The sequence below is a fragment of the Saccoglossus kowalevskii genome, chromosome 6, assembly GCF_978046115.1.
Source record: "Saccoglossus kowalevskii chromosome 6, keSacKowa6.1, whole genome shotgun sequence".
Taxonomy (NCBI): domain Eukaryota; kingdom Metazoa; phylum Hemichordata; class Enteropneusta; family Harrimaniidae; genus Saccoglossus; species Saccoglossus kowalevskii.
The window spans coordinates 36,384,076-36,610,583 of record NC_140646.1 but is presented as its reverse complement, the minus strand read 5'-3'; the positions used below and the strand labels follow the sequence as shown (position 1 = coordinate 36,610,583).

General features: G+C 37.7%; 6 protein-coding genes, 3 long non-coding RNA genes, 1 other non-coding gene and 1 pseudogene across 11 annotated transcripts; 7 read left to right on the top strand and 4 right to left on the bottom strand.

Moving 5' to 3' along the window:
- The first annotated feature begins 28,999 nt into the window (after positions 1 to 28,999).
- LOC100369624 (phospholipid-transporting ATPase ABCA3-like) lies at positions 29,000 to 93,880 on the top strand. Of its 2 annotated transcripts, XM_085500479.1 has the most exons (41): positions 29,000 to 29,124; positions 41,611 to 41,718; positions 42,488 to 42,561; positions 46,481 to 46,512; positions 47,196 to 47,348; positions 48,469 to 48,588; positions 49,787 to 49,937; positions 51,668 to 51,776; positions 54,000 to 54,110; positions 55,026 to 55,169; positions 55,365 to 55,573; positions 56,907 to 57,107; positions 57,320 to 57,431; positions 58,289 to 58,390; positions 59,844 to 60,125; positions 62,320 to 62,438; positions 63,365 to 63,511; positions 63,974 to 64,063; positions 64,824 to 65,008; positions 67,371 to 67,622; positions 71,045 to 71,140; positions 71,967 to 72,253; positions 72,520 to 72,693; positions 72,826 to 72,914; positions 73,658 to 73,850; positions 74,772 to 74,894; positions 75,404 to 75,520; positions 77,977 to 78,150; positions 79,337 to 79,447; positions 80,010 to 80,173; positions 80,292 to 80,427; positions 81,989 to 82,051; positions 84,232 to 84,424; positions 84,986 to 85,089; positions 85,715 to 85,902; positions 86,048 to 86,114; positions 86,232 to 86,335; positions 87,273 to 87,365; positions 87,538 to 87,652; positions 87,873 to 87,998; positions 89,365 to 93,880. In XM_085500479.1, the coding sequence occupies exons 2-41, from the start codon at positions 41,662 to 41,664 to the stop codon at positions 89,557 to 89,559; spliced, it is 5,562 nt and encodes a 1,853-aa protein (XP_085356605.1). In that variant the 5' UTR covers positions 29,000 to 29,124; positions 41,611 to 41,661; the 3' UTR covers positions 89,560 to 93,880. The 2 variants fall into 2 exon arrangements, with proteins under 2 accessions (XP_085356605.1, XP_077866667.1); XM_078010541.2 differs by lacking the exon at positions 71,045 to 71,140.
- A 1,954-nt stretch (positions 93,881 to 95,834) lies between these two features.
- LOC144355131 (U5 spliceosomal RNA) lies at positions 95,835 to 95,953 on the top strand. Its single transcript, XR_013421146.1, has one exon. It is a non-coding gene; the product is annotated as a U5 spliceosomal RNA (small nuclear RNA).
- Positions 95,954 to 96,251: 298 nt separating this feature from the next.
- On the bottom strand, positions 96,252 to 148,680 carry LOC100369774 (copine-3-like). The gene is made up of 15 exons (XM_085500478.1): positions 148,418 to 148,680; positions 144,693 to 144,895; positions 143,806 to 143,985; positions 142,781 to 142,855; positions 115,488 to 115,562; positions 113,091 to 113,174; positions 104,620 to 104,709; positions 104,436 to 104,531; positions 104,217 to 104,303; positions 103,944 to 104,003; positions 102,686 to 102,819; positions 102,046 to 102,152; positions 100,837 to 100,970; positions 99,878 to 100,114; positions 96,252 to 99,224 (listed from the first exon to the last, which is right to left on the bottom strand). Exons 2-15 carry the CDS (start codon positions 144,849 to 144,851, stop codon positions 99,093 to 99,095), a joined length of 1,650 nt encoding a protein of 549 aa, XP_085356604.1. The 5' UTR covers positions 144,852 to 144,895; positions 148,418 to 148,680; the 3' UTR covers positions 96,252 to 99,092.
- A 994-nt stretch (positions 148,681 to 149,674) lies between these two features.
- Positions 149,675 to 157,773, bottom strand: LOC100369924 (zinc metalloproteinase nas-13-like). Its single transcript, XM_085500869.1, has 14 exons — positions 157,708 to 157,773; positions 156,989 to 157,038; positions 155,720 to 155,798; positions 155,347 to 155,464; positions 154,541 to 154,719; positions 153,545 to 153,757; positions 153,409 to 153,444; positions 152,992 to 153,234; positions 152,624 to 152,656; positions 152,383 to 152,493; positions 151,682 to 151,705; positions 151,396 to 151,506; positions 150,792 to 150,920; positions 149,675 to 150,211 (listed from the first exon to the last, which is right to left on the bottom strand). The coding sequence occupies exons 1-14, from the start codon at positions 157,745 to 157,747 to the stop codon at positions 149,976 to 149,978; spliced, it is 1,602 nt and encodes a 533-aa protein (XP_085356995.1). The 5' UTR covers positions 157,748 to 157,773; the 3' UTR covers positions 149,675 to 149,975.
- Positions 157,774 to 157,921: 148 nt separating this feature from the next.
- LOC146742750 (uncharacterized) lies at positions 157,922 to 158,815 on the bottom strand. Its single transcript, XR_014929745.1, has 3 exons — positions 158,751 to 158,815; positions 158,505 to 158,588; positions 157,922 to 157,987 (listed from the first exon to the last, which is right to left on the bottom strand). It is a non-coding gene; the product is annotated as an uncharacterized LOC146742750 (long non-coding RNA).
- An 8,926-nt stretch (positions 158,816 to 167,741) lies between these two features.
- Positions 167,742 to 175,462, top strand: LOC144355126 (uncharacterized; annotated as a pseudogene).
- A 1,806-nt stretch (positions 175,463 to 177,268) lies between these two features.
- On the bottom strand, positions 177,269 to 178,196 carry LOC146742749 (uncharacterized). Its single transcript, XR_014929855.1, has 2 exons — positions 177,613 to 178,196; positions 177,269 to 177,386 (listed from the first exon to the last, which is right to left on the bottom strand). It is a non-coding gene; the product is annotated as an uncharacterized LOC146742749 (long non-coding RNA).
- Positions 178,197 to 187,998: 9,802 nt separating this feature from the next.
- On the top strand, positions 187,999 to 189,256 carry LOC146742748 (uncharacterized). The gene is made up of 2 exons (XR_014929854.1): positions 187,999 to 188,787; positions 189,014 to 189,256. It is a non-coding gene; the product is annotated as an uncharacterized LOC146742748 (long non-coding RNA).
- Positions 189,257 to 192,063: 2,807 nt separating this feature from the next.
- Positions 192,064 to 208,387, top strand: LOC144355130 (uncharacterized). The gene is made up of 14 exons (XM_085500477.1): positions 192,064 to 192,172; positions 194,330 to 194,570; positions 194,680 to 194,754; positions 195,865 to 195,938; positions 196,201 to 196,314; positions 196,665 to 196,788; positions 197,517 to 197,599; positions 198,730 to 198,792; positions 199,131 to 199,242; positions 199,356 to 199,432; positions 206,438 to 206,504; positions 206,618 to 206,709; positions 206,795 to 206,879; positions 207,132 to 208,387. The coding sequence occupies exons 2-14, from the start codon at positions 194,351 to 194,353 to the stop codon at positions 207,329 to 207,331; spliced, it is 1,386 nt and encodes a 461-aa protein (XP_085356603.1). The 5' UTR covers positions 192,064 to 192,172; positions 194,330 to 194,350; the 3' UTR covers positions 207,332 to 208,387.
- A 1,578-nt stretch (positions 208,388 to 209,965) lies between these two features.
- On the top strand, positions 209,966 to 214,461 carry LOC100370217 (uncharacterized). Its single transcript, XM_006818341.3, has 8 exons — positions 209,966 to 210,075; positions 210,298 to 210,351; positions 210,599 to 210,710; positions 210,889 to 210,965; positions 211,279 to 211,357; positions 212,499 to 212,590; positions 213,022 to 213,097; positions 213,566 to 214,461. Exons 1-8 carry the CDS (start codon positions 210,055 to 210,057, stop codon positions 213,931 to 213,933), a joined length of 879 nt encoding a protein of 292 aa, XP_006818404.1. The 5' UTR covers positions 209,966 to 210,054; the 3' UTR covers positions 213,934 to 214,461.
- A 1,151-nt stretch (positions 214,462 to 215,612) lies between these two features.
- Positions 215,613 to 220,390, top strand: LOC100370368 (gamma-butyrobetaine dioxygenase-like). Its single transcript, XM_002736229.4, has 5 exons — positions 215,613 to 216,141; positions 216,613 to 216,718; positions 217,786 to 217,985; positions 218,416 to 218,582; positions 219,083 to 220,390. The coding sequence occupies exons 1-5, from the start codon at positions 215,618 to 215,620 to the stop codon at positions 219,250 to 219,252; spliced, it is 1,167 nt and encodes a 388-aa protein (XP_002736275.2). The 5' UTR covers positions 215,613 to 215,617; the 3' UTR covers positions 219,253 to 220,390.
- Positions 220,391 to 226,508: the final 6,118 nt, after the last annotated feature.

Below are 226,508 nucleotides of genomic sequence, written 5' to 3'. Positions count from 1 at the left end.
CAGATGGCCATAGCGTTCATTGTTTACAAACAAGCGTCTACCCATGAGCTTTTGCGTTTTTAGCGCGTGTTGTTATCGTCGCTTGGGACTCAATTCCCGTGCGTGCGCAGTTGACGATAAGTATGACACTAGAATAAGCAAACATTGGTTTTGTGAATGGTTTTGAATTTACGGCTGTAACGGACATATTATGTAACATATGAGTATTCAACCCAATACAAGTGTGGATGAATAGGCTTTCAATCAACTGTTGTCGCATAAGAATGGAAATAAAATTAGTAATGGAATGAACAAATGATTTGTCTGTCATATAACGTGACTGAGTATATTTTTCTGAAATTTTGGTGCACAATATGTCATGCAAGCACCATTCACCGGTACACACACAAGGTTTGATGTTGTTGTGTACCAGTTTTGTTTTCACACTGGGAGTTTAAAGTTAGATCAAGTCAGAATGTCACTTATACATTAGATATTGCTATTTTTCAACAATTCATTCTTTGAAAAAATCAAGCCATTTTGACGTTTGACGAGACCTCATCTACCCAGACATTCGGAGTGATTAATTATAAATTTATCCAGGCTGATAGACAACAGATGCAGCTGAATTATAAAACAAAGTGAGAACTACATTATGCAGCATTATACAGACGTTAACAAATAGAAAATCATTTGTATGACCACTGAGGGCAGTGTAAATCCTGAAAAACTGTCTGATATTCTCGGGGGCGGACATCCGGGCATTTTCACCGCCTGGCAACCCGCTGCGGTGAAAAAAAGGCCCAAAACTCGCAGAAAACGGTACTTTGGGATAACTGTTGAGACTCCTCTGAACACTGTAACAAGATTAGCCCTACGTGTGTAACATATATAAATTTGGTTGTTCGGGATTACTTCAAAGTTGAGTTTGTGTTGTTTTCTCGAATTTTCACCGGCTCGACCGGCGTTCCACAGCAGCGCGCACAGAGCCCATAGAAATGCATGGTACAGTGGGGTGCGCGTCTTAGCAACGTGGAACGTCTGTGACGTAGCTCCGCCCCCAAGGATACAAATGTATGTATATTTATTTAAAGTTCCTTATACTTTCTTGCATATTTGATCACGTGTGAATTATCAAATGTAAACTGTTCACATAATATGAATTTGTATCTGACTGAATATGCATTGCGATAAAGGTGGTATGGTGTGGATGGGTTTTAAACAATAGATTTCGATTATGCTATATGGAACTCGAAATGAAATACAAAAGAATCATTAAACAGTTACGCAGAAATAAGATGTGAACATATCTTCTGATGATGACAAACCTCGCTCAACGTGACATGCTAGTGAGAGGCTTCTAAACAAATATTCTATACCAGCACTGTATGCACTATTCGAATATATCTACAGAGCAATGTAATTTTTTTTAAAAAAAGTAATGTAATTTGTGTTTCTCAGTTTCAGGCACAATGTGAGCATTGGATATCAATTATATTTCTACGTTTTATATAGTGTTCAACAACACTTTTTCACATATTACACGCCCATATTTTTTATTGTATTTTTTTTTTCAATCACACATAATGTATGATTATAACAATGTTAAAGCGCGGTGGTCGTCGCGCAGCGCGTGTTCGAATTTCATGTAAATAAACAATGTATTTTACACGCGTTGTATACGTCGCTATGAGTCCCATATCGAACAGGACGCGGTGTGACAACCACCGCCCTTTAAACATACCAAATTATGACAGGATATACCGGAAACATGGGTACGTACACTATATTTAGACTTAATACTTTTCCTTAAATTAAGTAAAATACTTATTCTATCAATACATACTATGCCATAGGTGCATAATACATAATATTATTGTGGCAAGGGTACGTAACATCCCAGGTTCTTTTCAATACACTGATAAAGTTTAAAACTTTAAATAATTTGCATTGTGAGTAATCGTGTAATTGGAAGAAAGCATACGGAAGAACACATTATCTCATCATGAATATGCAAATCACGCCATAATTATATTTAAAACAATACATATAATGTCGTTACCATAATGCAAATATACATACAGCAAATTTGAACTAGTTATCTCAAAAGTATAATAAACATGATATTTAACACAAAAGTAGTAAAATTATTAATTATTCGGTCATATGTGTGTTTCAATTTGCAGATTGTACTGTCACCTTTGTTCACAGTGCATTATTGTATTATACATGTATATAATACATTTGCCTCCATAAATCTATAAATAGTTTGCAAAAGTGTCGTACCTATTTTTTGGAAACATGTTTGTGCCAAACAACAGTTGAGTGTCACTGTTGTGAAAACTGACTCTTTGTATATACAAATATAGTAAATTTTGCCATGGAATCCATAATGAATTTCTATAATTGGTACTACGTGACAGGACATAACGACAATTCAATGCGCTATCCTGGTGTCAATCATGCCCGGTCGAACACAGGCACCTCAAATAAACTATTCACTCTGGTTTTTAAATTGGGTATAATAGTACGCCAAAAGAAGCATCTTTCAATAACAGATCGACACATATACAAAAGTTTTAGCACTGTCTACCTTATGAACTATTATACATAGATTTAAAAAAGCAAACAGATACAGTGACGATATTTATATTTTTAGAAAACGTTAAGTTTTCACTTAGTAAGAATTGTATTTTTTCGATGTTGCACTGCAACCAAGAAGTCGTTAATGTCACCATAGTGTACCGCATATGGCGTATTCGTCAGATGCACTATTTTAACCGTGTATGCATCGTATATGATTGGAAATAACATGTTGCTATTATATTAAATATGGTGTTTAATACGTTGCGGGTCGCACACACTAAAAGACTTACTGTCGGTATTTAATAAACCGACAGTCAGCGTGCAACACGTTCCAATTTGGTATCAGAAAACATTATATCTACACTCGTTTGTATGCGTCGCATGTGGTCTATTATGAACAGAGAAATTTGTGTTTACAAGCAATGCGTCCATAGACGTCGTATGGGACCCATATCGGAATCACGACGACAGTTGCGTTTTATGTGGATAAACAAAAATGTGGATAGTCTCCGGGTCACCTAGCCTTTGATCTCTTTCCATCGTACAATCGCGTAGATAAATACAACATCGTTTATTAAATAACGTCATTGAATAAACCAGCATCACCACATGCTACAGTGTATCATGTATTCGAATATACCTTGGCGATGAATGATGGTTGTAATTAACGTTGGCGGAGCGAGTTAATGAATCCCGATGTCAACGGTAATCCGACAATAAATCATCCCCACTGAAGTAAAATGCCGTAATTAATAATAATCACTTACCTGTACCCTCGGCAAGTTATTTATAGCTCCCAGACTTGTATTTAGTGACACGTAGGTCAACGCACACACAAGGAAGATGCACAGAACGATCACCTTTAATTGTTTAATCGAGAATTTATTCTGCCACATTCTAAATACGCGATAAACAACGCGTGGTTCAGAACTGCTGTATACAATCACCGGTATATCCCAATTATGTCGATAGTTTCGTCGTGGATGGTATAAAACTAGATAAAGTCATTCATAAAAAAACGTCAACGGTTAGCTCTTGTGGTCAGTCAATGTGCCAGGGCTTCATTATCTCCGATAACGCTTGTGAACCGGTCCGATTTGCTATGCAACTTCATCGAAGCGTGCATGGTAAACACGTGTTACTTTAACAAAATTAATAATATCGATATTATCATGCAGCTGTCACGCATATTTATGGCATTAATTCAGTGTTGGAATAATGCAAAGGGTCACAAGTTAGTCACACTGCAATGCTTGCACTAAAAAATGCTTCACCGGCTACACAAACCAGATGGAACAAACCACATCGACTTGCTGGGAAACAAAATTGGGAGATGTGATGCAGAAGCTCGTTTATGGCCTTTTTCCCTGTGCAGATGACAACTCAAGTTTACGCACCACTCTCCGTAACCAGGACCACGAGGCAAAGGTACGCACCACTCCCAGGAAAGCAAGCAGGACCACAAGCCAAAGGTACGCACCACTCCCGGGAAAGCAAGCAAGAACACAAGGCAAAGGTAAGCACCACTCCCGGGAAAGTAATCATGACCACAAAGCAAAGGTACGCACCACTCCCCGGAAAGTAGTCATGACCGCAAAGCAAAGGTACGCACCGCTCTTTGGAAAGTAATCATGACCACAAAACAAAGGCACGCACCACTCCCGGGAAAGTAATCATGAGCACAAAGAAAAGGTACGCACCACTCCCGAGAAAGTAAGCAGGACCACAAGGCAAAGGTACGCACCACTCCCGGTAAAGTAATCATGCCCACAAAGTAATGGTACGCACCACTCTCCGGAAAGTAATCATGACTGCAAGGCAAAGGTACGCACCACTCTCCGGAAAGTAATCATGACCACAAGGCAAAGGTACGCACCACTCCCGGGAAAGTAATCACGACCACAAAGTTAAAGGTACGCAACACTCCCGGGAAAGTAAGCAGGACCACAAAGCAAAGGTACGCACCACTCCCGGGAAAGTAATCATGACCAAAAGCAAAGGTACGCACCGCTCCCCGTAAAGTAAGCAGGACCACAAGGCAAAGGTACGCACCACTCCCCGGAAAGTAATCATGACCACAAAGCAAAGGTACGTACCACTCCCGGGAAAGTAATCATGACCACAAAGCAAAGGTACGCACCGCTCTCGGGAAAGTAAGTAGGACCACAAGACAAAGGTACGCACCACTCCCGGGAAAGTAAGCAGGACCAAAAGACAAATGTACGCACCACTCCCCGGAAAGTAAGCAGGACCACAAGGCAAAGGTACGCACCGCTCTCGGGAAAGTAAGTAGGACCACAAGACAAAGGTACGCACCACTCCCGGGAAAGTAAGCAGGACCAAAAGACAAATGTATGCACCACTCCCCGGAAAGTAAGCAGGACCACAAGGCAAAGGTACGTGCCACTCCCGGGAAAGTAAGCAGGACCACAAGGCAAAGGTACAACCACTCCCGGGAAAGTAATCATGACCACAAAGCAAAGGTATGTACCACTCCCGGGAAAGTAATCATGACCACAAAGCAAAAGTACACACCACTCCCGGGAAAGTAATCATGACCACAAAGCAAAGGTACGCACCACTCCCGGGAAAGTAAGCAGGACCACAAGGCAAAGGTATGCACCACTCTCCGGGAAAGTAGTCATGACCACAAAGCAAAGGTACGCACAGCTCTCGGGAAAGTAAGCAGGACCACAAGGCAAAGGTAGCCACCACTCCCGGGAAAGTAAGCAGGACCAAAAGACAAAGGTACGCACCACTCCCGGGAAAGTAAGCAGGACCACAAGGCAAAGGTACGCACCACTCTCCGGGAAAGTAATCATGACCACAAAGCAAAGGTATGTACCACTCCCGGGAAAGTAATCATGACCACAAAGCAAAGGTACGCACCACTCCCGGGAAAGTAAGCAGGACCACAAGGCAAAGGTATGCACCACTCTCCGGGAAAGTAGTCATGACCACAAAGCAAAGGTACGCACAGCTCTCGGGAAAGTAAGCAGGACCACAAGGCAAAGGTACGCACCACTCCCTGGAAAGTAAGCAGGACCACAAGGCAAAGGTAGCCACCACTCCCGGGAAAGTAAGCAGGACCAAAAGACAAAGGTACGCACCACTCCCGGGAAAGTAAGCAGGACCACAAAGCAAAGGTACGCACCACTCCCGGGAAAGTAATCATGACCAAAAGCAAAGGTACGCACCGCTCCCTGTAAAGTAAGCAGGACCACAAGGCAAAGGTACGCACCACTCCCCGGAAAGTAATCATGACCACAAAGCAAAGGTACGTACCACTCCCGGGAAAGTAATCATGACCACAAAGCAAAGGTACGCACCGCTCTCGGGAAAGTAAGTAGGACCACAAGACAAAGGTACGCACCACTCCCGGGAAAGTAAGCAGGACCAAAAGACAAATGTACGCACCACTCCCCGGAAAGTAAGCAGGACCACAAGGCAAAGGTACGCACCGCTCTCGGGAAAGTAAGTAGGACCACAAGACAAAGGTACGCACCACTCCCGGGAAAGTAAGCAAGACCAAAAGACAAATGTATGCACCACTCCCCGGAAAGTAAGCAGGACCACAAGGCAAAGGTACGTGCCACTCCCGGGAAAGTAAGCAGGACCACAAGGCAAAGGTACAACCACTCCCGGGAAAGTAATCATGACCACAAAGCAAAGGTATGTACCACTCCCGGGAAAGTAATCATGACCACAAAGCAAAAGTACACACCACTCCCGGGAAAGTAATCATGACCACAAAGCAAAGGTACGCACCACTCCCGGGAAAGTAAGCAGGACCACAAGGCAAAGGTATGCACCACTCTCCGGGAAAGTAGTCATGACCACAAAGCAAAGGTACGCACAGCTCTCGGGAAAGTAAGCAGGACCACAAGGCAAAGGTAGCCACCACTCCCGGGAAAGTAAGCAGGACCAAAAGACAAAGGTACGCACCACTCCCGGGAAAGTAAGCAGGACCACAAGGCAAAGGTACGCACCACTCTCCGGGAAAGTAATCATGACCACAAAGCAAAGGTATGTACCACTCCCGGGAAAGTAATCATGACCACAAAGCAAAAGTACACACCACTCCCGGGAAAGTAATCATGACCACAAAGCAAAGGTACGCACCACTCCCGGGAAAGTAAGCAGGACCACAAGGCAAAGGTATGCACCACTCTCCGGGAAAGTAGTCATGACCACAAAGCAAAGGTACGCACAGCTCTCGGGAAAGTAAGCAGGACCACAAGGCAAAGGTACGCACCACTCCCTGGAAAGTAAGCAGGACCACAAGGCAAAGGTAGCCACCACTCCCGGGAAAGTAAGCAGGACCAAAAGACAAAGGTACGCACCACTCCCGGGAAAGTAAGCAGGACCGCAAGGCAAAGGTACGCACCACTCTCCGGGAAAGTAATCATGACCAAAAGCAAAGGTACGCACCGCTCCCCGGAAAGTAAGCAGGTACACACCACTCTCCGGGAAAGTAATCATGACCACAAAGCAAAGGTACGCACCGCTCTCGGGAAAGTAAGCAGGACCACAAGGCAAAGGTACGCACCACTCCCAGGAAAGTAAGCAGGACCACAAGGCAAAGGTATGCACCACTCTTGGGAAAGTAAGCAGGACCACAAGGCAAAGGTACGCACCACTCCCGGGAAAGTAAGCAGGACCAAAAGACAAATGTACACACCACTCCCCGGAAAGTAAGCAGGACCACAAGGCAAAGGTACGTGCCACTCCCGGGAAAGTAAGCAGGACCACAAGGCAAAGGTACGCACCACTCCCGGGAAAGTAATCATGACCACAAAGCAAAGGTACGCACCGCTGTCGGGAAAGTAAGTAGGACCACAAGACAAAGGTACGCACCACTCCCGGGAAAGTAAGCAGGACCAAAAGACAAATGTACGCACCACTCCCCGGAAAGTAAGCAGGACCACAAGGCAAAGGTACGTGCCACTCCCGGGAAAGTAAGCAGGACCACAAGGCAAAGGTACGCACCACTCCCGGGAAAGTAATCATGACCACAAAGCAAAGGTATGTACCACTCCCGGGAAAGTAATCATGACCACAAAGCAAAAGTACACACCACTCCCGGGAAAGTAATCATGACCACAAAGCAAAGGTACGCACCACTCCCAGGAAAGTAAGCAGGACCACAAGGCAAAGGTATGCACCACTCTCCGGGAAAGTAGTCATGACCACAAAGCAAAGGTACGCACAGCTCTCGGGAAAGTAAGCAGGACCACAAGGCAAAGGTACGCACCACTCCCTGGAAAGTAAGCAGGAACACAAGGCAAAGGTAGCCACCACTCCCGGGAAAGTAAGCAGGACCAAAAGACAAAGGTACGCACCACTCCCGGGAAAGTAAGCAGGACCACAAGGCAAAGGTACACACCACACTCTGGGAAAGTAATCATGACCAAAAGCAAAGGTACGCACCGCTCCCCGGAAAGTAAGCAGGTACGCACCACTCTCCGGGAAAGTAATCATGACCACAAGGCAAAGGTACGGACCACTCCCGGGAAAGTAAGCAGGACCACAAGGCAAAGGTATGCACCGCTCTTGGGAAAGTAAGCAGGACCACAAAGCAAAGGTACGCACAGCTCTCGGGAAAGTAAGCAGGACCACAAGGCAAAGGTACGCACCACTCCCGGGAAAGTAAGCAGGACCACAAGGCAAAGGTAGCCACCACTCCCGGGAAAGTAAGCAGGACCAAAAGACAAATGTACGCACCACTCCCCGGAAAGTAAGCAGGACCACAAGGCAAAGGTATGCACCGCTCTCGGGAAAGTAAGTAGGACCACAAGACAAAGGTACGCACCACTCCCGGGAAAGTAAGCAGGACCAAAAGACAAATGTACGCACCACTCCCCGGAAAGTAAGCAGGACCACAAGGCAAAGGTACGTGCCACTCCCGGGAAAGTAAGCAGGACCACAAGGCAAAGGTACGCACCACTCCCGGGAAAGTAATCATGACCACAAAGCAAAGGTATGTACCACTCCCGGGAAAGTAACCATGACCACAAAGCAAAAGTACACACCACTCCCGGGAAAGTAATCATGACCACAAAGCAAAGGTACGCACCACTCCCGGGAAAGTAAGCAGAACCACAAGGCAAAGGTACGCACCACTCTCCGGGAAAGTAATCATGACCACAAAGCAAAGGTATGAACAGCTCTCGGGAAAGTAAGCAGGACCACAAAGCAAAGGTACGCACCACTCCCTGGAAAGTAAGCAGGACCACAAGGCAAAGGTAGCCACCACTCCCGGGAAAGTAAGCAGGACCAAAAGACAAAGGTACGCACCACTCTCCAGGAAAGTAAGCAAGACCACAAGGCAAAGGTACGCACCACTCCCGGGAAAGTAATCATGACCACAAAGCAAAGGTACGTACCACTCCAGGGAAAGTAATCATGACCACAAAGCAAAGGTACGCACCGCTCTCGGGAAAGTAAGCAGGACCATAAGGCAAAGGTACGCACCACTCCCAGGAAAGTAAGCAGGACCACAAGGCAAAGGTATGCACCACTCTTGGGAAAGTAAGCAGGACCACAAGGCAAAGGTACGCACCACTCCCGGGAAAGTAAGCAGGACCAAAAGACAAATGTACACACCACTCCCCGGAAAGTAAGCAGGACCACAAGGCAAAGGTACGTGCCACTCCCGGGAAAGTAAGCAGGACCACAAGGCAAAGGTACGTACCACTCCCGGGAAAGTAATCATGACCACAAAGCAAAGGTACGCACCGCTCTCGGGAAAGTAAGTAGGACCACAAGACAAAGGTACGCACCACTCCCGGGAAAGTAAGCAGGACCAAAAGACAAATGTACGCACCACTCCCCGGAAAGTAAGCAGGACCACAAGGCAAAGGTACGCACCGCTCTCGGGAAAGTAAGTAGGACCACAAGACAAAGGTACGCACCACTCCCGGGAAAGTAAGCAAGACCAAAAGACAAATGTATGCACCACTCCCCGGAAAGTAAGCAGGACCACAAGGCAAAGGTACGTGCCACTCCCGGGAAAGTAAGCAGGACCACAAGGCAAAGGTACAACCACTCCCGGGAAAGTAATCATGACCACAAAGCAAAGGTATGTACCACTCCCGGGAAAGTAATCATGACCACAAAGCAAAAGTACACACCACTCCCGGGAAAGTAATCATGACCACAAAGCAAAGGTACGCACCACTCCCGGGAAAGTAAGCAGGACCACAAGGCAAAGGTATGCACCACTCTCCGGGAAAGTAGTCATGACCACAAAGCAAAGGTACGCACAGCTCTCGGGAAAGTAAGCAGGACCACAAGGCAAAGGTAGCCACCACTCCCGGGAAAGTAAGCAGGACCAAAAGACAAAGGTACGCACCACTCCCGGGAAAGTAAGCAGGACCACAAGGCAAAGGTACGCACCACTCTCCGGGAAAGTAATCATGACCACAAAGCAAAGGTATGTACCACTCCCGGGAAAGTAATCATGACCACAAAGCAAAAGTACACACCACTCCCGGGAAAGTAATCATGACCACAAAGCAAAGGTACGCACCACTCCCGGGAAAGTAAGCAGGACCACAAGGCAAAGGTATGCACCACTCTCCGGGAAAGTAGTCATGACCACAAAGCAAAGGTACGCACAGCTCTCGGGAAAGTAAGCAGGACCACAAGGCAAAGGTACGCACCACTCCCTGGAAAGTAAGCAGGACCACAAGGCAAAGGTAGCCACCACTCCCGGGAAAGTAAGCAGGACCAAAAGACAAAGGTACGCACCACTCCCGGGAAAGTAAGCAGGACCGCAAGGCAAAGGTACGCACCACTCTCCGGGAAAGTAATCATGACCAAAAGCAAAGGTACGCACCGCTCCCCGGAAAGTAAGCAGGTACACACCACTCTCCGGGAAAGTAATCATGACCACAAAGCAAAGGTACGCACCGCTCTCGGGAAAGTAAGCAGGACCACAAGGCAAAGGTACGCACCACTCCCAGGAAAGTAAGCAGGACCACAAGGCAAAGGTATGCACCACTCTTGGGAAAGTAAGCAGGACCACAAGGCAAAGGTACGCACCACTCCCGGGAAAGTAAGCAGGACCAAAAGACAAATGTACACACCACTCCCCGGAAAGTAAGCAGGACCACAAGGCAAAGGTACGTGCCACTCCCGGGAAAGTAAGCAGGACCACAAGGCAAAGGTACGCACCAATCCCGGGAAAGTAATCATGACCACAAAGCAAAGGTACGCACCGCTGTCGGGAAAGTAAGTAGGACCACAAGACAAAGGTACGCACCACTCCCGGGAAAGTAAGCAGGACCAAAAGACAAATGTACGCACCACTCCCCGGAAAGTAAGCAGGACCACAAGGCAAAGGTACGTGCCACTCCCGGGAAAGTAAGCAGGACCACAAGGCAAAGGTACGCACCACTCCCGGGAAAGTAATCATGACCACAAAGCAAAGGTATGTACCACTCCCGGGAAAGTAATCATGACCACAAAGCAAAAGTACACACCACTCCCGGGAAAGTAATCATGACCACAAAGCAAAGGTACGCACCACTCCCAGGAAAGTAAGCAGGACCACAAGGCAAAGGTATGCACCACTCTCCGGGAAAGTAGTCATGACCACAAAGCAAAGGTACGCACAGCTCTCGGGAAAGTAAGCAGGACCACAAGGCAAAGGTACGCACCACTCCCTGGAAAGTAAGCAGGAACACAAGGCAAAGGTAGCCACCACTCCCGGGAAAGTAAGCAGGACCAAAAGACAAAGGTACGCACCACTCCCGGGAAAGTAAGCAGGACCACAAGGCAAAGGTACACACCACACTCTGGGAAAGTAATCATGACCAAAAGCAAAGGTACGCACCGCTCCCCGGAAAGTAAGCAGGTACGCACCACTCTCCGGGAAAGTAATCATGACCACAAGGCAAAGGTACGGACCACTCCCGGGAAAGTAAGCAGGACCACAAGGCAAAGGTATGCACCGCTCTTGGGAAAGTAAGCAGGACCACAAAGCAAAGGTACGCACAGCTCTCGGGAAAGTAAGCAGGACCACAAGGCAAAGGTACGCACCACTCCCGGGAAAGTAAGCAGGACCACAAGGCAAAGGTAGCCACCACTCCCGGGAAAGTAAGCAGGACCAAAAGACAAATGTACGCACCACTCCCCGGAAAGTAAGCAGGACCACAAGGCAAAGGTATGCACCGCTCTCGGGAAAGTAAGTAGGACCACAAGACAAAGGTACGCACCACTCCCGGGAAAGTAAGCAGGACCAAAAGACAAATGTACGCACCACTCCCCGGAAAGTAAGCAGGACCACAAGGCAAAGGTACGTGCCACTCCCGGGAAAGTAAGCAGGACCACAAGGCAAAGGTACGCACCACTCCCGGGAAAGTAATCATGACCACAAAGCAAAGGTATGTACCACTCCCGGGAAAGTAACCATGACCACAAAGCAAAAGTACACACCACTCCCGGGAAAGTAATCATGACCACAAAGCAAAGGTACGCACCACTCCCGGGAAAGTAAGCAGAACCACAAGGCAAAGGTACGCACCACTCTCCGGGAAAGTAATCATGACCACAAAGCAAAGGTATGAACAGCTCTCGGGAAAGTAAGCAGGACCACAAAGCAAAGGTACGCACCACTCCCTGGAAAGTAAGCAGGACCACAAGGCAAAGGTAGCCACCACTCCCGGGAAAGTAAGCAGGACCAAAAGACAAAGGTACGCACCACTCTCCAGGAAAGTAAGCAAGACCACAAGGCAAAGGTACGCACCACTCCCGGGAAAGTAATCATGACCACAAAGCAAAGGTACGTACCACTCCAGGGAAAGTAATCATGACCACAAAGCAAAGGTACGCACCGCTCTCGGGAAAGTAAGCAGGACCATAAGGCAAAGGTACGCACCACTCCCAGGAAAGTAAGCAGGACCACAAGGCAAAGGTATGCACCACTCTTGGGAAAGTAAGCAGGACCACAAGGCAAAGGTACGCACCACTCCCGGGAAAGTAAGCAGGACCAAAAGACAAATGTACACACCACTCCCCGGAAAGTAAGCAGGACCACAAGGCAAAGGTACGTGCCACTCCCGGGAAAGTAAGCAGGACCACAAGGCAAAGGTACGCACCACTCCCGGGAAAGTAATCATGACCACAAAGCAAAGGTACGCACCGCTGTCGGGAAAGTAAGTAGGACCACAAGACAAAGGTACGCACCACTCCCGGGAAAGTAAGCAGGACCAAAAAACAAATGTACGCACCACTCCCCGGAAAGTAAGCAGGACCACAAGGCAAAGGTACGTGCCACTCCCGGGAAAGTAAGCAGGACCACAAGGCAAAGGTACGCACCACTCCCGGGAAAGTAATCATGACCACAAAGCAAAGGTATGTACCACTCCCGGGAAAGTAATCATGACCACAAAGCAAAAGTACACACCACTCCCGGGAAAGTAATCATGACCACAAAGCAAAGGTACGCACCACTCCCAGGAAAGTAAGCAGGACCACAAGGCAAAGGTATGCACCACTCTCCGGGAAAGTAGTCATGACCACAAAGCAAAGGTACGCACAGCTCTCGGGAAAGTAAGCAGGACCACAAGGCAAAGGTACGCACCACTCCCTGGAAAGTAAGCAGGAACACAAGGCAAAGGTAGCCACCACTCCCGGGAAAGTAAGCAGGACCAAAAGACAAAGGTACGCACCACTCCCGGGAAAGTAAGCAGGACCACAAGGCAAAGGTACACACCACACTCTGGGAAAGTAATCATGACCAAAAGCAAAGGTACGCACCGCTCCCCGGAAAGTAAGCAGGTACGCACCACTCTCCGGGAAAGTAATCATGACCACAAGGCAAAGGTACGGACCACTCCCGGGAAAGTAAGCAGGACCACAAGGCAAAGGTATGCACCGCTCTTGGGAAAGTAAGCAGGACCACAAAGCAAAGGTACGCACAGCTCTCGGGAAAGTAAGCAGGACCACAAGGCAAAGGTACGCACCACTCCCGGGAAAGTAAGCAGGACCACAAGGCAAAGGTAGCCACCACTCCCGGGAAAGTAAGCAGGACCAAAAGACAAATGTACGCACCACTCCCCGGAAAGTAAGCAGGACCACAAGGCAAAGGTATGCACCGCTCTCGGGAAAGTAAGTAGGACCACAAGACAAAGGTACGCACCACTCCCGGGAAAGTAAGCAGGACCAAAAGACAAATGTACGCACCACTCCCCGGAAAGTAAGCAGGACCACAAGGCAAAGGTACGTGCCACTCCCGGGAAAGTAAGCAGGACCACAAGGCAAAGGTACGCACCACTCCCGGGAAAGTAATCATGACCACAAAGCAAAGGTATGTACCACTCCCGGGAAAGTAACCATGACCACAAAGCAAAAGTACACACCACTCCCGGGAAAGTAATCATGACCACAAAGCAAAGGTACGCACCACTCCCGGGAAAGTAAGCAGAACCACAAGGCAAAGGTACGCACCACTCTCCGGGAAAGTAATCATGACCACAAAGCAAAGGTATGAACAGCTCTCGGGAAAGTAAGCAGGACCACAAAGCAAAGGTACGCACCACTCCCTGGAAAGTAAGCAGGACCACAAGGCAAAGGTAGCCACCACTCCCGGGAAAGTAAGCAGGACCAAAAGACAAAGGTACGCACCACTCTCCAGGAAAGTAAGCAAGACCACAAGGCAAAGGTACGCACCACTCCCGGGAAAGTAATCATGACCACAAAGCAAAGGTACGTACCACTCCAGGGAAAGTAATCATGACCACAAAGCAAAGGTACGCACCGCTCTCGGGAAAGTAAGCAGGACCACAAGGCAAAGGTAGCCACCACTCCTGGGAAAGTAACCAGGACCAAAAGACAAAGGTACGCACCACTCCCCGGAAAGTAAGCAGTACCACAAGGCAAAGGTACGTGCCACTCCCGGGAAAGTAAGCAGGACCACAAGGCAAAGGTACGCACCACTCCCAGGAAAGTAATCATGACCACAAAGCAAAGGTATGTACCACTCCAGGGAAAGTAATCATGACCACAAAGCAAATGTACGCACCACTCCCGGGAAAGTAATCATGACCACAAAGCACAGGTACGCACCACTCTCCGGAAAAGTAAACAGGACCACAAGGCAAAGGTACGCACCACTCCCCGGAAAGTAATCATGACCACAAAGCAAAGCTACGCACCACTCTCCAGAAAAGTAAACAGGACCACAAGGCAAAGGTACGCACCACTCCCCGGAAAGTAAGCAGGACCACAAGGCAAAGGTACGTGCCACTCCCTGGAAAGTAAGCAGGACCACAAGGCAAAGGTACGCACCACTCCCCGGAAAGTAAGCAGGACCACAAGGCAAAGGTACGTGCCACTCCCGGGAAAGTAAGCAGGACCACAAGGCAAAGGTACGCACCACTCCCGCGAAAGTAATCATGACCACAAAGCAAAGGTATGTACCACTCCCGGGAAAGTAACCATGACCACAAAGCAAAAGTACACACCACTCCCGGGAAAGTAATCATGACCACAAAGCAAAGGTACGCACCACTCCCGGGAAAGTAAGCAGGACCACAAGGCAAAGGTACGCACCACTCTCCGGGAAAGTAATCATGACCACAAAGCAAAGGTATGAACAGCTCTCGGGAAAGTAAGCAGGACCACAAGGCAAAGGTACGCACCACTCCCTGGAAAGTAAGCAGGACCACAAGGCAAAGGTAGCCACCACTCCCGGGAAAGTAAGCAGGACCAAAAGACAAAGGTACGCACCACTCTCCGGGAAAGTAAGCAAGACCACAAGGCAAAGGTACGCACCACTCCCGGGAAAGTAATCATGACCGCAAAGCAAAGGTACGTACCACTCCAGGGAAAGTAATCATGACCACAAAGCAAAGGTACGCACCGCTCTCGGGAAAGTAAGCAGGACCACAAGGCAAAGGTAGCCACCACTCCTGGGAAAGTAACCAGGACCAAAAGACAAAGGTACGCACCACTCCCCGGAAAGTAAGCAGTACCACAAGGCAAAGGTACGTGCCACTCCCGGGAAAGTAAGCAGGACCACAAGGCAATGGTATGCACCACTCCCAGGAAAGTAATCATGACCACAAAGCAAAGGTATGTACCACTCCAGGGAAAGTAATCATGACCACAAAGCAAATGTACGCACCACTCCCGGGAAAGTAATCATGACCACAAAGCACAGGTACGCACCACTCTCCGGAAAAGTAAACAGGACCACAAGGCAAAGGTACGCACCACTCCCCGGAAAGTAATCATGACCACAAAGCAAAGCTACGTACCACTCTCCAGAAAAGTAAACAGGACCACAAGGCAAAGGTACGCACCACTCCCCGGAAAGTAAGCAGGACCACAAGGCAAAGGTACGTGCCACTCCCTGGAAAGTAAGCAGGACCACAAGGCAAAGGTACGCACCACTCCCCGAAAAGTAATCATGACCATAAAGCAAAGGTACGTACCACTCCCGGGAAAGTAATCATGACCACAAAGCAAAGGTACGCACCTCTCCCGGGAAAGTAATCATGACCATAACGCAAAGGTACGCACCACTCCTGGGAAAGTAATCATGACCAAAAGCAAAGGTACGCACCGCTACCCGGAAAGTAAGCAGGTACGCACCACTCTCCGGGAAAGTAATCATGACCACAAAGCAAAGGTACGCACCGCTCTCGGGAAAGTAAGCAGGACCACAAGGCAAAGGTACGCACCACTCCCGGGAGAGTAAGCAGGACCACATGGCAAAGGTACGCACCGCTCTTGGGAAAGTAAGCAGGACCACAAGGCAAAGGTAGCCACCACTCCCGGGAAAGTAATCATGACCACAAAGCAAAGGTACGCACCACTCTACGGAAAAGTAAACGGGACCACAAGGCAAAGGTACGCACCACTCCCCGGAAAGTAAGCAGGACCACAAGGCAAAGTTAAGCACCACTCTCCGGGAAAGTAATCATGACCACAAAGCAAAGGTTCGCACAGCTCTCGGGAAAGTAAGCAGGACCACAAGGCAAAGGTACGCACCACTCCCGGGAAAGTAAGCAGGACCACAAGGCAAAGGTAGCCACCACTCCCGGGAAAGTAAGCAGGACTACAAGGCAAAGGTACGCACCACTCCCGGGAAAGTAAGCAGGACCACAAAGCAAAGGTACGCACCACTCCCCTGAAAATAATCATGAACCCGAAGCGAAGCTACGCACCGCTCTCGAGAAAATAAGCAGGACCACAAGGCAAAGGTACGCACCACTCCCGGGAAAGTAAGCAGGACCACAAGGCAAAGGTACGCACCACTCCTGGGAAAGTAAGCAGGACCACAACGCAAAGATACGCACTACTCCCCGGAAAGTAAGCAGGACCACAAGGCAAAGATACGCACTACTCCCCGGAAAGTAAGCAGGACCACAAGACAAAGGTACGCACCACTCCCGGGAAAGTAAGCAGGACCAAAAGACAAAGGTACGCACCACTCCCCGGAAAGTAAGCAGGACCACAAGGCAAAGGTACACACCACTCCCGGGAAAGTAATCATGACCACAAAGCAAAGGTACGCACCACTCCCGGGAAAGTAAGCAGGACCACAAGGCAAAGGTATGCACCACTCTCCGGGAAAGTAGTCATGACCACAAAGCAAAGGTACGCACAGCTCTCGGGAAAGTAAGCAGGACCACAAGGCAAAGGTACGCACCACTCCCTGGAAAGTAAGCAGGACCACAAGGCAAAGGTAGCCACCACTCCCGGGAAAGTAAGCAGGACCAAAAGACAAAGGTACGCACCACTCCCGGGAAAGTAAGCAAGACCACAAGGCAAAGGTACACACCACACTCTGGGAAAGTAATCATGACCAAAAGCAAAGGTACGCACCGCTCCCCGGAAAGTAAGCAGGTACGCACCACTCTCCGGGAAAGTAATCATGACCACAAGGCAAAGGTACGCACCACTCCCGGGAAAGTAAGCAGGACCACAAGGCAAAGGTATGCACCGCTCTTGGGAAAGTAAGCAGGACCACAAGGCAAAGGTACGCACCACTCCCGGGAAAGTAAGCAGGACCAAAAGACAAATGTACGCACCACTCCCCGGAAAGTAAGCAGGACCACAAGGCAAAGGTACGTGCCACTCCCGGGAAAGTAAGCAGGACCACAAGGCAAAGGTACGCACCACTCCCAGGAAAGTAATCATGACCACAAAGCAAAGGTACGCACCACTCTAAGGAAAAGTAAACAGGACCACAAGGCAAAGGTACGCACCACTCCCAGGAAAGTAATCATGACCACAAAGCAAAGGTATGCACCACTCCCGGGAAAGTAAGCAGGACCACAAGGCAAAGGTATGCACCACTCTCCGGGAAAGTAATCATGACCACAAGGCAAAGGTAGCCACCACTCCCGGGAAAGTAAGCAGGACTACAAAGCAAAGGTACGCACCACTCCCGGGAAAGTAAGTAGGACCACAAGACAAATGTACGCACCACTCCCCGGAAAGTAAGCAGGACCACAAGGCACAGGTACGCACCGCTCTCGGGAAAGTAAGTAGGACCACAAGACAAAGGTACGCACCACTCCCGGGAAAGTAAGCAGGACCAAAAGACAAATGTACGCACCACTCCCCGGAAAGTAAGCAGGACCACAAGGCAAAGGTACGTGCCACTCCCGGGAAAGTAAGCAGGACCACAAGGCAAAGGTACGCACCACTCCCGGGAAAGTAATCATGACCACAAAGCAAAGGTATGTACCACTCCCGGGAAAGTAACCATGACCACAAAGCAAAAGTACACACCACTCCCTGGAAAGTAATCATGACCACAAAGCAAAGGTACGCACCACTCCCGGGAAAGTAAGCAGGACCACAAGGCAAAGGTACGCACCACTCTCCGGGAAAGTAATCATGACCACAAAGCAAAGGTATGAACAGCTCTCGGGAAAGTAAGCAGGACCACAAGGCAAAGGTACGCACCACTCCCTGGAAAGTAAGCAGGACCACAAGGCAAAGGTAGCCACCACTCCCGGGAAAGTAAGCAGGACCAAAAGACAAAGGTACGCACCACTCTCCGGGAAAGTAAGCAAGACCACAAGGCAAAGGTACGCACCACTCCCGGGAAAGTAATCATGACCACAAAGCAAAGGTACGTACCACTCCAGGGAAAGTAATCATGACCACAAAGCAAAGGTACGCACCGCTCTCGGGAAAGTAAGCAGGACCACAAGGCAAAGGTAGCCACCACTCCTGGGAAAGTAACCAGGACCAAAAGACAAAGGTACGCACCACTCCCCGGAAAGTAAGCAGTACCACAAGGCAAAGGTACGTGCCACTCCCGGGAAAGTAAGCAGGACCACAAGGCAAAGGTACGCACCACTCCCAGGAAAGTAATCATGACCACAAAGCAAAGGTATGTACCACTCCAGGGAAAGTAATCATGACCACAAAGCAAATGTACGCACCACTCCCGGGAAAGTAATCATGACCACAAAGCACAGGTACGCACCACTCTCCGGAAAAGTAAACAGGACCACAAGGCAAAGGTACGCACCACTCCCCGGAAAGTAATCATGACCACAAAGCAAAGCTACGCACCACTCTCCAGAAAAGTAAACAGGACCACAAGGCAAAGGTACGCACCACTCCCCGGAAAGTAAGCAGGACCACAAGGCAAAGGTACGTGCCACTCCCTGGAAAGTAAGCAGGACCACAAGGCAAAGGTACGCACCACTCCCCGAAAAGTAATCATGACCATAAAGCAAAGGTACGTACCACTCCCGGGAAAGTAATCATGACCACAAAGCAAAGGTACGCACCTCTCCCGGGAAAGTAATCATGACCATAACGCAAAGGTACGCACCACTCCTGGGAAAGTAATCATGACCAAAAGCAAAGGTACGCACCACTACCCGGAAAGTAAGCAGGTACGCACCACTCTCCGGGAAAGTAATCATGACCACAAAGCAAAGGTACGCACCGCTCTTGGGAAAGTAAGCAGGACCACAAGGCAAAGGTACGCACCACTCCCGGGAGAGTAAGCAGGACCACATGGCAAAGGTACGCACCGCTCTTGGGAAAGTAAGCAGGACCACAAGGCAAAGGTAGCCACCACTCCCGGGAAAGTAATCATGACCACAAAGCAAAGGTACGCACCACTCTACGGAAAAGTAAACGGGACCACAAGGCAAAGGTACGCACCACTCCCCGGAAAGTAAGCAGGACCACAAGGCAAAGTTAAGCACCACTCTCCGGGAAAGTAATCATGACCACAAAGCAAAGGTTCGCACAGCTCTCGGGAAAGTAAGCAGGACCACAAGGCAAAGGTACGCACCACTCCCGGGAAAGTAAGCAGGACCACAAGGCAAAGGTAGCCACCACTCCCGGGAAAGTAAGCAGGACTACAAGGCAAAGGTACGCACCACTCCCGGGAAAGTAAGCAGGACCACAAAGCAAAGGTACGCACCACTCCCCTGAAAATAATCATGAACCCGAAGCGAAGGTACGCACCGCTCTCGAGAAAATAAGCAGGACCACAAGGCAAAGGTACGCACCACTCCCGGGAAAGTAAGCAGGACCACAAGGCAAAGGTACGCACCACTCCTGGAAAAGTAAGCAGGACCACAACGCAAAGATACGCCCTACTCCCCGGAAAGTAAGCAGGACCACAAGGCAAAGATACGCACTACTCCCCGGAAAGTAAGCAGGACCACAAGACAAAGGTACGCACCACTCCCGGGAAAGTAAGCAGGACCAAAAGACAAAGGTACGCACCACTCCCCGGAAAGTAAGCAGGACCACAAGGCAAAGGTACGCACCACTCCCGGGAAAGTAATCATGACCACAAAGCAAAGGTACGTACCACTCCCGGGAAAGTAAGCAGGACCACAAAGCAAAGGTAAGCACCACTGGCCACAAAGCAAAGGTGCTTGCCGTTCCCGGGAAAGTAAGCAAGCAAGACCACACAGCCGAGGTACTCACCAATCTGATTAAAGTCCGATGTAGGTAAATTAGTAAATTAGTAAATTGTACTGTTTATTATTAGGGTTTTGAGCCCTATTGGGTACCGCCATTTGAACAGCATTGCCTGCAACTGTGTAATATTTGGCTTGTCTTATAGAATAGAGATCTAGTGCATGGTGATGAAGCATACTATATTGGTCACATGATTTGGTGGCCATCTTGAATTTAAGGCAAACAAAATCGAGGCTCATTCAAGTTTACGTAAACATTTTTCTGAGTATTAAAAAAATCGTCTGGAAGAGGCATTGGCCTATGGGTTACACGTAAATCTTTGGAGCACTTTCGTGTTTTACTCGAAAACACACTGTTTGAATTGAAAACGTGTGTACTATATTATTCTTTGGAAAAGTGTTTATCGAAATAATTAAACACATTTTGATGACAATTACGCATATTGGAAACACAAAAAAAATACACTTTTTTCAAAATATACGTGTTTTACGCGGATATAAATGCGTCATTAAAGTGTTTATTGATAGTGCATTTATGGACTAATGCAACCAATGTTAAAGATAAAACCATAGTCTGAAACTCAAACATTATGCTATATATGTTATGAGATGGCATGATATAGCATTATTCAGAGAATTGTTTTAATTGTTATGTCACGACTTTATTAAACTCAAATACTTGATTAGTTATCAACATGTCAGTGACATCCAAGGTACCAGGTTGTGGAAGAAATAATTGTATGTACTTTCATATGGCCTTATTACATAGAAATATTATCGTGGCATATGCATACGTTTTCCTGCTATATTATCATCACACTACTATATTATCACACATTTCGTGCATAAATGAAATACAAATGGACAAAATAATTCCATTTTGAAAAAATAAAATGTTAACTGGAAAACACTTGGCGCAGTTCTTTGTTGCCTAATGGAGTTTGATACTCCGCATTTGGTGAATGGTGGCGGTAGTTAGTAATCACATCAGAATATTCATACAAGTGATTTAAACATTTTTCTCGAAAACTATTAATTTGAAGTCCTCCAGAAAGCAAAATCACCAACGAAATTTCAACCTAAACCCCCTGACATTGCATGGTTACTAAAGTGTTTATATATAACTGTACGTTTGTGTTTACAGTCTACTGGCTGTATACAGCATATTTATTAGAAAAATGCTCATAAAACATTGTTATCGGACAAAATGTGCACGTTGCGATACATTTATTTATTTTAGTATTTTCAATAATAAACATCTTTATATATAGATTGAACATGCACGGAGTTGTTATCAGCTCGATATCTCAAGTTAGTAAACTTAATGATGCGGCGATGGATAGGCGTTATAACCTTGTTCCATTGCCGGAGCCTCAATGTTGTATGCCATCTAATGGTGATTACTACACACCTGTGCGAATGTAATGTCAATAAATGATTTGAAACAGTAAACGGGGGTGGTGTAAACCGATGATCTTTATTCGGAGTCGAGACATCAGGAGGAAGAAGCCTAGCCAGAGCATAGAGTACAAAAGTTGTATCTGGGCGTTGGCCAAGCGGCAAAGCATAGGGAGCAAACAGGTGGACCAGGTCCGGTGTATCTCTGAATCTGCCTAAGTGTGTCTCTCTGGGTCTATATCTCTAAGTCTATATCTCTATCTAAAGTAACATGTCTTTTTATAAGGTAAATCTCGTGATCCAAATTGATACATCACATGACTCAAAACACCTTTTATGATAGAACAGTGATTCAATACACCCGCATAATTTTCCCGAAAATACATTGAATAAAAATACAAGATACAAAATAAAAATACAGTGTATTAATACACGTGGTGCCATACACTGTCAGATGCCCATATATCAGACACCCGCTGAAAGCGACTCTGGTATTGTTTTAGAAACCACACTTGTTGATAGCAATGTGAAGATACGCTTGATATTGTTTCAATACAAGCGTCACCTGTGGGAATCCTGACAACGCCCATGATGGGTGTTCGTACGAGTGATATGACAGTAATCTAAATGAGCCCCTCTAATTCTTCATTAATATAAACATAACTATTTCACTGTTATTTAGATACTCCATAAATACAATACAATACAATATGAACACTAATATTAAAAAATAATTTAGATTGCTACTTTTTTACTATCAAGAGCATGCCAACCGGTGGGATGTTCGATTTACTGAGAAAGATAGAAACCAGAAGTTATCCTAAATAAAATTGAAGGTATGGTGGAATTGTCACTCCATTACAAAGCGTGTGGAAAATGTAATTGATACAGCCAATATCGGCAGCTGTCTACACTTATTTGTGTTCGGGTTGGTACGGTACTTGATTTACTCAAATTCATGCATTTATAGGACCAGAGAATTGCGTAATGCATACATTCTTTCGGAGTCATGATCTGAGTTACCAAACAAAATTATAGAAGTGTTTATTTAACAAGAAAATGTAGTTCAATTTGTGTTATTGGTGAGTATTCATATTTTGGCGTTAGTATTTTACATCACGTAATTCTGATTCAAATATCGCATTGCTCGAAACAATAATGATAATTAATTTAACATTACCTACTGGATTTAGATAATATTTTAATTGTATATTTTCAGATTGAAGGAAAAATTAATAGTTCGGTAAGTGTAGACGAGATGATTTTGCTAACATTGTCCTGTTAATATAGATTATTGTTGGATTCGTCCCACGTGCCACACGAGCCCTTGTTAGGTAAATATACTTTTAAATACGACACAGCTCCGTTTTAGGTGTTACTTTAAACGTGGTGTGAAAAAAACAATCAAGCTATTGGACGGATAGAAAAGTGAAAGGTGAATGAGATGGAATTGGTGTAGTGCAGATTTGTATCAACGAGGAACAAGTTTAATGATGCTATTGTTTTTTTTTCAGTTTATTATTCATCTATTCACTTATTTTGTCACAAAATTATTAAGAATTTGCCGGCACTTCCCTGCCGTTATATTATTACTATTGACGATACACCTTTCCGAAAAGCCCTACCCCCTGAGACACCTTTCCGAGTCCCTCCCTCTAGAACGAAACGAGTCTGTGACGTAGAAAGATGCAAGAAATGTCGTTCAAATAAATAACTGTTTAGTTGTGTAGTCGTTCATCGTATAGAAAACAACAAATTTCTAAAAAATATTATTGGACGACAACAGGTCATTAACGGCATTCCTTACACCCATGCATTTACGTCACATAAGCACCACGCCGGTAGGGGGTGCCACTTATTTTCTTAACACGTACACTCTTGTTCAAACACGTACTCGCATTTCACAAACAACACGGTATTACTACATTGTCAAGGAAAAAACGCTGAATGATGTCATTTATGTGGGTCTATTTTTTCAGTTTGAAAAGCTGAAATATGTGAGAGACATTGAATGAACTTGCGCTGTCAAATATCTATCTACTTCAATAATGATAGGAGAAATCTCAACATCAAACTTGAAAATAAAGATAAGATGTAAAACGTAGTCTGTGATCAGGTATATTAAGAAGCGTTTATTAAATTGTTCACAGCTAAATATATGCCCTTAACTATACATTTTTTAGATTTTCATCGCCGTTACTACCGTTTACATTATTTAATGGCAAGCGTTCTAAACCATATGAACCATGATGATACTTTCTTCGATTGGTAGTTATTTATATGGTGACAAGAACTATTCACACCGAATAATTACAACTTACTCAGATTGTTGAAGAGTCAAATACAACTGTGTATCATTCGCATAGAACATTGACTGAATACCATGATATACAATTACGTTTTCAAATGGGTCCCTGTGGTACACCACAATGAAAAAATGAATTTCTGAGATATCACCACCAATAGAAACCCCCTGTTTTCTGTCCTATATAGCTATATATCATATGCCTTTCCACAACACTATACCGAAAACTAAGACGCTGCAGCAAATTTTGATGGTCAACCAAATCAAACGCCAATGAAAGGTCCAAGAGGACCAACACAACATCTATCAGCTCTCTGATCAAGAGCTCGCACAACGTCATTTTGCACGCACAGCAGTGCCAGTTCAGTGCTGTGATGCTTACGATATGCGCTTTACATCTTTCAATACAAATTATTCTTATTCACGTACGTCTGAACCTTTCACACTTTGTTTGATCATGTTTTCTAAGGTCTATGGTTTGATATAGCGTGATAATTGTTGAACTTGTCAAGATCCGCACCGGATTATTTGATAAGTGGAGTTATCCGCACAGTCTTATTGGATTCGAACACACCAGAGAGAAGACACGAGTTCACAATTTGAGTAATGGATTGAAACATAACATCAATACAGTTCTTCAAGCGGATAGTTGGTACGTGATCGAGTGCACAAGTGGAAGATTTTGACTTCTTACAATCTTACTATCATCCTCACGTGACAGTTAGTGAAAGTTGGCAAAATAAGAAATACACATGTTCGTATCTGATAGTCATGCAAGACTGGGGCAAGGTAGAACGTTATCCAGACCAATTCACGCTTGATTTTATCCTTGCAGAACCTACTATAAACGCTTGTCATATAATCAATACATTTACTTTCAGATGAATCATTTTCAATTTGTCATCACAATATTACCAGGTTAAACTGTCAATTTGATGATTTAAAGAGTTACCTTGGTAACCCCACTACTGATTATTCAATACTTGGTATTTCGAGACATATTTAAAAGATAAATCTGATAATGATATTGAACTTCCCGGATATAGCCTTGTACACAAAACAGAGTGAATGCTCCAAAAGGTAGGGTGATATAATATATTGGTGATCAACTTAATATATAATAATTAGAAATGATTTAGACCTAACTAGTACTACAAGTATTTCTGGACTTACCAAAAATCTTCGGCACCTTAAATCTTGATATCTTATCAAGAAAAAAACATGGTTTTAGAGGGGCTTTGAATGAATGGTTTACTAATTTTCTGAATAATAGAAAATAATACGTTTGTTAGTACTCTGAACTTTTCATCCAAACATATTAAATATTGCGTTATTTATGATATACACTATGCAACTGATAAACTGAGCTATATAATATATACTGATCATAGTAATTATTAATAACTAATTAATTATACAAGAAAATTGAGAAACTGGAAACTATTTGTAAATAAAAATGTTAAAAACATTCGACCTTAGGTCGATTTGAACATATCACTGGGGCATTGAACCGGTTGAACAGCGCCCTCTTTCTTGGCAGACGAAAATATGACGTGAAACACCTGATAACACTTGGAGTTCTAAACATATTGGAGTGGAACACTTTTTACATGGGCATACCTTATTTACATTATACTGTTTTTCCATATTAAAATGTGGGATTCTTGCCTGGGATAATGTTTATCTGTCAGATTTGAACAAATTATACCGTGTTCTGCGAATTATTTAGAAGAAGTGCATATCGAACACGTACTTGCTTACTCAGACACAATATATAGTACTGAATATATATGACATGCACAGAGCCGGAACTTAGTATATTTATTTAAAATATGCAAATAATCCTCTTTTCATCAACGTATCCAATGGTATATTCAAAAACACATTGTCGGTTTCAACGCACACGATACTATAGATTACAGCCGTGTTTTGCAAAAGTTCAAGTCATCTTGCTAATTGACTATCCGAATAATTCCCAGAACGGCTGTAAATAAAAAATAATTTAAAACTACCGAAAATCAACAAAACTATTTCCCGAAAAAATATACTATTTTCTTGCCCGAAACTATGGAATGAAATCAGTGAATCGATCAATATCAAACAAAGTGGCTATGCATTTAGAACACCCTTGAATTTAAGTACGGGACCTTTATGTTCATTTTGATTCCCCCAGTCTACAGTTTGTATAATAAAAACTTTAGCTGAAATAATTTTGAATTTGACTTAAAATTGGTTTTCTATTCTTCAAGTCCTACCGTTTGGATTTTGCTAGCTCACAATTACTACGTGTATTGCAGTGGCAGTGGGATTATTTGTATTGAGCCTATGTACATGAGTTTCTTTGGTACATGTATTACATACTGGTTGCTTGGCAACAGGCATCCGTATTTGGTAGATCAATAAAACACTACGAATGTGAATAACTTCAATAAAATCGTACAAAGTTGCCTTTTTCAATATGCTGATATGCTAAGGGCCAAAGTACACTAGATCAAAAGATTACATTACTAATTTCAAACATAGGACCGCACCTCACACCGATTGAGGCAATCAAAAACACTTTTATATGACCGTGGTCATAGTGATATCGATAATGAATTTCTCAAGTTTGGAGTCTGTCGTAGTTAGGGGAGGGACAAGAGGGGTAGCTGGAACAGGTTACAGGAAATAAAAAGGCACTTTGCGCTTTTACACTAAAATTTTAAGTTCCATTTATAGTGATTTGGTATTTACGGGTAAGTAACGGATGTGACTGATAACTTTTACCATGAAATCCTTAGCACCCCTTTGGCAGGCCAGTCAAACTGGTTTTCACTACAAGAGGTTACGACCCCCCTGCCGAATGCTAAGAACAACTGAAACATATATAAGCATATTTACATGAAATATTGTCCACCTATGCGGATCTGTTTGTGCAGTGTTTTATGATCGCATGCCTTTACTAACGTAAACCAAACGTGTTATGTGGGACACCCAAGGCTTACAAGTACTACACCTCGCCCAAGGGAGACCTGGAGGTAGTTGTGGCAAAGGGTAACCTCATTCTCCCAAGTCCATAGACTCCACAACCAGATGTAGTTTAAAATCTTGCCCAGGACACATATATACATATTTAAATAAACGTAAACGTTGCCTTTAATAGGTGATACCTCACACGTGAGGCTGAGTTGGTGCAAGGCTTTTATGACCGTATGCCCTTTCTGACGTCAACAAACTTATTATGTGGGAAGTTGGCAGCAAATGCTGACAGGTGCTACACCTTGCCCAATGGTGACCTGGGGGTAGTTGTGGCAAAGGGTAACCTCATTCTCCAAAGTACAAAAAATCCACAAATGGTTGCAGTCCCATTTATAGTAAAAAAAGTTATTTTACACCTTATAAATAAAACAAATTCTTATTTAACTTATTATATAATATATTTGATAACCTGAGAATCAAAATTGGAAATTCCGTACGAATTACGACATTTAATGTGGAAAATGCTAATACGCTTACAAAAAATAAGATCTTTGTACAAATTTCAGACGAATAAAATAGCTGATTAAATTTTACCCTATGCCCATGTCTACGAATTTGCATTTTTACTAGTATCTACAATGTATTTAAATTACATCATTACGAAAATAAAAACAATTGATTACAGTTTACGAATATACCCCTTGTCGACCTTCTAGATGATCTGCGTGCAAACTTCTATAACTACAGTCTTTGAAATAGCTACACGCCATTTTAGTGAATTTGGTTCAATGCACAACGAGGTTAAGGGGTCGTAGTCGTCGTGCCATGCATGCGCAACTGGGCATAGATGGCGACTTTGACTGTAGTGCAGATCAACGAGTACAAACTGCGACGTTACATAGCTTTAATTATGTATTTTTTACGTGATTGGAAGGTATCGAAGGAGTCACCGGCGGCAATTCGTGCAAGTCGCACCCCGGAGCCGCGCCCAGGTAAAACCTCATACTTGTGATTCCCATTAAAAGAGCGCATTGGATTGTGGGGAAATCAATGTTTATCAACACAAACTTAGTGAATGTCGCACTTGCGCAGCGCGACGACCACCGCCTTTAACATAATGCTAAGTGTAATGTTATTATAATAATAACTTTATTGAAATCTTATCCGCAATGGGGTATTGATCAATACAATAAAGGTAATATATATAAAATTATGAAAAAAAAAGAAGTTACAAATATAACTAAAACTAATAAAATACATAACAGTTAAGAAAGAAAAACAATTGTCCCGGAGCATGTTGGGTTTGTCATCTTTCTCTTTTTTGTAGTATTTGCACTGTAGAAGGAAGTGTGTCTCATCTTCGATCTGACCATTGTTGCATATTAAGCATTTTCTTTGGATCAGATCAATGTTTGTGTATCTGCCTATTTCTATTTACAGCGTATGTGCACTGATTCTTAGCTTGGTCATCGCCGACCTGTGTTTTGCGTTAAATATATTTATTATACTATTTATTATAAATATATTTATTATATGCGTGTATGTATATAATCTCGTTCTTTTATTAAAGTTTTCAAATTACACATACAGACAACTGATTAAGAGCGCATGTGGAATTAATTTGACGGAAGGGCACCACCAGAAGTGGAATGTTTACTGTCACATATTGCTTTCTTTTAAATTGGCTACATCTTGATTAACGAAATTAGCTAAATTAACATGCTAGTTAAAAACAAAAACAAATCCAAACGAGTTTTTAAATTGAAGGGTGTGACCTACAGTTCGAATTCTGTTGTTAATGGTCCGCGCGTGTCACGTGCTAAAGCTGTCACGTGATATATACATGGTACTAGCATACTGAATGTATTGCACCCTAGCGGTCGTACAAACTACCGGTAAACAGCGTTGTTCATTCAGTCCCGTGCCAATGCCGCAGCCGACATCGGTATAAGTTGAATCTGACCTGTATACCGTATGGTAAGTGTACAATTGTATGAAAATATATAGGAAAATGGCAACATTTGTATGATAAACATCTAACTGCATTTCTGTACTAGCTATTGGTTTCGCTCGAGTTCATTTTCATTGCCGGTAACAAAACTCCAATTTAGACCTGACAGCGTCCGTCCGGAGAGGAACAGTAATGATGTACACAAGGATAGGTAAATCACAGAACTGTGGTTAAATCTAGAAGTCGATTGTGGCACAGAGCTCGCAAGAGTAACCTTTACTTTCTTTCTACTTGACAATCGACGGTCCATTAGACTATTCAGATCAGTGTCGCGAGCTGTTGCTCGTTGTTTTCGGGTCCGGAAACACTGACAGACTATTCCAGACCAAAAACGTCAATACCACGGCTAGAATAGCAGTCAGGCTGTCCACCTGCCTTTTCAGGCACGCACTACAATTTTAGTACAGAACTGTTTTTTTTCTTCTTATGATTGGAAATTTCAAATAATTTACAAAATAATCCCCCCCCCCAAATAATAATAACCACAAAATGTCAGTTGCTATACAGACTAGTCACTGTAATTATTCATTTTAATAAAGTTTTTAGTCAGACACTTTTTATTTTCAGCCTGTAACCATGGCTACCGTTATGGTTTCACTGTAATTCAAGTTTCGTTTTTATAATTGGTAGGGTTTAAGTCTGTCATAGAATAATTGGAAACCAGGGTTTCATATTACGTAAACACATAGTAACGGGATCAACAAAAAAACTACAGTGATAGTAGATTGTGAATTGCGGCTAAGCTGCTGATCTTTCAGCACGTGCCGAGATTCGCTGCCTGAACGCTCAGCACGAGCCGAAATTACGCCCTCGGTGATAAATTTAAGAGAACATACTAGTATTCTGATTCATACTATCGATAGTATGAAATGACGATGACGATGAAATGACGATGTAATCCTAGCTGCAAACACAAAGGATTACAAATTTCGGCTTGTGCCGTGATCCCGTAGCGTTACGTTATTCGCTTCAAACCCACAACCTGACAAGTCAAAATCTTTATTGGTCAACAGTATTAAGACTTTTTAATTCATTGTCTATATGTTTGTTAAATTGTTTAGAAAAACTGCCGTATACATTAACTGGTGATGTAGGTGGAAAGACCATTGTCGTGATGTAGCAAGCATCTGGGGGATCACCTTTAAAAACACAAAAACATTAAACAATGTAGTTTTGGTGTTTCTTGAGCCATGTACATGAATAATTTCTTATCACAAAAATATATACATTTCTCTGCTTCCTGTGTTAGAAAAATTGTACAGTATTGCAAAGCACTGTGATTATTTTTTCATCCTTCCCTCATTGTTGTCTAAATGTCTTCATTATAAAGACAGATGAGACGCTTACATACATGGATACTAATTATACCTACATTTGTATATCACTGTACCTCAGTCTTTGTCTTAATACATCGTCATTTGGGATGATTTAGATATATAAGTGCCACTGTATTGCTGATAAGAAAGTGCATGGTAATACTGATAAATAAATACACGTATGTATGTATTTCATTGGTCTGGTTGGATTGCCAATGTAAAATGTATTAATACATCAATTGGTGAAAGCCGCCAGCAGGCAAAATGTCATTTGAATCTCTGTCTGTCTGTCTGTTTGTCTGTTTAATTACTCACTCAAATAAAGAATGGGATATTTAGTCATGTGAATATGTTGTTGCCAGGACAACAGAAGGCTATAGTGTATATTATCCTTTGCATACAAGTGTATACCGAATATGTAAATGAATTAAGTTTATATTTTATTTAAATTGTGAAAGAAAATTAACTAAAGATAAATGTAAAACAAAACATATTTTAAACCAATTATTCTGTTCACTATTTGAGCTTGTCAGTATATTGTTCATATTTGCTATGACAACAGGATTTTAATTGTTTCAATTGTCTGTTGATTAATTCTTTTCTTTCTTAAAAATCCAATCGTAGTGGCCTTGATGCTTCAAATGCTTTGTGGAGAACTTCACTTTAATAAAGGGCAATGAACTCTGAATTTAAGGTGTCTAGTTTGTTGAAACAACATCTCTCACGATTGGCTGAGTCATTGAGGTCATATTGACCTTTCTTTTTTATTACTCTGTATAGGGTGTTGCGGGACTGTGCTTTGTAACAGGTAGTGATCACACGCATTATAATGCCTGGTGATGTAACTGCCATTCTATGTACCGTAGAAGCACTGATACCTGCTAGTAATATTGTTAAACATAATTAATTAATTTTTGCTATTAGTTAATTGTCTTTTCAATACATACAATAGCGTTTGTTTCAAGTGACGACACCAAGTATTACATAATGTGATTAATTTCTCCTGAAGACATTTGGTTCAGACAAACATTACCAGTAATACAAAAACTTAAATAGCAATAGAGTGACCAACTATGCTATAAATATATAAATAAATAAAAATAAATAACTGCTTTCATGTGAGGTTCTATAACATACAGCATGTTTTGTAGTATATACGCAAGTAGTACAATTTTGTAATCATGACAAATGCTATTTAGTTTCACTCCATCAGTTTTACTATCATTTCAATTTGTACTTATTTTTGAATATTACTTTATATTTAATTACTCACTTTAAATAAATAAATTGATATTTTTAATCATTCAGTCAATATTTGTATGTTTTGAGTGTTGCCAAGACAACAAAAGGCTATATTTATTTGCACGATATTTCCAGTGTGTTTTATTAACTCTTCTCTCATAAGTGTAGGATGTTCTGGACTTTTTTTTCAAGAAAATATATATTCGAGGATGAGTATGTGAATAAAAAAATCGTTTAAAACCAATATTCTCCTCATAATACCACACCTCATTTTTAGACATCTCCGGTTACACAGGGTGTATTTTACTGTGTGTCCACATGACAAATGCGGAGTTTAATTTTAAGATGTTGTTTATTTTAGGAAGTTTAAGCCGATAAGATAATGTGTCATGTTAGTCTTACCTTCATTATTATGAGTTGATACCATCAGGATAACAAAAATGAAAATAAAATGGGGTCACCAGACAATTGCAAAATGTATTAGAAAATGGTCAAAATTGACATGGTTTCTATGGCGGGAATATTTCTTAATTTCTCAAAATTTTGCTCTGTGAATCGTGTTTTTTATTGATATGAATCATAATATTGTGAAAACATTTCAAAAAATTTACATATAAGGCGATAATAGTTTTCCATTATATACAATTAGGGGGTTCTTTCCCATAATGCATTGTACATATGTCGAGCAAAATTTGAATTTGGTTCAAACTGTCTTAAAATATGCAACTAAGATAATGAAGATCTTTTCTTCAACTGTTTCTTCTTTTCATCAGACCCAAATCATTTTTACACTGGAATTTTAGTAAGTAAATAATATTGTAATAAAATGTGGGTAAACATTTTTGTTTCTTCATTGTTTTTAAAGTGTTGTGGAAATCAATTTTACTTTCCTCAAAAATACAGAATATTCCTTCTAATCCAGCACATGGTTGAATGAAACTTGTCATTTACATAATTCTTCGTGAAAGGGGTCATAGTTTCAATGTTAAACAAAAAATTATTCTTCTTCTTCCTGAGTTGGTTCTTAGGTATACGCCCACCCCTTTCTTTCTCCTATTTTACATGTTGAGTCCCCTGGGCGTATGATTCATAATCTTTTTGACATTTATGATGGCAGAACATGTGATCATTTAAACACACTATCTGAAAATACTAAAGGTGAATTATTTCCTTACAATGACAAAAAACAGATTTTTCACAGAAAAGATAATTTGTTTATTGAATATACTGGTATATGAAAAAGAAACAATGGATAAAATAAGCAAGATATTTGAAAAAGAAAATGTTTTTTATCAAACAAACAGGACATTTCTTAACAAATAAGGACAAAAATATTGTTACAGTTCAATAACGACCACCCTTCCTATACAAATGAGAAATTCAAGACTCAAAATTTTTGTTTTGTTATTGAAAAACAAATATATTTTTGTTACAGAAACCTAAGATTAAATAACCATTTAACATGCTAATATGTCACACTGTTCGGATTAGTTTACTGATCCTAAAACAAATCGTATTTGACATGTATAACTTACTTTATGTACATTGTACCAAATTTGAACAAAAATTTACAAAACATGTCCAAGATATCATATCTTCAAAAAACAAAATGACTGCCATTCAGCCAACTTGGATTGAATCACTAAACCATTGCAGGTACACATGTCCCACGAAATATACTCCGCACATGCAAAGAATGAACAAATTCAGTCTAGCGAATTCTAAAATATGATTCCAGACGAATGAATTATAAGTCCCACGTTTTTAAACTTTGTTCAAACAGGGACTAATAATATTGTTTTAAAAGGCTGATGATATAGTATAATAAATACAGACTGTTTTATCAAACTAGCAGACATATTGTTTTTTTGAAAATGTGTTGTTGTCATGCTTTTATTTCTTTTTTGTCAAATTATATACCTGTTGGGATACATGTCCAGAATACAATCACAATCACATCAAAGATTGTCAACAGCCATTTCCTTTTTTGGCCATACTACTATATCTCTTATACATATGTAACATGTTCATTTTGTGATTTGATTAAAGATGGTCGTCTGGCGTGTAGGGATACAAACTTTGCTTGATTGAGCCTATGCTTCGTGTTCACACCCTGGTGTTGGCGATACAAACATTGTTCAAAATCTGAGTTACCTAAGGAATTTAAGTTTGTTAATTACGCATCTTTAGCTGTAGTACTGCGACAGTATATCGGTATATTGTTTTTGACTCCCATGTGCGAAGCACAAAATGGGAGTCTTTGCAGTTAGTGTGTCTGTATGTGTGTATGTGTGTATGTGTGTATGTGTGTGTGTATGTGTGTCCGACTGTTCCACTGCTATCTCAAGAACCATACATCGGTTTTTGATGAAACTTGGTGCATAGATGCTCTGGGCCAATGCGCAGATTTGATTAGGTTTTGGTAAAAATCCATGCTCGTTAATTACCTAATTTGCATGATAATTAGCTAATTTTTAGCTGTTCTATGACTGTTCCACTGATATCTAAAGAACCACTCATTGGATTTTGATGAAACTTGGTACATAGATGCTCTGAACATATGCGCAGATTTGATTAATTTTTGGTAAAAATTCGTGCATATTAATTACCTAATTTACATGATAATTAGCTATTTTTTAGTGGTTCCATGACTGTTCCACTGATATCTAAACAACCACTCATTGGATTTTGATGAAACTTGGTACATAGATGCTCTGAACTAATGCTAGGTTTTGATTAGTTTTTGGTAATAATCCGTGGATACTAATTACCTAATTTGCATAATGATTAGTCAATTTTCGGTTTTTCCACTGATATCTCAAGTACTAATCATCACATTTCAAATGAAACTTGGTACATAGATGTCATACGACACTGCACAGACCTGATAGTTTTTATGGTAATATCAGTACATATTAATTACCTAATTTGCATAATTAATTAATTTTCAGCATTTGATATAAGTAGTTAGCATTACATTTCAATGAAACTTGGTACTTACATACTCAAGGACTATGCAGAGATTGATTGTTTTCGATAAATATTTGTGCATATTAATCACCTAATTTGCATAATTAGTTAATTTTCAGCTTTTCCATGGGTATCTCAAGTACTAATCATCGCATTTCAATGAAACTTGGTACATAGATCCTTTAGGACTATGCAGAGACCTGATTAGTTTTAGGGTAAATAATTGTGCATATTAATTACCTAATTTGCATAATTAATTTTCAGCTTTTCTACTGATATCTAAAGTACTAATCATTTACATTTCAATGAATCTAGAATTATGCAGACCCAATTAGTTTCCGGTAAATATTTGTGCATATTAATCACCTAATTTGCATAATTAACCAACTTTCACACTGATATCTCAGGTACTATACATCACATATCAATGAATGTACATGGATGCTGTAGGACAATAGACAGACCTGAATAATTGTGGGTTACAATCTGTACATATTAATTACCTAATTTGCATAATTAACCAATTTTAAGCTTTCACACTGATATCTAAAGTACCGTAAAAACTCCAAAATTTCGACCGGTTTTAAATAATTGGCGTTAGAAATGTGACATGTTTTTAGAGTCGTGGCCGAGTTGTAACTCAAAATCTAAACAAAGTCATCAATCAGTGAGTATTATGACAAGCAAAACAAAACATCAAGACGCGCAGAAGAGGTCAACACAAAACTAATAGGTCAAAAGACAAAGCTGTCTCGCACTACCTAGGAAAACTTGCGAATGTTCGAAGTACAGGTACCCATTGGACAAAAGATACATGGAAGTTTAGCAAACTATCTCCCCGACCCAGTGCAATGTATCCGGTTAGAATCAAAGCTCACGTGTCCCTTATTTGAGGGACCAAATTCTGCCGTAAATTTGCCCTTGGATTAAAAAATAAAATGGGATTTAAGAAAATAAAATGGGACTTTTAAGGTGTATTTTGGCGTCATTTTTCGGACATTTCAATCAATCCTGCCGGCTAAAATAGAGTCTAAGTTTTACCGTAGTCATTGACGTCTGTCTATTCAAGAGTACACGTGTATGATTTTTATCGTGACTAGCGTGAGCGGGTAAGCTTCCTTTCGAGAATGAGCTGTTATCACTGTGAACAATGTTAAATTATTCTTCAGATGACCAGTTTATTTTTTAAAAACAACTAATTTTTTTATTTAAAAAAAAATCATGCCGTTTTCGCATCAAAATCCAAGCCAAAATATCGTACTACAACATCAATCTCTTCGCATTGCGTTCAATAACATTAACATATTTAAATAAGCTATGGTAATTTGAACACGTTGGCATCATCCAGCTTTTTGATTGGTTAATTAGCGATTTGACCTATTTGACCTAAGAGAACATGGCGGATATCCTACAGCATCAAACGTTTATACGAGACCGGAATCATTCGCTTACGATGAAACTTAGTTGACTTTTATTTGTATTTCATAACCATTCAACAAATTTATTGTGTGTACATTATTATAATCACTACTGAGTACAGTAATAATCAACAATTCAGAAACGCAGCATGCCGAGATTTTTGTGTTCGTTTTTATTTGAAACTTCGTTTATTTAGAATATATTTTCGTTACCAATAAAATAAAAATCTCTCAGTCAATCAGAAACCCGGATTCATGCCTTCGAGGAAGGTCCCGTTTGAACGCTCACATCGGTTTTTTTTTTCGTTTGGGGGAAAACTAAAACTGGTCGCAATTTTCGAATAAGAATGAGTCGGCAATTTTTAGTGGAGTCGAAAATTTGGAGGTAAATAAAACACCGAAACCCGGCAAATAAATAGCCAATCGAATTTTTAGAGGGGTCGAAATTTTGGAGTTTTCACTGTACTAATTATTCCATTTCAATGAAACTTAGTACAAAGATGCTCTAGAACAATGTACAAACCTAATTAGTTTGGGGTAAAAATCTGTTCATATTAATTCCCTAATAAGCATAATAATTCATAATTTTTTGGTTCTAATCACATTTCAATTAAACTTGGAGACATAGATTTTCTGTTACATTGCGCAGACCTCATTAGTTTTACACTCAAATCTGGTCATATTAATTTTCTGATTTGCATAATTAGTTTTCAGCTAAGTAATTTCGAATTATATTTAATGTGTCTCCAATACTCTCAGCACATGGGAGTTCTTTCTAAGCTTTCTTTGATTTTTATCGCTGTTAAGATTATTTTGTTCTTCATAGCAGTAACATTGAATATACACACGGCAGCTATGCATCTAAAGTGTCATACAATTGTGATCTCACAGTAGCGACTGTTCCAATGATATCTAAAAAACCACTTAATGGACAAAGTTCAGACCTTATTAGATTGGGGTAAAAAAAAAAAATGCTTGCATATTAATCACCTAATTTACATTTCACTGAAACTTAGTACATATGTGCCCTGGAATGATGCACTGATCTAATTGGTTTTGGGTTTGAAGTCTATGAATAATAATTTGCATTATTTGCAAAATTTTTACCCAATTTTCTACCTATGTCTCCAAAACCAACTATTGTATTTCAATAAGACTTGGTATATAATTGCCTGGGAATAATCCTAAAGACTTTTAGGATTATTATCCTGATTACCTAATTTGCATAGATGCACTGGCGTAATCCACGGACGTGATTAGTTTGATGTTAAAAAACATGCATATTGATTATCTAATTATTTTTAGCCAATTTTGATATCTCAAAAAAATCAGATTTAAATTGAACTTGTGGTAGATGTGCTCTGGAATAAATCAGACTGCAAAACATGTGTTATTTGTAACACCTCTCATGATTGGCTGATCTATTGAGGTCTAACTCACCTTTCTCTTTCATTACTTGGTAACAGGTAGTGATCACATGTATTATAATGCCTGGTAATGTAACTGCCATTCTATGTAGATGCACTGATACCTGCTAGTAATATTGTTAAGCATTGCCGTCATTCACTCAAGAGACTTGTGAATCAAGTAGGAACCAATTAATTTTTGATATGACATAATTAATTAATTAATTTTTGCTGTTAGTTAGAATAGTGTTTGTTTCAAGTGTCATCACTGATGTTGGTCGTTTGATTCAATCAAAATAGTGACTAATGCATGTCTATATAGTTCTGTGATGGAAAAGTTATCGCAAAGTAACGCATGTTGGATTGAAATTGTTATTGTATGGCGCTTTTAATTTAATTTTTTTTTTCATATAAAGAAATACATGGTAAAAATCTCTTAACTGGGAGGTATTCTCCAACATTTTAACCTAATTTGTTCACACCGCGAAAGTTTATTGGGAGCTTTGTCATAATACTGTAATTAATGCTAAATAGTTTGGATTATTCTTCAATTATATTCTATAAAAAAGCAAACACAGTAATGGTATTTGGTTAGTTTTGACATCTACATTGCACACCTGTCTATGAAAGAAACAATGTTCTATGCAATAATTTATTACTTTTTTTTAGCTCCACTGTTGACTTTGTCAAGCGGAGCTTATCATATGATTGTCCATCGTTGTCCGGCGTCTGTCGTCCGTGTCAATGTTTTACATTTTCGACTTCTTCTTGAAAACTACAAGCCTGAATGCTTTGATACTTGGTGTATATGTACCTTGGGTAGACCTCTCTCAGATTTGTTCATTTCATGATGATATCTTCAATTCTCTAATTTTGATGAATATTTTTGTAATTTTTGGTAAAAAGTGATATTTTCGACTTCTTGTTAAAAACCACAAGTCCAATTGCTTTGATATTACATATATAGGTACTACATGTGAACCTTTCTCAGATTTGTTCATTTCATGATGATATCTTCAATTCTCTAATTTTGATGAATATTTTTGTCATTTTTGGTAAAAAGTGATATTTTCTTCTCGTTAAAAACCACAATCATTTATGGTGAAAAATGATATTTATGAATTCTTGTTGAATATACTATGCATATTGTTCATTTTCTAATGATGTCTTCTGTTCTTTGATTGAAATGTGCATTGCTAACAGCGGAGCTATCTCAGCCGAGAGACTGCTTGTTTTGTTGAGGTTGCATTTGAGTCACAGTCACATGTCGCTGGATTTTATGCCCATGAATTTTTGCTCACATATTCAAGTATATTCCCCGGGTCATGTGAACTTTCTGTGTTGTCTCAGTTGTTGACTTTTAATTTATGTTCCTATTGTAGATTTAGAACTATAATGCAGTAAGCTTGTGTTGGTACAACTACAGTACATGATATATTACTTTTTCCCCGTCAAGGAAGTTTGCATTTGTGTGCCCATGAGTCACACATCACTACATACGCTCCCAATATTGAAGTAAGCCTTGGGTCATGTGCCCTTTCTGCTTCACCTCTGTTATGTTCATAACACTACATTCAAAACCCAGTGAATATCTGTTATGTAACACTACATTCAAAACCCAGTGATTATCTGTTGTACAACACAGCATTCAGTGAAATTATCACTGCTACAAATTTTAATGATTTTTCTTTGACTTGAGAAATTTATTTTAATTTTCTTGAGATAACATAGTTTAACAAACTGAGGGACTATTTCACAATTTTTATTCTTCAGTCACATAACTCGATATAAAGAATTACCAATTTAAAAATAAATCATATTTTGGCATTTCAAACTATTGTCATATGCCGTTTTGCATGTTAACCTTTAAAAAAGTATATGATTATTCTTCAATATACATTTTGTATCCCACCCAAATCATTAATCTGTAATAGTTTCCTATTGCTATGTTGCCATAGTAGCTTCTGATGCACTTACAATGTATATTGTGTATAAATGGCAGTCGTGTCTATGGTCAACATACATGCTAGTCATTAAGCTTTCTTCAAGATTTTGATCAGAAGGTTTAAGAAAGTAGGAAGCTAAATTGTATTCTTTCTAATAAAGTATTTAGAGAAGTAGCTAATGAGTTATCATCGACAAAAGTGGAAGGTTAATTAGCCTGTAGTTGCCTTCTTGGGAAACCCTGAAGCAGTTTGGAAATGTAATGCCGCTCTGATGAGATATTTTGTGATGCAACTAGTTATGCTTATACCCTCGCACCCCAATGATGTAACTGGATAAAGTGATCTTGAGTCTCTTTGTTTTTGTAATTTGGTAAAAGGAAATTCATATATTAAATAATTTTAATATTAAAAATAAAGGTAACAAGGTTGCAATACAGTTCATTTGTGTTCTTGTGTCTTCAGAAGCTCCCCGAAGCAACATATTTTTTTGTTATTGTAATACTTCTCTTCCCAGCATTCACCAAACTGATCCAATTTGATTTTTAAGGGATTCCATTTTGACTTCAAGATCTCTCAAAAATCAGTCTTGTTAGAGGGCATGGTATTACGTAATGGGTAATTGCAGTTGAAGTCTTATTCAATGCAACTAGACAAAAGAACAACAGCACATTTATTTATTTATTTATTTATTTATTTATTTATTTATTTATTTATTTATTTATTTATTTATTTATTTATTTATTTATTTATTTATTTATTTATTTATTTATTTATTTATTTATTTATTTATTTATTTATATATTTATATATTTATATATTTATTTATTTATTTATTGCTACCCTTTTGACTCAGGGGCTTACTATTTGAATAAATATATAACTGCATAAATTCCAAATAAAATATGGCATTACATAACAAATTAAACAACAAAAATTGGATCAAATGTTAGAATTAGAAAACAAAAATACAAAAAAATGTTGAATGACAGTATTAAAGAGAAAACGTGTAAACAAACACAACAAACATTGTTTTGGGTTAGTCAAAATACTTTTGTCTTCACCCATGTCGCTGATGAAGAATTGTTTGACTAATTTATCAATGGCTGTACAAATGTAATCATTATAGATTTGTCTACTGTTTCCCAACAATAGGCATATTATTTCTTTGTTTTGTTCAAAAGCTGCGTAAGAATTGTTTTCTCCCCTATTCAGTAAAATATCTTTGCACCCCCCCATTAGCTTATCTCTCTGCACTGCAAAACATTTGCAATTATTAAAGTACAAAATGTTCCAAGGTCTCATCTTCCTTACAACATGCGCAAGTGCAGTATTATTTTTCCCATTTTCTTTTTTCATATTCCAAACTATGTCCAAACCAAGTGTGTAGGTCTTTGACTTAACTTTCAGTTGGTTCCTCTTAAAATCTGTTTCATATTACATATATGGTCTGGAGTTCTTTATATTGTTCTTGAACATTCTATAGTAAACTAAGCTAGACCTATCTTTCATATTTTCCCTTCACTTTGGTTCATGTGTTTCAGAACAGAAAGTTTATTATTAGCTATGATATTTTCAAACTGTTTTTTCTCTAATTTTACATTTGTTATTATATTATCTACATGTATGTCTATCTGCTTTTCTACAATTCAGTTTGTTCAGTCGTGTGACTCTGGGTATTTATCTGTATATTCATAAATTGATCCGCCCAGCTGACATATACTGGTTCTGTAGAGTTGAAAGTGTCTCGCATTTACTACTTGCTATACAATAAACCATATTACATGTATTAGGAACACAACTTATCCCACATGTGCTCTTGATTGCAATAATACATTTATGGCCAAAAATACAATAAATGGACATGTGTTATGTAGGACTGTGGTATGGAATATAGCCATGGTCTTCTGAATTTCATCTCTCCCTTGTTTGAACCAGCAAATCGGTATCGTGTTATCAGGCAGTGATCAAATATAATTCATCATTTCCCAGAACTAAGCATAATGGAATGGATAACATTCTGAAAAGTCACTCATTCGAATTATTGTTAGTGGGCGTGGCCATTTTGTCACCCCTGAGTCATATTTTAATAATTGCTTCGAATGAATAAATTATGTTAATTACAGTTATTATCTTCTGCATCTTACCCAAATATAGGCAGCTGTTCAGTCTTAAAAGCTTGTATTGCTGACTGATAAATTGGACAAGATGGGTGCTGAGCTGAGACAGTTTCGGCTTCTTCTTTGGAAGAATTTCATTCTGCAGGCAAGTGCATCTATGAGTTGTATTGTTATACGTCTTTCTTTCATAATCAATTCCCAAATACTGTTATTTCTTTTACTTGTCAGCGAAAAAAGCAAAATTAAAACCCCTTAATGTGTTTACAGTATATTTACTTTGTCTACAATTGGAGCTGCTGTACGCTCTACTACAGCGACCCAATCAGTGTGTAAGCGAGCGCGGAGTAATGACTGGTGGAATAGAGTCGTTATACGAACATGGGACAATTTTCACACCTAAAGGTCACCGCAGAGGGCGCTTAGCCCTGGGCTAAGCGTTCGCGCATACTTCGTTAGCCCGTGCTAAGGGTCTAGACTGCGCCTTAAATTCGGATCAGATTAAACTCGTACTTAGCATTCCTTAGCCCGTACACGTTTTCTTAGCACGGGCTAAAGAATTTGACCTCTTAGCCCGTCCTAAGGAGCTGTGCGTGAATGCAACTAATGTAATTTTTACTAATTCATCGTTGAGATATTTTGAAAAAACAAATTTTAATTTACTGGATTGACTAACAATGGATTATACTGGTAGATGTGTAATCGACTTTATAACAGGAGTAACAGCAAAGTTAAATTTTAGAATGAAAATAAAGCTGTTTTTTTTTTATTTTTGCATAAGCTTAGTAGAATGGTCAGTCTGTTTCTATGGTATCAATACTGAGGTAATCACAGCTTTCTGGCGACATTTCAAGCTCATTTTTTACCAAATAAAAAAACTTTTCAGATTGAAAACCTGCATGATTTTTGTTTTGCAGATTCGACGACCAATTGGTACTACTTTTGAGATTTTACTGCCTGTTGCTTGTATTGCATTACTAATCTTAGGAAGGTATGCTAGAAACACGTAATACTTACCGTTATTGTCCCACATTCTAATATGTTCAAAATCAATGCATATTGTGCATGTTGTGGCAGTTAAAGGGGAGCAGAAGTCTGGCTTTTGACACTCTGTACATGAAATTTGAGATCTATGAATGAATTTTGTCAATAAAAACAACTTGCATGTGCTGCGAAATGCCCTAAGTATCGGGTATAAAACGGGCTGTGAAGCAGACGACAAACGTCCGCTTTGCCTGGTGTAATTTTGCCTCTAGAGGGCCAGTTCAATGATGTCATCAGTGAACACTGATAATTGAACCCATTCATTCTAGTACGTCAATCTCATAGAAGTGCTACTATGAAATCCCTTGTTAACTGCCGACTTAAAAGTTGAAACATGGTGAGGTGTTAACTGACAATTTAAAAGTTGAAACATTGTGAGGTGTTGTGCGTATGAATACCATATCGATTCATGTTAAGTTTCTCGAAATCCCAAATAAAAAATCACGTTGTTAGTTTCAAAAAATCGGCAGAAAAACTAACCTGAAAGTGAAGACACGGACAGCGTTCTAGCTATAGTGAACAGTGAGTGAATAAACATTGTAGGAGTTAAAAACTAAATTAGAAATACGCTAACGTCACTTAAACTACAGTACTTATTTCGCCCAACTTCTCACTTTTCAATCGACCGCTTATCGTTTAATTTTCGACCGGAAAACGACCGCATTTTTATCGTTATCGTTTCTCTCGCTGGCTCATTGAAAACACCGACCGGTCGCCCAAACACTGGTTCCTGGCACAGGAGTGATCAAGATGGTGGTTTTAGTGATACAGTTTGGGGATACAACGGGTACTAACTATTATTAAATTCCGAACTACTCTTCAAATCTATACCACTTTGTAACGTTCTGTGTCCAATGTTAAATAACTAAGTTTGCATAATTATTATGAAAGCGATTTATTACAATGTTGAGATTTTTAGAGCCGGTACAATATTATAAACACATTTGCGTAATTAGAAAAGCAGCGCACTAAGTAAACGATCTTAAAATATACAATTTTGCGTAATTACAGCATCGTCAGAACTAATAACAATTTTACAAGATCGACGTGCAGAGCATGAAAGAAAAAGGTTGCTAAGGTAACGCACCAGTTCAGTGCGTTGGGGTCAAACTTTGGTCAACACACACTTGATGTCAGCATCGCTGCGCAGTGAGTTACGCAGTGAGTTACGCAATGAAGTACTTGAAGTTCAATTGCGCCTCAAAATGATGTCATTGATCACTCAGTCTTCTTTATATTTATTTATATGTCTATTTATATACACTAGTTTCCAAGTTTTTGGTGCAGCCAAATGTATATATATTTTTTTGAACTTTGTGGTAATATAATCTTTTAATTTCCCAGTCCCTTCTGCTCATTCATGGTCTTGACAATAAGTGTGAATTGATGTGTGAGCCTATTACCATACAAGACCGCGGTCAGACGGCGTCATGAAATCTATGCATAAAAGGCGGGCGACCTGTGGCCGTTTGATTTCCTACTCTCTCCTAAAGCGATTGGTGAGAATGGTTATTAATATATTACCCGATGCTCTTTGAATTTTTTTTTTTTTTCATTTCAAGGTAAAAAAATGGATAGTTAGACTTGACTGTTTCACCGGGACACCTCTAGTTCTTTTATAGTTTGGCGATGAAAAATAACAAATATATATAATGAACAGTATTAGTATTTGTTTAAATATTTGGGTTTTCAGCCTACTGAACATGATCCCCATTAATTACGGTCAATGTTTGTCCTGTCGGCTTGAATGACAGACGTCAACACTGACGCATCCTAAACTCATGAGAAACAAACAACGATCGACATTACAAAAACAAAATTATTAGGCATTCCAAACAATCAAAATTATTATTGTAAAACCGTGACTACAAACATAATTATACAAACACATCGTGAAGAATCAACAATTAGAAAAGGAAATTCAGCAATTATGCCGATGTACTTTGTAAATCGCACAAGCATACCGCAATTGTGTTGAAACATTTTGGGGACAGTAAGTAACGTCAGAATATTGTTTAAAAGAAAACATTCCATCCCAATCAAATCTAGGTCAAAGGGTCAAATTGCGTGCATATAATTATAGATAGTCAAAAACTAAATATATTTGAATTGTTGACAGCTATTCAACGTTTGTGCAAACCAGAATAAAAAAGGTACGTGTATATAATAGCGATATGGCTGATATATCATGACATTTGTTTACAATATTGTACCGGCTCTAATATTGGACACAGATGAAGTTGCGTTCGCGAACGATAAAAATGTGGTCGTTTTCCGGTCGGAAAATACCGTGCGGTTGGAAATTAAGCGATCGATTAAAAAGTGGGAAGTTGGGGGAAATGAGTACTGTAGTTCAAGTGACGTTAGCGTATTTCTAATTTAGTTTTAACATGTACAATGTTTATTCACTCACTGTTCACTATAGCTAGAACGCTGTAGGTGTCTTCACTTTCTAGTTACAAATGTAGTTCATATGCCGATTTCTCAAAACTAACATCGTGATTTTTTTGGGGGATTTCGAGAAACTAAACATGAATCGTTATGGCATTCATACGCACAACACCTCACAATGTTTCAACTTTTAAATTGTCAGTTAACAAAGGTTTTCATAGTAGCACTTCTATGAAATTGACGTACTAGAATGAATGGGTTCAATTATCAGTGTTCACTGATGACATCATGGAACTGGCCCTCTAGAGGCGAAATGACGCCAGGCAAAGCGGATGTTTGTCGTCTGCTTCACAGCCCGTTTTATACCCCATATTTAGGACATTTCGCAGCACATACAAGTTGTTTTTATCGACAGAATTCATTCATAGATCTCAAATTTCATGTACAGAGTATCAAAAGCCAGACTTCTGCTCCCCTTTAATAATCGGACTGTGTGTGAGGTTTCAATGTTGTATGCTATTTTTGCCATTATTTCTGCTATTTTATTCAGTGTTGCTCATCAGCCCATATCACACCATTATGCTAAAGGTCAATTCTGAAAACATTGTAATTACTTATGTGGGAGAGGGAAAATTTCTTTTAAACAAGTCTAGATGTTGTTGTCTAGAATACCACTTGGACCAGGAACCCTGCAAACACAGTTCACATGAATAATCATATTTTTAAAAAACTTTTTCTCAGGACTAAAATTAACAGAAAAATTATAGAATAAAGATGTTTTTCTTTCTCATCGTTATTTCATTGACCAATCGTCACATGTATAATTTGTAACTTGTTCTGCATAAAATCAATTGTCTGCATTGAACAATGAAAGCTGCTACAAAAGATGTTAATCTCAAAGGGAACGTCTCACATTATCCTTTAATTATAAGCCCTGCACCCAGTAACATGTACATGTAGTTCATTATTAAATATTCACTTCTTTTTCCAACTGTAACTGATCAATATTTTAATTCAGCTGGTAATAGAACAGAGGTTTTACCTCTCTTTACAATTTCCAGAAGGATATATTAATAAATAAATATAAAATAACAATAAATATTATTTATGATGTATTATTCAAGATCAAACTGATCAATGACTGTCAAATTGCTGTTTCAAATAAAAATGTGACTCTGTAAACATAATAGTACTGTGTACATGTAGATTATTGTTTGATGTGCTATGCCAGTGTAGTATTAAATATAGTGCATTATAGTACTAGGGAAAAAAGACACTTACAACAACTGCTGTTTCCTCAGAAACAATGTTTACTCGCATATACAGAGAGACGTTTGATGTTATCTGTCGCCTTGGTAACATAATACCTGTCAGTTTGATTGATTAATTATTCCACCTGTTGAAGTCTTACACGAGTCTCAACCACAACCCAGAAATTCATAATCATGAAACAAATTCTGTTTTCATTTTTACAGAGTTCTCATCGATCCTGAAAAAAAATGTTATTGTAAGTATATTGTTTATGTGTGTCTTCTACAGTGATACTGTTTGTGATAAAAATAGATCAATATACTGAGTTATTAATAGTACAGATACATTTATGATTAATAACTAACTCAGGGCTGCTATAATCTGGAATAAAATTGTAGTCAGAGATTTATACATTATTTATATTTATACAGATAGTATTAATAGAATGCTCAAATTTTTTTTTCTGGACCTACACTATTAATGAGAATTGATGATTCAATTTATATTTTGCCTTCAGGAACAGTTTTACATTGTTGCTGAATCTCAGGAAATGTAATTTTTTTTCATTTCATTTGTTCAACAATGTGTAAAAACCTTGAGTGACACTGTGCCAACATTTATGTGCAATGTGTATTTGGTGAACAAACGTTTGAACCCAGCTTTTTTCAAAGGTGGATGTTTTGGCCACGAGTGTTTCTAAAATGATAATAAATAATGTATTCTTGAGTGTTCTTAACAAAACTGTAAAATTATTTGAGCTTGTGCGTTTTAAACATGACATATTAATATTTACAACTCATGAGTCTAAATCTGTTGTCCCCTATAGCTGTTTTTTCATTCATATTAGTTTTTTTTTATGCTATAAAAGGATGATTTATATTTCACCCATATTACTGTTACTGTTCATCTTCATCTAAGTTTTCTCTCATTTTATGCCAGCTACATTTGACAGTTATGAGTTTGAACCATACGTGTTTACACCACCTTTGGAAGCTATGCAGAATCTCACTGTATCACATTCTGGCAGTTGTATTAACAGTGATATCACTGATCTCTGTCCAAAATTGACGTACTACCCACAGACTGGGCTGAGTAAGTATATTGTTAGACTGGCGAAGTCGGGACTTCTTTTTTGTTTTACAATAATAAATATAATTAATTGTCTATTTGGCCTTTTTAGCTTGATCGCAAAAACTAGCGTTCCAGAATTCTTTTGCGGTCACATGGTCTACATGCCCCAGGTTTTGTTTTCTGTTCAGATACAAAATGGCTGACTGGTGGCCATGTTTTACCCCAAACTAGCCTATGTGTAGAGAATTATCTCCAAATTGTGCTGGCAGTATTCATACTTCCTTTATTTTTTCAAATTTATTCTTAAATTGGCGACCATTTTGTACATCAAAAATACTTATTTTTGTCGTTGGCTCAAAACTTGGCTCACAGCAAGCACATCAACAAAAGTTGATTTGTGTTATAATCCAATCCCAGATGGTTGACTGTCGACCATTTTGTTTGATGTAAATCAAAAATTTTTGTCTTCATCCTTCGTACATTTTTGCTTATATCTATGTCAAAATGCAATTCAAGATGGCCGCCTGATAGCCATTTTGTTTGTCAAATTTTTGCATAAATATGTCTCAAATATTTACAGTCCAATTACGTCCACACTTGGCTGTTTACATACTGTTTGCTAGCACATCAACAAAAAATAATTTGTGTTACAATCCAATCCAAGATGGTTAACTGGCAGCCATAAACCATATCGCAATTCCAAATCATTATGTATTGTGGGATAGTTATAGCCAAATCAAAGACTGCCAATCATAAAGCATGTCTGTTCTTGCAGTCTGACATTTCTCTCCCACAATGCACTGTATGTTTTAGATGCAACAAACTGCAAAGTATTTTAACAATCTTTCTGCAATGTTTTTCTCTTCAGGTAAATTACTGCAAAGTGCTGGAAACTTTGCTGCTAGATTACTGCATTGTTTTTATTTCCATAAGAGAATGCTTATACAATGTACATATGGTTTGGTACAAACTAATATCAACAAAGAAAGATTTGTATCTGGTGCTCAGATATTCTAAGTGGTTGTTTTTTGACCTCAGTGAAGAATTTCCCCTTCTTCATTCTCACAATATCCCTGCACACAAACACATTCTTGATGATATTTATAGGAGGTTTCATTGTATTTCTACACTATGTTTGTAGCTCAGCAGTTGATGTCAAAGGTATCAGCTTCCATAAATGTTCCACTATCACCGACTACATTCAGTTCAGAAGAGGAAATGGCCAAGACTGCAACAGAGAATGATGATGAGTATTATGCTGGTAAGCACAAACCATTATTTACTACTAAAAGATGTAGAAATTTAAAAAAGAATTAGTACTAATTCTGTCTTTGTTTTTCTCAATTCACCTGCAAAGCAATTGACATTGTTCCCCATCTTCAATTAAATTTTTATGAAATTTCTTTAAAATTCTTTAATTAGACATTTAGGGTTGTGCGTCTAACTGAGAAAAAGCAAATAAAAATTGGGGTATTCAATCTTGTTTTTATGGAAATCATTTGACAGCCATTTTGCATTGGAAAATATGCAAAATAAGTAATTTTTGTCTTGGTGTTTTAATCCTCACAGTTGCATACTCAAGCAGGTACACACAGGTACTGTGCAACCAGGGACTTTTATGAGGTATCTAAACAAATAATTACATGGTCAGAAAACTAATAAGTCAATTTTATGTTCAACAATAAATGACAAACCAATCAGCATGTAGGGAAAATGGAGAATTTCAAGATGCGATTTCTTGAAAACCGCTAATTCTATTGCTTCCATACTTGGTTCTCTGGGTGGATCTCAATCAGGTTTGATCATCTTGTGACAATACCTTGTATTCTCTAATTTTAGCAAATATTTCGGTCATATTTGGTCAAAAATTTTATTGTTGACTTTTTCCATAAAACCATTCATTCTATTGCTTTCATACTTAGTAAATATGTTTCTTGAGTGGACCTCTATGAGATTTGATTATTTTGTGACAATATCTTGTATTCTCTAATTCTGGAAAATATTTTATCATTTTTGTTAAAAAATTTTTATTATTGACTTCTTCTTGAAAACCTTTACTCCAATTGTTTTGATAATTTCTATATGTACTTTGGGTGACACTCACTTATATTAGTTAGGGAAACACTCTACTAATTCACAGACATAACCTTGAATCCAAAATTTAGTACTATCAAACTTATCCTTATCAGTGATAAAATCTAAACATAGGAGTTGAGATATCTAAAAGCAAAGCAAAACCAAAGTTATTTGTTTCTCCACTATGTAGTTTTTTGGCTTGATCACGACTGTGCTGTGCTGTTTAGCAGAGCTACATGTATTTTGACTGTCAAGTTCAAGTTTTTCTGTATATGGCTGTACAAATAGCAATCGTATTCAATCTCACCTGAGTTTAAATATGGTCTGTCTGTAAGTAATATTTTCAAGGTATAAGACTTATTTTTTCTATTTGATTTAATCAGCCGTTGTGTTTGACGTGGATAGCACCACTGTAGATCTGCCACAAGACGTAAGTTACACCATTCGTATATCCCATAAACATGGAGAAGATAACACCTGGCATACAATCAGTCAGTATCCACAGTTCCAGTTTCCAGGACCTCGTACAACAAAGTAAGTTTCATTGCAAAATTATGTAAAAAAAAAAAAACCTGCCAAAGGTGGCATATACCACAACAATGTATACAACTCACAAATATGCACAAACTATATACCCCGGTACATTTATACGAGTGGATTGTGCTATATTCAAATACTCTCCAAGTCAGGAAAACAATGTTGTAAACAAAAATGGGCCTTGGAAGTAGCATTTTACCATCTGAGACACAATCCAAATGATGTTTGATTTTAGTCCCCGTTCGGACAAAGTCCGAAAACGAGGACTTATAATTCGGTCTCTGTTCGTCCGTGCGTCCGTCCGGAGTCGTATCTCAGAATCCCTTGGACCGATTCTGTTCATTCTTTGCATGTGCCTAGTACTTTATGTGGGACATATGCACATGCAGTGGTTTAGCGATTCGATTCAAAATGGCCGACTGGCAGCCATCTTGTTTTTTGAAAATGTTGTATTTTGGACATGCTTTGTCAGTTTTCATTCAAACTTGGTACATAGATTATACATGTTAGGATACATGTCCATGATGATTTATTTCACAATTGGATCAAAGATGGTCGACTGGCAGCCATCTTGTTTTTTGAAAATGTCGTATTTTGAACATGCTTTGTCAGTTTTCATTCAAATTTAGTACATAGATCATACATGTTAGGATACATGTCCCCGACCGTCCGTGAGTTCCTGAGTCTGTCCATCCGACCGTCCGTGTGTCCGTCTGTCCGTGCGTCAGTCTGTCCATCGTCATATTTCAGAATCCTGTGGACCGATTTCGTTCATTGTTTGCATGTGCCTAGTACTTTATGTGGGACATATGAACATGCAGTGGTTTAGCGATTCGATTCAAAATGGCCGACTGGCAGCCATCTTGATTTTTGAAAATGTTGTATTTTGGACATGCTTTGTCAATTGTCATTTAAACTTGGTACATAGATTATACATATTAGAATACATGTCCATGACGATTTATTTCGCAATTGGATCAAAGATGGTCAACTGGCAGGCATCTTGTTTTTGTTTTTTTATGCGGTATCTTGGAAGTGCTCTGTCAGTTTTCATTCATATTTGGCACATACATGTACTTTATACATGTTAGGATGCATGTCCATGACAATTTGTTTGAAAATCTGGTCAAGGATGGCCGATTGACAGCCATCTGACTTTTTGGCCTTACTACTATATTTCCACAATTTATGTTCCATTTTCATTCGTATTTGGCACATACATCATACATATCAGTGTGTTTCATAATCAGATCAAAGATGGCCGAATAACGGCTGTTTTTATTTTGGCCATATTACTATGACACGAAACACGTGTTTTGATGTAAATGAACAATCTGTTGTATACGCCACTTGGAACTCAAGTTTCAAGGACACACTCGTGACAACCCCTCCGCTTTAATATGACAAGCACAAAGACTGATACGGAGACTGATAGATTTGATGCCATAATGAAACATTAAAAAAAAAAATCAGTTGCTGTACACGTACATAATGCAGGCGTACAAATTTCTTGTTGGATGTGTTGGTTGCATGAGCAAATCAGGGCAGATGCTAGTCAATTATACTGGTTTCACTCAGATTTTTTTTGGAAAAGTGAGTTTCTGTTTTATTAAAACTGTCCATCATATTGATCTTGTTAAGTACATTCTAAGACATTTATTTTGGGGCAAACTACCATAGAAAGTTTTCCTATTCATTTCCTATCTATTTTCTTTTTGTATTAATAGCTTTTATGAAAATCGATTCCTGTTAATCCAAAAAGCTGTTGACTTCGCTGTTATTGAAAGCCATACTTCAAATACCAGTGATTTCTCTAAGTTATCTCTAAACCTACAGGTAAGTGTTTAGTTTAAATGTTATTTTTGACGTGATGTAATCAAGACTTTCAATTTGAGTAAATTATTAACTATATTCAAATCAGCCTTTAGGTCACGTACTTGTATGTATATGTACTTTGGCAGTTTAACTATGCAGTCACTGATAATGTAGTGGCTATTGTGTCAGACTCATGGTCAGAATACAGGCTCAAATCCTACTTTTTAGTTTAAACCTACATGTATATTGTGTACCACCACAAAATGAGTGAGTGGGATTGACCTTGACTGCGGGTAATGGGATTGACCTCTACTTAGGGTGAGTGGGATTGAACTCTACTGTGGGTGAGTGGAGTTGACCTCTACTGCGGGTGATTGGGATTGACCTCTACTTAGCGTGAGTGGGATTGAACTCTACTGTGGGCGAGTGGGATTGACCTTGACTGCGGGTAATGGGATTGACCTCTACTTAGGGTGAGTGGGATTGAACTCTACTGTGGTGAGTCGGACTGACCTCTGCTGTGGGTGAGTGGGATCAACCTCTAATGTTGGTGAGAGAGATTGACCTCCACTGTGGGTGAGTGGGATTGACCTCTACTGTGAGTGAGTGGGATTGACCTCTACTGTGGGTGAGTGGGATTGACCTCCACTGTGGGTGAGTGGGATTGACCTCCACTGTGGGCGAGTGGGATTGACCTCTACTGTGGGTGAGTGGGATTGACCTCTACTGTGGTGAGTCGGATTGACCTCTGCTGTGGGTGAGTGGGATCGACCTCTAATTGTTTTATTCGTGATTCTGGTGGATTGAACTGTACTTCCGTCTTGCTTTGTACTAAACAATAACATTAGCTTATGTTTAATGTGCTATTTGTGATATTAGTTGTGTGAAGTGATATTTCTGTTCTTGTTTTACAACCATAAAATTACTCTCTGTAGTAGATTTTCGTGTTGAATAAAATTATTATTATTATTAATGTTGGTGAGAGAGATTGACCTCTACTGTGGGTGAGTGGGATTGACCTCCACTGTGGGTGAGTGGGATTGACCTCCACTGTGGGCGAGTGGGATTGACCTCCACTGTGGGCGAGTGGGATTGACCTCCACTGTGGGTGAGTGGGATTGACCTCCACTGTGGGCGAGTGGGATTGACCTCCACTGTGGGCGAGTGGGATTGACCTACACTTTGGGCGAGTCTGACTGACCTCTGCTGTGGGTGAGTGGGATCGACCTCTAATGTTGGTGAGAGAGATTGACCTCCACTGGGCGAGTGGGATTGACCTCCACTGTGGCTGAGTGGGATTTACCTCCACTGTGGGTGAGTGGGATTGACCTCCACTGTGGGTGAGTGGGATTGACCTCCGCTGTGGGCGAGTGGGATTGACCTCCACTGTGGGCGAGTGGGATTGACCTCCACTGTGGGCGAGTGGGATTGACCTCCACTGTGGGCGAGTGGGATTGACCTCTACTGTGGGTGAGTCTGACTGACCTCTGCTGTGGGTGAGTGGGATCGACCTCTAATGTTGGTGAGAGAGATTGACCTCCACTGGGCGAGTGGGATTGACCTCCACTGTGGGTGAGTCGGACTGACCTCTGCTGTAGGTGAGTGGGATCGACCTCTAATGTTGGTGAGTGGGATCGACCTCTAATGTTGCTGAGTGGGATTGACCTCCACTGTGGTTGAGTGGGATTGACCTCCACTGTGGTTGAGTGGGATTGACCTCTACTGTGGTCGAGTGGGATTGACCTCCACTGTGGTCGAGTGGGATTGACCTCCACTGTGGTCGAGTGGGATTGACCTCCACTGTGGTCGAGTGGGATTGACCTCCACTGTGGGTTGTGGGATTGACCTCTACTGTGGGTGAACTCGCAAATTCTCGCAAATTCTACTTTTTTGAATAGGGTGGTCCCCTATTGAGAGTAAAAGCCTGCGAAGAGTCCTGATTGGTCAAATGGCAATCTCACATCATGAATAAATAGAACAGTAAAACGATATAGTCGATGTACTATGTAAAGATACAATAAATGATAACGATAAAAATGATATATTATTGATTGCAAATATTCTCAATGTATTATTGATAGTCTCAACGACAGGATGTGTGGTGAGTGGGCTCAACCTCCACTGTGGTGAATATGAGATTGACCTCTACTGTACTGAGTTGTGTTGCTACACCAGTTGAAGATTTCAGTTGGTCCATCTTATAGACAAAGCTATAATAATTTCACTTTGTTTTTTTTCCTGTAGCAATATCCTTACCCTAAGTATGAGGTTGATGGTTTCATCCTAATCATTGCAGGAATGTTACCTTTACTTATCATGCTTGCTTTTATCTACACTGCAGGAATTATTGTTAAGGTAAGAAACTCAAGTTTAATTAATGGGATGACTTTAACTGTTGGTGAATGGGATCAACATCTACTATTGGTAGAAGTTTATTTTTATTAATATGTATTTATCATATCTGCATTCTTTAGTCTAAAAGCACCCCAGTTATTGAACGTGGCTGTCAAACATGAAATAGTAGACTAACTGACTACATTAACAAAGAGAAATAATAAGCCTCTAACCAATAAACACAACAAAATACTCCTAAACCATTACTATTCAATTCAAGTCTATATTCTTGGTTTATGTATCTTGCATGTAGCTCTGTCGGATTCAAATCTGAAGTCACGTCAGAGGTCATGGCTCTGGCCATTTTTAATTGCAATGACTAGTGTACATCACCTGTTATTACTTCTGATCAAATCACATTCAAGCTTCTGTCCTTTGATAAGATTTATCAACCAATCAGAGCACACCTTACTAATGGCTTATAACACATATTTTGATTGATTGCTTACAAGACCTGACCATATTTTGCAATGGTAATGTAGAAGTAATGTAGATAGTCCATCATCCATATATTAAAAATGACCTCATTCATATTTGTTTATAATATCTGTATCTATTTTTGGTGATTTTTAATTTAAAAAAGTTATTTTTGACTTCCTGAAAACTGCAAAAATCAAGAATTCATGCTGCTCACTCTCAGAAACTGTAAACCATTTATTTTTCACTGCTAGTGGGTTTCGAGATTTAAGAATTTTATTGCATTTGTGAAGACAACATTTCACAAAAATTTGTCGTATGACATTTGGTGTCATTTAAGAAATTTTCACTGACTTGCAAAATTTGGAAAATTCAATAGATTTACAGTACTGTAATGCTACAATATTCATAATTCTGTAAATAAACAAATAGATTGTAATAAATATACATTGTATACAGGAATTGGTGGTTGAGAAAGAAGCCCGTTTGAAAGAAAGTATGAAAATGATGGGATTGTCCAACTATCTGCATTGGTTGGCATGGTTTTTTAAATATCTGTTCTTTCTTCTCATCACTGTCATATTGATTTCAATCCTCATTAAGGTAAAGTACAAAAACTCATAGTTATATTTCAAACTAGAATTCACCCAACATTCTAGTATGTCATTCAAAGGAATTTAAAAGTCTATTAGTACATCTAAAGTACGTTAAGAGAGATAATAATTGGTCAGAAACCAAATATGTCTGTATTCTGCGAAATTTGGCATAAATTACAATTCTACTATAAATTTCTTACAGGCAGGCGGTATCTTTGCGTACAGTGATGGTGGTGTGGTGTTTATATTCTTCTTCCTGTGGGCCATTGCCTCCATTTCATGGAATTTTGCCATCAGTGTATTCTTTTCTAAGGGGAAGATTGCCCTGATTGTCGGCATGACGTTATGGTTTCTTAATTACATGCCGTTCATGTTTGTTTCTCGGATTGACATCTACCAAAGTTTAAGCATGTAGGTATATTTTTAAGTTCATTTACTACTCAATTTTGTTTGTAAAAACACTTGAAATTTCTTATCACACCCTGGCCTATCTGTTGCAGCTTTGATGTTGTATTGGGCGAGAGAAAGACTAGTTTGATGAGATTTCTGACGACTAGATGAGTGATATAGTTGTCAACAAACACAAAACCTTCTCAATTCTGGCATTTGTACTTCTAGTTTGTGCAGCCATCCGATAAATAAATCAATGACCATTCATGCTTTTTTGTTTCCTTCATAATCGATGGGTAGCGATTTGACATTTTAGAAACAGTTTGGTTTTTCTCTGATGACCAGTGGTTTAGGTTTTTCTCATCCATCCTTGTTTGCACAAAGAGTGACAGTAATTTTTTTCTTTACTTGTTTTTCGAGCATACATCATTCTTAAATGATAATGTCTTATCGGGCATCGTACAGAAAAATAACCCAGTTTCATCACCATTAAAAATATCCCTTGGAGTATAGCCATTAATGAGTCCGGGCAATGTTTACGCCACCCAGTCATGCTGTCATCAACCATATCATCGCTGATAGAAGCAGCTTCTCTGCACATGAATTTACACATGATTCAGTGTCTGGATTTGAATCCCTCCAGCCAGCCATTTTGCTAGCTTTGAATTTGGTATTAAGTCCTCGTTCTTCAGCTTTAGCTTGGAGGATAGGACTCCTGATTGGAACATTCATAGAACATTAAACCATTGAAAGCAATGCCTGCTCAACATCATCTACTGCTGAAAACTGCATTCGCTTATGGCACGGCACAATTTTGAATTGTCGACAAACATCGCCATTATGTATGCCTAAGTCAATCACTTTTATTATTTAGACTTTACAGTTCAAAAACAATGCATACCATTTGACATGAGACATTCTGAAGTCATTCATATATATATAGTCGCCATAATTTATCAAGAATTTACAGGGTACATGCTTCACACATTTTTTGTGTGATTCTTTAAAAGAAAGACTCCAGCATCAATGCAGTTAAAGTGACTAGACACAGAAAGTCAAAGGCTATTCACACAGCATAGCACAAGCTCACTTACTATAGTGCAAGGGCAAGACTGGGTATTTAGTGGTTCATTTCAGGATTTCTCACCTGTTAACTATACAAATCATTGCTTTTCAGAAAAAAATCCATTTGTACTAAACAGGTTTTCGTAATAAACAAGTTTGTTTTTAAATGACACTTTCAAGTTTGTTTGTTGAAACTGGTATTTCATTGTAACAGAGTTCATACTAAAGATTTGACAGTGTTAACTTGTGACAGTTACTTAATTTTTTACTAAATTTGTTTATTTTCTAGTGGTGAGAAAGTAGCATGTTGTTTGTTGTCTAACACATGTATGGGAATGGGGGCAGTCATCTTTGCTACCAAGGAAGCTCAGACCGTAGGAGTCACCTGGGATAACCTGTTCAATCAAGTATCTGTAGATGATACATCTAGTATGGGCCTAATCTATGCTATGTTTATTGTGGATGCTATAATTTACTGGTTGATAGCATGGTGAGTAGTTTGTGTACATGCTTTGAAATTTGGTATTAAAGGTACTCAATTTCAAGGGAAAAACAAAAATGACTTTCTTGTAATTTGTTAATCATAAAATTATAAAAAGAATTGTCTAAAATGATATGGTAATAATTGTGTACATTTGCATAGATTTTTTTGGCTTAGTATTTTCCCCAATAACTTTTATGAATTTTTTTTCTGCGTAATAGGTACGTTGAAGCCGTGTTTCCTGGAGAGTATGGTGTACCCAAACCATTTTATTTCTTGTTTCAAAGATCCTATTGGTGTGGACACAGTGCAAGAATTAATGGAATTGAAGAGGTCTGTAATTTAATATAGTGTAATCATTAGTCCTTGTTCGACCGAGGTCAGAAAAAGGGGACTCATGGTTGTGTTCATGCATGCTTAAGACATTCAAGTTCAAACAAGTTCATACATCAGACATTAATTTTTTTTTTTTTTTTTTTTTGAACATGTGTGCATGCATTTGTTTCATGATCTGATTCAAGATACCCAAGGGCATGGTATTTCGGAACCAGATCTCAGTCGTGTGTGGACGGATTTGGTTTAAACTTGGTCATTTTATTTTTAGGATCAAATTAAAATGGCCAACTGGCAGCCATTTTGTTTTAAAGAATGCAGTTCCGGATTTATATATCTGACATGCCATGCCTAGTCTGATCAAGTTCAAACTTCACACATACATGAGATATCAAATCAGATAAACGCACATGCATTTTTTGTCACCAACAAATTCAAAATGGCTGACTGGCGGTTATCTTTTCTGTAGTTTCTCAAACTATTTATCTCATATAATCAAGTTTAAACTTCACACATACATCACAGATTAGGTCATATATATGACGTAACACTGTGGTGATACAAGTTTTTGATCTGCCCTGCCTTGCATCACACTGGGGAGAAATAGCTTTTTGATCTGCCCTGTCTTATGTCACACTGGTGTATGGGTTTTTCATCTGCCCTGTGTTATATCACACTGGTGAAATAGGTTTTTGATTTGACACTGTGGTGATATGCAAATTATGATATAGTGTATTTGAGTGGATTTATGGTTACTGTATATAATAGTATATTATTATTATAATAGCATATTTTAGTGTAGTGTATTATAGAGTCTGGTATATGAAAATAAAATGTTTTTTATTTGTTATTTGCAGGGTGGGATGGGTCAATCCAATACAGGTACTATGAACCATGAGGCTGAACCCACTGATCTCAATGTTGGAATAAGTATACAGAATTTGACTAAAGTTTATAAGGTATGTATTTTATTTTTAGTGAAGATTTGGTAATTTTTAGCTCCGCTGTCGACTTTGTCGAGCGGAGCTTATCATATGAGTGATTGTCCGCCGTCGTCCGTGTCAATGTTTTACTTTTTCAACTTCTTCTTGAAAACTACAAGCCTGAATGCTTTGATACTTGGTGTATATGTACCTTGGGTAGACCTCTCTCAGATTTGTTCATTCTGTGTCAAAATCTCAAATTCTTGATTTTTGGTGAATATTTTTGTCATTTTTGGTAAAAAGTGATATTTTCGACTTCTTGTTAAAAATTGCAAGTCTGATTGCTTTGATATTATATATAGGTACTACAGGTAGACCTCTCTCAGATTTGTTCATTTTGTGAAGATATCTTTAATTCTCTTTATTTTGGTGAATATTTTTGTAATTTTTGGTAAAAAGTGATATTTTTGACTTCTTGTTAAAAACTGCAAGTCTGATTGCTTTGATATTATATATTATAGGTACTACAGGTAGACCTCTCTCAGATTTGTTCATTTTGTGATGATATCTTTAATTCTCTTATTTTGGTGAATATTTTTGTAATTTTTGGTAAAAAGTTATAGTTTTGACTTCCTGTTAAAATCCACAAGTCTGATTGCTTTGATTCTACACATATTGTTCATTTTCTAATGATATCTTCAGTTCTTTAATTAAAAGGTGCATTGCTAACAGCGGAGCTATCTCAGCTGACAGGCTGCTTGTTTAACATTCGTCGTTATCATTGCTTGGACTCAATTCCTGTGCATGCGACGACCCCTCCGCTTTAACACTTTGAACACTATGCATGTTGTTAGGCATAGTAATAATAATATGAGGTTATTACGAGGATACCGAAAAGTATGCACGAAGACAGTACAGTGGGAGTATCGACTGATGTGCAGCAGAGGTCGGTGCCACGACATACTGTCTGAGTGCATACTTTGCAGTATCCTCTTAATAACCTTATTATTATACATTTTTTTCTCTCAAGGATACATCATGGGAATCAAAAAAGATTTAACAAACTTTTTTGTGTGGAGTCCGGTCAAACCCTGGGGGGCTGCCATGTTTGTTTTTATTATTAGAGGACGCTCACGCGCATAATCGCTCATTATTTGGAATTCACATTTCCTAATATGGTAGGATGAAAATACCCAGTGCAATACTGCAAAATTACGGCATGCTGTAACTTATGGTGTTTCGGTGACAAATGTATAATAATAATCTTTATCACAACATAAAAAAAAAAACAATGTTAAAACTTTATCTTAAGCACAAAAGTAATAGAGAAAAATTTGAAACAAAACAAAAAAAAAGTTAAAAAAGTATGTATGAGATTAGTATAAGATTTTTAATTTATGCATAACAACTAATGACAAAAAGTGAATGTTCTATGCTCGTTTAGAATTGTTAAAGTTCAAGTAACAAATATATTTGCATTCTTTTTCAGAGTTCTGTTGGTAATAAACTTGCCGTTGATGATCTAAGTTTAAACATGTATGAAGGGCAAATAACCGCCTTACTGGGTCATAACGGTGCTGGCAAAACAACCACCATGTCTATACTGACTGGGTTATTCCAACCAACTAGTGGTACAGCTAAGGTGAACGGTGCTGATATCCTGACTGATATGGATTCTGTACGCCAAAGTTTAGGATTATGTCCACAACATAATGTACTTTTTGATCGGTTGACTGTCAAAGAACATCTAGACTTCTTTATCGCATTGAAGGTTTGTGAATTTATAGGGTTACCTCACACATGAATTACTCTCGTCTTGATTTATATCACAATTTTATGACAGGGGTTTTGATCTTTGATTTATTTTACAGTCTCAATTAACAATGGAGTGGTCAACCATAAGCTCTAAAACATTATTTACTGAATATAGTTCAACACAAGTTTGTCATTTGACTTTTAGTCTCTGTTCTGACGTAGTACAAAAACTAGGACTTATGGACTGTTTCTTCATGTATGAATGCATTCTTGAATATGCCCTGGCAGATCACATTCAAAACTCGCGTGTATATCATTCAAATTTTGAGTATTAAATCAGTATTTTATTTTATCCATGTTTTATCCATTTTGAATTTGCTGTGGTAACTATAAAACTTTTAATAAATAGCTGGCACTTTAATATTAGCTACTATAATATCTTCAGATCTACAATTTAGAAAGGATATTTTGTCCAAAGCGTATGGTTTTATTAAATAATTACCAGGGACTATGATTACCTACCACTATTTTCCACATATGTACATGTATTTATTGGTTTTTGCAAATATCTCCTATTTCTAAAATATTTGCTAAAGTAATAGTCCTTAGTCATGTCTGATATGTGTTAATAGGTGATTTTCCGTTCAACTGCGAGATCTCGCGAGATGCATGAAAGACTCGCGTCGAACGTCTATCGCAAAAATCGAACGATTTGATTTTCAACTTGAATTTCTTTATTTCGTAGTTCACATCGACAGGCCAGTGTTCGACAGAGGAATATTGCTTTCAAATACCCTCACTTAATCGAAATTGTCCATCATCAAATGTATACAGAACATTATTAAGCATGGAAATGCCCCCAAAATATTTTTGCGTTTGTCGAATCTCACGCGATGTTTGACGCCACTACGATGCTATGACCTTTGTTTGTCCTGTTTTTACGTTCGATTTCATGCATAACGCGTGATTCTCGCAGTGTACGGAAAATGGTCTATTGCTTTATTTATGAATATAATTACAACATTGACATGAACTACATACATGATTTATTGAATACATGTACATGCAAGTATATCTACAAGAGGTCAATTAGCTATTTTACCCTGTGATCAAAGAGTCTTATTATGAAAACAACAGTATTTTTTTCTAAAAGATTACAATTACAATTATAATGTTGTTGCTTTAAAGAATAGTACACAATATACAGTGTGTACACTCATAATTTACTGTAGCTGTTTCTACCTTTGCTTTGTTCTTAACATTATATGGCCGGAATGAGACAATAACATTTCATTGAAATTTGGACATTATTAAAACAATCAAAATTTATGTGAGAGAATTGAAATGATCCAGAAAAACCAAATGCAGTATGCAGTGCAAGTATAAACTCTATATAAATGCACTAAACATAGTAACATGCATGGTATTGTCATATTTGTGGATTTTGACATTTTGTATTATACTGCACAGTTTGGTTTGGAATCGTACTTTGTATAAGGGTATGCAACCAAGAAAGTGATTTAATTGTTGCCATGAACATTCTACATTGAGTTCTTACTCAATAAACAGTGACAGTGGTTTATTTGGTGGAACAAAACAGATAGTTGTCACTGTTATTAACTTACATGTATCTTCTGGTGAATTCAACTGTTTATTTCAGTACCCTGCTGGTGCTGAGTCACTCCAAAGAGACTTGTTTCTCCAGGACATTAGCTGTGTTGCTTGAATCAAATTATTGTCAGTTAATACTGAAGTGTTTCGTAACAAACTATATTCATATTCTAAAATATGTACATTTAATGTGCAAGATTATAGTTATATAATTTCATAACATAATTGCATATGTGCCTTTGATCTATAGAGCAGTAATGAATCAGTCCTTGTGTCATTGTTTCGCTGCTGACATTGTCTATTGCCAAGTTGCACATAACATCTTGTTTACAAATGTAATGTTTAAGCAATAGTGTGAATGTTATACCGTTTTGTGAACTATTCTTCAAGTGAGATTTATTCTAGAAAATGTTTGAAAAACATTGACTGGTGTGTTTTCTTTATTTCATTATAAAGTTGCATAACTCTATGTGATTGGCTAATCACATCTCAGCATTTGAATGTAATTTTTTAATATAAGTTTTGTTGACCCAGGCAATTAATGACCTTACCGTCCACTTCGGTATCAATCAATTTGTTCAATGGTTATTATTTTTCAGGGTAAACGTGGACAGGAAGCAAAACAAGAAGTGAAAACCATGATTGAAGATTTGAATTTAGTTGATAAAACAAACTCTCAATCACAGCAACTCTCCGGTGGTATGAAAAGAAAACTCAGGTACTGTTATTTTAAAAATAAATATTTTATAGAAAATATTGCTGAGAAGTGAACAAAATATCACACCATACTGGATGGTGGAGTCCATTCCATAAGAGATAACAGAGTTCTCTATTCACACTGGAATGATCTTCTGCATCTTTTCAAAAATAATGTTATAACATTCTTGATAACATGTTATATGTTAATTCAGTAGCATATTTATTATTGTATGTTCAGAAACAATGAAATGCAATATCATAGCAATTAATACTCTACAATATGGTAAATACATTTTCCAAATATGGACAATGGTATGTTAATGTTTTCTGTACGTATCTTGGAGGAATCAGAGTGAACATCTTGTAGTTTACAGTTCATATTTAAAATGGTTAATTCATACATGCACGAAATAACAATCCATACATATATTACTGTAAAATATTTATTTTAGCTGGAATTAATTTTCGCTGAAATCACTTTTTGGGTGTTTTGTATGGAAATTAGTTGAATGTAAAATATAAGAAAAAAGGAATATTAGCTGGATTATATTTTCACTGATTCATTCTTTCAGCGAAAATAAAGTATTTTACAGTACTTAATGCTTATTGTCAACTGACAATTTTTACATTTGTACATGTGTACATGAAAGTATTTAAAATAGGGCAGTCATTCTGCTGCATCATATCCAAGATGAATCCATGCAACATTTACATTGCATGTAAAATACATAATTTACTTGAAATTTGAAGGTGTGCTGAGTATACAGCTTTTAAAAGGAGCATTCTGATAAATTATTTTATTAAAGTTTTTGGACTACCTACTATGTGACATATTTCACATATATGGCTGCATAAATGAGTCACCTGAACAGATCACTATTCTCTGTTGAAGGAATTTAAATAAATAAATAAAAATATTTAGACTATTGATGGTTTTATTCATAGCTGTGCTGTTGCTTTGATTGGAGACTCAAAGATAATCATCTTAGATGAACCTACATCTGGTATGGATCCATACGCTAGAAGAGCCACCTGGGATTTATTGTTGAAATATAAGGCTGGTAAAACCATGGTACTCACCACACATTATATGTAAGTTGTACTGTGTATTTATTTCCTGTTTGCTTTTTCAGAACATTTTCTTTCAATTTCAATTAATGCAGAGTCTGTATTATATGTGCATTCCAAAGATGCAGGTCCTCCTGGACTCTATTTGCGATCAGATTTTGAATAAAATTGCATAACTAAAAATAACACTGAACATAGGCATTTGTAATGGGTCATATTTTGTTTTCATAATTAAAGCAGAGGGGTTGTAACGTGTGCAGCAATAAACGCATGCTAAAAACGCAAAGGTAGACTTGTTTGTAAACAATGACATATGGCCATCTGTCGCATGCGCAGATAACTCCTTTGCTTGAAGTCCATAAATGTTCATTCTGTCATACAAATGTATGATCAAGGGATATGCATTCAAGTAGCCCAGCAAATTTAGACAATATACACATGTACATGTCATTATCATGATGTTTCTATGATGCTTTGCATTACAAGGGATGAGGCTGACTTACTCGGTGACCGTATTGCTATCATGGCCAATGGACAACTGATGTGTAGTGGATCATCATTGTTTCTCAAAAACAGGTCAGTGGACAAACCATATTTTATGTTGCATAGTGAAACCTCTATAAGGACAAGAATGTGTGCAAACAAAAGGGACTTCTTTCTATTATTATTAACAGTAATTGACGTACAGCACCTGTAAAAATTCCACGTAAACAAACAATATATTTTATTTTCCAAGACCTGAGCAATATATCAGTGTTTAGCATATTTTCCTTCCGTCAGAGAAGTTCAATTCCCTGATTCTACTGTTAAAGCAGAAATATGAATCAAAGTACAGTCTGATTCATATTGGTATTGTGTTTGAGGGACTCACTTACACATGCACTTGCAATAAGCTCCTAAAACAAAAAAAATCAGATCAGTGACCTAATGTCCGTCTGAAAAAAACAAAAAAAACATGTATTTTACAACTGGACCCATATTGAACACAATATATTGACCTTCATGTTTAGTGCAATGAAGGACAATTTCCATACATAGAAAATGTAAAAAAAATATTGGATTATGTTGATTCAGATTCAATTTTTCTGTCTGCAGAGTGAATCAGATGAGTACATTAACCTCTGCTGTTTATTGGTCATCTGATATGCAGATTTCATATGAGATTGCATCGTTTTGATATATAATATGGCACTGCTTGGCACTATATTGCCAAAAATGTAGTCAAAAATGTGTCTCACATTTATTATATAGGCTTGCTTGTGAAAAGAAGTACATTTGTTTGTAAAATGATATGGCCAGTCTCTGTGCTAACCAGACAAGGTCGCTTTGATTTCAGATATGGTATTGGTTATCACTTGACACTGGTAAAGAATGAAAGCTGTAACAAACAAGCTGTTGATCAGTTGGTTCATGAACATATACCTCCTGCTGAAATGGTAGCTGATGTCGGTGCTGAGTTAGCTTACATCCTACCTAGGGAAAATACACCACAGTTCACTGGTCTGTTTAAAACTTTAGAAGGTACATTAATATCTCTGTATGTTTGTATTACTATATATTGTTCATAATGCCACTGCACACACAACACCACTGTCAGATCAATCTACAAAATCAGACTAAAGTTCAGTATAAATAATACATTGTTAAAATTTTGTGCTGAGCATCAGTGTATGCAGTTTGTAAGTTCAAGTCTTGCCTGTACCTTCAGTGAGTGGGCCACAAACCCTATGAGGAGACCAAAGCACTGTACTCTGGGTGAGTGGGCCACAAACCTTATAAGGAGACCAAAGCACTGTACTCTGGGTGAGTGGGCCACAAACCTTATGAGGAGACCAAAGCACAGTAGTCTGGGTGAGTGGGCCACAAACCTTATGAGGAGACCAAAGCACAGTAGTCTGGGTGAGTGGGCCACAAACCTTATGAGGAGACCAAAGCACAGTAGTCTGGGTGAGTGGGCCACAAACCTTATAAGGAGACCAAAGCACAGTAGTCTGGGTGAGTGGGCCACAAACCTTATGAGGAGACTAAAACACTGTACTTTGGGTGAGTGGGCCACAAACCTTATAAGGAGACCAAAGCACTGTACTTTGGGTGAGTGGGCGACAAACCTTATAAGGAGACCAAAGCACTGTACTCTGGGTGAGTGGACCACAAACCTTATAAGGAGACCAAAGCACTGTAATCTGGGTGAGTGGGCCACAAACTTTATGAGGAGACCAAAGCACTGTACTCTGGGTGAGTGGGCCACAAACCCTATGAGGAGACCAAAGCACAGTAGTCTGGGTGAGTGGGCCACAAACCTTATAAGGAGACCAAAGCACAGTAGTCTGGGTGAGTGGGCCACAAACCTTATGAGGAGACCAGAGCACTGTACTCTGGGTGAGTGGGCCACAAACCTTATAAGGAGACCAAAGCACAGTAGTCTGGGTGAGTGGGCCACAAACCTTATGAGGAGACCAAAGCACAGTAATCTGGGTGAGTGGGCCACAAACCTTATGAGGAGACCAAAGCACAGTAGTCTGGGTGAGTGGGCCACAAACCTTATGAGGAGACCAAAGCACTGTACTCTGGGTGAGTGGGCCACAAACCTTATGAGGAGACCAAAGCACAGTAGTCTGGGTGAGTGGGCCACAAACCCTATGAGGAGACCAAAGCACAGTAGTCTGGGTGAGTGGGCCACAAACCTTATGAGGAGACTAAAACACTGTACTCTGGGTGAGTGGGCCACAAACCTTATGAGGAGACAAAAGCACAGTAGTCTGGGTGAGTGGGCCACAAACCTTATGAGGAGACTAAAACACTGTACTCTGGGTGAGTGGGCCACAAACCCTATGAGGAGACCAAAGCACAATAGTCTGGGTGAGTGGGCCACAAACCGTATGAGGAGACTAAAACACTGTACTCTGGGTGAGTGGGCCACAAACCTTATGAGGAGACAAAAGCACAGTAGTCTGGGTGAGTGGGCCACAAACCTTATAAGGAGACTAAAACACTGTACTCTGGGTGAGTGGGCCACAAACCTTATGAGGAGACAAAAGCACAGTAGTCTGGGTGAGTGGGCCACAAACCTTATGAGGAGACAAAAGCACAGTAGTCTGGGTGAGTGGGCCACAAACCTTATGAGGAGACCAAAGCACAGTAGTCTGGGTGAGTGGGCCACAAACCTTATGAGGAGACCAAAGCACAGTAGTCTGGGTGAGTGGGCCACAAACCTTATGAGGAGACCAAAGCACAGTAGTCTGGGTGAGTGGGCCACAAACCTTATGAGGAGACCAAAGCACAGTAGTCTGGGTGAGTGGGCCACAAACCTTATGAGGAGACCAAAGCACAGTAGTCTGGGTGAGTGGGCCACAAACCTTATGAGGAGACCAAAGCACAGTAGTCTGGGTGAGTGGGCCACAAACCTTATGAGGAGACTAAAACACTGTACTCTGGGTGAGTGGGCCACAAACCTTATGAGGAGACTAAAACACTGTACTCTGGGTGAGTGGGCCACAAACCTTATGAGGAGACCAAAGCACAGTACTCTGGGTGAGTGGGCCACAAACCCTAAGAGAATTAAGACCAAAGTACTGTAATCTGGGTGAGTGGGCCACAAACCTAATGAGAAGACCAAAGTTGTGCATGCCTAAGATTCTTTCACTTACTGATGCAGTTTTTAGAAAACCATTTAGTTCCACTTTGCTTGTGTTCTGTCAGGCACCATGCATTGATGTTAGTATTAAGTCTCTCGTATGAATGAATAGAATAGAATAGAATATTTGCTTTATTGGCTCTGTAAAGAAAAATTGAAATTTGTTGGGGCTCTATGGCCAATTTAAAGCTTATCTTAGCTTATCTTTTTAGCTAAATCTTATCATTTGGGAATCTTTTTATTTTACAGAGAATCTTTCTTCATTGGGGATTGACAGCTATGGCATATCAGTCACAACTATGGAAGAAGTGTTTATGAAAGCTGGCGAGAATGCAGAGGCTGAAGATGATGAGGAGTATAATGAAGCGGTCATTGAAAAGAAACCATTCAATTCATCCATTGGTGCTGATCTAGATAAGACTGTCTTAGTAAAACCTGCATCAAATGCTATGGTGGATTTCTCTGCATTACCAGATCCAGACAGCTTAGAGGCACGAAAAGGTATTCCTTTTTTTAGTTTATCATATAGTAATGACATAATTGGCCTTTGCAATATTATTCTTTTATTCTATTTCATTAGAGTAAAATTAATACTGTACTGTAGTTTGGCTATTTTCTATAGGTTATCTGTGAGCAAGTTTACAAGTTCCAGTGCTTAACCTTTTGAACCACCAGACTTTCTTGCCCGAATTTGTCTGCACTTTTTTCTTACATGCTTCAATATTTCTGGAAATGAACCCTAATTTGATAACAAATTTGAGTCAATTTCTAGTTTTTACTCGAAAAATTTGGCTATTTTCTTGCAATCTTCTGAAGGAAAGTGCAGACTATAAACATAACTATTTTGTGAATTTGTGATGAAAAGAGGGAACTGGTGGTGAAAAGGTTAAAATTAGGAGCTGTCAAAGAATACTTTTAATCTTTAAGTCCTGAAACTTTTAAACATAGTTATAGCATGTGTTATATATCATCATTCTTGAACAGTGTATTAATGATAATAAATACTGTGTTGATCTTCAAGGATCATATTAATATCTTCTCTTGCATGTTTTATAACTCTGTTACTCTATCTGTGCATGACAATCCTCTTGTGCCTCTCTCTTCCAGTCTCTATACTAACAAGCTCAAGTTCATCTGTGTAAGTTTAACAATTGAACTCTAGGTATCAATATGCATGTAATCATAATTGCCATATATTTGCCATATTATATTTGATATGTTCATATTTATACATAAAATGCTCAATTTTCATTCATAGCAATATCACATCTTACAACCCTTCAAATAATGTTAGCTTTTACATTGGAAATTATAACAGATTCTAATATATAACAAAATGTTTTTAGTTTAAACATTCAAACTGGCTTTAAAAATCTCAAACCTCCCTAGATTAACATACAGTTATTAACGAATAGAAGTGATTAGCATGTTGTAGTTAATAATTGGGGAAAGTGCTGAGTATACCAATCACAGTACTTGGTCAAAATATGACTGGTTTGGCCAAACAAATGGCACAGACTGGCCTATGCCAATCATAGTACCTTGTCAAAATATGACTGGTTTGGCCTAACAAATGGCACAGACTGGCCAATGCCAATCACAGTAATTGGTCAACATATAACTGGTTTGGCCAAACAAATGGCACAGACTGACCTATGCCAATCATAGTACCTGGTCAAAATATAACTGGTTTGGCCTAATAAATGGCACAGACTGACCTATGCCAATCACAGTACCTGGTCAAAATATAACTGGTTTGGCCTAATAAATGGCACAGACTGGCCAATGCCATTCACAGTAATTGGTCAACATATAACTGGTTTGGCCAAACAAATGGCACAGACTGACCTATGCCAATCATAGTACCTGGTCAAAATATAACTGGTTTGGCCTAATAAATGGCACAGACTGACCTATGCCAATCACAGTACCTGGTCAAAATATAACTGGTTTGGCCTAACAAATGGCACAGACTGGCCAATGCCAATCACAGTAATTGGTCAACATATAACTGGTTTGGCCAAACAAATGGCACAGACTGGCCAATGCCAATCACAGTAATTGGTCAACATATAACTGGTTTGGCTAAACAAATGACACAGACTGGCCAATGCCAATCACAGTACCTGGTCAAAATATAACTGGTTTGGCCTAACAAATGGCACAGACTGACCTATGCCAATCATAGTACCTGGTCAAAATATAACTGGTTTGCCCTAACAAATGGCACAGACTGGCAATGCCAATCACAGTACCTGGTCAAAATATAACTGGTTTGGCCTAACAAATGGCACAGACTGGCCGATACCAATCACAGTACCTGGTCAAAATATGACTGGTTTCCCTAACAAATGGCACAGACTGACCTATGCCAATCATAGTACCTGGTCAAAATATAACTGGTTTGGCCTAATAAATGGCACAGACTGGCCAATGTCAATCACAGTACCTGGTCAAAATATAACTGGTTTGCCCTAACAAATGGCACAGACTGACCTATGCCAATAACAGTAATTGGTCAAAATATAACTGGTTTGGCCAAACAAATGGCACAGACTGACCTATGCCAATCACAGTACCTGGTCAAAATATAACTGGTTTGGCCTAACAAATGGCACAGACTGACCTATGCCAATCATAGTACCTAGTCAAAATATAACTGGTTTGGCTTAATAAATGGCACAGACTGGCCAATGTCAATCACAGTACCTGGTCAAAATATAACTGGTTTGCCCTAACAAATGGCACAGACTGACCTATGCCAATAACAGTAATTGGTCAAAATATAACTGGTTTGGCCAAACAAATGGCACAGACTGGCCTATGCCAATCACAGTACCTGGTCAAAATATAACTGGTTTGCCCTAACAAATGGCACAGACTGACCTATGCCAATCACAGTACCTAGTCAAAATATGACTGGTTTGCCCTAACAAATGGCACAGACTGACCTATGCCAATCACAGTACCTGGTCAAAATATAACTGGTTTGCCCTAACAAATGGCACAGACTGACCTATGCCAATCACAGTAATTGGTCAAAATATTACTGGTTTGGCCAAACAAATGGTACAGACTGACCTATGCCAATCACAGTAATTGGTCAAAAAATAATTGGTTTGGCCTAACAAATGGCACAGACTGGCCAATGTCAATCACAGTAATTGGTCAAAATATAACTGGTTTGGCCAAACAAATGGCACAGACTGGCCAATGTCAATCACAGTAATTGGTCAAAATATAACTGGTTTGGCCTAACAAATGGCACAGACTGGCCAATGTCAATCACAGTAATTGGTCAAAATATAATTGGTTTGGCCAAACAAATGGCACAGACTGGCAATGCCAATCACAGTACTTGGTCAAAATATAACTGGTTTGGCCAAACAAATGGCACAGACTGGCAATGCCAATCACAGTACCTAGTCAAAATATAACTATGGCCACTGTTTATGCCATTCAAATCATGTCTTATTCACTCCAGTCATCATGTCTACTGTTCTAAACACCACAGTTGGTTACATAGATCAGGGAAACCGTGGCTGTGATGATGTGAGAGAATTTGAAGAGTAATAATAAGTCTTGTAGCTCTTTCACTCTCACCAAAATCTCAGCATCCATTGAGTGTTGAATCAATGTATTATAAAAACATACTTCCACAAATTTGTCTTAATATTTCTCATAAGCGTGTCAGTAACCATACAGATGATTTCACTACATTTTTACACCATACAATGTATTCATATTGATAGCCAAACACTAATATCATATAAAAAAACACCCTGGCTGCCATTGTGTATTACTGGTTCAACTATTGTTTTAATTATCAAACCATTGCTTTATATACTTTATAACCCACATAATGTGACTACTAACAACTCATTTCATTTTTTCATGCTTGCTATGTGGATTTCATCTCAAAGCTAAGTCAAATACTAACCTCACTAATGTTGGACCATCCTCCTCTAATTATAATGTCTCATCCAATCACAATATATCTGCAGAACTTGAAAATACAGGTACTTAATTAAATGTAGACCTATGGTCGTCAGTGATATCTACTGTTGTGTTAATGTCTGTAGTTATAATTGTAGATATTTTAGTTTGTGAGTGTAGTGAATGTATAATAGTTTTAGTTTTATGTTTAGAGAAAGCGTACATATTGTGTAAGTATAACTTTATTTTGACAACTCCTGTGAAAGGTGACTATTATATTCCTATAAATTGTAAAGTTCTTGGTTGCAAAACATTTACCATTTCTTGGTTTTGGAACTTTCCTAGGTGCAAAAATAAACCTGGATCTTTCATGGCAAATCAATTAACCCATCCATCAACTAGTGTTTCCCAATATATGTATATCTTCTTAACCACCGTTTGGCTCAGTACATTCTCAATAACAACCACCTGTAGGAGAAAGTATATACACAGGACAAATGCTGTCATTGTCTTATTAACGATTTTTATTTCCAGGAGTGTCATTTCAATATAAATATTTATTGGAGGTGAATTCAAATGTAAAAACTGAAAAACGAAAAAAAAAATTCATTGCAATAAAAACTATATATGGCATTAGTCTGCCTATGTCACAAATTTAAAGAAAAATGAAATTACATTTAGTTTTGAATCACAGTTTTAGAGATTGTACATAGTGTGTAGATATGGTAACATAGATTCAATTTTAGTCACTATCAATAAATTTTGCTTAAGATTGTTAGAGGACCACTGTCAACCCTCGAAACACAACCACCTTGATAACTCTATCTAAATCACACCACAAAAACAGCTTTGTCACATTCTACTTAACATTGAGTGATCTTATTCTAACAATTTGGTGTGTACTTGTAGGTTATGTCACTGGTTTCAGTCTCAAGTGGCTGCAGTTCAAAGCCATATTCATAAAACGATACTTGAACAGTAAGCGAGACATCAAGGCTTTGGTGACACAGATAATTCTGCCATTGTTGTTTATTATCTTTGGACTCTTGGTGGAAGTAACAGTAGCAAATGCAAAGAGCGCACAGGACCCTCCATTGGAACTGACTTTGACCAATCTCTATGAAAGTGATGTTGGTAATCTGCAAGCATACTACACTGACCTACGAACTTTGAACACAGAACCAGCTATCTTTGATGTATGTAAATTATGTATTCTATCATAATTTGTGAGTTGTGACCACAATGCTTCGACTCATTTTCTGTGCATTCATCGCGTACGCGGGCGGGGGGTTGGGGGGGGGGGCGAGTGATGGGGGAGAATTCTGATTGGAAATGAATATACACCATGATCACTTTTCCAAAAAATTAGTTTAAAAACAAATCCTGTATTGGAACATCTTTTTGTTCAGCTAGCAGTTTCTAATCATACAACAAATGTGTGTAATTTTTCTCTCTGCTGCAGAATCTTGAGGATTTGCTGTTAACATTGTCCACAAATGCCATTGATGTAACAACTGATACTGATACCATCATCTCGGAGAACCAGGGTAACTTGATTGATGGAACAGCCAAGAGCAGTGACACTGATTGCTGCAATTATGAATTCCAGACATTGAATATACCATGTGCTAATGTGGTAAGTTTCATTATTGTTTTTAGTGTTATTCCATGGCTGGGTTTCCCTCACCCTTTGCCAGTTGCAAATAAATTTCAAATTTGACAAATATGTAACTTTTACCTCACATTAATGTCATTGTTTGTATTCAAGTTGAATGATAATGGTGAGGCCAGTGATATATGCAAGAATGAAGATGACTTTGGTTACCATGATTGCTCGGAATGCATGACAACATATAGGTAAGAGGAATATTTAATTGAAACAACTACATGTATCTTTAATTTTAAAGTTTTTAAAATTTTAAATGTTATATTTCTGAACACAATTGAAAACTATTAATTACAAAATTTAAAATTTACTAACTGACTGCAATTTGATTTACTGGGGAGCTTAATATCCATTAAGTTTGCTTTACACTATACCAATGTTGACCATGTGACCCATTTCCTGTTAGTGCATTTAATTCTGTAACTCTGCACTTACACTTTTGTCTATGTAGATTTTGTAATCACCAAAGTTTGTTTTCATATGTATAGTATTAACAACCACAGTTGTATTTTCATATGCATATATGGTAACAACCTCAGTTTTAGTGGTGCATGTGTATATAAATAGTAATTCACACACAGTTTAGTGATTATAGGCTTATCAAGGTTTTGAATTTTAGAGGTGAATGTAAATTCTTCCAAATAGGCCAGGCTGGGTCAGTATCTATCACTCCTAGCTGCTCTAGGATAGCAATGCAAATGAAAACATTCAAGAATACATTTGCTTTCATATGATGTTCAAGATAATGCATTGAATAGAACTCTTTGTGTTTCTGCAAATAATATTGATCCTCTGACAGCAACGGGGCAAAGTTGTTGTGTATTTATTTTATGTTTTTGATGGATTGTTATACAACGCAGCCGGTAGCCGCTGGCTTTGGCTCTTGAAACAGCATGGCTATTCTTGATGTTCTTGTTCCATTCCTTTCTTTTAGCATATCCCCTGGTAAGTGTCCAATGGGAATCAACACAACTGTTTTTGATGATCCTATTACCTACTACCAGGAATACGTACTCCGAGAAAGCAACAGTAACAAGTACTTTGATACTTACATCACTGGTTTCACTATGACTGATGCTTCGGATGATGACAATGGTACTGTGCTCACTGTGTGGTACAGTAATCAGGTAGGCAACCTGTCATATCACAAAGTTATTGATTCAGAAATGCACTTCAATTTAAAATCATTAAAACTGATACACAAATAAGAAACTTCCATCTTCTCCTAAAATCCAAAGCTCTTTGATGCAAAATTTCAAAAGGTACAAACCCTATTTTCAGTTCATGTTTCTACACACATTATCATGTACATTTCTTGTCCATGTTTTAGCTGCTTTTTATGATGGTCATACAATGTTTATGTTTCTATTTTGCTAGTCAGTGTTTTCTGGCAATGACTTCCAATTTTATTACAATTTGGAAGCAAATATAAACATTGATATCCATGTACATTTTATCTTTTCCTATGAAACCAACAATAAAATGCAATTATTGAAATTATTTTATTGAAAAAGTAGTAAGTCCGTGGTACCAACCAGTACCATCATGCACTTCATTTTATATTTTTGCATTTCAAAATGGACAACTGGTGTGCATTTTTGTTAAAGAATGCAGTTCATAATCCATTTATTTGACCCATTCAAACAAATCAGACAGTATAAGCATGTCATACTATAATTGCATTTTTGTTACAATAAAATCCAAAATGGGTGGTCATCTTGTTTAAATGAACGCAGTTCCGTGGAGTCATATCTCGCACATCAGGTCCTACATGTGTATATATGTCATTGTCAATGACTTGTTCCTATATGCTGAGGCCATTTTATGAATTTTGGCCTTGAAAATGGGTACCCTATCAACTGCCTCCCTCTCAAAGTTCAACCGTGATATAATATTGTAGTTTAACATTAAGAAAAATATAAGTGCAACAAATGGTCTATATTAATCATATCAAGTTCATTGAAAAATTGGAATCTTCCTGTACATGCTTGTACATATATGCCTGGATTTTTAATTCATTTGCTTCTATTTTATTTCCTTTTGTTTAGGGTTACCACATTTCAGCATCTAGTTTGGTAGCGGCTGACAACTTACTGCTGCAGTATTACACCAATTCCAGTTATTCTATCCGTACCACAAATCATCCACTCCCGTTGAGTTCCGAAGCTGAGGTATCTACATGATTTAACACAAATTTAGTCAATTCTGCAAATTAAATGACAGTTATTATGCAGCATGTATTCAAATATAGTACAGGCATTTAGCGCAACAGATATGACATTTCAATTTTGCAGGTTAACCTATTTTGATGAATCTTGCGACTTTAGGAAAGTTTTATAACAGTAAATATTTCACTTGGGGAGGGGGGTGTCTTTCACCTTTTGATGGCCAGATATTTTTCCTGCCCTACGTACGTGTACAAATATTTTTGCATTTTGTAAAATTGTCACTAAATTTTATCATCATTTTAGACTATACAGGCAGTTTCAGAAATAGCTTTTTTTTTCTGGTCAAAAGTTTGTTAATTTTTATCAACATTTTATGTGGGAAGAAGCAGACTGTAGGAAATTATTTTGTAGATGGTGTCAAATTTGACAATTGTACTCAAAGCGTTTAATGTAGTCATAGACTTTTGCAAAATTTTGTCCAGTAATTATGCATTTATAATTTTCTATTAAAGATTGAGATTGTATCTGGTGGCTTTGGTTCTGTTGGATTGGCCATTCTGATTGTTTTTGGCATGGCTTTCTTAGCAGCCAGTTTTGCACCATTCCTTGTACAAGAGAGGGAATCAAAGGTAAGATTTTTCATATTTGATAAATTACTACCAACTTGTCTATTTTAAGTATTATTGACTCCCATGTGCGAAGCACAAAATGGGAGTCTTTGCAGTTAGTGTGTCTGTGTGTGTGTGTGTATGTGTGTATGTGTGTCCGACTGTTCCACTGCTATCTCAAGAACCATACATCGTTTTTTGATGAAACTTGGTGCATAGATGCTCTGGGCCAATGCGCAGATTTGATTAGGTTTTGGTTAAAATCCATGCTCGTTAATTACCTAATTTGCATGATAATTAGCTAATTTTTAGCTGTTCTATGACTGTTCCACTGATATCTAAAGAACCACTCATTGGATTTTGATGAAACTTGGTACATAGATGCTCTGAACTAATGCGCAGATTTGTTTAGTTTTTGGTAAAAATCCGTGCATATTAATTACCTAATTTGCATGATAATTAGCTATTTTTTAGTGGTTCCATGACTGTTCCACTGATATCTAAACAACCACTCATTGGATTTTGATGAAACTTGGTACATAGATTTTCTGAACTAATGCTAGGTTTTGATTAGTTTTTGGTAATAATCCGTGGATACTAATTACCTAATTTGCATAATGATTAGTCAATTTTCGGTTTTTCCACTGATATCTCAAGTACTAATCATCACATTTCAATGAAACTTGGTACATAGATGTCATATGACACTGCGCAGACCTGATAGTTTTTATGGTAATATCAGTACATATAATTACCTAATTTGCATAATTAATTAATTTTCAGCTTTTGATATAAGTAGTGAGCATTACATTTCAATGAAACTTGGTACTTACATACTCAAGGACTATGCAGAGATTGATTGTTTCCGATAAATATTTGTGCATATTAATCACCTAATTTGCATAATTAGTTAATTTTCAGCTTTTCCACGAGTATCTCAAGTACTAATCATCGCATTTCAATGAAACTTGGTACATAGATCCTTTAGGACTATGCAGAGACCTGATTAGTTTCAGGGTAAATAATTGTGCATATTAATTTCCTAATTTGCATAATTAATTTTCAGCTTTTCTACTGATATCTAAAGTACTAATCATCACATTTCAATGAATCTAAAATTATGCAGAGACCCAATTAGTTTTTGGTAAATATTTGTGCATATTAATCACCTAATTTGCATAATTAACCAATTTCCAACTTTCACACTGATATCTCAGGTACTACCGGTAATCATCACATATCAATGAATGTTTATACATGGATGCTGTAGGACAATAGACAGACCTGGATAATTGTGGGTTAAAATCTGTGCATATTAATTACCCAATTTGCATAATTAACCAACTTTAAGCTTTCACACTGATATCTAAAGTACTAATTTCCATTTTAATGAAACTTAGTACAAAGATGCTCTAGGACAATGTACAAACCTAATTAGTTTGGGGTAAAACTCTGTTCATATTATTTCCCCAATTAGCATAATAATTCATAATTTTTTGGTTCTAATCACATTTCAATTAAACTTGGTACATAGAGTTTTTGTTACATTGCGCAGACCTCATTAGTTTTACAATCAAATCTGTTCATGTTAATTTTCTGATTTGCATAATTCGTTTTCAGCTAAGTAATTTCAAATTATATTTAATGTGTCTCCAATACTCTCAGCACATGGGAGTTCTTTCTAAGCTTTCTTTGATTATATTTATGAGTACCTATGGAACATTTGTTGCATCAAATATTGAACTGAACTGGCCAAACATAGTAGTGATATTCTCGTATTCTTGTTTTGAACGTATATAATGTTGTGGGCACCTTGATTAAGTTCTGCAGGTGCTTGTGTTTGACCAGGCCTGGTTGATGTTAGGGTAGCACATTAATTTGCTATAATGCCATTATGATAAGTTGATGGTCACACAGCCCTGTCATATAATGCCAAACTGGAATATGCTCTCTGTAGCAAGAATCGCTATTTGTCAGGACTGGCACTTGGAAATTGCACATAAAAAAGTCAGGAGAGACAACAGTGACATTCAATGCACAAAAATATGTTTTACATTAAAGTTTTGCAATGTTGTCAATCTTCTCTGACATGAAATCAGATTTATACAACTCTTGGTCTTTATCCTTTTACTACCAGCTCCCTCTTTTAATCACAAATTAGCAAAATAGTCTGGTTTATAGTCTGCACTTTTTTCAGAAGATTGGGACAAAAAATAGGCAATTTTTTGAGTGAAGACTGAAAAAAGACTCAAATTTTGTCTGTTGGCTCCAAAATTAGGGTTCATGTCCATCAATTTTGAAGAATATAAGAAAAAAGTGCAGACAAATTTGGGTGAGAAAGTCTGGTGGTGAAAAGGTTAAACTAGTCAGATGTAGTGATACAAGTAATCTGCACAGACAGTTACATGTATATACATTTATTAATTAAACTTATTAAATCTATGATGCTTCTATATGTATAATTATGTCATTCACAGGCTAAGCATCTACAGTTTGTCAGCGGTGTTGATCCAGTGAGTTACTGGACTGCTACCTTTGTCTGGGATTTCATCAATTACCTTATTATATTTGTACTGGTCTGCATCCTCTTTGCTTGCTTTAATACAGAAGCTTTTGGAGGTCGAAACTTTGGTAGTGTTGTCCTCCTAGTGGTAAGTCTGTTAATAATTAAATAATAATAATAATATGAGGTTATTATGAAGATACCTTAAAGAATGCACAAAGACGCGCAGCAGAGGTCAATGCGCAGCATACTGTCTGATTGCATACTTTGAGGTATCCTTGTAATAACCTTATTATTATACATCTTTTCCTTCCAAGGATATATCATGGGAATGCCGAAATCCAAAATGCTTAGAACAGAATCAGCGAACTTCTTTGTGTGGTCAAACTCTGGTGGCAGCCATGTTTGTTTTTATTATTAGAAGACGCTTACATGCGTAATCATTCCATATTTGGAATTTGCATTTCCTAATATGGTAGGATGAAAATACCCTGCTGTTATTTATGGCGTTACGGTGACAGATGTATAATAATTTCATTTATTACACCATAATGAAAGTTTACAAATCAAAGTTAAAGCGCGGTAGTCGTCACATTTGTGTTGATAAACATTGATTTTCCCACAATCCAATGCGTTCTTCAACTGGAAAACACAAGTATGAGGTTTGACCTGGGCGCGACCTGCACTGATTACAGACGGTGACCCCTTCGATACCTTCCAATCACATGAAAATTGCCTAATTATAGCTTGGAAACGTCTCAGTTCGTACTCGTTGATCTGCGCAACAGTCAAAGTTGCCATCTTTGTTTATATGAGACCCATATAGCGACGACTACCGCGCTTTAATAAATACATTACAAACTGCTATTCAAAAACGCCAACAAAGTTTTGTTGTGAATATTGACAACCTAAAATCCAGTTATGCATTGTTGTTTTGAATTCTGATTAAGGGGCATGCTAAACACAACAATATCCAAAAAATAAAAAGTTCTTCTCTCTCAGATGCAGTGGCAACAAATGTAGAATAGTCAACATATCAATTTACCCTACATGTATAGATTGTACAAGGAAAAAACAAGAGACTAGAGTACCTACCAAACTAATCTTAATTGAAATTAATAAGACTGAAATTGAATTATCTATCAAGCAATTTCACTTTGAATCATTCAACACTAAATTGTTGGTATTACTATACAGACGTAACAATGCTTGCGAATTGGTGATGGATTTCTGGCATGTCAATTCCGGTGTGTTGTCATGTTTTTTCTAGCTGAACAGTAAAAACTAAATTTAAAGATGATTGCAATTTAATGTAATTATTTCGTTTTTTTCAGTTGTTGTATGGCTGGGCTGCTCTACCCTTGGTTTATTGTTTCACCTATTTATTCAAGAATCCCTTGGCAGCATTCAATATGCTAACATTCATATTTGCATTAGTCAGTATGGTAAGTTAATTTTGTATACATGTATTTTAATGTTTATTGATTTCATGTACATACCATAATATTCATGACTTGTTTGGTAAATTATTTTATTGAAACAATATAATTAATGTAAATATAATCACCAGAGGCAAACTCCAGCGTCTTTCATTTGTCCCACGTTTACAGCACGTGTAATTGTTGTTGCAATCGAAGTCACGCCCACCCAGAATAAATCAACTCTGAAAACCGACCATAGATCCCAGTCCCAGTAATATTCGATTTTGACAGGTTTTACTGTACGTCTATGATGAGATATCAAAGTTAGTTTTTCACAAAATATACCCACATTTCTTCATATTTTTTTCTGATCAAACTATGTCCATTTGAACTACAATTGAACCATTGTACCCTGAGTGAATGTCTCGCAGACTATACAGGGAGACCCAAGTCACTCTATCCGGGGTGAATGTGAAAAGTCTCTACAAGTTTCATTTGATAACAGGTGCAAAAACCTTGGACGCAGTTATTATATGTTATTGTGTGGTGAAGTTATTTCTGATTCCATTCATATGTTTCTATCTAGGGCACTATGATTGCAGTATTTGTATTAATAGCTACTGAGGATGAAGATACTGCCGAGATAGTAGACTATGTATTTAGACTACTGCCATCTCATACACTAGGACAAGGCTTAATAGCCATTGCTGATAATCACAACGTCAGAAAAGTTTGCACTCAGAACTCATTGTAAGTTTATAACATTATAATATTTCATAATGTCAAACATTATTATTTCATATTTTGATTCACCTCATCCTGGCATAAATTTCTGAGATTTATTTATAACATTCTTTTTACTTTGCAGGTACGCATTCTTTTGTGATCAAAATGGCTTTACTTATGTTGAAAACAACTTTGATTGGGACAATGGCATTGGACAACATTGCCTCTATCTTACACTAGAAGGCATATTCTATTTTATACTGTGTTTGCTTATTGAGGTTAGTATTGAGTTTTTTTTATTAGGATATCACAAAATAAATAAAAGAAGTTACAGTGGAAGCATCAACCACTAAAAAGTGTACTGTCTGAGTAATTCAATTACATGGTATATGTTGCCCAGAGTTTTGTAAAATGGTGAAATTAGTGAAACTTACTCTCACTATAAACATTATCATACACATGTACCTGTATATATCATACACATTATGCAATCGTTCCATGTTTGGAATTCTAATTTTCTGACAAAGTAGGATGCAGATATGCTGTGTAGTACTGCAATTCCTGACACTTTGCTAAAACTATTCTTTGTGATTAACTGTGTTAAATTTCAAAGAAACAACTTTGGATTCCTGAACTAGTTTATTGCATCCAACATGACCACTTAAGTAATACTGTAGGGAAATTGCAAGTAGTTCAGGTACCCTCAATTTTATTTTGATTTTAGTCATTCATTTGATGGAATATTTCACTCAGCAAAATATCTAGAATTTGTAGTTCTTTTAACAATTCCACCGTTTTGACTGGTTAGCCTTGTCGATTGTCAAGAATAAAAAAATATGAAAGAACTAGGTATTGTAGAGTCACTGAAACTTAGTTGCTAAAGTTTGATTCTGTTTGTTAGGTATTTGTCAAAATAAAAAAAAAAATAAAAAAATTGCATTGTTCTGTATGTTTGCATATAATTTGCCAATTAACACACAACTATCCACTACTAATAAAGCACACATGACACATGTGTGTACATGTATTTCAACATGTCAACCCACCCAACACTTTGATTTGCAATGAGATTGGACAACAATACAAATACCTCTATATTACATTGTAGAACATTATCAGTTCTTACTTTAATAACCTGGCAAATATGAAATATATTTAATTGAGATGAAAAAAAAAAAGCAATGATTCAACAATGTTTGTTTATATGGAAATTGAACACATACTGGGCAACAGGCATTGTTTTTTAAACTCAATGAACATAATTAAATCCTGTTAGGATGAGTCTGAAAAAGGAGAATAGATTTGAAATTTGTGTGTCACTGTTCAAAACTGCATTTTTTACTTCCTAATGATAACATACATGACACTACACGCAGACTAGACTTGCATGGCCCCTCAGAACATACACGCAGATACACTTTTGAAGCACCCTTAAATAAAAGAAATTTTGGTTGCACATTACATTTTTGAGTGATTAAACATAATAAATTCGGCCCATTGCCAGCAAACATCTGATCACTTTACTGGTACGATATAATCAAAAGAACGCCCACACTCTTGAATCGCTGCTAGTGATGGACTTTGATAAATACATAATGTTATGGTTTTTATTAGAGCAAGTCTCATGTGCCTGGCTACATGAAAGCATTATATGTTTTCTATTGCAGTATAGACTCGCCCTAAGTTGTTTGAAAATACATTGTATAAATGATGAAGTCTAAATTTGATTTGCTAAAATGACAATTGTTTTGATATTACCACAAAGTCATTCAAACCAATAATCAGAAATACAGTAATAGTAAATAAATCTATTAATTTCGTCTATTATTTGTTCAACAGGTCAGGTTCTTTATTCCTTCAAGGTCTGCTAATGTATTGAAACACCATGGACAAAGAGTTGAGGTTTGTCACCTTCTTCTTGTATGATTTTAATAACATATTGCTACATTGGTGAAAAGATACTTGGAGTGATTTTTCATTTACATGTGTTAACATGATCCCTACCTTTGCATATACTTTAAAGAATGTCTGGCAAATGTATATATTCGTGTATAAGATAGTGTGTTATACGTAATCTGGCCAGCAAAAAGTTTGCCTAATTAGCTCCAACCCTCTGGATGATTCTAGAAAATAATCACTTGTTATATACTGCTTATAACTAGGTATTTAACTCCTTTGCAGTTACACTCTCTGTGTGTCTGTGTGTGTGGCTCGTCCACTGATATCCCAAAAACAACTTCTCAGATTCTAATGAAGCTAATTATATAGATGTTCTGGGATAATGTACAGACTAGTTTTTGGTTGAAACCATGCATATTAATGATTCTATTTGCATATTAATTAGCCATTTTTAAGCTATTCTAATAATATCTCACAAATTGTGTAAATTTGCATAAATTAGGTATTTTCAATGAATCTAGATACGTAGATGATCATGTTTCATTTTACAGATTTTACCAGTGTGTGCATGTAGTCAAAGTGTGGTAAATGGTAAGACTTTACCGTACTTTCCCGATCATAAGCCCAGGGGCCTCAACATGTAAAATTGGTGAAAGTAAGGCGTGGGCTTATACTTGAAGACCACCTCAGAAAAGATGATTTATTTTGGGTTTAACATTTTAACCATCTTACCACCCACAAACAATTATCCAAATTACATTTTTTCGTTCATCATACCGGTCTCAGGGGAATATCAATCTTTCTGAAGAAAAATAATGTGAAACAAGTCGTCGTTTATTCAACACTTTCACACACATTTTATCACATTACAATTTACATACCGCCTGTATTTATGGTGTAAAAATGGGTAACGTTCGTGGGAAAACAGTCAAAGGCAAGATCTTTATCAGTATCTTTGTTGTGGGATGATGTTTTTGATCTCACACAAACTCTCGATGCAAAGCAATTTCTGCCATGATGTTTTTCAGCACGATTTGACCTGAAACCATGTCCTTTGACGTAATTCATTGCAATCAAAATGTTATGTCGTACTGACATAATTTTTCGATTATTGACGATGTAATTTATTTTACGCTATGTGAAAGTGAATTACCACAATGTTAAATACAATCTAGCACTGATTTCAACGAAAAAAAGGTGATTCCAAAGTGTGAGTGTGGAGGAAGTATTCAAACACTTTTACTTGTTCACACCCTGTTCATGATGGACAATGGACACAATTATTGGGTAGAGTTAAACGATGTCCAATGACCAGGTTTCATGACTTGACGGTCACATTTTTGGTGTAAGCTACCACTCACAGAGATATGGATTACTTCAGTTCTGAAACATCAGGGTTCATTCTGAGTAAATAACAGACTAGAAGGGGTGCAAACCATGTTGCATATGTTCGCCATGCACTCATAAAAGTACTACGGTACCATAAAATGAAGATTTTTATGCAATTAAACACACTTTTTACATGCATATTTTAATAAATGTCGTAAACGCCAGGTAAAAACACCCTGGGCCTTTAAAATCATGAATGCCCTCAACCTGTTAAATGTCTAAAAATAGAGGGATGGGCTTATGGGGAAGTACGGTTACCGTACTATAGATTCATATATTGCATAAAATCAAAATTTAATAAATATAAACATCAAATGTTTCGTTTAATACTGTACCTTATTGTAAAAGAAAATGTTGTCTATTAATGATCCATATCAGTGTTACCTGCTGCTCTCTTTTGATATGCACAAAATACAGCTGAAATTTGGTAACCATTTGCAGAAGTGGCCATGATCAAAACAAGCTAAAACTGAACTTTAAATTGGTGTAATGTTTCTATTCTAAACCTTGTATCACATTTGCATGTAATAAATGGCAGTGGAACAGAAAAAAAGATTTGTTTTTCTTCATTGTTCACGTTGATATGAATAAAGTTTTTTGTTGGTTTCTGCCAAAATACTGTAATAATGAAAGATAATAGAAATAAACAAAAAAAGTTTCTCATCACACTGCTCTTTGAACATCTCAGAAGTTTCAGTGATGTTTGCTATATTTGTGAATGATGAATCGTACAGGTAATGAAGTAGTACATACTGGTTAAATTGCAGTAAATATTATTATATGGTCTGTTTCAGGACATCGATGTCTCTACTGAGAGAGCACAGGTTACTGCCATGGATAAGAAATCTATTGCTGAAATGTCAGTGGTTTTGAAGAACCTGACTAAAGTTTATCACTCAGTCTTCAAGTCTGCACCAAAACCAGCAGTGGATACATTGTGCCTAGCTATTCCTAAGGGTCAATGTTTTGGCTTGCTTGGAATTAACGGTGAGTCAATCAAATTTCTATAAATAAAATATTATTTCTCTAGAGGAAGTGGGGTATTGAATGCTTAATTAATATCTTCTTTGTGCTTTAGTATAATAGGAATTTTTTATTGATTATTGATTCTCCTCTATATTTTTGCTTTCTGCCTTTTAAGTTAATTACTTGTATGTACGCTGGGAAAAAATATGGTTTGTAAAAGGTTTTTACTGAAAATATGACAACATTTTATCAGTTTATGGGGACGTTGTCAATATATATATTTTAAATCAGTCTTGATTAAATTAAAAATTAAGTCTGCATGGAGTATAGTATAAATAGTATAAAGTCATTCTCATCATTTTGGTCTGTTATACAAAGGATTATTTGACCAATCCGGTGCCATAATGGCTGTCACTCGACATATTAGATCTTCATTTTCCATGTAAATTAGATTGGACATAATGCCATAAGGTGGTCAGTTTTGGCAGGTGGTTTTAATTAATATTATACCACATAATGGTCACTGAAACATAAGTTTTACTGTAGTAATGTACGCTATAACTGGTTGCATGATTATATCAGGTGCTGGTAAAACAACTACATTTGGTATGCTGACTGGTGACTTAGATATAACCGCTGGTACTGCTTATATGGATGGATATGATATACAGAAAAACAGAAGACAGGTATGCTACATAGGTTAGGTTACTGTGTATATTTATAGTATACATTTGGAGTTGATATTGGTACACCAGTGTTTTTAAAATTCTGTGTTCTATTTTGATAGCTGCTTGCAGCAACTCTGCATGCCATTGTACATGTACTTGCATGTGTAGTTTACATAGAGTGTTACAGATACTGTAAAATACTTTATTTTCGCTGAAGGAATGATTCAGTAAAAAAAAAAAAAACAGCGAATATATCTTTTTTCCAATATTTTACATACAACTTGTCAAAAATCAGTAAAAATAAATTCTATACAAAACGCCCAAAAAGTCTTTTCAGCAAAAATAAATTCCAGTTAAAATAAAGTATTTTACAGTAACTTGATATATACAACAGAGTTATGTTTTGGTCTTAGTCATAGCTCAAGATTTTGTATGATAAGCTAAAAATAAAACTGACATAAACTGTGTAGTGCATGCAATACTAGATAAAAGTAGGTTCTGATGACAATGTCTCATGGTGATTTATAACATGTATCATATGTAAAACTCAAATAAATATAAACTCAAATAAATGAATTATAAAAAAACAAATGAATCTCTTTATAACATCTGTCAGGGTGCTAATAGTTGATTCACCTTTCAGGTTCAGCAGCGTATTGGATTTTGTCCCCAGTTTGATGCTTTGATTGACAGACTGACTGGTCGAGAGTTATTGAATATGTATGCTAGATTACGCGGTATTCCAGACAATAAGATCAAAGAAGTAGTTAGTACAACAATAGATCTTCTCAACCTTGGAAACTGGGCTGAGAAATTATGTGGTACTTACAGGTAATAATAACTGCTGCAAAATGACTAACCATTTAATCATGTTAACGCTTTCTCACATTTTCTCACACTAAATTAATAAAAGCAGTTTATACTGTTATGCTTTCACTTATAGGAAGATTAACAATAATTTGTTTTGTTTATGTAGTGGAGGAAACAAAAGGAAGCTAAGTACTGCTATCGCTGTTGTAGGCAACCCACCCATTGTGTTCTTGGTAAGTCAAGTAGTCAATCCACTTTATGCTTATTTGGGGAAAATTCCTCCAAACCACGAAAACATGCTCTTTTTATCAAACTGTTTTCATCTATGTAAAAATCAATTCTTGTTTTAGGATGAACCCACCTCTGGCATGGATCCTAAAGCAAGGCGATTTCTCTGGAATGCTCTAACAGCTTTGATGAGAGGAGGACGTTCTATTGTACTAACGTCACACAGGTCAGTGTGGATCATTGGATGATGACATGCAATCAAGTCAGTGTAAAACTACATGGGGCTGGCAGGATAAGGATTAAAGTTGTTTTAACACTTTGAGCACCTCTTATTTTCTTGCTAACATTTTGATGCAACATTTATGTATAATTTCTTTGTTAATTTTGAACCAATTATAAATATACTTCTATTGGCTAAAGATTTTTTGGAAAAAATAAAATTGTGTGTTTTATTTTGTGAAAGCTGAATTTTGTATTTTGCACATTCCCCTTTTTTTATAGACTATTTTTTTTTAGGACTTATTGATTCTCTATGTGAAGGAAAGTTGCCATGATACTCTTATTTATACATTATTGGTGTCATGCTTTAATTGCCGAAAGTCAAATTCATATACAGTTCAGAAGCATGGATAGTCTTTGCAAATATATCCGAAAATGATTTTCATCACTTGAACAAATTCACAGAGAGACACATAATCTAAGACAACATCTTACTTGCACTGGATGAACACAGTACATGTTCAGATCTTAGATGAAGATGGTCAATGAATGGAATAGTCATTTTTTTAGTGTGAATGAAAAATCAATCTATCAATAGTAGCAATATTGAACTACTATATTTGAACTATCAATATAACTATTTTGTTTGCAAAACAGTGAGCTATTTTGCAATACAGCTTGTTAGATTGCATTTTCATTCACAGTAAGCAGCTCGGTTGTAATTTAGAAAACCAGCATCAGAAGTATATGAATATATGAAACAGCATTTTCAGTTATAGTTCTACTATAAGGACTGTAAAGTACCCCCTCTACATGGCGTTCTCAGTTAAAGACTTTATGATATTAATTAGTATCTGTTGTTTTCAACTTAACAATAATTTGTTATGTTAATATCTAATGTTTGATGTCATCTGTAATATACAATTTATTTGTTTACTTTGTAGTATGGAAGAGTGCGAAGCTCTCTGTACAAGATTAGCCATCATGGTGAACGGAGAATTCAAATGTCTTGGTAGTACTCAACATTTAAAGAGCAGGCAAGTAGCTTCCATCAAAGTATGAATGGGTGTTTTCTACAAGAAGTTTGCGGTCTGGTCCTGTGGATAGCAACAAGTGATACAATTTCACTTGATTATACATTAAACATATAACCAGTGTTATTATTGAGTAAAACTAAAACAAACAAAATATGTTTGGTTTGTTTTTCAGATTTGGTACAGGGTATACTTTGATTCTCAAAGTTGATCAGCAGTATGCGACTGATTCAGTTAAACAGTTTGTAGAGCACAACTTTGCTGGCACATTATTAATTGAAGAAGTGCAGGTATGTTTTAACAATAATTACATCCTAATAACTATGAATAGAATTATGTCACTGAAACCATTGTACTGGTAAAAATCTTGTAAAATGCTTTTCAATATCGTTTCAGTTTGTTATCTCCCACTATCTGTAAGTAATGTTCAAATAAAATTCTTATTTTTTGTGGTAATATAATGATGGTTTTTGAATTTTATTGTGTTTTTTTTTAATTTTATTTTCACAGGGCATGTTACATTACCAAGTAGACAATGATCAGTTGAATTGGTCTAGTATATTTGGCATGATAGAAGGGGCTCGTACTGCTTTACACATAGTAGATTACAGTGTTAGCCAGACTACATTGGAACAGGTGTGTAATTCATCAATGCAGTCTTTTTAGTCCCCGTTCGGACGAAGTCCGAAAACGGGGACTTATAATTCGGTCTCCGTCTGTGCGTCCGTGCGTCCATCCGGAGTCATATCTCAGAATCCCTTGGACCGATTCCGTTCATTCTTTGCATGTGCCTAGTACTTTATCTGGGACATATGCACATGCAGTGGTTTAGCGATTCGATTCAAAATGGCCAACTGGCAGCCATCTTGTTTTTTGAAAATGTTGTATTTTGGACATGCTTTGTCAGTTTTCATTTAAATTTGGTACATAGATTATACATGTTAGGATACATGTCCATGATGATTTATTTCACAATTGGATCAAAGATGGCCAACTGGCAGCCATCTTGTTTTTTGAAAATGTTGTATTTTGGACATGCTTTGTCAGTTGTCATTCAAACTTGGTACATAGATTATACATGTTAGGTTACATGTCCAGTACAATTTATTTCGCAATTGGATCAAAGATAGTCATCTGGCAGGCATCTTGTTTTTGTTTTTTTTATGCGGTATCTTGAAAGTGCTCTGTCAGTTTTCATTCAAATTTGGCACACACATGTACTTTATACATGTTAGGATGCATGTCCATAACAATTTGTTTCAAAATCTGGTCAAGGATGGCCGATTGACAGCAATCTGACTTTTTGGCCTTACTACTATATTTCCACAATTTATGTACCATTTTCATTCGTATTTGGCACATACATCATACATATCAGTGTGTTTCATAATCAGATCAAAGATGGCTAAATAACGGCTGTTTTCATTTTTGGCCATATTTCTACTACACGGAACACGTGTTTTGATGTAAATAAACAATCTGTTGTATACGCCACTTGTTTTTTGTAATTTGATTCAATATGACTGTCCAATGTCCAATTCTTGTGTAAAAGCACTAAATCATAATTTTTTACAAATCCATCTCCTATTAATGGTTTCAATCTAATCTCAATGACTTCATCAGCATCAAATTGATATGTCAGATCACAAAATTTGGGATGGGGACTGTGTCATTAACAATGACTTGTTATTCATGTAAAGCGTTTCTTGGTACTGCCAACTTATTCCATGTTAATGAACAGAGTATTTTACTCACAGTCACATAGCTACCAGATTAGATCTGTGTACTGACTGTCATACTTTAAGGCATTTAGATTTGTTATACATTTTATGTATGATTTATATGCAGTGGATTTGAAGTAACTTAGTTTGTTTTTGTTAGTTGAGATTACATACCAATCATTGTCATCCTTATATACATCTTTGAGTCATTCTAAGTTCAGCTATGGTCATTTTTACCCAGTTTTTAAAACAACTCAATTTCATTTCAATTTGAATTTTAGGTTTTCTTAAACTTTGCCAAAGAACAACATTCAGATGAAGATAAGAAAAAGAAAAAGAAAAAGAAAAGTGTGAAGGAATCTCAGGTGTTGTACAATCCATCTAGTGCAGCTGATAGTGAACGTGTTGATGTTCTTCCAGCTCCACCTGGGACAGTGTCTGATGAAGGTCACGTCAATCCTTCTTATACTACTTAGTAAAGACCAATCACAAATATTTCACTCATGGAACGTTTTGCCACATTAGTAAATTATTATATTGTTGTGGAGATATGTGGCTCTATTTTCTCTATTAGAAGCACATCTCTATTGAATAGCAGCTTGTAAATCTCAAACTGTATTTATTATATGTTCTTCTAATAGAGAAAATATGGTATCAGTTTTCATAAGGTATTTTGCAAATATTGTAATTATTACATTACCACATTTACTCCATACCAAGATTGTAGAAATATTGTCATACTGAATAATTTACAAATTTATGTTTTCACTAATGTGCCTTTTGTCTGTCTTGAAATTAATGTTTGAAAGAACGCATAAATTATTATATTGCTGTGGAGATATGTGGCTAATTCACATTATGATTTAACATGATCATCATCATATTTGTTATTATATCATATTTAATCAGTAGTTTGAATCAATGATATCACTGTACATTATATAATGTTTTTTTGCATGTGTTACATTTCAGTATATTTTCTATCTAGAAGATCACACTGATCTTGTCCCCCAATGTGTTTGTGTTTTGTTCAATTTATATTCTAACTTGCCTGCAAAATACATGTATCATCCTAGAATTGATATGCTTTTCAAGTTCTCTCAGACATCTGGAATAAATGAAAAGCATCACCATCAATGCATCCAGTCATGGTCTGCTATTGACCGTGAATTACATTGAAAATATGTGTCAATTGTCTTGGAATGTGATTATGGAGAATTCCCAGTATACTGCATTCTATGAATTGACTGACTCGTATTATATGATGTATATTTGCATTACTAATAAGACCATCCATGCAATGTCTTTATTGTGGAAGTCTGATAGACACTGGGAAGCATTCTAGGCTAGTGAAATCTAGCGAAAAATGTATTTCTGAGCAAAAATTTAAAAAAAAATAACAAATACTATCATAGTATACGACTTATTCATGTCAGTTTAAGGCTCAAAATGTGCATTTTTATTTTGATAATTTAGCAGTATGAATCTGAATAAGACATAAACCCATTTCATAAAATGTTTGAACTGATGGACAGTATATCTGTATGCCCATTGGGGGCGCGAATCTAGTGGATGTATCTGTTTACATAATTTATATGAATTTACATGTATTAACATTAACATTACAAATTTTTTAATATGTTTCATACAGTCCGGACTGTTGTAGTCCTGATATGCTAATGTGTGCCAAAAGTGTAACGCACACATAGAAAAAGTCAAAGTTCTAAATATTATGAACAAGTCAGAACATTTGGAATGATTTGCCATTACTTGTCATACCAAACAAAATTTATTTTCACATTTCTGACTTCTCTGCCATAAACACTGTTCCTGAATTGAAATAATATTTTTAAATACATTTATAGCAGGAATGTGGATGACGGCTTTGACCTTCCAATAATTAGAGAATGAAATTTCATTCAGCATTTTTTGCATTGGAAAGTGTACTTCTTTTTGTGAATAACACAACTTTGCACTCTTGGCTTACTGTTTAAAGAGTGGTAGCCGGTGCACCGCATCTTGTTCGATCTGAGACTCATATTGACGTATAAAACGCATGTAAAATACATTTTTTATTTACCAGAAATTCGAACACGCGCAAACTCAACTAAATTCCAATAACCTAAAATCGCAAAAATATTTTATTTAAATCTTCTTCCTATTTTGAATATTTTTGAAAAATATTGAACATTAAAAATAATTAAATAATGGGTACACATTAGCATATTTTGGCACAAATACATGTACTGTACTGAAGTTTTCTTTAAGTTGTGAACTTGATCTTACTAATGTATCAGTGAATCAAACCATTGTTTTAAATCCAAAGCAGCAGAATTAAGAATAAAATGATAAAACTATATTTTTGATATAGTTAATAAATAAACTGGAAAATTATACATACTACCTATATACAGATAAAATTTAAGAATTTATATTTATAATGTGATACAACCTCACTACAATTGAAAGATTTATTTAATTCCTGCTTTGAGTTTATTTACTGTGCATATGTAATCTTCATAGTATTAGTAAATTAAGATTTTTGGCAATTAATCAAGAAAATCAAAAATGTATAAATTTAAAATGAAGACATTGGTTATAACTTGCTTGCTGTTAACTTGTCTATCATGATATCAAAGTTGTTAAAAATACTTTGAATCATTTAGTTTTGTTAATATTTCACTTACCGGTAGTTTCATTCGTTTATTTATGTGTGAGCGCCCTCTGTAGTAGTTTGTAACTTGTTTTTGGCTTTTTGTACAGGTCTTGCCACAAGATGGAGTACAAGCAGGATACAACGTTCAGTGTACATTTCCCAGGCTACCTAACTAGTTTAATTAAATGCTTTTCAAACACAATATGTATGTGATACATACATTCCCATGGTACCAGATTTGTATACTACTATTTTTGCAAAGGAAAGCAAAGTCACTTAGGAAACATTTCTGGTATCCGTCGCACATAGTGCTGGCAGGGGACATTGTGTCACTAGTGTAGCATCAACAAATCTATCACAATGTTTTTTTCTTTCAAAAGTATTACATAATTATTGATTTAGACATGTGTCATAAACTACTTTTTCCAGTACAAATAATTTTTTGGGGGGAGAAAAACTGCCTGAAAAAAATTACATTTTTGGAACATTTTCCATAGATTAAAGTATTACTTCATACAAGTATATGTATATATAGCTTCTTAAACAAGTTTTGTACAATTTTGTTGATATATATTTACTAAAAATGTATTCATTCATTAAGAGGACTGCTACTAGAGGCTGTCAATTTTTTCCAAGGTGACTGCTTGTAATTTGTTCCATTTTAAAATTTCATTTTATCGTATGTTACTGTAGCAACATAAGAAAAATGAGTTAAAATGAATCTGTGATTTAGACGTTCTATAAAGAGGTACTATAAACATACTACTATAACAACATATACATTATATGAAAGCTTAGATATAGGTGAATACGGTGGTGCTTATGCTGTACCAATGTTTGTCTAAAAATAGCTCTGATTTGACAGTTATTTTCACTATTTCATGAATTGTCTATCGCATGTGTGTCATTATTTTTTGGAAATAGCATGAAGCTAAGAAAAGAAACTGAACGTTATATGCACTTTTGTATTCAGCTATATGGAATTCACTTTCAGGTGATGTATAGGTTAACTGAATCATAGATTAATTTTGTCTTGTTTTTATTATTAATAATAATAATTTGGTATGTGTGTTTTACACCTGTTTGTATCACAGTTTATTGTAAAAATAAAGATGTTTTGAGCTTTCCCAGTTCATGTTCTTTCTACCATTAAGTTTTCTACTATATGTATATATAGCTTCTATTAAACAAGTTTTGTACAATTTACTAAAATGTGTCCACTCATTAATAGGACTGCTACTAGAGACTGTTATTTTTTCCAAGGTGACTGCTTATGTATCTTGCTGTCCAGTAATTTACTATTCCAGATTTAAAATTTGCTATATATTCTGACTATTATATATAAATGAAAACGCTTTTAGTCATGCAAGTGACTTGTAAATTAAACAAAATGCTTGAATACTGAAGGCTAGTTGATCTGCCTTTGTTTTTTAGTTTTGAAAGCTAAATTGTTCTCTTTTAAGGTAAAATGCTACTATTTTTAAATATTTGATTTATCATGTTACAAGGATGAAGAAAATAAATTAAAAATATAGAGGGTTACCATACTTAGTTGAGAGAAAATTAATAAAATAAAATACAAATGTACCGTAAAAATATTATGTTTTTGGCTGTTTTGGGACATTTTACCATTGATTGTCATGGCAAGGAAATTTCTCAATCTTTTGTTTATTGAAAAAAATATATGTAGTGTCTTACAAGTTACTTTCTTATGTCTAGAGGTATTAACAAAGTGACTTTATTTTATGTAGGTTTTTATCAAGGAAATGCTGCTAAAATGAAATTTTATGCATTAATATTTTATAATTTTTAACAAAACAGATCTGATTAATTGTGGATAGATTTTGACATATATTATTATGACTGCTATATACGCTAAAATATGCATATATGTAATTAACATGCAAGTAGCATTCTACCTTAAAGTCTTTTATATAAATTATAGAAATAATTACCTAGTATGTGCGTCATACGCATACAATACATGTTTGTAACATACAGTTTTACTGTAAAAATAAAAAACTGTGAGCCTTGTGTCCTAGGAAATCCCCAAGTGGCATGTAGCAGTTTGATTGTTAAATCTGTATTTGCATTCTAACCCTAACTTTAAGTTAATATATTGAATTAAAGTATTGAATTTAGTCTGTGGATTGTTTTATAGTTGTATGCTGGATGAGTAAATGCTTTTCTAATATCTGCTTGACCATTCATTGTCATCGTCAGATTTATGGTCTTCCAAAAAAACAGTTATGACACTACATTTGATATGTACAACAACAAATGTTGGGGTGAAAGATGAAATTGGTAGAACCCTGATCAGGATAAAAGCAGAAAGAGCTCAAATAAATTACTGCTACAGACTGAACACACTGCCAGAAAACCATGTATTACAAAGTGTACTAAAAAAAAACTGGCACGAAAATATTGAAAATTCATTGGGAAAGTTAAGGTGAATAAAAGGATAAGAAATATTAATCAATTTTCGAAAAATATGAACCATAAATAAACAGATGAGTATAAATGGAAACAATTAAATATTTGTCAAAATGAGGGAAATAAAATAAAAATTAACATACCAATTATGAAAGATACAACATGAGTGCTTTAAAAGTTTAAAATCATAATTTGGAAATCGAATTAGATAGAAGAAGAAAAACACTTGTAGAAGAAAAGAATGATAAAAAAAAATGCAGGGAAAAAGTAGTCTCAAATGAAATTTGTATCTGAAGAATGTGATATCAAAAAAAAAAAAACAGAAAGAAAGACTAAATAACTTTAAATCAATATGGAGTTGTAGTATTGTATTGGCCAAATATTTAAAAAATACAATATACCAAAATTAAATAAAAACAAGGGGGTTTTATTTTTGTAATAGAATTTTCTTTTTTAATAGTTTCTCATTATGTATTGTTTCAGTCTGTCTGTTTGTCTGTGCAGTGCATTTTGGTTGCAAAAACTGCACAACATCAATACAACATTGACATCAATAACATTAATAAAGACCATTTATATCAAATATCTAAAGACTACTTCAATAAACTATGGAATCAAGCAATTGAGGCAAGACAATAGCAGAGAGAACTCAAAACTACGGACATACAGGCAAATAAACAATGAAATTAAAGAAGCATCATATTTAAACACTGGCAAGATTATGGCTTAGTTGCCACAAATTACAGATTGAAGTAGGAAGACATACTCGTCCAAAAACACCACTCAGCAAGAGACTATGCAAAACATGCAATGTATTAGAGGATGAAATCCACTTCATTACATCTTGTAAAGCTTACTCTTCTGAAAGAAAGACTCTTTACGATGAATTTAACAAAATATTTACTAATTTACATGAGATGGACAAAACAGAGAAATTCAAGACAATCATCAACGCATCAGATAAACCATGGAACTAGGTTTTTAGTTCCATGGATAAACATTTACTAAAAACACTAATCCAATACATTGATTTAGTAACTTTCTTTGTTTTTGACACTTTTATTATAATTAATGTGTGTTCATGTTTAATAATTTAACTTTATTACTCAGAGCCCAAAAAGATTGTAATTTTTTATGGTGATAATAGAGTGTTATTGTATTGTATATGGACAGTCACACGGTCCCGGTGATACATTGACGGTCCCATTACATTATCGACGGCAATATTCATATTCTGTGTTTTTTGTAGTTACGACATTGTAAACCAACACGTGCTATGTTGCTTTGTGATATTCATGTACCAGCCGTCATTTAAAATACCGGTATACAACACCAACTATGCATGGAAAAACGGGGTAAAAACGGCAGGAAACAAAACGCGACTCGGACTTGATACATATGCTAATTAGTTACACATATATTTCCCGGCATGCATTTCGATGCGTATTTCATATGATTTCTTCAAATCATCCGGTTATTAGCAAGCGCAATCAAAATTTTACGAAACAACAATACATATACTATAGATAGAAGTCGTGGTAAATGAATAAAATATAAATAAAACTTGATTATTAATCCAGATTTGATATTTCGTAATTATTACTAACCGTATTCAATGTTGTGAAATCACAAATACTGTACCCCCGAAATAAACGTATTTCGTTACTCTGGTTTTTCTGCAGACCGCATAAATCTTTCGCCTTTTACTAAAGATTTCCGTGCAGAGGAACAACTAATGAGTCTATAACCAATTTTTGATAACCCTGCTTAAGTGCAGGGTAATATTAAAATCTAAAGACAGAGTTATCTAAATAATTTATTTCTCGCAGACCTCATAAGGAATTCAATTTTTTTAACAAACGAAAACTATTGTGTGTACTTCGATAACAGCAATTTTAGTTCATTTTGGTCAGTAATAATTAAAACGAGTGTCGTCACCTGTGCACGCACGGGAATTGAGTCCCAAGCGACAATACCGACACACACGCTAAGAATGCAAAGGCTCATGGGTAGACGCTTGTTTGTAAGCAATGGTCACCTGCGCATATACATACATCACACAGACACAGAATACCTAAGTAGATGAGACAAGATATTTTAATTTATTTAAGTAATATAAATACAGTAGCTTGTAATGAGTATTAATCCTGAATAGTCAATTTGATGACGACCATGCAACATTTCAACTTTCTGGGTTGACACAAAATACACCATGCAGCAATACAGTAAATATAATTAGAAATATAATACCGTACTTCCCCGATCATTAGCCCAGGGGCCTGAACATGTAAAATCAGGAAAATGAAGGGCTTATACTCGAGGACCGCCTCAGAAAAGATGATTTTTAATTGTAAACATCTTACCACCCATGAAAAATTATCCAAATTACATGTTTCGTTCACCATGCCGGGCTTGGGGATTATTCATGATAGTCTCAATGGATACAATTATTCGGAAAAGTAAAATGATAAACCAAACTACTACTACACAATTGTTATACAATGAAACACACTTTTTACACACATATTTTAATAAATGTTGTCACCAGGTAAAAACACCCTGGGCTTATAATTGGGGATGTCGTCAACTCATAAAATGCCTAAATATAGAGGGGTGGGCTTATACTCAGGGAGGGGCTTATGATCGGAGAAGTACAGTAGTTGTTTTTCTGTCAACTTGAATAACTTTACTATATTTATATGTAAGTAAATATAAACCAAACATCTTTGAACTGAATCATTCAAATATTAACTATTTTGGCTCTATTATACAAACTTCTGTAATTTACTTAAGCATCTATGGTAAACTAAATATTATTTAGAAAGTTTGAAAAAAATATTAAATAGTAGAAATATGTTACATAAGTAAAAACCCACAACCTTGATCAAAATATTAGTCAAAAAATGCACAATTTGGAATGTGGAAAATCTTCCAATATGGTTGTAAAATAAGTAGTTATATATGCAACTATAGTGGCAGTTTATCCAATAATACTGTAAAGTGGCTATATTTCACTGGGTTTAAATTTCACTGATTTACCATTCCAGGCATATTCATGGTTTTATCATTTAGATAATGTGTTCTATGCTAAATTTTACATATTCACTGGGCTTTAATTTAGTGCATTTTCCAGTCAGCAAAATGAGCAAAATTAAAACCCAGTGAATAATTAACCCTTTCACAGTATACCCTTAAACGAAATTTAACTATTGATTTAAATATGTTAAATTTAAAAAAAAAAACTTAATGCAACAACTTTTTAAAATTCAGAAAGATGTTTAAAAACCTTAACATAGTGATGTACATGACAAAATGTGGACAGTTCAATCATAGCCACTAAATGTTTGCAGGGTTTATGCTACACTCAAAAGCACTAATAATATACTGGTTTTGCAAATCAAGATTTCTGTGTTGATTTTTTTTTTATTTTAACAACATTTATATGCATTTATACATATTTTCTATGTTTTTTTTGTTAATTTTGGATTAAATTGACACCACGAGTCAAAAGAATTATGTGGTTCATTTTGAGACAAGATGATTTCAAGGCCAATGGATAAATGATTTGTAATGTCCATCAAGTATTGCCACAAACAAACACAGTATTAAAAGCATCAATGTACATGACTACTCCCAAAAACGACCACTTCACAAATTTTAGTGAATAAACACTATCTGTGTCACCAAAGATGGATGAAAGAGAAGGTTACATGTCTATGACAACATATACTGTAAAATCTGTATTAGAAGCTGCGGCTTCTATTAAAATGATACAATGTAACAGACAGGATGCAGCTTTATTAGAGCATCTACACATGTGAGAAATTGTAAATGTTTGGTTCTCAATTGTTCAAAAAGAATGGGTGCGACTTATATTAGAGATGCGGCTTCTAATACAGATTTTACGGTACTATGACGATCCCACTGCTTACGATAAATCAAACACAAGTTCCAAGAAATACTTAGGTACCCAGGAAAATTTTAGAAATACTAGGGACCCTAGAAAATTTTAGAATCCAGAATCAAAGTGAGGACATGTCTATTTTTCTTTTAAAATAGTCATTAAATTAAAATTAGCTCTAGTTTTTTTCTAGTGACCTTCCATGTACTGCGTGTTTTTGCAGTCTTGAATAGAATTGCATGACCTCTTCTATTTGCCTTTTCATTTTCGTAGTTATAAAAAGTTTTGATACTATTGGTCAAAAAAGTCGGAGTGCCACTTATAAATAATAGCCTATGTATTATGTATATGTTATATTTTATCTTCATCACATGTATGTTGCATACCCTTATCAATTATCCGCCTTTGATTGTACTATACACAATTGATGGTGCTCATAACTTTACATGATACGCAATAATTGGAAAGGTGGTGCTCAGTGCCCAGGAGTCTCATAAAAAAAAGGGGGTTAGCCAGACTTCTAAACATGTACTGGATTGTACAGTCTGAGAAATATTTTGTAGCGGTAGTAAAAACCCACAAAATAAAGCTTGTTGTTTTGTCCACACTTTATTTTATGTTGCTTCAGGTATTCAACTTCGACAACAATTTTACAATAGATTATATGCAATTATTTCATAGATTGTTTCCCCCAATGATTGTCCCTTTTCCTTTTTTCTATTCTTTGATTTCTGGAATTAAACAAATTGTGTATATCTCAAACATTTTACAATGTGAAAAAGTCATATAATGTTATTGTAAAACATCCTAATAGTATTGTTAAACACTTTAGTCAGTTTCCAGTGATAAGTTTTCATTATATTGAATGAAACATTCTTTCCCATGATGCATTGCACATATGCTCACTAAAATGTGTGGGTAACTTAACTATTTTCCTGGCTTATTAAATGTAAAAAATAAAAACATTTTCATAATAATAAAGAAATTTATAAGGTAGAGTGTTAAACTCTTCCGAGAGTCTACTGTGAAGGTGTAGGTGGTGCCGTGCTATCAGTTCTGGTGTTTGGAGGGATTCCTCTCCGTTGGAAGTATTCAACCACTTGTTTTGGTACCTCTGCCAAAACATTCTTGGCTAAAGCTGCTGGGCTGGCCTGAAAAAATAGAAGCACACATTACACAAGAGTTTTATATATATTAGAATGATACACACACTATTGGAAATTAAAGGGAATGCAAATTGTTTGACTACATGTAGTTGAATCAACTTTTTTAGTTACCTTCATAACAACCTCTTTATTTTGGTTCACCAGACATAAATTTATCTTTTTTTTGTATAAATGGATATAGTAAAATTTTGTGGACATTTAGAAGGTCAAGTTTAAGCTAATTTACTGACATGAACATTTGGCTGAATTTATGGGTGGTATACATATTATAGTAGGTAAGAATTTGTGTAACTATACATTTTATTTTCATCATCTATGAATCCATATAAACCCCTTTCACATAAAATGTCTCAACAACAAGTTTAGCAGGTCTCTTTCACACCACCAGATAGTTTCATAACAGTGAATCCTCAGAGAGAAAAATAAAAATATTTCAATTCACATTGTCAAACATTCTCTAATCATGTGGACAAAAATAATACCATATTTAGAATCGCACTCTTAGGTAATTGATTTCAAGAGGTGTTTTTATGGTCAAACTATGTTTAACTTTTATGATTCAATGTACATTCAATTTTGATTAATGTGCACTTCTAATAATTAGGTAATTTAGCAAACTTAAATTTTAAAAAGCTTACATTTTTAAATTCTCTGAAAGGCACAAATTGCACAATATCTCTGGAAACTTTTTCCCCATGGACCGATCTAAGTACACCATCGTCACCATCCAGTATTCTCATATCTGAAAAGTCAGCATTGCCGACACCCACTATGATAACAGACATGGGGAGATATGAGGCACGAACTATGGCTTCTCGTGCATTATCCATGTCTGTCAAGACGCCATCAGTTAGAATCAATAAGATATTGTATTGCTGCAAATTAATGTAAAAGTTGTTTAACTTCATTAATACAATTATTAACCTTTTCACTGCCAGTTTCATTCATAAAATAGTTCCATTTATAGTCTGCACTTTCCTTCAGAAGACAAAAATATCCACATTTTTTTGAGTAAATCTGAAAATTGACTGAAATTTTGTCTATTGGCTCAAAAATTAGGGTTTAATTACAGAAATATTGAAGAATATAAGAAAAAAGTGCTGGGAAACTTTGGCCAGAAAGTCTGGTGGTGAAAAGGTTAACAGGAATACCACAATGTTCGCACAAAGGTAATACGGTGATCTTATCGACTGATGCATATTGAAACACAATACGACCGCATACTGTCTGAGTACATATTTTGCAGTATTTTCATGCTAACCTCATTATTATACATCAATTCATAGTTTGTAATATCGAGAGATAACAGCTTAAAATGCCAATAATTGTTAGAACTGTATTTCCATCTTGCACTAGGAAAATGTTTAAATGTGACGTCTTTAAACATGTCCAATGTTGGTTACAGTTTACCCCATATAAGGGAATTTTGAACATTGAAACAAGTGCAGATACGTTTTTGCTGTGTGGAAAACCACTGCAAAAGAGACAGCCTCTGAATAAAAAAAAACAATTTGACTGAATAAAAAGCATGAAGCTTTTTAAATTTGGAATTCAAATATAGATCACATACTTGATCACAGCAAATTTAAAAACTTACAGATGCCCCAGGTTCTTTTTGAGCTTGTTCAGAAAACTTGATAACATGATTGATGATGGGAGACACATTGGTGGGGCCGTACAACTGGACTTGTCGGATGCAATTTTCATATGCTTGCAGAATACCTTGTACACCTGTAAACACAACACATATCAATGATAATTTTTGATTTGATCAAAACCAATATATCAATCTCTCTTCATATACCAAATAAACATCTTCCTAAGTTATTAGTAGTCACTGCATTGTCACAATAGACACAGCATATTCGTCAGATTATTATTTTAAAACATTGCATTGTGGGAGAAACCCAAGCTGCTCATGCTCAGAAAAAAAAAAAAATTGATACTCTTAAAAAAGTGGTTAAAAAAAAAATGAAAATGCATTGTGTAAAGTTAGCAATGTGACTAACCAAGGAGACCCTTAATGAAGTATACAAAATGTATGTATCACAATAGCCACAGTCCTAGTTTAAAAGAATCCATGATAGTAATTATAGTTATCGTAAAAACTTTGCGAGAGTGAAAATAATTGCTTTTTCAAGTGCCCCAATTAATAGGATAAAAATGGACATAAATTTGTTCAAGATTAATTAATAGGATCATTGTTCTGAATAAAGCAGATAACTGAACATTTGCCATGATTTGATCTGGCATCAACAGGCAGTTCACACTTACAGCAAAGTAACCAGAAAAATGTCAGAGCTGTTCCGATAGTACTGTAAAATCTGTATTAGAAGCCGCGGTTTCTATTAAAATGGTACAATACAACAGAGGGGGTGCGGTTTCTATTAGAACATCTACACAAATAAGAAATTCTGATTTTTTCATTCTCAATTGTTCAAAATACAGATTTTACGGTATTCTGTCAAAAAATGATGATATGATGTCCAAGACAGACAGTCAGAAAACGATGTACTCTTGTTCCTCTCAAAAATATGATGCAACTTCTTTGATAGAATAATTTAGATGCAATTAAAAATTTAAAATTTCAACTGAGAGCTTTTGGCGAGTAAAGACTGTACCACACAAAAATGTCAGACACAGGGCCAAGCAGTTATCTAATCAGTCAAGCATCTTAATACGATCAAATTTTAAATTTAAAAAATTTTCGAACATTGCAAACTATTTACATATAATCTTCTTCTGTATGTATACTACCCTAATATTTGATGAAAGATATAGATGCAATTTTTATTGCCATGGTTACCTGCACAAAACGGATTATTCATATTAAAGTTGATGGCAAACTCGTGAGAAACACAATGGTCTGGAGGAATTTTCGCACCAAATCCCAATGCAGGAAAAAGCTTGTCACTTGAAAAGAAAAAAAATCATTTTATTTTTCATGTAACCATGGTAACAATACAAAGGGTAATCATTCTGACATTCAAGGAAATCTTGTAGTTATCGGGCTACCACATTTTTAGTAATTATAAAGAATTTGATGGAAAATAATATTGGACAATTCTTCTTACCTATCATAGTCCTGTATCACATTACATACAGCCATAATAGCTTGCACATACTCATTAGGTCCATATGGATTAATATAGTGCAGTGACAATTTGATGGAAAATAATATTGGACAATTCTTCTTACCTATCATAGTCCTGTATCACATTACATACAGCCATAATAGCTTGCACATACTCATTAGGTCCATATGGATTAATATAGTGCAGTGACAATTTGATGGAAAATAATATTGGACAATTGCTCTCACCTATCATAGTCCTGTACCACATTACCTACAGCCATAATAGCTTGCGCATACTCATTAGGTCCATATGGATTAATATAGTGCAGTGACAATTTGATGGAAAATAATATTGGACAATTGCTCTCACCTATCATAGTCCTGTACCACATTACCAACAGCCATAATAGCTTGCGCATACTCATTAGGTCCATATGGATTAATATAGTGCAGTGAGTTTTCAAGAGAGGGATTGCCATTGGAGGCTGTGAAATCAATTGCAACCTGACAGAAAAAAAAATATATGAATCACATCTTTTTCAGTTTTCTTTTATTTTCAGAAATGTGTAGTTTGTTCATGTAAACTATTTATCATATGTGGCATAAAATACTGAAAGCTAGGTTTTAGAACTTGGACAAAAAAACAAACAAATTGATTCATTTTATTTGCCAATAATTGATAACTTGTTTTGGTTAATAACAAAAAATAGTTTAGAAAATAGTTGGCCTCAATTTTGCCCCAGTATAATGTCAGGTGTTAACATGACTGATGTTGTAAATATCACACACGAACATAACAGGCAAATCATTTTTCACCAAAAATTATAAAAATATTCACCAATATTAGAGAATTAAAGATATCACAAAATGAACAAATGTAGTACTTATACATGTAATATGGACTTGCGGTTTTCAACAAGAAGTCGAAAATATCACTTTTTACCAAAAATTACAAAAATGTTCACCAAAATTAGAGAGTTCGAGATATCATCACAAAATGAACAATTCCGAGAGAGATCCACCCAAAAGTGGCTATATACCAAATTAGAAAGCATTCAGAATTACGGTTTCAAAGAAGAAGTCAAAAATATCAATTTTGAGCAAAAATACAAAATTTGAGATTTTGACATGAAATGAACAAATCTGAGAAAGATCCACCCAGGGTGCCTATATACCAAATTAGAAAGCATTCAGAATTATGGTTTCAAAGAAGAAGTAAAAAAAATATCAATTTTGCCCAAAAATATTCAGCAAAAATACAAAATTTGAGATTTTGACTTGAAATGAACAAATCTAAGAGTGATCCACTCAAGTTAGTTGCCTATATACCAAATTAGAAAGCATTCAGAATTATGGTTTCAAAGAAAAAGTAAAATATATCATTTTTGACCAAAAATCATAACAAATATTCAGCAAAAAAACAAAATTTGATAGTTTGACATGAAATGAACAAATCTGAGAAAAAACCATCCAAGACACTTGCATATCAAACTTAAAACATTCTGACTGACGGACGACGACGTACAATCAGTAATATGAACAGCTCCGCTGTGTCGACTTTGTCCAAAGCAGAGCTAATAAAGTTATCATTTTGAAATGAACAAATCTAAGAAAAAACCTCTACTCACTGTGAAATTCAGCTGACAACCTCCGAATACATAATCCAGGAAGGAATAATCCTTTGTTATCTGAAATATACAGACAATAAAACAATGTAGATGAAGTGTACAACATATGTCATCTGAATTATATTAATGCAAGGGGCCTAAAACACAAAACTTCATTCTTACCTTCAAGCAATTGTACAAGTCCATGTAGGACAGATTGCATCTAATTTGCTGTTAGTTTGAGACATAAAAAACAAGTGAGCACTGATTAGTTTTAATAATTCTGATCACTACCTTTAATGATGTCATATAAACCAAGCCGGAATGGACGTAACTTTTCTTTTTAGCTTTCTTCTTCGGATGAATACACTGCCATTCAATCTGATGAAAGATGTATACCCAATAGTAAAATGACATACTTAGAAATCGACCAATTAATGAATTAAAGTCATTATGCTATTCCATCAAAGAACAATAGGTACATTTGTGGAAAGATAATTATGGTGTTCTTACCTGTGTATTGGCATTGTCAATCATTTGTTGTGCTGTAGTATAAAATTCACCAATCAAATCATGGCTTCCATCACTGTCCCAATCATAGCATATGACCTATAACAGAACAAACCAGGCCATTGGTCAGTTTAAATATGTACATAAGTATAAATATATGTACATCAGATCCAACATTAAAACTTACCTTAATTTTCTTTTCATAGTCTCCATTACACAGAGACTGTAGGGATATTCTAAATGGTTTCCACGTCGGACTTTGATTATTTTTGATGAACTGTAAAATTAATAAATTAATTAATTACAACATGTATTTGGTAGACAAGTATATTTTTATGAGTTGCTGTGATTTAGGCGAGGGTTCTCCGAACCCGCCTATTCACATAGTTCATACCCACCATAGACTCCGGTCAGTCAAAAATGACTATTTTGAACTGTAGGCATTAATCAGCAATTCTGTCGGTGACGGAGAGATAGAATCCAGGTCAGGGGAAGCCCCATGACCTCAAGATTCCTTTTACCCCTTACGTCACGAACCCACATGACCAAGGCCACCTGGCAGCGCCACAGGTAGCCGTCCATCAGTCTGGTTCCTTTCTCTCCGCCTCGAGGACTTAGACCAACACGACGGAAAGAGTGGGGAGGTTGGGGGGACCCAGAGTCTATGGTGGGTATGAACTATGTGAATAGGCGCATTCGGAGAACCTTTGCCTAAATTCACTATGTCCAAATACCCACCATAGACTCCGGTCAGTAAAAATGACTATTTTGAACTGTAGGCAGAGTCAGACACCGATAGGTGGCGAGTTTTTCCGAGCAAACAGAAAAAAAGGAGAATGATGAAAGACTTTTCCCCAGTCCGGGATGAAAACAAACCCAAAAACCTAAGTTAAGACCCAAGAAGGGTGGTGTCTTACCTTGCCTGTGCTGTCCCCGAAGCAAGAAGCCAATGCTGCTGTGGTGACAGGGTGCGGTGTGCCCGAGAAAGCTAGACCCAAGCCGAATTCGGGGGTGATAAGCTTGAAGTAGGACCGAAACTGTTCGCATGAGGGCGTAGGTCGACAGAAGCGAAACCTGGGAGGTTCCAGGAAGTGCTAGTGGAACAGACAATCTGCCCGCAAAAATGCCGAGACTGACTTATCGCCTATGCGCAGAGGCCCCTGCGGCCGTTCGGGCTGGGTCAGCAAACAAGGCCTGACCCGCTACGATGGGGCCTAACCTGAAGAGACCCTGCTCAATAGATTGGGTATCTCTTAGGTAGGAGTTGATGAAGATGTTTTGCGTTCTCCAGAAGCCTGCCCTCAGAATGTGTTTGAGGGGGGCACCTGACGCTAGCGCTAGTGAGTTAGCAATCGCACGGACCTCATGTTCTCGTACTTGGTGTCTCTGCAAGGTCTGTGTTGAGGAGGATAGTGTGTTATAGACCTCCAGTACAGTCGCAGTAATCCACCTGGAGATGGAAGTCGGGGAAGCCGGCTTATCCTGTTTGCCAGGGCCATAACACAAAAACATGTGTTTGGTTCCCCGTCCGGAAAACCTGGTACGGTTCTCATAGCAACTCAGCGCTTGGACCGGGCAGAGAAGTAATTCCTCCTGATCCTCCGGACTGAGAATATTTGCCAGCCGGGGGATTACGATCGGTTGAGGATTGGTGTCCTGGGATTTGGTTCTTTGGCGAGAAACCCGATTCGTGTCTTTAGCACAACCTGATCATCCATAAAAGCGACACAACCGTCCACGAAAGACAGTGCGCGCCTAGCTCTGACCGGCGCCTACCTGAGGCGAGGGCCAGTAGGAAGACTATTTTCCACGTCAAAAATTTGAGTGGTGCTGATTGGAGAGGCTCAAAGGGCGGTCTGCTTAGAGCAGACAACACAGCCGACGAGTCCCTGTTGGGCGGCTTCCTTCTATGGGGTCTTGGCGTCTGGAAAGCAGTAAATAGTCTCCTAATAATAGGACAATTGGCTAGTCTTGTTCCCGTACGTTCTGAGTGGTGGGGGACAAGACCGACTGTAGCCAATGCTCGCTGCGTAGGACAAACACACTTCATCAAACAGGTGGACAAGGGGCCTGCGACCTGGCCAATAGAGGGATGGTATGGATCAATCTCCCTTCCGCTACACCAATCAGTGTATGCTTGCAGCCTAGAAATGTAGGCCGCGTAGGTGGAATCCCTGTTCGCCCTGGCAAGGACATTGGCAGCACGCTCAGATAAGGCTTTCGTATGTGCGGGTCTACTGAGAGCCTCTATGCCTGTAAGTGATACCTGCTGGGCTCGTTGGTAGTGCGCCGTCTGGTTGGGTCGGCAGGTCCGGTAAATCCGGAAGCACTACTGGCGCTTTGACTAGCATTTCCAACAGAAGTGGAAACTAGGCCTTGCTTGGCCAATTGGGTGCAACCCATGATAATATGCAGGTGTGCACCTGTCGTAGTTTTCTCCGGTGCCCGGTGAACTAGCGGGAAGGGAGGAAAGGCGTACACAACTAAGTGGGTACACGGGGCTAGCAAAGCGACCCTGGCCCAGGCTCCTGGAGTCAGCAGGAGTGTTACGTACGTCAGGAGCTTGGTGTTCCGGGGTGCGGAAAAAAATGGTCAAACCTTGGACCGTCCCACGGCCGAAACAGCCTGGAGGCTATCCACTGGGGTATCAGCCACTCCGTGTTCTGGAGACGGAGCCGCCCTGAAAGGACGTCGACAGACTGTTCCTCACCCCTGGAAGGTGGTGTGCGGTTTGCTCCACATTGTATTCCTGCTCCGCTAGGACTGACAACGATGGGGAAAGCACCCCCCTCCTTCTTGAAGGAGACCACCGCTGCGTTGCCTGTGCGGAGCAGGACTCTGTGGTCTCGAACTACGAGTAGAAAGCATGGTAGTGCTAAGTACACTACTCTCAGTTCAAGCCAGTTGATATGGTAGTCCCAAAACTAATGCAGGGGCCATATCCTTGGGCTTGTTGGCCCAATAGATGTGCTCCCCAACCCTGGGGGGAGGTATCTGTTACCAGAGTCATACCTGCGGTGAGCGGGCTCAAGGGGCTCCCCTTTCCGAGGTTGGCCAGTGATGACCACCAGGGCAGGGCTTCCTTCACTTGGTCCGAGATCGAAACCCGCCTATCTAGTTCCCATAGGAGAGCTCGGCGTTATAACAAGCGTTATACCGGGCGGTTGCGTAGTGCGGCCTGGGGAACGACCCTTCGAACCGAGGTTATCATTTCGATGATTCGCATTAGTTCACGGAGGGACACTGAGGGAACGCTGACTAGGCATTTGGCTAGGCTGCTTAGCGCTAAGCAATACGCTTGAAATAGCTAAGCTAAGCTTACCTCTGTGTCAAAACTCCATGCCCAGGGACACCAACTGCGCGTTGGGTCGAGGTGGGACTTGTCGATTTACTAACGAGCCCAACTGGTGAAGTAAATCCTGTGTTAGCCTGACGCGTTTGGAAGTTACCCCTTGCCCGGGTTGTTGGTAACGGGAAGTCTGGGTCCGTCACCAGGTGGACCGACGTCTGGTGAAGCAGCAGCACTACCTGTTTCATCACTCTGGTGAACACGTAGGGTGCTGTGCCTAACCCGAACGGGGGGGGGGCACTGCATCTCTTTTCACTTTAAATATGTGAGAGGGAGCGTGTTCAACTGTTGGTTCCCTCTGGGACGCCCGTGGGTAGGTAAGAAAAGAGTCAAAACCCAAAGCGGGGACCGGACACAAGGATAAATTCATTACCGTTCCTCACCCCTGGAAGGTGGTGTGCGGTTAGCTCCACATTGTATTCCAGGCACCAAAGAAGGATTTTGCTCCGCTAGGACTGACAACGATGGGGAACGCATTCCCCCCTCCTTCTTGAAGGAGACCACCGCTGCATTGCCTGTGCGGAGCAGGACTCTGTGGTCTCGAACTACGGGTAGAAAGCGTGGTAGTGCTAAGTATACTGCTCTCAGTTCGAGCCGGTTGATATGGTAGTCCCGAAACTAATGCGGGGCCATATCCTCAGGCTTATTGGCCCAATAGATGCGCTCCCCAACCCTGGGGGGAGGCATCTGTTACCAGAGTCATACCTGCGGCGAGCAGGCCCAAGGGGCTCCCCTGTCCGAGGTTGGCCAGTGACGACCACCAGGGCAGGGCTTCCTTCACTTGGTCCGAGATCGAAACCCGCCTATCTAGTTCCCATAGGAGAGCTCGGCGCTATAACAAGCGTTATACCGGGCGGCTGCGTAGTGCGGCCTGGGGAACGACCCTTCGAACCGAGGTCATCATTTCGATGATCCGTGTTAGTTCGCGGAGGGACACAGAGGGAACGCTGACTAGGCATTTGGCTAGGCTGCCTAGCGCTAAGCAATACGCTTGAAACAGCTAAGCCAAGCATACTTCTGTGTCAAAACTCCATGCCCAGGGACACCAACTGCAGGTTGGGTCGAGGTGGGACTTGTCGATTTACCAATGGTGAAGTAAATCCTGTGTTAGTCTGACACGTTCGGCTATTACCCCTTGCCCGGGTTGTTGGAAACCGGAAGTCTGGGTACGGATTGAGGTGTACCGACATCTGGTGAAGCAGCAGCACTACCTGTTTCATCACTGGTGAACACGTAGGGCGCTGTGCCTAACCCGAACGGGGAGGCACCCGAGATTCGAATACTTGGCCCAGCTGGGCAATTCGAAGGAGATGGCAACTCGCTGGGTGCATCGGTACGTGCAGGTAGGCCTCGCTTAAGTCTAACGGGGCTAGCCAGTCAAAACTGTGGATGGAGAGAAGAACCCTGAATGGTGTCTCCATGTGGAACCGATCGAGGAGCACGTACTGATTCAGTCTGCCTAGGTCCAAAACTGGACGCCTGCCATTTGTAGATTTGGTACTACAAACCCATTTGGGTAGAAGCCTGGCCTTAGCCCCGGCTGATGTACCCTGTGTATGGCGTCTTTCCCCAGCAAACTGCTACTTCCTGTCTGATTGCTTCCACCTTGCGGGAGTCCCCTGGCAGTGCCCAACAGGGGAGACACTGACGGGGGGAAAAGGAGATTTCAGCGGTATCCCGTAAACTGATGTTACCAGGGATCGGTCACCCGTTGTCTCCAAACCAGACTACACCGGCGCAATCTCTGTTGACAGGGATATGTGGCCACGTGTTCGGCAGTTGCGAGGGGGGGTGTGCTTCCTTCCCCCATGAGGTGAGTCCCCAAGGCCTGAAGTAGTCACTAAGTTGTGACCTGGCCATTCACCGAATACGTGCCTGCCCCTGCCCCCCCCCCCCCCCCCCCCCCGGTTGCAGAGGTGAGCATCAAACATGCCTCCCCTGCTGCCGGGTAGACGTCTGCCCAGGGAGGGTGAGGAGCCACCACCTGGCTCTTACCTCCCTGGGGGCGCGCCACTACCCTCCCCTCCCATGGAAGGGTATAAGCGCTTGCCTCCTGGCTGACTCCAGCTAGTGGACAACGCCCTAGGGCATTGTGTTTTCTGTGCTTGGGGTTCCCTCCGATTGCCCATGGTAGGACCAAGTGGCTAGCGGATTCAAACTGAACCCTCCGGTTCATTGCACTCCAAAGCTCTGAGACTGTACCCACCATTCCCTGAACAAAGAGGGTGGAGGAAGTCCAGTCTGCGTCACTGAGGCGGGGACGTACCCCGGCTCAGCTTGTTTGCGAAAACATGTGCGTCTAAGGCCGCGTCTCGTAGCACGGTAGTGGCCCTGGCCAAGAGAGCCAGGCGACACTAGGGGGTGTCGCATGTAGATGTGCGGTGGCCCACCAGTAAAAATGTCGCCTGGTCTAGGAGGCTGGTGCGTTCTGCCTCCAAGGTCTCCAGAGTGCTGGTCACGCATAATGTGCTCAAGCAACTCTGCCCTCAGGGCTAGATGGGTCGTCTTCAATTGGAAAGGACACCCATGGAACGCGGCTATCCCCCTTTGCCAGGTTTGCCAAATTCGTGGTACCGGGGTCTGGGGAAGGAGCCTTGGAATCCAGTTGGGGGCGTTTTGGTCTCATCCCACGCTATGGGGTCTGATCCCGAAACCACACCGACCGGGTAGCGTTTGGTCCAGTGGGAAGTGTTGCCTTATGTTATCCCCACTCGGGGGTCTTAAGCATTACATCCTCCACGGCTGACCAACGCAGCCCATCAACACCATTTGCATGCTCTGCGCCCCACTCCGCACTCAGACGGACAGGGAGAGACTTGCCAACGGGGTTGCTTTGGATCCCGACGCCCGTGATCCCATAAGCGTTGAAGCAACCTTAGGTGGTTGCTTTAGGATCAAGGGTGGGGGTATATACATCGTATCACTGGGATCGATGATACTCCGCCTCACCCCAAAAGCGTGGCTCACCGAGTCATACAGATGGATGACTCTGAGCGAACGCCCGGAGTACCGGCTTTATCCGATGCGAGCGAACTGCATCTCCTTTCACTTTAATATGTGAGAGGGAGAGTGTTCGACTGTGCGTCTCATGACAGGGTCAGTTCCCTCTGAGGACGCCTGTGGGTCGGTAAGAAAGGAGTCAAAACCCACAGCGGGGACCGGACACAAGGAAAAACTCGTTACCATTGTACCGTTACCGCGTGACGAACCCTAGCTAGCTGAAAGTAGGGGGGTCAACGTGTGCCCTGCCCTGAAAGCCCTGCCCCAAAATCGGAGACTTGGCTGCCAGCACCCTGTTGACATTCAGTGCCCGAGGATCCCGAGAAGGACCGGGGCAATTAGCCTGGGCCTCGGCCACCCCCCAAAATAGTGGGAGAGCCGTGCCTGGGAACGGGGGTTCCCCGGAAGAGACGTGTTTGAATGCAAACATGCTTTCGTGTCTCTTCCTGCTTGCCCACCGAGGGAACACAGTGGAGACAGCTCGCTCGGACTGCGTCTGATCTACCCGGCCTGCCAGGGACGCAATTGCCCCGACAGTCCTTCGACCAAAGCCCTCAACTCGGAGACAAACTCGGCGCCGTGCGAGGAAGGGTCCACGAAGAGACCCGCAACGGGCCCCATAGGAGGAAAGCCTCCAGGGGCACAGCCTCGCTGCAGCCGGTAAAATCGGGTAAAACACCGCCTGAAAAAACAGACTGTGAGGATGCCCTCCGATCAGCGGGGGAGACCGAGAAAATATCGGTACCTCCGCCGTCGGGCCTCTTACTCGACGTCCCGGTACATGAAGTACCGGTAGCCGAGCGTGAGGACTTTCCACTCATGCAAAACACGCAACTCACTTTAACCGATTTGTTTACTGGACGTGCGACCTTGCTGTGACGCGGTCAGTGTCAGCGATTTTGATGGCTCTGAAAGAAAATCTCAGGCCTCAGAACTCCAGTGAATAAAACACGCTTTCACGCAAAAAACCCCGAAACCCACACGTAGCCACGACAAATCATCTCGGATGTGGGTTCTATGCTGGTAGATCCTGAATAAACCACTGTACGGTTGGCTCGAAAGACGAGGGGACCGGAAGAAAAAGGCAGCGAGCCTTGGAGCTGTCATTATATCGATATATTGCTAAATACATTAAAAATAAAAGACGACATGCATGAGAGAGACGAATTACAGTTGTAAAAGGTACCGCCATGAAATCAACATGTGACTACGTAGTGGCGCCGGATTTTGATTTCTTTGCTGTGAAAAATACTACACACAATAGGGAAAACGACACAAGGGTAAAAAAAGACAAGGAAAACTTATCCTACCAGCTACCATGTCGGATGCCGAGCAGCGGCAACAACCCAAGCTATAAATCCGGACAGGAAAAAAAGCAGGCGATCCAGCAGAGCTCGCTAGATTTCATCTCCACTCGAGGCGGAGAGAAATTAAGAGTGAAGGACGGCTACCTGTGGCGCTGCCAGGTGGCCTCGGTCATGTGGGTTCGTGACATAAGGGGTAAAAGAATCTTGAGGTCATGGGGCTTCCCCTGACCTAGATTCTATCTCTCCGTCACCGGCAGAATCGCTGATTAATGCCTACAGTTCAAAATAGTCATTTTGACTGACCGGAGTCTATGGTGGGTAATTGAACGTAGTGAATATGATACACTAGAAGATACACTAGTATAAAAAAACTAAACTAAACATAACTAAAACAACAAACTTGCCCGAAAGTGGGTTAGAAATGCAAATTAATTAAGTAAATGTTAGGATTACTTATTTAGATATCTGTGAAGCAGCTGTTTTTTTTTTTTAATTTGCTTTCTCTTATGTTGAAACATTCGTATATATATTTTGCTAGACATTTTAGCATGACAGTATTCTTTGTGCCTAGTATGTTAATAAAGCTTGATCAGAGTTGCCCTCAGAACACTGTCTAAATGTGTTGATAAGGATTTGTCTTTCATGTTTGTATAACTGACATTTTAACAGAAAGTGCTCTTCATCTTCAATATCATTTGTATTGCATACAGGACAGCTTCTTTCGGTAATGTCAATTTTATGGTATCTGCCCATTTCAATTTGTAAAACATGTGCGCATAATCTTAGTTTGGTCATTGATGATCTGTGTAGTGGGTTATTTACTGTCAGCAGATAATTTTCAAGTCCAAATTCAGTTTTTAATTTTCTATAAGTACGTAGTTTATTTCTGTGGTTAATACCTTTATTGTCATTGTTTAGAGACTCCCTACTGTTTAATATCTATGAACATATTCTGAAATGATGTACATTTTAAAAATGTAAAAGAAAATGGTTCATAATCACCTCTGTCCGATGAACAAGAATCCAATCACCATGGTTATCAGATTTATGGAACTCCAAATACGGATCAGACTTTCCAAACAAATCCTGTGTATCAAACAAATTTCTAGATCAGAGATCATCACGACACAAATATTATCACAAATATTATATAAGACTAAAATTGCAGATAAGACAGTTGACAGTTTTCTGATTGAATTTTGTATGGATTATGGCAAAATAAAACTATCAGCATTGAATATTTCTTAGCCTGCAGTGCCTTCCTCGATAAATATTTTGGCTTCTACTTTAACTACAGTACACTTTGTTAATACATGAAGAAAATTTTTCACTATATCTCAGAGAATGCAAATTTTTTTTTAAGTAATGATGATTTGGTACAAATTATAGAAAAATATGCAAATGTTGCACCACCATTTAATATTTTATTTATGTTTACTTCCCGAAATTATTAAAAAAGGCAATAGCTAAATAAATTAAAAACATTTACTGTGACTTAAGTATCAGTTTGTAACAGCCACGGTATATGCCAACGTTGTAATTAAATCACTTGCAAAATGAAAGAAGAAGGCCAATGGGGTTGCCATCTATTGAAATCCAGTTGTCAAGCAAATTTAAGAATTTTCAGTACAGGATGACAACTTACCAGGAGGCGCTGTACAAAATGTAAAATACATTGCCAGGGTGAGAGGTCAAATCTCTCTCTCACTGGAAGCCTCTAACTGGTGTGCCAATTCCCACAATAGTGTGCATCTTGGGTTATAATTTTCTATGGTTTTAATTACATGATCGTTCTCGATGAAAATAGTGACTACTCTACATCCTGTAATTATATCGCATGAGCCTTGTGTAGGGTGACTTTGTCCATGCAATTGTGTCTAAAACAATATTTTGATAAGGGAAGGCATCTTCAAGAAGTTATATTTAAAACAAAAAAAAATTTCAAAATCAAAGCTAATTTCCAATCAAAGAAAGCTTAGAAAGAACTCCCGTGTGCTGAGAGTATTGAAGACACATTAAAAATTAATTCAAAATTACTTGTACATGAGATATTGATGGAAAAGCTGTAAACTAATTATATACATCAGGTAACTACCGGTAATATGAACAGAACAGAACAAAAAGATTATGAATTATTATGCTAATTAGAGAATTAATATGAACAAATTTTAACCCAAAATTAATCAGGCCTGTCTATTGTCCTAGTGCATTTATGTACCAAATTTTATTCAAATGTGATGATTAGTAATTGAGATATCAGTGTTAATTAATTATGTTAATTAGGTGATTAATAAGCATAAATATTTACCAAAAACTAATTGGGTTTCTGCATACATGTAGTTCTCTTTAAAAGTTTCATTAAAATCCAATTTGTGGTTCTTTATATATCAGTGGAACATTATGCAAATTCGGTAATTAATATCCAATTAAAACTAATTAGGTCTCTGCATAATCCTAGAAGAAGTCTCATTGAAATGTGATGATTACTACTTGAAATATCAAAAGCTGAAAATTAATTAATTATGCAAATTAGCTAATTAGTATATACTGATATTACCCTAAAAACTATCAGGTCTGTGCAGTGTCCTATGACATCTATGTACCAAGTGTCATTGAAATGTGATGATTACTACTAGAAATATCAAAAGCTGAAAATTAATTAATTATGCAAATTAGGTAATTAATATGTGCTCATATTACCCTAAAAACTATCAGGTCTGTGCAGTGTTCTATGACATCTATGTACCAAGTTTCATTGAAATGTGACAATTACTACTTGGAATATCAAAAGCTGAAAATTAATTAATTATGCTAATTAGGTAATTAATATCTACTGATATTACTCTAAAAACTATCAGGTTTGTGCAGTGTCCTATGACATCTATGTACCAAGTTTTATTGAAATGTGATGATTAGTACTTGAGATATCAGTAGAAAAGCCGAAAATTGATTAATCATTATGCAAATTAGGTAATTAATATTACACTGATTTTTACCCAAAACCAATCAAATCTGCGCATTAGTTTGAAGCATCTGTGTGCCAAGTTTCATCAAAATCCAATGAATGGTTCTTTAGATATCAGTGGAACAGTCATGAAACAGCTAAAAATCAGCTAATTATCATGCAAATTAGGTAATTAAAATGCATGGATTTTTACCAAAACCTAATCAAATCTGCGCATTGGCCCAGAGCATCTATGCACCAAGTTTCATCAAAAACTGATGTATGGTTCTTGAGATATCAGTGGAACAGACGGACACACATACATACACACACACACACACGCACACACACACACACACACACACACAGACACACTAACTGCAAAGACTCCCTTTTTGTGCTTCCCACACGGGAGTCAAAAATATGACGATCCAAGAATAAATATGTATATTTACTTTTTTATCTAGCTTTTGAGCTCTGAATGTCATATTGAGTACATCACTGGAACCAGATACTTCTTCTGCAACAACCTGCAAATATCAATTAAGCTTTATTATTTTTAAAACATCTTTAGAATACAGTTAGATTACTTTAGACATCAACTCAGAATGCATATCCTAATTTTGTTTTATAAAAAAATACAAAAATCAACACAAGGATTAAAAGAACACTGTCATCACAAACTGCACACATGCTTATTCTGCAGTTCTATATGATAGTTCCTTGGATGCCCTTGATGTACATTGCATATACATTGATTATGGAATGGTAGACAAGTGTTATTGTAATCATGGCATGGTAGCCAAGTGTTATTGTAATCATGGCATAGTAGCCAAGTGTGATTGTGATCATGGCATGGTAGCCAAGTGTGATTGTAATCATGGCATGGTAGACAAGTATGATTGCAATCATGGTATGGTAGCCAAGTGTGATTGTAATCATGGTATGGTAGCCAAGTGTGATTGTAATCATGGTATGGAGCCAAGAGTGATTGTAAACATGGCATGGTAGCCAAGTGTGATTGTAATAATCATGACAGTGTAGCCAAGTGTGATTATAATCATGGCATGGTAGCCAAGTGTGATTGTGATTATGGTATGTTAGCCAAGTGTGATTGTAATCATGGCATGGTAGCCAAGTGTGATTGTGATCATGGTATGGTAGCAAAGTGTGATTGTGATCATGGTGTGGTAGCCAAGTGTGATTATAATCATGGCATGGTAGACAAGTATTATTGTAACCATGGCATGGTAGCCAAGTGTGATTGTATTCATGGTATGGTAGCCAAGTGTGATTGTGATCATGGCATGGTAGCCAAGTGTGATTGTAATCATGGCATGGTAGACAAGTATGATTGCAATCATGGCATGGTAGCCAAGTGTGATTGTAATCATGATATGGTAGCCAAGTGTGATTGTAATCATGGTATGGAGCCAAGAGTGATTGTAATCATGGCATGGTAGCCAAGTGTGATTGTAATAATCATGGCAGGGTAGCCAAGTGTGATTATAATCATGGCATGGTAGCCAAGTGTGATTGTGATTATGGTATGTTAGCCAAGTGTGATTGTAATCATGGCATGGTAGCCAAGTGTGATTGTGATCATGGTATGGTAGCCAAGTGTGATTGTGATCATGGTGTGGTAGCCACGTGTGATTATAATCATGGCATGGTAGACAAGTATTATTGTAACCATGGCATGGTAGCCAAGTGTGATTGTATTCATGGTATGGTAGCTGAGTGTGATTGTAATCATGGTATGGTAGCCAAGTGTGATTGTAATCATGGCATGGTAGCCAAGTGTGATTGTAATCAAGGCATGGTAGTCAAGTGTGATTGTAATCATGGCATGGTAGACGAGTGTGATTGTAATCATGGCATGGTAGACAAGTATGATTGTAATCATGGTATGGTAGCCAAGTTTGATTGTGATCATGGCATGGCAGCCAAGTATGATTGTAATCATGGCATGGTAGCCAAGTGTGATTGTGTCCATGGTATGGTAGCCAAGTGTGATTGTAATCATGGCATGGTAGCCAAGTGTAATTGTAATCATGGTGGGGTAGCCAAGTGTGATTGTGATCATGGCATGGTAGCCAAGTGTGATTGTAAACATGGCAGGTTAGCCAAGTGTGATTGTAATCATGGCATGGTAGCCAAGTGTGATTGTGATCATGGTATGGTAGCCAAGTGTGATTGTGATCATGGTGTGGTAGCCAAGTGTGATTGTAATCATGGCATGGTAGACAAGTATGATTGTAATCATGGCATGGTAGACACATGTTATTGTAATCATGGCATGGTAGCCAAGTGTGATTGTGATCATGGCATGGTAGACAAGTGTGATTGTGAACATGGTATGGTAGCCAAGTGTGATTGTCCTCATGGTGTGGTAGCCAAGTGTGATTGTAATCATGGTATGGTAGCCAAGTGTGATTGTAATCATGGCATGGTAGCCAAGTGTGATTGTAATAATCATGACAGGGTAGCCAAGTGTGATTGTAATCATGGCATGGTAGCCAAGTGTGATTGTGATCATGGTATGTTAGCCAAGAGTGATTGTAATCATGGCATGGTAGCCAAGTGTGATTGTGATCATGGTATGGTAGCCAAGTGTGATTGTGATCATGGTGTGGTAGCAAAGTGTGATGGTAATCATGGCAGGGTAGCAAAGTGTGATTGTGGTCATGGTATGGTAGCCACGTGTGATTGTGATCATGGTGTGGTAGCAAAGTGTGATTGTAATCATGGCAGGGTAGCCAAGTGTGATTGTAATCATGGCAGGGTAGCCAAGTGTGATTGTAATCATGGCAGGGTAGCCAAGTGTGATTGTAATCATGGCAGGGTAGCCAAGTGTGATTGTAATCATGGCATGGTAGCCAAGTGTGATTGTAATCATGGCAGGGTAGCCAAGTGTGATTATAATCATGGCAGGGAAGCCAAGTGTGATTATAATCATGACATTGTAGTCAAGTGTGATTGTGATCATGGTGTGGTAGCCAAGTGTGATTGTAATCATGGCATGGTAGCCAAGTGTGATTGTGATCATGGTATGGTAGCTAAGTGTGATTGTGATCATGGTATGGTAGCCAAGTGTGGTTGTAATCATGGCATGGTAGACAAGTATGATTGTAATCATGCTATAGTAGACACATGTTATTGTAATCATGGCATGGTAGCCAAGTGTGATTGTGATCATGGCATGGTAGCCAAGTGTGATTGTAATCATGGCATGGTAGCCAAGTGTGATTGTAATCATGGCATGGTAGCCAAGTGTGATTGTAATCATGGCAGGTTAGCCAAGTGTGATTGTGATCATGGCATGGTAGCCAAGTGTGATTGTGATCATGATATGGTAGCCAAGTGTGATTGTAATCAAGGCATGGTAGCCAAGTGTGATTGTAATCATGGCATGGTAGACGAGTGTGATTGTAATCATGGCATGGTAGACAAGTATGATTGTAATCATGGTATGGTAGCCAAGTTTGATTGCGATCATGGCATAGTAGCCAAGTGTAATTGTAATCATGGTGGGGTAGCCAAGTGTGATTGTGATCATGGCATGGTAGCCAAGTGTGATTGTAATCATGGCAGGTTAGCCAAGTGTGATTGTGATCATGGTATGGTAGCCAAGTGTGATTGTAATCATGGCATGGTAGCCAAGTGTGATTGTAATAATCATGGCAGGGTAGCCAAGTGTGATTGTAATCATGGCTGGGTAGCCAAGTGTGATTGTGATTATGGTATGTTAGCCAAGTGTGATTGTAATCATGGCATGGTAGCCAAGTGTGATTGTGATCATGGTATGGTAGCCAAGTGTGATTGTGATCATGGTGTGGTAGCGAAGTGTGATTGTAATCATGGCAGGGTAGCAAAGTGTTGCTGTGATCATCATATGGTAGCCAAGTGTGATTGTGATCATGGTGTGGTAGCCAAGTGTGATTGTAATCATGGCAGGGTAGCCAAGTGTGATTGTAATCATGGCAGGGTAGCCAAGTGTGATTGTAATCATGGCAGGGTAGCCAAGTGTGATTGTAATCATGGCAGGGTAGTTAAGTGTGATTGTAATAATGGCAGGGTAGCCAAGTGTGATTGTAATCATGGTATGGTAGCCAAGTGTGATTGTGATCATGGTATGGTAGCCAAGTGTGATTGTAATCATGGCATGGTAGATGAGTGTGATTGTAATCATGGCATGGTAGACAAGTGTGATTGTAATCATGGTATGGTAGCCAAGTTTGATTGTGATCATGGCATAGTAGCCAAGTGTAATTGTAATCATGGTGGGGTAGCCAAGTGTGATTGTGATCATGGCATGGTAGCCAAGTGTGATTGTAATCATGGCAGGTTCGCCAAGTGTGATTGTAATCATGGCATGGTAGCCAAGTGTGATTGTGATCATGGTATGGTAGCCAAGTGTGATTGTGATCATGGTGTGGTAGCCAAGTGTAATTGTAACCATGGCATGGTAGACAAGTATGATTGTAATCATGGTACGGTAGACACATGTTATTGTAATCATGGCATTGTAGCCAAGTGTGATTGTGATCATGGCATGGTAGCCAAGTGTGATTGTGATCATGGCATGGTAGCCAAATGTGATTGTAATCATGGCATGGTAGCCAAGTGTGATTGTGATCATGGTATGGTAGCCAAGTGTGATTGTATTCATGGTGTGGTAGCCAAGTGTGATTGTAATCATGGTATGGTAGCCAAGTGTGATTGTAATCATGGCATGGTAGCCAAGTGTGATTGTAATAATCATGGCAGGGTAGCCAAGAGTAATTGTAATCATGGCTGGGTAGCCAAGTGTGATTGTGATCATGGTATGTTAGCCAAGTGTGATTGTGATTATGTTACGTTAGCCAAGTGTGATTGTGTTCATGAAATGGTAGCCAAGTGTGATTCTAATCATGGTATGGAGCCAAGTGTGATTGTGATCATGGTATGGTAGCAAAGTGTGATTGTGATCATGGTGTGGTAGCCAAGTGTGATTATAATCATGGCATGGTAGACAAGTATTATTGTAACCATGGCATGGTAGCCAAGTGTGATTGTATTCATGGTATGGTAGCCAAGTGTGATTGTAATAATCATGGCAGGGTAGCCAAGTGTGATTGTAATCATGGCATGGTAGCCAAGTGTGATTGTCATCATGGTATGGTAGCCAAGTGTGATTGTGATCATGGTGTGGTAGCGAAGTGTGATTGTAATCATGGCAGGGTAGCAAAGTGTGACTGTGATCATGGTATGGTAGCCAAGTGTGATTGTGATCATGGTGTGGTAGCCAAGTGTGATTGTAATCATGGCAGGGAAGCCAAGTGTGATTGTAATCATGGCAGGGTAGCCAAGTGTGATTGTAATCATGGCAGGGTAGCCAAGTGTGATTGCAATCATGGCAGGGTAGCCAAGTGTGATTGTAATCATGGCATGGTAGCCAAGTGTGATTGTAATCATGGCAGGGTAGCCAAGTGTGATTGTAATCATGACATGGTAGTCAAGTGTGATTGTGATCATTGTGTGGTAGCCAAGTGTGATTGTAATCAAGGCATGGTAGCCAAGTGTGATTGTAATCATGGCATGGTAGATGAGTGTGATTGTAATCATGGCATGGTAGACAAGTGTGATTGTAATCATGGTATGGTAGCCAAGTTTGATTGTGATCATGGCATAGTAGCCAAGTGTAATTGTAATCATGGTGGGGTAGCCAAGTGTGATTGTGATCATGGCATGGTAGCCAAGTGTGATTGTAATCATGGCACGTTAGCCAAGTGTGATTGTAATCATGGCATGGTAGCCAAGTGTGATTATGATCATGGTATGGTAGCCAAGTGTGATTGTGATCATGGTGTGGTAGCCAAGTGTAATTGTAACCATGGCATGGTAGACAAGTATGATTGTAATCATGGTACGGTAGACAAGTATGATTGTAATCATGGTACGGTAGACACATGTTATTGTAATCATGGCATGGTGGCCAAGTGTGATTGTGATCATGGCATGGTAGCCAAGTGTGATTGCGATCATGGCATGGTAGCCAAATGTGATTGTGATCATGGCATGGTAGCCAAGTGTGATTGTAATCATGGCATGGTAGCCAAGTGTGATTGTGATCATGGTATGGTAGCCAAGTGTGATTGTATTCATGGAGTGGTAGCCAAGTGTGATTGTAATCATGGTATGGCAGCCAAGTGTGATTGTAATCATGGCATGGTAGCCAAGTGTGATTGTAATAATCATGGCAGGGTAGCCAAGAGTAATTGTAATCATGGCTGGGTAGCCAAGTGTGATTGTGATCATGGTATGTTAGCCAAGTGTGATTGTGATTATGGTACGTTAGCCAAGTGTGATTGTGTTCATGGTATTGTAGCCAAGTGTGATTCTAATCATGGTATGGAGCCAAGTGTGATTGTAATCATGTCATGGTAGCCAAGTGTGATTGTAATAATCATGGCAGGGTAGCCAAGTGTGATTGTAATCATGGCATGGTAGCCAAGTGTGATTGTCATCATGGTATGGTAGCCAAGTGTGATTGTGATCATGGTGTGGTAGCGAAGTGTGATTGTCATCATGGCAGGGTAGCAAAGTGTGACTGTGATCATGGTATGGTAGCCAAGTGTGATTGTGATCATGGTGTGGTAGCCAAGTGTGATTGTAATCATGGCAGGGAAGCCAAGTGTGATTGTAATCATGGCAGGGTAGCCAAGTGTGATTGTAATCATGGCAGGGTAGCCAAGTGTGATTGCAATCATGGCAGGGTAGCCAAGTGTGATTGTAATCATGGCATGGTAGCCAAGTGTGATTGTAATCATGGCAGGGTAGCCAAGTGTGATTGTAATCATGACATGGTAGTCAAGTGCGATTGTGATCATTGTGTGGTAGCCAAGTGTGATTGTAATCAAGGCATGGTAGCCAAGTGTGATTGTAATCATGGCACGGTAGATGAGTGTGATTGTAATCATGGCATGGTAGACAAGTGTGATTGTAATCATGGTATGGTAGCCAAGTTTGATTGTGATCATGGCATAGTAGCCAAGTGTAATTGTAATCATGGTGGGGTAGCCAAGTGTGATTGTGATCATGGCATGGTAGCCAAGTGTGATTGTAATCATGGCACGTTAGCCAAGTGTGATTGTAATCATGGCACGTTAGCCAAGTGTGATTGTAATCATGGCATGGTAGCCAAGTGTGATTATGATCATGGTATGGTAGCCAAGTGTGATTGTGATCATGGTGTGGTAGCCAAGTGTGATTGTGATCATGGTATGGTAGCCAAGTGTGATTGTATTCATGGAGTGGTAGCCAAGTGTGATTGTAATCATGGTATGGTAGCCAAGTGTGATTGTAATCATGGCATGGTAGCCAAGTGTGATTGTAATCATGGCACGGTAGATGAGTGTGATTGTAATCATGGCATGGTAGACAAGTGTGATTGTAATCATGGTATGGTAGCCAAGTTTGATTGTGATCATGGCATAGTAGCCAAGTGTAATTGTAATCATGGTGGGGTAGCCAAGTGTGATTGTGATCATGGCATGGTAGCCAAGTGTGATTGTAATCATGGCATGGTAGCCAAGTGTGATTGTAATCATGGCACGGTAGATGAGTGTGATTGTAATCATGGCATGGTAGACAAGTGTGATTGTAATCATGGTATGGTAGCCAAGTTTGATTGTGATCATGGCATAGTAGCCAAGTGTAATTGTAATCATGGTGGGGTAGCCAAGTGTGATTGTGATCATGGCATGGTAGCCAAGTGTGATTGTGATCATGGCATGGTAGCCAAGTGTGATTGCGATCATGGCATGGTAGCCAAATGTGATTGTGATCATGGCATGGTAGCCAAGTGTGATTGTAATCATGGCATGGTAGCCAAGTGTGATTGTGATCATGGTATGGTAGCCAAGTGTGATTGTATTCATGGAGTGGTAGCCAAGTGTGATTGTAATCATGGTATGGTAGCCAAGTGTGATTGTAATCATGGCATGGTAGCCAAGTGTGATTGTAATAATCATGGCAGGGTAGCCAAGAGTAATTGTAATCATGGCTGGGTAGCCAAATGTGATTGTGATCATGGCATGGTAGCCAAGTGTGATTGTAATCATGGCATGGTAGCCAAGTGTGATTGTATTCATGGAGTGGTAGCCAAGTGTGATTGTAATCATGGTATGGTAGCCAAGTGTGATTGTGTTCATGGTATTGTAGCCAAGTGTGATTGTAATCATGGAATGGTAGCCAAGTGTGATTCTAATCATGGTATGGAGCCAAGTGTGATTGTAATCATGGCATGGTAGCCAAGTGTGATTGTAATAATCATGGCTTGGTAGCCAAGTGTGATCGTAATCATGGCATGGTAGCCAAGTGTGATTGTCATCATGGTATGGTAGCCAAGTGTGATTGTGATCATGGTGTGGTAGCGAAGTGTGATTGTAATCATGGCAGGGTAGCAAAGTGTGACTGTGATCATGGTATGGTTGCCAAGTGTGATTGTGATCATGGTGTGGTAGCCAAGTGTGATTGTAATCATGGCAGGGAAGCCAAGTGTGATTGTAATCATGGCAGGGTAGCCAAGTGTGATTGTAATCATGGCAGGGTAGCCAAGTGTGATTGCAATCATGGCAGGGTAGCCAAGTGTGATTGTAATCATGGCATGGTAGCCAAGTGTGATTGTAATCATGGCAGGGTAGCCAAGTGTGATTGTAATCATGACATGGTAGTCAAGTGCGATTGTGATTATTGTGTGGTAGCCAAGTGTGATTGTAATCATGGCATGGTAGCCAAGTGTGATTGAGATCATGGTATGGTAGCCAAGTGTGATTGTGATCATGGTGTGGTAGCCAAGTGTGATTGTAATCATGGCAGGGTAGCCAAGTGTGATTGTAATCATGGCAGGGTAGCCAAGTGTGATTGTAATCATGGCAGGGTAGCCAAGTGTGATTATAATCATGGCAGGGTAGCCAAGTGTGATTGTAATCATGACATGGTAGTCAAGTGCGATTGTGATCATTGTGTGGTAGCCAAGTGTGATTGTAATCATGGCATGGTAGCCAAGTGTGATTGTGATCATGGTATGGTAGCCAAGTGTGATTGTGATCATGGTGTGGTAGACAAGTATGATTGTAATCATGGTATAGTAGACACGAGTTATTGTAATCATGGCATGGTAGCCAAGTGTGATTGTAATCATGGCATGGTAGCCAAGTGTGATTGTAATCATGGCATGGTAGCCAAGTGTGATTGTAATCATGGCAGGTTAGCCAAGTGTGATTGTGATCATGGCATGGTAGCCAAGTGTGATTGTAATCATGGCATGGTAGCCAAGTGTGATTGTAATCATGGTATGGTAGCCAAGTGTGATTGTAATCATGGTATGGTAGCCAAGTGTGATTGTGATCATGGTATGGTAGCCAGGTGTGATTGTGATCATGGTGTGGTAGACAAGTATGATTGTAATCATGGTATAGTAGACATGTGTTATTGTAATCATGGCATGGTAGCCAAGTGTGATTGTGATCATGGCATGGTAGCCAAGTGTGATTGTAATCATGGCATGGTAGCCAAGTGTGATTGTAATCATGGCATGGTAGCCAAGTGTGATTGTAATCATGGCATGGTAGCCAAGTGTGATTGTAATCATGGCAGGTTAGCCAAGTGTGATTGTAATCATGGCATGGTAGCCAAGTGTGATTGTGATCATGGTATGGTAGCCAAGTGTGATTGTGATCATGGTATGGTAGCCAAGTGTGATTGTAAACATGGCATGGTAGCCAAGTGTGATTGTAATAATCATGGCAGGGTAGCCAAGTGTGATTGTAATAATGGCTGGGTAGCCAAGTGTGATTGTGATCATGGTATGTTAGCCAAGTGTGATTGTGATCATGGTATGTTAGCCAAGTGTGATTGTGCTCATGGTATGTTAGCCAAGTGTGATTGTAATCATGGCATGGCAGCCAAGTGTGATTGTGATCATGGTATGTTAGCCAAGTGTGATTGTGTTCATGGTATGTTAGCCAAGTGTGATTGTAATAATCATGCCAGGGTAGCCAAGTGTGATTGTAATCATGGCATGGTAGCCAAGTGTGATTGTGATTATGGTATGTTAGCCAAGTGTGATTGTAATCATGGCATGGTAGCCAAGTGTGATTGTGATCATGGTATGGTAGCCAAGTGTGATTGTGATCATGGTGTGGTAGCGAAGTGTGATTGTAATGATGGCAGGGTAGCCAAGTGTGATTGTAATCATGGCATGGTAGCCATGTGTGATTGTAATCATGGCAGGGTAGCCAAGTGTGATTGTAATCATGGCATAGTAGCCAAGTGTGATGGTAATCATGGCAGGGTAGCCAAGTGTGATTGTAATCATGGCAGGGTAGCCAAGTGTGATTGTAATCATGGTATGGTATCCAAGTGTGATTGTGATCATGACATGGTAGTCAAGTGAGATTGTGATCATTGTGTGGTAGCCAAGTGTGATTGTAATCATGGCATGGTAGCCAAGTGTGATTGTAATCATGGCAGGGTAGCCAAGTGTGATTCTAATCATGGTATGGAGCCAAGTGTGATTGTAATGATGGCAGGGTAGCCAAGTGTGATTGTAATCATGGCATGGTAGCCATGTGTGATTGTAATCATGGCAGGGTAGCCAAGTGTGATTGTAATCATGGCAGGGTAGCCAAGTGTGATTGCAATCATGGCAGGGTAGCCAAGTGTGATTGTAATCATGGCATGGTAGCCAAGTGTGATTGTAATCATGGCAGGGTAGCCAAGTGTGATTGTAATCATGACATGGTAGTCAAGTGTGATTGTGATCATTGTGTGGTAGCCAAGTGTGATTGTAATCAAGGCATGGTAGCCAAGTGTGATTGTAATCATGGCATGGTAGATGAGTGTGATTGTAATCATGGCATGGTAAACAAGTGTGATTGTAATCATGGTATGGTAGCCAAGTTTGATTGTGATCATGGCATAGTAGCCAAGTGTAATTGTAATCATGGTGGGGTAGCCAAGTGTGATTGTGATCATGGCATGGTAGCCAAGTGTGATTGTAATCATGGCACGTTAGCCAAGTGTGATTGTAATCATGGCATGGTAGCCAAGTGTGATTATGATCATGGTATGGTAGCCAAGTGTGATTGTGATCATGGTGTGGTAGCCAAGTGTAATTGTAACCATGGCATGGTAGACAAGTATGATTGTAATCATGGTACGGTAGACAAGTATGATTGTAATCATGGTACGGTAGACACATGTTATTGTAATCATGGCATGGTGGCCAAGTGTGATTGTGATCATGGCATGGTAGCCAAGTGTGATTGCGATCATGGCATGGTAGCCAAATGTGATTGTGATCATGGCATGGTAGCCAAGTGTGATTGTAATCATGGCATGGTAGCCAAGTGTGATTGTGATCATGGTATGGTAGCCAAGTGTGATTGTATTCATGGAGTGGTAGCCAAGTGTGATTGTAATCATGGTATGGCAGCCAAGTGTGATTGTAATCATGGCATGGTAGCCAAGTGTGATTGTAATAATCATGGCAGGGTAGCCAAGAGTAATTGTAATCATGGCTGGGTAGCCAAGTGTGATTGTGATCATGGTATGTTAGCCAAGTGTGATTGTGATTATGGTACGTTAGCCAAGTGTGATTGTGTTCATGGTATTGTAGCCAAGTGTGATTCTAATCATGGTATGGAGCCAAGTGTGATTGTAATCATGGCATGGTAGCCAAGTGTGATTGTAATAATCATGGCAGGGTAGCCAAGTGTGATTGTAATCATGGCATGGTAGCCAAGTGTGATTGTCATCATGGTATGGTAGCCAAGTGTGATTGTGATCATGGTGTGGTAGCGAAGTGTGATTGTCATCATGGCAGGGTAGCAAAGTGTGACTGTGATCATGGTATGGTAGCCAAGTGTGATTGTGATCATGGTGTGGTAGCCAAGTGTGATTGTAATCATGGCAGGGAAGCCAAGTGTGATTGTAATCATGGCAGGGTAGCCAAGTGTGATTGTAATCATGGCAGGGTAGCCAAGTGTGATTGCAATCATGGCAGGGTAGCCAAGTGTGATTGTAATCATGGCATGGTAGCCAAGTGTGATTGTAATCATGGCAGGGTAGCCAAGTGTGATTGTAATCATGACATGGTAGTCAAGTGCGATTGTGATCATTGTGTGGTAGCCAAGTGTGATTGTAATCAAGGCATGGTAGCCAAGTGTGATTGTAATCATGGCACGGTAGATGAGTGTGATTGTAATCATGGCATGGTAGACAAGTGTGATTGTAATCATGGTATGGTAGCCAAGTTTGATTGTGATCATGGCATAGTAGCCAAGTGTAATTGTAATCATGGTGGGGTAGCCAAGTGTGATTGTGATCATGGCATGGTAGCCAAGTGTGATTGTAATCATGGCACGTTAGCCAAGTGTGATTGTAATCATGGCATGGTAGCCAAGTGTGATTATGATCATGGTATGGTAGCCAAGTGTGATTGTGATCATGGTGTGGTAGCCAAGTGTGATTGTGATCATGGTATGGTAGCCAAGTGTGATTGTATTCATGGAGTGGTAGCCAAGTGTGATTGTAATCATGGTATGGTAGCCAAGTGTGATTGTAATCATGGCATGGTAGCCAAGTGTGATTGTAATCATGGCACGGTAGATGAGTGTGATTGTAATCATGGCATGGTAGACAAGTGTGATTGTAATCATGGTATGGTAGCCAAGTTTGATTGTGATCATGGCATAGTAGCCAAGTGTAATTGTAATCATGGTGGGGTAGCCAAGTGTGATTGTGATCATGGCATGGTAGCCAAGTGTGATTGTAATCATGGCATGGTAGCCAAGTGTGATTGTAATCATGGCACGGTAGATGAGTGTGATTGTAATCATGGCATGGTAGACAAGTGTGATTGTAATCATGGTATGGTAGCCAAGTTTGATTGTGATCATGGCATAGTAGCCAAGTGTAATTGTAATCATGGTGGGGTAGCCAAGTGTGATTGTGATCATGGCATGGTAGCCAAGTGTGATTGTGATCATGGCATGGTAGCCAAGTGTGATTGCGATCATGGCATGGTAGCCAAATGTGATTGTGATCATGGCATGGTAGCCAAGTGTGATTGTAATCATGGCATGGTAGCCAAGTGTGATTGTGATCATGGTATGGTAGCCAAGTGTGATTGTATTCATGGAGTGGTAGCCAAGTGTGATTGTAATCATGGTATGGTAGCCAAGTGTGATTGTAATCATGGCATGGTAGCCAAGTGTGATTGTAATAATCATGGCAGGGTAGCCAAGAGTAATTGTAATCATGGCTGGGTAGCCAAGTGTGATTGTGATCATGGTATGTTAGCCAAGTGTGATTGTGATTATGGTACGTTAGCCAAGTGTGATTGTGTTCATGGTATTGTAGCCAAGTGTGATTGTAATCATGGAATGGTAGCCAAGTGTGATTCTAATCATGGTATGGAGCCAAGTGTGATTGTAATCATGGCATGGTAGCCAAGTGTGATTGTAATAATCATGGCTTGGTAGCCAAGTGTGATCGTAATCATGGCATGGTAGCCAAGTGTGATTGTCATCATGGTATGGTAGCCAAGTGTGATTGTGATCATGGTGTGGTAGCGAAGTGTGATTGTAATCATGGCAGGGTAGCAAAGTGTGACTGTGATCATGGTATGGTTGCCAAGTGTGATTGTGATCATGGTGTGGTAGCCAAGTGTGATTGTAATCATGGCAGGGAAGCCAAGTGTGATTGTAATCATGGCAGGGTAGCCAAGTGTGATTGTAATCATGGCAGGGTAGCCAAGTGTGATTGCAATCATGGCAGGGTAGCCAAGTGTGATTGTAATCATGGCATGGTAGCCAAGTGTGATTGTAATCATGGCAGGGTAGCCAAGCGTGATTGTAATCATGACATGGTAGTCAAGTGCGATTGTGATTATTGTGTGGTAGCCAAGTGTGATTGTAATCATGGCATGGTAGCCAAGTGTGATTGAGATCATGGTATGGTAGCCAAGTGTGATTGTGATCATGGTGTGGTAGCCAAGTGTGATTGTAATCATGGCAGGGTAGCCAAGTGTGATTGTAATCATGGCAGGGTAGCCAAGTGTGATTGTAATCATGGCAGGGTAGCCAAGTGTGATTATAATCATGGCAGGGTAGCCAAGTGTGATTGTAATCATGACATGGTAGTCAAGTGCGATTGTGATCATTGTGTGGTAGCCAAGTGTGATTGTAATCATGGCATGGTAGCCAAGTGTGATTGTGATCATGGTATGGTAGCCAAGTGTGATTGTGATCATGGTGTGGTAGACAAGTATGATTGTAATCATGGTATAGTAGACACGAGTTATTGTAATCATGGCATGGTAGCCAAGTGTGATTGTAATCATGGCATGGTAGCCAAGTGTGATTGTAATCATGGCATGGTAGCCAAGTGTGATTGTAATCATGGCAGGTTAGCCAAGTGTGATTGTGATCATGGCATGGTAGCCAAGTGTGATTGTAATCATGGCATGGTAGCCAAGTGTGATTGTAATCATGGTATGGTAGCCAAGTGTGATTGTGATCATGGTATGGTAGCCAGGTGTGATTGTGATCATGGTGTGGTAGACAAGTATGATTGTAATCATGGTATAGTAGACATGTGTTATTGTAATCATGGCATGGTAGCCAAGTGTGATTGTGATCATGGCATGGTAGCCAAGTGTGATTGTAATCATGGCATGGTAGCCAAGTGTGATTGTAATCATGGCATGGTAGCCAAGTGTGATTGTAATCATGGCATGGTAGCCAAGTGTGATTGTAATCATGGCAGGTTAGCCAAGTGTGATTGTAATCATGGCATGGTAGCCAAGTGTGATTGTGATCATGGTATGGTAGCCAAGTGTGATTGTGATCATGGTATGGTAGCCAAGTGTGATTGTAAACATGGCATGGTAGCCAAGTGTGATTGTAATAATCATGGCAGGGTAGCCAAGTGTGATTGTAATAATGGCTGGGTAGCCAAGTGTGATTGTGATCATGGTATGTTAGCCAAGTGTGATTGTGATCATGGTATGTTAGCCAAGTGTGATTGTGCTCATGGTATGTTAGCCAAGTGTGATTGTAATCATGGCATGGCAGCCAAGTGTGATTGTGATCATGGTATGTTAGCCAAGTGTGATTGTGTTCATGGTATGTTAGCCAAGTGTGATTGTAATAATCATGCCAGGGTAGCCAAGTGTGATTGTAATCATGGCATGGTAGCCAAGTGTGATTGTGATTATGGTATGTTAGCCAAGTGTGATTGTAATCATGGCATGGTAGCCAAGTGTGATTGTGATCATGGTATGGTAGCCAAGTGTGATTGTGATCATGGTGTGGTAGCGAAGTGTGATTGTAATGATGGCAGGGTAGCCAAGTGTGATTGTAATCATGGCATGGTAGCCATGTGTGATTGTAATCATGGCAGGGTAGCCAAGTGTGATTGTAATCATGGCATAGTAGCCAAGTGTGATGGTAATCATGGCAGGGTAGCCAAGTGTGATTGTAATCATGGCAGGGTAGCCAAGTGTGATTGTAATCATGGTATGGTATCCAAGTGTGATTGTGATCATGACATGGTAGCCAAGTGTGATTGTAATCATGGCATGGTAGATGAGTGTGATTGTAATCATGGCATGGTAGACAAGTGTGATTGTAATCATGGTATGGTAGCCAAGTTTGATTGTGATCATGGCATAGTAGCCAAGTGTAATTGTAATCATGGTGGGGTAGCCAAGTGTGATTGTGATCATGGCATGGTAGCCAAGTGTGATTGTAATCATGGCACGTTAGCCAAGTGTGATTGTAATCATGGCATGGTAGCCAAGTGTGATTATGATCATGGTATGGTAGCCAAGTGTGATTGTGATCATGGTGTGGTAGCCAAGTGTAATTGTAACCATGGCATGGTAGACAAGTATGATTGTAATCATGGTACGGTAGACAAGTATGATTGTAATCATGGTACGGTAGACACATGTTATTGTAATCATGGCATGGTGGCCAAGTGTGATTGTGATCATGGCATGGTAGCCAAGTGTGATTGCGATCATGGCATGGTAGCCAAATGTGATTGTGATCATGGCATGGTAGCCAAGTGTGATTGTAATCATGGCATGGTAGCCAAGTGTGATTGTGATCATGGTATGGTAGCCAAGTGTGATTGTATTCATGGAGTGGTAGCCAAGTGTGATTGTAATCATGGTATGGCAGCCAAGTGTGATTGTAATCATGGCATGGTAGCCAAGTGTGATTGTAATAATCATGGCAGGGTAGCCAAGAGTAATTGTAATCATGGCTGGGTAGCCAAGTGTGATTGTGATCATGGTATGTTAGCCAAGTGTGATTGTGATTATGGTACGTTAGCCAAGTGTGATTGTGTTCATGGTATTGTAGCCAAGTGTGATTCTAATCATGGTATGGAGCCAAGTGTGATTGTAATCATGGCATGGTAGCCAAGTGTGATTGTAATAATCATGGCAGGGTAGCCAAGTGTGATTGTAATCATGGCATGGTAGCCAAGTGTGATTGTCATCATGGTATGGTAGCCAAGTGTGATTGTGATCATGGTGTGGTAGCGAAGTGTGATTGTCATCATGGCAGGGTAGCAAAGTGTGACTGTGATCATGGTATGGTAGCCAAGTGTGATTGTGATCATGGTGTGGTAGCCAAGTGTGATTGTAATCATGGCAGGGAAGCCAAGTGTGATTGTAATCATGGCAGGGTAGCCAAGTGTGATTGTAATCATGGCAGGGTAGCCAAGTGTGATTGCAATCATGGCAGGGTAGCCAAGTGTGATTGTAATCATGGCATGGTAGCCAAGTGTGATTGTAATCATGGCAGGGTAGCCAAGTGTGATTGTAATCATGACATGGTAGTCAAGTGCGATTGTGATCATTGTGTGGTAGCCAAGTGTGATTGTAATCAAGGCATGGTAGCCAAGTGTGATTGTAATCATGGCACGGTAGATGAGTGTGATTGTAATCATGGCATGGTAGACAAGTGTGATTGTAATCATGGTATGGTAGCCAAGTTTGATTGTGATCATGGCATAGTAGCCAAGTGTAATTGTAATCATGGTGGGGTAGCCAAGTGTGATTGTGATCATGGCATGGTAGCCAAGTGTGATTGTAATCATGGCACGTTAGCCAAGTGTGATTGTAATCATGGCATGGTAGCCAAGTGTGATTATGATCATGGTATGGTAGCCAAGTGTGATTGTGATCATGGTGTGGTAGCCAAGTGTGATTGTGATCATGGTATGGTAGCCAAGTGTGATTGTATTCATGGAGTGGTAGCCAAGTGTGATTGTAATCATGGTATGGTAGCCAAGTGTGATTGTAATCATGGCATGGTAGCCAAGTGTGATTGTAATCATGGCACGGTAGATGAGTGTGATTGTAATCATGGCATGGTAGACAAGTGTGATTGTAATCATGGTATGGTAGCCAAGTTTGATTGTGATCATGGCATAGTAGCCAAGTGTAATTGTAATCATGGTGGGGTAGCCAAGTGTGATTGTGATCATGGCATGGTAGCCAAGTGTGATTGTAATCATGGCATGGTAGCCAAGTGTGATTGTAATCATGGCACGGTAGATGAGTGTGATTGTAATCATGGCATGGTAGACAAGTGTGATTGTAATCATGGTATGGTAGCCAAGTTTGATTGTGATCATGGCATAGTAGCCAAGTGTAATTGTAATCATGGTGGGGTAGCCAAGTGTGATTGTGATCATGGCATGGTAGCCAAGTGTGATTGTGATCATGGCATGGTAGCCAAGTGTGATTGCGATCATGGCATGGTAGCCAAATGTGATTGTGATCATGGCATGGTAGCCAAGTGTGATTGTAATCATGGCATGGTAGCCAAGTGTGATTGTGATCATGGTATGGTAGCCAAGTGTGATTGTATTCATGGAGTGGTAGCCAAGTGTGATTGTAATCATGGTATGGTAGCCAAGTGTGATTGTAATCATGGCATGGTAGCCAAGTGTGATTGTAATAATCATGGCAGGGTAGCCAAGAGTAATTGTAATCATGGCTGGGTAGCCAAGTGTGATTGTGATCATGGTATGTTAGCCAAGTGTGATTGTGATTATGGTACGTTAGCCAAGTGTGATTGTGTTCATGGTATTGTAGCCAAGTGTGATTGTAATCATGGAATGGTAGCCAAGTGTGATTCTAATCATGGTATGGAGCCAAGTGTGATTGTAATCATGGCATGGTAGCCAAGTGTGATTGTAATAATCATGGCTTGGTAGCCAAGTGTGATCGTAATCATGGCATGGTAGCCAAGTGTGATTGTCATCATGGTATGGTAGCCAAGTGTGATTGTGATCATGGTGTGGTAGCGAAGTGTGATTGTAATCATGGCAGGGTAGCAAAGTGTGACTGTGATCATGGTATGGTTGCCAAGTGTGATTGTGATCATGGTGTGGTAGCCAAGTGTGATTGTAATCATGGCAGGGAAGCCAAGTGTGATTGTAATCATGGCAGGGTAGCCAAGTGTGATTGTAATCATGGCAGGGTAGCCAAGTGTGATTGCAATCATGGCAGGGTAGCCAAGTGTGATTGTAATCATGGCATGGTAGCCAAGTGTGATTGTAATCATGGCAGGGTAGCCAAGTGTGATTGTAATCATGACATGGTAGTCAAGTGCGATTGTGATTATTGTGTGGTAGCCAAGTGTGATTGTAATCATGGCAGGGTAGCCAAGTGTGATTGTAATCATGGCATGGTAGCCATGTGTGATTGTAATCATGGCAGGGTAGCCAAGTGTGATTGTAATCATGGCATAGTAGCCAAGTGTGATGGTAATCATGGCAGGGTAGCCAAGTGTGATTGTAATCATGGCAGGGTAGCCAAGTGTGATTGTAATCATGGTATGGTATCCAAGTGTGATTGTGATCATGACATGGTAGTCAAGTGCGATTGTGATCATTGTGTGGTAGCCAAGTGTGATTGTAATCATGGCATGGTAGCCAAGTGTGATTGTAATCATGGCAGGGTAGCCAAGTGTGATTCTAATCATGGTATGGAGCCAAGTGTGATTGTAATCATGGCATGGTAGCCAAGTGTGACTGTAATAATCATGGCAGGGTAGCGAAGTGTGATTGTAATCATGGCATGGTAGCCAAGTGTGATTGTCATCATGGTATGGTAGCCAAGTGTGATTGTGATCATGGTGTGGTAGCGAAGTGTGATTGTAATCATGGCAGGGTAGCAAAGTGTGACTGTGATCATGGTATGGTAGCCAAGTGTGATTGTGATCATGGTGTGGTAGCCAAGTGTGATTGTAATCATGGCAGGGTAGCCAAGTGTGATTGTAATCATGGCAGGGTAGCCAAGTGTGATTGTAATCATGGCAGGGTAGCCAAGTGTGATTGCAATCATGGCAGGGTAGCCAAGTGTGATTGTAATCATGGCAGGGTAGCCAAGTGTGATTGAGATCATGGTATGGTAGCCAAGTGTGATTGTGATCATGGTGTGGTAGACAAGTATGATTGTAATCATGATATAGTAGACACGTGTTATTGTAATCATGGCATGGTAGCCAAGTGTGATTGTGATCATGGCATAGTAGCCAAGTGTGATTGTAATCATGGCATGGTAGCCAAGTGTGATTGTAATCATGGCATGGTAGCCAAGTGTGATTGTAATCATGGCATGGTAGCCAAGTGTGATTGTAATCATGGCAGGTTAGCAAAGTGTGATTGTAATCATGGCAGGGAAGCCAAGTGTGATTGTAATCATGGCAGGGTAGCCAAGTGTGATTGTAATCATGGCAGGGTAGCCAAGTGTGATTGCAATCATGGCAGGGTAGCCAAGTGTGATTGTAATCATGGCATGGTAGCCAAGTGTGATTGTAATCATGGCAGGGTAGCCAAGTGTGATTGTAATCATGACATGGTAGTCAAGTGCGATTGTGATCATTGTGTGGTAGCCAAGTGTGATTGTAATCAAGGCATGGTAGCCAAGTGTGATTGTAATCATGGCACGGTAGATGAGTGTGATTGTAATCATGGCATGGTAGACAAGTGTGATTGTAATCATGGTATGGTAGCCAAGTTTGATTGTGATCATGGCATAGTAGCCAAGTGTAATTGTAATCATGGTGGGGTAGCCAAGTGTGATTGTGATCATGGCATGGTAGCCAAGTGTGATTGTAATCATGGCACGTTAGCCAAGTGTGATTGTAATCATGGCATGGTAGCCAAGTGTGATTATGATCATGGTATGGTAGCCAAGTGTGATTGTGATCATGGTGTGGTAGCCAAGTGTGATTGTGATCATGGTATGGTAGCCAAGTGTGATTGTATTCATGGAGTGGTAGCCAAGTGTGATTGTAATCATGGTATGGTAGCCAAGTGTGATTGTAATCATGGCATGGTAGCCAAGTGTGATTGTAATCATGGCACGGTAGATGAGTGTAATTGTAATCATGGCATGGTAGACAAGTGTGATTGTAATCATGGTATGGTAGCCAAGTTTGATTGTGATCATGGCATAGTAGCCAAGTGTAATTGTAATCATGGTGGGGTAGCCAAGTGTGATTGTGATCATGGCATGGTAGCCAAGTGTGATTGTAATCATGGCATGGTAGCCAAGTGTGATTGTAATCATGGCACGGTAGATGAGTGTGATTGTAATCATGGCATGGTAGACAAGTGTGATTGTAATCATGGTATGGTAGCCAAGTTTGATTGTGATCATGGCATAGTAGCCAAGTGTAATTGTAATCATGGTGGGGTAGCCAAGTGTGATTGTGATCATGGCATGGTAGCCAAGTGTGATTGTGATCATGGCATGGTAGCCAAGTGTGATTGCGATCATGGCATGGTAGCCAAATGTGATTGTGATCATGGCATGGTAGCCAAGTGTGATTGTAATCATGGCATGGTAGCCAAGTGTGATTGTGATCATGGTATGGTAGCCAAGTGTGATTGTATTCATGGAGTGGTAGCCAAGTGTGATTGTAATCATGGTATGGTAGCCAAGTGTGATTGTAATCATGGCATGGTAGCCAAGTGTGATTGTAATAATCATGGCAGGGTAGCCAAGAGTAATTGTAATCATGGCTGGGTAGCCAAGTGTGATTGTGATCATGGTATGTTAGCCAAGTGTGATTGTGATTATGGTACGTTAGCCAAGTGTGATTGTGTTCATGGTATTGTAGCCAAGTGTGATTGTAATCATGGAATGGTAGCCAAGTGTGATTCTAATCATGGTATGGAGCCAAGTGTGATTGTAATCATGGCATGGTAGCCAAGTGTGATTGTAATAATCATGGCTTGGTAGCCAAGTGTGATCGTAATCATGGCATGGTAGCCAAGTGTGATTGTCATCATGGTATGGTAGCCAAGTGTGATTGTGATCATGGTGTGGTAGCGAAGTGTGATTGTAATCATGGCAGGGTAGCAAAGTGTGACTGTGATCATGGTATGGTTGCCAAGTGTGATTGTGATCATGGTGTGGTAGCCAAGTGTGATTGTAATCATGGCAGGGAAGCCAAGTGTGATTGTAATCATGGCAGGGTAGCCAAGTGTGATTGTAATCATGGCAGGGTAGCCAAGTGTGATTGCAATCATGGCAGGGTAGCCAAGTGTGATTGTAATCATGGCATGGTAGCCAAGTGTGATTGTAATCATGGCAGGGTAGCCAAGTGTGATTGTAATCATGACATGGTAGTCAAGTGCGATTGTGATTATTGTGTGGTAGCCAAGTGTGATTGTAATCATGGCATGGTAGCCAAGTGTGATTGAGATCATGGTATGGTAGCCAAGTGTGATTGTGATCATGGTGTGGTAGCCAAGTGTGATTGTAATCATGGCAGGGTAGCCAAGTGTGATTGTAATCATGGCAGGGTAGCCAAGTGTGATTGTAATCATGGCAGGGTAGCCAAGTGTGATTATAATCATGGCAGGGTAGCCAAGTGTGATTGTAATCATGACATGGTAGTCAAGTGCGATTGTGATCATTGTGTGGTAGCCAAGTGTGATTGTAATCATGGCATGGTAGCCAAGTGTGATTGTGATCATGGTATGGTAGCCAAGTGTGATTGTGATCATGGTGTGGTAGACAAGTATGATTGTAATCATGGTATAGTAGACACGAGTTATTGTAATCATGGCATGGTAGCCAAGTGTGATTGTAATCATGGCATGGTAGCCAAGTGTGATTGTAATCATGGCATGGTAGCCAAGTGTGATTGTAATCATGGCAGGTTAGCCAAGTGTGATTGTGATCATGGCATGGTAGCCAAGTGTGATTGTAATCATGGCATGGTAGCCAAGTGTGATTGTAATCATGGTATGGTAGCCAAGTGTGATTGTGATCATGGTATGGTAGCCAGGTGTGATTGTGATCATGGTGTGGTAGACAAGTATGATTGTAATCATGGTATAGTAGACATGTGTTATTGTAATCATGGCATGGTAGCCAAGTGTGATTGTGATCATGGCATGGTAGCCAAGTGTGATTGTAATCATGGCATGGTAGCCAAGTGTGATTGTAATCATGGCATGGTAGCCAAGTGTGATTGTAATCATGGCATGGTAGCCAAGTGTGATTGTAATCATGGCAGGTTAGCCAAGTGTGATTGTAATCATGGCATGGTAGCCAAGTGTGATTGTGATCATGGTATGGTAGCCAAGTGTGATTGTGATCATGGTATGGTAGCCAAGTGTGATTGTAAACATGGCATGGTAGCCAAGTGTGATTGTAATAATCATGGCAGGGTAGCCAAGTGTGATTGTAATAATGGCTGGGTAGCCAAGTGTGATTGTGATCATGGTATGTTAGCCAAGTGTGATTGTGATCATGGTATGTTAGCCAAGTGTGATTGTGCTCATGGTATGTTAGCCAAGTGTGATTGTAATCATGGCATGGCAGCCAAGTGTGATTGTGATCATGGTATGTTAGCCAAGTGTGATTGTGTTCATGGTATGTTAGCCAAGTGTGATTGTAATAATCATGCCAGGGTAGCCAAGTGTGATTGTAATCATGGCATGGTAGCCAAGTGTGATTGTGATTATGGTATGTTAGCCAAGTGTGATTGTAATCATGGCATGGTAGCCAAGTGTGATTGTGATCATGGTATGGTAGCCAAGTGTGATTGTGATCATGGTGTGGTAGCGAAGTGTGATTGTAATGATGGCAGGGTAGCCAAGTGTGATTGTAATCATGGCATGGTAGCCATGTGTGATTGTAATCATGGCAGGGTAGCCAAGTGTGATTGTAATCATGGCATAGTAGCCAAGTGTGATGGTAATCATGGCAGGGTAGCCAAGTGTGATTGTAATCATGGCAGGGTAGCCAAGTGTGATTGTAATCATGGTATGGTATCCAAGTGTGATTGTGATCATGACATGGTAGTCAAGTGCGATTGTGATCATTGTGTGGTAGCCAAGTGTGATTGTAATCATGGCATGGTAGCCAAGTGTGATTGTAATCATGGCAGGGTAGCCAAGTGTGATTCTAATCATGGTATGGAGCCAAGTGTGATTGTAATCATGGCATGGTAGCCAAGTGTGACTGTAATAATCATGGCAGGGTAGCGAAGTGTGATTGTAATCATGGCATGGTAGCCAAGTGTGATTGTCATCATGGTATGGTAGCCAAGTGTGATTGTGATCATGGTGTGGTAGCGAAGTGTGATTGTAATCATGGCAGGGTAGCAAAGTGTGACTGTGATCATGGTATGGTAGCCAAGTGTGATTGTGATCATGGTGTGGTAGCCAAGTGTGATTGTAATCATGGCAGGGTAGCCAAGTGTGATTGTAATCATGGCAGGGTAGCCAAGTGTGATTGTAATCATGGCAGGGTAGCCAAGTGTGATTGCAATCATGGCAGGGTAGCCAAGTGTGATTGTAATCATGGCAGGGTAGCCAAGTGTGATTGAGATCATGGTATGGTAGCCAAGTGTGATTGTGATCATGGTGTGGTAGACAAGTATGATTGTAATCATGATATAGTAGACACGTGTTATTGTAATCATGGCATGGTAGCCAAGTGTGATTGTGATCATGGCATAGTAGCCAAGTGTGATTGTAATCATGGCATGGTAGCCAAGTGTGATTGTAATCATGGCATGGTAGCCAAGTGTGATTGTAATCATGGCATGGTAGCCAAGTGTGATTGTAATCATGGCAGGTTAGCAAAGTGTGATTGTAATCATGGCAGGGTAGCCAAGTGTGATTGTAATCATGGTATGGTAGCCAAGTGTGATTGTAATCATGGCATAGTAGCCAAGTGTGATTGTAATCATGGCAGGGTAGCCAAGTGTGATTGTAATCATGGTATGGTAGCCAAGTGTGATTGTGATCATGACATGGTAGTCAAGTGCGATTGTAATCATGGTATGGTAGCCAAGTGTGATTGTGATCATGGTATGGTAGCCAAGTGTGATTGTAATCATGGCATGGTAGATGAGTGTGATTGTAATCATGGCATGGTAGACAAGTATGATTGTAATCATGGTATGGTAGCCAAGTTTGATTGTGATCATGGCATAGTAGCCAAGTGTAATTGTAATCATGGTGGGGTAGCCAAGTGTGATTGTGATCATGGCATGGTAGCCAAGTGTGATTGTAATCATGGCAGGTTAGCCAAGTGTGATTGTAATCATGGCATGGTAGCCAAGTGTGATTGTGATCATGGTATGGTAGCCAAGTGTGATTGTGATCATGGTGTGGTAGCCAAGTGTAATTGTAACCATGGCATGGTAGACAAGTATGATTGTAATTATTGTACGTTAGACACATGTTATTGTAATCATGGCATGGTAGCCAAGTGTCATTGTGATCATGGCATGGTAGCCAAGTGTCATTGTGATCATGGCATGGTAGCCAAGTGTGATTTTAATCATGGCATGGTAGCCAAGTGTGATTGTAATCATGACATGGTAGCCAAGTGTGATTGTAATCATGGCATGGTAGCCAAGTGTGATTGTAATCATGGCAGGTTAGCCAAGTGTGATTGTAATCATGGCATGGTAGCCAAGTGTGATTGTGAACATGGTATGGTAGCCAAGTGTGATTGTATTCATGGTGTGGTAGCCAAGTGTGATTGTAATCATGGTATGGTAGCCAAGTGTGATTGTAATCATGGCGTGTTAGCCAAGTGTGATTGTAATAATCATGGCAGGGTAGCCAAGTGTGATTGTAATCATGGCTGGGTAGCCAAGTGTGATTGTGATCATGGTATGTTAGCCAAGTGTGATTGTGATCATGGTATGTTAGCCAAGTGTGATTGTGTTCATGGTATTGTAGCCAAGTGTGATTGTAATAATCATGACAGGGTAGCCAAGTGTGATTGTAATCATGGCATGGTAGCGAAGTGTGATTGTCATCATGGTATGGTAGCCAAGTGTGATTGTGATCATGGTGTGGTAGCGAAGTGTGATTGTAATCATGGCAGGGTAGCGAAGTGTGACTGTGATCATGGTATGGTAGCCAAGTGTGATTGTGATCATGGTGTGGTAGCCAAGTGTGATTGTAATCATGGCAGGGTAGCCAAGTGTGATTGTAATCATGGCAGGATAGCCAAGTGTGATTGTAATCATGGCAGGGTAGCCAAGTGTGATTCTAATCATGGTATGGAGCCAAGTGTGATTGTAATCATGGCATGGTAGCCAAGTGTGACTGTAATAATCATGGCAGGGTAGCGAAGTGTGATTGTAATCATGGCATGGTAGCCAAGTGTGATTGTCATCATGGTATGGTAGCCAAGTGTGATTGTGATCATGGTGTGGTAGCGAAGTGTGATTGTAATCATGGCAGGGTAGCAAAGTGTGACTGTGATCATGGTATGGTAGCCAAGTGTGATTGTGATCATGGTGTGGTAGCCATGTGTGATTGTAATCATGGCAGGGTAGCCAAGTGTGATTGTAATCATGGCAGGGTAGCCAAGTGTGATTGTAATCATGGCAGGGTAGCCAAGTGTGATTGCAATCATGGCAGGGTAGCCAAGTGTGATTGTAATCATGGCAGGGTAGCCAAGTGTGATTATAATCATGGCAGGGTAGCCAAGTGTGATTGTAATCATGACATGGTAGTCAAGTGCGATTGTGATCATTGTGTGGTAGCCAAGTGTGATTGTAATCATGGCATTGTAGCCAAGTGTGATTGTGATCATGGTATGGTAGCCAAGTGTGATTGTGATCATGGTGTGGTAGACAAGTATGATTGTAATCATGGTATAGTAGACATGTGTTATTGTAATCATGGCATGGTAGCCAAGTGTGATTGTAATCATGGCATGGTAGCCAAGTGTGATTGTAATCATGGCATGGTAGCCAAGTGTGATTGTAATCATGGCAGGTTAGCCAAGTGTGATTGTGATCATGGCATGGTAGCCAAGTGTGATTGTAATCATGGCATGGTAGCCAAGTGTGATTGTAATCATGGTATGGTAGCCAAGTGTGATTGTGATCATGGTATGGTAGCCAGGTGTGATTGTGATCATGGTGTGGTAGACAAGTATGATTGTAATCATGGTATAGTAGACATGTGTTATTGTAATCATGGCATGGTAGCCAAGTGTGATTGTGATCATGGCATGGTAGCCAAGTGTGATTGTAATCATGGCATGGTAGCCAAGTGTGATTGTAATCATGGCATGGTAGCCAAGTGTGATTGTAATCATGGCATGGTAGCCAAGTGTGATTGTAATCATGGCAGGTTAGCCAAGTGTGATTGTAATCATGGCATGGTAGCCAAGTGTGATTGTGATCATGGTATGGTAGCCAAGTGTGATTGTAATCATGGTATGGTAGCCAAGTGTGATTGTAAACATGGCATGGTAGCCAAGTGTGATTGTAATAATCATGGCAGGGTAGCCAAGTGTGATTGTAATAATGGCTGGGTAGCCAAGTGTGATTGTGATCATGGTATGTTAGCCAAGTGTGATTGTGATCATGGTATGTTAGCCAAGTGTGATTGTGTTCATGGTATGTTAGCCAAGTGTGATTGTAATCATGGCATGGCAGCCAAGTGTGATTGTGATCATGGTATGTTAGCCAAGTGTGATTGTGTTCATGGTATGTTAGCCAAGTGTGATTGTAATAATCATGGCAGGGTAGCCAAGTGTGATTGTAATCATGGCATGGTAGCCAAGTGTGATTGTAATCATGGCATGGTAGCCAAGTGTGACTGTGATCATGGCATGGTAGCCCAGTGTGACTGTGATCATAATATGGTAGCCAAGTGTGATTGTGATCATGGTGTGGTAGCCAAGTGTGATTGTAATCATGGCATGGTAGCCAAGTGTGACTGTGATCATGGCATGGTAGCCCAGTGTGACTGTGATCATGATATGGTAGCCAAGTGTGATTGTGATCATGGTGTGGTAGCCAAGTGTGATTGTAATCATGGCATGGTAGCCAAGTGTGACTGCGATCATGACATGGTAGCCCAGTGCGACTGTGATCATAATATGGTAGCCAAGTGTGATTGTGATCATGGTGTGGTAGCCAAGTGTGATTGTAATCATGGCATGGTAGCCAAGTGTGACTGCGATCATGACATGGTAGCCCAGTGTGACTGTGATCATGGCATGGTAGCCAAGTGTGATTGTGATCATGGCATGGTAGCCAAGTGTGATTGTGATCATGGTATGGTAGCCAAGTGTGAGTGTGATCATGGTATAGTAGCCAAGTGTGACTGTGATCAAGCCATGGTAGCCAAGTGTGATTGTGAACTATGTTGTGTCAAATTAACTTACTGTTATGGTGCCATGTCCAGCTGGTTTTCCTAGTTTCAACTCCAGTGGCTTTGTGTACGTACCACTTGCAACAATCTGCAAAAATATTACAATAAAAGTCCAACATTTCAATGCATGAATTCTTTGTTTTGAGATATATATATATATATATATGGATACACTTCTCCTGTATTATCACAGATCTATCCGTTTAACCATAATCCAACTATCCATTCAAACTGTCCTTCAATATTCACTATTACTCTCAAATTTTTGGAATATTCGCATCTTATGTTGCATTAATGCCTTACTATAAAAAAACATTCAGTGAGTAGTATTATAGCTTGTCATTTGAAAAACCATGAAATGTATTGGTGTCAATTTTGATGTAATTTCCAGGATAATCTTTGATTTTTAGTTTTGATCAACCTTGAGGATTCTACATTTGCATATTTTGACACAATCAGCTGGCAGTGTTGAAGAGATCACAGTGTTATGCCACATAGTTTATAGAATAAAAAATGACTGACTATGTATAAAAAAAATGTATCATTATAGATTTTTAATTTCATCATCCTTTGATAACTCACAATCTCAATTGTAACCCAACAATATTTGAACTGACTTGGGTATTAAACTGACTGTACATGTTGTAGATAAAATAATGATGAACAACTTCCATTGATAAACATATTTTATTGACCATTGCATGTATATAAATTCATAATATTTACATAGCATTTTAGGTTTTTTAATTTGTTTTGCTGTTTTATTTCAAACTTTTTATACTTACAAGAACATTATCCAGGTATGATTAATAAATATGCAATAAACCAAATGATGTAAAATAGATTATTTCATCTTTACTTAACGGCAGATAGATGACTCATTTATTTTATTCACAATAGCATTAACACAGATATACTGACATTGTACCAAAATGTTAATTATGCAATTTAGATGCATTGTTATGCAAATTAGACATGATGTTTGACCTCAAGTTTAGGCAGAACATGTGCTATATCCGGTAACACTCAAATTCTCACCTGTCCAAGTGTACATTCATGCTGTCCCAGGAAGTCATCATCATCAACTCTTCTAGTTTCATTGTCAATGTCATACACACCGAACTTTAATTTCTGCACCTCCTCAAAGAAATAATCTATTACCAAGGCTTTCGAGAACTGAGGATTCAGACTGTTCTTAACTCGGTCAGTTCTGTCAATCTGAGATAACAAATATAACCACAATATGGTTAACACATGGGGGGGAGGGGTTTAGCTATAAATCATGTACATTGGTTGTTTATATAGAATTAAAACGTGCATTGCCATGACGACTATATGATGTGTACTTTCAGAGTTCATTTGGCTTAAAGCTTGCATAGCTTGATAGTGTTCTGTCTAAAAGTCCTATATTACAAATACTATAAAGAATAAGTTGAAATTACTGATGACAATAACACTCAATTTAAAGTTATATGTTTTTATGACGAGACAAAGCCAGGTTTGGGGTTAAGTTACATTCAGACTGTATTGTATATGGCTAAAATAAATTATTAGAAAATTCTGATAAATTAATATGCATAATTATACATTGCCATTTCACCTTTATATGTTTATATATATATATAGTCACCCTAGGAGTAAATAATGCAATGAATTATTTATAGTGCAATAATTTATAAATGACACAGATATATTTAAATGCATATACAAGTGAATTGGCATATTAACTGAGTAATAGTATTGGGAGTCACACCAAAAACAATATTTTCCTGAGGCCATATATAAGAAGAAGCAAAAATGAGTAATCCTTAAAAGAGTATGTGCATTTGGTCCAAATATTAAAAAAACAATCATAGAAAAATGCATATAATTTCACAAAACATTGCACCAATGCGTTAAAACTCCTGTTCGATAGAACATATTACCTCTTGCCATTGACTTCCATGCTGCAACATTAAGACAACCAATGGGTCAGATTTAGATGTCAGATCTTTATTCAGCAAATTCTTGCAGGAAATTCTAAGTTCCACTTTAGTAGCGGGGCCTCCGACAGATCCAGGGGGTGGTGCAGACATATACGCCATTTTATTTACAATCTATGTGTATCTACTTAGACTTAACTAGGAACCTAGATGAAAAAAAATGATTCAATATAACACATGTGCTGCTGAATATACCTGTGGAATGATCCATACCATAATTATGAGGGTAAGATTTTGATCCATACCATGATTATGAGGATTAGATTTTGATCCATACCATGATTATGAGAATTAGATTTTGATCCACATCATGATTATGACTATTAGATTTTGATCCATATCATGATTATGAGGGTAAGATTTTGTTCCATATCATGATTATGAGAATTAGATTTTGATCCATATCATGATTATGAGTATTGGATTTTGATCCATATCATGATTATGAGTATTAGTATTTGATCCATATCATGATTATGAGTATTAGATTTTGATCCATATCATGATCATGAGTATTGGATTTTGATCCATATCATGATTAATATGATTAGATTTTGATCCATACCAACAGTATGAGGGTAAGATTTTGATCCATATCATGATTATGAAGGTAAGATTTTGATCCATACCAATATTATGAGGGGAAGATTTTGATCCATATCATGATTATGAGTATAAGATTTTGTTCCATATCATGATTATGAGAAGTAGATTTTGATCCATATCATGATTATGAGGGTAAGATTTTGTTCCATATCATGATTATGAGAATTAGATTTTGATTCATATCATGATTATGAGTATTATATTTTGATTCATATCATGATTACAAGTATTAGATTTTGATTCATATGATGATAATGAGTATTAGATTTTGATTCATATCATGATTATAAGTATTAGATTTTGATTCATATCATGATTATAAGTATTTGATTTTAATTCATATGATGATTATGAGCATTAGATTTTGATCCATACTAACATTATGAGGGTAAGATTTTGAACCATATCATGATTAATATGATTAGATTTTAATCCATACCAACATTATTAAGGTAAGATTTTGATCCATATCATGATTATGAGGGTAATATTTTGTTCCATGTCATGATTATGAGAATTATGAGTATAAGATTTTGTTCGATATCATGATTATGAGAATTAGATTTCGATCCATATCATGATTATGAGTATAAGATTTTGTTCGATATCATGATTATGAGAATTAGATTTTGATCCATATCATGATTATGAGTATAAGATTTTGTTCCATATCATGATTATGAGAATTAGATTTTGATCCATATCATGATTATGAGTATTAGATTTTGATCCATATCATGATTATGAGTATAAGATTTTGTTCCATATCATGATTATGAGAATTAGATTTTGATCCATATCATGATTATGAGTATAAGATTTTGTTCCATATCATGGTTATGAGAATTAGATTTTGATCCATATCATGATTATGAGGGTAAGATTTTGTTCCATATCATGATTATGAGAATTAGATTTTGATCCATATCATGATTATGAGTATTAGATTTTGATCCATATCATGATTATGAGTATTAGATTTTGATCCATATCATGATTATGAGTATAAGATTTTGTTCCATATCATGATTATGAGAATTAGATTTTGATCCATATGATTATGGGTTACATATTTTATATAATATCAAATATTCTCTAAAATTAAAACAATATACCATATTTGCCCTATTATAAATTTCCATAGAAACACATCTACTGAATGATTTGTATTTTATTAAAACATGGAAAAATGCACTTGAGTAAACTGTAGTAAATTATTCCATAATAATTCCATAATTTTTTATTTATATGCACTTCTAATAAAGCAAACATGATAGTGTACTTATTAATATAGTTTATATCTAGTCTGACTTGGTTGGCAATAGTTATTGCACTCTAGATGACTGATTCACTTGACTCATATTTTGCATCCAAGTGAATCTGTTGGTCAGGACACAATAATTGTTGCCGACCATGCCATGGTAAATACTAAGCTAATCAAGTTGGTGTAACTATTGAAATGTCAATACCAATATAACTTCAATAAACTACTATGACTTAAATCTATTTAAAATTATATTCCATCAGTTTAATTTTAGTATATTGTAGGTACTTAAAATGTGACAGTATTTAATTTGCATAACTGTTACTTTCATTTAAGGTTCGAACATTTAAAATCATAGTGAGTGGCCGAAAATTTTGTTTTAAAAAAACAAATGTATTAAAGCTAGACACCAAGAAAAAAAAATGCATGCAAAAAAGTTGCAGGGAAAATTGTTGGCACACTCAAAAAAATTAAAATGTACAGAAAAAACAAACCCTTGAAACAAATTCTACCAAATATCTCCATTTCCTTACCCAAAGTTCAAAATAATAAAATTATAAACTATTATTATACATCTGTCACTAAAATGCTACAAGTTACAGCGAGTCGTAATTGTCCTGTATTGCACTGGGTATTTTCATCCTACCATTTTAGGAAATGCGAATTCCAAATATGAAACGATTACGCGCGTAAGCTTCCTCTAAAAACAAAAACAAACATGGCTACCACCAGGGTTTGACTGGACCTCACACAAAGAAGTTCGCTAAATCTGTTCCAAACGTTTTGAATTTTGGCATTCCTATGATGTATTCTTGGTAGGAAAAGATGTATAATAATAAGGTTATTATAAGGATACCTCAAAATATGCACTCAGACAGTACGCTGTCCCATAGACCTTTGATGCACGTTGGTCGATCTCCCACTGTACTGTCTTTGTGCATACTTTGAGGTATCCTCGTGATAACCTCATATTATTATTACTTGTTTCTCTAAAGATGATATTATTGCAACCTTGGTAATTGAATTGCAATGTGATATATCATTAGATTGGCCTAAAGGTTACCGTAGAATGAATGAACTTGTGCACAAGGATTCGAGGGTATATATACCATTTCAAGGCTTATTGTAATCGAAGAAACAAAACAAAATGAAATGAAATGAAACAGGATGACAAACATGATAAAAAATAAACTGTAATTAGAGAAAATGGGTTTTATATGCACAATATTTACAAAATATTTGCCAAAAATAACAATATTTTGTAACCAGTAACCAGATTTCCGATTATCTGTAATTAGCGAAACAAACCATTTACTAATTAAAATCCTGTTATTTTCGGCAAATGTTTTATAAAGTTATATACACGATTGAAAGGTATTCATACTGGCCAAGTTTTGTTCAGCAATTGTGAATTCTGTACATGTAGGTGTAGGAAACTTGTTTCGCTGATTACAGATTTCTGATTATCTATAATTAGCAAAACAAGCCATTTACTAAAATATTGTTATTTTCGGCAAAGATTTTGTAAATATTGTGCATATAAAACCCATTTTCTCTGATTACAGTTCATTTTTCATTATGTGTGTCATCTCGTTCAATTTCGTTTCGTTTCGATTACAATAACCCCATTTCAAGGCTAGTACACCATGTCCATCCCACTGCATGCCATCGGATATTCCTGTGAACTATCTTGAATGAACAAGGGTACCCAACATATGTAGGTGGTCATATCAAAAGCAATTATAGTATACGATATCTTCTGTGCATTCTTTCAAATTCATACACGACCAATACTCACCTCTGACATACGTGCAATCCACTGAGAAGGCCGGGACACAAACTATACCCGGAAGTGAAAGAAAAATAAAACACACAGTAATTTATGTTTCCTGTTTTGTTGACCTTTAGAATTAATCAGTGTTGTAGTTACATGCGCACGCAGGTGAAACGTACATCCCAGTTGAAGTAATTCTATCTATATCGTCTTGTCAACCAAGTAAACCCTGATATCATGATGATCCAACGTTTGGGTGCGGATCTGTGGCGTCAACCAAGTCAAGGTTCACGTCACAGTCACTACTGTGCCCTCTGGCGGTGATGATGGAAATTTATTCGAAATTTTGCGGTAGAGGGAGACATAACATCGAACTTGTAGGTTGATCTGGCAAATTGACAAGATTGAATTTCAACACTATAAATTCTTAATATTTTGTTAGTAAAAAAATTTAACAACTATGTGATAAACAGAAAAACATTTGTGACGTGTTTCTATGGAAACAATGGTTATGCGATTCCCCCATATTATTAAGACTTTTGAAATTTATAAATATTTATAATATTTATACGTCTTGTATGTTTTGACATCTCGTCCAAGGTCTTCCCAATCGACTAACCGAAGTGAACGTTGTCGTGCATTCCCGACACTACTGGATCTGCTAGTTCTATCAATCGTCTTTTCTACTTGCACTTGAAAAAAACATAGACGTGATGTTAAAGTTTTACTGCTGGGCTGATAGTGCCGCACCGCCTGATTCATGATGATTCACACGAGAAGCACAGGAATGAACAAAGTGTGACTAAAAAAGGAAACCGCCGAAAACTGCACTGTAGCGAGACTGGCCTAGATTGACATTCAACCTTCTGCCCTCCACTTAAATACCCCATGTCACATGACCCCACATACCATACCCGTCTGTTTGCCATCTCGTACAGACAATAGTTACCCGCTATACTGCGAAACGCGGTTAACAATATTTATCATATCAATGTTAGAGAGCACTTTTGATAACACGATGGATTCTTGGTAATCCTTTATCAAAAAACATTTAACAGATAATTTTATCAATTTCAGCAATGTTTTCGTTCGTATCGTTTTGTCCGTTATTTGCTAATTTAAATATATTAGGAAAAATATTGTCACGATTGGTGCCATAGCAACTGAGAAATGTGTCATTAATTATGCAAATTATCTTCAAATATCTATCCGTTTGTTTGTTTGTTTGTGTGTTCAGCACACCAACATAATCTCAGACAATAAATGAGATACTAGTATTAGTTTGTTACATGTCTGAATATGTTTATTACTTATTGTCAAACCTTACATTTAAAGGTGCAATATGGAAGAGATCATGCAATTTCGCTGTTCTTGTAACACACATCTAAGTATTTATTCGATGAAACACTGAAATACTGAAATACGCATGCGTGGTATAGTTCTCGTGGTATAGTAGGGCCTCAAGTATCGAATAAAAGTTATTATGCAAAAAAGATTAATACATTTTAAACATTGTCCTTCAAAACCTCAAAAACAAACCATACGACCCACATAAAAGACAATGAGCGATAACTTGAACGCTTTAAATTAAAACACCGGTGGAAAAATTGTCTTTTGTATATGCACCGTCAGAAGCGCTCTTCAGCCAGCACGCCGACCGTGACTTGTCGAACGAAAACGCTTTGCATGTTGGGGTAGTCTTGCAGTGTTGGCAACAACCAAGTGTATCTATAACGTCTGCATCAGGGGTGGTATTGATGTCATTGTACGGTATGTTTGTGTTTTCACTGTACCGGAAGTAACATAGATCATCAAATTCTATTTGGAAAAGAATAAAATACAAATGCCCGTAAACATAATTGCAATGTAATATTTCATGCCATAACCATGAACGAAGTATACGAACAAATATAAAACATGACGTCACCAGACGCATTTCCAAGAAAATGTATGCAGTGGTCATCGCGCAGCGCGAATTCGAATATCATGTAAATAATTTATACAAAGTAATTTGTATAGGTTATAAAAGTCCGTGCTCGTGACTTCAACAGCATGTATAAAGGGCGTGTCATTTTGTAACCGGCTTCGAACATGACTATGCGCCCTCCAATAATAAAATGTTGCATTAGATTAATCAATCATGTGTGTTTACTTGACGATCTCCTGTCAATCAAGATTAGCTGACAAAGCCATATTCTAACTAACTTCTCTCAATTTATACAGAGAATATAAATCGTGAATCCGGCGATCTGATTGGCGCGTTGTTTACGTTGCATAGCGACCATGACGCGGCGCGACTACCATCGCTACCATTTTATATTCACAATGTAACAATGTCTGCCACGTGATAAAATAATGTAAATAGTCTATTACAGATTCATATAATGCATGTTCTTACCTTCATCCGACGAGCATTGCTTACAACTCTTTGCGCAGTGTACCAGCATATAATCAGGATTTATATCACATTCGCCAATAGATGCCCAAAATCTACATCTCTCGTTGTTGTCAATGCAGGTTTCAGGGCCTATCAAATAAATAACCATTTATGACATGATACATTGTCAGTTCATTGAAGTAAAAAGAATAAGAAGTACTACTTGACTTAGCATCTACTCTTGGTGGCGCTGTTTATGAAAGTCATTTAACAGTTTATATATACTGTTGTATTTCACGCTGATGAAATATGTGGTCTATGACCCATTGATCATCCTTAACTTCAACTATTGTTAAATGGTATTATGGGTAATATCACCGATATCAAAATAATATAGGAACCATAATATACAGACATCTTATCAAGTCTCTTCAATTGGCAAGAACAAGTTCTGCTTATCGTACTTATTGTTTGTATACTGCAACACTATAATATTTTGTTAGGAATTCCTCAAAATAAACTAAACGAAAACGGTGTTTGCAGTACAACATTTACTGAACTGGACTCGCCACCATCTTTCTGTTTGTATGTAAGTGTCAAATTAGAGATGTCCTCTCATCCTTACCTGTACACTGTGCGCACGACTTCTGACAGTTAGGAAGCATCCATTCAGAGTTTTTCTCACATTCACCTTTAGCAGCCCATGCCTTACAACTGTCGTGTTTATCCTCGCAAACTTTGCAAAAAGAGATAAATTCAGTAGAATGTATGAAATATTTTCCTCCAATGTCACAAAGAATAAATAATATTATTCCAATCTCATAATAATATTTTGAGAAACATTTCATATTTCCTAGATTACATTGATGATATTTACAAAAGAACATAACAAAGTGCGTAAAATCACTTACGCTCTTCGACGACGTCCCCTCCGTCTGAAACATAATAATAAGCAATGTAGTTACCAAATCAGGCGGGCTACCCAAAACGTGTTTGTATTACTTTCTTATATCAGTCAATACAAAATAAGAGTAAAACCATCCTTTGCTATGCGATTGTCTGCTATTTTTAACCCCATTCCAAATATGCAATGAATTACTAGTAAACGAAATTTAATCATATAAGCACGGTCATGACAAATCATTGTAGTGTGAATGACAGAGAGTGATGATTAATTAGATGAGAAACTCAACACATTGCGTAAAACAAAACACAGGCGCAACACAGCCCTGACTACGGATTTGTAGTCACACTTCACACGTTGAGTAATATATGTAATCGGTAGTGAAATCCCCCCCCCTCCCCGAGACAACATATCAAACCACAATATATATTAGCAATCTAAATAACCTGGTATGTATTCGAGCAAAGTCTGTATTCTGTCAATATATATGTTGGGAGACAGTAAACACCGTATAATACGTAAAATCACGAATGCCTAGATAACGCAAGACAAATGCCAGTACCTATTGAACACATGACAGAGGTCAATGCGAAAAATGAAAATCTGAAAGCTGTATTCGATATTCCTATCTAATATATACGAGTAATTGTGGACATAACGTACTAGTCACTAGATATTACGCGAGAGTTTGAGGGATAATGATCTTACCTGTACACTGTGCGCACGACTTCTGACAGTTAGGAAGCATCCATTCAGAGTTTTTCTCACATTCACCTTTAGCAGCCCATGCCTTACAACTGTCGTGTTTATCCTCGCAAACTTTGCAAAAAAAGATAATATCAATTTATTTCACTTATTTAAAAACAATATACGTGCAACTTACACAGATGTTCATAATTTCATAATACTTTGTTAAACACTAAAGTATTTGGGGTAGGGTAGTACTTACTTTCATCCACAGTCTCGCTTTCATCAATTTCATCTGAAAATCAATAATAACAAACGCAGTATTACACTGATTCTATTTTTTTACCCGGATTCAAACGAACCATTGTTTAAAGTAAATCTTTCACACCTTGAATAATTCATTTCAACACAAAACCTTGTCGGATGACAGATCTAAAGTAATTAGCCACTAGAGGGCGATGTTCGTTGAAATTCCGTCATTGTAAACCCAAATCATATCTTCTATCCATTGACAACACATGGTGCGAATGGTACAAGACTTCCGGGCCTAATCATATTTTACACCAAGTGCGTATCAATAAAATATAAGTCAGTGACTGGCAAAAATCAACCCCACTCAAGATGAAATACCTTCTTCTGGCCATGGCCATATTATTCCAGAGTCACAGCAGTCGTTGCTCCATGCTGGTGCCCAGTCGTTTTTCAGCCAACAACTGCCATATGAGCTTCCTGGTCGCTTGTCAAACGAAAACGATTTGCAATTTGGAGTGTTCATACATGAATTGCAACACTCTGCGACGTTGGACACCTTATTCATGGCGCCATCGTTCATGTCATGTCCAGGTCGATCTGTATTTGTGTCATAATTGCATTCTGTGGCAAGAAACAATTATTAACTGTTATTCTATGTTGTCATGGTAACGATATGAAATTCTATTTTACGTATTCCTATTAGAGACAACTTCAATTTATTTTACAATGGTTCGTCACAGTAGTCATGACGGAAATACGGAAAAAATATGTGAAGGTGAAATAATAAAAACATACCTTTCTGGTTCTCGTACCAGACATTCAAATCATAACCTACAAAAAAGGAAAATTTAGATCATCATCATCATCAGCAGCGCAGCAGCAGCATCATCATCATCAACATCATCATCAAACATTACAAAATTCACCATACCACATTTGTAGGCGGCGTTTATTTCCACGAAATCCCATTTTGTGAACGTGGTCGCTGTTCCAAGTTCTTTGTGATAATCATCAACAGCGATTACTGTGGGTTGTCCGTCCTTGGTGAAAGCTGTCCTGTGGTAGTGCATGATAGAGTCGTAATCGTACGGGGTTCCATGTGTTAACACTTTATCCAGTGTTTTTTCAAATTGGCTCACAAAATCTATTAAAAGCAAAATATTATATTATAAACCTTAACTCGTAAACCCGATGTTTTAGTGTGATTCCGATATCTATATACATCTACATCAAAGCAATACCGGAAGAATCTCCATCTACTAAATAAGTATAAAAATCCCCAATGTGATTGGTCCATAGAAGTAGATTGTACTTCTCACACCATGGCAATCTCGTAATACACGTGAGTCAACATTTCTAATTCTTCCGAACTCTACTTGTTCGCGCACGTAAGTTTCATTCATGTCTAGTGGGCATTTATCGGAGCATGTTTAATGATTATGGATTGAATTGACTCAAACAATAATAATATTGCCAGCAATGCACACTCTAAAAGGTAAAATATTTTGTTGGTTTAAAAATTACAACATACATGTATTCCTCAATTGAAATGAGCAACATGCAAATGTGACAAACGTTCTACAAACGGATGTCTTGAATACCGTGACGTCATCACAAATTAGATAAACTAGTGTTATGTAAATTAGTATTCTTTTGAATCTGTGGAACGGATATATTGGATTAAACGGAAATCAAATTAGTTTATGAAACTCTAGATTCATTTCAAATGACTACACCGGTTTGACAAATCTGATGTTGTTTGACAATTTATAAATGTATATGTAAATCGTTAGTAAATACAGCATTGTCAATGCGTTAAAACTTGCATACATTATCCAGCAGATAATAAACTCATTCCGACATTTAATGATTTATCATGAAAGTAATCTTTGGATTGTCCCTGATATATATCATATCTATTACTTACTGGGAGATATATTCTGTCTTAGAATATATACATAGTTATCTCTGTCGTTACGATTTTGTTCATGAATAAATCCCAGTGCGTGCATCAACTCATGCAGTATAACGGTGAATGCCACGCAGCCGTTGCCGAGAGATATTTTCTGCCCCGCATATGCACCGTAACCGAAGCCAGACCAACATCTGAAAGAGACGTTAACATATTAACTCGCTGTGGATTCGCACTGGTTTCTGTATGATTGTACGTATGAATTGCGCCCCCCCCCCCCACAGACAATCCTATTACTAGGTTCGTCGCTATAGACACCGTCTTTGACCATAGACCCTCCAGTAAGTTATCTACGTTGGAGCATAGCGGGACAAAACTAATTTATGCAAAAGTAGCTCGTACATCCTGTCTTGTAATTTCCTTTGATGTTTGCCGGCAGTTTCGTATCCCTCTACTGGAGGGTCTATGCTTTGACGCAAAACAATCAAATTATAGATGCAGGTTCGTTTGTTTTTTGTGAGTGTTCTATAAAATTATATCTTAAATCATATGTGGTAACAATAAGTTGCACTAGGTTTATGATATGTAAGTCTTCCACTCGGAGTTTGTTTGTTTTTTGAGGTTTTTTTCTGAATACGTTTTTAATTTTGCTAAAGATGTTCTAATACCTTTGCTTTTTTAGCCAAGTCTCAGGTTTGAGAGTAGACATCTTTGCCTCATATGAACCTCTGTACAGTGCACTACCATCTCACTCAAATACATAATTTAAAAACAAATGACGAATGAATAAAATGGTCTCAGACAATAAAAAAACAACTTACCCATCTAAAGGCAAGATATAAAGATAATGTTCTTCGTAAGTTCGTCTGACAAAACGCAGACACGTGTAGTGATGAAATTCTTCCATCGCTAATTCGATTTTTCTCACGGACTCGCCGTCTTATGAAAAAAAAAATGAAATTAGATGAATACAGCTAGATTTGTCTACGGTTGGATATTGCAGTCTTTATCTATCTACAAGTACGACTATTTCATAACAGTGTTACGATGATGTTTTAAACAGTAGATACGTCCAATTAAAGCGCCGCGTCGTATTCCAATTGGGCCAGTGCGACAATACCACGCTTGCAAAATACGGACACTGTTAATATGTAATTCATGTTGCCAACAAAAGAAATTGCGATTTAAGCTCACCATAAACCGGGTCAATGACATATGGCACCACTGCATTTGGCCAACGTCTGGATTCATCGGCAATCACTGATCTTTTAGTCTGTAGTGGGTGAATAGAATGCCCCGAAAGTTTACATATTTATTTGGTTAGTTTTCGTTACACAAATATCTACAAATATGGGTAATAAATGATTAAGCAGATCTGGTTTGACTCTTACGGCTTTCTATCATGTTTACGCACAGGGAGCCCAGGAACTACAATCAACTGTAGTACACAGTCTCTATGAGCGGGGGGGGGGGGGGTATCGGCAGGTACGACCGGTTACGAACCACATCGAGGTCACGACTCGGTTAGCCTTGCTCAACTGGTTCGTAACCAGTCTTGTGATTGGTTGTTGACAAATGCTGTACAGGCCACGCCTCCAACTGTGCCGTGCGTTCGGGCAAACCGTTAGGAATTCCTAAATGGAGTCAATTTGTGTAGTTTTCTTGATTTATTCTGTAGATATCGGTAAAATGTAAGTAAGGCTTTGGCGAAATTTGAAGGAGCAACTAATATTCTTCAACCTGGTATTTTTTTAGATTTTATTTTTCATTTTGTTCGTCTGTTTTTTCTAGTTTAAAAAATATGAGCTGGCTGGAGCCTTCATCCCTTGTCTATTTCGTACACGAGATAACTGCCGATACCCCCCCCCCCCCGCTCATAGAAACTGCGTACTACAGTTGATTATAGTTCCTGGGCTCCCCGTGGTTTACGGATATAAACTCCATGTCAAGAGTCACCGCTACAAGAATAAAAACAAAGCCTCTCGTTTAAAAAGGAACCTATTTTCGAATGAATTAAACACTTGTATGATAGTATCTGGCTTGTCATGTTTCAGTACACGGCGGCGTATGAAATTTGTTGCATTTAGTTGCTGTCGTTTTACAATCTTTGCTCCATTTCAGACCATAATTCAATTCAACATCTCACAGTTTGATGATAGCAATTTTATGCAAATGTGAAAAATGTGTGACATTTTGAAATGCAATAACTAATCTTTACACCTATCCTCAGGGGTGACTAGATCAGATTTCAGACTCATAGTCTTCATAATAACAGAATTAAACAGTCATCAGCATACATTTTTGTCTTGCACTTCATTTTGCTTATGAATGTAACAAATAAGATTATAGTTATTTGCGGAATAATTATTGATTTTACATTTAGCAAAGTCGACTTGCCATATCCTATTTGTTAAAATAATGTGTCGAGATAAAAGTGATATATATCAACGAATGAATAATTACCTTAACATCTGGGATATACATATCACCTTCAAGAAACCCAGGGATTTCCGCTGTGAAAATTTAAAAAAAAAAGTTATAACAAAATCAACTGATATTACACCACGTCCTAGTGATATTCTATAGTTCCGTAAACTAGACGTAGTCTAAACTAACTTCACACTATTTCCAGCATTTGTCAATGTTAATGTATTTCGGGTAAATCGCCCGTTTTCTTAATTAGTGGTAATTTCCGGTATTTAAACGAGTTTTTTGTAATATTAGGCCTGAATAGATTAATTCGTTTTATAATTGGACTACTGGAGTAACAACATCAGTGGGCGATTTCTCAAATAACAACACACTTGGGTGTGAGGGTAGTATAGATGTTTCGAAAGGAAAGTAAAGAGTTGTAACCCAGTGAAGTTTACATATTTAAATATGGACGCTGAATCACAGGATTTTATTGAAAGTATTTGCTGTGAACTGCTAGCTGAAAGTTCGGCGAAAATATTTGGGATACCCGAGCTACAGTTTCATGTATTTTGATGAATTTTCAATAATAATGGTCACCAGTCTAAGAGTAGAGAAAACAAAACGTCGTTGTTCTTTTTGTTCTTGTCGTTTTTTAGAAACCTTTGCTCAGCTAATATATAGTGATGTTAAATATTTACACTAGTTAGCCGTGTGCACCTAGTAATCAAAATAATTTAATAAGAATATTATGAGTATTATGTATTTACCGTCTATGAGTTCAGAGTTTCTAGATACAATCATTTGCATTGCTGGTCGAGGACTGAACACACCAGGATCATCTGAACAGGTAAACAAATACGTCATTCAAGTTTAACTGATATATATATATATATTAAAAACACGTGTTACCAATGAAATAAACCGAAGTTTGTTCACAAATAAAGTGAAGTCAAAGTAGTAATAAATAATATAAAGAATAAATTAAAAAATAAATATGATGGATCGCTTACATTGTGGAGAACCTATATCCGGTATACTATAACGTCTCTGAAAATAGAACACATAGGACGTATTGTATTACCGTATATTTGAGGTCGAGATCTGAATATTGAACGTCTAAGCGATTACAAAAATATATCGTTTCAAAATTGCCACAACGCAATACAAATGACAACATCCAAGAAAGCTGTATTAAATATTATTTCTTTTTAACCGATATTTATACCACAGACTTGATCAATTGGAGGCTGCACATATATATATTGTCCCACATATATTTTGTTTTATAGATGATTAGATAATTTTTAAATCTACGCATTTTTAACACTTTATGAAACTTTCAAAAAGAACTAACCCTTTAACAAGCATTACCGTTTTACGTCACCATTATATTGTTGATGAGAATACCTACTTCAACTTATTTATGAGATTTTTATTTCAAACTTATCTACAATATTTACAAAAAAATATAATTAGAATATTTATGAATGGTTATATTAGAACAACAAATTGCAATGTTTTATCCCCATTCTACCATCGCACTTAAAATAAAACGCACACTCACCATTATTGGTGGCAAGTTACTGAGGTCAGGGGATTCCACATCACCGTCCCGTTGAACATCTGATTTCAGACTGGTTGTGTATATCTAGATGTATATAATAGATACAAAATAAATTAGTGGATTAACATAGTACGTTGCTTCATTTTGTCACCGATGGGGTAATACACATTGATATAATAGTTATTGACAATTCACGGCCCAGGGGTGGTTTACAAACACTGACAAATACAAACAGTGTTGTCTTACCACTGAGAATGTGGAGAATGTCCAGAGCAGTGTTGAGAATGTCAGCCGAACCATACTGTCATGCAGTCGTCGAAGTCCACACGTGAAAACTTGTCAATTTAATACATCTTCAAAGTAATTAATTCATTGTAACCATGTTTAATTACAAATATCCAATAAGTTAAATTGATCGATGACACAATTAAGATTTATCCGGTAATTATGCTATCCGGTAATTGCATCCTGTGTTGAAAAAAAAAGCTTAGGCAAAGTGTATTTGTTCATGTCTCGTCTATTTTTTACGGTAAAGACAACATTCTCGATAGCGAATGCACAAGTGATTTTAGTCCCCGTTTCCGAAGAAATCGGTGACTGTCAATTTGAGCTCCACTTGTGTGTGCCTCCTGAGCAATGTGTGGGGCATGGTTTGATCGATCATATTTAAATTAAAAAAAAGACCATGTATGATGACTTACTTATGAACACCGACTTTCGTTACCATTTATCAAGTAAATGTATGGCTGACTAGCGGACACATTAGTCTTCAAATTTGCTGAATTCTGGTACTTAAACGTGTCCAGAATCACTTCATTCAAATTTTGTGTGAGAAACTTCCATATTGATCTACAGGAGCATGTAATTTGTGAAACTGCCGATTTATGGTCATTTTATTTAATTTCTATGTCGGTTCCTCACTAATATATTCCCTGGTTAATTAGTTAAAAAATATTACAGAAGAGCTATCTACACAGACATGGTAGAATGAATTATTTTGTAAATTGACCAAAACTGTTACAATTTGTTCGGAAGCTTTTGTTGGAAATGAACAAAAATAGACAACGATGAGTTTGTTCATGGTATCCATGCTAGTTTCTCTGTATGTGTGATTATATTACCACATTTTATCAGTCTATGACGCATAGTGTCCTTTGATAGACACGGAACTCGACCATCGCTAAAAATGCTTGTTAATATAACATCCGCCACACGCCGGGCATTAACGAAGAAGAATAAATTATCTAGTGAATGAAAAAAACAAATTCATAACTTAAAAAGCAATAACTCAGCGTCCCAAATAAAATAAATGAACTGAGAGCAAATCTTTCAGAAACACACTACGACTTGAATGGGTTCAAACATACAATTCCCGATGTAGATTATGAATGTACTACATAAATAGGTTGATATAGTTACCGTAACTGTTGTATTGTTACGAACACAAAAATAGCAATATGGCTTAGCTAAATTGGTGACTGGTTTGTTATGTGCTTCTCGAGATTGTTACGTGAGTGGAACAAGTTGGTGAAATAATCTTTCAATCAATTTCACAAAATCGTATAAATTGCTATCATATCATAAATGGCAAAGTTATTGGAACAAAACGTATGTACTGACACAGTCTAGCATAACTCTCGTAAATGCACTCATTCACTCACCCAACTCGAACTCCGTGGCTCAATTTTTCAACTATGTAACCATGATTTAAAGATTAGGACAGCGTGCAAGGTCAAAAACATAAGTAGAAAAAAGAATTCTGTGTTCTGACAAAGCAATCGAAGATGAATATTATCACTACATGATATACCTTCTAACAACAACAGACCATTATTATACGCATAATAAATTTTACGACCCGCTCGACGAGTAACGAAAATATTAGCGTGAACATTTGCAAAATGATCAAAATTAATACAAAAGAGCAATACCTCAATTCGTAGATATATTTGATAATTTTACTTCGCGTTTCGTTTGCTTATTATAAGATACATTTTTTAAATCATCCTTCTCATCTGAATGGTGTTGGTTGAAAAAAATTACATCTACGCTCAATCACTGAGTAATGTCTTTCAATAAAGTGATGACGATACACGCTATATATCCCTCAATTCATCTGTCAGTAACAGCAGTGGGGGCGTTCACCACCTCGAAATAATGGGGCGTCGCCCCTCCGAAATCAAGTTGAAACCTTTTGCGTCAGCAAAATTTGCCCTTCAAAATGCAGGAAATAGCGTTTCAGAGGGTTTAGATTTCAAAATTGTTAAGGGAAAGCATACTCCGGACCCCCTATGCTAAATTTCGTGTCGCCGCCGCCTCTGAACAGGGTCAGTAAAAGTGTGTGTCAGTGTGAAATGTAAATTTGACCGCAACACTTTGGACTAGGAAGCTAAAGGAAATAAGTACAGCACTTTCCAGCGACCACTACAACACATATTGTCCGAACGAACGTATAAATTATTACTTTTTGCAACAGTTTTATAAATGCATTTCACTCTATGAAGGGCGTATTTTCTTCAAGATAGTACAACCTGGATCTTCAACCCGGATGTATCGATCACATGATTCCACTTACTAAAGTTTAAAGGGCGGTAGTAGTCGCGCCACGCATGCGCGAGATATATGGGGTCTTATATAAACAAAGATGGCGACTTTGACTGTTGCGCAGATAAACGAGTACAAAATGAGCCGTTACCAAGCTTTAAATAGGTAATTTTAGGTGATTGGAAGGCAACGAAGGAGTCACCGGCGGTAATTAGTGCAAGTAGCACCCAGGTCAAACCTCATACCTGTGATTTTATTAGAAGAGCGCATTGGATTGTGGGGGAAATGTCGTACATGCGCGGCGCAACGACTACCGCCTTTTAAATCTCCTGCTGCAAGTGTGTGACTATCCATTATAAAATGGGACATAAAAATAATAAAACATGTTGTAAAAACACAGTGTCCATTTAACGAGTTGTCGATTCTTGCTGCGTTGGCATCCAGGTTGTCAATAATTCAGCTCCGACACACTCGCAATACTCAATACAATACTCACTCGCAATTACGTCATTACCTAGAACAATATATGATGAATGTACAACACTCAATAGAATGGCGTGTACACAATACATTGTGTACATCGTTCCAGGCTGAAAGAGGAAGTGACAATACACAATTTCACATTATTGTCGTGTACTTGTCTTTTGTTTCTGTTTCTGTATTTGCATTGTGTTGCTCCTTGTGTAGTCGAATAGGTTTTATGATACTAGTACGTTTATCACTATAGAAGTGCCTTCAGGGCTTGGAGTCTTTTTATTATCTTTCTGATTTTCTTCTTCCACTTCTTCTTTCGCCGTTTTATTTGTCGAGCCTTTTGAATCTTTTTCTGAGGTTCTAATCGATTTGTTATGGCATATAGTACAACTTATGTGTAATAGACATCAACAATGACAACTTTAGCGGTCACGTGAATTTTTCGTCATGTTTTTTTTTTCTGAAAAACGGCAAAACACTTGGAAAATCTTCTTCTTCAGAACCACCAAACACATTGATCTGAAATTTGGTTTTTTTATCATCTATGTGTGAAAACATTTTTATGGTTGGTCACATGGTTTGGCAGCCATTTTGGATTTTTAAAAAATAGGAAGTAGTTTTTCATTGATGCCACAGTTAGGTGAACATCTTCAAATTTTACATCTCTACATTGAACTGTTTTAGTTAGCCAAGAAAAATTCAGATTAGTCACGTGATTTGGCTGACATCTTGAAGTTTTGACAGAAATGACCAAAAGTTTATTTGTTTCTTAAGGGTGTTTCAACTGATTAACTTAATAGTTTTGATATAACATGTAATGCTAATGTTTTTAAAGAGTAGTATAAAGTTATCTCGATCAGTCACGTGTTGTGTCCGCCATCTTTGATTTTGTGGGGAAAAAACCCACTAAAATTGTGCAATTATATGTGATGAATTGGTCAGATTGATCTAAAATTGTGCAGGTGTAATGCACTCTGGAGATGGTTCTTTCATTGAAATGTCACATCGGTAGGTCATGTGGTAAAATAATTTGATCAGTCGTATTTTGGCCGACATCTTGAATTTTTGAAAAAAATTACCAAAAGTTTGAGCATTTGTTTTTTTTGAATGCTTCAACCAATCAACTTTATACTTTGTCTATAACATGCATGGCCACCGCTCATTAAAGGGGAACCACTCAATCCCAGGGATTGCACCAAAGAATCATGGGACACTATTGTTTATGTTGTTTACAGTGTTAATCTATCTTTTGTTATCCATTGTTATTTTAATCCAGAAAGTAAATTTGTTGTGAAATTAATCTTAACTGGAAGGTGCCCTTTAAGAGAAAAATAATATGATTTTGATTTGTCACGTGGCTAGGCCACCATCTTGGATTGTTTCCAACTATTTTAAATATATTATACGAAAGTCTGACGTTAAATTTTTGATTTGTCAAATTTGAGCTGACTTAATTGCGGCTAAGTTTACTATAAACCAGATTCGTTCAACTTATTAACCTAAATGTACGTTGGTGTTTAGTTAAATTATCATGATTGATATAATAATAGCAGATAAAACATATCTTTATATGTATATGTGTATGGTACTCCACGATGAAAGTAAATGACGACGAAGCGTGTTCGTGTTTGAGATTCAAGGATGCCAGGCAAAGCGGACGTTTGTCGTCTACTTCACAGCCAGTTTTATACTCGATATGGAGGGCATTTAGCAGCACATACAAGTTATTTTTATCGCCAGAATTCATTCATAGTTCTCAAATTTCATCTACAGACAGACATCTGCTTCATTCTAAGGTTCGGTATACACTAACTGTAACATAGTTGGTTTCGAAGTTTCTACACACTCCCGGCCATAATCACTGGCACGTAGTATATTTGTTCATAGTAAAGTGTTAACCATTAGCAAATAACTAAAATATGCACATTTTTTTTCTTCACTTCATTTTGTGTATTTTTGTCAATGATGGATTTCTTTTATTTCTCTTTTGTGTACAGACTTTTTTCAGTTTTTCTGTTCTGATTTTTGCCATCGCCCCCAGAGTTTCTAATGCCCCACCTCATACGTTGCGGATGAGTTCACTTTCTGTATAAGACTTTATAAGACTAACAATAACACAAATCATTGGTACGACTTATTTCAAATAAAATAGTATTTTTATTCGAAATGTATTTAATGATTGTGATGCTACCCTGATGTCCCATGCTATTTACTTTCACAGGGTTTTTTTTAAAACCAAAATTATCATCCAAATATAAGGCAATCTTTGAACTCTCTAATATTTAAATTTCTTTACTTTATGGCTATATCTTCCATTTTCTGATATTTTAATAATCACTATACAGTTTTAAATTGAATTAGATGCATAAGTGCTATGGAAACTTCATACTGCAAACCATAGATTTATTTTTATTTTTTTTAATTTAATTGTTCTGTAAACTTCAATATTTTGCATGTGGTTGCTTTCACATTGTGCATAGACGACGTTGACAGTTGCAGAGAACATTTCATTTTTTTCTAATTTCCTGTGAAATCCATTCTTCTTTCGCAATGAGGTACATGGTTAGACGTCAAGATGTCATCGTTGAAGATATTGTGCTTGTACCCAGGGCACCAGCAGAAACAAATGTCGGAAGTTTCAAATTTCGGTGATAATTTAACATTTGTTAGACATAACTGCAGAAAAGAAAGATATTAATTCACACCACCAGGCATAAGTATTATACTCTCCAAGACATTTTACTTTAATCTTTTTCTCACCAAAGTATTTTTTCCTCCAATTATTTCCTCCAGTCTTCGCCACAAGCAGTATTTGTAATTAATAAATGTAAACAGGACAATCTGCGAAAAAAACGTCTGCCTGCTATACCATTTGGCAACTTTTATTCAATTCATGTTATATTATTTTATAAGAAACATTGAGAGTTGTATTATTAAAATGTACACAATGGTACTATATACTCGTATACACATTTATTAAATCTCAGACAACTAATAATTTGTATTTGTCTGAGATTTAATTTATATCTTCCCAGTCATTTAATCACCGGTGAGATAAATACGGTCTTGTTTGTATCGATTTTGATTTCATATACGTTAATTATTATCTATAGATTCTCAATGGACAAGGTTGTAATAGTTACACTATGTTATTATTATGTTTTGATTATAACCTCTCAAACTATTATTCATCACTGATTATGCGAGGTGAACATTGAGAATCGGGTTTACTAGTATCAATTGACCCATCACCCACAATCAGTTGGGTTTGGAAATCAAAGAGACCACTTACCGCTGTCATATAATGTGAACTGTATTAAAGACGGCTATATCGATATTCTAGAGTAAACATTTTGTATATTTAATATTACTAAACTTTTAAATATATGAAAATATGTTATCAAGTGAAGCATAATGTAAATTATGTTTTCATATCAATAATTTATTCAGTTCACAAATTGTATGTAAACTTGCATGTAGTATTTGATTATTTCCATAAATACTATATATCTTTATTGGCGATCCCCTTCGATAGGTTTGCTTTAAAAATCACTTGTGTATGTGACTGTCTTCACGTAATAATTCTTCTGTGATTTTTTTGGGCTGGGCCGTCTTCGCTCAAACTTGGCAGGCAGATCACACCTTCAACCTAGCTAGAAGGTTAAATAAAAAAAATCCGTACCCATCGTTGCCAAAGCAACAGCCAAAAACTGATTTTGAATAGCTTCGCGCCAAATGTATCTCCTCCGACAAATCTAAAATTACAAATCTCGGACATAGCTCATCCTACGCAGCTATACCGGCTTATTTATAACTCGAGTCAGTTTTGAAACTTTGAGAGCTTTACTATAACAAAGTAAAAATTTCACACAGTTCCAATTACTGCAGTCATTCCCTGATTGACGGATTTCCATGTTTCAAATACAATATAGCGCAGTTAGTTTCACATAGATATTTTCAGTCGTGGTTGGTAAATCCAGGTCCAGGGTTTCCACGATAAAACATCACCTAAACAAGCGATTCAGGACTATTTATCAGTGTCAGTGCTCGAGGTGTAGCTTTGGGTTCATAGCTCTTTCGTTGTATTCTTTAATTTTTTGGGATGGTATTTAGTAATGTCTAATATCAAGTTTCCTTAAATTAAATGTGACCGTACACTTCAAATATCAACCAAAAGATACAGCTATGTTTTGTGGGGGTCCAGAATAAAGTAGAATTTATTATTAGTACTTATTAGTAGCTTATCAGATGCATCAAAACGTTATTATAATACAAAAAATTATGTATTTATAAAGTAAATAATTATGTTATAATGACGATTGCAAAAAAACAAAACAAACAGAATGATAATTCCTTGTAATATCATACAACTAACATTTTTTTAAACGTAATTATATCGTAATTTCATAACGTCAGAATACTGTTATTTTTAAAATGCCACATATGTATCTTCCCTGGTCACGTCATAGTGACGTTTGCTAAAAAACGCTTGAATTGCAGTTTTAAAAGTCATAACTTTAATATCATTTTCAAAAACGTTACTATTTTATAACAGAAAAATGCAGTTCTTTTCATGTGATTTATTTGCTTAAATTATCACACTGACATAATTACGTTTTCGGGGATACATAAAGGACGTTGTATAAAGTTTTTAAAAAAATAATAAATATTTATTCAGTGATACAGCGTAATTTTTTTCCCAATACACTATCGCCTTTTACATTATAAATTACATTTTAATATAATTGGAACCGGATACAACAAATACGAGTTGTATACTTGAGTAATTTGAAAAAAAAATAATCTTGATTTCCGGCAACAACAATCATTTAATTTTTTCTTCCAACAACATTTTTCTGAAACACAAACAACGAAAGAAATGCTACAAAAATAAGTTCATTGAAATACAATTTGTCACCAAACCACCAAAACGGGAAAGAAAAAAACAACAAATTTGCCTGGAAGTTTAAAATGGTCAGTCTCTGCATCGCGTAGCAATTATTTTTCTGATTGATAAGCTTTAATAATCATGTTTTTTCTGAGTAAAAACCTTGTCTGATTCATCTATGTTAACATTAGAGGACAGTCTGTATAGATTATACAACTATATTAATGACCACTTATCATGCGAAGAATGAATAAAACGCCGGCAACAGATATATCCACATGCAACAGTGTAGCGAGAACACCAACGGACTGAACATGCTTTATATAGTACTGAGCATATGGTCCGCACCATTTGTTTTTTGGAGAGAGGTGCATCGATAAAAACAGTATGTATAAATTACGCTAAAATTTAATAATAATATTTAACAATTATATCTTTGAAATACAATTGTGTGATTGACTTAACGCAGGTAAACAGCGAATAACTGCCCTTCAATTACGTTACGTTTTAGAATATTATAACTACGAAATAAAATATTATTCAATATATTTTAATTTTGAAAATTGGCTAGTCGTTAAAACGCTAATTTAACAGTTATGAGACACTTATAATAGCAGTATATAAAATTGCATTGTCACTGTTTTAAAATAGTTCTCAGAAGCGTAATTTTATTATGTTATCATAACGTTTGAAATAAAAACAATATAAATATGTTGTATAAAACATTCATGAGAAATTATGTTAGCGTGTCTGTATGTCTGCATAATTAGTGAGGCGTTTGCTAGGGTCATTACCCAATCTGGATGGAGCCAGAAAACCAAAACCAAAACCAAAAAAAAAAAACGCCGAACAGACAGCCCAAAAAACTGCATCCCTAACATTTCACAAGTCTGGTTGGTGTCAAATACCTAGCAATAGCCGTGGTGCAATAGGCAATTGGGTCTAGAAGTGCGTGTGGGCTTAGTTCCGAGAGCGGTAACCCCTACTCATTTTCTGAGGAGGGGGTACATGGCCGGGCGAGAACACTACTTCAACACAGCCAAAATACATAAATAAAGAACTATTTCACAACATGTTGTGAAAAATATACACCATTTTATAAGACTTGTTTTGTATTTGTTTCTAACTAAAATGGGAGTATATATAAACGATTTACACTAAACATTTACGAAAGAGTTTATGCTGTTCATGAGAAATCCATATGAACATAGAGGATTACAGTCACAGAATGTAAATAAATAACGCACCCCATGTATATATGGCCCTAATACAGTTGAAAATTGGGTCTGAATGTTTAAATACATATATTTACAGACAACCGGGGACCAGTCATGCCTCTAGACACCGTCCTCTGCTTGGAAACATCGGGCTCTATGAATGGTATAGGGATTGCCGAATTGAAGCGAGCAGGAAATGAGTTCTTGATCGGAGTGCAACTGACAGCTAATCAAACCGGTCTCACAGAGAAAATGTAGCTGTGGTTGAATTTGGTAGAAACACTCGTATAGTGCAGAGCCTGACCGACAACTATGTATCAGTTAAGGGAGCCATTGGTGAGTAAGGGGTGATGGGAGGGTAACATCGTCTTCCAGCTTATTTACAGACACAATATATATATATATATATAACTGTATCATGTGTAAATTGCATTGCATTATTGGAAAAATTATTGATTCTTGTGATTCACACAATTATGTGTACACAAAAAGATTCGCTGGTACCAGGAGGAACAACACCGATGTTTGAAGGTTTAATGGAGGCAATGAAAGAAATAATTAGTAATGGTAAGTGAGCAGTGTCATTGCATTCATATTTTGGAAATAATTTTCTAGTAATGTGGAAATTAATATCACCTTGAAGTTCATCCATCCATTCGTTCGTTTTGTAGACCTTCCTTGTATTATAGCAGTGTTTGGCTATTTTCAGGTGGTGTACTGACACTGAAAGGAGGGAAGAAGATGACACCGAGAGTTATTCTTATGACGGATGGTTATGGTGACGTAAGAATTTGATGAATTATTCAAAAACCATATATATAATAGTGTGTTTTTTAAAATATATCTTTCCTGATGTGTTGTTCTGCATATTATTCAACAGGATAAGGATAAAGTGGCAAAGAGTGCAATGTCATTCGGTCCATTATGGAAAGCAGTCGGACTTCCCCATCCAATTCCCATTGCGTGTGTTGGATGTGGACCAAATGTAGATAAGGTGATTATATTACTGATAGAAACAACACAAATTAGTATGTGATCTCACAGATTGAATAAAAAGACCGTATAATGATAGCTCTTAAAATAAGTGCACTACTTGCTTAGTATCGATGTAAATTGGTATATGTCATATTATTATCATCAGGAACTACTCGCGATAATCGCAGAAATCACAAATGGAATGTACGTCACGGGTGAGATGGGTCAATTGAGTGGCTTCTTCAGACGACAGGTGTTACTCCTAAGATTCGCAGCACAGTTTTCACATGGTGGGTATAATTATCAATATTATGATGGATAATGAACAATTCATCAACATATGCTCAGCGATTTGGATTTTTTTATTGCAGACTACGACATCATTTATGTACATGTATTTGTGTACCTTGTGTTTTAGATATGAATAAGCTACGTTCACTCCTTGCTCTTAGGGCATTCCTGTCGTCAATGGGAGAGGAGGTAGAAAATGAACAAGAACTGGTAGGTCCCTTTCATCAGATTTGATAGGTTCTTTTCTTAATGTTTATATAAATAGAGGGTTATATACATAAAGATAAGTAATTTAAAAGTGTTTTCATTGAAATATAACCAGACGAAGATGCCCAAATATATATATATATATATGGTATTTCCCATAATAGTGTGTGCCGTGTGTCATAGTCAGACTTGTGTAGACGTAATTCATCAGTATTAGGCCGTCATTGTGTTTGATAAAACTGGATTTTAATAGCTGGTGTCCTCTGGAAACCTGGACCCTGCGGCCATCTTTTTTTCACTTTCAAGTTTAATGTAAAACATCTGTATACTAGTAGTGTATATACATTTTCACATTGCAGCGACGACCATTACAAATTGAGACTAAGGACACAGGAAATGTCTCATTCAAAATAAAAAATCGGGGAAAAAAGCTTTTGCTGCCACACACGTTTAACATAGAGTAAGCTCATACGAACTGTGTAATGATACTCTGGGCACAGCTCACTACACTCTGAGTTCTGCACGTGTTTTGAATGATTGTTATAACATTAAACAAACCAATCCAAACATGTATTACTCGAAATGGGAAGACACTGTCATAAACAAATTCTCATTGTCAAGATACAATAAATATTGAATAAATATTAAATAAAGTGTCAATTTTCAAAATAAATTACATAGTACATTTCAATGGCATGTAAATATTTTCATGCCGGAAGTCTGTGCAGAATATTATTATAACCCTGATATTTTGTGGAGCCAATCTTTCGTTCAAGTAGTGGTTCTCCAAACAATAGTCAGTCTGCCTCTGCCTGTATGACTTACATTATATTTAGAAGTTGTATTCCTGGGCCTTATATCATGATTCCCTTTATATAACAACAAACCCTTCTATGGACTAGTTTATATATGATTTATTTTTCTGAAATTAATAATATCCATATATTTGTGTTGCAGCGTGGACTGTCAGTGCTTCTCCTAGCTATGATGATGGTATCAGACGATGATGATAATGACGACGACTTAGTACGTTCAAAATACATTAGTTAAAGCGGGGGAGTCGTCACCTGCGCATGCGTCAGACGGCCATAGCGTGTCACTATTTACAAACAAGCGTCTACCATACTGCCTTTGCGTTTTTAGCGTGTGTTGTTAACGTCGCTTGGGACTCAATTCCCGCGCGTGCGCAGGTGACGACCCTCCCGTTTTAAGCTTTCTGTGATAGTTTTGTATTTTGCAAAGAACTGCTGGAGTTTTAGAACTAAACTATGTGTATTTACACAGTCTGTTTGTTTTTTTCAGGAAATTGATGGTTACCCGTCTCTAGGTGCCAGAGTACGTCGTGGGAGAGACTGGAAATGGGGAATGCAAGATGACAATGGTGTAGGAACTGTGGTTAAACACAAAAGAGGAGGTTTTCATTATACTTTATTTGCTCAGTTTGTTTTGGGATAACAGTCACTCGGTTGTTTATGTTATTTGTCATCACTTTGTTCTGTATTAATCGTTAGGCACTCTGATCGTGGAATGGGACAATGGACAGAAAAACACATACAGACACGGGGCTGAGAACGCTAGAGATTTGCGGGTGGGTAGAGTGAATGTGCACGTGCGAGAATGACTTAGGATGAATTCAACAAAATCATTTGATGAAGAGTTTAACCCAATGTGATATTCCTGCACAATGGTATTCTTTCACACTGTGGTATTCTTTCACACTGTGGTATTCTTTCACACTGGTATTCTTTCACACTGTGGTATTCTTTCACAAGGTGGTATTCTTTCACACTGTGGTATTCTTTCACACTGTGGTATTCTCGCACACTGTGGTATTCTTACACACTGTGGTATTCTTTCACACTGTGGTATTCTTTCACACTGGTATATACTTTCACATTAAGGTATTCTTACACACAATGGTATTCTTACATACTATGGTATTCTTACACACAATGGTATTCTTACACACAATGGTATTCTTACACACTGTGGTATTCTTACACACTGTGGTATTCTTACACACTGTGGTATTCTTTTACACTGTGGTATTCTTACACACTGTGGTATTCTTACACATTGTGGTATTCTTACACACTGTGGTATTCTTTTACACTGTGGTATTCTTACACACTGTGGTATTCTTACACACTGTGGTATTCTTACACACAATGGTATTCTTACACACTGTGGTATTCTTACACACTGTGGTATTCTTTCACACTGTGGTATTCTTACACACTGTGGTATTCTTACACACTGTGGTATTCTTTTACACTGTGGTATTCTTACACACTGTGGTATTCTTACACACTGTGGTATTCTTACACACTGTGGTATTCTTACACACTGTGGTATTCTTTTACACTGTGGTATTCTTAGACACTGTGGTATTCTTACACACTGTGGTATTCTTACACACTGTGGTATTCTTTTACACTGTGGTATTCTTACACACTGTGGTATTCTTACACACTGTGGTATTCTTACACACTGTGGTATTCTTTTACACTGTGGTATTCTTACACACTGTGGTATTCTTACACACTGTGGTATTCTTACACACTGTGGCATTCTCTCACACTGTGGTATTCTTACACACTGTGGTATTCTTTTACACTGTGGTATTCTTACACACTGGTATTCTTTCACACTGTGGTATTCTTACACAATGTGGTATTCTTACACACTGTGGTATTCTTACACACTGTGGTATTCTTTCACACTGTGGTATTCTTTTACACTGTGGTATTCTTACACACTGTGGTATTCTCTCACACTGTGGTATTCTTACACACTGTGGTATTCTTTCACACTGTGGTATTCTTTCACACTGTGGTATTCTTTCACACTGTGGCATTCTTTCACACTGTGGTATTCTTACACACTGTGGTATTCTTTTACACTGTGGTATTCTTACACACTGTGGTATTCTTACACACTGTGGTATTCTTACACACTGTGGTATTCTTACACACTGTGGTATTCTTTTACACTGTGGTATTCTTACACACTGTGGTATTCTTACACACTGTGGTATTCTTACACACTGTGGTATTCTTTCACACTGTGGTATTCTTACACACTGTGGTATTCTTACACACTGTGGTATTCTTTCACACTGTGGTATTCTTTCACACTGTGGTATTCTTACACACTGTGGTATTCTTTCACACTGTGGTATTCTTTTACACTGTGGTATTCTTACACACTGTGGTATTCTTTCACACTGTGGTATTCTTTTACACTGTGGTATTCTTACACACTGTGGTATTCTTTCACACTGTGGTATTCTTTTACACTGTGGTATTCTTACACACTGTGGTATTCTTTTACACTGTGGTATTCTTACACACTGTGGTATTTTTTCACACTGTGGTATTCTTACACACTGTGGTATTCTTTCACACTGTGGTATTCTTTCACACTGTGGTATTCTTACACACTGTGGTATTCTTACACACTGTGGTATTCTTACACACTGTGGTATTCTTACACACTGTGGTATTCTTACACACTGTGGTATTCTTACACACAATGGTATTCTTACACACTGTGGTATTCTTACACACTGTGGTATTCTTACACACAATGGTATTCTTACACACTGTGGTATTCTTACACACTGGTATTCTTACACACTGTGGTATTCTTACACACTGTGGTATTCTTTCACACTGTGGTATTCTTTCACACTGTGGTATTCTTTTACACTGTGGTATTCTTACACACTGTGGTATTCTTACACACAATGGTATTCTTACACACTGTGGTATTCTTACACACTGTGGTATTCTTACACACTGTGGTGTTCTTTCACACTGTGGTATTCTTACACACTGTGGTATTCTTACACACTGTGGTATTCTTTCACATTGGTATTCTTTTACACTGTGGTATTCTTACACACTGTGGTATTTTTTCACACTGTGGTATTCTTTTCACACTGTGGTATTCTTACACACTGTGGTATTCTTACACACTGGTATTCTTACACACTGTGGTATTCTTACACACTGTGGTATTCTTACACACAATGGTATTCTTACACACTGTGGTATTCTTACACACTGCGGTATTCTTACACACTGTGGTATTCTTACACACTGGTATTCTTACACACTGTGGTATTCTTTCACATTGGTATTCTTTTACACTGTAGTATTCTGACACACTGTGGTATTCTTACACACTGTGGTATTCTTTCACATTGGTATTCTTTTACACTGTGGTATTCTTACACACTGTGGTATTCCTTCACACTGTGGTATTCTTACACACTGTGGTATTCTTGCACACTGTGGTATTCTTTCACACTGTGGTATTCTTACACACTGTGGTATTCTTACACACTGTGGTATTCCTTCACACTGTGGTATTCTTACACACTGTGGTATTCTTTCACACTGTGGTATTCTCGCACACTATGGTATTCTTACACACTGTGGTATTCTTTCACACTGTGGTATTCTTTCACACTGTGGTATTCTTTCACACTGTGGTATTCTTTCACACTGTGGTATTCTCGCACACTATGGTATTCTTACACACTGTGGTATTCTTTCACACTGTGGTATTCTTTCACACTGTGATATTCTTTCACACTGTGGTATTCTTACACACTGCGGTATTCTTTCACACTGTGGTATTCTTACACACTGTGGTATTCTTACACACTGTGGTATTCTTACACACTGTGGTATTCTTTCACACTGTGGTATTCTTTCACACTGTGGTATTCTTACACACGGTGGTATTCTTTCACACTGTGGTATTCTTACACACTGTGGTATTCTTACACACTGTGGTATTCTTACACACTGTGGTATTCTTTCACACTGTGGTATTCTTACACACTGTGGTATTCCTTCACACTGATGTATTCTTACACACTGTGGTATTCTTACACACTGTGGTATTCTTTCACACTGTGGTATTCTTACACACTGTGGTATTCCTTCACACTGATGTATTCTTACACACTGTGGTATTCTTTCACACTGTGGTATTCTTTCACACTGTGGTATTCTTACACACTGTGGTATTCTTACACACTGTGGTATTCGTACACACTGTGTATTATCGCACACTATTGTATTCTTGATCACTGTGGTGGTACCACAATACATGTACTTCATTCTTTCAAAAAGCAACTATTTTCTAGGCTCCAATACATGGATCTATCTACCACTTTCTATGTACTTAGTCTCACGAACGTGTTTTGCGCTTCAACACTGTGAGTTGTCTGTCGTATTTTATTTACTACTCGTATTTAGCATACATCCTAAAAGCTACATCCAAAATACTAGCATGTAACTTTATTTCTGTTGATATTGGTCAGGTGGTTGATGAACATAGAGGACTTAAACCAGGAGAAGGCATTAAAGTTGGAGTCCGGGTAGTAAGGGGTAAGTATCGGTACAGCTTCGTTTAACCATTTACCGGGTATTGTTATTTTTCAGCATGTTGGAAACTGGTGTTAACGCCCCTCCCTCCCATGATGTCGTGTCATTCTTTTTCTTCATTGTAAAGATGTCTTTTTTCTGTATTATTAGGGCCGTCTTGGCAATGTGGCGAGCAGGATGGAGGCGCTGGAAACATTGGTTCAGTCTATAAGGTTGACGCCAGCGAAACATTTAACACCCACGTAAGAGTTCGTACATGCACATTTGTTGTAGATTTACATGTTTAGATACCTTTATAGAGCTTCACATATGACATATGATATGTTTATTCTCAGGTTCGTTGGCCAAATGGGCGCAAAAACTGTTATCGTTTAGGAAAGGGTATGAACGACCTTAAAATACTTGTTCCAGGTGAGAATTACAATTTGTTGTGAATGACATACTAGATTAAGTAAAGATTCTCAGCTTATCAACAAGACGCTGCTATGTATGATATCAAAAACTAACAGTGCTAATATGGGGTTCATTTCTTCAATACAGTTTGTTCAAAATACTAGTATGCGACGATTTGCTCAAGTATTCAACTACAAACCCAGCCACAACATATACGGGGTCGGGATGTGATCTTGGCTTGGATGGGTTACCAAAAACCATGCATTTCATGAGGCAGTATGAAACAACATTGTTAGAGATGTTTGTGGTAATGCCTGTGGTTGTAGTATTGTTTATGGTAATTAGTTGTACCTATGTAAATATAGACTTCCTTGAACTGATCTCGTCTGCTTCAACGATTCAGGTGTCCACCCTATAGAGGACGACATGGCGAGAAGACTGGCGGCATTAATGGTGTTGGGGGCTTTGCAAGGTAGCTCAAAAGACGGTGCCAGTGGTGCCTCGTCTCCAAGTGGAGAGACACAAGGAGGACAATCAGGAACATCCCAAGCTTGCATTGTACAGTAGTTTATTTTTCTGAAATTTTGCGAACTGTTTAAGGTATAATGGGACTAGCCACCTGTCTATCGTATTATTGTCTATTGCTGTCTATTTTTAGACACATATACATAACACGCGTCAAGTGTAAGTTATGATTTAAACAAATCGTACTCATGAAGAAGTACAAGTTATAATTCTTATATATACATGGTATAAATGGTTCAGGCGTTAATGCAATCGATGTAATATTGTTGGCTGTAATCTGAACAGATTCAATTGTTTAATCTTCCGGGGATTTAATTCAAAATGTATTGATTCATATTAATCTGTGGAACAACTTGATAATTTTCGCAAAACATTTATAGAATCATTTTCACATTTATATGTATAATTATTTTCAATAAAAAGACTAAATGGAAGCGATTTTCCCCGTCAATTCAATTCAGATTCAATTGTTTGATCTTCCGGGGATTTAATTCAAAATGTATTGATTTATATTAATCTGTGGAACAACTTGATAATTTTCGCAAAACATTTATAGAATCATCTGCACATTTATATGTATAATTATTTTCAATAAAAAGACTAAATGGAAGCGATTTTCCCATTAGTTCATATAAGAGAGTTTGACTGTCACGCTTAAAGGGCGGCAGTCGTCGCGCTGCGCATTTGCGACATTTCTGTTGATAAACATTGATTCTCCCACAATCTAATGCGCTCTTCTAATGAAAATCATAAGTATGAGTTTTGACATGGTCACGACTTGTACTAATTACCGCCAGTGACTCCGAAGTCCTTCTATACTTTGCAATAACCTAAAAAATCCCTATTTTAAGCTTCGTAACGTTCTAGTTTGTACTCGTTGATCTGCGCAACAGTCAAAGTCGCATTCATTGTTTATACGAGACCCATATATTTCGTGCATGAGTAGTTTAGTATGGACTATAGGTACGACCATGAGGGCGCTGTTCATAATCGGATGCGATGACATCATACGAACAGCGCCCTCATGGTCGTACCTATAGTCCAGCTTTAGCATAAATAATGACGTCACAATGGGAATTCGTGCATAAATTAGCATAAATGAGGACCAATGCCGTAAAGGGGATCATTTGAATGAGGATGACGTCACAATGGGATATTTTAATACATTTGCATAAATTACCATCAATTTTTTTTTGTAATTATTTTGTTTAATTATTTTTAATTATTTTTAATTGTTTTTTAATTGGACAGGCGTGGACGAAAGATTTTTCATGAGGATGACGTCACAATGGGATATTGTGAATACATTTGCATACATAAAATAGATGTGAATACGAGGTCGTGTCGAGGTCATCGTGAATACATTTGCATAAATTACCATCAATTTTTTTTAATTATTTTTAATTATTTTTTTAATTGACAGGCGTGGACGAAAGATTTTCAGAATATATCGTAGAGGGCGCTCACACATACACACACACACACACACACACACACACACGTTAATAAATACACGTCATTTTGAAAACTAATGGAGTTTATTGCACAAAAGAAGTAAACAAGAATGAAATATTGACATGGAGTATATATTTATGACATGGTTGAGTATTTTTTTAACGTCACAAAAAAACATACGATGTGAGTAAGGAAAATAGTTGCGTAGTGTATAAATGTTTAGCGTGATTAAATATTTCTTTGTTAACACCTCGAAAAATACGTAGATACATGTAAATGTGCGGCGTGGTTAAATTTATTTTTAATGCCACAAAAAATACGAGTACATAAACGATTCGATTAAAACACAGAAACGAGAAAAGCCAATAATAGTAAACATTGATCAATAAAAAATAATTCATTCTATATATACATATGTTGTTTATTTTTACATTTCTTACTTCCTTTCAATGAGTCAAGCAGTCTGTACACTTTTTTTTTTTATTCCATCACTATAATCAGAATCGCTCATCTGTCGTACAAGAAAGAGAGAGAGAGAGAGGATAATATTAAAAACCGATAGTTATATAAAGAAAGTATAAGTTATGTGTTGAAAATTTAATAGTATGAATTATCCCGTAAAACTGCGGTCATCAATCCGCTAAAATGCAAAGTATGCAAAATCGGTTGATCGACGTACAGTTTGTTTTTCAAAAAAATGGCGGACTACGCTACTATGAGTTAAAATGTATAATTACCTGATCGTTTCACAGAATAACTTTTGACATACATAATCATCACACGGAATGAGTTTACGGTGTAACGTAGCGATTTTCGTTTTTCCCTCGACGAAGAAAATATGTCCTCGCTTCTTGCCAAAGATTCAAAGGCGGTAGACCAAGTTTGACCTTCCGTGAAAAGTTCATCTCATGGACACTACGAGTCATACAGGACGTATTGGCAACACATGGCTTGAAAGTATTTGATGATTGTAGATCCACGTACGTGAAATCTTATAAATTCCATGACATGACTACCGTACGAGTCATAATAGTCTTCGTGGTAAGGGTATTTCAGACAGAAAGTGGCCCAACGCGTTCCACTCGCGAATATCAACGGTGTTTGATATAAGCGATGTGTATCATTCCGAAGCACACTTGTGAATGCCAGTCTGAACTCAATCACAAGATTAAATGTAAGGCGTGTCTAGTCCTAAGTGTTCCCAACGTGAAATAGACCTCCCACGTAGATGATAAACAACAGATGTTGGTATATTTATGTTATCTAAAACATGAACACTCACAAACAGCCTGAGGGATATCGAGTTTCAAGTTGAAAGCGTGAATTTCGACCTGCGTGTATGGGATACTGATAACATGACTCGACATTCTGTTGACCCCGGCACTATCAGTCAATTCACTGACTTAAACCACAGTCACTCTACTAGAACGGTTAGGAAGCGCCGCGTCATTCTATTGTACCCACCCTTGTCTCCATAAACATTGAAACAAGAGAGGTGTTAACGAGTTAAGAAGTCATTAGCATTAAACAGGCGACGGAAAACACGCGATAAATCATGAGACAGTGCGAGAGTTGCGTCATTTTCCCCCACAAAGCATTGCAATACATGGCACTTTGACCTTTCAACGAAGAGCAGTCTCAAATGCGGAAATGAACATGCTTTGTATATACACGTTTTTTCGCGAGAAAATCTTGCTGTCTTGTATGGCATTCTGAAATTATAAATAGTTAATAGAATACTATATTAGTGAATTTCCCCCAAAAGTCGCCCCTGTCTCGACTGAATCAAAACATGTTGAACGGGATTTGTATCAGTCGTCAAATAAAGCGAATGGAGGGATATGAAAGCACGACAATCAAAAATCTCTTTTGTCCAATTACCTCCTATGAAAACTATGCAATAAAGCAACACGGCGACCACCTCCATAGACGAAAACATGCAAAACTTCGCCATAAAGTGACTCTAAAAACACACAAAAAATACGAGAATGGACAAAGGAATATTGTAAAGGTTTGCAGACATCAATGTTTTTAGCGATAAAATTGTTTCTAAACTGAGTGAGGGGTTTATTTTACGGACCGAAAGACTGTTAGAGATCAAGACAAAGAGACTGTCAACAAAACACCGTTTTTCTCGAGTAAAGCATCTTCAAGATTGCAAAAGAATGCTCATCTGAAAAATACAATATCACTCCTAGTCACAGTTCAGTTGAGATTGTAGTTTGATGTAAAAATAAAGCACAATTTAAAAAAGTTCACGGTCTTCTCGAGGGTCTTCTCGAGCAACATCGAACGCAATAAATAATGGTGAAAAATAGTGCATTCCAATGACAAATACGTCATAGTTTTGAGACCAGCATAGGTTCTCAGAAGCTGCTCGTTCACACCTTTAACCAATAGAGCTTCCTAACCGTCCTAGTAGAGTGACTCCTAGTAGAGTGACTGTGCTTAAATTATTTTTATCAATTAGCCTTTGCTAAAATACTACCGTCATTTTCCACGTCATTAAAAAAAACATGGCCCGCAGCGGAGGGATTTGAAATAAAACACGTTCAATCTCGTAATGACGCGTTCTCCGTGTCAATGTTACGATTATACTCGAAATTGACTATTTGGGGGATAAAAACTGGGTCAACTTGATTCAGTCAACATGAATCTGACCCAGGCAGTATGATGATTCCAGTCCGTCACCAATTCACTTGTCTGAAAAGGCACACCCCAAGGGTGTATGACGCCTTGTCTCAATTCAGGCCGAATCAAAGACTGTGCACGCCGTCGATCTATATCTGTGATCGATGTAGACGAGAAACATTCCACCACTCTGATCGTTTTTATATCATCGGTAATTCAGTGTACCGCTCGAATGTAATGCATCAATCAATAGTTTAGTTTTGAAGGTTTATTTTACAATAACTGGAAAACCGACCGAAATCGCGAAATTTTAGGATTCAATCTTTACTCAGTCAAACATCAAAACTAAGTATTCAGTTCATTCTCTCTTCACTAATAAAATGGCAGTACTCAGCAAACTATCATTCATCGTTTTTTTAAACATCATTTCGAGTATCCACGATTTCGAAATACTAGAAGAGGCAAGAACGAACGTTACATTTGAATGGTCAAATGACAAGGGGCTGACCCCGCTCGAACGTGCAACAGAATGTATTGTAAATACATTGACCCATTTGAAAAACAGAGTCAACCTCAAAACATTGAGAGCCATAGCCGATGCTTCAAACAACGAGTTTCTCTTCAAATGGTTCAAAACCAAATTAAATGAAGCACTATGATTCGTCACAAATTACGCTGACATCCTTAGCAGCCTGGCAAAAGAAATCACTCAACTAACCACACCACCAGATTCAAATTTCCACGATCAACGACAAAAAAGAAACATTATAGGCGATCTCCTGTTCGAGATAACAGCCTTGGCTTGGCTACAAAGAGACAATTGTAGTTACTAGCTCGAGAAATTGACCCATATTTCTAAGACAAAATTAACCAAATTTTGAAATTATACATATTTTAATACCAAACTTGTTATTTTTACCAACAAACTACTGAATCACAGTACGTATAATAACGTATACCATTGACAAATTCAGACTCCGCTTATAAATTATACTCGATTATGTCTTTACCACTAATTTAAAATAAACAGTTATATTGGAAAGAATGAGATGAAATTTTATTATTATCATTGTAGATTCAATAAGCAAACTGGAAGCGGGTCAAGAAATCGTAAATGTTTCATATTATAGAGATGGTGCGTAGTTTGTTCTTTGACGGTAAACACGTACGCATTTTCAATGGCGAACATCGACCAGTAATAATGGCATACACTTTGTATGCTAATTCATGTTTAATAAAATGCGCTAAGTTTTGATTATTCCCATGATGTACAGAGAGCACTCGCTTATCCATTAGACAGATTCCACTATACAATTATAATATCCTGACCGCATTGTTTAAACTCTCGTAAATCGACTGTTTGACGTGACTGGGGCACCGGTGGACGAGAAATGCGTGCGTGCACATTACATTTCGTTAACACTTTCATTCATAATAGTATCACTTGCAATATGGCGTAATATCAATCGACGATCCTCAAAATACTGTATGTATGTATGCACGTTGTAGTTCGAATGATTAGATATTTCTTTTATTTTGCCATTTTTGTCGATTCTTTCATTATGAACAGTGTTGACTTGCTCTCGAAATAAATACTTTACACCGATGTTACCGTTTGTAATGTTTATAGTGTATACGTGAAAGATATTCGCCTTTGAAATAATAATTGAAGACACAACTATATAGTCTTCAAATCAGCTGGGTGTTATTATTGAAGTAACGCACGACGCGTGATATTGTTTTAATGGGGTCTGATCGCGTTTCATAACTCCTGTATTGAATAATGCCATGAATCAAATTGTCCTAACAACATGGTAAACACGGGTCAGCAATAAGTAGCTATTTTATCGGTGAGGAAAGATCTGCTTCTTGATTGCGATTATGATTATGTCTAATATAATTTATAATAATCTATTACTCTACGTACACAACTTGAAGCGGGCTTTTCAATTCAACTCACTGCGGCCGTACACAACATGGCTAGTTCCCCCTTCGAAAGAGTGCGTGCGTGTGCTGCGTTAGCAACACTATCTGTGACCACTGAGCTTTTCAAATATTTACAAAGCACGATGTGATAACTGAGGTGGTAAACTGACCATGATGTCAATATCCAACCATCTAATTTGCACAATAATAATTAAAATTGAAACCGTATTCATGCGTGGGATCTTGGTTGGAAATACAACGAAGTAACAAAAAACCAGCAAAGTGTAACAATAATAAAATCACAAACATGTGAATGTAAAGCAAAAAAAAAAATATTTGGTGGTTGGTTTAGGCATTTGGCATTTTAGGATTTTTTTTTTCTTATCGTGCCCTGAATCAGATGTGGACGAATGTTCCTAGCTCAATGATTGTTTTGTCATTTTAACTTTTTTAGTATACCTGTTAGGTGTTCATCATCTGTCCTAAAGTTGATTTTATTGTATTTAATATTTTAATCATGATTTTTTTTTGTTTCTTATTGTATAGATTACAAATGAGAAGATATTGTTTTTCGTTCACTGTTTTGTCATTTTAACTTTTTTAGTATACCTGTTAGGTGTTCATCATCTGTCCTAAAGTTGATTTTATTGTATTTAATATTTTAATCATGATTTTTTTTGTTTCTTATTGTATAGATTACAAATGAGAAGATATTGTTTTTCGTTCACAATTTTCTAGTTGTCACAAACTGAGCAAATTCAGTCTTCAACTATAAGATTATATACAATAAAGTAAGAAAAATAAGCAATGTGTAACAATAATAAAATCACAAACATTTGAATGTAAAGAAAAACAAAATTATTTTGTGGTTGGTTTAGGCATCTGGTATTTTAGTTTTTTTCTTGTCGTAACCTGAAACAGATGTGGACGAATTTTCCTAGCTCAATGATTATTTTGTCATTTTAACTTCTTAGTATATCTTTTAGGTGTTCATCGTCCGTCCTAAAGTTGATTTTATTGTATTTAATATTTTAATCATGATTATTTCTTTCCTCCATGTATAAATTACAATTGAGAAGTTGTTTTTCGTTCTCAATTTTCTAGTTGTCACAAACTGGGCAAATTTAGTCTTCAGCTATAAAGTTATTATATCTACCCCTTTCCATTTGAAGGGTATGAGCCTTTATTCCGAGTTTCGCCTTAGCGCAGCACTATGTTTTAGATTTTTGATTGTGGTGATATATTTTTTTATATGCAAATTCTGTTTTAATTTTTCTGTAAGTTCGTAACTTGTTTTTATGATGTGTACTTTTATTTGCATCGTGTAATGTTTCTGTGCTATGAATTTCTAAAGGATTGTTCGAATTACCTGTCAATGTTTCAATGATTTTCTTTTTTGTCATCCTGAGATTTATGTGTATTCCAAAATATTTTTTTTCCATAGTCAAATTGTCTAAAATCTGATTCATGTCTTTTACAAGGATATTTTCTCAACTCTAGCAGGCTTGCCAAATTTCTTGGTTTGCTATTTACTTTGATTCATGTCTTTTACCCAGTTGTCTTTTCCCTTTTCGTCAATATGTATTCCAAGTTTGTGAGCTTCGTGAACTAGCGAGTTTGGGTTAGAATTATTTATTTTGATCCAATATTTCAATCTAGTTGCTATGGGGGAGGATATTTTCCCAACTCTAGCAGGCTAGCGAAATTTCTTGCTTTGCTATTTAATTTTAGAAGGTATTTGCAGTAATATATTTTCATTTTTTTTCCATTGGTCTAGACAGATTTGCCATAAGACGGGATTTTGTGTGTGGATGTTCTCCCTCGTACAAATTTCATTTTTATGAAGCGAAATTTTATGCTGATGGGGGAGAACTTGAATATACAAAAACCTACATATACCTACATACTAAAAACACACAAATCAGGAATATTCATCGTAAAACAAGAATGGAATACATATTGACGAAAAGGGAAAAGACAACTGGGTAAAAGACATGGATCAAAGTAAATAGCAAACCAAGAAATTTGGCAAGCCTGCTAGAGTTGAGAAAATATCCTTGTAAAAGACATGAATCAGATTTTAAACAATTTGACTATGGAAAAAATAATATTTGGAATACACATAAATCTCAGGATGACAAAAAAGAAAATCATTGAAATATTGACAGGTAATTCGAACAATCCTTTAGAAATTCATAGCACAGAAACATTACATGATGCAAATAAAAGTACACATCATAAAAACAAGTTACGAACCTACAGAAAATTAAAACAGAATTTGCATATAAAAAATATCTCACCACAACCAAAAACCTAAAACATAGTGCTGCGCTAAGGCGAAACTCGGAATAAAGGCTCATACCCTTCAAATGGAAAGGGGTAGATATAATAACATTATAGCTGAAGACTAAATTTGCCCAGTTTGTGACAACTAGAAAATTGAGAACGAAAAACAACTTCTCAATTGTAATTTATACATGGAGGAAAGAAATAATCATGATTAAAATATTAAATACAATAAAATCAACTTTAGGACGGACGATGAACACTTAAAAGATATACTAAGAAGTTAAAATGACAAAATAATCATTGAGCTAGGAAAATTCGTCCACATCTGTTTCAGGTTACGACAAGAAAAAAACTAAAATACCAGATGCCTAAACCAACCACAAAATAATTTTGTTTTTCTTTACATTCAAATGTTTGTGATTTTATTATTGTTACACATTGCTTATTTTTCTTACTTTATTGTATATAATCTTATAGTTGAAGACTGAATTTGCTCAGTTTGTGACAACTAGAAAATTGTGAACGAAAAACAATATCTTCTCATTTGTAATCTATACAATAAGAAACAAAAAAAATCATGATTAAAATATTAAATACAATAAAATCAACTTTAGGACAGATGATGAACACCTAACAGGTATACTAAAAAAGTTAAAATGACAAAACAGTGAACGAAAAACAATATCTTCTCATTTGTAATCTATACAATAAGAAACAAAAAAAAATCATGATTAAAATATTAAATACAATAAAATCAACTTTAGGACAGATGATGAACACCTAACAGGTATACTAAAAAAGTTAAAATGACAAAACAATCATTGAGCTAGGAACATTCGTCCACATCTGATTCAGGGCACGATAAGAAAAAAAAAATCCTAAAATGCCAAATGCCTAAACCAACCACCAAATATTTTTTTTTTTGCTTTACATTCACATGTTTGTGATTTTATTATTGTTACACTTTGCTGGTTTTTTGTTACTTCGTTGTATTTCCAACCAAGATCCCACGCATGAATACGGTTTCAATTTTAATTATTATTGTGCAAATTAGATGGTTGGATATTGACATCATGGTCAGTTTACCACCTCAGTTATCACATCGTGCTTTGTAAATATTTGAAAAGCTCAGTGGTCACAGATAGTGTTGCTAACGCAGCACACGCACGCACTCTTTCGAAGGGGGAACTAGCCATGTTGTGTACGGCCGCAGTGAGTTGAATTGAAAAGCCCGCTTCAAGTTGTGTACGTAGAGTAATAGATTATTATAAATTATATTAGACATAATCATAATCGCAATCAAGAAGCAGACCTTTCCTCACCGATAAAATAGCTACTTATTGCTGACCCGTGTTTACCATGTTGTTAGGACAATTTGATTCATGGCATTATTCAATACAGGAGTTATGAAACGCGATCAGACCCCATTAAAACAATATCACGCGTCGTGCGTTACTTCAATAATAACACCCAGCTGATTTGAAGACTATATAGTTGTGTCTTCAATTATTATTTCAAAGGCGAATATCTTTCACGTATACACTATAAACATTACAAACGGTAACATCGGTGTAAAGTATTTATTTCGAGAGCAAGTCAACACTGTTCATAATGAAAGAATCGACAAAAATGGCAAAATAAAAGAAATATCTAATCATTCGAACTACAACGTGCATACATACATACAGTATTTTGAGGATCGTCGATTGATATTACGCCATATTGCAAGTGATACTATTATGAATGAAAGTGTTAACGAAATGTAATGTGCACGCACGCATTTCTCGTCCACCGGTGCCCCAGTCACGTCAAACAGTCGATTTACGAGAGTTTAAACAATGCGGTCAGGATATTATAATTGTATAGTGGAATCTGTCTAATGGATAAGCGAGTGCTCTCTGTACATCTTGGGAATAATCAAAACTTAGCGCATTTTATTAAACATGAATTAGCATACAAAGTGTATGCCATTATTACTGGTCGATGTTCGCCATTGAAAATGCGTACGTGTTTACCGTCAAAGAACAAACTACGCACCATCTCTATAATATGAAACATTTACGATTTCTTGACCCGCTTCCAGTTTGCTTATTGAATCTACAATGATAATAATAAAATTTCATCTCATTCTTTCCAATATAACTGTTTATTTTAAATTAGTGGTAAAGACATAATCGAGTATAATTTATAAGCGGAGTCTGAATTTGTCAATGGTATACGTTATTATACGTACTGTGATTCAGTAGTTTGTTGGTAAAAATAACAAGTTTGGTATTAAAATATGTATAATTTCAAAATTTGGTTAATTTTGTCTTAGAAATATGGGTCAATTTCTCGAGCTAGTAACTACAATTGTCTCTTTGTAGCCAAGCCAAGGCCGTTACCTCGAACAGGAGATCGCCTATAATGTTTCTTTTTTGTCGTTGATCGTGGAAATTTGAATCTGGTGGTGAGGTTAGTTGAGTGATTTCTTTTGCCAGGCTGCTAAGGATGTCAGCGTAATTTGTGACGAATCATAGTGCTTCATTTAATTTGGTTTTGAACCATTTGAAGAGAAACTCGTTGTTTGAAGCATCGGCTATGGCTCTCAATGTTTTGAGGTTGACTCTGTTTTTCAAATGGGTCAATGTATTTACAATACATTCTGTTGCACGTTCGAGCGGGGTCAGCCCCTTGTCATTTGACCATTCAAATGTAACGTTCGTTCTTGCCTCTTCTAGTATTTCGAAATCGTGGATACTCGAAATGATGTTTAAAAAAACGATGAATGATAGTTTGCTGAGTACTGCCATTTTATTAGTGAAGAGAGAATGAACTGAATACTTAGTTTTGATGTTTGACTGAGTAAAGATTGAATCCTAAAATTTCGCGATTTCGGTCGGTTTTCCAGTTATTGTAAAATAAACCTTCAAAACTAAACTATTGATTGATGCATTACATTCGAGCGGTACACTGAATTACCGATGATATAAAAACGATCAGAGTGGTGGAATGTTTCTCGTCTACATCGATCACAGATATAGATCGACGGCGTGCACAGTCTTTGATTCGGCCTGAATTGAGACAAGGCGTCATACACCCTTGGGGTGTGCCTTTTCAGACAAGTGAATTGGTGACGGACTGGAATCATCATACTGCCTGGGTCAGATTCATGTTGACTGAATCAAGTTGACCCAGTTTTTATCCCCCAAATAGTCAATTTCGAGTATAATCGTAACATTGACACGGAGAACGCGTCATTACGAGATTGAACGTGTTTTATTTCAAATCCCTCCGCTGCGGGCCATGTTTTTTTTAATGACGTGGAAAATGACGGTAGTATTTTAGCAAAGGCTAATTGATAAAAATAATTTAAGCACAGTCACTCTACTAGGAGTCACTCTACTAGGACGGTTAGGAAGCTCTATTGGTTAAAGGTGTGAACGAGCAGCTTCTGAGAACCTATGCTGGTCTCAAAACTATGACGTATTTGTCATTGGAATGCACTATTTTTCACCATTATTTATTGCGTTCGATGTTGCTCGAGAAGACCCTCGAGAAGACCGTGAACTTTTTTAAATTGTGCTTTATTTTTACATCAAACTACAATCTCAACTGAACTGTGACTAGGAGTGATATTGTATTTTTCAGATGAGCATTCTTTTGCAATCTTGAAGATGCTTTACTCGAGAAAAACGGTGTTTTGTTGACAGTCTCTTTGTCTTGATCTCTAACAGTCTTTCGGTCCGTAAAATAAACCCCTCACTCAGTTTAGAAACAATTTTATCGCTAAAAACATTGATGTCTGCAAACCTTTACAATATTCCTTTGTCCATTCTCGTATTTTTTGTGTGTTTTTAGAGTCACTTTATGGCGAAGTTTTGCATGTTTTCGTCTATGGAGGTGGTCGCCGTGTTGCTTTATTGCATAGTTTTCATAGGAGGTAATTGGACAAAAGAGATTTTTGATTGTCGTGCTTTCATATCCCTCCATTCGCTTTATTTGACGACTGATACAAATCCCGTTCAACATGTTTTGATTCAGTCGAGACAGGGGCGACTTTTGGGGGAAATTCACTAATATAGTATTCTATTAACTATTTATAATTTCAGAATGCCATACAAGACAGCAAGATTTTCTCGCGAAAAAACGTGTATATACAAAGCATGTTCATTTCCGCATTTGAGACTGCTCTTCGTTGAAAGGTCAAAGTGCCATGTATTGCAATGCTTTGTGGGGGAAAATGACGCAACTCTCGCACTGTCTCATGATTTATCGCGTGTTTTCCGTCGCCTGTTTAATGCTAATGACTTCTTAACTCGTTAACACCTCTCTTGTTTCAATGTTTATGGAGACAAGGGTGGGTACAATAGAATGACGCGGCGCTTCCTAACCGTTCTAGTAGAGTGACTGTGGTTTAAGTCAGTGAATTGACTGATAGTGCCGGGGTCAACAGAATGTCGAGTCATGTTATCAGTATCCCATACACGCAGGTCGAAATTCACGCTTGAAACTCGATATCCCTCAGGCTGTTTGTGAGTGTTCATGTTTTAGATAACATAAATATACCAACATCTGTTGTTTATCATCTACGTGGGAGGTCTATTTCACGTTGGGAACACTTAGGACTAGACACGCCTTACATTTAATCTTGTGATTGAGTTCAGACTGGCATTCACAAGTGTGCTTCGGAATGATACACATCGCTTATATCAAACACCGTTGATATTCGCGAGTGGAACGCGTTGGGCCACTTTCTGTCTGAAATACCCTTACCACGAAGACTATTATGACTCGTACGGTAGTCATGTCATGGAATTTATAAGATTTCACGTACGTGGATCTACAATCATCAAATACTTTCAAGCCATGTGTTGCCAATACTCGTGGCAACTCGTATGACTCGTAGTGTCCATGAGATGAACTTTTCACGGAAGGTCAAACTTGGTCTACCGCCTTTGAATCTTTGGCAAGAAGCGAGGACATATTTTCTTCGTCGAGGGAAAAACGAAAATCGCTACGTTACACCGTAAACTCATTCCGTGTGATGATTATGTATGTCAAAAGTTATTCTGTGAAACGATCAGGTAATTATACATTTTAACTCATAGTAGCGTAGTCCGCCATTTTTTTGAAAAACAAACTGTACGTCGATCAACCGATTTTGCATACTTTGCATTTTAGCGGATTGATGACCGCAGTTTTACGGGATAATTCATACTATTAAATTTTCAACACATAACTTATACTTTCTTTATATAACTATCGGTTTTTAATATTATCCTCTCTCTCTCTCTCTTTCTTGTACGACAGATGAGCGATTCTGATTATAGTGATGGAATAAAAAAAAAAGTGTACAGACTGCTTGACTCATTGAAAGGAAGTAAGAAATGTAAAAATAAACAACATATGTATATATAGAATGAATTATTTTTTATTGATCAATGTTTACTATTATTGGCTTTTCTCGTTTCTGTGTTTTAATCGAATCGTTTATGTACTCGTATTTTTTGTGGCATTAAAAATAAATTTAACCACGCCGCACATTTACATGTATCTACGTATTTTTCGAGGTGTTAACAAAGAAATATTTAATCACGCTAAACATTTATACACTACGCAACTATTTTCCTTACTCACATCGTATGTTTTTTTGTGACGTTAAAAAAATACTCAACCATGTCATAAATATATACTCCATGTCAATATTTCATTCTTGTTTACTTCTTTTGTGCAATAAACTCCATTAGTTTTCAAAATGACGTGTATTTATTAACGTGTGTGTGTGTGTGTGTGTGTGTGTGTGTGTGTGTGTGTATGTGTGAGCGCCCTCTACGATATATTCTGAAAATCTTTCGTCCACGCCTGTCAATTAAAAAAATAATTAAAAATAATTAAAAAAAATTGATGGTAATTTATGCAAATGTATTCACGATGACCTCGACACGACCTCGTATTCCCATCTATTTTATGTATGCAAATGTATTCACAATATCCCATTGTGACGTCATCCTCATGAAAAATCTTTCGTCCACGCCTGTCCAATTAAAAAACAATTAAAAATAATTAAAAATAATTAAACAAAATAATTACAAAAAAAAATTGATGGTAATTTATGCAAATGTATTAAAATATCCCATTGTGACGTCATCCTCATTCAAATGATCCCCTTTACGGCATTGGTCCTCATTTATGCTAATTTATGCACGAATTCCCATTGTGACGTCATTATTTATGCTAAAGCTGGACTATAGGTACGACCATGAGGGCGCTGTTCGTATGATGTCATCGCATCCGATTATGAACAGCGCCCTCATGGTCGTACCTATAGTCCATACTAAACTACTTGCATGCGTGGCGACTTCTTCTCCAAAAGCACTGGACCTTTAGTTCTGATTTTGATGTGAAGATTCCTTATTGTTTGAAGATGATTTGTTCAGGAGAAGAGGATCCATCAACAAATCTCGAAATTGATGTTTTGGTCAACTTCTTTACAAACATCATTCTGATTGACTTGCTATTTAGCATGTAGGTGCCTTGGCTGGTCCTCTGTATAGGCAATCTCTAGGATCTGCAGTTTCCTCTCATAAAGCTGCTTTTTTTAAAAAAAAATGGGCAGTTTCCCTTATTTGATTTTCAACTTGGCAATGCAATTACCGTGCCAAGGAGTAGACAATTCATACAGTGATCACCCACATACAGCATTGCTTAACTATACATTGCATGCTTAAAGCAATACCAATTTGTTGAGAAATTTTCTAATTTCAGCTACAAAATTTAACTCATCTTGGCCTTGACACACTTGAATATTGTATATTACACATCTAATTGCTTGGCTAATGTTATAATTACCGATGAGCGTCAGGGCCACGGGCCTATTTTTGATTGGTGGATTGATTGATATGCACGTCACATGGTATACTTGTCATAAGGGTCATGAGAACGAGGCCCCGTCACTTCGTACCAAAACCACTTCGTCATAAAGTCACTTCGTACTAGGTAACTTCGTACCATAAAGTATGTTCGCACCACATAGTATCTAGTAGTCCCATATAACCACGTATGACATATGCACTACAGTTAATATTAATGATAACGTTTCATCATGATAATTCAGAGGCGGCGGCACGAACTTTTGCATGGGGTGGGGGCGATATCTGCCAACCATCCCTCGCGCCGAAGGCCCGACCTTACTAGGGGCTCCGTGGGCATGCCCCCTTGAAAATGTTGAAATCTAGACCCTGTAATTGGTGCAACCTTGGAAATAATAAAACAACCTGACTTCTGATGAACTAATACACTGACTGCAGCGTTACTATATACGTCTTAACACTCAACGCTTGGATTTGGATTATTTTCGGTCATTAAATCAGGAATAGTGTACATATAAAAACATATTCTCATACAGTATATGGTTAACCTATGCCATTGCATGCAGTCGTTTTTAATCATTATTAATAATCAGATAGACCCGTACGATGTGGTAGGGTGGTGCGAAGTGACTGTGTGGTACGAAGCAACTGAGCGACCATTTGGTGCGAAGCGGCCATATGATGTGAAGGAACTATGTAGTACGTAGTGGTCATTTTGAACGAAGTGACATTGTTGTACAAAGTGACTTGGGTCGAAGTGGTTTTGCAATATCTGCCTTAGCACCCGACCTTTCAATGTATAGTCATTGGTTACTCTAACTACTCTAAGTTTTGAGGTTAATTATTGTTTTTGTATGGCATTTAGTTAATGATAATCTTGGCTTTGATTCAAATTATGATACGATTGTAAAGAGGTAAACAATATTGAGTTTATCAGCAATGCAAAGAAACAATAACAGGTAATACAATCATTGCAAGTTTCGTAAATAGTCTACACTCCCATCCCCTTCGCCGGGAAATAATAGTCCCTTTCAAATGACTAACGCACCATATTCTGTGGCCATCCGATTGAAATCAGAATATTTGGGGCTTTTTTTTACATTTAAGAAAAAAAATTAATTATTCATTTTTTGTTTGTGATTTTAATATTTTTATCTTTATACTAATTTTGTGCAATTTTCTGATCGCAAAAGTCCAAACTGATCAGATTGGTTCCGTGGCTGCACACGTAATAACTGGTCTATAGTCTACTGACGAGTTGTTTCAGGGAAAAAAATCATGAGTCTCAAACCCACCCACCCTACATACGCCTGCATTCCAATGCAATAAGACAATAACCGTTCATTGTACCAGGGCTTCTTGCTTGCTCCCATGTGACGTACCATTAAAATCGAGTTTTAACGTCATAGTGTATAATTTATGTGCGATTTTTAGCTACCCATGCGATACTCAACTATGCGAACGAGCGTGCGTAGTTTACATATACATCCTGGTTGGGAATTCATTTGTAGTAAACAACATTCGGCAATAGTTGTACTGGGGGGCGTATCTCTGCGCTGCAGACGCCAAGACAAAAAACAAAGAATTTGTCACCTTGCAGGTAAGCCAGCTTCTCGACCTGACGCTGTAAATATGTTTGGACGTTATTATTATCAGTTATAACAAACTGTTCTCAATTTAAACAATGTTTTGCAGGGAGATATTTTTATACAGCCAAACATGTAAATAGCGATCAAGGGGCTTCATTAAAATGGTCTTTATAAATAGATGGACTTTATCATCGAGCTAGATCGCCAATTCTAACTTTGGCCTAATATTTGTTCATAATATAATATAATACTGTTGCAACAAAAAACACATTTACTTGAGTTGTGTTGAGTTGATCAAAATCAATTAAGTTTGACTTGGGGAAATTGACAATTGTTTTATAAACAGAAGGCTAATTATTATTTTAGTCTATAAACAAAGGTGAATCGGCAAAAATGTTGCTGAGAGAGGTAACATAAAAGAGGTCATCTTTATACACAGGCTGGTCATACGTTATGTCTCGAGACTGCCTAAAACCTTATATAGAGGTGATCACAAACGCAGTTTTGACTCTGCTTCCTTCTTTGCAAGTAATTTATCTTCTGTCACGAGTTCTTCAAGTTACTTCCTATTTTACCGAGTGCTTTATTGTTTCCATATATAATCACGTGAAAATTCGGGTTCACACTCTCCCCTATATTGGTATTTCTCCAGTCAACGCATGGTCCTACGCAAACATAGCTATACATTGAATAGAAAAAATAATATGAAATTACAATTGCTCTTTAATGAATGAAAACAAAAATACTTTCAAAGTCACTCACTATCTGATTCCACAATTTTATGAAAATCACTGTGTAGTAGAAGAATTTTTTGGAAACCTTTGAAGAAATATACATATGAGCGTCGTGAGTTTTGGGCACTGATTTTAAAGGAAAATGAAACTCGTCTTCATCCAAACACAGGTTACACATTTTAAGTTCTCTGCCAACGCCACGGTGTCTTCCAACTTCTATAGCCAAAGGGTGATTCGACCATCTTTAACGGGCATATGTCTACGCAGTTTTGTTTTAAATGAAAATTTCAATTACTTCTCTCTGCCAAAGTTAAATTTAAATTGTCTATATTGATTAGTTTTTCTCACCCGCTGTCCAAATACCAAATTCGTCAAGCTCCATATTTAGCGCGGATTTTAAACTCGTGCAGACATTTTCCACTCATTAAAAAACCCAGGCTATCCAAGAGTTGCATAATTTCAGTTGTCCATATTCGTTTGCTGTGTTTATGTATATTCAAAATCATTTTATAGGCCTAGTTTGGTGGCCGCTCATTCCCCAGTATACTACCCCCCATATTCAATGCATCGCTTTGAATAGTAGCAAAACAGAGTGAGTGATAAGAGATTAGGCATATGTTAAGTTCAGTTGATGTCACAGTCACCCCTCAATTTGAAACAGTATCACATGACGTTGGGCAAAACGAAAGTTGAATCATTATTTCTTTTGAAACACTTAATTTTGCGTGTATTCATACATTCTGAGAATTCGGTACGTGCCTCTTTTACACAATGAAGAGATCTATTTATAACTGCCTTCAGGATATTGTTTACCATCGAAATGTCAATCAAATGAGGGGGTAACATAATACTGGTTATGGGACAAGGTCGGCGGCGATAGTTATTGAGCCCTCGCCGACGGATTTACTCAGACGCACGTTAGTACGTTAACTTGTTTTCATTCGAGTGATTCTGTCGGCGAGGGTGCAATTACTATCGTCGACAATGTTAGGCTATACACTGGACCGTGTGTTTGTTAAACTATACTTGCTGTGGCTCGTTGACTTAATGTTATTCGTGACGATAGTATGAACACACAATTTAAAAAAATAGGAAGATTGAGTTGTGCCTGATTCGTTTCCCCGCACACAACTAGGTTTCCCTCAAAGCAGCACCGGTGTCTGTGGTGGGGTTATCTGGATTAGAGACTCTAAATATAGACTTTTTAAAATTTGTGACACAGTAAGGTGCGTAATGCATCGAATAATAACCTGGCAAGAGTTGCCATCCTGCAAATATAACAGTCCTAGTGGGAAAATGCCAAATACCTGTATTAAAGTTGAAAGTGTGGACTTATCTTCTATCCTGCTACGTTTCTGCTCACCTGGTTCAACGACAAATTTAGTCGAATATAACGCTTCAAAGTAGTAGTATATTCGGATTCTTATGTTTCAGGAGTTGAAGTACTTATACATCATGCCATTGGACACAGTGTTGTGTTTGGACACTTCGGGCTCCATGGCCGGAAGGGGTCTGAGGGAACTGAAGAAAGCGTGTACGGAGTTCCTGCTGGGCATCCAGCAAACGGCCACTCAGACCGGCCTGCGAGAAAACGTCGCGGTTGTGGAATTTGGATCCAAAACCAGGATTGTGCGCAATTTAACGGATAACTACAGACTCACGAAAAATGCAATAGGTGAGTCGTTGTTAAACATGTTCGATTCTGCAGTGTGCTAACTGTTTCAATACCACAAGATTCAAGACGCCCGCGGTGGTCACACTCTTTTCTTCTTTTGTTTTCGTAGACTCGCTCCAGGCCGGGGGAACAACCCCGATGTTTGAAGGTTTAATGGAAGCTATGAAAGAAGTCATCCAGAACGGTAGCATCCAAACCTGTGTATTTGCAATTGCCAATCTGGCTTATTCTCGGAAATTTTTCTGAAATATTTGCTATGAACATATCTTTAAAGCACCATGCCAATCAACTGATGAATCTTCACGACAGTTAATTAATATACTCTCCATGAACGCCGTCATATTTTAGTCATATCAAACTATTTCGATTTCATAATACATTTGCGGCCTCAAAGAACGTGATAGCATCCGCCATCTTGTTTATCCTCGTTCGCTGTAGCTCATTCTAGTCGCATACTTTTCGATCAAACCGAAAATTAAATTTGTGTGGTTGACCTTTCGATCGCCGTTGTTTCTGTTCAAATCGGCTAATTTTGGGGTGAGTTTATACAGCATTTGTAATATCTCCTACTTTCGTCTACGACATTTATGAATGATATAATGAGCATTATATTGAATTTTTCCAGAATATGTGGAAAATTTTCTATTAAGGTCAAATAGCAGTGTTGGCGTCGACAGTGTTCCTTCGTGTGAACGCTTCGTAGTTTTTGTGGACAGTGCGTTTGAAAACTTTGATATACTCACGCAACTAAGCGACTGAAGTCATTGAATATTCAGTAGGAAGCTGTTATTTAAATGGAGTATAAATTTATCTATCTCTATTCTTGTTTGGTTCATAATTACCAAAATATGGAGAATAAATACAGAAAAATCTTGCATATGTTTGTCGCATTTGTGGAGAAAAAAAGTAAAAAATGAACTACGCCCCAACTAGTACTACTCCCTGTGTACATCTCGCACTATATCGCGTTATTTGATCAAATAATAAAGAACATCGCGTTTGTACGTTATAGTCGCGTTATTTTGATCGTTTTAGATTAGATTAAAAGTTAAGCCCCGAAACAAACGTGGCACGCTTCCTGACCAAAGAAAAAGCCGCGTTGCTAGTCAGTCTATAGTAGTCTGAGATTTGAAATACATCGATATCATGGCATAGTTGCGTAGATGATATATGTATGTGTGTGTATGTGTCTGCAAATCGTAACTGTATTATAAAGAAGAATGCGAGTTTTGACATTCGTTATTTCCGGCGTATTATAATGTATTCTATAGTCATGGTTTTTGCATGTTTGCAGGTGGTGTGTTGACACTGCCGGGCGGAAAGAAGATGACACCAAGGATCATATTAATGACAGACGGCAGACCGGATGTGAGAATTAAAACACTTTTATCTCAGAATCAATTTAGCGTAGGGCTGTAAAATAATACGAGTTCGCCACTTTAAATTAAACTTGGCGAGCATTCAAATAGGTTGGTATTTATCGATTATATATGAATAATCGTCTTAGCTTAGACTCAGACTACCAAGTCTTAGTTTACAGGATGTTTCCTTGGTTACACGTCGACCCAATTTCCCAACCAATGATAGACAAGTGCACTCATTTCTGCACGGAATATTGTTTTCTTACCAGGACAAAGATCAGGTATTGAAGGCCGCGATGTCGTTCGGACCGTTGTGGAAAGCAGTTGGTCTACCCTTTCCAATCCCCATCGCATGCATCGGGTGTGGGCCGGATGTAGACAAGGTATGAGGCATAGTAATTTAGTATGATTTACAGGAGGTGTACTATTGCCAACCGTATCTTTAAAATAAACTTGGCAAGCATTCAAATAGGTTGGTATTTATCGATTATATACGAATACTTGTTTTAGTTTAGAGGATGTTTCCTTGGTTACACCTGGATGTACATGGTTACACGAACACGTCGACCCATTATCTCCACCGATCATAGACAAGTGCACCCATTATCAAATAATTTACGAGATCCAACGCTTATTCTTCGTTATTAAACTGATTTAATTTCCAGTAAGCAGCAGTTCAAATATATCGAATCACATAACACTTTTTTTGTATATACTTTTCGTGTTCTTTCAGGAATTATTGGCAGTCATTGCCAAGGTAACTAACGGAATGTTCGTCGTTGGTGACATCAGTCAGCTTGGTGATTTCTTTCGTCGTCAAGTGTTATTAATTAGATTCGCAGCTCAGTTTTCTCATGGTAAGAGGGACACGCCCCATTAAAATTTCTTGAAATATATACAGAAATGAATACATGCCATAGCAATTCGAAATCCATATTGCTTTACTAAACCGCTAGTCAGAAAGTCCAGGTGCAATGTCCAAGATGTTCACTTTATCAGTCGCCAATTCTGAACACATCAGAAATAAATAACCGAAGCACTAAAAACAAGTACAATACACACCACTGGGCGTGAAAAGTTATCGCGTTTCAACACATCGTCGTCATGTATATTTAGGAACAGAATAACCAACACAGTTTATTTGCTACGGTGTTAAATTCGTTAGTGGGTTTACATGTGGAAGAATATAGACTGGCCCAGCTGTGGTGATTGTTTTCAGTTAAATAATAATAATAATATTGGAAAAATAGTTTTGCGAAAGGTGGGGTGAACGCGAAACCATCACATTTCGCGGTTACAGGGGATTTCGCGTTAACACCTCCATTTCGCTTTTTTTTATTTAATTTTAAATTTAAAAAGAAATAAATCGCCCAGACTGTGCCAGTCTAGGATGAATAGTGCGATAACTCGTCGATACGTGGTATAACTTCAGCCATAGATGGCACTGTCAATTAGCCGAGGGTAAAGATACAATACTAGGATTAACACACTAATTCATCGATCAACTAATCCAACCGTATTAATACATAGCCTAACTATACATTCCTTTCTGGCATTCAGATTGGTTTAAAATATTTTGTTTCAGATATGGATAAACTGAGATCTCTGATCGCCCTGCGTGCTTTCCTCTCATCCATGGGAGAGCATGTGGACAATGAAGACGAATTGGTAAGTGTGTTTCAGAGTGTGACATTATAATTATTGTTGCATGTACTCGGTATATTTACGCATTGCATGTATCCAGTACTTTTAATCATTACATCTATCCAATACATTAGCGCATTGCAAGCATCCAGTACATTTACTCATTACAGGTAACGAGTGCATTTACTCGTTACATGTATCCATTACATTTGTACACTACATGTATCAAGTACATTTACTCATTTATGTGTATCCAATACATTGAATCATTCCTTTACCGAATACATTTACTCATTACATTTACTCATTACATTCACCCATTACATGTATCCCGTACATTCGCATTACACAATTCTAGTAAATTCACTCTTTACATGTACCAAGTACATTCGCCTATTTCAGTACAATATTACCTTTACCCGGTACAGTTACTCACAATATGTTGCCAATACATTTACACATTTACATGTACCCAGTACATTTACTCATAGCGTGTGGCCACTACATTTACTCATTACATGTACCAAATACATCTGCACATTACATGAATACAGTGTATTTACTCATTACATGTATCCAATACATTTTCTCATAACGTATGGCAAGTGCATTAACTCATTACATAAGTTCAGTACATTTATGTAGTACATGTACCGAATACATTTTCTCATTGTGTATACCCAGTACATTTACTCAATATATGTATCGAGTACATTTACTCATTTCATTTACTATGTACATTTTCTCATTACGTGTACTCAGTAAATTTACTCATTATATATCGAGTACATTTACTCATTATATGTATCGGGTACATTTACTCATTACGTGTACTCAGTACGTTTACTCATTACGTGTACGTGAACATTTACTCATTATATGTATCGGGTACATTTACTCATTATATGTATCGGGTACATTTACTATGTACATTTACTCATTACGTGTACTCAGTACATTTACTCATTATATATACCCAGTATATTTATTCATTACATGTACACACTACATTTACTCATTATATATATTCAATAATCTATTTATTACATGTATCGAGTACATTTGTGTTGCACTACCTTTATGTACTGTCATTTATTCGGTCGTCTACGTATTTTACAACTATTACACCATTATGTATTCATTACTCTCCGTAGAAAGGATTATTGGGTTTGCTATTGACCATGATGATGATCTCAGGAGACGATGACGATGATCTGGTGAGTTGTACGTTCGGTTGGTACCGAATCTGACAGCATCATCCGGTCTGCCTGTGCCCATCACATGCACATCAAATCAATATGTTGTAGCGATGACAACACTTTGTCACGGGGAAGAGGCAATTTCGTCGATAGAAAAGCTGCTGAACCATTTAGTGTTTTAAAATAGCATAATCTGCCCTGTCTATTAAATTGCGTTAATTTGGGGATGAATTCATAATAATACTACATTTGTTGTATCCTTACAAATAATTTTCATTGGTTGACAGCAATGACATGATGCAATACAATATATATAATAAATATGTAACCATCATTCGACTTTTCCACTTCGGTAGGAAATCGAGGGTTACCCCCCTTTGGGAACGAGGGTACGACGAGGGAGAGACTGGAAATGGGGAAACCAAGATGGAGGTGGCGTAGGAACTGTTACTAAACATAACCGAGGGGGTGAGTTCACATGGTAGTTATCCGAATCTACATATTTGAGAAAGGGATTAAATGTGGACTGCAGTGACGTATACTAGAAATAATAACAGTACAATATTTTATCTTAATTCCAGGTGTTGTTGATGTGGAATGGGATATTGGTCGGTCAAATACGTATCGTCACGGGGCAGAAGATGCCAGAGATTTAAGGGTATGATCGAACGTACACAACTTGCATTCACCTGTGAATGAACTCAAATGGAACACATGTGAAAACTCTTCAGAATGGACATGTACATAATGGAATATATTATGCTAGTTTGTTAGGCAATTATATTTATGCACAAGGTTTATCGATGGTGTACAGATTTGTAAGTGCTATGTCATTGTGTGTTGATTTGTAAGTGTTATGCAATGGTGTTTTGATTTGTAAGTGTTATGCCATGGTGTGTTGATTTGTAAGTGTTATGCCATGGTGTGTTTATTTGTAAGTGTTATGCCATGGTGTGTTGATTTGTAAGTGTCATGCCATGGTGTGCAGATTTGTAAGTGTTATGCCATGGTGTGTTGATTTGTAAGTGTAATGCCATGGTGTGCAGATTTGTAAGTGTTATTCCATGGTGTGTAGATTTGTAAGTGTTATTCCATGGTGTGTTGATTTGTAAGTGTTATTCCATGGTGTGTTTATTTGTAAGTGTTATGCCATGGTGTGTAGATTTGTAAGTGTTATTCCATGGTGTGTTGATTTGTAAGTGTTATGCCATGGTGTGTAGATTTGTAAGTGTTATGCCATGGTGTGTAGATTTGTAAGAGTTATGCCACGGTGTGTTGTTTTGTAAGTGTTATTCCATGGTGTGTAGATTTGTAAGTGTTATTCCATGGTGTGTTTATTTGTAAGTGTTATGCCATGGTGTGTTGATTTGTAAGTGTCATGCCATGGTGTGCAGATTTGTAAGTGTTATGCCATGGTGTGTTGATTTGTAAGTGTAATGCCATGGTGTGCAGATTTGTAAGTGTTATGCCATGGTGTGTTGATTTGTAAGTGTTATTCCATGGTGTGTAGATTTGTAAGTGTTATTCCATGGTGTGTAGATTTGTAAGTGTTATTCCATGGTGTGTTGATTTGTAAGTGTTATGCAATGGTGTGCAGATTTGTAAGTGTTATGCCATGGTGTGTTGATTTGTAAGTGTTATTCCATGGTGTGTAGATTTGTAAGTGTTATTCCATGGCGTGTAGATTTGTAAGTGTTATTCCATGGTGTGTTGATTTGTAAGTGTTATGCCATGATGTGTTGGTTTGTAAGTGTTATGCCATGGTGTTTTGATTAGTAAGTGTTATGCCATGGTGTATAGATTTGTAAGTGTTATGCCATGGTGTGTAGATTTGTAAGTGTTATGTCATGGTGTTTTGATTTGTAAGTGTTATGCCATGGTGTTTTGATTTGTAAGTGGCATGCCACGGTGTGTTGTTTTGTAAGTATTATTCCATGGTGTGTAGATTTGTAAGTGTTATTCCATGGTGTGTTGATTTGTAAGTGTTATGCCATGGTGTTTTGATTTGTAAGTGTTATGCCATGGTGTATAGATTTGTAAGTGTTATGCCATGGCCTGTTGATTTGTAAGTGTTATGCCATGGTGTGCAGATTTGTAAGTGTTATGCAATGGTATGTTGATTTGTAAGTGTTATGCCATGGTGTGTAGATTTGTAACTGTTATGCCATGGTGTGTTGATTTGTAAGTGTTCTTCTATGGTGTGTAGATTTGTAAGTGTTATGCCATGGTGTGTCGATTTGTAAGTGTTATGCAATGGTATGTTGATTTGTAAGTGTTATGCCATGGTGTGTAGATTTGTAACTGTTATGCCATGGTGTGTTGATTTTAGTGTTATGTCATGGTGTGTTGATTTGTAAGTGTTATGTCATGGTGTGTTTATTTGTAAGTGTTATGCCATGGTGTGTTGATTTGTAAGTGTTATGACATGATGTGTTGATTTGTAAGTGTTATGCCATGGTGTTTTGATTTGTAAGTGTTATGCCATGGTGTGTTGATTTGTATGTGTTATGCCATGGTGTGTAGATTTGTAAGTGTTATGCCATGGTGTGTTGATTTGTAAGTGTTATGCCATGGTGTGTTGATTTGTAAGTGTTATGCCATGGTGTTTTGATTTGTAAGTGTTATGCCATGGTGTGTAGATTTGTATGTGTTATGCCATGGTGTGTAGATTTGTAAGTGTTATGCCATGGTGTGTTGATTTGTAAGTGTTATGCCATGGTGTGTTGATTTGTAACTGTTATGTCATGGTGTGTTGATTTTAGTGTTATGTCATGGTGTGTTTATTTGTAAGTGTTATGCCATGGTGTGTTGATTTGTAAGTGTTATGACATGGTGTGTTGATTTGTAAGTGTTATGCCATGGTGTGTAGATTTGTAACTGTTATGTCATGGTGTGTTGATTTTAGTGTTATGTCATGGTGTGTTTATTTGTAAGTGTTATGCCATGGTGTGTTGATTTGTAAGTGTTATGACATGATGTGTTGATTTGTAAATGTTATGCCATGGTGTGTTGATTTGTAAGTGTTATGCCATGGTGTGTAGATTTGTAAGTGTTGTGCCATGGTGTGTAGATTTGTAAGTGTTATGCCATGGTGTGTAGATTTGTAAGTGTTATTCCATGGTGTGTTGATTTGTAAGTGTTATGCCATGGTGTGTTGATTTGTAAGTGTTATGCCATGGTGTGTAGATTTGTAAGTGTTATGCCATGGTGTGTAGATTTGTAAGTGTTATGCCATGGTGTGTAGATTTGTAAGTGTTATGCCATGGTGTGTCGATTTGTAAGTGTTATGTCATGCTGTGTTGATTTGTAAGTGTTATGCAATGGTATGTTGATTTGTAAGTGTTATGCCATGGTGTGTAGATTTGTAACTGTTATGCCGTGGTGTGTTGATTTTAGTGTTATGTCATGGTGTGTTTATTTGTAAGTGTTATGCCATGGTGTGTTGATTTGTAAGTGTTATGACATGATGTGTTGATTTGTAAGTGTTATGCCATAGTGTTTTGATTTGTAAGTGTTATGCCATGGTGTATAGATTTGTAAGTGTTATGCCAGTGTGTGTTGATTTGTAAGTGTTATTCCATGGTGTGTAGATTTGTAAGTGTTATGCCATGGTGTGTTGATTTATAAGTGTTATTCCATGGTGTGTAGATTTGTAAATGTTATTCCATGGTGTGTTGATTTGTAAGTGTTATGCCATGGTGTGTTGATTTGTAAGTGTTATGCTATGGTGTGTACGTAGATTTTTAAGTGTTATGCCATGGTGTGTAGATTTGTAAATGTTATTCCATGGTGTGTTGATTTGTAAGTGTTATGCCATGGTGTGTTGATTTGTAAGTGTTATGCTATGGTGTGTACGTAGATTTTTAAGTGTTATGCCATGGTGTGTTGATTTGTAAGTGTTATGCCATGGTGTGTATGTAGATTTGTAAGTGTGATGCCATGGTGTGTTGATTTGTAAGTGTTATGCTATGGTGTGTACGTAGATTTTTAAGTGTTATGCCATGGTGTGTTGATTTGTAAGTGTTATGCCATGGTGTGTAGATTTGTAAGTGTTATGCCATGGTGTGTAGATTTGTAAGTGCTATGTTATGTCATGGTGTGTTGATTTGTAAGTGTTATGTCATGGTGTGTTGATTTGTAAGTGTCATGCCATGGTGTGCAGATTTGTAAGTGTTATGCCATGGTGTGTTGATTTGTAAGTGGCATGCCACGGTGTGTTGTTTTGTAAGTATTATTCCATGGTGTGTAGATTTGTAAGTGTTATTCCATGGTGTGTTGATTTGTAAGTGTTATGCCATGGTGTTTTGATTTGTAAGTGTTATGCCATGGTGTATAGATTTGTAAGTGTTATGCCATGGTCTGTTGATTTGTAAGTGTTATGCAATGGTGTGCAGATTTGTAAGTGTTATGCCATGGTGTGTTGATTTGTAAGTGTTATTCCATGGTGTGTAGATTTGTAAGTGTTATGCCATGGTGTTTTGATTTGTAAGTGTTATGCCATGGTGTATAGATTTGTAAGTGTTATGCCATGGTGTTTTGATTTGTAAGTGTTATTCCATGGTGTGTAGATTTGTAAGTGTTATGCCATGGTGTGTAGATTTGTAAGTGTTATGCCATGGTGTGTTGATTTGTATGTGTTATGCCATGGTGTGTAGATTTGTAAGTGTTATGCCATGGTGTGTAGATTTGTAAGTGCTATGCCATGGTGTGTAGATTTGTAAGTGTTCTTCTATGGTGTGTAGATTTGTAAGTGTTATGCCATGGTGTGTCGATTTGTAAGTGTTATGCAATGGTATGTTGATTTGTAAGTGTTATGCCATGGTGTGTAGATTTGTAACTGTTATGCCATGGTGTGTTGATTTTAGTGTTATGTCATGGTGTGTTTATTTGTAAGTGTTATGCCATGGTGTGTTGATTTGTAAGTGTTATGACATGATGTGTTGATTTGTAAGTGTTATGCCATGGTGTTTTGATTTGTAAGTGTTATGCCATGGTGTGTAGATTTGTAAGTGTTATGCCATGGTGTGTAGATTTGTAGGTGTTATGCCATGGTGTGTAGATTTGTATGTGTTATGCCATGGTGTGCAGATTTGTAAGTGTTATGCCATGGTGTATAGATTTGTAAGTGTTATGCCATGGTGTGTAGATTTGTAACTGTTATGTCATGGTGTGTTGATTTTAGTGTTATGCCATGGTGTGTAGATTTGTAACTGTTATGTCATGGTGTGTTGATTTTAGTGTTATGCCATGGTGTGTAGATTTGTAAGTGTTATGTCATGGTGTGTTTATTTGTAAGTGTTATGCCATGGTGTGTTGATTTGTAAGTGTTATGACATGGTGTGTTGATTTGTAAGTGTTATGCCATGGTGTGTAGATTTGTAAGTGTTATGACATGGTGTGTTTATTTGTAAGTGTTATGCCATGGTGTGTTGATTTGTAAGTGTTATGACATGGTGTGTTGATTTGTAAGTGTTATGCAATGGTATGTTGATTTGTAAGTGTTATGCCATGGTGTGTAGATTTGTAACTGTTATGTCATGGTGTGTTGATTTTAGTGTTATGTCATGGTGTGTTTATTTGTAAGTGTTATGCCATGGTGTGTTGATTTGTAAGTGTTATGCCATGGTGTGTAGATTTGTAAGTGTTATGCCATGGTGTGTCGATTTGTAAGTGTTATGCCATGGTGTGTAGATTTGTAAGTGTTATGCCATGGTGTGTAGATTTGTAAGTGTTATGCCATGGTGTGTAGATTTGTAAGTGTTATGCCATGGTGTGTCGATTTGTAAGTGTTATGTCATGCTGTGTTGATTTGTAAGTGTTATGCAATGGTATGTTGATTTGTAAGTGTTATGCCATGGTGTGTAGATTTGTAACTGTTATGCCGTGGTGTGTTGATTTTAGTGTTATGTCATGGTGTGTTTATTTGTAAGTGTTATGCCATGGTGTGTTGATTTGTAAGTGTTATGACATGATGTGTTGATTTGTAAGTGTTATGCCATAGTGTTTTGATTTGTAAGTGTTATGCCATGGTGTATAGATTTGTAAGTGTTATGCCAGTGTGTGTTGATTTGTAAGTGTTATTCCATGGTGTGTAGATTTGTAAGTGTTATGCCATGGTGTGTTGATTTATAAGTGTTATTCCATGGTGTGTAGATTTGTAAATGTTATTCCATGGTGTGTTGATTTGTAAGTGTTATGCCATGGTGTGTTGATTTGTAAGTGTTATGCTATGGTGTGTACGTAGATTTTTAAGTGTTATGCCATGGTGTGTTGATTTGTAAGTGTTATGCCATGGTGTGTACGTAGATGTGTAAGTGTGATGCCATGGTGTGTAGATTTGTATGTGTTAAGCCATGGTGTGTTGATTTGTAAGTGTTATGCCATGGTGTGTAGATTTGTAAGTTTTATTCCATGGTGTGTTGATTTGTAAATGTTATGCCATGGTGTGTAGATTTGTAAGTTTTATTCCATGGTGTGTTGATTTGTAAATGTTATGCCATGGTGTGTAGATTTGTAAGTGTTATGCCATGGTGTGTAGATTTGTAAGTGCTATGTTATGGTGTGTTGATTTGTAAGTGTTATGCCATGGTGTGTTGATTTGTAAATGTTATTCCATGGTGTGTTGATTTGTAAGTGTTATGCCATGGTGTGTAGATTTGTAAGTGTTATACCATGGTGTGTCGATTTGTAAGTGTTATGCCATGGTGTGTAGATTTGTAAGTGTTATGCCATGGTGTGTAGATTTGTAAGTGCTATGCCATGGTGTGTAGATTTGTAAGTGTTCTGCCATGGTGTGTAGATTTGTAAGTGTTATGCCATGGTGTGTAGATTTGTAAGTGTTATGTCATGCTGTGTTGATTTGTAAGTGTTATGCAATGGTGTGTAGATTTGTAACTGTTATGCCATGGTGTGTTGATTTTAGTGTTAGGTCATGGTGTGTTTATTTGTAAGTGTTATGCCATGGTGTGTTTATTTGTAAGTGTTATGCTATGGTTTGTTGATTTGTAAGTGCTATGCCATGGTGTGTTGATTTGTAAGTGTTATGCCATGGTGTGTAGATTTGTAAGTGTTATGCCATGGTGTGTTGATTTTAGTGTTAGGTCATGGTGTGTTGATTTGTAAGTGTTATGCCATGGTGTGTTTATTTGTAAGTGTTATGCTATGGTTTGTTGATTTGTAAGTGTTATGCCATGGTGTGTTGATTTGTAAGTGTTATGCCATGGTGTGTTGTTTTGTAAGTGTTATGCCATGGTGTGTAGATTTGTAAGTGTTATGCCATGGTGTGTTGATTTGTAACTGTTATGCCATGGTGTGTTGATTTGTAAGTGTTATGCCATGGTGTGTAGATTTGTAAGTGTTATGCCATGGTGTGTTGATTTGTAAGTGTTATGCCATGGTGTGTAGATTTGTAAGTGTTATGCCATGGTGTGTTGATTTGTAAGTGTTATGCCTCGGTGTGTAGATTTGTAAGTGTTATGCCATGGTGTGTTGATTTGTAAGTGTTATGCCAGTGTGTGTTGATTTGTAAGTGTTATGCCATGGTGTGTAGATTTGTAAGTGTTATGCCATGGTGTGTTTATTTGTAAGTGTTATGCCACGGTGTGTTGATTTGTAAGTGTTATGTCATGGTGTGTAGATTTGTAACATGTTCATGTCTTCCCAGGTTGTGGATGAACCTCGTAGCATGTCGTTGGGACAGGGGATCAAAGTGGGAGTACGGGTGACCAGAGGTGCGTGTCACTAACAATATCCCTGAAATATTTGTCAATAGAACTACGTCATATTTAACAAGCGTTCAACGACTCGTTGATGGTATAACTTTTTTTTTAAATTTGATTTTAAGGTCCAAATTGGCAATGGGGAAACCAAGACGGTGGACCTGGCAATATTGGGTGCGTTTACAGAGTGAAAGCAGACGAGGACTGTGGCGTCAGTGTGAGTTATTTGAAATAGATTTTACGTGTATCGCTCAGTAACGTGGAACGATTAACTAAAGTCACGATTTGGCGTTTTCTTCCAGGTCCGTTGGCCAAATGGAAAAAAAAATTGCTACCGCTATAAGGGAGGTATCCGTGATCTTGAAGTATTGCCCGGCAGTGGTGGCGGTAAGTAGGCGTAACGATTTGTTAGAAAGCGTTTAAGACGATTTGTTTAATGTGACTCCAAAGGCAAAGATATTTTTCTCATTTTCCATGTCCTAATGGCATGAGCCAATAATATGTAAGACGAAAATGACACATGAATATTCATTTCGATCCGAACTGTCTTCAAGTTGAGTGAAACCGGCATGATATTTATTTCAAATATCACCCTTCGCAGTATTTTCTTATCTAAATAAGTCTTCTTTTATTTACAAGATGCCGATCCAAGAGACCGTCTCGTGAGAGGCTTGGCGACATTGGCTCTACTTTCTGCACTGACTGATGACGACACTCCAAGCGGAGCGACAGCTAGTGGTTCCCCCGGTTCCGGTGGTGCGGTGGCAAGGCGGAGTGACACAAGTTCATCTGGCCGCAGCAAAAGTACAGACAAGGACACTAACTGTTCTATTATGTAGTCAACAGATACAACATATATCATATTACCCTTCGTCAACTTGAAACTATTCTGTTGCGACGCATATAATACCTTGCTAAACTATTTGACTTATTTACCAAAACGAAAAGATTTACATTATGAAGACAACATATTTTACCCAAGTTTCCACGGGGGTATTATTACCCGGATGTCCAGCATGGCATTCAATCTGGTCTCTGGAATCAAAGTCTTTTGGGAAGTAATGTTTGTTTGTTATTAAATATGCACGTCTTCGTTCCTTGTGAGGATTAACCGCGTAAGACTAATGTTGCTCAAAGAATCCTAAAACTAGGAACGATTGCGTGTACTTCATATTCACCAACAAATATAACTTTCAGTCGTTTCTGGGACCTACTGTAAAACAGCTACATACCATTTTAGCGAATTTGACTCTATGCATGAATTAACTGAATCTTAATTTAGCTAAAGTGTCAACAATCGCATTGTGGGAATATACTTTATTCTAAATTAGCGACATCTTGAATTAGCGAAATTACAGATTAGCTAAATTAGCTAAAATAACGCACTAGCTAAAAAGACATGTTTTACATTATTTTGATTAAAATGGAAATATTTACATAATGACACTAAACAAATACGGGACCTTTAAAATGCACCACTGGCAGTTACAAGCACATTTTACATGAACAAGGTTGACCACGGATCACCTGTCTATTCTTTCTGAAATGTAGCAGACTAAAAACCAAGTAAATACATTTCAAATTATTTCCTCAAATTGTACCCCAATCAAAAGTCATGCGAGTTATTCCGTGGTGGGTCACGTGTTTCATTTGAATCCACCTCGCGTGATCTTGATTAATGTTGTAACCAGCGACCTCTTGATATATATTCACATGAGACAGTAAATGAAGGTGGCGTTATTGAATTTGATTGTACAATATCTTACGTGTGGAATATACTATATTGAAGAATACATTAAAATATTTTTTATGAGACAGCTATAACCAATGATAATCATTTGATTGTTCTTGTTGTGAATAATTTGCTTATACGTAATAAACATAAACAGAACGTATTCATCGTCAGAATGGCATAATTATTGGGTATCGTATTTCGTGGTGAATCATTAATAGCGTCTGTTAATATTTGATTGAAAGTTGGGTGCAGCCCAGCAACCTGTAAGTCATCTACACACACCGTGCACACACACACCGTATACACACAGCTGCATTGACTATGGTCGCAATGGATAGCACATATGTCTTAGGTGGATCCTCTTTCTAGTACTGTTGTCCTTCCTAGCATCACGACATCACGCCAGTTAGCGGCGAGACCAGGTGAGTGTTCCATGACATGTTGACGACTTTTGTTGTTTGTGAGTGCCCGTCATAATGATATAGCAACGGGATCGTTGTAAATAAACACCCTGACATACAATAACTATTAAATTTAATCAATCATGTGGTTACTAAGCTGACATTTTTGTCAGTGTTTGGTAAATACGACGATTTCAGGTTTCCTTCCTTAAATATAGTCCCTATTAGTTGGACTACGCTAGCCAATAATCGTAGTGATTGTCATATGGTGAGTTTAATCGTGCATGAATTTGTTTGTTTTTCTCCTGGGTACTTTGTATTTACTTTACGGAGAAACCTCAACAAAATGTAAAAATACAATACTTCATGTGCCATGAAAGGTCTGGCACAATCTAGCATATAATTCATGTGTTATTAGATTCAATTTTAACGTAAGGGGTGCTGTGATGTGCTTTCCAAATACATGTATTGATAGAAATGCATAAAACTGTTTTATGGCATTTTAGAACGGCATGGTATTGAAATGCAGCTGGAAGAATGAGATTAAAGGGTGGCGGTCGACGCGCAGCCCGTGGTTGAATTTATTTCATGTGCATTTTCAGTACATGCATTATTCACGTGTCTATGGACCTATACCGAACACGACGGACCCGGCGAGGCGACCAGCGCCTTTAATAGTTGGACAGTAATTTATAGTTATTGAAGAAAGATACTGGAAACTACTCAGCGAACCTTTCAAATAAACATTACTTCTTTAAAATTAGTGTTGGCAAATAACGGTACCGAAAAGCGTTGCAATGCAACGAACTCAAAAAACGATGAGACACACATGCAAATGTGAGACATTCGGAGTCAGTAAGGTATTGTTAAGATCCTATGTTTGTGTGGCATTTTTCTTGCACCTTTTCGAATTTACAGTCAGTTGTCTGTATTGTGAAAAAAATTAGATATTGTATCTCATACGGAACACATCGAAATGGGTCCGAGTCACCCAACAAGGAGAAAATCCTATAGTTTTTATGACCTAATTTATTCATTTGCATACAATTAGCATAATTATTGAGGAAACTTTTACAAAAACAAACAAAAACATTATTTTATTAAAAAATAAATATAATTGTCAGAACTTCAATTGTATTGCTAAAACAAATATATAACATGTAGGTTGTGAAATGTGATCTTCAATGATGTAAAGTATCAACAAACATGGGTCTTGTCCTTTGTATGACTGTTGAAACCTCACAATCTCTCAAGTACATCAGTTATCTACTTTTAAGATCTGAAGGAATCTATGTTCGCAGTGTTTACAATGTAATAAAACAGATACATTATATTTTCTGTAGGATGGCTGATTAACGCAAGCAGGTTACGCTTATTTACGCAGGTTATTTTACGTGCACGGGTAACATTCCAAATGATGTAAGCAATGCCTCGGTTAGACAAAGACGTGAGTATGTTAGAATACATCGTCCGAATCGCACGGTTTCGCTAAAGCCACTCATAACCAGCCCACGATAATATTGAGGCTTCGGCCGAATAAATGGTCCATGGCTAGCGAAGAGGGCTATTATACACCTAGCAACGCAATATGTATACACAGTTACTGACTGTTGTTTAGGAAAAATCTACGAATAATGGTAAATACAATTTTTTTTTTAATTTTCAACAGAATGAGCGTGCTATTAGGCAGTTGGAATCATACAATGCAGATAGAAATTTTGAGGTAAAATTATATTTTTCACTGTGTTCAACTACAAATTAACGATTTGATGAATATACATATATATGTTAATAAACGCGAATCAACAAAATTTAAATTAGCATTCTGACATGAATACATGATAACAGTTTAACCTCTCGATCCCTCTTTGGTGTTCAAAGCAAAGTGTAGGGGTTAGAAATTACATTAACTCCCCTCCCCAGAATGCGAATGTGAGAAAATCTGATATTGTAATTCAATCAACACGTAGGAATTTCCCCGGTACCCAACACTCGGTGCCAGAGTGTCACGTGGTGTCGATTGGAAATGGGACATGCAGGATGGAGGAGCACATGGTACTGTTGTCAAACACTTACAGGGAGGTATACCACGTTCTAACTCTCTTACAATAAATAATATAATAATTTCAATATATTATGTTACTTGATAACCTGACAATTTATTTCACGTATAAATAAGTATAAATCACGTATAAATTGATTAACTACATTCAAAGTCCATATTTGGGCATTTATATCACGTGACTATATTGAGTTACAGGTGTTATTGTTGTGTACTGGGACTATGGATATATGAATAGCTACAGATTCGGCGCAGAAGACGCATTTGATCTCAAGGTTTAAACATTTTTAATTTGAATGTTTATATTAAGTATAACAAATTGTCATTCTCCAAACAATTCCTCGTCGTTACTTAGCAACTAAGTCATAGCTAAATCTAATTAAAATACCATGTATTTGGAGGCTCTAGCTTTTTGTTTCTTTGTCGCCCTCATCTAATCAGGCTGCATGTCTCCTCTGATTGTTCAACTAATGTAGAGAGCACGTTGCAACACGAGTTCTGATTGGTTGGTAATCGTGCATGAATATATTAAAAACAAATTTCAGTGCTATAGTATAGTCTTAAAATATTGTTAACTTTTACTATTAGGCTGTAGATGAGAATCCAGAAGGAGCCAGATTTATAATGCCCGGTGAACACATTAAGATCGGAATCAGAGTTCAGAGAGGTAATACACCATTCATATAAACAGCTCCCTCTAGTGGCGAAGCGCTTCTTTGGCGAAATGGATGAATAGAACAGTTAAATCCCCACACACTAAACTTGTCATTTTTACAGTCCTATTTCCAATACATATGAACCACAATTCATCATGCCAAAATGTATTGTGTATTTCAAAAGGATAGATAAACACAAGAACATCCGTATTACTAAAATGATGGGTTATTACGTAACAGTAGCGCTATATACTAGTATCTTGATGCATTAGCAATAGTGTTGATCAGAAAAACACAAAAAACACACTTTAGAAAACATTGCTCTTAATATCAACAATAAAACTTCTCACATATAATTATAATTGTATTTCCTAATTTAAAAAAAGTGTTGTTTCAGGGGCCTAAATACGAGTATGTATTGTATCTTTTATTTATGGCCAATCAAGTAACCTTGTCTGCACAGTTCAAAACAAGAGTATTACACGGTGTTGTTCAAATGTGATAAACCTTCATTTATTTATTATTACAATAAAAAAGTATATGGTCCTCAAATGCGTACATGTAATATATATTTACAAAAAATTATAATAGAACATGTACAACATAATGGTGGAAACAAACATTGTATTGCAAGTTTGTGTGGATGTTACAAATAACGCACACGAATTGTAAATGACATATCCACGAGAAGTTTGAACAAAAAAACAAGATGCTCGCTAACGTTGTATGATTATTAACAGGCGTATAGCCTGAGACGGCTTTGTTGGCGGAGAGAGACTGTGCTCATTCATAAACTACGACGAGGTTGTTCATAAAAATGTAGTACAATACTTACTGATGTCCATATTATTAAAATCATTTATTCACGCCAACATAGATGACTGATTTAAGTTAACGAGTTAAAAATGTCAACATTAACACTGAACCAACAACATTATCTTAAACTTCATTGAAATATTTAATATATAATACCATTATACCTCATTATCACTTCATGCATCGAATTATCTAGGATATATCACACCCCATTACCACTTTTTCGTTATGGTAATTACATGGAGTCACCTGAAATATTCTCGAATAACAAGAGCCCGAAATATCGTAGGAATTATCGGTCAAAATTTGTCATAAATTCTTGTTATTTCACTCCAGGAGATGATTGGGAGTATGGTCTCGAAGACGGTGGTGTGGGAAGTATTGGTGCGGTCTATTACATCAAACACGAGGCATACTTCAATGTTAGGGTAGGAACGAAATCGACATTCTAAGGCGACATTCACAGTGTGTATCCATGACGACATTCACATTATGTATCCATGACGACATTCACATTATGTATCAATAGCAACATTCGCAAGTTGTATCCATGGCGACACCCTCAATATGTATCTAAGACGACATTCAAATGTGTATCCATGGCAAATTTCACATTGTGTATCCATGGCGACTTTCACCATGTTTATCCTTGGCGAGATTCACGAGTATGATGTTGTTGAAAAAAAATAGACACTCGTGTTACCCTTTAGCCAGATAAAGTCTCAGAGACTATTGATTATTGGGTGCAATTACCACACAGCAATTATACACTCATTTCACGTTAAATGCAGACAACTCAAATCATGTCATTAAGTCTGTCCAGTTCACTTATTCAGTGACACGTATTTTGTTGCTACAGGTACGTTGGTCCAATGGCCAACGCGGAGTCTATCGGTACAGCAGTGGTAAATATGACTTAAAGATTCTCATTCCGGGTAAGTAATAATAGATAATCCTAGCTATGGAATATCAATTCGCATGCTGTATAGCTCCCCTTGTGAGTCAAGAAACTACTGACTGTTTTACCACGTATGCCTAGATTTCTAAATGACCGACATTTGCTATTTCTAACTTCTATTGGCAATTACCGTTGTTTTAGTTGTTTTGGCCAAAGACCGTCTCTCACTATAAGCTGTTCAGCCAAAATATACGCAAGTGTGATCTAAAATCGTGAATTGATACCATGAATCGTGTTCAAATGTATTGCTGGCTTTCCTGACACCAGGCACAGCCTACCAGAAATGTACAATTATAATTTTGTCATTCATTCAATCTTTTACGCTTTTTATTTGTAACTGATCTGCATTTTGTATTTATGTAATTTTTCTTGAGAGCATGGTCCGATATGTAATTATGTGTTTTGGATCCTAATCTTAATCATTTATAATCTTGTATGTGTACAGGTGTACCCATGCAGACCACGCCAACGAAATTCGTAGAGTACACAACCCGAATAAACAAAGACATTGAACGAACACGTACTCCGAAGTCACCATTAGAATTAAAAAGACTAGGTCCTCGTCAAACGAACTTCGTGCAAATGGGAGTCAAACCCAAGATCACCCCGATAGCAGGTCCTCCACCCAGTATGGCAATGAAAATACCTGGGTATAGTATGGTGCAAGATTTGTCGATATCAACGGAGAATCAGCAGCTTACAACAACCGACACGACTAATTCCAAGAATACAGGCGACAAATCGATTGACTCGGAGAAACAGGACTCGATGAAGAAAGCAACACATCAGAGTCACGTCTGTGTAATACTATGATGGGGGGGGGGGTCATTGACAGGAAAGAAGGGATAAATAAGCATTTAAAAATTGGAAAAATGCATTAATGAGAAATTCAAGTTCTTGAATTCGGTATAATGGGTATATATCTATGTTTAATTATTCATCAGTATAATTTCACATAGTTAGTTTAAATACTCGTCATATCTGTCCCTGCAGTGTTTATGAAAGTCATAATAGACATTAAGGTGGGGGCTTGCCAAACAAATACACGGATCTAATTCTTTACAAAAATTTGTAGGCATATTTATTTAGTTTTCATTGTTTAGCTACAGTAGACTGTCACCATATATTTTTCTGATTTGTCACCTGATAATTCGAGCAATCTTGTTTGTTGTTCGTATTATTATTTAGTTGAAAGGCGCGTTATAGTTGCCTAATAAATAAAAACTTACATAAGTTAAACATAATTTTGCTTTGTACTATAGACCTAACACTCCTCGAAACTGTAACATTGTTGCTAAAATTTTTACCGATCATATCAATCAATATTTGTTTTTTGAATAACATGGTGCCTCATTCCCAGTTTATTAGAATTTGACTGGAAGTGTTATAGGTCTCATGCCACTAATTAACCAATGGTTGCTCGTAGCCCAATTTAAATGCCCAGCAAGAACCAATGAAATTTTTTAAATATTATTTTTCTCAGGTGCTCCCTGTTTGAGGGCGTAATCACCTGGGTCAGAGGAGAGACCAACATGTGGTCTTTTGTTTACTACTTAGCGGCTGTGTACCTGTGGGTTTATTCTGTGTGTTAATGGATGTTCTAATCTTGGTGTTTTTCCAGTGATTTCTCTTGGTGCAATCCAAATACAGTAGGTGTGTCTTGTTTACCTGAGATTTGCAAGAGTTTGAGCTGGCCAACATGTTAGTTTTTTTCATATGGTTGATTACTGGCATGTTGATTTCCCATTTTTGAGCCATATTTTCAACTTTCTTCGTCATTTTCATATAGCAATCTCGTCATATGTTAACATTGTCGTCTATGGAAATTCAATTAGTGGTATGAGCCCTATACTCGATGATCGAGCGCCACCACTAGCTGAATATGAAAAATAGCATACGTACAGGCGAATGGCTTGGTGATGTCATTTAATCGTTTTGTTCCATTGTTTGAGATATTATATTAAATGATAGAAATATTAATTATGTGCACCATTTTTTTTTTGCGTTTTATGAAGGACACACTACAACAAAATGTATTGTTAAGAATGTAACTCGCCTCGCACAAATTATACATGATTATTATAAAATATTACCCTCTTGACTTTTATCAACGATTTTTCGTCGTCGCATTCCGAATTTTGGCTCCCGGGCGTCTCAAATCAAAAAAAATATTTAAATATTTTTATTGGAACAACTCCGTATAAAAGCTCATCGACCCTCCAAAATGTTACAATGGTACTAGCCCAGAGTGGACTTACTGTTCAGCGCATCTTTGATTGACTGTAGCAATGTTCCCGTCCGTTAAATTTTATTTCATGTTCTGTTGGACGATGTGTTGTTTTAATCAGGGAAAGTCAGCGAGAGCGCCGCCAGCGTCCGGAGAGAATCGTTGTGCTACCGCCAGCGACGCACTTCAGCACTAAACTGACTATAATTTATTACAGCTGTACATATAAAACAAGCGCAGGTAATGGCTGCCGATCTGCAACCCGGGCCAATGATTGACAGTGTAGAGAAAAGCGAACCGGACAGACAACTGCGAGTGCAATGGAATGACGGCTCGGAATTTTCATATCCCTACGTATGGCTTCGCGACAACTGTCTCTGTCCGTCGTGCTATCACGCACAGGGCAAGCAACGCCTCCTCACAATGGCTGAACTGGATATTGACGTCCAACCATCGACTATATCAATGTCGACTGACCGCAAGGGAGTAACCGTTGACTGGTCCGATGGCCACCAGAGCACCTTTTCAACGGACTGGATGGTACAGCTGCACAAGTCGTCATTTGTCGATGGTGCGAAGGAGAAGACGTCACGGCACGTGTGGGGCTCAGAACTCCAGGGCAATATACCGACATTTGCGTTCGAAGATCTACTAAAAAATGACGCGATTTTATTAGAATGGCTTGAAACATTGCGAGATACTGGTCTGGTAGTGACAAACAAAATGCCCTTGTGCATAGGTCAAGTGAAGCTACTGGGTGATCGCATTGGATATCTACGCCAAACAACCTTTGGGTAATGTTCCATTGTTTGTATTGCACTTTGAACCCTTATCGCAGCACGTCGACCTTATGTGTTACAAATGAACTGTGACCCGGTGACGACTGGTCACAGCAATTTACTATAGTAGATAAGATAATTGGCAAATAACTGACGTTATGCACCATACTCCTTTTGTGAGCTCGAGAGTTGGGAGTAACAGAAATCCCGAGCAGAAAGTGATCTACCACACAAGCCACATATGACTATAACCCCCACCCTTGAACATTAACCCTTTTTCTCGTTTGGTGTTTTCCTAGTGGTTAATAACTTTCAATGCCTGAACCAGACAGTTTCTCAACATATGTCTTCCATCATTGTATAAGTGTCACATTACCACGCCCACAACCTTCGTCAAGAAGAACCGTTCAGGCGCTAGCCTGTCCAATATATTCAACGAAGTGTGCCACCTACATACTCATAAATACTAATCCGTTTTTTTAACAGTTTTGATTTTCCTATAAAGAGTCGTTACGATGACAACCACGTGGCATATAGTGGCAAGGCTCTTCCTCTTCACACCGACTTGCCACATTTCAAGTATACACCGGGGGTAAGCTCAAAATTACACATTATACATACATAAAATTATACATAGCCCGGTAAGCTGTACTCGGAATCACGTCTCGAATTGTCATATATATCGAACATTGAAAAGCGACATTAGAGAAACGTATGTACATAACACAGAGCATCTTGAATTGGTAAGGTAATAAGGCCAAAAAAAAAATTGTTTTGTTGCCCTCAGCGACCGACCGAAAAATATGAAATATCGGGTCGCGTTTTTTTTCATATATCTCGGTTATTTACGATACCCTTTGTTTTCACGAGTTTTTAAAAAAAAATCCGACCGACCGACCCAATTTTCCGACTTGAGGGGAACATAAGTTGTTGTTTTTTGGCCTAATGTTTCAGCTTACTGTCTCCGGAGAGGGGGAGCGGATACCGTGTGAGCGGCCGATGCTGATAGGATCGCTGAAACCTACAAGCGTATTTTTATATTTGAAGCCAACCGTTGAGAACACCTTCCCGACGGGGTCGGGAATGGTCATAGGGGCCTTTGCCCACATCTCTAAAATCTAACACCAGAGGGCGTTTCGGTTCATCGTCTTGTCACACTGGTAGCGTAAAACAAGATTGTCATAAAACACTATATACGGTTTACCGGCCCCGTGTATACTAGAAATAGACAAGTAAATAAGAAAACGACATGCAATGTTTCGACTGTGTTCATGGGAAGTAGGGTCAACACCAATATTATGCGAAATTCTGATATCAGCCTTGCTACGTAGATTATGCAATGGCCATTCTAAAATACCAACTCAGCTTGAGTAAAAACATGCAGAAAGGTAAAAAATATCAGCATCCGATGTAAACAATGAGCGCGTAAATCATACATGAGACAACGTGTGTGATTAGTCAAATTGCACGCGCCCTGGTCGCCTGCGACAATCATCAGTTTGCTTGGCGTCAGAAGTGGAGTTGGAAGAAGTATCGCAATTTTACATATTTTTACGTATTACATATATCACTTGTAAGGCTTTTGATTAGTATTTCTGAATTTACTCATTGCTCAGCCACCAAGTTGTTCATCAATACATCACGTTTGTGTTTTTCTAGACTCTTATGCTGCATTGCGTTAAGCAATGCAGCGGAAAAGGCGGTGAAAGTCATTTCTCAGATGGCTTCAACGCGGCTTATCAACTACGAGATGAAGATCCAGAAGCCTTTGAAGTTCTCTCAAACACACCAATAGATTTCATAGATATTGGATACGACACCTTTCAATTTTACACCAAATATGGCAGGCCTGTTTTCAGGTTAGTTAAAAACTATATTCATTAAAACAACTATTTTAGAAACCTTGCTAAAGATTATTTTGAAATATGCAGAGGTTTTCATGATATCAGATTTTTAGACCTTGCCAAATAAAACGATCTTGTTGTCACTAAGTGCCCTCTGCGAACCCCATACCACGTATCTAAGTGTTTATCATTATAATTTTTTTATATAAATGCTTAACCAATAAGTAACATTTTTTAACGCAAAATGTCTCTGTGACATCAAAATTACGTAAATGTGTGTATGCAGTTCTGTTCAAATATTTGTTTATTTTATTCTTTGATGGTCAATCGTAGATCACATCAGTATTGACCAAACAAATAATGTCTCTTATATCACCTAATCGTTTCAACACTAGATGACAGTCGTTATATGAATGGTGTGTTCATGACAGTTTTCACATTTCAGTTTTGACTACAAGGGAAATTTGGAACGGATACATTATAACAACGGAACACGTGATATGAGACTACGTGTACCACAGGATAAAGTATACAAACTGTACAAAGCCTTGAAAGCATATGATGACATATTAAACAGACCAACTAACAAGATTAGTTATAGAATGGCAGAAGGTAATGTAAACCGTGATAAGGTGAGGTGTGCACTCTACTGGTCGTTGGCGGGTATATTTCACTTGACACTCTTTCTTAGTCAACTTGAGGCTACGTGTCATTTTCAACCCTTTAAAAATATAGATTACACCTTTGTTATATATATATATATATATATATATATATATATATATATATATATATATATATATATATATATATATATATATATATATATATATATTATAATTTGTATTTGTTTATTTTGGAACAAATTCGCAATGAGCTATGTACAGGTTTAGGAAAAATATACTATTAGTTGAAATGTGGCAACAATTTACTTGGGTTCTCGAATGGTTAATTTCATAAAGCAGGCGTGTATATTTTTAATCTTTGATATATGTAATCAGGTATTATAAATAGCTGTTGATAGATAATGCAGTCACTATTTCACTACCCCAGTAATTATGCCCTGCCAATTGATAGGATACAATTCAATTATTTATTTTAATTATTTCCAGGTGACATGGTAACGTTTGATAATCTCCGCGTCTTACATGGACGTGGGGAATTTGAACTTGGTGTATCAGGAGAGCGACACCTGGATTGCGGTTTTGTTGACTGGGATTGCATCAACTCCAAAATACGAGTGCTGAGAGAACAATTGGGAATGTCATTCCATGAATACTGAACCATAGTTAAAGCACTATTATCACGTCGTTTTCGACATAATACTCTAAATTCAAATAATCGCCAAAAATGACGCTTCGATTGTACCATTATACACAGTTTTTATTCAGTCGATCAAACACCAGATTTACAGTCTACGACTTGAACATATTTCGATGTTGTGCTTTATTGAAAGATTGCAATTACTCACCAGATGCATATTTTGTAAAGCACTGTATATACAAAATTATATTGTATTTAATAAATATTAATTAAATTAACTATTAAAAAATAGTGCATATACTGTACCGAGCACTGTACCGATGTGAAGGATCTTAAAACTATAAAGATGTATACACTATCAAATGTTTGACAATTATGCAGTGGTAAAATGTATTCAGAAGACGGTAGATAATCATTTTTGTAGTGCTGTTGACACAATTTCGTTGATGGTGACCTAATTATTGTAAACTAAATAGAACAGTGTCTAAGAGTCATGCGATAGGAGACATCAGGCAGTTAAAAAATCAGATGATATTTAATAACGGAAAAACAAGTTGTGAGAGTGATAAAGATAGACATTAAAATAGTACTAATTAATGATGAAAATCTGTCTACTTGACTGAAACCAGGCATTTTTGCACACATGGAAAGTATGCAATGATTGGACATATTCTACTCATATTCTAAAACCCGTTTGATCCCCACATTGTAACTAACTGAGCGAACACACCACCACCTCCTTCTGAGAGCGACTACCGTTATATTGTTATTTGTAAATGTTGTATAAATATGCTTACCCGTCTTAATATTTGACACCATTTGTTTTACACTATCGTCTTGCAAACAGGATTTTTGTCTCTATACCACAATGTCACTATAAAAAATCAAAAACTAAAAAAAAAACAGTGCTGAATAAATAAGTACATAATTAGCACAAACAAATCTGAAATAACTACAATAGTGACGATGTTAGTGCTACAAAATCCATATAAACCTATAACATTGTACACGTCATGCAGGAAAAACGATAATAAACCAAAAGTGATGGAATTAAAAATCTTCGAAAACTTAACCCTAAAATGCACCAGAAGAATCTTAGGGCGTTTCACCTAAAATTCTGGCCCAATAAAATTGATGTACAAATAAACATTACTGTTCTATGGATAGCCAGCTGTAAATACAATTAACAACTAAGGGGGACTATGGGAGCCACTTTAAATGTCTTAGATAATGACGTCAGTTTGAATTATAGACAATTATTGAAAACTACTTAATATCCCGGCTAATACAAAATATTCAAGTAAGGTATCAAATTGAGAATGGGCCCTGCCTTCGTGGCATATTTTTGATCATTTTTTTACAGACTTTACAACATGGTCTGGAATTCCATTTAGAAATGCAAAAGAGAAACAATGTAAACATATAATGCATATTTGGGTTTACGTGTTTATATTGAACAACTTCCGTTAACTGCACAATATTACTAGCTTAATAAACTATTCGTTGGTACTAGCGATAAGATGAAGTTAGAGATGGCGTTTAATTTTTTTACATTTAAACACCCATTGCGCTAGGTTTATTTTCACTGGATTGAAGTGTTAAACAAGCAACTACTGTAAAAAGATAAGCATTTTCATAATGATTTTAGATCGTAAGCAAGACCAAAAAACTGTTATGGTTGATTGGTTCTATTCCCAACTAATTACCAAACGGTTTTGAGATGTATATCGCATGGTATGTGGCATACTATTTGGCTAGTGTCGCAGAATGTGCTCACTCTTTTCAAAACATCCGACAGAATCTCTTTGGTTCGTCTCCAGGATAGGGGCTTCATGTATATCTCCTTACATTGACTGTGTTGTATTGTGTTGTGTTTGTTCACTTGTTTTTCTAGATTTGTTGTAGGTTCTGATGGTCGGAATTTGTTATTGACGTCGAGTATTGGCATTCTATTTTTGTATGCAAATCGGTAAACTGCAATCTGCTAAATCTGTTGGTAATCATTTTACAGCTTAAATTACATTTCTGTAAATATAGTTTATGATTTATAATTAATTGTATTTCTTTAATTGAAAGGCATTATAGGCAGGTGTTTCCGGTCGCCATGCTTTGTTTACAATAGTACTTTGTCTTTGATACATAAATTAGACATGTTTTTTGTCTGTATACCCGAATCAGTATTACCAATAATATTCAACTCACACATAATTCAATATATCAGCATTTCATTTGCTCTTTTTGTGACATTATCCTGCAACTGTCTAAGGTGACGCCATCTGAGGCAGTCATTATCATCATTTTCGTATTAATCAATATTTTAATAGGATTAATTGACAATTGTTTTTGTATTGTGCACATAATTGTGAACATTTTGCAACCAAAATGGTTAAAAAAAACTTATTTGAATTAATTAGATGATTATCAAGTTGTATATTTCTAAAATATAAATCAAAAGGTAGGACGTATCATACTCCTGCAAAACCATTAGATTATTCTTGCATTGTTTTGTGAACAGTTTGCTACAAAAATGGTAACTCGAAAGTGTTCCTGTGTGAAATACTAGTAAATGCAATATTTTTTACGTTTACTGAACAAATAACATAAAGCGTTGCTGATGCTGCTTTGTAGCATAGATTGATTCAAAACTAATGACAAGCACTGATTCAATCCATTTGACTAAACTGTTTTTGTATACAAAATAACATAAGCTTAAACAGTTATTATTTGTAAAATTTAAAACCTTTTAAACAAAGTACTATTACGATAAATAGACTAAACATTTAAATTTACTATTATTAGATATTCAGGCACATAACAATTGTCGTTGCATTTAGATAACTGTCACAAAGACCCTCAACATATTTGCTGAAACAGATATTCAAAATACACAGATTGATGCCAACAATGTATCAGTCATGCAACTACTTCATTGAAACTCCATTCCAATTGGTGTAAGAGGGCTTCACATTCTTTCCTCTCAACTCTCATACAATGCGTCTGAAATAATTGACACTGTCGATCAAGGCATGATGAAGGACTTGGGATTTGTGAAATAGAGGCCCTGAAAAGACAGATTCAGAAGTCTTGGTACTAGAGAAAGATAAATGTTAAAACCTATCAATGCTGCAATCTCCGTCATAATAAATTATTCCCACTTTCTTTGGGTTCTTTGACAATGAACTGTCATGAGGGTATATGTGAAAATGGGGTTCCCTTTCATTAGATGGGATGGGTGGGTTGCCATATTTGACTGTCCTGGCAATATTTCATTAATCAGGTGAACATTGCTCTCGAGCCAGAAGGAATTAAGCCACATGAATTTGTGCTTAATCCATATCATTCCTTCTGAAAAGGTTAGAAGCTATTTGAACATGAACAGATTAACGTGTTAGCACAACATTTTTGGATACACAATTGCATTGACATGAACTAGACAGGGCTCTTCCCTCTAGTTAGGGAGAAGACTCATTTGAGATTTGCTCATAATAGCCCATCACTAATATGATATTGGACTTGTCAGACTTATGCGTTTATACTAATTAGAAATAACGTCTATTGATTTATAGACGAATCCGAGAAGCAGATGAAATACCCCTTCGCCGTAGGCGGCGCGCTCACGGCCGCCATTACCGGGGGGGGGGGGGGCAGCGTGAATCGATAATCAAGTGGAAATTTTTCGTCAGTGTAATGTTGTTTGGATCAAAATTTTATACCATAATTTTAACTAGTGTTATAGTTTCAATGTTTTATGATCATGGGAGGGTCAGAAAAAAACAGTAAGTTTCTAGGATGCACGAACAGCGATAAAAAACTTTAAAATTGGAAACAAACTACGTGCCAAATTCATTCACCAAAGACACATGTTGAGTGCGAATGCAGGCAACCCCCGGGAGGGGGGTACTTGCAAAAATACTGACAGAGGTGTGTAGCTGGTTGTTTGAAACACCTACCCCTTATCAGAAAGAAATAAACTCAAATTGCCTACCCCTTTTCAGACAAACTGTGGATATTTGACATCCCTTTCCAGACAGTACGCATAAATGGTAAATAGCGAATCAGAGGATCTATATCCGTTTCAGGTTTATTTATTCCGGGAAATGGGGGTGGGTGGTCAGCTATTTTTATTTACCTAGATGGACTCCCGGGGATATAAAAAAGTTGACGACCGAAATGAAGTTACAGAAAGAAAAAATCAGCTTAATTTTCATGATTTTTGGATCACTCAAGCTCTAGAGACAGTCTTTGGAAAATATGGTCCTTTTTTCAGACAGAAATAATGACAAAAAGATACAGACAGAGTAAAATAACATACCCCGTTTCAGACAGAAGTGGTAAATTTGGGACCCCTTTTGGCGGCACATATACATATAGCACTTTAATGTGAGTAACCCCCCTCCCCGGGAGGCAACCTTACCAAATGCACCGGTCTCCAAACGAAAAAAAAAAACAGAGTCTGCCAAGCTTCTGATGAAATGGAAGCAGATTATACAAAAGAAAGAACGATTTATAGCAGTAAAACGAATGTTTAGTAATGGAAACTTCGTCGCATCTAGTGATACAAATGAAAAGCTCCCGTTTCACAAAAATGTAAACAAAGCCAATTTCGCCAATTCACATCGTTTGTGTTGTACTCGTAATAGCAGAATGAGTATTGAAGCATAATGCAACACAGGGAGTATCTTGCGAAAATATGTGGAGGCAGCTTCTAGTTATTCTCGTTTGTTTGTAAACATACTTGTTAATGTAAATGTGATTCGTGATGTTGCATTCAATGAAAGATTTGAAGTAACACTGTGTTGGACCCTTCATGTTCAAGAAGAAATTGATTTCAATATGAAGAATGGAAAAAGGGAAAAATAAATTTATAATTTTCCACGTTTTGAATTTATTTCAATAGTTCCCCAAAAGTGGATCACTTGCAATAATGCAACATTTAGATTTTGATTTCTCATTGTAATTTTGCAAGTCAACTGTTTGATAAAATGCACAGGCTCCTTTGTTTACATTCATATCAAAGCTTGATATAAATAATATGAATGTGAAAAAATGAGTCTGTGCATTTTCACAAACTGGTAGTTTACTTTGTACATGAAATTGGTAGACAGTATTAAATACACCAGTAAAATACATGTACAATGTAAAGCACCATGCTGAGTTCTCATGCTTTCACCGCGTTAAGATCATAAGTTAAGATCATAAATGTATTATTGTAAAGTTGAGTCTATAATTGTGAAATTGGACAAAATCAATGCATTGAAGTTTGTGCTAAATGTTCACTAGAGCAGTCGTACTGGTACCTTCAGGGCTTGTTAACGAGATGCACAACAGCATCTCAGCGCACGTGCATTGATGTTGCCAAATTTTACCCTTCAATTTAAGTGACAGAGTGCTTTAACATGCCTTCCTTGATCAAAGCAGCCTTTGTGTTTACCAAATTAGTTAATTTGTTACTACAAGTAAACTTTGAATAGTTCTCACAGTTTTTTATCATTTTTGTTTATTTATTTCTTATTAATGGAAATAATAACATGTTGAGTTGCATGCTGAGTCAGTGTTTATAATTACTGTACATGATGTCAAGACCTTGCCCCTTAATGTATTTTTCAGGGCTCAGATTGAAACTTTTGTATAGCGGGTTTTAACTAATTTATCACAAGTTATCAACATGGTGTGCTTTTATATTTCAGCGCATGGTAAATCTAGTGAAACATCAGCAATCGCATAGTCATTAGGACCCCAAACAAGAAACTTGCACCTTGTTCTTCCTGAGCAAAACATTGCAATTTCCACCTGGGTATAGTAAATACTGGCTGCGGTTGTTGCTGCATTACCTGTGAAGCGTGGGTGAACATGGTTGCGAATCCATTTTGCGGGATCGGTGTTCAGTTTCTTTAGGACGCTTGCAGCTGCACTACTTGTGATACGTAGCTTTCTCTGAGATGTCCAAAGGGCAGAGTTTCAGTTTTTATTTATTTTTTCTACATCAGCATTTATTATTAACATTCAAATGCCTAAATATTTTGAATAGTTATGAAATTGCTTGTGCTTCCATGTTATTTTACGAGTGTTCATCAGTGTAGTTACAATGATCTGCTTGGCGATCAATGCCCATCATTTCCTACAAAGAATGACTGTCCACTAACCCTAGTAAGTCTCTACAACAAAAAATAAATAGTACCATATGAACAACCTACGATTCTGTACACCGACCGTGTTGGTAGGGGACTGCCCAGTTACTAACGAGAATAATTCTCCTACGTCTGTTCTCCATTGATCGTTTTGGAAAACAGCTTAACTCTGTACGTGCAAGTAGCGATTTGGACACACACAAACGAAACAAAATCGTGTTTTACAACAATTTCTACACAAAGTCTGAATTTCCAGCTTTGGCCAGTCTCTAGCCCTGAGTACAGTCCTCCTTCCGTTGATCATTCGGCCCCACATGTTAGCCAGTCTCTAACATCGTCTTTCCAAATATCCAAGAAAATAATCGTTGGAAATACGTATTAAATATTTGTAAGTGAGTTTGTAGTGGTGGCAATAGTACGAGTTCGCATGTAATTAATAAATATTATTATTATTTTTACGTAATTTGTTATGGGACGCCATGACTGTGAGTGGTATATGCCCCCCAGTAATGGCGACGGCGTATGAGGACGCACTTTCGAGAAGCGCTCGTCGGATTACTCTATAGGTTTTGACAAGCTGAGACTTAGACGGGTACGAGAATTTTTCATCGACAGCCCTTACTAAATGAAAAGCCCCTCCCCAATATTTCAAGCATATGAAACGCCAAAATCAACAAAGGTTTTTAAAACAAATTTCAAATACGATTTTCAATGTGGAAGTGTTAACAAACCATCAATTACAGAGATGAATGAATTACAAATCATGGTTCTGCCGAGTCCGACTCAAATGCTAGTTGCTAATTAATATTCATGAAACATTATTATACAGGATTTAAATAATGTTCCTGTTTCCCATCTTAGTAGTTGCGATTTTACTACTTTACTAATTACTCTATCTTTTATTTTAAATATTTTGGTGAAAAATTAATCTGTATTTAATAAAAATGAAGAATGGCTATACTTTTTCGAAATCACACTTAAAATACGTATCTTGAGACATTGACCATGTCGCCCGTTTGTTATGATAAAAGTAGAAACAATCATTTGATCTAGATTCTTCTTTCTGTAATGGAATGCTGATAAATCGCATTTATAGTGAGGAATATTTATTCCATAGATCGCTGACAACGTAGATTCGAGATTTTAT

Excerpts from the sequence above, each read along its gene's own strand:
- LOC100370368 (XM_002736229.4), top strand. The coding sequence starts at position 215,618 with ATGATTGACAGTGTAGAGAAAAGCGAACCGGACAGACAACTGCGAGTG. Across the intron at positions 216,142-216,612 it reads CTACGCCAAACAACCTTTGG|TTTTGATTTTCCTATAAAGA; the intron begins GTAATGTTCCAT and ends TTTTTTTAACAG. Across the intron at positions 216,719-217,785 it reads ATTTCAAGTATACACCGGGG|ACTCTTATGCTGCATTGCGT; the intron begins GTAAGCTCAAAA and ends GTGTTTTTCTAG.
- LOC144355130 (XM_085500477.1), top strand. The coding sequence starts at position 194,351 with ATGCCATTGGACACAGTGTTGTGTTTGGACACTTCGGGCTCCATGGCC. Across the intron at positions 196,789-197,516 it reads CGCAGCTCAGTTTTCTCATG|ATATGGATAAACTGAGATCT; the intron begins GTAAGAGGGACA and ends ATTTTGTTTCAG. Across the intron at positions 197,600-198,729 it reads TGGACAATGAAGACGAATTG|AAAGGATTATTGGGTTTGCT; the intron begins GTAAGTGTGTTT and ends TACTCTCCGTAG.
- LOC100369924 (XM_085500869.1), bottom strand. The coding sequence starts at position 157,747 with ATGCAAATGATTGTATCTAGAAACTCTGAACTCATAGACG. Across the intron at positions 155,799-156,988 it reads TGTATATCCCAGATGTTAAG|ACTAAAAGATCAGTGATTGC; the intron begins GTAATTATTCAT and ends CACCCACTACAG. Across the intron at positions 150,921-151,395 it reads GTCGTGCGCACAGTGTACAG|GCCCTGAAACCTGCATTGAC; the intron begins GTAAGGATGAGA and ends TTTATTTGATAG.
- LOC100369774 (XM_085500478.1), bottom strand. The coding sequence starts at position 144,851 with ATGGCGTATATGTCTGCACCACCCCCTGGATCTGTCGGAGGCCCCGCT. Across the intron at positions 102,820-103,943 it reads GTTGTCAGCTGAATTTCACA|GTTGCAATTGATTTCACAGC; the intron begins GTGAGTAGAGGT and ends TTTTTCTGTCAG. Across the intron at positions 100,115-100,836 it reads AAAAAGAACCTGGGGCATCT|CAATACAATATCTTATTGAT; the intron begins GTAAGTTTTTAA and ends ATTAATTTGCAG.
- LOC100370217 (XM_006818341.3), top strand. The coding sequence starts at position 210,055 with ATGCCTCGGTTAGACAAAGAC. Across the intron at positions 210,352-210,598 it reads ATGCAGATAGAAATTTTGAG|GAATTTCCCCGGTACCCAAC; the intron begins GTAAAATTATAT and ends ATCAACACGTAG. Across the intron at positions 212,591-213,021 it reads AGGCATACTTCAATGTTAGG|GTACGTTGGTCCAATGGCCA; the intron begins GTAGGAACGAAA and ends TTGTTGCTACAG.
- LOC100369624 (XM_085500479.1), top strand. The coding sequence starts at position 41,662 with ATGGGTGCTGAGCTGAGACAGTTTCGGCTTCTTCTTTGGAAGAATTTC. Across the intron at positions 78,151-79,336 it reads GTAGTGTTGTCCTCCTAGTG|TTGTTGTATGGCTGGGCTGC; the intron begins GTAAGTCTGTTA and ends CGTTTTTTTCAG. Across the intron at positions 82,052-84,231 it reads ACCATGGACAAAGAGTTGAG|GACATCGATGTCTCTACTGA; the intron begins GTTTGTCACCTT and ends GGTCTGTTTCAG.